This window comes from Chrysemys picta, chromosome 1 (genome assembly GCF_011386835.1).
Source record: "Chrysemys picta bellii isolate R12L10 chromosome 1, ASM1138683v2, whole genome shotgun sequence".
Classification (NCBI taxonomy): domain Eukaryota; kingdom Metazoa; phylum Chordata; order Testudines; family Emydidae; genus Chrysemys; species Chrysemys picta.
This window is the reverse complement of record NC_088791.1, coordinates 127,984,105-128,272,462: the sequence shown is the minus strand read 5'-3', so window position 1 is coordinate 128,272,462 and position 288,358 is coordinate 127,984,105. Positions and strand designations below refer to the sequence as shown.

The window sequence follows — 288,358 nt, the reverse complement described above, 5'->3', positions numbered from 1 at the left end:
ATGCATTCCAGCAATGTGAAAGGGATAGTACATCTGTTTTACTTACATGTGAAATAACACAGTAAACCTGACTTGTTACTGCTGTACTGGACAGTCCAGCATAACCTTTTACTTGTGGATTATCTATTGTGCACCTGGTCTTCCAAACAACTGGGCTTCTGATGATGATAGTTTCTCCCTGTTTTAACTATATACCCTGTAAATTCAAGTTAGAGATTTACTAAGGAGCCCTGTTCAGGAAGCCAGAATAAGGAACCTGGAATCAACACCACAAGCTTATGCAAGACCCAGATACGCTAGATAGCTACTGGTTGAAGAATGATCACATTTTTTAACTAGACATAGGACATAGTCACAAAGCTGAGGTCTAGATTTTAATTCAGACTTTCCCGAAACTCAAGAGAGTGCAGTCAGGTCTGATATTCTGGGTCAGACCCATTCTTGTTTCTAGTGCATATGTGGAAACCCAACCCCAGCCAAACACAAATGTTGCAAGCAGAGAAGAATTCAACTTGATTGTTGCTGCCCTGCTCATGCACAGATATTCACAGACAACTGGGAGATCCACAAATGGATCTCCCTTTTTGTAGAATTTAGTCTTCAGTGCTTATACAATCTGAGCTTTAAAAATGAACAGGCTCAGTCAGGACAGATTAAAATAAATATACAAAACCTCACTGCATACCTTTTTTGGCCACCTGAGATTTTTTTAAAAATACCATTGCACTCACCTGACAAATGATATGGTACCAGTTTGTTTAATTTCACCTTAAAAGCAAACAAACTAATTACAAACAACTTCAAACAGCAGCTTATACTTTAATTACTTCACCAAGCAGATAACAGAAGTAGATTCAAATATAATTTTAGAAATATACAAACATTGATCATTGCCTGGTTTTATAAAAAAATAGGTGAATGTGTGTCTCAAAAATATGGGACTACTAGAATAGATTAGAGCCTGATCATGGTGTTACCAACTCTCAGAATAATTGATATTTGTTTTAAATTCCCAGCTCCCAGAGTCATATGAATAGAGGTCTTTCATTCTCAGCTGCCTTATTTCCCCCTCTACCTCCCCCGCCCCCAATCTCTATTCCTCATGGCTGTGGAGAAAAGTTTCAAAATGTGACTGCTAAGGGCTCAAAAACCAGATGGAAAATAAAAAGAACCCCAACATTATTATTAACGTCTTATGGTATTTAAACCAGTCTCATGATTTTTGAATGAAAGTTTGGGGTTGGCAATATTCTGACCTTAATCCTGTATTCCATTCCAGGGCTGCCTTGAGCACTGAATGTCAACTGTGCCAAACTGTGTGATAATTTTGTGATACAGATTAATGTCTGCCATGGCAGGTTCAGACCTTGAAATCCATTTTCACTTTGGACCCAGATCTCTAAAAGTAGGAATCTTGAGTACCAACCTAGAGCCTAATTTATTAATTTTTAAAATGAAAATTCAGTAAATCCTAAAGCAGTAGTTGCTCATTATGGCCACAATCCTACAATGTGATCAGCAATGTGATCTGCATAGTCAGATTGCTGGGCTGCATGGAACCTCAGTGAAATCAATGGGGCTCCACACAGGTGTATCAGTTTGCCTGCACAGATCCCAAAACAGGAGGATTGGGGACTAGAAGTGCATCTGGATGAATGAATGAATAAATAAATATGTTTTACTGACTTTTTTTCCCATTAAAATGAGGGTCATGATGTGTACATGGCCTACCTAGGTTTTTCTTTTTCTTGCTTGTGTTTTAGCAGCTCTCAGATGACATGCTGCTTTTTCTTTCTTTAAATAGATGGAAGTCATACTCCTTGTTCAGGTAGGTTTGTATATTATCAGCAAAGAACGAGGCAAGCCAGAGCAACAACTACTGGCAGTGCCACAGCTACTGGCAATGCTTGAGTCTGATAGCTAGCAGAAGAGACATCATGTAGCGGACAAGACAGGAAAAAAATGATTGGTGGATGAAGTGCATCTCATACAAAGTCGTCAACAATGGGTGCACAGAGACCAGGAAAACCCAGCTGCAGATGGTCACCATCACATGCACCTCCATACAAATGACACAACAGTGATCAACAGATAACTGGTTTTGCCACATCCATATCAGCTTGCTGCGAGCTAATGCAATGCTGATTGCTTTCACTTCAAATTCTGTGCTTACTGACCATCACTGGGTCATCTGCATGCTAGTGTGAGCTGATCTCTACTATCACCTTCTGCATCTCTTCTCAAGAGCCTTCATTGCCTCTGTTCATTCTTGCATGGCCCATTCTCTTTGACACCTCTCCATTGCCCAACTGGTCATCAAAGATGCCTTCCTAACCCCAGTGGTTGCCTTCTTTGAGCCATATATGGTGCTGCGCAATTGAGCCCAATTTTAACAAACATTATGGAGTACAACAGCCAGTTCTGAAATGTAACTGTCACTGTCCAATGCATGGCCCTGTTAGTGTATTAACACACATAGTAGGGAAGGAACAAAATTATCTTACAAAATTTTTCCTATTATTAACAAAATCTAATTTTTTTCTGACGATTTTTATGCTTTTGTCTATTCAAGTATTGTTTCTAATATTGATGCACATTTCTCACATTGATCAGATCAGCTGCTCAAACTGCCCCTGGGTAGAATGTTATTTAGTTGGTTTCTTCTGCATATCTCCCATATTCTCCTCTCCTAAACGGCACAGTTGAGATCAGAAGGGCTGTGTATAGTGGTCTGGGGCTTCAATGGACAACACAAAGCCAGAACTGCCATTATGGCAAGACATTTGAATGAAAGCCTATGAAATAGGTCTCTTCCATGTAAACACACTCACTAAAGAGGCCCACAGATCCAGCAACTTTGGTGGTTTTATAATACCCAGAAATTAAAGATGCCATAAAGGTGGCACATCAACACATCTACGAACCTAGTATTTATAGGTCTTTAGGGCCTAAACCTTCTATGGTTTGACACTGCACAGCTATACAGGAAGGACAGGAGACACTGGATGTAGTTTAATCAAGAAGGCCTCATCTCTCCTTTCTTTAGCTCCTGCACAAAAGCTTTAAATTCCAACGCTTTAGGTGTATTTTAGTAATTAACATACAAAATTATAAAAAAATGTAGTTAAACTTGTAGAAGGAATCACTCTTATTAGGAAACATACCGTCATAACAGACTGCGCCAAAGTAACCCTGAATACATTTAGCAAAATCTACTACACTTCTGTTGTAAGACCAACATCTTTCAACAACTAATTTTCACCAATTCCTAGCATGGTTTTCCTTCATTTCTTTTTCTTCTCAAGCTGCCCCTAAACTTCGTTTTGCTAATGTATGTTTTTCCCACCCTGAAAAAATCAGGTGGACCAAATGCATTCCTAGTTTTGTTACCAAGCTATTAGAAAGCTGCAACAAGATATTAGGGAGTTCCTAACTCTGGCAAAGAAACCCCACAGGCTCTTTTAAAAAAAATCCAGGTCCAACCCTGCCTGCCTATCTCAAAAGAAAAAAACCCTCCTTATTATGTAGGAGGACCAGACCATCTCCAGTGGGCTTAGGGAGACAATTAAAAAAAAAAAAAAAAAAAGGACGAGGAAGGTCCGCAGCTACATTCGCAGATCCTGAGACCCAGGAACTGGCAGAGAGAGAGAGAGAAAGAGAGAGACTGTGGGTGAAACTGGACGCAGGGTGTACAAGAATTGTCATTGCACAAGGAAAAACTCTAAAAAAGTACAACAGCGTCAAGATCCGAGAAAGCATGATAAAAAGTGAAATAAGAAGAACTTATGAAAAAGTTTTCCGAAAGATCTTCTAACCCTAAGATGGCTAAGGTAGAAAGAGGGACGTGGAAGGTAAGGAGGAATGATGAAGCCATTCTGGCACTGGATAGTCCACAGGAGACCTTGCCGGCACCAAAAATCACTTTAGCGGCAAATGCCAGAAGCTGATAACAATGGAGAATCCAGAAAAGTTGTTTTTTTCTTTTAAATAAACAAAGCTAGTTTGCTAAAATAGTTTTGTAAATTCTCATAGCTCTCACAGTATTTGTACTGCACACAAATAGTTAACCTGCAGTAACAGCTGTTTGAATGCATATAAATCAGATTATTCTGTGTAGGAGACAGGGAAAAATGATTTTATTGTAAAGGATACTACATGCGCATGCATGCCCGAGCTAGAATAAATGCATAAACCTCAGAATAATAATCAAAAGAGATAATTATACTTATAATTTTTTAAAAGCCAAGAAAAGAAATATAACTGTACCATGACTAGGCAAATCTTAGTAGCTAGCTATAAATGAATGTGGTTATAGAAACTTTTCCTGAATTGAAGAAACGTAATGATTTATGTCCCTACTCAAGCCAAAATTATTGTAAGTCTTTGTCCCATTATATGTAACTTTTTTGGCTTTTTGTAAACACTAAGGATGAAATCTTGGCATCATCGAGGTCAACTGCAAAACACACATTTATTTCAAAGGGGCCAGAATTTCACTCTCAATAGGAGTTTATGAATAGTCTGATGCTGCAAACATGCTTGTAATTACCTTTACTCACGCAAGAGGTCCCATTGACTTTGAAATGACCACATGTGTAAATGAAGTTACTTATGTGTCTGTTTGCAGGATCCGATCCCTACCACAGGAATCATTTTCAAGGTGATTATTTAAAAATGCTCTGCATCTACCATGACATCACCGCTGCTTTACTCATAAAAAAATCCACATGCTTAGAGAAATATTGCATGGGTGTCACATATAAATTTAGTTTGGTACTTAAAATAAAGGCCATGTTGTGTACATATATACTTGTATATCTAAAACCTACTGCACATGCACTCTACCAAATAAAATAAAAGGCAACACCTTGTTATAAAAAAATGTGTGCCTATCTAAATACATATTTATGCTCATGCAGGGAGTTTAGGGTATTTTCCAGATTGTTCTTGTATCCAAGTGCAACCTGCTTATTTTGACCTCAGTTCTTAGAAATTGTTGATGCCACGATAAAAATATGCTCCATGTTCCAAAAAGCAACAAACAATTCTAATGACAGAATACTCCATCTGTGCTGTTAGAATGTACATTTTCAGTTTATAGCTTATATATGTTCATATAAATATAAATAAATGTTGTTATGCTTTCTTTTAAAAAAACATACAGTTGGAAATGCACACTGTACAACCTATTCTGTATCTTGAAATGAACTATAGGTTTTAACAAAAACAACAAATAAATATTTTTGCTAATGACCATGTTTTTATCACAATAGCACATAAGCACTATTATTTTTTTCTTCCTTATCTATTTCTGAGTGTATATTTTATCCTTAAAAGTAAGGGGAGCTTAACTAAAATTCTCTATTACCACCAGAAAGGAAGGATAAAGAATGCAAAGTAAACTGCATTATTTACAATATGCTGTCATACTGAATTAAATGGATTTTTTCATCAACCTCATACTCTGATGAAAAGGTATGTTATAGAAGAATTCATATTCTGGTCCTTTCAATGTCTCTTGTATCTTCACTTTTTATGTGATGCAACTGTGGAAAAACACCCACTGGTACCGGTCGGATGAAAATGGCAGTCTTTTCCTCTACCAAGATCTGGTACCAATTACTTTGGATTTAGAAGCACTATATAAAAGACAGTGCTGATCTGTTTCTGAATTTGTATCTTGATTAAACTGTTAGGCTGTGGCACAAATGCAGAGATTACCTGATTTTAAAAAGTTACTTATTAAATTATCCAAGAAATGTACAGTAGTACATATTTTAAAAATCTTCTAATTGAATCTGTATTTTATGTTTTTATTTTAAATTTTTGTTATGACAAATGGCACTATTCAGATGTCATAGAAGCAGAAAATCATTTTACAGAAGATACTATTCAAGCTGTAAACTCCAAACAAAAAGTCTCCAAGAAAAGACTGTGCTGAAGTACTTTAAAACCCCAGTGATGGGCACAAACAATTAGTTATTTTATCATTTTCTAAAATTATTTTAAAATAATTTTTGTCACATATATAATTAAACACAACGGCCCAAATCAGTTCTCAGTTACAATGGCATGAATCTGAAATAGCTGCACTGAAGTCAGGGGCATTCTTTCGGATTTATCCCAGAATTTGCTTTGAAGTTGCTAAGGTTAATTCATTTTTCCCTTAATAGCTTGAATGTTTCTATATATATTTCAACTATCTAGAATTCTAAAGTTTAGGATTATTACTTTAACCATTGTTCTTGATTACAGTAAAATGAAAAAAATATCAACAAAAGCTGGCTGAAACAAGAATATGTTCTTAAGGGCCCAACCATGCAAAACTCCCAAAAAGGAATTTTAGAACAGGCCCTAATTATTATTAAACCCTCGGTACCATACAGTATATAGCATTCTCTCCATACATATGTAAATATCCCACAAAAAGCAATTGAAATAAATTTTCAAGCCATGTTTTCAGGATGCTGTTTTTCCTATAGCTCCTACTATTTTTTCCACCATTGTTCTAATATATGCTATTACAATTTTCTAGTTAATTTAACATACTGATTGTCAGAGTAAGAATGTAGTTTTGCAAAACTTGTAAATGGTTTAAAATTAATTAGTATGCACATTATTCCAAAATTTCAGGTAGATGGTGTATACTTTGTGTATGTGTGTGTGTGTGTTTGCTACATTTATTATAAGAAGAAAATCAACTTTTTATATTAGTCAAAAGAAGGAAATTTATTTAATTTTTTTTCTCAAGTTTTTAATATGAAACTTGGCTGCTATAGTTTTTTTCCCACATAAATCAACCCTTAGCTCTTTTGAATTGAAACAATATGACATGATTATTGTGGGAAATTTTATTGTTACTGAAATTTAAAACTTTCTGTACCCAATTCTACATTTTCTGTAAATCAAAACCCTATTTCACTCAGGGCTACAATTAAACAGAGGAAATCAAAGACTAAGTTCCAAGCAAGTCTTGCTATTAATCATTGGAAGAACTAGTAGTTCAAGTACTTTTATTGCAGTTTCTTTCTTCTTGAAAACTACATTTTAATCTACAACTTCAACTCTTTAATACAGACTGCATCGCAGATGAGGCAAATTAAATAAGTTATACTATAACAGTATAGTATTGCATACAATTTAGTATAATACAATAGCATTGCATTACAATAAACCGTACATGACTCCAAAAATAAAATTCTGACTAACTATGTAACCAGAGTTATTTATGGACTTATTTTCCCCTCTAAACTCAACAGTCGCTTGTTGAAAAGTACATATCTGACAATGTTTGATCTGACACAATACCACTGGACAGTTATTTAGGCCTGATCCTACAACCATTGAATTCAATGAGTTTTGCCCTTAACAGCAATGGATGCAGGCTTAGGCCTGTCACTGAATGTATCTGAATTGAGTTTCTGGGTGCTTTTTTTTAAAGTATAACTTAAAAATAACACTTGATATGAACATGAAAATTCATGTCCAATGGGTTTCTTATTTAAAGAAAATCACAATAAGACATATTATTTAAACAAGAACAATAAAAAGTAGTGATGACAATGCACTGGATATATGGTTTTAGGATAAATATTTATTTAAATTCCCCCATCCCACAAAACAATATTGACTTTCGTTGTTTAACAAAAAAACCCATACTAGACTTTAGAGAAAATAGAATATGCACTGTTAGAATAAAAAGATTAAAAAATACCTCACCATGTCATACTGATAATTTATCTTGAAAGTTATTGAATTACCAGTCCCATACTATGTATGTCAGTAGTAGCATGACAGTAGAGTTTTGGTTTGCTGATTAGAATAAAGTGAAATAGGTATATTATTCACTATGACTGTAGATTTATAGATTTCTGGTCTATTGGATCCTTTTACTGGATTTCTAATTCAGTGCAGACTTGAACTGAAATATCCCATCACTGCTGGAACTGAACTCCTGGTGTGGCCAGTATCTGTTTCTTAGAATATAAAGTTCAAATTCCAAATCTGCCAGTCAGCCTCTGAGACAGTGTACTATCTTGCAATGAGTTTCCAGATCTCCAGTTCAAAGCATGGTGGAGCAAGTCAATCACTTTGAATGTACCACCCATCTAACTGAAGGAAGGGGAAAATACAACTTTGTCTTCTTTTCTGATTTGAGCTGCAGGCAGACTATATAGGAGATGCATGCGCTAGAAAAATCACTGCAGCCATAGTCTTGCCTACTAATAATTTTGGAAATATATCCATGGGTATTCTGAGATGAGGAGTGAAGAAAGAAAAAGTGAGGCAAAGTCAATTTTAAAAAAATACAGGAGTTTAGGACAAGTGTGGAAACGGGACAAAAAAAAAAAAAAAAGGCAAAACATGCTGCCTTGACACAGTCATAAAATCTGTCCAAATGAACAGTCCAAACTAATAGCCTTCATCCTCCCACTCCTTTCCTTCCTTAGGTTCCTCACACTCCATTATTCCATCTGGTCTCAAATTGGACTTTGAGCTCTAAGGTGTAGGGACTGTGTCTACCTGAGTATTATACAATTCTTAATATAATAGCGACTGTAGCTGGTACAACAATACAAATAAATAATTATAATCTTCTGTCAAATTTTCAAAATTCTGAGTGTCCAATCTGAGACATATAGGGGCTGATTCTTAGAGGAGCTAAGAACCCAAAGCTCCCAGATGAAGATTTTTAACATCTCTGATAATCAGGCCCTAGATATCTCATGTGCAGCATCCAAAAATTAGTGAACACTTTTAAAAATTCCAGCTATAGGCTTTTCATATTTTAGTTTATAAATATAAGAAGCACTATTCTCAAAACAGCTCTCTTTATCTATTCACTGAAAATATCCTCGTTATTTAAGCAAAGGGCTAATCCTGTAGACTTCATGGGAATTTTTCTGGACTTGACTGGACTGCTGATGTATGTAAAGCCACATCACATGCATAAGTGTCTGCAGGATCTGGATACAAGTAACGTACTCAACAGAAAGATGAATTTGTTGTTAAAACAGTAATTAACAATACACTTAATCTTAAACACTAACTTAAAAACGTTATAGGTTTTGCTGGCGTGAAGCTGAACATACTGAGGAACTACTGATGCTCCCTTCACTTGGTAAAATTCTAAGCACTGGTAAGTCTGCTTTTTAATTATATACATCACATGTGTGACTGGGGGCACTCTTCAGTGTAGCTGTGCCCTCGATGAGAAAAAAACACCACCACAAAACTGGAGATAGGGTGATTGAGGAAGCCTGTTCATTTGAGCTGAGTGTAATTTGCTACACAACGCCAATACTGTATCGACCAAGCACTCTCGCTAGTTCTACTAGTACTAAACAGTTCAGTTTCTAACAGGAAACATAGGATGGGTTACAATACGAGGCAGAAAAGAATGGAGTTATCAGGAAAAAAAATTTAGCAAACAAAATATCTAAAATATGTCAGAGGACTTTACTTTTAACAAGTTTCCTCCCAGATGGCTACACTAGAGGAAACATTTGAAATGCATCCTGCAAAGGACATTTTTGTAATCAATTATCTCATTTATTTCCATATGCTTTAATAGAATGTTAACAGCATACTGTATTTTAATGAGTTGTAAGGAACTATTCTACACTGGAATGGGATTGGATTTGGTGATTTAATAGATCATTTCTATCTCCAGCTCTTTTGATTTAGATTTAGATTTTTGATTTCAGGTACCTGTGTCTAGAATGCCACATGCCTTGTAATCACACTTACTGCTTATGTATGTACAAAACAGAATAATTTTACAAGATGGTGGTGGAGAATAGAAACATGCCAGCTTAGGAAGGGCACCAACTAATCTTCCACCTATGAACGTTTGGTTTCATAGTCCACTTTAGACCATGACTAACACTGATTTTTAGGAGGAAGAGGAGTATTCTTTTAGACCCCATCACAAAACCATCATATACTTTTGTATGACTGGAAGTGCCTACCCAAAATAAACCAAGAACTAGAATAGCAGCTGTAGTAGAGGTAAAGGTTGAGATACTTTAGCAGCCCTGTGCAAACTAATGTTGTTAGTCCCTCAATTTCATGAGCATTAATTTCACTTACACATTTCAAAACACCTTACACCTTTCCTCCCACTAAATAAATAAATAAATAGAAACCACACATTCTACAATATACAACTTAGCATTTATATATCATGCTCTGCATGTTCAACCATTAACTATTTCTCATAACACCCCTGTGCAAAAAAGTAAAAATTATTATCCCCACTTTACAGGTGGGGAAACTTAGGCAGAGAGGTGAAATGACTTGATTGAGACTACAGCAAGTCAGTTCTAGAGCTGGGTTTAGAATTTAGGCTCTCTCAAGTCCCAACCCTTTGCTCATGCTTCCAGATCACTGGAAACCACACCAAAACACACCCATATATGTGAAATTATGGCCAGGTTCTAACTAGTGTGCTCCACTTTGTTTCTGGAAATTGGAATGGCAAAGAATAAATCTCACCATGTTTTTCAAAATAGCACCACAATCTCTTTGTTGGCCCAATCATACAACCAGCCCCACTGAAATCAACGGGACAGTTAGGTTGCTCACAGTAGTAAGCACTTTACCCAGTAATAAGTGTTTACATGTTTAGGTCCTAAAGAAGAAATTCTCCCCTGTGCAGAGGGCTAGAATATGGCCTACGCAATACATAAGTTGACTTTAGTGAGACTTAAAAGATGTATAGGCCTGGAACTGGCCCTCTGCAAAATGTGTGAATTTCACTCTATTAGAGTAACTAGTACCGTAGTAACCAATGGCTTTTCTTTTTCAAAAAAAAAACTAGTGCTCAGAATTTGTAACATTACAGAATACTGTGAAATGTATCTAAGAAAAACCTCTTCCAAAATCACCTGTAGACTTTTGTGTTGATGAAAGTGTGTCACGTGAACCAGTGAGGAACTGTAACCAACTGCACAATTCACTGTCCAACTAGCCTTCAAAATTCATCTCTAAATGCAAAGATGATTTTAAGAGCTTTTGTTTGTTCTTTATAAGAAATTTTAAAGTAGTGTTCAGAATTAGAAAGTGCTGAATTTTTCATGAATTCCTCTCCAGGGAAGCTTATTAGCTGCTTTTTATTGAAGGTTTTATTTTGGATTTGATTACTTCTGCTGAGGAACATCCATATGACCACAGAAAGTTACAATTTCTGATTCCTTTTTGGAATTTAATACTTATTCACTTATCCTCTTTTTTGTGTACTCTTCACTATATTCTGTTCAGCGGATATCAGAAATACAAAGACCTAAACCAATAAGATAGGATGGAATTTTGATGGTCATGTATCTAACAAGGAATTTTGTAAATGGCCATAGGTTTTAACTGTATGCAATATGGCCCTACCTTACTCACAAGAGAAGACCTATTTTGGGAAAAGAATGTACACCTCTACCCCAATATAACGAGGTCCTCGAGAGCCAAAAAAATCTTACTGCATTATAGGTGAAACCACGTTATATCGAACTTGCTTTGATCCGCCGTAGTGCGCAGCCCCCCCCCCGGAGCACAGCTTTACCGCGTTATATCTGAAATCGTGTTATATCAGGTCGCGTTATATCGGGGTAGAGGTGTATTTCTGTTTAATTCTTGATGTTCTTTTTAACTAGCCAGAGCTGCAGATACTGATATATGGAGTATGGTATGACATGCTGCTGATTCTCTAATTATGGAATACGGATGTACAATATCATCAAAAAGTGTGAGATCATCCTTCGTATGTTACAGAAGTCATGGATGAGAAATCCCTTTTTTACAGTAAAGTGAAGCAAAACCTCGACTGGATGTGCTACCCTGCATCCGGCATGGCCTGCTCTCCCACACCAGATACAACTTCCTGCTCACCTGCTGTCACACCCCAAATTATTCCTCTTTTTGTAGATTCAAGAAAGGGATGTTGTTTGAGGTCACTATACCAGGCTATGGTCCAGCAAACTGTTCCTTGCCTTTTTAGCTTAATCAACACTGTAAATTATCACTCATAAAAATGATTTTTGGGGCCAAAATACAAATACCTGACAATTAATAGTTTTAACTTGTTAAACAAGAAAAACTGAGCTTTTATCAGTTTTCCAGAGGTAAGTCAAAGACTTACCATTTTAAATAAATATTTTACATATTCAATATGATTTTACATACATGTATATTCACACACATATTATATAATATTCAAATTAAATTAAATTTACACACAATGAAAGTGTGTGTGTCCATATATGTGTGGATCTATGTACATAAATGTGCGTGTATATATGACGGCAAAGATGCACACATACACACACAGATACAGGATACACACATTCTAGTGGGGTAACTTACATTTTATTTGAATTAATATTAAGACATTCCAGTGGAACTGAAATTTCAGCATAATCATTTTATTTATAATTTAAAATGTAAATCCATACCTTAAATCCATCATTGTAAATCTTAAGTTAAGAAACAACTATATAGGTGACCATTTCAGCATAATTCTGCCTTCTATATAATTTAAAATGAGAAATTTGCATCCATTTGGAAAAAAAACAGCCATTAACTTTGCATCATTTGATTATATTCACTGATAAATTATGTATTTAAAAATTAAATTTAAAAAAATCTAAACATGCTGTTTATTTAACAGAGATGGAAGAGCTAAAACTTTCACACAGCATTAAAAAAAGTTGCAGCAAAGTTGATAAGGAGAATAGATGACCCTTGGGTCTTTGGGGCCTTAGGCCTTCCTTTGGCCTTTTAATATAGTTTTCATCCATTTTGGTGCATATTCATCCCACACCATGAACCTTACAACACAGAGATGCACGTTAAAGGAGGGAGAATATGGATGCCATGTCCTCTAAAACAAGACAGCAGCATTGTGGCACTCCTTTGTTTAAATCAGTCAAACCAGACAGACACAATATGTACTCTGTAAGTCTAGACAGCACTTAATATTAGTTAGATGCGCTTTAAATGCTCTTTTCATTCAAGTTTAAGTTTCCTGTATCAATCATTTAAATTTAAGTAAGTGTTACTCTGATCCAAATCTCATTGACGTCCATTGGAGGTTTTCCACTGACTTCAATGGGCTTTGGATCAGGCCCTAAAGGACCAGACATCATTTTTCTACAAACGAACCAGACAATAAATATAAACTGTTGTGTGCAACAAATGTCGATATGCAAAATCGGATCAGGATTAAAAAAAAGACGGTAAATGACAACAAACAGAGAACAAGAGCTATATTATTAATAATACTTTTAAAATGAGATGCGGTATACAGTAGGAAAATAAAGTAATTCTAAAATAAGACTCCTTTGTGTATGAATGTAAAAACAAAGATACAGACCAAGAGTGTGTGAATGCAATCAAATAGTGTTCCCTACCCTTTTGCACATTAACTGAGTTACAATTAAAAACAACACAAAATACCAAAATGCCAAAGCATTCAGAAGTCTAAAAGGCTTTTGTGTATCAATAAAGCACCTACTAGACTGAAATTATTAATTAATTATTAATTCAAAATACTGCAAATATTTGTAATTTTCCATATTGATTATACCAGGTAGGTGAAAACTTAAGTTTTAAGTGAAAACTTAAGTTTTAAGCAGAAACCTAATATACTTTGTGTTGAAAAACAATGACAGTCTTTAACAAAAAACCAAAACCAAAATCCAACAACCTTCCAACCCCCGCATAGTGGTACAGGACATATACTGACTTGAATTATGAATGCAAAGTGGCTTGGTGTACCATGACTGCAAAATACCAAAATACTACCAAATATTTTTCTATTCAGCCATCTCCCCAAAATAAGTAAATAAAATGACACAAAATCAGTCTGTTTGCAGTTTCTTTTAAAATTTTTCAACCAGTTCTTTCCAGTATGTTTTCCTTTTTGTTTAAATTAGCAGAAATAAGGAAAAAAAAATAAGGAAATAAAAAGAAAACAAACCACATATGATAAGTATTTTTCTAATCCTACCATCTAAACAGATTTGCAGTTGTAGTTATACACTGTAGCTCATATTTTCTCTCAAAAATGTAAACAAAGCGTATGAGATTTTTTATCACTAAAAATGAGGATGTATTTCCTCTTCTTGATTTTTCCATGAAATACGGTGAGAAATTCCTGTCTTTTTTCACTATATGAAAAGATACCATCTTGACCACACAGGTGTGCATGAGCATATGCACGTACATCATGCTTAGGGTGACCAGATGTCCCGATTTTATAGGGATAGTCCCGATTTTTGGGTCTTTTTCTTATATAGGCTCCTATTACCCCCCACCCCCCATCTCGATTTTTCACACTTGCTGTCTGGTCACCCTAATCATGCTAAATACACACAAGACTTTAGTGAGCTAGAACAATGTGCAGAATTATCAGTCAGCAGTGTATATATAATCAACCAAGAGCTATAGAAAATGAACACTTTCTAAATTAATATTTAAATAAGTCCTATTACTTGTAATAAAAATAATATTTTTTTCTCTTACCAAAAACTATGATCAGTGTTTGAGGCGATTTATTTTTCTATTTTTTAAACAAGTCTAAAAAAAGCATGTCATTTGAATACTTCTCCAAGATCAGGAAGGAACTGGATGTTTCTCCGGCAAATAACTGGACATGAAGGCTAAGGTAATGGTAGTCTTATAGACAGCCAAAATTCAAAGGTGTCATTAATATTTAGAATCCTTCCAAAAAAATTACTCTAATTTAAATAAAGAATTCCTTTGTAGGAAGCCACAGCTTTAATTATGTTCCTAATGAGAACCCAATGCCTCTCCCGCTTCTTCCTAAAACTCGCATTTAGTGCACCAAGGTCATGAAACTCCCTGAATCCCCCTTTATCATTTCTGGAACTATAATTTACTCACACAGTGTCTTTTAAGAAATATTTGGGAATGACATTCCTGAATAAATTCCACCAGACTCCTGAAAACAGTGAGAGGGAAGAGAAAGTCAGTCTAATGGTTGAACCATAATTTAAAACTGCTACGTACACAGGCTAGATCCAAAACCCACTGAAGTTAATGGAAAAACTTCCAGTGATTCCAATGAGCTTTGGATCAGACCCTTTGTTTCCAGAGGTCTGACATAACAAGTTTCAAATTTATTGAAGAGGCAAGAGTGTGTAAGTATTAAATACTTAGTAGCACTGAGCTTCAGAAAATAATGGTTCTTTATAAAGACTACACAAAATAATGAGGGTTTAGATTTAACCACATACTTTAAAAGAGATTGAACTATGAAAGGGCCCAATTCTGCAGCTTTCATTCACATGTGTAGTCTCATGAGTAAGGCCATCAGGAGAGGGAGCCAAAATCAGAGTTTTGTTCTATCTTACTAATTAAATGATGTACTTTACCACAATCCTGATCCTACTTGAAGTCACTGGGAATTTTGCTACTAACTTACATGGAGGCAGGAGTAGCCGTGGTGTATAAAGGGTTTCTTTCTTTAGAAAATCATACACGGATTTGTTCACAAACACTAATATATAGGTAAGATTTACAAATGGGCCCCACCAAGCATATAAACAGATTTATTGTGCCCACTGACTTGCAGGCATGAAAATGCCAATACACTAAATCTTGATGTTTGTGCACAAGGGCTTGATCTAAATCCCATTAAAGTCAATGGATGTCAGTAGATTTTAGATCAGGCCCATAATTACAGGCATAAGCAAACAGGGGTTTACACATGCATTAGAGTTTGTGCTAATGTAAGCTTGCAAAAGTTTGCACATGCACTTAAAAATCTAGCCCTGCTCTTTTATATATACCTATTTGCCAGCACCTACTTACCTATGCATGTCAACGGTGCCTACCAGAGTGGTTCTGGGTATAAGTACTACTCCATTGTCTAAGTGCTCTTCCTGCAATCAATAGTTTATCTAGCTGTATGCATGAAGAATAACTGAATGAATATCTTTGCACAAATCAAATACCATATATAGTGTATCAACACACACGGAACACGTTTCTTCGTCTTCAGTTGTACAGCATGTACCGTTTGAAGAATGAAACGTATCGGTGTTTCTAATTAAAATGTAGTTTTTGCCAGACATAAACTATAAAAATCAAAATTAAAATTGTGACATGGTGTTGCATTGTTACAGATCCACCAGAACAGCCAGTTTAGCAAAGAGTGATGATTATCTACACCTGTTTCGAGCTGAGAGCAAGTGATGCAGTTAAGAAGCAAAATGCCTCATTAGAACACATTTCAGATTTTTGAAGAGAAGGTGTCACAATCATAGACCTGCCCACACCTTAAGCAACCATATGCAGGAGGGACTTTAAACCTTGTGGTTCAGCCTTGGAGACACCACAGCTTGATTATGTCACAAGAGCCAGTGTCACATGGAATGAAGGCAGATTACAGTGAAGTCATTCTATTTGTGAGGAAGTCACTGAAAACATACCACTGATTCAATGATTCTATGTTTTACATGCAAATCTCTTCAAAAGAAATCTAGATGGAAGAAAATATTCCTTTCACTTCTTTTTAATTTTATTTTTAATCTCTAAAGAATGTTTAATAATATTTGGCATGTGTCAAAAGAGGCCAGGGCGCTGTCTCTGTCTATATCCGTATGAAATAACCTAGGGTTTATATCGTATCATATATGTAATATGGGCAAGAACAAGGAACTACAAGTATCATTCAGAGAGATGCCTCAAACCAAAACAAAATCAAAACACCCTCCTTAATTCATACTGGCCCAAATCCTTCAGGACTCACCCAGGCAAAATTCCAAAAATTTCAAATTTGCCTGAGTAAGGACACCAGGGTTTGGCTCTCAGTGATTTAAGTACAATTTATGACCTTTGAAAGTAATTACCCTATCATAATCCATCCATTTGTGTAAAGTATTGTGTACTTTGTTCATTTTGTTGTATTGCAATCTACTCGTAATCTTTTACATAGTATCTGCTCTCTGTTCAGCACTTCACATTACTTACAATCCTACGACATATTTACCTTTTGCTGTTGCATCTCCTTCTCCCCATATATCAATAGTATTTGGTAGAACAAATATTTTGTAATGGGATATGTGGAATTTGAAAAGGGAATATTGGGATTTTTGTATGTATCTTATTTACATGCAACACTATCAACAAGAACCAAACCACTTTTAGGAGGATTTAAAAAAAAAAATTAGTAACCTGTTATAGACAACAGCATACCCTAAATTATTTTTAAAAAATATTGAACTGAAACTATTACATAAAAACGCACAACTTGATTGATATAAAGAAAGATATATTTTTAATTATGTAGAGGGTATTGTCCTTGCATTTTACATCTATATACCACAAGCTGCAGCTCAATACTTCGCAGTCCAGTATAAAACGTTTTAACAAGTTAAATATTTTAGCTCCTGAGCATAATTCCTAATATAGCACTAATCTGAGGGTCTTACTGAATAGTTTTTATTTTAAATATTAGTCAAAAATAATTTGAAACTTAAAAACTTGGATGAGATCAGCCGCTTAATGAATACATTTTCATCTCCCCTTCATTGGATTAATGTACAAAATACATGATTTTATGCCTTACTAAATCAATTCATAGCATGCTCAAGAAAATTTTCATTATGAAATAAACCAATAATTCTGCTTTTATTACCTTTTTCATATCTATAATTTATAGCGAATCATCTAGAACATAACAATGCAAGCTAATTTACTGTAAATAATTTTATGTTTCTTGTAAAAATACTTATCAACAATAGAACAACAACAGTATTACAAGCTAGCGAGAAAAAAAAACTTCTACAGATATAGAACTATTAAGGTCATGTATCATGAAGCAGTTTGAATTTCCCTTGCTGTGAATTTTATTTTAACTACCATTTTCTGATTTTATAACTACTACAAATAGTATAGCTTAAAACTCCCCAACTATTATTCTATTTGCATTGTTCTATGGAACTTACACAGGCCTCTAAAATAATACTTTGAAGAATTTAAGTTTAGCTTTTCTACCATTGAGTCATACATTGCTGAACTCCTTTCTTGATCTATACAATTCACCAATACATACTCTGACTGGTTTGAGTTTAATCAGCTTTACTACTAAAAGTTATTAGTTGTTTTTTGTTGCCATAAAAGAGTCCAAATGCAATGCTATTACGTGGATTGTTTCAATCCAATATTGGCAGTGGCCTGAATTTAAAATTAGCTTTGCACGAGTTAGTTGCTACGTTCTCATTATTTTTGTTTAAAAAATAAATCCGTTCAGGTTTAGTTGTGTGGTTTTTTTTTTTTACTTAAATGCACTGACACAAATAAAATAAAAATGAGCAACATTAAAATATTTTACTAAGCCGTCATATTTAGCAATGTAAAGGAAAGCATTTTCTGTTACAAGCCTATACAGAAGGAATAGGTTTTGCATAAAATGTCTTTGAAGTACATTTCTTTCCATCAGAACAATGATATATTCTCGTGTATTTGCACATGTACATTTTACTTGGCTGCATGAATAATACAAACTAAATATGATATCCGCCTTTTCATAGTACTGATATATCTTAAGTGTGCAGAGTTTGCCAAATTGACTAAGTGTTTCAGGGTTATGACAAGAACATCTACATCCACATGCTGTTTTGATCTATAAATGGCATTACATTATAAAAGTATTATACTTACATAAATTCCTTCATTAATATTTTGTGTCCCCTAAACTAGGACAATTCTGAGCATTCAGAAACAATACATATGAAAGCAGAAAATACGTATGCCAAAATGCACATTGCTAAGACAATCAGGAAAATGTAATCGTAGTGGGATGCAATTACCTATGGTCATCACTGAGTAACATTCAAAACTATCAGTTAATAAATGCACGTATGCACACGCGCAAACACACACACACACACACACACACACGACAAAGGCTAATATAACTCAAGATTAACTGTTTTTATAATTGGTCCGAACATAATTGTCTAGCAACTTATTAGTAATTAAAATAAAAATCTGAATTTGCACCACACAACTTTGTTTTGTTTCTTTTCAGGTTTGAGCTTCCTTCTGTTTAAAAAAAAAAAAGACCTAAGAGGGGAAAATAAAAAAGTGCCATTCAACAAAGAAGCTACAGTGCAATCAATGAAGGCAAGACTGGCACAAGTCCTAGAACATTTGCATTCAGAAATAAATGCTGTGATCAACCTTTGTCTGGTTTTAAACAGACTGGTGAAGGGAGGAGTAGACTTGAGAGGGAGGGAGAATGAACCCCCCAAAATTAATAACTGTACTGCATACTTAATAACCTGCAAGTGATCATTTTAAATTAATCTGAACCTTGATGGTCCAATATGTATTGCAGGTTAAAAATAAATGAATACGTAGTCAAAAGGCAATCTCCTTATATCCACTAAGAGTTTCTGAAACTTAATTTTCCTACTTGGTAATTACTCCAGTTGTTCACTCCACTGTGGAGGCAAATAAACGTGAAATGTTACCGCATATCAATCAGATGCATCTAAATGATGAGAAAGAATCTTACCCTGTGAATGGTGGGAAACAAGCCTCAGGGACCAGATATGGAGAGAGGATGCCAATGTGTTCACCTTGCAGTTCTGCAGTCTCCTGTAAAAGCAGATGGAAGACACTGAGTGAGCTCCATGGTATTTCTTGATTGTGCAAGTGCATGCAGGCCTGGAAGAAGGGAAGGCGGTCCTTACCTAGCAACGGGTTCCAGCTTTTCGTCCACATGCTTTCCCTGCCACAACTACCCCTGGCTGCCAGCTCCCAGCAACAACAATAGGAGACTAAAGGGGTAGCATGAAAAGAAGAGAGAGAGAAAGAGACAGAGAGAGAGAGAGAGAGAAGGGGAGGGGGGAAAAGAGAAGCGTGTTAAGCTTGTCTGGTAGTTAACAAGTCTTGAATGAAGAATGTTAGCAAACAGACAAACAGCATGTCTGATGCATGCTAATGGTCCTGGCTTCACCACTGACACTATGAATAATTCAGTAGTCCAAAAAAAAAAAAAAAAAAAGACCGCCTTATCTTTTCAAATGCCTATAGAGAGGATGAATAAAAAAGTATGCCTAAACTTTCTCCTTTTAGCCTAATATCTGCAGATAAAATTCAACAGAAAGGCTGGATAGCCGACAACACTTCTACCAATGTTGCCGCTTACACATTTCCAATTCCTATTTTTGTTGACTATTAATTTTCCCCGTTTACCGCCTATTTTATTCCTTTTGTCTTGGAGCTGGCACCTGTCCCAGAGACAGCATTTTACTGCACACCCCTTTTCCCTCCTAAACAGTGAAAGAAAGGGAGGGGAGGGACCCTGCAAGGACAAAAAAGCCCCGCAGTATTTCCATTTCAGCCACGGTCAGATTACAAGGGGGTTGGAGGGCTATCATCCATCCTTGTTCATGTGGCACAGATACCTGAAGCAATTAAAAAACATACAGAAAGAAAGAAGCTGGTTCCATGAGCAGCACAAGGCATTGGCACTGAGAAAAAAATTTCAAATAAAAGCCATCATTCTCACAGCATACAAACTAGCAAATCCTGATTCATTGCTCAGTCAAATAAATCAATTTCTTTAACCAAGACGGAAAAAAAATGGATCAGCGGGGGTGGTGGCAGAAATACTTGTAGCTTTAACCTCAACATTGCGATATACTGTACAGCCAAGCACAGCACCGAAAACAAGAAAAATTAGTCCCATTTTTTTTTAAAAAGGAGAAGGGTTAAATAAAGGAGAAAAAAAGAAGATCCTATTTGTAGCATTTTGAAAAGTTCTGCTCTGGCAAAGGCTGTCTGAAGAGGAGGCCCTTGCAGCAGGAATGCAAGCTGCAGCAGAAACCTTTTTTCATAGTCCAATCTCCCCCTTGTGAGCGACTAGAGCAATCTGGCTAAGAAAGAGGAGGAGTATATGAGCTAGCGAAACAGAGAAGACTAGAGCTGATGATGAAACAGAGGCACGGCCCTGCGTGAGCAGGCTAGTTTTCATCATACGCAGACACACACACACACACACACACGAGTGCGCGCACGCACATACACACACAGTGCAAGCAGGCATACAACAATGAAATTAAGCACCCCTCCATACAGTAACACTTGCTTCAGCTCTCCTACATTTGCCTCCAAATCCAGCAAAGCTATTTTTCTTTAACACAATGCAGTCTTGTGTTTAAGACGGGGGTGGGGGAAGGAAGGAGGGGAGAAGGGAGAGACACAGCAAAGGAATTTTAATGCATGTACAATGTGACAATAAGTTTAAAAAGGCAGTTCGTCAAATTAATCTTTTAATTACAGCTTTTTTTTTCATGAGAAAATATCTGCAGGGATAAAAAATATGAGGTTCTCTTTCCAAAATAATAAAACAAAATATAGTTACAATATTAAGCCATCCATAAACACCATCAAAATGCAGCACAGAAAAATCAGTGTAGTAAATGGGGATTTAGAAAAAGTAAATACGGTATGTGACAAAACCTTAGTGATTTTGTTTTCTCATGCCCTTACTTCTAAACCAGCTGCACAGCCAAGCTGAGGCTGCTTGGCCCTTATAACTATCTTGGCACAGAGTCAAAAGCTGATAAGCATTTGGGCGAGACAGCTCAACTGCTGTGCTGGAAGAAAAACAGCTGCCATGATTGCTGTTTGATTGAGAGCGCTTACACACACACACACACACACACACACACACACACAAAAAACACGTCGGACGGCAAAGAGGAGCTACAAATGCCTGAGGATTCAGCTTTAGAGGATCAACACACATTTTCCTTTAAAAATATATAAGTATTATAAGGTTTTTCCTCTCTCTTTCTCTCTCTCGCTCTCTTTTAAGAAAATGTACTACGTAGAATTGCTTTTCTTCTTCCCATCCCCCCCTTCAAAACCTCAAGCAAACTCGAGGAATCATGCCAAAAGTCCCGTTGCTAGTTACCAAGTGCATTTTTTTAAACGTCCCTTTGATACTTCTTTCCCTCATGCTTGCTGTGGAATATGCAAGTGAGATAATCTTTCCATTACTTAGAAAAGCAATTAAAAACAACTTTCAGTTGAACTTTCCTTTTTATTGAGGGGGCAAAAGAAGGGGGGGAGGGGAGAAGAGGGAGAATATTTTTTCCTCTTCCCAGAACCCAACATTTGGCTTTTTCCATTTGTGGCAGATCACTGTAACTCTATTGTAAAACAACTTCCTGCCCCTTTTGGCTCAAGTTCCAGAAGCTGCTAGGCTAAGTTCATAGCACAAACTTTTTTTCTCCTTGCCGAAGAAGCAAGACAAAAAAATCCTTGCTAATTATTTTGCCCTCTTTTTTGCAAATGGATTCATAAGATGAATTTATTGCAGTCCCCTTAACCATGTTACAAAAGAGACGTCCGTATACCAGCTGGATAATTCATAAATTTAAAAGGTGGGGTTATTATATATATTTTTTAAATTATTATTTTAAATTGTAAGTCTTAACATCAGCACTGATAACATGCTAAGCTGCTTCATCTACTGTATTTAATTTGTATATCTATCATAACTCAGATCGCTGGCTTAGTATATGTAGCCCCCCCGCCTCTACTTTTCATCTGCTTTTACACTCTAAACTAATCTGTACCTCTCCTCTTCACTCTCCCCACCCCTCAATTTATCCTAATGAAAATACCCATCCAAAACCTCCCTCTCCCTGCTAAAAACTAGATGTTTGCAGTTCTCTGGTGCAACCAAAAGGTAAAAAATAAGGCCTCCACAACTTGCTCTCTCACACTCTCTCTCTCTCTCTCTGTTTCTCTCATAGCAACAGCATTTCCTGGTACGCCTGCTTTGGCATCCATCAGCATTTTTACCCGTCCAAGTGTCCTTTTGCGTCACATCTCGCCATTTCAGTCAACCAATGAATTCTCCTTGTTGTAATAATATATGTGTGTGTGTGTGTGTGTGTATCTATATCTATATATTCTGTTATTAGTATGTTCAAAAAATGTTTTATATGCTTTCCTTCCAAAAACGCTGTCAAATTGTTCGATTTGCCCTACCATGGGGGAAAAAAGAGATCTTACACTATTCAACCTGAGGGTGTCCTCCTCCTGAAAGAATTTTACCATAAGAAAAAAGGGGTTAGGTGATTAGTTAAGGAAAGCCATAGTTGTCACTCTGATTTAATATTTATTCTGCTTATGCCATCATCTCTATCATGACTGGACTTTAAACCAGCTATGAGGTTTCATGTAATTAGAAGTCTATACAATATATTTCAATGGTCTTATGAAATACTCCTGATAAAAATATTTAATGAAGTTTTGTTCCTTAAAATGTGAATTAGGAAATAGTGTCAGGAAAAGAAATATGATGAAAAAAAGAAAGCTGAGATGTAACATTTTATTCCCTTGCAACAATCGGTTTCCCTCCCCAGAGACTTCTCTCCAGCCTTCTCTGAAAAACTCACTATCCTGCAAAATGGACTAAAGGTATTTAAAGTCATAGCTTTTCCAAACGGCAGTCCCATTTTCATTTTTTATAAACTCAATGACTCAAACATACAGTATTTCAATGGTCTGACTTACTGTCACTTTTAAAATAGTTCAAGATATTTTATACTTAACACTGTTTAAAGACACCATAGCTTCGGATACTACCATTCAAACTCCTAGGATGTACTCTGCCTGATTGCTCACTAGCAAAAGCCATACTGCTAAGAACCCATATTACACTAATTAAAACCACAGCCCCTACTGTACTTGACAGTACATATTTTCCTGCTACATATAATGCAATATACTGAAAACCATCTTCCCTTTTTCAAACATAACTTTTATCGCATTTGATCTATTAAAGCAATGCATCAGCCAGCTCTAGAAAGTCTAGGGCAGTACATGTGGTTTTCTACACAATGAGCCATAGCTGAGCTGAGCTGAGCTGTGCTGCATCCTGAATGACTACTGAAATATTTAAAGACTCGCTCATATCCAACTTTCTCATACAACCTCAAAATCTTGAGAAAGTGCTCAGTCAACCACTAATATTCTCATCAGGATAAATATTTCTTCATGAAGCCAAATATATGCTTTATGGTCTACCCTTACCAATTTTTTTAACAATATGAAACCACAAAATGTTTTTAATATTTGTTTTGGGGGCATCACAATGCAAAATGTTTATGTGACTATCACAACACAGGATGACAAAATATCCAAATACTCTCTTCTATCCCTCTTTTTGCTGAAGTAAGATCATGTTTAAGAATCATGAGCCAAGCCTGTAGTAGCTTATAAATGATATGTCCATTGCATACAGAGTGCATACGTGCAGACACATGTGCCATCAATTCAGACAACTTCCTGACAGTTAAAAACTGAAAGAAAAATAAACTGTGGACTCTAAACCTATTGGACATTAGAACTATTTTTATCCAATTTCTTATTGCTAACGTTGAACATGACATTTACTGTGGCATGCATTTGTCAGCACACGCAGGCAAAAGTTATAAACCCTTTACAAAAGAATGCAGATTATATTCCACTGTGTATCCAACAATTTTTGTACCGTTCACACAAATACAAATATTATTTCAGATTTTTTGGAATGGTTGGACTAAATTATCCAAAGATCTTTGCTTTCAATTATGTTAATTCTCTAAATGCATGTTAGTTTTTGTTTCTCAACATCTGTTGCTTAATTCCTGTCCATTTTATGTCAGAATAAAGATCTCCCTCTTCTCCATCTTCCAATTTTTGATAAAGTAAGAAACCGAAGACAATTAAGCTCATCTTTTTTCTGTATCTCAACTGGGAGAACTTTTGGGGGATGGAGGAGAGGGGGACTAAAATGAATCTCCATTATGCAATTATGGCTGCAAATGCATAGTTTAACAATCGTTTTAATTATCTGAGCCCTTACATCTGTTACCATAACCCTAAAATAAGAGTGAAAGTAACCAAATTTTAGATCACTGAACAGAAAAAATAAGGTTTAGAAGAGATAAGGACAAACAAACAAAATTTAATTCTGTACTCTGTTCTTATTGGAGCAAGGATTCAAAAAAAGGAAGTGGAAACATTATTTTAAAGTCCATTATCTATGAATGAGTTCAAAAATATAAATAGTTAACACAAAGGTGATATTTTGATATTAACATTATTATATATTTTTATAACCTTTTCTTCCCATTTATCACAAGACCAGTCTGTAGGAAACACAATATCAAACCTCCTCTTTTTATCCCTTCTGTTTGTATGCTTATATTTTTAATTCACAGTAGGCTCTCAGCTTACCTAAAACAAAGATTTAACCTTGGTTCAGTGTAGTAGAGGTACCAAAACTAAATTTAGATTTAAAGAAACAGTGCATTTTTTTTGTTTTTTTGTACACAATAACTGAATATTTAATAATGGGTAGCACTTAATTACCTCATATATATATATGTGTACAAAATGAAAATGCATATAAATTGGAGAAAGTTAACCCAATTGAGCAAATTATTTTTCTACAGTAAATCTCTGCAGAAAAATTTAATTGCATGTCTTAGAAACACATTTTTAATAATGTCCAAAAATATTCATTTTTGTCATAACTGACAACACTGAGAATGCTTCCTATATAACAGAAGGTTTTTCTTTTTAAAGATACTTACCAAAAGTTAAAAACAAATCTTAAAAAAGCAAAGCAGTCTTACCCATTGTCCGCTTAAGACTCAAGGTGACATACAAAATCAAAATTACTGTATATTTTACAATCTGTTCAGTATTTACATATTGTACAGTCCTGTTTTAATAAGATTCTGACTAGTCTTGTATAACACCCTTTAATGTCAATGTAACAGTGGCAGTTTAGTCATGGGGAGAAAAGACCCCTAAATACCTATACACCAAGTAAAGACAATTTTGAAATAAGTGTTTCTGAATGTGTAAAGGTGGCTTGAATAAGAATGCATTTCAAAGATATTTTCCTTCAAAACATAATAAAGCATTTTGCAAAAACATTTCCTTCATTATACTGTATTTTAACAGGAATGTTTTATAGAAAACTTGGCATTAAAATGGTATCAACACAAATGAAACTCTGGCAGGAGGACAATTTTTTTTCAGGAAGAAAGCATTAAACAGTGCATTGCATTAGCAGTTTAAAAAGTGTGTTAAGCAACACATTTTTGGTTCTTTTGTAACTATTTTTAAATGTACATAGCCGTGTGCTTAAAACTGACAGTATCAACATTTTGTACTATGTACCGTATTGATGAATGATCACACCACAAGCATAGAATCAAAATACAAGATTAAATGTTGCTTACTGGCTTCTGTTTAGTTGTCATAAATATGCTGCAAAGTTTTCATCTGCTAATTTCATAGCAGTGTATATCTGTGATGGAGGGCTAATCTTGAAACTAAGCAACTATATAAAGTAGTGTATTTTTTATTTTTAGAGGACAAGGGACTATCTGAACACTTACAGCATGACACATTTTATTTTACTAAAATTTAAATCAGTAACTGCACAGCACATTTTTGAAATTCAATATGGCTTTTCACATTTACACTAGGATATATTAATTCATGGTCTGATGAACTATAATTTATTTTTAATGCAGGGACTGGACTATATAGTTTTACAGTATAGATTATGGCCATTGTGTGATAGTCTAAGTCATTTCCTTTAATATCTTTTAATAGAAAGCAATATAGCATAATACAATATAAGTTAGTTTCTATATAATGTATATAAAACATACATGTCTGCTCTGAAGTTTTCTGAAGGTCCTGTCTACCATGCTCACCCCGGTTTGAGTAGTGCCAGGTGTCCCACTGAAAGCAATAAATATTTTAAAAATATTAAAAGTCAATCTACAGAAAAAAATCTGTTTCCTTATTTTTGAGATTTTAGTTGCAATAGTTTATATTCCCAAATTAGGTAAACAATAAAAATTATCATAGATATTAGGATTTACAGTATACGAATTAGCAACTTCTATTAACAGTGAAGGCATCTATGTATTATTATACAGAACAATAGAGATCCATTACAAGTTCCAGGACTCTATACTTCATGAATAAAATATATTATTACTAGTTGTTAAAATGTATTTTGCAGCGGACTCTTGTAGTATTTACTTTTTCTCCTTTGATTGTTGAGGGGGCATTGTTTGTTTTACAAAGATGTTTTTTATTATGATTTTTAAATATAAGAAATAGAGCAGACAAGTTACATTTTTTAAATAAACATCAAGGGGCCAAATTCTGCCACCCTACCTTACTCAGTGAGTAGCCCCACTGCAATCAACACACAATTAAAGGAGATGAAATAAATGATGCGAAGGCCACCTATCTTGACAGCTACTGAATGTCGTATTTTATGCACCAAGTTTAATATTGTAGAAATGTTAAAAGATCTCTATTATACTGTACAATAATACTTTTACTCCTTCACTGGTGACTGACATTACCTAGTTTTTATGATGTATATCTTCTGTTCTATTCTAATGCCTATGGCAATATTTCTACCCTGATATCACTGGTGAACATAGGGCCACAGTAAGTGGTTTTTAAACAGAACTCTCCACTGATTTAAATAGGAGTTCTACTTAAAATGTTATGGTGTTTTAGCTAGCCTACAGAAACAAATTCTGAAGAAGAAACAGCTCACTGTTAAACAATACATGACAAGCTGCAATAGGTTAGCAAATATATGTGCTTTAATTTGTAATGAAATCCACAAAAACAGGATTAAAATAATTTTATACTGTAAACTACCATACATTTTCAAACAAGATAGTAAATTCTCTGAGAATAAGGTTGCAATATTCTAGATTTCGCATCTTTAAATTATAAGGAGAGGAGTAAAATTTTCAACAAAGGTAATTATAATGGTAAATGAGAAGATAAGATACTGTACCAATTACTATAAATGTCTTTAAACAAGAAAACTTCAGTAACATGTGGATGTGCATTACAATAAAACATACATTAAATAATTACAGTTCTTCATTTATTTACCGATATGTATATTTATTCAAGATTCTGCAAACATGATTTAACATGTTATCCAGTTGCAAATTGATTATTAATATTGTTTATATATTATATGTTTAACTTTAGTTTTCCAAGCTCAGTTAAACATATATTTCTCTTTAGCCAATTTATACTATAGTAAATGATACACAAGATACATTTTAACTTTATCTAGCTAGCTTTGGTGTATAAAAGGTTGAAACTCAAATCTGAAATTATAAAGAACAAAATATTTAGCAGTGGGGAATTAAATCCTTTTTCACAAAAGAGAATTTCCTAACAAGTACTATGTTGACACAATATTGTCAAAGCAGTAAAACCCCATCCCAAGAGAAAAAATAATCCCTTTATACATATTATTTTTACCTAATTGAAAATACTTTAAAATAACCAAGAATCTTTTCAAATTTTAAAAGACTATGCTTAGTTTTCAACACAGACAGCAATTATGAAAGCTAGGTGTTGATCAAAGATCACCATAGTCATTCAATCATTTTTATAATCTGTCTTCTATTATATTATCAGAGGGGGAATTTATTTTTCTCCTTAGTCATATTATATGTACCAATGTTATCAAATGTTAGCAATTTCAGCCATCATCATAACCCTTACACTTAGTAATGAATATATGAATGGACTTCATACTGTATATATCGACTTCATACTGAATGTGATGAGGTTCAATAAATATGCTAAAATACACATATATGATCAGATTTTTTTAATATATAAAGGTGTACTCACACAGAAAAAATATACAATTTCTAACAAATTTACACACTTTTTTCATATTTACAGATATGGTAGAAAACATATAAAGAGCATTAAGAATTGGAAAAAGATTTAGCCAAAAGGCTTCAACTCAGCCTATTATATTTTGGAACTGCAACATGTCTGGTCCTATAGAAAGAAGTGTCAATTACACAAATCAATGTTGCATATAAATATGTTTTTTTTCAAATGTGCTACAATACCAACAGAAAACAGAATTTCCATTCTTCTGTGATATTGCAGCAAACCTTAACTGAATTGCAAAAAATATTGTTTCCTATTAATTCTTATTTTAGTTTTATTGAAAATTAATCAGCATGCATGTAATTTTAAATGTATTTGATCTTTTAATAAAGGTAACTGCAGCATAAAATCCAAACAAAGTTAACAGAACACTTGGTGTAAGGAAGATTTGCCACAAACTTTTGCTATGCTACATAAATTGATAAAATGTATTAATTGGCATCATCAATCAAAAAAATGCCATGAAAACCTGTTACCAGATTTATTCAGTCAACAGTTATTTCAAAATAATTCCTTTTCAGCATACTGAAAGCCCTCAGTGGACATGAGTGACAAATACCATGCAAAATCTCAATTTTAAAAATTAACCATTTTCTGCTAGGCATAAATCCATCTCTTAAATTGCAATAAGATAGATTTTAAATGAATGAGAGATGAATTCAAAATTGCAGCTTTCAACATTTTTATTTTAACACATTTATTTTAGCTATAGCAATGGTATCCCATCATTTTATTGGTCCACCAAACAAGTTTCAAGACAACTGTACTGTAAGTTAGCTAGTGAAAATGAGTAACATCATAAAGTAATCTTGCATAATTACACAAACACCTTTTGTCTCTTGGCAACAAGGCAGTGAATACTTTTGGTAGAAAAACAGACTTCTCTCTGACTTATTTATAAACACATCTTTTTAGAGAGTTTTTTATGCTAATACTAGTATCATAATTGTCCTTTAACATCAATATCAATTCTGTGATAGGAACAGAAAGAAGTTTATGGTAAACTGCTTTAACAAAACACCATGCTGATATTTTATTTCTAAAATGTGTGTGTGTATTTACACACATCCACTATATATCCTGCATGTGCGTGTATACATATATTTACACACATGCAGCATTTAACCAATGGAATATCTACAGTAACACAGAATTATATATGTCTACAAATTTTTGAGGCACTTCATAGTGTAAGGCCTGCAGGATCATGTCCTGGGTATACAGTCCTATTTAATATAAATAACAGTATTTTGCTAATACGACAAAAATTACTAATATAATTTACAATTTTTTTGTCAAAATACAAATACAAATGTGCCCTTTCTTAGTCCTAATTCCATCTCACTTTTTTCCTTACTATACTAAAAACTTAATTAAAAAAAATCTGAATATTATCATGAAACTTTCAGGAATGTTTTTGACCTATATTAAGCTTAGACAATTTCAAATAAAGAGTGTAATACTTTTTACACATGGCACCTGAATTTGTGCATGTACTGTTCCCAAAAGCTAATAACTAATGTCATCACAAAGTAACAGATTATAGCACATCAGTAATCTTTTAACCCTTGACACTAATTTAACCCATTCATTACTAGATCCACAGTATATGTAAACTTAGCTATTATCTAAATTAATGGCACTTGAGATCTCATACATTCAGGAGCACTGAAACAATTAAGGCAATTGGCATAAAATCAAACATTTTTGTCTAATGGGGTACTGCACAGTGCACACCTACACATCCAGAACAAAATTTTATTCTCAGGTCCACACAACAAAGCTCAACGACAATGTTCTGTTCTCCTTTTGTGCACAGAACTTCCACTGGCAACACTGATGAGTTTTCTACATGTGTCAGGAGACCAGAATATCAAGATTGAAATTAAACATGTGGATCCTCAGAAGATAAATTTTATTGTGTGTTTTGTACTTATACAGACACTGACACACAGAAAGATGTGCACGCATGTGTGTTATTTACACATGGAAAGATTTTTATAGGAAAATTAACCAAACCCATGCCAGTTTGATCCTCTCTGTACTCATTCTGAGCATAGCCAATAAATGGCCGAGAATTTAGGTCAGTCCAAAAAAATTTAAACTCTCAAAAAAGATTATTCTGTGTTTTAATCACTGTATGCTACATTAGCCTTTGAATATACAGGCCTTGGTAGAAACATTGTCTTTTTTGTTATCCTGTCAGAGAATGCCATTTGAATAGTGTATACTATTTTTCTCTACAAAGCAGATCTGTTTAGGGTGAATCTCTGCTGTGGAAAATACAAGGATGTAATTCTCCGACTGCAGAAAAAAACAGAAATGACAGCACTTGTACAGAATACTATTTTATTTTCAGAGATGTAATGGCAGAAACATAAATAGCACATTTGAACTGTGCTATTTTCTATATACTTCTGTTATTCATAGAAAAATAAATATAAACATGTAAACATATAACATGCAGCTACATGTACACATGTAGCATTTTAATTCAAATAATTCAAAGGTAAAAAGGCCAAAGGAACAAATTCCACCCCGGGGAAAGTTGACACATTTCCATTAATTTCAACTGAATTGTGCCCAATTATAACAGGCCTAAATGTTTACCAGGCAATTTAGCGTTAAGGAAATCCCTCACCTCCCTAACAAAAAAAAATGAATAGACTCGACAGTTTTCGTATTAAACCCAAAACCTCGCCAAACCCCAATTCTAACAGCATTTTTTTTCCTCCTTTTTCTCCACGTCAACTACAGTGAGAGTAACTACTCAAGGGACCAACAAAAGTCAGTTGCATAATACTGCTGGCCCTCAAAATAAAGGTAAAACAAGAGTGAACTTAATACATTTGGGGATTGTTTTGAGAAGGGAGTCTCATCTGATGAGGTCGCTTAATGAGACTGGCTCTTGCATAAGTTTAACTGTCTAGATCACATTCGGAAATCATTCTGACACTATAATGTTGTTAAAGTGCTATGTATATTTATTTTTGTAATTTGTATAACATCTATCACTGTAATGGCAATTAAACGTCAGATATCTTGAAGGAATCCCAGCCTTGCTATTGAGATCTACAATGTATATGAGATGTTTAAATCATTACCAGGGATGCCAATACTACAGAATCAACTTAACACATGTAATGGAGTGTTTGCCACTTTCGTGCACCCTGCCAGAGATAATGTTCTTTTTAAAAGAGTGAAAACCACATTTGAATCAACTACTAGGACAGCATGTTAAAAGTTCAGAAGGCATCTCAGTAAGAAAACCTTCAAAATGTCCCCACTCAGTTCGATGATTTAAGAGGTGGCATTTTTCAGTATGTACTAAAAACCCCTTACTACTAAATATGTTATACTGGATAGAGTATTTATTGGGAAAATTAAAGTTAATTGCAAGACAGCTCTTAAGAAAAGAAATACTTGTTTACTAACAGAAAGTAAGTCCCTAATCTTAAAGTGACATTGTCAGATCAACTGAGGGTCCCAATTTTGTTTTTAAAAAGAAAGGAGCATTTAGAAAACCTAAGATTGGCAGAAATGTTTCCTTCATTTTTCTAAAAATTCCAGTTCTAGAAGTCTTTTTGTTCAGAATAAACATTTCCCTATAGCAGTGGTTCTCAAGCTATTTATCATTGTGAGCCACATCCAATACTACCTGTATGACGCTGAGGATGTCACATGGGCTGCAGCTGTGTGCTAATTGGGCTGCTGGTTGAGAACCATTGCCCTATTGTCTGCAACCCAAACATTGCATCACTATCCTAGTGCATTAGAACCAAAAGGTGAAAAATCATTAAATGAACAATAAGGCACAGTGAAACTCACTCATCTATTTTCACTCTACGCTAAATACACAGCAAAAAGGCAAACAATATTGCTGCCTATATGCAAAGGTAACTCTTTGTATTTTCAATATTCATTATTTTAAATATAACTTGTTAACACAGGGAAGGAATTTAAATATATATGATTTCTGATCTGACAGTGTTCCTTCTATTAGGCAACATTTAAAATGGACATAACCCACATTTTTTAAAATTCTGATTTATATGAAAGCCTCAGTTATTAAACTGAAAGATTTTTAAAATCTAATTTATATTTCATGATTTAAAACTATTTTATTTTTCACTTCTCTTCACTTGGACAAAGAAAAGATATTCGCCCATTTCAGTGTTGTATGTAGTCAGTTTTACTTGCCGGTTCTCATGTACTAGCACCAGGCTGTGCTTGCTTGATTCCATAGCTGAGCTGTTTTCATTAAAATCAAATAAAAAATCATAAGCATTCTATGTACAATGGGTTTTGTTTAAATCATCTTATTTTCTTTTGTTTTATTACTCAATCCAAATTTTGGACATAAAAGTAATTGACAGTCTCTATTTGAATACATACAATTCCCGAAATATGTTCTTTACTTTGAAAAACAAGAAACTTAGTTTTTTATTTGAGATTGATAGAATTCAAGAAAAGAAAATTTTAAAAGGCGAGAACTAAAAAGAGCAGTCTGTAATAAATGATAGATTATTTGCAATCTTGTAGAAGCATTACATTTTCCGGGCTATATTTTCCTTTGTTCAAAAGGCAAATCCTTACTATAGCATACAGCCCATTCACATGGAGTGTGCTGGTGAGGTCTGCAGCATCTGAAAGAAACTGGCCCCTGTAACTGGTACACTCCCCCGCCTCGAGGAGAAGAATCCTGCACAATTGTCAAATCTATGTTGAAAATCCACTGCTCCAACCTCTCTGTCAACCCCTGCCCAAAGCACCTCACTGTTCAATTGCTTTTTGGAAGTCCCAGCATAATTGTGCTCTACAGTACATTGAGGGTCTCTCACTTCTGCACAGGCTCTCCATATCCTCTTCCCTACTCCTGCCGCAGTATTGCACACGATCCAGTATGGCTCAGGCCTTCCCTCCCTACACACACACACACACACACACACACACACACACACACACTGGCATGAACAAATGCAAGCAAGCTTTGCCCACAGTATGCTAATGACACAGACATACAAGCACCTAGTACAAGGTGTAGGGCTTATTACCGGAGTGGTCCAATTGTAGTCAGTAGACATACTCACAAGTAGCAAACATTACAGCAGTTAGTGTTGTCAGGCTCAACTAGTGTTGTCAGCCAACAGCAACATAATGGACGCAATTCTCTGCTCCATTACACCAATTATAGCCAGCATACTCCATTGTTTTTAAGGGAGTTACGCTGGTGTAAAAAGTGGCATAACGGGGTGGAGAATCAAAGTCAGTATGACTAGATCTATCAAAGTTTGAGGGTAAATAATTATTTTAACATATTTTAGCCCTGAGCCTGCACTTGAATCTATTCTTGTAGGTAGGTAGGTAGATGTCATAAAGTTTTATATACTGTTTGTTATTTATTTTTATGAATGTAACATTGTAAGTTTTTTTTTATTCCTTTGTGCTCAATTTTAACCCTGCTGTGTTTTAAGCAACTTGGTTAAGTCATCAGAGATTAATAGCTTATCTTTGGAAATAAGGAAAAATTTGTAAGACCATATTTTTATTCAAGATATATATGTTCACAGGTCGAGTAATTATTTGGGGATCTAACTGTTTTATTTCATAGATTTCAGTGATGAATGGAGAATATCATACAGAAGAAACAGATGAATGTGGGTAACAGAACATAATATACATCTTTCAAATGTATGAAATTTCTGAAGGAAATATTATAGCATTATATTAAATATTATAAATTAGCTGAAATAAATTTCACAATGATCACTGGTCACATTAAGCAGCTAAAATGATACATCAGGTTCTGCTTTCAGACTGCGAGTAAATCAAGAATAACCTTTTGAAGTCAAACAGAGTCATATTGCTGTAAAACCAATGCAAGTGAGAGAAGAATCTAGTCCACTTATACACCGGCTTTTACATTTTACATCATCATCAACTCCATTTTACATGATCCTTCACTATTTAGGGAGTTCAGTGGGTGATTTGACAAAGTAAGGACAGTACCTTTGTATGGTATATCCCGTACATGTTGAGGATGTCATGGGCATAAGGTGATAAAATCTGATGGAGTACGCTGTCACATTTCTTTGCAAGATGAAAAACTGTGCATATTTTGAGATAAGGTCTCTGCCCCAAATGTCCAGATTTAGTATCTCAGTTACCATATTTTAGGATTCACTTTTTAGACAAATTTAGTAACTTTCTCTTATCTAATAATCTCTGATTAGAAAATTAAGATTAGCAAATTCAGAAAATAATGTTAAAATAATTGCAAATTCTTTACTGCCACTTAAAATGTGAACTGATGTAAGATTTTCAAATCAGAGAAATAAAGCACTTGCAGATGTTATACTGGAATTAATTGAACAATGTATTTTTGCCAGGACAAAGCTAATCACAGTGAAAAAGGAGTAATTACATACATATTGGTAAATGAAAGGGTTAATCAATTTTGTTAATTTGTATTTTATTGTTTGGTATAAGTACAAATATTGAAGAGTTTTATATGAAGTAAACATGATACTCTGCCATTCTATGCCAGCACGTGCCTAAATTAGTTCTCCATTTTGTGGTGGCCCTTTGAGAGCAATTCCTATTGAGAAGTGAACAAAGGCCATGACCCCTGGGTCAGAGTGTAATGCAGGAAGCATGACCTTCTCTTTGTTCAGAACAGCACTATTTACTTTGCCTAAGTAAAGATCACCAATACATTAACTAAAGAGGATTAAAAAGGTCATATCCCTAGGGATGTAGCTCAGGCAAGTGGCAACTCTCTTTAATCACCAAATCATTTGACTTAAAAAAAAAATACAGGAATACCTTATTCACTTTAGATTCAATAAGATACCATTTTAAAAGCAACAAATACATTTTTTTAAAAATCTAAAAAAATCTCCTTTTAAATATGTGCATCTCTGCGCTATTAGCAGATACAATTTTTTTATTTTTAAAAGAGCCAAACGTATTTTAAATAAAAATATAATTTTCCTCCATTATCTTTTGATAGGTTCTGAATTGATTTGTAAAATTGTGCACATATCATAAAAAATAATTATTAAAAAGTAACTGAAAACTTTTTGGTCTGGTATCATATGAATTTATACATCTGATGTCTTTTTAAAGTGCACTTTAATACCTAGACATTTAATATAAAATATTCCATTTGTAAAGGACAAATACAATTTTTATTAGAAATTTCTCATCTTGCTAGTTTGGCTTAAGCAGGCTAAATTAACTACTATAATTTTAGGTATTAAATATTACAAAATGTTAATATTTATTTATAACGTTATATGTGAACGCCATTAGTGATAACAATGTCTTACCCAGGGGTCGGCAACCTCTGGCACGCAGCTCGCCAGGGTAAGCACCCTTACGGGCCGGGCCAGTTTGTTTACCTGCTGCGTCAGCAGGTTCAGCCGATTGCGACTCCCACTGGCCGCGGTTCGCCGTCCCAGGCCAATGGGGGCTGCGGGAAGTGGCGCGGGTGAGGAATGTGCTGGCCACGGCTTCCTGCTTCCCCAATTGGCCTGGGATGGTGAACCGTGGCCAATGGGAGCTGCGATCGGCCGAATCTGCTGACGCGGCAGGTAAACAAACTGGCCCGGCCCGCCAGGGTGCTTATCCTGTCGAGCCGCATGCCAGAGGTTGCCGACCCCTGGTCTTACCAAACCATGGAACCAACTCTATTGTATTTACATTTATGGGAGGCAGTGTAGCCTAATGGAAAGAGCACCGGATTGTCAGCTCAGGAAATCTGGGCTCCATTCCTGGCTCTACCACTGACTCGCTGGGTGACCTTGGGCAAGTCATTTCCCTCCTTTATGCTTCAGTTCCTCAATCTGTAAAATGGGGATAACGATACCTCCGGTATAAAGCTTTTACTTCGAGATCTCTGGGTGAAAAGTACTATGTAGAAGTATCACTATTATTTACTACTCTGTAGTTTAATTTCAGCAAGCTTATTTCTGCCTTCATGTTATACAGTTCCTTGCTTTACAAGTAGTTTCACTGAAATCATGAATTACTTGTGCGGTAAGGTGCTACAGAGGGTGAATAAGGCTGATAGAGTTGGGCCCTATACAGCACTGAATTTTTATAATTCAATGTACTGTGGATATCTTAACATTGTACATTAAGAAACATAACACCATCCTGTCTTGCAATATATCAGCAGTACAATACATCTTATAGTGATATTATTCATCATGATCCAGGTGCTCCCACCAATTACACAGCATGGAGAGGAGCCAATGTGTGAGGAAAAGAGGTGAGAAGACTGTATGGAGGGGAGTAGTGTCTACAAAAAATGCTCCCACTGCTCCACTATTGCACAGAAGCTCTTTTGAGTGATCTTTACACAGTTGGGGTTCCAATGGCAACTGATGGGATTAAAGGCCAGGCAGGGGACCTGCACTGGTAAAGAGCCTATAACAGTGAGTAAAACACCACAGCAAAAACCCAGAGGTTAATTTTGGCTATAATTAGCATTAGTTATTCAAGATGCCCATGAAGGGGTTTCGGAGTGTCCATCTCAAGAGAGAGTCAACTACTGGCACCGCCAGTAAAGGAGCTAGCTAGCCACACTGTTAGATGTGAGGAGAGACCCAAAATTCACAGATATCTGCTCCATACATCAAAGTTGGGGCTAGAGTTTCCTGTGTAACCCTAATCTGCACATTGCAGGCCCTGCCCCTGCTTCTTCCATGAGGCTGCTACCCCTATACAATAGAGGGAGGATGTTAGGAAGATGCCTTGCAGTTTACCTCACCAGGCTTCATAAATAAGTTTTTCTTTTTCACAAGGTTTTCCACAGGTGGTGCCCATACATTTCATGATACTCCAATATTGCTCTAGATAATGACAGCTGTTCCTTCCTTCACTCACATTCATTGCCTTAAGGTCCTCCATCTCAACCTGTTGTCTATTCTCTCTCTTCCTGTTAGAGCAGTAAGATTCATTGCCATCAGGAAAACTTAATAGGAAGCGCACCCTCAGTTCACTTGTGCTATTGGGAACTAAGCCTCCAGATAGGTTTAAGCAGCTTCAAAGTGGCAAGCGTAAAAGGAGAAACTTCCAAGACACTTCCCACTATGGATGGGCGAAAGACTGGCGCCTTCTCCCTGAACCGCTGAATCTAAAGAGGGAATATGAAGATTAAAAAAGCCAATGACAAAAAAAAAATTACTGATGACTATGGGAAGCAGGAAGCCTGTGAGACAAATGGCAGGTCTGCTGGAATGCCAGGAAATAAAGGGAGCGAATAAGGAGGATAAAAGGCATTGCACAAAATATTGATTATGACCTTGAGCTATTTGCTCACACAGAAGAGTAAGCACACCGTCTCTCACTCAGCTCCATGACCGCATTAGCTCAGCTTCTTAGTCAGGGTCCCGCAGCAGCACTCCTCCTGGCAGGCAAGTGTGAGGGGAGTGGATGGAGCTTTAGCTTTCTGTCTCTCCCCCACCTTCACACTGGCCAGGAGGGAGGGGGAGTTAAGCTGCATCCCAAAAAGCAGAAAAATAAAATACTCCTCCTCAGATGAAGGAAAACCCAGGGAAAAAATATGACTGTATGAGAGACAATTCTTGCCCAGGCTATTTTTGGGATGGTGCAGTTTCCACACTGCATCTTACTCTGGGCTGAGCCTAATGGTTTAATTTTGTCTTTAAAAATTCTTTGTGCCAGTCTCCACCACAGAAGACAATGGGATGACACCTACCCCAGACCTGGACACCTTTCTGGAAGATATGCTTTAACCAAACACAAGTTACCGTTCTCAATGCAGGGGTAACTGGGTGAGGTGGCCTGTGAAATACAGAAAGTCAGACTAGCCTTAAACTCTATTAGCCTAATTTCTCAGGTAATAAAGGGAGAGACTGTCAAACTGTCAGAAGTTATGGTGCATCTATATCTATCTATACACACACACACACACACACACACACACACACACACACACACACTCTCTCTCTCTCTCTCTGAAGACACTCAAGAATGAAGAATATGAGTTTCTAACATAAAGTCTCTCATATCAGTGAATATACCAAAGTGTAGCAACTGTTGCACTTATCCTTTAAAAAGACGAGGGATGATCTTGAGAATTACATGCAAGTGACGCGTACTATACTACCAGGTGAACTGACTAAAAAGATTGTTTTTATAAAATATTATAACTTTTATATCAAAATGAAGATTTTATAATCAGGGGAAAACAGCCTGGGTTACAAAAGGGAAAAATGTGCCTCTCTTACCTACTAGCTTTCTTTTACCAGGTCAACCAAAGAATATGATATCATTTATGGACTTTCAAAATGTACTTCGTAACAGGCTGCAAAGGAAACAGAATAGTCATGATTGAGAGTTGGGAGTACTGTCATGAATTAGAAATTGGCTAAGAGATCATAAACAAACAGTAGGAATAAAAGGTCAATTTTCAATAGGGTGGAAGTTTAACAGTGTACGCCCTAGGAATCTGTACTCAGATCAATGTTTAAAATATTATGTAGTAGTCTGCAAAAGTGGGTGAATGAAGTAGCAACATTTTCAGATGACTCAGATTTAGGTTACTCAAGATCGTGAGGAACTTTAGAGGCTAGCTGAATGTGAGAGAAAGCTAGCTGAATGTGTAGCATAGTGGCATAATGAATTTCAGTGTTGACAAATGCAAGGTAATTCATATTGCTGGGATCTAAACTAAGCATAACCATTGAAGAAAAAGACCTGGGCAGCTCAGCGAAAACCTCATTCATTCTGCAGCAGTGGTTGAAACTCAGATCGTTAGGCTGCATAAGGAATAGGGCAGCAAGTAGTACTGCTAATGTTTGAATTCCATTATATATTAATCAATGGTAAATTGTTTTTAGTTCTTGTCAACTATCTAAAAAAAAAGTAACAAGAGTGCAGAAACAGGCAACAAAAATGATTTAGAGGAATCAAAAGATATCCATATAAGGAGAGAGCAGAAAAACTGAAATTGTTTAGTTTGGAAAGGAGATGGATAAAAGGAGACATGACAGAGATACACAAATTGCTGTACTGGGATATAGTGAATAGAGTGTTCATATATTTTTCTCTAAGAACATTGGGACATTCAATTCAATTCAATTAAGGCAATAAACTAAAAACTTATACAGTGAATTTTGTTTAACAAAGCACATAATTAACCTGTGGAACTCATTGCCACAATATGTCATGGGGGAGTTCAATAGGATTCAAAAGGAGTAGGCCTTTACATGGATCATGAGAATATTCACAGATAAGTTAGATAGGATAATTATTTTTAGAAGGAATATAAACCCATATTCGTCAAGGCATAATACAACCACTGACTAACGGACTAGGAAGAAATTTCCCATCTGGACATGTTATTCTAAAGCAGTCCACCATGGGGTTTCTTGCACTGTCTTCTGAAGTGTTTGGTAGTAGCATTGTCAGAGATAGGATATGGGATTAGATGGACCACTGATCCAATCCAGTGTAGTATTTCCTATGTTCTAATGTTTTTCATGGCCAATGGTAATTAAAGAAAGAGGGAAAAGACACTTTCAGTCATTGAATTCCTCTTCTGTAGCTGAAGCATACACATCCCTGTAAGATGATGCTTCAGACAATACTTGAATTTAACAAAAACTAATGTTTTCTTAGTTTATTTTGCATTGAAATAAAACAGGAAAAAATAACTAGAATTAATGTAAACTATGGTGACATGGTTTCTGATTGAACAATACATTAATTTATTATTATTATTATTGCTAACTTTCCCCCAAATAATATTTGCACTGGGCCATTTTATAACAATAAGAGATTTAAGGCTGTGTGACATACTGGGATATTTCCACATGCAGGATGACTTGCAGCATTTGGCTTTCAGTCTTATGTCTAACAATTCACCCAAGCTGTGATAATACCTGACCACAACCCACACACAGTTGCACTCCCCTAAGAACAAAAAGACATAGAGCTAAGACACGATGTGTTCAAACATAAGACGGGAGATAGGGAGGGGGTGGAATACACACACACACGTCAGTAGCTATACAAATGAAGGCGTCTCATCAGCTTCAGTTTTCCTACTTATATGAGTAAAGCTACTCATGTACACGTTTGCAGGATCAGAACTTTACCTGAGTATTTGTAGTACTGAAGAAGACAGTGAGGGGGTAAAATTCATGCTACTGCAGACAGATAGCTTTAAAATGTATCTCCTATCTTAACACATTTAAAATAACCATTATGGAGAGAGAAAAAAAATCTTTTTTTTTTTAATATATATTTCTTTTTAAATGTAATTCTCTTCTAGTCCAATCCCTCAACTTTTATATTCCTGCAATTGATTTCAGGAAAATACTGAACTAAAGGTTTTGATTGTGATTGGAGGTTTAGGTTGTTTGTTGGAGTGGTGTGTGTGAGTGTGTGTTTTGTTTTGTTTTGTTTTGTTACTTGTTAATATAGGGATCGGATCCTGCAACAGTTCTGCACTGGAATAAATGGGAATAAGCATGTGTGTAAAGATAGTAATGTGTGCCATTGTTTGCAGGATTGGTCCCCTACTTGATAATTACAATAAATAACCACTTCCTTATCAGTGTAAAAAACTTGGCAATGTTTTCATTTTGATTTTTTTTTCTGTAATTAGTGAAACAGTTGAGAGGCAAAACAAAATGTAAATGAAGCTGCCACTCTGAAGCCAGAACAATTGACAATCTTTAAGAATTTACACCAAGCTATATTAGGAATTTTGACATATTGCTTTGTTTCTAGTAAAAAGTATTTTTGCTTCATCTATAGCAGAAATTGTAGCTGGTTTTCATTTTGTAATGAGCATGGATCAGATTTTCAAAAGAACTCAGACACCTCCTGTTTAGGTACCTAAATAAATAGCCAGAACAGCAACAACAGTAACATCCATTTTTCCCAGCGAAAGATAAACACTTTTTAAAATCAGATGAGAAAATTGACATTTTATAATGCACAGTAGATTTTGTGTAATTGATTTAACCAAAAGGTAAATCCATACTGTGTTTAAAAAAATATTCAACTCTCACTACCCCAGTGAACATTAATACATTAAAAAAAACATATTTGTTTAAATCAGGAGTAACTTCATGAAAGCAATGGAGCTGCACTGTAGTGGGAATAGAATGAGGCCCTCTCCCCTTTTCTATAGTTTAATTTTAAAATGGTCCCTATTCCATAGGTACTGAAGGAATTCATAATTCCAGAAACCTTTCCAGAGAACATCTGAGAAGCCCAGACACCAAATACAGAAAACTAAAAAGTGGACATGATAATTCTCATTCCTTTAGTCAATGGGGTTGTATGGATGTAAATAAGGTCAGAATTTGTTTCATTCACACTTGATAAAAGCAAAGTGATGGGCCAAATCTTGCCTGAACTAACATTTCACACAATGCCACTGGTACAAGTTACAGTGTATTGCATCATTTCTCTATTTCAAATTATATTTTATGTTATTGTAATTATAATTAATGTATTTTTAAAAAATAGTATAGATAAAATATTGTGCACTCTATCATTTATCTTCTTTACATTATACTGTATGTAATGTTACATTTAATTCTATTAATCAATATTAAATAAATATAATTAAATTTCTCAGGCAAACTAGAGAACTTGAAGATCAACTCCAAATATTCAATAACAACCCAAACCTACAATTCTTATGGGTAATTAGCCCATCTTAATTCCTGTGACTTAATGGACAAATAAAGATTTTAATATTCAACTATCATTACCTCAGTGAATATTAATATATTAAAAAAAACCCTGCTTTTTCTTTGTTTGGATTTAAAACAAACCATGTAAACATATACGATACACAGCTTCCTGTTTTAGTTTAATTGTTGAAAAATGAGCATACACTTTGACAATACAACAGAAATGTTAAGAATATATCATGAAGAGATAGTCTACAGATATATACTAAATATAATTATATTCACAAACATACCAAATTTAAAGATGCCTAAAATCTTATTGCATATTATTTAGCTACTCCAATATATTTCTAAACCCCACAGAAAACTAGTGTAATTTTTTTATACCCACTTTCTGTATTTATAGTGGAGTGCATGGTTTTATCTATTTTTTTAAATACCAGAAGGTTACTGACTAAAAGTTTACAATTGCATTACATAACATTACATATACTGTACTTTTTATATATATATTTGTCCTTAATGTACAAGTTATTCTCCTTTAAAACTCAAAAATAGCATATGGGTCTCAGCATACTGAAGTGCTCTGCTTTGATCCCCTCTTCTACTTAGTACAGAATTTAAATAAGTTCTATATATATAGACTAGATATAAACTACAGATACACATAAACACTGTACACATTGGGGGAAGGAATGACAGTATTTTGTGTATTTTGCCTAACCAGTGACTATAACATTCCCCCTAGCTGCCTCCCTACTCCCTAGCCCCCAAATTCCCTGTCAGAACGGGACTTTTGCTACATACTGTTTGCATTCAGATATACAAAGGTGGTTTGCAAGAAACTGACGAAGAAATCCAAGGGTTAATGAAAAAACAGAAGGACAGGAGATCTTTTAAGAAAAAAAAATGTTCAGCAGACAAAAAGTGAACCCAGAATTTAGTGTCTAAGTATTGCCTGGATACCAGTGAAGGATCTAGGCAGACTTGAGTTGCAAGGACTATCCCTTTAAAATCAAACCCATAGTTCCTGCACTGTTTTCCCCTAACACCACATTCAAACTGTGACTAACTGCCTCATTATGCTTCTCCTGGCACTTTCTGAAGCAAACTTATTGTACAATTCTACATGGCACCTAAAATCAAGGGGGGAAAAGGGCTATTTTCCCTATACAACAGCAGTCCAATAGACAACTTTTTATCAGTCTAACACATATGCAAAATCCTGCATGACCAGTAAGAGCATTTTTACAATCTGTGATGGATAACAGGTGAGAAAATATTTTTAAAGCGTGAGTTGGGGCCATAAGAAACCTTAGTTACTGAATGAAACACCTATAAAATCCTGCAAGGCTTGAAATCAATGGAGGTTTTACAAAAGAAAGAGGAGTGCCAAATTAGGTCCCTAAATTAGTTTCATGTAGAAAATATATTTCTTAATATTTATTTATAAATTGTAGATTCCTCATGTAAAGAAAATAGAGTTCTCAGTAATAAAATAAAACAAAAAACAAATAACCAATTAATATATCAAAAACATATTATTTACAGCTCTTTAAATAAAACATGAAAACAATTGAAGGGTTTCCAAAGTAACTATGTCTCCAAAGAGTAATAAAAGTCTCAGCTTCTTTCTAATTTTAAGTATAAGAATCCATTAAGTGTTATTAAATATTTAGTAGAACAATAATAATTACTATGAAGCTTTAACCTTGCCTTTGATTTTCTTAAATTTTCCTCTAAATGTTGATTTATTGATATTTTATCCTTTAGTCACACTTAGCAGAACTTAAACGGTTAACAGAATTTGTGGGATGTAAGAATACCATATTTCAGATTTCAGCTCTATTTAGAAATATATTTTTCTTCATAAACTAGAGGATATAAATGCAGCGAATGATGATGTGTTAATGAAAGGGTTTCTTAGGCTGTGCCCTTTATTATCGACACTATAGAACTTGTTAAACTACTATAAACAGCTAGTCCAAGTGTATGAAATGACTTTGCCACGTTGTCTGCTTGAGATATGTCCTGGATGTATTGTACACTTAAAGTCAGATAGGAATTCTTAAAAATGTCCTGATTAAAGTAAGAAAATGATTATCAGCCTTCATTACTGTATCTTGCCTGAATCATGTTCTCCTTTATTAGAACTATCCTTCATCCTCTCTTTCAATCAGCAAAATCCCATTGATTTTTGTGGCAGGGCTGTAAGAGCTGCTTGCAGAACAATAGATACATTTTTCAAATGACTTTGTTAAACTTTATCCCACAGGCAAACACATCAAAAGTAAACTAAATAATTTCTTATGAAATGTAAAGCTATTGTTTTTATTACATTTTAAAATACCTCCAAAATAGTTTTATCATTTAAAATATTTCATTTATCCTCTTGCAAAATCAGAATTCTCAACATCAGGGAAGAGCCTTTTTTTCAAGGGGGGGGGGGGGAGAGAGCTGAGAACAGCAATTTGCAGACCGTTTTTTTCCTTGACAGCATTTAGCCACGCCTCACTCTGGCCCTTCCTCCAACCTCTGCTAACCTAAAAACCAGCGCCAACCTGGCAGCCGGCCTTATATTCAAAAGTAAACATTATTCTGCCATTTTTCAATGTTGTTTATCATATTCCAATCTTCCTGCCCTTTTTTTCCTCACTGTAGCTTAAATCATTGCCTCTACTCCAGTTTGTTTCACTTTGAAACTACAAGACAAAGTCATGCTTTTATCTAACATGGCAAACTTGTAACTGCGCTATAAGGATTTTACCTTCACACAATGAAACTGCAGACTATTCTAGAGGAAAAAAAATTGTCCGGCATATCTTTAAATGTTCTGCTCTCCTAATATACAGAATGATTTGTTCTTATCCACACTACAGAAACAGTCTGGTTTTGGAACAATACATACATCTTTCAAAACCTGTAGCTGAAATAAGAGACCTGACTTTTGTTTGCATCTTTTTCTCTTTTTTAATTTAACCTCAATAGGAAGCCTTAAAAAAAATCTAAACACCACCGACTGAACATACTATTCTGCACTTGGCTCTTTATTATCCTTTTCCCATCACCCATCGATCCTGTCTTTCTTCCTACCTCCTCCCCTCTCCCCAAATCTCCTCCAGATAAAAAGGGTCTTGAAAATATATGTATATAACTTCTTGGCTATTATTATTTTTATATAGTCCCACTGTATTAAATGGGTAGATCACATACCAAAATAAAAACAGAAAGAGGGGATACTGCAATTTTAATCCTAAAAGCCATCACCTTAATTTTCCCACTGCAGCAGATGCATACTGGCAAACCCTTCGCGACACTGGAGAATTGCTCCTTCCTATTAAGGTCTTAAGAGTGTAGACTAAACAACGGCCATGTTGTCAGTGCTTTTCGCTACCCTCCTGCCCTGTCTTATCGGGTGAGAAATTGGCGGTATGCCAATCCTACTGTTGCAAGGCTGGTGTCAGTCAAGGGCAAAGGTTTTGGGTTTTTTGTTTTATTTTTTAAAAGAAAGTCTCCAAAAACCTCAGCAACAATCAGAATGATGTACAGATTCCCATTAATTGCAGCATAATCAGGTAGCAGGGTTTAAGGATTTTTTTTTCTTCTTCTTCTTGTCTCTAAGCACTGTAAACTACAAATAACATGGAGTGGTTTAGTCAAAACAGTCATGTGCAAGTAGCCTGGCAAACAAAAGCCTTTATTTATTTATTTAGTTCACGCACAGATAAGGAGGAGCCTTTGTGCACATAAATTTCACACACATCAGAAAGGAGATGCCATGCTGCTTTCTGCAGGCTGACACAGCTTGTCTTGAGACGCCACAGGACAGCCTGGAGGCTCATTAATAATTGCGGATGGCTTTCCATTTCCATATTTAAATTGTGAAGCAGCGTATGATTAATTAAGAAGAAAAAGGAAAAAAGGAAAGGCCTGTGCTTTCTGTTCAATCTGACTTGCCAGAAAGGCTGCCTGCTTTAACTCTTTGTTTGCTATATGCATGGATGTCAAGAGAGTTTGCCAGAATCCTTTGCTCTGGTGGGTTTATGGGAAACTCAAAATGAATATTAATTATGTTATTTTCAGCAGTTAAGCAGACGTGTGAGTCCTTTTGCAAATAGCCACGTACTAATGAAGAGACTTTACTGCAGTCCATTTCTCTTTAACTTTTTTTTTTTGAAAAAACAAATTACTTACAGATTTCAGCAAGACTGTATATTACAATATTTTCAGATAGTGGTATTAAAAGATTATTTACTATTTTATGCAAAGAGATATTGCTATTAAAATCCAGTAACATTTATAATTTAAACTCATCTGAGTGGTCTAAGGCAATGAAAATATTTAATACTGGAACACTGTGACTAACTTGAGCCCAGAATCTTACAGAGTCTCATTAAATATAAGCTATGGCAAGTAATAAAGACACCATATACAGATGTGAAAATATTTAACAATAACTTACTAGAATGTAAACTTCAGATTATTCTGTTTTTCCAAAAGCATACAATTTCCAGATTTGACTGCTAGAGATGTTTAGGGGGAAAGGCTATAATTCTCACCCACTGAAATCGTAAGTAACATTTCAACCAAAGGTTTCAGAGTAGCAGCCGGGTACTCCTGTTCTTATTTCAACCAGAAACATTCAAGTGCTGGATTGATTCAGCACTTTGTACTATTACTGAGAGAGAAATCCAGGGAGTCCTGGTCAGCCTGCCCATGGGCCAGGGGGCGTAAATGAGTTCCAGAGGTTATGAGCTCCGTCCCTGAGACGAATCTACACACACTGCACCTGGGGGTAAAACTGGGGTTATGCCTCCAGAATACAATTTCATTAATACTGTCCCTATGGGAAGCTGAACATGTCTGAATAGTAATCAGAACACATTCAGATCTGAGTATTTCGTAGCACATCCATTGAAACAGGGAGATAGAAGGGGAGGATATGGTTGAATCTTATGAGATGTCTCACGTAGCTCATCAGTGGCAGGATTTAGACTCTTGTCACGTGACTTGTGTGATTCAGCATTTTGCAGTCATACTGGAAAAAAAAAACACCTCAGTTCTCCTCACTGTTGCTACTGTGTTAATTTCCCTGCCCATCATAACCTCACATTTTAACCCTTTTATTTCTACAGGATTCCAGATATTCCTGAATTTCATCCTAGTCTGAGCATCTGGGTATTCATTCAACCTTAATGCTATTGAAGTACTGTTGACCAATATATGGCACTGTGCAGCAAAAGTGAAAACTTTAATTCCTCCTGGACTGATTTTGACTCCATGCAGAAAAGCACTTAAGCACATGCTTAAATCCATCCTTTTTCAACTCTTAAGCATGTGCTTAAGTTCCATTGACTTAAACATGTGCTTCACTTGAAACATGTTCCTAGGTACTTTTCTGAATCAGGGCCTTAAAAAGGAACAATACTAGTAAGACGATGATGGAGTACTAGAAAACAGACAAACCATTATGACAGTGCACTGCTTAGAAAGAGGAAAGGGATAAAGAAACAAAAATAAATGTATGTTAGCCATTAAAGTCTGCCAAGATTAAGTCCTTCTATGCACATTACTTATTGGATTTACTACAAAATGCAGATCTGCATATCAGGGCACTTTTGTCAAGAGTGGCTTCTCCTTCCTGAAAATCAAATCCTGCGCCAAACTGGGCAGTACTGATATAGAATACCATGCACTGAGAATCAGAACTGATCCAAATAAGATATTTTAGTGTGGAGCAACATTTCATAACCAACATAAATCTAGCACTCATTATAGCTTATGGGAGGAAAACTAAATCACAAGTTCCAATAATTCCCCACCTGGTCACACAGCATGTGTACAAATTAAGAATTACAAATTAAGAATACTCAAACGTCCTGATCTGAAGTCAATGGAAAAAGAGTCCTGTTGATTAAAACAGCTTTTAGATCAGGGCAAAGGAATACACTTAAACCTCATCAACATTATGATTTTTTAATTATGTATTAACCTATAGTTAAAAACAACTAGCAACAAATGCCTGTTCCTTGTCTACACTACAATTTACCATTGTGTCAGTTTAAACATGATTGCAAACCAAATTGGGTGCAAGCCCTTAGTGAACTGCTATGGCACTGAGTAAAATTTGACAGCCATTTGGAATTCATACTTTAACACTGTATCCTCAATTGTCCATATGAAAACCAAAAGGGCCGATGTTCCCCATATATCTCGCTCCAATTGTTCTGGAATAAACTATACCACCAGGTACTTTACATAGGATTCCAGAGAGACTTTACCTTGTTACTGCAGATGTACCATTATTCACAGAAATCATGGGGCTTATAAATCCTGAAACTATTTTGCAATTAGAACTTCTCCCTCTGCTGATTCAGCACGTGCTTTCTGTCTAACCCAGCATGCCATCAGTGCTCTCATGATGGTCTTCTCCTCTGCAACTTCTGCCATCTGGATAATCTGCCTCTCTCTTTCCACCTCTTCTCAAATCTCCCCTGAAAACACATTTTCTCCTTTGTCTATACACTTCTTAATTTATCCCTCTCTCTCCCTTTAGAAAATGCACGACATTGAGTTGTGTTGTATTGAAATGTTGTTTGGGTTCACCGTTGTTTTTTTTCTCAATTTCTATTTCAGGCAGGAGGAAGGAATTCATTTTAGGAGTACACTAATAGATGTTTGCAAGCAATGGACTGACCAGGAGAAAATGAAATAAGCTATAGTAGTTAGAGCACAAGAACAGGGCAGTCAGCTCTACCACAAATTTACTGTGACGCCTTGGGCAAATAGCTTAAACTTTCTCTGACCTAGTTTCCTCATCGTTTTCAATTATGACAGTACTTTACATGCGTGGTGTTAAAGTTTGTAAAGGGCTTGGAGTTCCTGGAATGGAAAGAGTTATAGAAATTGCTAACAACAGAATCATCATCATCATCACCATCATTATTACAAACTATCCCTTCACTGAATGTGATTGTTATAGGCTATAGCTGGCAACAAACGGGTATCTTTTCCAGTCAGAATCACAAGCATTCCTTTTGCACACATCTAAAGCTCCAATTAAATATGCCAGAATATTTCCCCCAACTTGCCCTAAATGTGGTTGCACCATGGATTCATTTTACCATATGGCCTGGGAGAACATGCTGAAGTATGTATGTTCTGGTGCTCCGCCTCCACGGGGAAAGGAGAGTTCCCTGGGTCTCTAACGCTACACTAAACATCACACTAGTTCTCGCCTTGTTTGGAGTGGGGAATATAGAAAGCAGGCAGGGCATATACCAAAATGTATATCGCATACCAGCCATCTTCTTTTTAGGGCAAAGAAAATATTGCAAAACCCATTTGCAGAGACTGAATTCTGGTCATAACTGGCTAGGCAGATGATACATAGGGACCACTTAAAATACAGATAAAGATGTTAAGTACCATAGAACACAGAACTCCTATACAAAGTCTAAAGCAATAAACAAGAACAACATCTCTTCAGTAAATAGGACATCAAATTCAGACCTGGTATATATCAAGGCACCTCCATCACACCCACTTTCACCAGATCTAAATTTGGCTCATGGCGCCTGTCTCCCTTATGTGGTCAATTCTCAACTTGGACCTTAAGGAGAGCTAACACAAGTATGTGTACATGGGGATGGGAATCACGCCCCTACAGTCATACTGTAGACATACTCTGAAGCATTTGGTAACTGGTCAATTACAGAGATAGGATATGGGATAAATAAACAATTGTGGTCAGACCTGCCATAGCAATTCCTATGTTCACATCCAAAGTATTACTATTATATAGAAGTTACTGTTTGGGGCAATCTTGTTATGCATGCTTTGGTTATATTTTACATAGAGCTACCTGGGGCAAATCAGTCAATTCATGCCTACATGAACATCAAGAAAGTTTTCGATATCTTCGCTTATTAGAAGTGACGATAGGTGTACAATACAAAGTGCAACTTGTTGCATCCAACTAGATTGTATTCGTCCTTAATATTGGAATAAATAAATAATAAAATAAATAAATAAAAGGCGGGCAGGCTCAAAATGTGATCTACTTTTTCAATATATATTTGTTTGCAGAGTTCATGTAATTTTTATATACTATAATATTGCAATAATGAATGGTTATAAACTAAACCGGTTAAAATGAACAGAAAGCTTGCCCTTATCACTTATTCAATTTACTAAGTGTAGTTGCTAGAACAAACACTTCTTTATGACAAACTGCAGCAACATCTCCAGAAGCATTCCTTATTGTGAAGTTTTATTGTACATGGCTCTAACCCCCCAAGTTAAACACAAGTTATTGTGTTAATGCTCTTTTTTCCTTTTTAAAGCACTATCAGCTGCAGCTACCTAACACTCATAAGCAGGCTATAATAATAAACCATTCAGTGCACATAGAGAAAAGATGTTTTAATTTCAGGTTTCTAATTTTTATTTTAATAAATTATGTGATAACTTGATTTTAAAATAATGAAAAATACCTTGATAGTGGTAAGACTGCACAAATCAACCACTACACATTTTACAATATTTTCTCTTCCATTTCCTATATATGGTACAAGGAATTTCAAACTTTTCTGTACTCTATCCAGCCTATACAACCTGGCCTTTCACTTCACCATGAAAGTCTGTCCAAATCTGGCCAAGTTATAAGCTTTGAAAAACTGTAGTTCACACAGAGACTTGCTAGAGCTTACGGGCTAAAATATTAACATGTTCCATGAGAGGCAAGGTGGGCAAAGTAATATCTTCTATTGGACCGACTTCTCTTGGTGAAAGAGACAAGCTTTTGAGCTCACACAGAGCTTTTCTTCAGGTCCTCAAAAGCTTGTCTCTTTCACCAAGAGAAGTTGGTCCAATAAAAGATATTACCTCACCCGCCTTGTCTCTCTAATATCCTGGGACCAACACGGCTACAACACCACTACAAACAGAATATTCCATGCTCACTAAGCATGCTTCATCCCCTCACAGCTCCTACATGTGACTGCTATTAGGCATACACTAGTTCCACCGAGTGACTGAACATGCACCAGCCCAGGACTCCAGGGGCTCAGAAGGATTTTCCTTGTCATGGTGACTCCCAGCTCCTCTTGAGCTGGCACCAGAGAGCAGGGAGCCTGGTGCCCAAGCAGCGTGGACGAGGAAGCTGGCTGATTCAAATTCAGAGAGCACAAAAGCTGAAACTGATGGGGAGGGAGAGGAATAGATTGGGACAAGGAGCATGTTGAGATTGTGACTGGTGGTGCAGAAAAATTGTAATGGGATTGGCTGGGCAAGGAGACTAGGACCAAGATATCAGAGACCCACAAAAGCTTATGCCCAAATAAATCTGTTAGTCTTTAAGGTGCCACCAGACTCCTCATTGTTTTTTTAGGACCAGGATGAGATGACTAAGCAATGGAGACTGGGACAGCAAGGAGAATGCATTCCTTACAGAATTTGTCATCAGAGTCATAGAGCATACAGCTTTTTTCATACCAGTTACTTAAAACATGCCAGCTCCTTCTTTAGAAATGTGTGTTGAAGAGTATGGCAGTAGGAATGTGCTTTGGTTGCTTTTTATGTGAGTGAGCCGAGGGAAGGAGGGAATCTCTGTTGCAATTCCCTTAGTCTCTCACTTCCTCACTGCTCCAACTGTCACCCTTCCTTATGGAGAGTTAGGCTGGATCGGGCTCCTGGGCCACTGAGGTCTTTCGAACCTCTCCGACATCACCTGGATGGGTGTCTGGAGCGTTCCTGGATGTCTCTCTTGCCAGACAACAATGAGCTGAGGTGGAGTAGTGCAAAGCATTAAATACAGGGGAGGCCTGGAGCAGAAGTATTATTAAGCAATAGAAAGCCTAAGCACCGGATTCCACGGCCCCCTTTGCTCTACCCACATAAGGGCCAGGCAGAATTTCAGTCCAGGAGCTCAAGGGAGCACCAAGATTACTCCCTTCCTACCAGCTGGGGGAACATAATGCCCCAAAAGAGGGCAGAGAGAGAGCTGGCCAGCTCAGCAGGAGAAAACAGTATCCAGAAAACACTCTAGGAAGGAGTGCAGCAGTGTGTATGCTCCCCAAGCACAACAGTAGCGCCAGGTGAGCTCTGTGGGGCAACGCTCCTCCAAAGCAGCCCTTACTACACAGACTATCTGCACAATCTAGAAAGTTCTCTGTGGGATGGAGAAGGGCTCATTTGAAATAATTCTTTCCCCTCCCTAAATTCACACTCTTAATTCGGCAGTTTGCTTTAACTAAATGTAGGGGGCCTGTGTAAATATGCCTCTTTGAAACATTTAACATTATAAAATCTGTTACACGGCATTGCCAACTCTTGCAAGCTCCAAAAGTCATGCCAATATGCAAAAACCTCAGCTCTTACTTTTTTTTTAAGTTAGTGTCTAGCCTTCATGGTAATGGAGGAAAGCTTTCCTGGTAAATAATCAGAGTTTACCCAAAAGGATTAAAAAAAAAAAGGTAAATAAACAGAAACCAAAAGGCATTTAAAAAAAATGATTTTTAAGACAATTATTATTTTGGGGGGTAGGTGGGGGAGGTTGACTCATGATTTTTTGAACGTTAAAGGTTAGCAATACTGATTATGTCATGTCTCCGGGTGCTGGTAATGGGCTATACAGCCTTCCATCTCTAGGTTCCCCATTTGACTCTAGCACAGATTGACTATGGCTAAAGGTTTTTACATCCGATGACTGTTGAGTGGTCTGTGGGAAGTTAATCTGGTGATTTCAGTCCAGTAACTAATGGAAATGTGCCCACAGCACAAAGTGAGCACCATATATGCTGTGGGAACATAACCAGGCATTTCAAAAAAAGATGGTAGCAAAAGCTATCCATTGAATGAGCTAAACCAAGGACTCATTAATGAAGCTTTGTTAACTGTATATAAAATACTTAATGTCATTGATTTTAAAAAAGTATGGTGTTAAGTCAATGTGTTTTAATAATAATATCATGTGTTGTATGTGGGGCATACAAGCGATACAAAGTAAAAGCAGTATTAAGCAATATAGAGCAAGAAAACTTGCCCTTATCACCACAGAAAAGTTAAATATTTAATATAAGATAGGTGACATCAGTTGGTGCAGAGTAAGAAAATTAACAGGGATCCAACACCAGGAAGTTAAACTTGACCCCACAGCAGTTCATATGGTGTGGAAGAAGTTTGTTTTCCCTCCTCAAATGCATTGTCTTGCAACAGTAAGGTCTGGAAACCCCCAGACTGATACTGCTGTTTGCAGCTGGCGGGAGGGGCAATCACATGTGCAGGTGTAATGTCTTACAGACAGAGTTGCTGGCATGTGAATTCACTCTGGGAGAACAGTCTCCAGACTGCACTATATGGTTCAGATGCTAGGATGCTGGGTAAAGTAAAAACTCCCTATATAGTAATAACAAGCATAGAGTGGTGGCTGAAATTGACCACTTCTGGTATGGACCCAGGGACTGTTATTATAATTGGCCTATATTTTGTTTCACACTTAGGGCACATCTTCACTACCCGCCGGATCGGCAGGTAGCAATCCATCTATTGGGGACTGACTTATCGCGTCTAGTGAAGACGCGATAAAATCGATCCCTGATCGCTCTGCTGTTGACTCTGGAAATCCACCGCAGCAAGAGACGGAAGCAGCGGTCAACTTGCCGCCGTCCTCACAGCCAGGTAAGTCGACCTAAAATACGCAACTTCAGCTACGCTATTCACGTAGCTTAAGTTGTGTATCTTAGGTAGTCCCCTGCACCCCCCCCCCGCCCCATAGTGTAGACCTAGCCTCAGATTTCCTCTGGCAATAAATGGAAAAATATATTTTGTACCAGTTTTTAAAAATGTAATTAAAATAAAAAATAAAGTTAAAATTACAGGAGGATGCTTTAAAGGCAGAGCAAATTTATATTGTGGCATTACACCCCAGTGTGCTATCCCATAGATGGTGAGCTTGCACCCCGAGATTCGTACTTTAAGCTAATGTTTATGGTGGTTCAAATGACTACAACTACTGTGGTCTTGGGAATGTGTTGCTGGGCAATAAACTTTAAAAAGGAGAGTGGGGGAGGGAATATAATGAAAATGAAACAAATGATTATATCGAAAAGAAAAAAAGCCATGGAATGTAGGGCTGACTTGACATGAATAATTAAACATGGGGAAGGCCTCATTTCTTGGAAGACAGGGTTAGGAAGGTAACTAAAAGAGCAGGCTAAAAATGAAATGTTTGAGCTAAGATAAGTAAATAGGCTAGTAAGCTAAAAGACAGAATGTCTGAGCTAGCTAAGACTAGAGGGGGCATACCCAGGGAACCATTTACAAAGAACAAGATAACAATGGATAAGATAAATTGGGAACATAAAGATGAGGTAAAGAGTAAGTCGTGCATGGACAGAGCAGGCTGTATAGGGATTGGTTCCTACAAAGTTACCAAGCCAATTCCAAAAGTGTGATGCAATGCAAGTAAATGCAATGTAATGTTTTAAATGTATATAAAGTAAGATGTTTGCTTGTAGTTTTGGCTGTGTGGTACCCACAATACCCACCCCTAACCCTGAGTCTGATCAACTCAGAGTATGCCAAATAAAGAAACCAGAGAGATGAGACTGGAGTTGAACTCAGTTCTTGGGGAACTGAGTGAAAGAGGTCTCGGGGTGGGGGAACCCAACATAGTGGTGCCCTAACACTATTGTGCCAAATTGTCATCAACTTTACTGGCAATCTCAGCAGAAGGAAAAGTGTGAAAGAACAGGGAGAATGCAGTAACCACCCGTTTACCCCTAGAGGTGACGTTTCTGGACTGAGGTACATTGGCAGGGCACCATGAGGAAGCTTATATTGCTGCTGCCCATGCTCTACCTGTTTTGGGTGAGCTGAGTGGGGCTGGTTCAGTTGGAGGTGGCCCAGCAGCAAATTTGGAAAGCTCCATAGTGTCCCACTCAGCAGCATGGAGGCATTGCTATTGCCTCCCTGGAGGAGCAGCTCTGCATTCTGACCTTGGACTGAAGGATGAATGTCATCTTTCCAGCATCCTCGCACCATACTGACAAAGAGCCTCAGTATTTGGGCTTTGGGCAGGTGGAGTGAATTGCACTGTCAGAGCATACTGCAGAATTCATCTGTTTTCTTGAGTTTTTATGAGAAGGGGAGCTAATGGAGGGAAGTGAGGTGTTTAGATGTAGAAATTTGTTATTATTTCAGGGAAATACTAGTTGGGATGTATTATGTTTTGTATGTTTTTAAAAATTGTTTATGTTTTAAAAAGTATCTATAGCTCCTGGGAATCAATTCTTGATATAAATCTGAACAAACATTCATGACAAGGTGTCATTTTTGCAGTAACCTTTAAAAGTTTCAAATTATAACAATGCTTTCATTTAGGCACAGACGTAAAGTTAAGAAGGGGGTAAACCCAAAATGTGAGGACAACTGAAGGAAAGGAAGTGGATGAATCCAAAACCAATAAAGGATGTGAATAATGGTCTTGCAACAAGGGCCTGCAGAGGGAATCAGGCAGCAGGCACTTGCATAAGGGACTCTTCCCAAAGGATAGGAGAGTAAGAAATTAGATGAGAGTATCATGTTGCATACTGCAGGGATCTTAAATCAAGGTGTGGAGAGCTGGGCGGAGATGGGTAATAATTTTCAAACAGATTCACTGTTCTTTTCAGTGGTGTGGCAAATGTTCACCTGAGAGCCAATATTCTGCCCTAGAGGTGTCATGACACAGGCCCAGATTTTCAAACATAGCTCCATACAGTTTGCAACTATCTCCATATTTATGTTCCTAAATAAAAGTGCCCTGATAAGCATGGGCAGCTCCCAATAACTTTTGCAGCTGAGGGTGCTCAGCATCTCTGAAAATCAGGCCATTTTCTATTTAGGAGTTTAAATCTGGATTTAGGTGCCTACTTTTAAGCAGCTAGGTTTGAAAATGTTGACCAATGTTTCCTCAACAAGGTTGCAATTGCTGTCCAGTGCCCATAGCCCAGCCCTAGACCCTGAAAGGAACCTTGCTAAAGGCAAATTTGCACAATCCTAACAGTGTGTCTAGAGGAAAGCAGTTCTGGAAATTATTTAATTCAACTATATGAAGAGCTGTTCTGATGTTCAGCAAATAATAGGTTACACTCTTTCCTACAACATTTCTTTTCTTTATTTTTACTTTTATTAAATGACTGTAAAACCTCCAAGGAAATTCACTCATGAAAAACTAAGCTCAAATTCCATTCTAGGGTTCGGACACTCACAAGCCAAACAGCTGATTTAAAAAGATGAAGGAACCCAAACTAAACTGAAGTGTTGACTATTTGGCGATTCTGAAAACATTCCAGTGAACAAAATAGCCTTTTTAAACCTACATGTGAAAGCAGCTTTTTTCCCCTTTCTCTCGCTCTCTTTTTTTAAATTACTGAAGTTTAGTATGTTTGTAATGTAGTGTTCATTTTTGAAAGTCAGCTCTTTTGAAAAGGGTACATTGGCTCATCAGTCTGCAACCTGGTAATTAAACGAAAATTAAATTTGATGAGTGAACCAATCAAGGAAAGCAAGAGAACTCACAGTTAAAGCTGATATTATGTGTTCAATGCACACAGTATATTTTATTTTGGAAGGGGGTGGAGAGGGCAAATGAAAAAAACACGTGTTTTCGGGAGATGATGATGAGCTTATTTGAGCTTGCATCCTAGTGGACAGTGGCTGAGAGCACTGTAGAGATGGCACATAGATTTAGGGTGACCAGATGTCCTGATTTTATGGGGGCAGTCCTGATATTTGGGGCTTTTTCTTATATAGGTGCCTATTACCCTCCACCCCGTCCCAATTTTTCACACTTGCTATCTGGTCACCCTACATAGACTCTGAAATCAACTCATATTCTTATCTGAACAACCACAGAACAGCATTTAAGCATCTCTGGAGCAAGCTATGTCAAGCCATTCTTGACTGGGAAGACAGATTGGTGCAATATGGGACTCTTAATGAAAATGGAGGAGGGGAAAACCATGATCCTGGAAGACCCCTCCTGTATTTAAAAATAATTCCTAAACCAATGTGGTCAAGCATCAGCTTTAACGTAGCATTTCCTGGCTTTTGCTGCTTTTTGACACAACCTTGATGTTATTGAAATACGGCTTTATGTTTATAAAATTTACCTCTAACACAGAACTGCTTGACAAGCAGTGTTTACGCATTTTGTCAGATGTCATTAGTTTTTTACACAAGAGGACACTACAAAGCTCTCTTTCAAACTTGTTTTAGACCAGCGAGGTTATTTGTTACCGAATTACTTTAAAATAAAATAAATAATAGATAAGAAGAGGAAAAAGTAATGAGATCATTGTTAATTCAATAGTATTTCTAACATTATTTTTACCTTTAAACAAGTGGTCAAACACATTTTGCCTACTTTTTTTTTTATACAGCTATATCTGTCAGGAACTCATGGGCAAGCTTGTACTGGGATCTCCTGGTATCCTGTGTGTTGTAAAATAAATCTGTGTTGGTCTACTCCCAATCTAAATATACTTCTGAATAAAGCTCTCACATGCAGATATAAATCTTGCAAATCAAAATCTGTTTCCAAGAGCTGTAACTTGTTGAATTTATATTTGCAAAACTAACAGGTGATGAAAAACAATACATTAAAGATTTCTTTAACTCTACCATAATATACTTCTGTTAGATCTTAGTTTTACTGAATGATTTATGTCTTATTGGTTTTTCTAGTTTCACTTTTATATTTCCTCACCCACTATTTTAAGATGCATTTTTTTAAATCCAAAAAATACCTATCCAAGTCTAGTTACATTGCTATATAAGGAAACCTCGTTAAGTGAGAATTAGTGAGAATTATGGGGCTTTCACTGCCTATTCTGAGAAAACATATTGACCAAAGGGCAACCTAACCTAGGAAGGTATTACTAAAGTTATGCTTGGAATATAAAGATTTAAAGCTGCATACATGAGGAGTTTTTTTTTCCTGCAGTGCCAAAATAATAGAAGCAGCAATGGTTTTACAGAGCTCTGCATAATAGAGTTCACAGCACACAGTTTATTCAGCACAAAGCAACACAGTATTTAGTTAAACACACTTATGGACAAAGTGTATTACAGATGCAAAACTGTGTGCTCTCTGTCTCTAGAAAGGTGCTAATGTGGATTCAAATCTCAGTATAATAGGGCCTTATGAAGGACAAAGCCATCTTGAAATAGATTGCCTTTATAGAGAACTCTCCCATTCAGGGCAATCACAGAAATTCTGCTGTACTTAATCTGCAGCTACTCACACACAATTACATAAGTGAATAGAAAATCTGAATTATCTGGAGGCAGCTATGGCAACTATTTCTAAAATCACTCAGGGTTTCATATACAATTCTGTTTGTGTAAGTTTAGATATGACCTTTCTTCATCTCTCATTATTTTAAATAACACAGTGTACTGGCTTATAATATGCTGTTTAAAATTATAATTACTTAACTATAGAGGCCAACAAGGTTGGTCCACGTCGTGCTCGGTGCGGTACAAGGATAAAAGAGACTACAGTCATTGCTCCAAGTTGCTTCCAAGAGAGAAAGGGAAACAGAATCAATGCCCAAGATGGTTGCAAAATATAAATTGTTATTCAGGTTACAGGTTTCAGAGGGGTAGCCGTGTTAGTCTGTATCAGCTAAAACAATGAGGAGTCCTTTTGGCACCTTAGAGACTAACAAATTTATTTGGGCATAAGCTTTTGTGGACATTAACCCACTTCATCAGACACAAGGAGTGGAAAATACAGTAGGGAGATATAAATATACAGCACATGAAAAGCTGGAAGTTTCCTTACCAAGTGGGGGGTCAGTGCTAACGAGGCCAATTCAATTAGGGTGGATGTGGCCCATTTCCATCAGTTGACAAGAAGGGGTGAAGTGAATTTTTGCTTGTAAGGGAAAATCTTGCAGTTCTTACTCAGTCAAAACTCACATTTGAACTGGGTTAAAATTGTATAATCTCAGTTTTATTATGAGGAATAAAAGGACATCACTGTTCGAATGTTCCACTTTATATGGCAAGGGGGAAAACAAGTTCATGTTATTTTGAAACCCCCTTGAGGTATATACTTCACAAGTAGCAAAATACATTTCTATGATTGCTGTGGCACTGTAAGTTCTTGATATACTGAACAGCGGAGTAAGAAGTCACAGAAACGACGCAAAATGCATCCAGCCTGAACTTAACAGGCAGCTTTTTGTCAATATTTCAATGTATTTCACCCAATAAGCATATTTAGACATTACAAAAGAGTGTAATAATTTTTTCCTCTGATCTGTTCTTTAGGTGTATTTTATTTCAAAAAGGTGGAAAGTTACACATGGTGAAAAGCAGGTTTAATGAAAGACAAAACAATAAATTATTCAAAAAACATTTTCCACTGCCCCACCTTCCCACTAAAGTATATGAAATACCTCCTGTAAATCAGGTCTGTATTTTTTCATGATGCACCCTGGGCATCATATAACTTTCCTCCTACAGTCAACTTTAACAGCATTATTTTCTGAACCTTCATCAGCATTTGTTTCCTATTGTTTTCTGGGTGGAGTTAAAAACATTGCTTTTGATCTGTAGAGCCCTAAATGGTTTGAGACCTGCCTATCTGTCCCCTCAGTACAGAAAAGAGGGAGCTGCTGGGTCTGGAATTTGATCCAATACTTGGTCAGAAATAGCCCAAATCTGTAAGTCTTGGCAGTTAGCCCTAAGGTTATCTACTTGCTAGCGCTTCTAAGGAGGGCTGAAGTTATGGATGCGATGGGGTATACAAAATTGACACCAAGCTAAAATATTTCCATGTACAACTTCATAAGCTCAGATCATGAATGAAATCCCAACCCCGCTGAAGTCAATGACAAAACTTGCATCAATTTCACTGGGACCAGGATTTCACCCTATGAAATTACAGCACTTATGTGAAACGGACAATGGATAGTGCAGTGACAAAAGAGCGCCATTAATATCAGAGAAGCATATAAAAAAACCCAGCTTTCTATGGTACACCTTTTCATTACTGTGCGTCAGGTCCTTAGGTGGCAAAAGTCACTGCAGGTCCATTGGAGGTAGGCTAATTTACGTCAGCTGAGGATTTAGCTGTATATATGCAAGGAAGTGAAGACTGACAGCAGAATGGGGGCAGAGTTAAGGTAGTTTAGGTGTCTTATTTGAGAAGTGCAACTTCAACTCTGTATTTCCTGGTCTTACATTTGGAAGCTTTTTGTTTTTAAATCCTAATGTTTTCGAAAGGTAACAGGCATTCAGCCCACTGATGGGAGCCTACAGCTTCAGCTTCAATGTAACTTTTTTGTGTTAGAATCCTAAACTTCTGTATACCGAAGCAAGGAAATATACAGTGATCTCTGATTCATTCCAGTTGTTTTAGTAACATTAGCAACTTACAGTTAATTAATACATTTCCCTTTTAGTAGAATCAGGGGTCTAACAATAGCTGGGCCATGGTCCAACCAATTAGCACTCAGACCTGTCCAAATCTGAGACCAGCCCAAACCTGAATGCAGAAATCAATACCCGTGTAGGGTGACCAGATGTCTCGATATTAACAGGACCATCCCAATATTAGGACCTTTGTCTTATCTACACAAGTATACCCCCCCGGCCAGGAAAAAAAGTGTCCCAATTTTTCACACTTGCTATCTGGTGACCCTACGTCCACGTGGTTGTGGACCAGGAACTTTTGGCTTGTCTGTAGAATGCCATGGTTGGCAGGGAACAGAGTGGAGCAGCCCAGCCAGCCCTGTTGCTGCCTCTCCTAGTGCCACAAACTTCTTCTAGCCCTGGATAACTTCAGCAAGAGCCAGGCCCCTGCAGATGCTGGCCAGCCTCCCCATCCCAGCTTAACCCATTCCTGCCTGCAGGGCTGTGGGTATTGCTTCTCTCTACTGGCCAGCCCAGCCCCTGGGCTCTTGGCAGTCAAATCCCTTCTCTGCTATAATGCCTCTCTGCACTCAACTATAATATGCAATACTATATTATAAATGATTTGCTGTGAATCAGACCTTTGGTCATTGCCTATCCACCATAAGTTGGGGACTATCCAAATTTCCACTCCTAGCTATGCTCCCTGTACACTGGAATAAAGTTTAAAAAAAGCTAATTACAAACGGATCTTCAGCAACCAGAATACTCCTGTATTTAAAGACAGGATTCAGATCTGCAAATCTTTATGGCGGTTTCTTTGATATCAGTAAGACTAGTCACATGAATAATGATTATTCTTCACATAAACTTTTTGAGTTGAAAACATATTAAAAAACTGAATGTGTAGTATAGTTCCTTCGTCCCTGGTTCCAGATGTCTACATTTGAACAAAAGTTTTCCTTTTTTAAAACTTTAGAAAAATAGAGTATTAATAAAAATCAGCTTTTTTCTTCTTTTTAGATGAGAGCAAAGATAGCTGGAATTCATCTGTGAATCCAATATTAAAAAAAAATAATAGAAAAACCTGTAATATAGCCAGCAGATATCCATTGCTTGTAGATCTGGCAGATTCTCACAGATGGCCACAATAATGTAGCTCAAACCTTTAACCATGTTTTTTTGTTGCAGGTAGCAGTCATTCCAACTTCAGTCTCCTTCAGTTTTTGTTTTGTTTTGTTTTTTGTGGATGTAGGTTAACACTACCATTCAAAATTTGTTCAGTTATTCAGCTGGTTCAAAAACAAGTGTTTGTGATTAAGGAATACAAGCTTACACATGTTTATAAATGCTCCCTGGTCAGAAGTTGGATGCACAGTGCAATAATGAAGAAATGAAATACATAAACAAAACTTGTGCAAAAAAGAAAATATTAATATTTAGTGCAAACTAGCTGTGTGTGTATTTGAATTGTGGGTTCAACACAAAATGGCATATTTTCAGATGTGTACCACTCAGAGACATCCATCACTTATTAAAGTCACTGAGGGAGAGGAAGTTTTAACTGTGAGACACTAGATAGCAAAGAAGATTGACACAATATATGTCACTGGTTCAAATCTGGACTGTGTTGGCAATAAATTAACTGTTACCAGCTGCCATATATTCAGTAATTTACTATTAATTACTATTAGCATTATAGTGATGCTTTAAGGCTCCAACTGATATTAGGGCACCACTGTGGTAGGCCATGACCTGTTTATAATCTAAACAGACAATGTAGAAAAAGGATTGGAGGGGAAACAGAGCCATAAAGAGGTGAAATGACTTGCCCAAGGTCATACAATTGGTCAGTGGCAGAGGCAGAAATAGAACCCACATCTTTTGAGTCCCAGCACAGTGCCCTATACACTGGACCATGCTGCCTCTCAAAGGCTGTGAAACTGGTAGTCGCAGAACAGTTTTTAATCATCGCACAAAAATCATGAACAGAACTGGCTCCTGTGTTAGCAGCCTCAGTGTAAAACTATGCCTTTGCCCCAAAGGTGATCCTTCAGGGTCAGAATTTGGGCCCACTGGTGTAAGGCAATCTGGGAAAGCTTGCAATCTCCAAACAGACACTTCTGTGGGATAAAGAGCATCATTAGTTTGGCTTTCATCCAGTACCATCAATTTAGCATCTTTCATTAGCAACAAATTCACTTTACAGGTTGTCATAGTTTTTCTTGTCAACCTTCTCAGAATATCTCATGTGCAAATCTGGTCAGAGCATGGAGTAAGGGCAAGACCACTGGCTGCCTTTGCATTGACACAGTAATGCCAGTACTGCTGGCATTAGCCTTGTACATAGCTTTAATTTATTTTAATTATCTACCTGTCCTGTGTTACTGCAGCTGTTTTGTAGTGTTATAATGCAGGAAACAGTGGTGGTTCCTATTTGATTAATGATCACCCAAAATAGGGATGTGGCAGTAATTGAATAAGAAGAAAGGGTTTACAAGGGCTGTTTGGTTCTGCAGTTTCAATAATTTTGGGCAGGCAGAATAAGAGAGAGAGACTAAAAGGAGAGGACAAATTAAAATATTCCTTTTAACAAAGCCTATTTCTCTGATAGTGTAAAGACACCATAAAGTGGGGATAAATTACATTTATATCTATTTTAAGGCTCCTGCATACTGCCAGAACAATGTACAAGGTCCTAGTGTAAATGAGAATCAGGCCATAAATGTTTTGGGATTTTGGGATTTAAAAAAATGAAAGAGGGGGGAACTGAGATAAGCAGATATATTTCTGCTAATCACCTAAATCCACAGTATTTACAGAAAATACAGAGTATTTTCTTCATAAATTAAAATCAAAACTAGCCATGAAAGCTTGACATATGGCACTTTGAGCATTGCCCAGGAGCCAATCCCTTTACTTTCCTGACTGAGTAAGGTCAGCCTGTGCAAATGTCTAGATCTGTAATCACTGATATTTCTAATTCTGGGTTTGCATGGAGGGACCAAGAGAAATTAAAAATGCCTCCTTCTTATCACCTTTATTTGAGCACTGTATGTGTTTGTAAAAATATAAATGCAACAGTGTTTTTCCTTCACATATCACTGTTTTATTGACTTTGAAGTATTGAACTTTTACCATTTGTGTGTGTGACATGCACCCACAACATCTTTGTCATCCGACACATGTGACATCATCATCATCTCAGTGTGCCAGGAACCTTCAGTTTCTATGGAAACAATGGCATGCAGTAACAGGCTACTTAACCTGTGTCACCACTGTACTTGTACAACTAGCCTTTCATTAAAACTTTCTGAAAGGAGGTAGGAACTCATTCACATGGCATTAGAGAGCAGTATTTTTACTTCTACATGCAAGCAAATATATCAGAGACTCAGTGAAGACTCTGATGGGTGGAGCAGGAATCCTTGAGCAGATAACCCTCCAAAAGCTATTGTAATGCCCTCCATGTTAAAGAATCCTCCTGAGGACAAACTCATGGAGCACCAGCAGCAACTCTCAAATGTATGAGAGACAACGGCCCAGAATTTTAAAGGTATTGAGGTGTTGCTCTGCTCAGCACTGCCGTGCCTAACTGATTTAGGAGTGTATGTTTCATTTTCAAAAGTGACTTAAGAGCCTAAGTGTCACTGAAAGTGCTTAAATGCCTATGTCACTTTTGAAAATGAGACATAGGCATTGCAACACTCTTTAAAAATATGGGCCAAGACAGCATTTCACAGAGAAAAATAATGCTATGAATCTGCAAAAACTGAATCTATCTCACGTCTACAAATACATTAGATACCAGAACACTCCAGGGTGACCACCTCTCTCCGCAGCAGGGCCACTAGACACCTTTGGTAGTGCCTGCTACCCAATGTAGTCTTGTGGGGTGGAGGAGAAGGAAATTCCAGGGAGACGCTAAACCCAGGGGCAAAGAAACTCTCCAGCCAGCAGGCGCAGATACAGAAACAGCATCCATTGATACTGACACTGATGATGTCATCAGACTATTTTCTACCGCTTTTACTCTGGACATTCTCTGCCCTGTGTTGACTGGCTTGTTCACTCCAATCTTCTCCTGTCCCCTCCCTGACAGTCTCTTCACCTCAGCCTCACTCCACTTGCCCTCCAATGAACAAAAAAATCATGGAACTAAAAGGAAATTAAACCTTCACTCTGTAATATGTTTCTTCCTTACCGTTTTGTCTTGTCTGTCTTTTCTAACTGGATTGTAAGCTCCTCGGGGACGATCTATTTGTGCAGTGCCTTGCACAAAGGGTCTTGCTCTTCATTAGCCTCTAGGCTCTACTGCAATACAAACAACTATATGTACATATTGACAGATTTTTTTGGTGTTGGCTGAAAAGAACTATGCAAAACTCAGGCTTCTCTAACTTACACCAAATGCTGAACTAGCCTCTGGCTGCTCTGGGATTCGAAGGTGATATACAACCATGTTTACTTCCTCCCCAGCCAGTTCATGGCCCAGCAGAGCTTGGCCACACCAAAGCATCACGGCCTAGCTTCCCAATTAATGTGTAGCTTTTAAAGAGCTATCTGTTTGAGAAGTAACCACCAAGAGCTCCCAGTAAACAAGTGCTCCCAGTAAATACTGTTGTGAATATTTTAGAGTCTCTCTGATGAATAATCTGCCTCGTACTAGGAGGAGGGTGGAAATGAAGGAAGTGGGGAAAGTGGAAGTGAAAAAAGAAAGTGGAAATGGAAAATATAGGCTATCAGAGAATTGGTTCTGTATGCAGTGTATGTAAGTCACAGTTTTAATTTGCGGGTCTTGATTTACTGGTTTTCAAGCACCACATGTAGTTTCTTGTGTGTTGTATCTTTAAAATTACATATGCAAGAGTACTAAAGTATCTCATGCCTACAGAGCCTTCTCCAGGCAGGTATACACTAAGGAGGCACAAAGAACCAACACAGGCCAAGTACACTCATATTGCTGATTTCTCTTAATAAAGAGTTATAGTTTAAACACTCTCAGCTGAGTCTTTGGTGATCCTTCCTGAGTTCCGGTGATTACAGCACACACACAGTAGGAAGCCACAGCAGTTCAACCATGTTAGAGAACATGATACCAGTTAAGGGGATTGGTATGGAATGGTAACTGGTAAAAAGACAGGAAACAAAGGGTAGGTATAAATGGTCAGTTTTCAGAATGGAGAGAGGTAAATAGTGGTGTCCCCCAGGGTCTGTGCTGGGACTAGTCCTATTCAACATATTCATAAATTATCTGGAAAAAAGGGGTAAACAGTGAAGTGGCAAAATTTGCAGATGATACAAAATTAGTAAAGATAGTTAAGACCCAGGCAGACTGCAAAAAGCTACAAAAGGATCTCTCAAAACTGGGTGACTGGACGACAAAATGGCAGATGAAATGTAATGTTGATAAATGCAAAGTAATGTACATTGGAAAGCATAATCCCAACTATACATATAAAATAGTGGGGTCTAAATTAGTTGTTACACTCAAGAAAGAGATCTTGGAATCATTATGGATAGTTCTCTGAAAACATCCATTCAATGTCCAGCGACAGTCAAAAAAGCAAACAGAATGGTGGGAATAATTAAGAAAGGGATAGATAATAGGACAGAAAATATCATGTTGCCTCTTTATAAATCCATGGTATGCCCACACCTTGAATGCTACGTGCAGATGTGGTCGCCCCATCTCAAAAAAGATATATTGGAATTGGAAAAGGTTCAGAAAAGGGCAACAAAAATGATAAGGGGTATGGAACGGCTTCCGTTTGCAGAGAGATTAATAAAACTGGGACTTTTCAGCTTGGAAAAGAGATGGCTAAGGGGAGATATAATTGAGATCTATAAAATATGACTGGTGTAGAGAAAGTAAATAAGGAAGTGTTGTTTACTACTTCTCATAACACAAGAACTAGGGGTCACCAAATGAAATGAATAGGCAGCAGATTTAAAACAAATAAAAGGAAGTATTTCTTCAAACAACTCACAGTCAACCTGTGGAACTCCTTGCCAGAGGATGTTGTGAAGACCAAGACCATAACAGGGTTCAAAAAAGAACTAGATAAATTCAACGGCTATTAGCCAGGATGGGCAGGAATGGTGTCCCTAGCTTCTGTTTGCCAGAAGCTGGGAATGAGCGACAGGGGATGATGATTACCTGTTCTGTTCATTCCCTCTGGGGCACCTGGCACTGTCCACTGTCGGAAGACAGGATACTGGGCTAGATGGACGTTTGGTCTGACCTAGTAGGGCCATTCTTATGTTCTTATTCTTATGAGTGAATACATTTTTCTGTTTCAAAATCCTTTTGAAAAATGAATAAACTAAGATAACAATATTACTTGGGCTAATGTTTGGACATCTGACATGCCACAATGAAGTGTGCATCATATGGAACTCCTCTGCAATCAGTAACTACATCAGATTACACCCCTTGCTGTAAATGCAGATATAGAAGTTTTTTGCAGACACAAATACACACATCCATACAGTCCCTTAAAGTTATTCCTCCAGCCAAAAATAATACACACATGCATTGAAAGGGAAGAGCTTCTAAGGCACAATTAGGGCATTAAACAAGTAATTCTCATTAATCTTCAAGACCTGAAGAAGAGCACTGTGTAAGCTTGAAAGCTGGGCTCTTTCACCAGCAGAAGTTGGTCCAATAAAAGATCTTACCTCATCCATCTTTTCTAATATCCAGGGACCAACACAGTAACAACACAACAATTAACCTTCAGTGTGAGCTCTCCATATACATGTATGTGTATACACAACCACACACACACACAGTGGTAGTATAATACAAAAGCTTTAATTGACATGAGCTTGGGATGTTGTCACAAATGAGTTATGCAGGCCATTCCAAATAAGTGTTGGTAAAACGAACATAACACCATCTATTCTGCATATGCCAAATATATTACAGAAAAAATATTTTAGGCATGTATTAGATGTAAACAGTTTATTGGGATGTCTTATGTTTCTGCATTTGTAATACACGGTGCCTTAGTTACCATAATTCCAATCATGCAGGAATCAGAGCAAGAAATAACTTTAAAAACCCTCTAAAAATACCTAAAATAGATCTAATACCTCAAAATGTCAATTTTAAAATCTGATATCTCAGGACCTTCAAAAGCTAGAAACAAGAGTGTTGTGTCTCCCCTCTGGAAAGCTGCCCCTCCAAGGGTACGAAAGCTCTAGAACGGTATCAAACCTTAAATCCCTGTCAGAGATTTGGAGCATTAGTAGTCGTCCTGCAGAAAAAAGATTAAGGTGATCAAAGATGCATGATAAATTCAGTTTCTCACATGGTTATCTCAACCAGATATAGGATGGTGTATACTGCTGGACAAGAAAGGTATGTGTATAATCAATTCATACCATATAAATATATATATATCAGATATATAGGTCTATAAGCATACAGAATTTATATATACATTTAATATCAACATTTATGTCCTTTGGGAAAGAACATATTAATTTATTTTTAGTCATTAGGTTTGAAAATGAATAGTTTTAAAGAGAAGCCTCACAATGTACCTTTCACCGCTAAAGGCTCAGTTCACTTCACTTCTCTTGTGTAATTTAAAATGACACATGCACACGAAATGGTTGCAAAATTTAGACCTATGGCTATCAAAGGTAACTAAAAACGAATATTATTTATTCGTGGTAATTATTAACCTAACCTAACATCCCCTTACAGCTACAAGGACTAAGCAGATAACGGAAAATTTGAGCTTTCCCTCCAGGAATAGCATTCTAACCCAACCTATGGAATAAAATACTCCTTCCAGTATGTGGCAGAAGCAGGCTTCACCAGCATTGCATCTTCCCTTTCACAGACACCCCAAATTTATACAAAGACGTCAGAACTGGCCACCTGCTGGACCAACTCTCCCTGTGAAGTGAAAATCCTTTGGATATGTCAAACAAAACCCCAAGAATACTATATACAATATCTAACTCAATTCTGCATCTGGCATACACACATCTCCTAACTACAAGAAGTGCAATATCAATGCAATGCTTCTTTCTAAAGTTAAAAATATGAAATTTAGAGGGATGATGGTGCCTGCACTTACTACTATGCCTGCCTGTCCTACACATCTGCCATTTGGAATCCCTCTGTGCTTTTACCTTCCCTCAAATGAGGTCCTTTTGAAGACACTGCAGCAAGATCTTGTTGTGAACAAGAATCTGGGGTTCCACAGCAATATAAGGAATAAGGAGGGTCAGAGGCTTTCAACACTGTTGATTCACTGACAAGCCACATTACCCTATCTTCAATTCTCTCCACAGTGAAAACCAGTATCTAACCAGGTCACAGAACTAGTCCTTCTATACACCACAAGGAAGAATTCTAGACCCCCGGGAAGCATGAGACCTGCTCCACAGGTTTACAACTCAAATAGAGCAACCACAACTATTCCACAAAATAACGCCTTCCAGCCAAATCATTCAAGCTTTGAACCCAGAGTGTCTGTGTTACACAATGCACTATCAGTAAGGCACTAGGCTCACCCTCACATCCCAAGTTCATTATTCTGGATAAATAGTTCTTTATTACCCAATACTTTACAGAAGGCATTATGATGCCACATATTACACAGAACAAGAACTGTACTAACTAACGGACATTAGGGTAGAACTTCTTAAGTGGAAAAGTTAAATCCATGGCGCTACAATGGTACCAAATCCTGTCCACCCACTGTTCGTTATTGGCTGTCTTTTCTTCATTAGCAGAAGATAAATGCATGCCTAAGACATCCTTTTCCAGAACTAACTACTATTCTACTTACATCATCCTTTGACTGGATCAAATTAAATAAAAAAAAAATGCAGGCCCATCCAGTCTCACACAGAAAACAAATTGAAGGGAACTGTTGTCCACAACAGCTTCTGAAAAAGAGGCCTAACCTTTAATTTTTTCCATACCAAAGTATAGAATATATCTTACCAAGTATTTATAACTGAAGTATGAATATGCATGCAGGCTTTAAGTGATATATACATATATATATATACTGTATGTTGTTTTGTTTGAAGTACACCTCTACCTCAATATAACGCTGTCCTCGGGAGCCAAAAAATCTTACTGCATTATAGGTGAAACTGCGTTATATCGAACTTGCTTTGATCCGCCGGAGTGCACAGCCCCGCCCCACCCCGGAGCGCTGCTTTACCGCGTTATATCCGAATTCATGTTATATCGGGTCACGTTATATCGGCGTAGAGGTGTATATACTTCATTAAATTATAGCTGTATTTCACCATTTGACTTGAGCTGTGCATTTCTGTGCATATCAAATAGAAAATGCTGGGAAAATTCAGGTTTTAGATCTCTAAAGAACTGAGACAAGGTTCTCTCTTAAAAGCATTTCTGTTTCACAATCACAGTAGTTTTAAGATTAAGATTACACAAGACAAAGCTGGTCTTTCCAGCACACCATTTACATTAAATTTTAAAAAATCATTCAGATATACTTATGTTCGAATATGGTAGTATTCAGACAAAAAATGTGTGGGTGAAGTCTCATGTAAATTCACAGCGCAATTTTGTGTCCAAGGCCCACATGCACGGAAATGAAAACATAACCCTTTCTCTACAGGGATCACTATTAAAATATTGACATTTACCAACTACAGGTGTGCACCTGTGCTTTTCTGAATTATTTTCTCACTAAGATGACTGGGGTGTATTGCTTTCAAAATATAGTTGGCAGCAAATATAACAACATGCTCTATGGTTCATCAGAACCAGGGTCCTCTCTGGTTAATCACTGATTTGTCAGATGGTGAGTGTGCCTACAATGGGGAGATTTAAGCTATGTTTGTCAGCCAAATTTGCCTGCAAGTCTCCTACCACATCCCTACAAAAGCAGTGGGGGCATGGAGAGGGTGAGGCTAACATGCAAATTTGCCTGTCAAACACAGCTCTAATCTCCACAGCAGAGGCACATATTCCATCTCGTGAGCCTCCCTATGGTTCACTATGGAGTAGCCCTTGCTGGAACAAACCTTTGCTATTCAGGACTCCCACCAGTGACCCGTATTGTCTGCAGGAGACTAGGTGGATCAGAATTTGGATTACGCTCTACCTGTATGAGCAACCTGCAACTATGATAACCAGGCTAGCAGAGAAATAGAGGCTGACCTGGCTCCATAGCAGAGCTGTGGAGAGCCAGAACACTAGGCTGGAGAGCCAGGTTGCATACGGGTTAGGACCACAGCCTCTCCTGGGTCAGGAAGAGTGGGGTATATGGGAGAAGCAGATCTGAGTAGACAGGCTGGCTGCATCAGAGCATGTAAATACATGGCTATCCATTGGCTTTCCTTAATGCCTATGAAACAACATTATGATGAATAAGGGGGAATAAACAAAACAAAAGTTAACAGTAAAATTTCAAACGTTGCCTACCTCTGAGAAGTGATAACAACGTGTGTGTGAAATTTGGAGTTAGCAATGAATCTGGTCATTTAGTTGGAGGGAGACAAGGAAGAATGAGCGTCAGGGCCAAATTTTTTGGGGAAAAGACTGATTTTTAATTTTGTTCTCTGGAAAAGCAAAAAGCTCAACACAATATTAACTACGGAGTCTCTCCTGATGTTTCTAAAACACACACACTTCATTTAAGGTATACATTTTCAACTAAACATATTAAAATGTTTAAGTGTTTTGTTCTTGCCTCTTTTCTACGGCACAAGCAATACAATGAGCAGCTTTTGTTCTTTCCCTCCTCCACTCATGGGTGAACCCATTAAAAAAAACTCTGTTGGCATCGGTGGCAACCTCTGAATGATATGCTAATTCCAGGGCACCCAGCTGCAACTCAGGCATCCAAATAGCGTCTGCCTTCAATTTTAGCCTTCACTTAGCAGTTATCCAGGAGTTTTGTAACTGACCGAACCTGTCTCAATGGAGAGAGAAATAGGAACACGACAGCCGTTTTTCCAATATAGAGGCCTTAAAAAATTAAGTATTTTTCAGATCCAATCCAAAAAATGATGTGTATTAAAAAAAAAAACACTTTTTGTATGAGTGAGCCATTACATGGTATAAAACTATTCACTATTAATGCTTCCTTAAATTTCTAAAAACACTGGAGTTTACACACAAATGCATGTGTATATATGTTTTTTTTTTTTTTTTAAAAAGAATACTACCAAGTAATTAACTTGGCAAATCTGATCCACTGAGCAGGAATTATTTCGAGTTTTGAGAGTAAAAGAACTGCCAAAGAAAGCTACTTCTAAAGTATAGGTTGCACAGTAGAGTCAAAATGACTTAAGACAAAAATATGATTTACAGTCATTTATATGATGTTTATGGGGGGTCTTTCCAGGGCAATTGATACCCTTCTCATGGTTCTAAAGACAGTAAAGAATAAGAGACAATTTTTTAATATGTGAGCAGAGAGAAGTTTATTTTTATGTTTGGATCGCAGTCTCGATTTCTTTTCTTTTTGATCTCAAACCATTTCCAAAGCTAGTTATAAGGTGCCTCCAGCATCCTGAATTGCACCCACAATTACGAAAATATTTAAAACCATAGCAAGAATATAGGGCTGTGCAGACACACTTTCTAATTTAGCAAAACACATTTTAATTACAGTGAACACTTTATAGATATCTCACCACTTGCATGAATCTAAAACTAATGCTAAATGAAATTATTAGTAAAGGAAATGACTGTTTTACCATATGTGAAATACTCTACTCCCTGTACCTTGTTGGGAAAAACAAGCATTTTAAGGGTTATAACAAGAAGAGGCACTGTCATAGTCATGGTAATTATTGTGGGATTTAATATAGCTGCAAGCAAAGGTACGGTAATATCCATATATCACAGGGTGTCATAACACAGATCCTTATAAGGATGAAACATACAATTGGGAATATGAGACTATTTCGTAAATATAAGAAAAAAATCAGGATTGGGTAAAAGGCCTGCAGTTATAAATTTTAAAATAGCATATGCCTCTATGTCCATATTGCAACTTTAATAGTAGCTGGGGCCAATGAGACTCAATCCACACTTCCTATGAGGCCTCAACGTCACTCACATATCTGAATTAAATGTTTATTTGTCCAATGATGAAGCTAGGACTCAAATTTGAGTTTGGAGCATGATTACATTTAAGTTTAAACTTTTAAAAGTTCCCTTACTGCATGTTAAAGTCAAAAAAGCAATATGTACCTTTCTGTGTTCAAAGACAAATAGTTAAAAATATTCTAAAAATAAAATCATGGTCACATTCTAGAAATGAGCTGTGAAAACTGACTAGTGTTTAGTATTTGTACAAATTTCCATCTTAAACATGGTTTTGTTATTTGCATGGCTTCCATCAACTGTAGCATTTTAAACGAATACTCTCAACCATACTGTTAAATGGTCACATGCATCTTGGCATGGTAAGACAATGAACTGATTATACCTCAACATTTATTTGGAGTAATTGTTTGCAGCTAGTGCAGCTGAAGAGTTAAAGCCATGTGCTGAATTTAAATCTATAAACATGAAAGACAGCACCAACCTGGCAGCAATTCATACATTCAAATGTAAACGGGTCTTCTTGGCTGTTTCAAATGGAGGCATCAATGTGAGATTTAGCCACAGTCTCACTAGTTTACAGATGTAACCTTCCTTGTCTATGCAGCCTCTTACTCAAAACAGTCTATGTCTTGCAGAAAACCTCTTTCAATCAGAAAGGGGGAGGGGGTACAGTTTGAATTTAAATGAGAGCATTTAAAGCAGGTTTAGCACATTTTTATACAACTGTAAAAAAAAAAAATCTCAAAACTCCAGTTACAGCTATGAGACGAACAACCTTTGTAACTGAAATCAATAAGCTCAACTTGAGTTTATTTAAAAATCAAACAAATGGAAATACTGTAACTTTGCCTAAACTCCCCTGGATATTAGACGCCAGTCTCTTTGAGAGACCTTCCCTTTAAAATGTGTTCAATGACACATTTCAATTCCAAAACATAGCTTCTAAGGAATCAAATTACGGGGTGTAAAAGACACATTTATTAAAATAAAAAAATAACACTGTCGCACTTCTGTTAAAGACTAAACATCCTTTAAAACTGGCACTGTGAAAAAACAAACAAAAACAAATGCTGCATTTTGGCGGATGCTACTTTATTACATTTGTGTTGGAAATATTTGCTTGCAAGCCATTTTCTCAAGATCAGACAATTGGTTATATCATACCCTAAAATCATTTTAATTAAACATCCTCATATGCATTTGATGTTACGGACGTAGCAGTGTGAATTGTTGTTAGAATGTTAATTTTTAGAATATATCTGTTATTACTCTGTCATTTCAGAAAGGATGAGATGAATGCAGCTTTTGTACCTAGTAGGTGAACAGGAAACACTTCGGGATGTAACCTGCATATATTTAAATACAAGGTGGAAATAATAGAAGGGAGATTAAACTAGTGCAATGTCTTCTGAAAGGACAAATGTTATCCTTTATTCAGCTGTAATACAGTGTACTGGTGAGCACTGCCCTCTCACTGCCTCCAGATGTACTGACATTCGATTTGCTGCTGATTAGTGTGGGCAAAAGAAGAAGGGGAGGGGGGAGGGAAGCTGGCATCAAGTCACGTCCTCCATCTTAGTCCCAGCTGGTACCAAGCTCACAAGAAACAAAGCAACTTCAGACTGTGCTATCATATATTCATGACCAAGAAGAAATATAAAAACCAGCACGTTTAAATTCCTGACAACCATAGAAGAATAGTGCATTGGCATGTTGAATTTTTCTAGCCAGCCTTTGCTGACCTATAAACCTTTGTGACTGGAACAAATGCAAATAGAGCTGACTTGCCTCACAAACTACTGAAGGGTATTCAAACTGAGTTGTGTCTAACATGCTAACAATAACCCACTGTCCCACCCATGCAAAACACACAGTCTGGGAAAAAACAGCTTTAGAAAAGCACTTGACAGACACAAAATGCAGAATGCGTCAGGGAAAACAACCATCTTCCTTCATCACATTTCTTTACCTAAAAAGCCACAATAAAAGCATGGAAACAACATAAAAGTATCTGAGAATCTTTAAAAGTGCACCATCTTAAAATAGTTTGAGAATTTGCAAAAGACAAAGCAGAAATTGCACCTATTAAAGTCCTCTTGAGTTTCAGCAGCCAAATATTGTGACATAACTGCAAACCTAGAGTAAATAATGTAACACTAGTCCAAAATTAATGTAATTTAGTTGCATTCTAGTGAACTGTATTAGAATTTTACTAAATTACACTTTGGGACCGGGTGTGTCTATATTAAAGTACTACTTTTTTTAAAATGATCATTGTCCTTACACATTCTTATGAAGGGACAAAAGATACCCAAAGGCTTTTATTGTAATGTCCTTGAATAGGTCTCACGCTCAATAACAGTTACAGATGAGGTGGTTCACTTTCATAGATTAGTTGTGGGCTCATCTTTCACTACAGAAAAAACCCAAACTAATGCATACAGTAATACAGAAGATGATAAACTCATGTTCTGTGAAGGAGATAAAATAAGGTACCAGTGGGATGCATTTTTATGTGGATAAGAAGAATATTTTTGGTGGGGAATAGGGTATCCTTTGCATTTTCCCTCATGCCTTTAATGCCCTTTTATTTTACCCTCAGATGCTCTATAGAACCACCACCATTCCTGGAGTTACTTCCATTTGAGCTTGTTATGCAAATTCATGTTTTGTGCAAAGAGATGAAAAAGAGCAAGGCAAAGTATGCCCCTACCCCACCCTAAAGCAGATTGCAGTGTCACCTCAGAGCCCTCAACTTCTGCCAGCTGGAGCTGCATTGGCCTCCAACTTCAATCCCACCCATTGTGTTGCATTCAAACTTGCACTGGGCAAATATTAACATTCAATTATAAAAATTAAGGCCTGGTCCTTCAAGCATGTACACACTAGAGTGGTCACATTGAATCAATGAGATTACTTGTATGTATGTGTGCAACTGACTGCAGGTCCATGGCCCAAGATCTGTGTCCTTTTCAATATGTGGCATTAAAGAACAGGCTGGTAAGAAAGAACAGTTAAGGATGTTTTGCAGAACATGTTCAAAGCCTTCATTATATCACATATGATACACAACTATTTTATAATTGCTCCCACATTTTCATAATAAATACAAATGCAAGCAGCACCTGGAATAGTTTGTAGATGATTTGGAGCACAGGAAAAAACAAGCACTTTTCTGTCATCTTGCAGCATAATGTACACACAAATTACTGCAACAAGTTTGCAGAGTTTGGACGAGGAAATGAGGAGCATCTTCCACCTCCCACCCCAAACCATAATATGAGCATGAATTAAAAGCTTTAGAGTGGAATTTAGCAAGGTATGAAAGTGGTTCATTGCCAATTGGCATCAGCAGTCAAAGACAATAGTATAGTTAACTCGAAAACAGGTTAGGCAAAGTCTGCCAATAAGGAACCTCCAATGACAAGCAGAAAACAGCCTCCACACCATGCTGTTAGGTTGAGTTCAAGCAAAGGTGCTGGGCATCCTCAACTCCATTTACTTTACTGGAAGCCAAGGACACTTACAGCCTGCAGGATCAGGCACATAGCCTTCTATTAAAAACAACCATCACCAGCTAGCCAATGAAATTCAACTTTCCTTGAAATTACAAATGAAGAAATAGTCCAACCATTCCACGAAAAACCACTGATATTTACTTTGTAATTTAACTTACTCGGATGGCATACATTTCAGTTTTCTAATTTTTTACTTGGTCTTTAAATCCTTTCTCAATAACATCACTGTTGATTAGATTGTTGATTCTATTTCATCTGGGTTTGCAATGTTTAAAATTAGTGCTGGGCCAAAGCATACAACAAGGCAAATATGAGAAGAAGAAAAGGTATGTCTGTCCTCCTCTGACCTGTCTAGATCAATGCTGTTTGCAATGACTGCATCAATGTTGCAGAAATGTGGCAGTGTTTTGTCATGGTGATAAAATCAGGGATGGAGACTGAAGACAAATTATTATGACTCCTGGTCCAGAGGGAATTACCATGTATTTCTGCAGATCTACAAAGGAGTTTGGGGAAACGCTTTATTTAGCATTAACGTAAATGCAGCACGTTCCTTCTACTCATTAAAAAAAATATTGTGATAAAATTTAAAAGGTAAATGTACAGGCGGATTTTATGAACGCCATTTCAAATAGAAAAAAGTCTCATTTTTAATGTTTTTTCAATGGTTTTCCCACAAATGGTCAGTGATACAATTTCAAAGGATCGCATGAGGTTTTAAAAGTGTCCATAAAATTCTGCGCAGCACTATTAAAGTCTGGGAAGATGGTTAAAAGGTAAATGTGGCAAAATACAAGTAAAAGCAGAGAGCCCAATTCAGTTTTGTAAGGGTAAAATTCACTCTAATACACAGGGCCACCATGATGCCTTATGCGCTTCTTAAATGCCTTACAATGGGATGAATTTCACCAAAGGGATGTTGTTAGCTTCTTACAGAACAGCAGCACTACTGCTCAGAACAAAACATGGGTAATTTAACTAACAGCCAACTGGACAAGTACTCTATAGCTATTTATTTATATCATAGTTAATGTATACAGTAAAGGGGAAGAATTATCAGAAAAGTCTGCTATTCTAACACAATTTATAGTTCACTTGGGCAGGTTTTTATTTTGTTTATAAGCAATAGTTTGTGGTGGATAATCCCAGGAATCTGAGCCTGTGCTATTCACCATTTCTCATTGCATTCTCCTTAAGCCTTCCTACTACAACTCCTGACCTCTTTCCCTTTTTAAAGGGCTGCAAAGGTGACTTCTTATGGTGGGCAAAGTAAAGAAAATGATACATCCATTTAAGGTGTCATGAATGATGTTCAGAAGATAGGCTGGGGCACTCACAATGGATATTCAGAACCTCTGAAAATCCGGCCACAGGAGCATAATGTGACTTTTCATATGGCTCATGAAAGAGAATTTCACCAATGTTTGCAGAAACAGTTGATTGTTGTACAGCAGTCACATTTGCTGCTTTTCAATAACAGTGCTTTCTAAGAAGTTCTTTCAGACAAAGCTGTTTACATCTTAGCTTTGAGTCCAGGCTCAATGTAACTCTCTCCACAAGATCTTTAAGTCTGTTGCCGACATCAATTAAGGCTCATCAATGCCAAGGAATCGGAGCCTGTTCTATCAACCATCTCTCCCTGAATTCTTCCTAGCCTTCCCTGCTATAACTCCTGACCTCTCCCTTTTTTCATTCACAGTAGCTAGATATAGTACTGAGAGGTGTACTAGAATTTCACTAAGGCAGAAAACTATAGCAAACGAGGCAGAAGCAAAAAGATAACGGTCAAGATTTTCGAACGTGCTGAGCTAACAAGCACAAAATCAGGTTACTCACTTAGGAGCCTATGTATGGACCTAGACGCCTAACTTCAGGCTCTCACTTTTGAAACTCATATCCAATGAGCTTACATTTTTTTATAGTGCCTTTCATCCCAAAAGAAACTAAAGCACATAAACAACAAACGGATATAAAAATTATACACCAGGATTGCTTCATCCACCTCTACAATACAACCGCCTCTGAAAATAAATATTGCAACTGTAAAACAGTGCACAACGACGTTATGTAGCACAGGTCTGCCCCAGGTTTTTGCAGTGGGAACAGAAGGATGCTCTTCAGGTTAAAGGCACTGGTATGGGATTTAAGATCTCTGTTCAATTCCCAGCTTTGCTACAGATTTCCAGGGTGATCTTGGAATTATGTAATCTCCCGCTGCCTAGTTGTCCATCTATAAAATGGGGATAATAATGCTTCCATTCTCTTACCCTTTGTCTATCTTTGGGGAAGACTACTTCTCGGAGCTCCCTGGAGTGAAAGAGAAGCACCCCCACTGCTAATCTCCTTCATGGGGTGCAGCTTACTGACCCCGCTGTGCATATCCCATTGCATGGTGCCATATCCTCCTTGTCTCTTTCAGGGCTCCGTGCTCCTTCCCCCTCAAATTCACTAGGGAGGGAACAGTCCCTTTCGTCCCATAAGTTCAGAGCATATGCTGGCTCTTGCATGGGCTACACAAGGGAAAGAAGGTACCTTGCATACTCCCCCACATAAAGTTCAGGCACAGTCTGACCCTCAGTTACTTTATAAGCCCTTTGCTAGTTTACTAAGATCTACTCTTACTAATTTAGTTAATTGTATTAGTTCAGTAAATTGTAAGTAATGGTGAATTATGTATTAACTTTAACTTGTCCATTAAATTGAAGTTAGAATTTAAACAAAAATATCTTTGGGGTGGTGGGAACAGACCAAAACCAAACCAATCCCCACCAGTGATTATTTACTCAATACCAGTCTGGCTGGCTTCACAAAGGACCCCAAATTCAAGTCACAGCATAGTATGGGACCGACTGTCTTGCTTTAAATTCCAGGCTGGAGGGGAAAAAGAGAAGGCCAAGAAGAAAGCTATACCATTCTTCTCTACAAACAGTGGATCCTGAGAGTATGGGCAAGCAGTATAATTAAGGGAAATGTTTCCCCTTACCTAAGATATAAGTACAGTTCAAAGAAAACTTCCAAATGTATAGTATCACAGCTAGAAATGCTGTATACTGTGTTATCCCCTCCAAGATAATTACATAACTAAAATTTACAGAGGGATCTATAAAGTAATAGCAAGGCACATTTCCTTCCCCTCACCCCCTACATAACCAGATCCCCTCTTACTCCTACGTATCCCAGCTGCTGTATGTTACTTCTTTGTCTTATTCACTATATTAATTTGCACATAATATTGTACCTGTGATTTTCTCCTGTTAGTATTGTTATTTTTTCAGGGGATGGGGGAAGGGGTAAAGTTGCCTTTACTGGACACGTTAAACATTTCTGCACTAGATCATGTGAAGAACATAAAAAGTTCCATGCTTTGAATGCCACTCTCTTGCAGTGCCCTGGGAAAAATTTCCTCTTGCACTGTTCACTGGGATAAATGCCTGCAGATTTCACAGTGCAGACACACTGTGAGTTTTAGTTTAACTCCCTTGTTTTTAGACATAGGCACTTCATCTTCTATTAAGATAGCAAGAGCAAGTCCTATTTTAAGTAAAGAAATTAGATCTACTTCGGGGGTGGGAGGGAGTCATATAACACAACACAGATGCCAGAAATGGGTATTTTGATATTGTTGCTTAGAACCAAGATCCTGATCCTGCACTAGATTTGTGCAGACAGACCCCTATGCCCAGGCAGAACCTCACTGTTGGTGGGGCTCTGCACAGCTGCAAAATTGGGGTCTATAATTGGACAGTGGATAGACTCTAGTTCAATACCAATAACTGACGTGTCAAAAATCTGACAAAATGGTTTTGATCAGTTTAGCCCAGATAAGATGCTTGGATTGTATTTACTAACGCTGCTAAGGTCTAACAACTATTTATGAGAATTGAACTTGGAGACTATTCTCCCCTTGATGTAAATACAACTCCCTATAAAATTAGATACATGCTTGCAGAGAAGGGCATTTTACTATAACAACTGATTTAACCAGTCATTTTTGTAGTCCACATTGTATGTGGAAAGCGGACATGAATGTCACCAGTTTAGCACCTGGCATTTTAATTTAGTGATAGTATACAAGGCATTCTTTCCAGATGGTTGTTTTGGTGAGCTTAAACCTCAGGTTTGAAGTATGTAGACTTCCCAGCAATGCTAATTCAGCCCTGCGGAGATCAAGTTATATGCAGTTTACTGTGCATGTAGTCTTTCACATAAGGCCTTAAAATGTCACTAAAGATTTCAATGGTACTTTTGTTAAAAATACGAGGTTGTCCATTTGTCTGTTGCCAAAGTATCATCTCCATAATACTGCAGTCTGGTGTTTGCTTGACTACCAACCTCCATCCCAGGGAAGGGTGAAGTGATTCCTGTATCCACTAGTATATATCTTATCAAGTGCTTCTGGATTCTTTGGAATCAAAGGTGTTATGTAAATAAGAAGAAATTTCTTTTCATATTTTTATAATAAAGTAGTATATTTTTCTAGGTATAGTTCTTTTCAAAAGCGTTAAACTGGCACCACCATTCTTAATCAACTGATCCAATCTGTATAGGTATACAGTCAAATCTGAATCCTTTAGCGACTACTTTTTATTCCTGTTAGCCCTGAAAAGCCAACACAACTAAGATGCTAAATTCTATTCCATTTGGTGCATCATCAACCAACTACACCAGGACAAACCCACCAAAGACAATATGGTTACACAGATGTTCGTGAAGACAATCTGAAAAAAGAGAGGATACACAGGTGTCAGTAAAGGCATAATTTCAACTGTTGAATCTTTATTATATGTAATAACCAAGAAGGTAAAAAACGCATTTCCTAGTTTGAGTCAAACTAAATTTGTATGGCTGATATCTTTTTGCCGGTACGTCTGATCGGGGGGGGGGGGGGGAAACATTTTAGCAGTTTCTTTTCAGAGGAGGGCTGTATTTTAATGTCACTAATATTGATCCCATCAAGAAGATTTCAGACTCCTGTAGTTTAGACAATAATTGTATAAAAGTGTTTAGCGTTAGTACAAAGTCTATTTTTATTTGTTTTTGTTTTTCATTTGATGCACTTCTGTGGCTTCTGCCTTGTCCTGGTCAATATTGTTTTCAATGGAAAACTAAACTACTTAATCTTTAATTTAGTATGTCACCCTCCAAGAAAGGTCTTTCCCAGTTATGTCTGCTAAAGTTTTTCTAAGAATGAGTTTATTCTTCATGGGTTTTTCCTGAATTGTTTATCTTTGTTTTGCAAGTCAAAGGGGACAGTAGAGTTCTTCAGAAAGACAAGTGTCTGCATCACTCTGGAAAGATGTTATATATTATTTTTAGGGCTGTAAAGCGATGAAAAAATTTAATCGCGATTAATCGCACTGTTAAAGAATAATAGAATACCATTTGTTTAAATATTTTGGATGTTTTCTACACTTTTATATATATTGATTTCAATTACAACACAGAATACAAAGTGTACAGTGCTCATTTTATATTATTTTTTATTACAAATATTTGCATAGTAAAAAACAAAAGAAATAGTATTTTTCAACTCAGCTAATACAATGTAGTGCAATCTCTTTATCATGAAAGTTGTACTTACAAATGTAGAATTACGTACAAATAACTGCACTCAGAAATAAAACAATGTAAAATTTTAGAGCCTGAATGTCCACTCTGTCCTACTTCTTGTTCAGCCAATCACTCAGACAAACAAGTTTGTTTACATTTGCAGGAGATAATGCTGTCCACTTCTTATTTACAATTTTACCTGAAAGTGACAACAGGTGTTTGCATGGCACAGTTGTAGCCGGCATCACAAGATATTTACGTGCCAGATGCTCTAAAGATTCATATGTCCCTTCATGCTTCAACCACCATTCCAGAGGACATGGGTCCATGCCAATGATGGGTTCTGCTCAATAACGATCCAAAGCAGTGCAGAACGATGCACATTCATTTTCATCATCTGAGTCAGGTGCCACCCGCAGAAGGTTGATTTTCTTTTTCAATGGTTCAGGTTTTATAGTTTCCGCATCGGAGTGTTGCTCTTTTAAGACTTCTGAAAGCATGCTCCACACCTCGTCCCTCTCAGATTTTGGAAGGCACTTCAGATTCTTAAATCTTGGGTCATGTGCTGTAACTATCTTTAGAAATCTCACATTGGTACCTCCTAGGGAGGAGGAATAGCTCAGTGGTTTGAGCATTGGCATGCTAAACCCACGGTTGTGAGTTCAATCCTTGAGGGGGCCACTTAGGGATCTGAGGCAAAATCAGTACTTGGTCCTGCTAGTGAAGGCAGGGGGCTGGACTCAATGGGACTTTCAGGGTCCCTTTCAGCTCTATGAGATAGGTATATGACACACAAATTCCTTGCAATGCCAGTTACAAAAGTGCCATGTAAATGCCTGTTCTCACTTTCAGGTGACACTGTAAATAAGATCCAGGCAGCATTATGTCCCGTAAGTGTAAATGAACTTGTTTGTCTTAGTGATTGGCTAAACAAGAAGTAGGACTGAGTGGGCTTGTAGGCTCTAAAGTTTTACATTGTTTTGGTTTTTTGAGTGCAGTTATGTAACCAAAAAAAATCTACACTTGTAAGTTGCACTTTCATGATAAAGATATTGCATTATGTTACTTGTAGAATCTCTTGCATCTGAAGAAGTGAGGTTCTTACCCACGAAAGCTTATGCTCCCAATACTTCTGTTAGTCTTAAAGGTGCCACAGGACCCTCTGTTGCTTTTTGAAAAACACTATTTGTTTATCATTTTTACAGTGCAAATATTTTTAATAAAAATAATAATATAAAGTGAGCACTGTACACTTTGTATTCTGTGTTGCAATTGAAATCAATATATTTGAAAATGTAGAAAAGCATCCAAAAATATGTAATAAATTTCAATTGGTATTCTACTGTTTAACAGTGTGATTGATTTTTTTTAATTGCGATTGATTTTTTTTGAGTTAATCGCATGAGTTAACTGCAAATAATCGATAGCCCTAATTATTTTGTTATGTTTCTGTGGCAGTTTTTAAATGGGCAGCAATAAAGGAATTCAGTGCCATGTCCCTTAGACCACATAGAAATATCTCTTACTGAAATATACTTTCCTCTGCTCCTAAAAAACCCACCAACAGGTTCTAACTGGTCTACTCAGAGGAACTGGCACTGCCATTTGGAAATGACCCTGCAGTGGAAATTTGTGACTGTCAGACATGTGGTCCAGGTAACTTACAGGCCCATCACATTTTTAAAGTTACCAAAATGCCTGTTACTTGCCAATATTATTGATCACCATGTAATTACATGCTTGGGGCCATGTCATATTATCATTGGAAAAAATACCAAAAGTGAAAATGATGAAAATATTGGTGATTTCAGTGCACCATGAGAGATGCCAACTTTTTTCTAAGACCTGATTCTGCTCTGCTGAAGTCAATGAGAGTTTTGCTTTTGACTTCAATGGCAGTAAGAGGACGCTTCTAATTTCTGACTCTTACTGTAAATCTGGCTGCTGCCGTGGCTTGCAGATCTGGTCTTCCAAATCCCACAGTTAGCATTCAGCCAGTGTTCATCTCTGGGCCTAGAGTTAAGCCTTTTTCTATTAATTCAAGATGCCTTTCCTTGCCAAAGTACTTTCCTTAAGAAGGAGTATCGTTCTCAGAATCACATTTATGATTATACTTATAGTGTCAACTGATCATTTGAAAAAAAAATTCACAATGAATATTACAAATATATGCTAAATGATGTAATGGGAAGACTGTCTATGGTAGTACAAGAGGAGAAGCACCACGATGTTGTACACGCAGAGGTGCAAAACACTTGTACAGATTTTTCCACAGCATCAGCATAAAACATTTTGAATAGATAATTAAGATGCTTCCAAACATTGAATTTAACAGCTAAGCAAGACAATATACTCAATTGTTCCACACTGAAACAGTGTGTGGCATGTCTGTGAAGTGGGAGGCATTTCCCACGCCTGCTTGCAGGCTGTAGTAAATCACCTAAGCTGTTCTATTGCACTGCAAGCTTACAGTTTGTCATCGTGTACTGCAGGTGTCATGACGGGGGGTGGGGGGAAATGCATTTGACATGCCTCGCTTTCACTCATATGGATAACCATTAACAAAATATTGCAAAACTACCTCACTTTTATGATAAGCATTTTTCATTTTAGAGTTGTTGTTTTTTACAGGACCACCTGTAAATGAATTTTTTTAAAAAAATATCCTTCCTCTAGGCAGGGAGAAAAACCTCACACAACAAACAGCTTCAAGGAAGACAATTTCATGGGCATAATGGTTCAAATTTAACCCTGGAGTAAGACAGTGCTGTTGCATCCTATTACTACATGGATGATTTTGACTAGTTTTTTCTCTTATTCAGGAAAGCGACACAATGGTACACCCCTGCCAGAGCCAATCTTCTGGATTACTTTGCATGCAAACTTCATTTACCTAAATTCTCATAAATGAGCACTTTTCTGTACAGATACACAGCAGAAGCCATTAAAAAAAATCAACATTAGCCAAATGGTAACCACAAAGTTTCTATTGAGATTTCTTATTTTAAGTATAGGGAAAAACTGTAGTAATCTCAGATCTTACTGTGTGCTAAGGTTGGACATATGATGAACACAACCTGTTCAACACCCACTTTTAGCGTTGGATAGTATATTTATTTATCCTCTTTGTTTATTGTTCTGCAGCATAACAGCAGCACTGCATAGCCTGCATTCTGCAAACTGATTCATTTTTCTTGTTTAATTTCCCATTGTGCTTTTTTAAGATTGCTTTCATATCACTGCACTTATTTTTGTTTTGGCCTTTTTATTTTCTAAACAAATGCAAAAAAAAAGCGGGGGGGGGGGGATATTTTTGTGCCTTATTCAAAGCTCATGTCAGTAGAAAGAATCCGATATTAGACCTGGATCAGGCCCTATATTTGTCTATCATAATAATTGTTAATGGACAGAGTATCCATGCATACTGTTCAGATTATTCCAGCTTTAGTCTCTCTTGTATACCCAGGATGTACATGATATATATTATTAATAATAATAATAAATAATACATTTAAACCACCTAAAGGCACACATTTTGCTCAGCCTGAAAGTAAAGAGGTTTTAAAACACAGCCAAAATAATTGTCATATTTTAACTTTATTAATGCACAGAAGTATTTCTTGCGTTTGAATCTTCAGCATTCTGGTCTTCACATTTGTTCATATTTATTACTGGGTTGGTGACATCTAAATATAGAACATAGAACCAGTTTGGGGAGTCTGCCCTGAGGCTGGCACTCACGGCCATAAACCACTCTGGACATTGTGACAATATCATACAAACCAGGCACTAAGTACTTGCATCAATATATGTACACAACCCCTAATTTTAGTGGTATTTTTAGAGCAGTATGAATTATTTACCAATTGTGTGAAATCCTCTGAAAAGGATAATTTCTTCATTGTTTGGCACAGCAGGGTGAATTAAGGACTCCAATAATCTTCTTAACTCTTGCATGCTTGACTCAAATAACAGATGTTTATGATTCATTGCACTATAGTTTCAGAACATCTATCCTGCAAAAGTGTTCTTCTGTCACTGAAAAATATTTTGCAGAGAAATATGCTGGGATGAGGCAATCAGATACTTTGGTAAGGAGTGCAATATAAGTACTTAGATTGGATAGGTAAATTCTGTTCACCAGTGATAAGCACATGCTAATTCACTACTGCATTTGTTTCTAGTTATTATACCCAGGCACACAAAATGCATTAAATGTATGTAACATGAAATAATGTATCATCTGTCTGACTGTCTCCGTAAAGTATTTTTAAGAATGTTTTGACTTGAGCATGAAGTCTTCCAACTCAATTACAACTTCTTATTACAGGTATCAAAACTTTATAACAGACATTGCAAAGAGTCAATGATATGTATCCCTTTTTTGGGTGCATTGTGGATATTTCAAAATTAAATGGAATACACACAAACCGTATAAAATGATTGCAACTACAATAGTTTTAGACAAGTGAGTCAGTGACAAAAAATAGACGAAGTTCAGCATACTGTTTTTAGAATGAAAGTTACCAATCTGATATATGTGAATTAACTATTTAGACTTGCCAACTTGTATCACAAAGGAATTTAAAGGAATGTCTGTACTTACTGCCAGATCAGAAAGTACACACAAGAAAACAGATCATAATGTCACCCTTGGAGACTAGAAAAATGGAAGATTTGGCATGTTGAGAAGAATTAAGTACACTCCTCAACATTACCCCTTGGGATTCATCTTTCATAAAATAATTAGATTTAAATTAAATATACTAAAGCTCATCTGGCATATCTATTTATACTTGTTACATAGCAGCTACCTTTCAACTGGCATCATACAAGATCCCCTTCACATAATCTGCATTTCCTGGTCTTCTCCTCATTTTTTAAAAGAAAGACATTGTAAGTGGGAAAAAATTGTTCAGATTTGTATGAAAAGTTAGTTTCACAGCACTTGTTAGTTTAAGAAATGGTTATTTTGCTGCAGATGGGGTGGATTAAGTCTAATGCTCTTAACGGGGCAATCCCAAGTTGTTTCTCCAGCCATAATGGCTTTGCTCATGGATCATTTTCCTGCAGTTCCTGCCCCACACTATCACAGTTTGGGTTTAAGGTTTCATGTCTGAGGGTGATCTTATTACCCATTAAAATAATTTAGTGTGATTTTCAGTGCACCTAAAAATTATTAAAATGACAGATCTAGAGACAGCAGTCCTCTATTTAACTACAGAGAAGACACAGCAGAGGCAGTGACATGGCAAGCTTCGTCACAGTGCCCTGTCTATATAACTGGGCAAGTCAGACTCAGCACACATTCAAGTTCTTGGTCACTGAGTTCAGGATGCCAAGGACTTGGGGGTGGAGGAGAGGGCAAAAGTTTTGCCTGAAAAATTCTCTATTCTATGTAAAGTAATTTCACTCTTGTAACGTTCACATTTCCATAAAATTTCTGGTCAACGGATATTTTACACATCCATTCACTTGTATGTGCAGACCACTGTTTTTTTTGCAAAAATTCATGTTTGTGAAATGTGTAGCAGACGTAAGATAGCTGCCATCTTTGTCACTGCTCTTCTGTGGAGAAGAAAAAATAAGAAAAACATTTACACCTATTAATTATATAATATATAAACTACGCCCTATATGCACACTGCAAATGTACTACACAGAGATATAGCAAAATGCTGTGGTATAATGGCTTTATATGTATTATTCTGGGACAGCCACAAGGCTCATGTATTGTAAAGCCACAAATGAGTAATATCACAAATGAGTGCCAATAAAACCTCAATGTCATAACAAGCTATCATGGATTCTGCATACGCTACATATTTTATGGGGAAAAAACCATGCAAAGTATATATTAGAATTAAAAAAAAACATACTGAGATATATTTTAGAATTTAAAAAAATATCTTACATGGTACTATTTTTTGTACCCCTCTGCCTGCAAGGCCAGGATCTGATAGTATCATAAACCCTCCTTTACAGGCTTGGGGAAGAGAGAAAAATGACAAATAATATATTTTTAAAATCAGTAAGTGTAATGCCATATATAGATTTCTGATACACAAAACTCTGATGATATTAAATCTCTATTTCTCTGACTCTACGAGAGCCAGTAACAAATGTTATGAGTCTGACTGGAAGACTGGGACTCAACCCTATATATTGCCATACTTGTTTTATGCCGATCTTAAATGTGTCACTGAGCCAAAATTGAACATTGACCGTTGTAGCTTTCTGGGCATTGGGACAATGTAATTTTGGGGAGAAAATTGCACATTTGGATTAAAAAATGAAACAGTTCCCCAGCAGTGTTGTGGGAATGGGGGAGGGGTGTTTGTTTTATTTTTTAAATAATAGATGTTTGAAGTCACTCAGAGATTTGTAATCATGGAAGTTGTCCCAGGGAACATGGATTAATGGGCAGATGAGCTGGTCAGAGGTACTTGATAAGTATTATTTATCATAGGGGTGCCATCACCACGTGCATACCTTAAATATGTGCACAAGCACCTACCAGCACGGAGGAAGCTGAAATTGTTCCTGCTGTGGCCTGGGAAGTGAGTGAGGCTCCCCTGCCTTCTCCCTGCAACAAAGCTCTTAGATCAGGGAGAAAGAAAGCCAGCAGGGATGTAGCCAGAGAAGCAGCTTCTACCAGTCTGAGCAATAGAAGAGCAACAGCCTTTACGTGGTGGATTGAATGAATTGCAGCCAAAATTCTCTGAGCCCTGGGAGAGGGCAGATGGGGGAGCCTGAGACAAAATTAAAGAACATAGGACTGTCCTGTCCAAACTGAGATTACTGGCAAACATGCCCTCCTTTTGTCTACCTAACACCCTCTTCCCCAACCCAGTGCTGCCTTTCTGCAGTGGGAGAAGGAGGAGCAGTGGTGTGTTATAACATGCAGAGTCTTTAGTGGATGGCAAGACTTTCCCCTGTACAGAGTAGCTGATAATCCTATGTAAGGATGTGGGTGTAGCTGCAGTGACCAAAGGTCATCCTCCATTTTGTGATGCAGGGCTCTGGGCTGCACAGTGGAGTGAACATCAGGCTCTGGTTGCTGTGGTCATAGAGCTGTACAATATTTAAATAATAATTATGTTAAAATGCAAGTCCTCTGTACCTTAATGAGGAGAACACCTCAACCTTCCCACTGCCGTGTCATCTTTAGAGAATGTATCTCCTCCCACACAGGCCTGAGACAAAAAACTAAAATGGCTTCTGATAACCCCCCTTAGATAGGGTTGCCAAGCCTCCAGGATTGACCTGGAGACTCCAGGAATTAAAGATTAATCTTTAATTAAAGATTATGTCATGTGATTAAATCTCCAGGAATACGTACAACCAAAATTAGCAACCCTATCCTTAGATAACCCCCTCATGACCATGTGAGGTAGGCTCTGGCAATCAGGAATCCTGAAGAAATACCATGTGACTTCACAACCATGTGATAAACACAGCCAGCATATCACACAAAAAACCCAAACCACCAGACAAAAAGTAGTAGATTGTATGGTCTTCAGGGTAGTGACAGCTTCTTTGTTATGTGTCTGTACAATGCCTAGCAATGCAAGACTAGGGCCTCCAGGTACCACTGCAATACAAATAAATAATAATACTGAAATCTTTACTGACTTCAAGTTCGGGTGGAAGAGAGTGGAATTTTGCTCTCCACTTCAGTGAAATTCTTGATGTGAAAAATGTCATATTACACTACATTTTCATGGAGTTACCACAAACATAATACAGGGGAAAATGCAAGTGGTTTTTCATTTCAGTGCCAATATTTTGCACAGCTTTAATGCCCATGTTTTCCTGGAAATGTTTACATTACAATTAGCTGAGAAATGGGGTGGGGGAGGAGGACGACTCTGGAAAATTATATTTTCACTGAAATTTTCCAACCAATTATAGCTTACACAGTAATATAAAATGTGTATTACAATTTATTTCCAAGGATAATGAAGGGAATCATAGAAATGTAGGACTGGAACGGACCACGATAGGTCATATAGTCCAGTCCCCTGTACTAAATATTATCTAGACCATCCCTGACAGGTGTTTGTCTAACCTGTTCTTAAAAACCTCCAGTGATGGAGATTCCACAACCTGCCAAAGTAATTTCTTTCAGTGCTTAACTACCCTGACATTTAGGTAGTATGTCCCAATGTCTAATGTACCTCCTCCTTGCTGCAATTTAAGACCATTACTTCTTGTCCTGTTCTCAGTGGATAAGGAGAACAATTTATCACTCTCCTCTTTATAACAATTTTTTACATACTTGAAGAGTTTTACCATGTCCATCCTCAGTCTTCTCTTTTCCAGACTAAACAAACCCAATTTTTTCAATCTTTCCTCATAGGTCATGTTTTCTAGACCTTTAATCATTTTTGTTCTCCTCTGGACTTCTTCCAATTTGCCCATATCTTTCCCAAAGTGTGGTGCCCAGAACTGGACAAAGTACTCCAATTGAAGCCTTATTAGTGCAGAGTAGAGTGGAATTACTTCTCATATCTTACTTACAACACTCCAACTAACATATCCCAGAATGATATTCGATTTTTTTGCAACAGTATTATATTTATATTGTTGACTCATATTTAGTTTGTGATCCACTATAACACCCAGTTCCTTTTCTGCAGTGCTTCTTCCTAGGCAGTCATTTCCAATTGTGTATTCTTAATTCACTCAGAGAAAGTAACTTTATAAAGTGAACTGAAGGTCACACATGCAGTTATCAGAATGAGGATTAGAACACAAATATTTGATTTCCAGGTCACTGCTCTAACTACTAGATCAACCACACTTGCACCTGATTTTGTTATGAAAGTTTCACACTACTCTAATTCAGACTTCTCAAAGGATAAAACCCACATCCACTCTGCCATTTGCAGAATCAATGTCCTGTACCAAGAGAAAGCACAGGGGAATAAGAAAATCTGACCATTATTTATTTTGTGTACAAGAACCATGATGCAGAGATCTCTGCCTGCGTCTGACAGCAGTAGAGTATGATTGAAAGATCCCATTCATAATACATTTCACTTACACCGTCAACGCATAGGGGGCCAAAATGTATGACTCTAAAATATTTGATTTTTTTCTGAGTCAAAAAAATGCAGGCATTTGGTATTCAAACATAATATGACAATGTTCTACATAGGACACTGTTTGAAAAGAGCATGGAAAAATATTCTTAATGATAAAATTAGCACCATATTTAGGAAGGTCCTATGAGCCGTATGTATCCCCATGGCCACAGATTTAATTTGACTGTTTTCCATTGTGAGGGGAAGAAAGAGAACTCTAGGAAACAACTGTCAAATGAGTTACTTAATGAATGATATGCAAGGAAAAGATGATTATTATGTTAAAACAGAGGGCTAGTCAACATGACCATGCTACATTGGCTACTGGGAGCGCTCTCCTGTCGGCATAATTACTCTACCTCGATGAGAGGCGGAAGCTATGTTAGCGGGAGAGTGTCTCCTACCAACATAGTGTGGTGTGGACACTGCTTTAAGTCAGTGTAACTTATGTTGCTCGGAGGGGCATAACTTACATCAACTTAAGCGGTAGCGTAGACAAGCCCAAACATAATCAGAAGCTCAAATACCTATCAGAAACACCTCGTCAAGAGGTTTGTATTGCGTAACTGTTACCTCCAAATGACAAAGAATGACAACAACATTTTGCATTCAGTTTCCACTGAATATATAAATGCCTTCCTTTGCTATGTTTGTCTATGTTCTCATGCACAGCTTTCTTCACTGCTAGAAGACACTGGACCATGTAAAAAGTCTGGTTTAGCCAATGTGTTTTCGCTTCCTGGTTCATCTGCTATTGTGGTAAATTGTTCTGCTGCCCTAACCTAGTCCAAAATATTTCCTAATACTGCAAAACAAAGCTATATATGTACACACACAAAGTATAGGTGTTGACCCCTTGCACTTTTTGAATATTACCACAATAGAAAATCATGTTCTGAGCAAGTTTAAGCACTGTACTAATCATTTAAGAAATGTAAAGTATGTGTGTCTGAAACCTCAGCAGGTAGAGTAAAGATACTGTTGCAGCTCCTGCGGTTTATTCTTTAATATAAATAGTTTCCTAAAAAAAAAATTTGGTTGGTTTGTCAATGTCTTAAAGGCACATTTGATTTAAAGAGGACCAATAAAAATTAGCTATTACTGATCCTGAAAACCCTTTCCTCATATGAGAAGTCCCACTGGGAATAATAGCATAAGGATCAATCACAAGTAAGGATTTGCAGTCCTAAATAGAAAGGCTACACAATACATACACAGAGACCCAAAAGATGGTGATCTACCTTAGGGGCAGTAAGCTGGGTGTGGGGAGAATTAACTGAACATTTTTGTGTTGTTTTTAATTGAAGTGCTAACAAATTTTGTTCTGTGAGTCTTCTGTGACTCTGTTGTATTCTCTGTTCAAAATGCATCACAGGAAGAAAAAAATCTGATAATGCCAACTCCTCAGTTCTTCCCAAATTCTTCTCCTCCAATCCTCCTCCTCTTTCCCTCCCCAGATCTTCCAGTACCTCAGACACAGGCTAGGCTGTGGTGAGCTCTTTGCTCAGCATTAGCAAATGGCAGCTTTTCCCTCTTTTTCTCCTTCTTTGTCTGCCTGTCCAGCAGTCATGGCTGGAGGTTCTGCCCTAATCCTCTATGGCTATCTCACTGAAGGATAGGAGAGGAGCTAAGGGAAGATTGGGGGAAAGACTTTCAGCGACTGGCCCTGCTCACCCCTCTTTTGGCCAGTGGCCACTGCCCAAGAAAGCTGCAGCGTAGACTGGAAAGTTGAAGGTTAGGCAGGTCTGGCTGAAGTGCTCGTTAGCACCTTGAAGAAGTACCCTGCCCACTGTGGATAAAATCGACTGCAAATTAGGGTGGCTGCAAAATCATGGAATACACAATGCCCTGACTATGAACCTAATAACTAGTCTATATATTGTACTGTGACCTTACATGTCAAACATCACATTTCAAAAACAATTTAATTTGACACTGATTAAACTATGCAACCAAGTTGAATTAAATATGTTCAGATGTGCTTTACAAGCCACAGAATCAGGAGTCTTAACTTTAAAAAAATCCCCTCTAGTTCACATTGATTTGTGGGAAGGATATAAAAATATGTTTTGTAAAGTGTTTATCACACTTTCAAATAAACGCAGATGTGTTTGTGTAACACTCTGAATGTGCAACACTCTACATACATGCACTTGTGTCTATTGAAATAACTGTTCATTCAACTCAGATAAATGCAGATACATTAACTGAACATGTGATCCACCTCTTTGTTAAGCTCTTGGTTAGAAAGCAAGAACTCTGCAAATAGTTATTGTGCTTTGTATTGTAGGATTTCCCAGAAGTAACACATTTCTGTAGAAAATCTCAAAGCCTTGTCTGACAGCTAAGCCCTTGTAAACTAAACTGAGTTCCATAGCACTGTGCTCATACTAACCCCCAACAGGGTTCAAACTGGATTCTTTTAACAAAAGTTGTAAAACACTTTTTAAAATTGTCAGTGCAGTTACAAGGCCTGTTGGCTAAAGCACAAGACTGGAAGTCAAAAGCTGTGAGGCCAGATCTTCAACCCTGCTACTCCCCTTTGTGTCACTTCAGTGGCACAAAAAGGACTTAGATCATCTTTAATTCTTTGCCCTGACTTGGAGGGGGGGAACAGTTTTTTTTTTTAAATATGCTAGCTAACAGGTTTTAATTAATTGCAGCTGACAAATATCCCCAATGGTATAGGGAGCATGTTGGAGTTTGTCAGGGGCAGGAGAGGACATAGCCACGGCACATTGCACTCTTTCTATCCATCAGCATAACAGCCTCTAGGGGGGTCATCACAAACTGGCCCAATTTAAAGCAGCCCTAAGGCAATGCAACACTGGGCTGTAGGCCAAACTGGCCCACAGATACCTTCTAGGTTGGGGGAATTAAGTATAGTACTCAGGTATACTGTGTGCTGTTTTGACGTGCCTGATAATCTGGCCCATTAATTCTATTTCTGGCTCTGACACAAACTTATTGTGTGACTTTGCACAAGCCACAAGCTCTCTCTGCCTCAATTTTCTCATCTATAAAATGAGGATAATACTTCTCAACCTTGTAAGAACCGGAGTGTCTAACAATTCACTAATGTTTGTAAAGTACTTGGAGATCTTCAGATGGAAGGTCATAGGTAAGTGCTTAGTATGGGCCTGATTCTGCAAACTCTTATTCATGTTTAACTGTACTCACATGAGTAAGCCCAATTGAACTACTCATATGAGTAAAGTGAGGCACGTGTAAGTGTTTGCAGGATCAAGGCCTATAATATATATATATATATATTTTGCAGAGTTTAAAATTGAAGTAGACAGAGCCTGGCATCTAATGTTTAATATAATAGTTTCTAGGTGAACATTAATTAAAGAAATAAAGTAATGAGATTCTACCACACAAATGCCACTGTGATCGTCAAGAATTGAGGCTTCTGCAAGCTAATTTTCCTCAAACTATGCCCCTCAAGCTGTCCACATTCAACACCCATTTTCTTCAGTTGGCTTGCATTTGCCTGAACCTTTTTCATGCACCAGCTGGTATTTATCCTTAGTGTGACACATTAAAGATAAACTGACATAGAGTATGCCCTATCCCCAGTTTTACACAGATCACAAACACGTCTTAATAAAAACAAACAAACAGAAAGATACCATGCAACTGATGTTCATATATTTGTGCTTGTGCTTGTTACACTGATCGCTACCTAAGAAAATAAGAGTCTTTTTTTACTGATGGGATGGCTATTACTTTTTAAAATATTTCTTTAAGTAATTATTGAATTTATTCTACAACACATGTTAAAGCTTTTTTGCACTCTGAATTTTCTTTTAATTTCAATTTCTCTCTCAATAAGGATCAAAACCTGCCTCTGTAACTCAGGCAAAATTCTCTTTAACATCAATGGGAACCTTGCCTGAGCAAGAACACAGGCTTGGTCCTAATTCTCTGTTCTCCTGAATTAGATGAATGCTTGTATTCAGTGACCTCCAGTTTTGCTTCAGCACCTTGTTCTCATCTTCATCCTTCACTAAGAGTGTTTTTAAACTTGAGCTCTTTATTTCCAGTTCCCACTGTCTAGAGACGAAATCTGAAAGAGCTTTGGCTTTCATTAGCAAATCATAAGAACCAACAAAACCACAAACAAAAAAAGCACAACAGCATGCTTTTCTGCACTGTCACTGCCCACATCTTCCCAGATCTATTTTTTTTTTTACATCAGTGAAACTAGACGATTGAGCTTTAAGAAGGAAGAGAGCCAGTCCTTTCATTTTATAATGAGTGGAAATTCAGTAGTAGCACGAACAGCTGTCTCTTTCAAAGAAAAATTTAGCATCATCTGTGCACTAGTTATAGCCACAGACAGGGAAGAAATACTACCAACCGCAGGTTTCACATCCTCACTAGTGGCGACCATGGGAAATGGTTTTGGTTGAGGGATGGTCCAAAACGGGGTTGTTGTTTTTTAAGGCAGGCTAGCAATGGATGGTTTTTTTTTTAAATATCATTTTTCACTTTTTCTTTTTAGTTTTTTTCTTAACCAATTCAACAGTGAGAAAGTACAAGAGAGACAGACAGAAAAACAGACAGTGTCCCACATGATAAGATCAATTAGGCAATCATTTTGGACATGTTCAGACAAAGAAGGTGGTCTCCTTGGAAACTGAAATCACATTCACACACACTCAGAATAACTTCTCCACATTCTATTCTCTGTTCTGTATAGCAAACTTGTATGTAAGCTCAGAGGGACAATCAAATATCCAGTGTCTACAGACTTGTCAGCATTTCAAATAGTACAAAACAGGACTCCCAGTCTCCTCTCCAACAATTTTGGCAAAGATCGAGGGATTAGAAGTCGGTCAGGAGGGTAGAAAAGAGGTGGGAGGAGTAGCCTCCAACATTTAAAGGATAAAATTGTGACTTTCTGGAAAACAGGAGGGTATAATAAAACCTCTTAAAATCTCAAATAGCTTCAAACTTGAAATTAAGGGGAAACGGAGCTGGGGAAAGTTACTTCCTTCTGGAAAACAACGTAACAAGTTTAATACATTTGGGAACTATAGAAAAAAAAAAGATGAGGTGAACTTTGTGCTAAATGTTTGTACTTGTCCTGTAACCCCAGATATTTGGTAACTTTTTTTTTTTTTCAATTTAAAAAAATAAAAAAATCACTGTGCTATAAACCTATGCTATTTGTGAGCCTGCAAGCATTTACATTTGCCATTTAAACTACTGATGAGGTAATTCAGCTCACTTTTACAATCTATGCTCACATTTTCAAAAATTATTTTTAAGATGCAATTGTGCCTCATTGAAAAAAGTTGCTTTATTGCTAATGCAAAAAACGTTCTCAAGAGTGCTATGATACTAAAGCTCATGACAAAAAAAGGAAGAAAGAAATTCATGATCTGACATCTTAAATTAACAAAGGATAGTAATCTAAAAAAGGAGAAATATCTGGAAGATTAACAATTATTTTATCAAGAGAAAACAGAATACACTATTTCTTAAAACTAGGGAAAGTTTATAATATTTCTGAATCGTCTATAACATGACCATGCATATTATATTTTTTTTACATTATTTAATAGTATTCCAAAGCTTCATACTGTCCTAATTCTTTCAATTGACTACCTCAGCACTAAATGCTCAAAATTGCCATCTAAAACCAAGGATTTTTTTTTTTTTTTTACACAGACGAACAATGAACAAATTATTTTTGATGCTGTAACTTTGCTCACTGTCGTTAGAAAAAAGTCATAGGGAGTCATAATTCTGTAGTCCATTCTTAGCTTTGCCACTAAGTAGCTGTGTGGCCTTGGACAAATCACTTACCCGCTCTGTCTCCGTTTCTATATATAGAGATAATGATACTTATCCACTTTCTCTCTATTCTTCATCTTAGCCATCTCTGAAACAACATGTATAACAACATGTATCTCTCACAGGAATGTAATGGGGCTTAATTAATATCTGTAAAGGTGACTTGGTACATAGTAGTTGGATGAAAGGCTCAATGAAAGTGTAAAAGAATATTAAAACATTACTATTTTGTAGTATTAGTTAAAATCTCTTCCTTAAATTGGCCTTGATTATAATTCAGGCAAAAAGGAAAAAAAATGTATAACTGGAAACAATTAAAACAAAACAGAGCCAAAGCAAGCAAAGCATAGAAAAAGTAAACTACCCCAAAAAGAAGAATTAAACTTACTACATTCATATTGCATTCTGTACAGTTTAGTTAAGAAAGTGGCTACAGTCACAAAGGTTCCATGCTAACAGCGCTCTCTGGGGCAAGCATGGAACTCCCATGACAGCAGCACTGCAGTTTGCCAGTGCAGCACAGCTACATACAGCTATATACATACAGTCCCTATGGTTGTCAGGGGGGAATCAAAGCTGGGACCTTTATTGCCAAAAATATAATTTCATACTAAACTGAATAAAAGAAGAACTACTTTAACCATGTGATAATAATAGGTAGCATAGTCACTGGGATCAGCCAATAAATGGACATGACAATCATACATACTAAGGCAGTTCATCACCGTAGCAAGACATTTCTGCTCTCACATGTAACTCCAGTATTGACAGCCCCTTTACTTTTTGCATGCAGATTCAGGTTTGGAGAGGGAAAAATATACTAAAGGCTTAGGAAAGGACAATGTCAGGTCAAATTTGTCCCAAAGTTTAAATTTTGTGAAAATATTATTTTACAGACTAACAGAAATGTTTACATGGAATTTTTTTTGAAAAAATTCAAAAAGAAGCAGTTTGTTTTAAACCAATAAGCATTTCCCCATGCCGTGCTTGCACCCCACACACTGTGGGATTGTGCCAGCACAGGATATCCTGAACGTTAAACTAATTAGAAACAAATTATAACAAAAGTGAAAGGACAAGATCCTCAGCACCACTTGGTTTCCAGAGCAGATCGAGGTAAGGAGGATCTTGGTTCCTTATGACTTTGTGCCACCAGAACAAGTACATGACAAATGGAACCAGCAATTGACCCAAATTGAATAGTTCATTTTGATTCTCCAAGCAAAAAGAAATGCTATAAATTAAGCAGTATTAAAATCTAATATACTTTTCATTTTTTAAATTATTTCAGTTTTAGTAATCAAACATGTTATTTTTAACAAAAGGTAGTCATTTGTTTTACAACGTATCTTTTTTTAAACTTACACTGACACTAATAAGCACGTTTTTTGCAAGGAATAGAGTCAAACACAAAAGTTCGGCTTCTCTAAAGCTTCAAATTTATGATTTCATCTACTTACTTTTGCAACTACAAGACATCCTGCTTCTACACTGTAACTCAGATGATCAGCCCAACTCCTGCTCCAGTAAAGCATAAATCCCTAACTTAATACAAACTACAGAAGAAAGCAATTTTATTGAAGGGAATATTCTCAGAGAATGAGGCTCCTGCTGATTTCAATGGGAATTTATGGGCTTTTGAGCTCTCCCAGGATGCTCCACAAGTCCTTGAATACAATCTTTATCTTTATGATGTCTGGTATGTTTTCTGCTCATTTTAAATATCTATAAAGGGGTCTGATTTGTGGTCTGATTTTCAGAGCTTCTAAGCACCCACAGGTCCAGGTTTAGGCAACAGAAATGGAGGCTGATTTTCACATCTGAAAATCAGACCTCTAAGTTTTTCAGTACAGCTTTAACTGTCTTGGAATGTAAGCCAGCATTTTTGGCATTTCACTTTTTCAGACTTTAGTGAGTGCACCGAGTAGTGGAAATCTAATTTAAAGTAATAGTGCGCTCTCTCTCTCTTTCTAAAACTCTTCAATACAGCTCACAGCTGATTTTAAGTGTTGCACAGAAGTCACCCACATCTGTATTTGCAAAGATTTCAACAAGATCTACAGTATAAAAATACATACAGAACTAGTCATGTTATCAGACAGTGATATCATAGAATCACAGAACTAGAAGGGATCTTGAGAGCTCTTCTTGTCCAGTCCCCTGCACTCAAGGCAGGATAAAGTATTATCTAGACCATCCCTGACAGGTGTTTGTCCAACCTGCTCTTAAAAACCGCCAATGATGTAGATTCCACAACCTCCCTAGGCAATTTATTCCAGTGCTTAAGTATCCTAACAATTAGGAAGTTTTTCCTAATGTACAACCTAAACCACTCTTGCTGAAATTGAAGCCCATTGCTTCTTGTCCTATCCTCAGAGGTTTAACAAGAACAATTTTTCTCCCTCCTTCTTGTAACAACCTTTTATGTACTTGAAAACTGTTGTCATGTTCCCCCTCAGTTTTCTCTTCTTCCGATTAAACAAACTTAATTCTTCCAATCTTTCCTCAAAGGTCATGTTTTCTAGACCTGTAATCATTTTTGTTGCCTCCTCTGGACTTTCTCTGAATTGTCCACATCTTTCCTGAAATGTGGTGCCCAGCATGGGACACAATACTCCAGTTGAGACCGTAAGTAGCATGGAGTAGAGTGGAAGAGGAAGTTACTCACCTTCTGCAGTAATTGAGGTTCTTCGAGATGTGTCCTTCTGTGGGTGCTCCATTCCAGGTGACGGTGCATCCTGGTGCCGTTGATCGGAGATCTTCGGTAGCAATGCCTGGTCAGGATACGTGTGCACAGTTGCTGTCTCGGGGAATCGTTGGAGTCCATTTGGCACGTGCACGTCCCGATCCCCTCAGTTCCTTCTCCACCATAGCGTCCTCTGAATCGAACTCCAAAGTAGAGGGGAGGAGGGTGGGTAGTAGAGCACCCACAGGGACGCACATTTCGAAGAACCTCCATTACTGCACAAGGTGAGTAACCTTTTCTTCTTCTTCAAGTGCTGTCCCTGTGGGTGCGCCACTCCAGGTGAATGTCAAGTAGTACCCACTATGGATGGGGGGACTTTGGAGTTGTGTTTTTGGTAGTAGCAGACAGTACTATATGGCTTACTATGGCGTCCGCTCTGGCGTCTTGTGTGACGGTGTAGTGTTTGGCAAACATATGGTCTGACACCCATGTAGCGGCTTTGCATATGTCAATAATAGGTACGTAGTGAAGGAATGCTATGGATGTTGACACAGCCCAAGTAGAGTCTGGCCAGAATCGAGTCTAGGTAAGCCCCATGAACTCTATTTGTTGTGTGGGTATCAGAGTGGATTTTTGGACATTTATTTGCAGTCCTAACCTTTGGAAAAGAGTGATGATAGACCGTGTGGCCATTTGCGTCTCATCGTACGATCGGCCCTTGATAAGGCAGTTGTCCAGGTACGGGAAAAATATGATCCCTTGTTTGCATAGATGGGCCACAATCACTGCAAGAGTTTTGGAAAAACACTCTCGGTGGTATGGAGGGACCGAATGGTAGCACTCTGTATTGGAAGTTGTTGTGCCCCTCTGTGAATCATAGAAATCGTCTGTGTGATGGATGTATTGAGATATGGAAGTATGTGTCTTGTAAGTCGAGGGCTGAGACCCAGCCCTTTGTTCCAGCACAGGTATTATTGTGTCCAAAGTGACCATTCTGAATTTTTGGGAGCATACAAATGTATTGAGTCTTTGCAAGTCTAGTATGGGTTGCCATCCTCTGCTTTTTTTCTGGGTCAGGAAATAGTGGGAGTAAAACCCCTTTTGTCTGTGTTGTGTTGGAACTGGTTCCACTGCACCTAACTGTTCGTAGTAGGTGCTTGTGAGAGCGGTCCCTGAAGAATGATGGGGAAGCGGTAAGGGTAAGGATAAGGGCAAGGGGGGCATGAAATAAAGGGGATGGAGTAGCCTGACTGTACTATTTCCAGGACCCAGCGGTCCTGTGTGATCTGTTGCCAAACATGGTGGAAGCGTTGGAGGCGATAGCCAAATGGGCAGGTAGGCACTGGTGTTAAGGAGTGGTCGCTCAGACCCTCAACCAAGCCTTCAAAATTGCAGCTTGTTTCCCCAATAGTTGGGATGTGGCTTGTTCCAGCTGGTTTTGTCTGTGTCTAGTGGGTCTGCTTCAGTTCCTCCCAGTCTCGTATGCCCTAGACTGTGGGCGGTTGTATTGTTGCGAGCAAGGCATAGAGTTGGTACCGCTTTCTCTTGGAAGGGGGAGTTTATATTCCCAGTGTGCGCAGAGTGGCCCTAGAATCTTTCATTGTGTGAAGGACTTCATCGTTTTTTACCGAGAAGAGTTCTTCTTTATCAGAGAGTAGATCCTCCACTGTGATCTGCAGCTCTTTAGTGATGCCAGATGATGAAAGCCATGAGGTTGATCCTTGTGGACCACAGCCCTGTGTGTTAGGTTTTCTGGTGGTGGAGGAGAGTCAGGTGGTGAAAAAACTGCATCCTCTTGATTATCGTTGTCACTGTCTGTGAACACTGACTGGTCCATAGGAGAGTTGGCTGGGTTAAAATTGAGCCCTCGGTACCGAGTAGAGGTGATTCTGGCACCAGAGCAACAGAGATGTTTTTGTGTGTCAGAAATTGCTGCTGTGCCGAGAGGTGCGGTGCTGAGGATTTGTGGTTTGATGCTGTTAGCTTGGGCATCTTGTATTTAGCTTTCGCGGGTGCCGGCGGGCCCATTGTGGTGCAGTCAGCCGGTGCCGGTGGTATATCTGTGCCAGTGGTGTCAGCGGTGCCAACTTCCTTGTCGGTGCAAGGGTCGGTTGCACAGAAGGTGCCACCTCCAGCACTGGTGCTGGCACCTTTGGTGCCAAGGAGGAGACCTGTCCATTTTGGGGTCTCGACTAGTTATTTTTCTGCAGCATGCGCCTGGTGCTCGAGGTGTTGGGGAAGTTGTGGGTGCTGACTTTTGGGGCTATCGGCTTCACTGGCAACAACCTTGCCGGGGACCATTTCTTTTTACTCGGTTCCCTGTGTGGGGAGGTCGAGGCTCTCTTCCTCTTCTCGTGAGAGACTGAAGCCATGGTCTTGGTCGGTTCCAACCTGGATGGAGAGCACCTAAGAGAAGGTTTTGTTATGCCCATCTCCAGTCCTGGTTGGAGAGATTTCTCCATGAGGATCATTTTTAAATGCAGGTCCTGGTCGCGGTGAGCCCTTGCTTTCAAATTGTTGCCGTGGACGCACTTTGATGGGACATGCATCTCACCGAGACATTTCACAGACAGCGAATGTCCATCCGAACGCGGCATGGAGTCCTTGCAGGAGCCGCATTTTTTAAAACCAGGGAACCCTGGCATCTCGAGAGTTTGCCTTGACGGAAGGTCCAAGAAGAAGTACTTATGGGGGGTTTGCTCTCAAGGGAGCAGAAAGTTGGAAAACGGGGGATAAAGGGAAAAAATTTGTTTTAAACTATCGAACTATAACTAACTTATCTAAAGGTAGGGTAATAACTGGGATGTTTTTATCTAATTTTTCTCTCAATAGGGGAAGAGGTTCAGCATTGCCCCGAGTTCAGTCTTTAGCCGAGGACATTTTTCTCATTTCTAATCTATTAAATATCCATATCGCATCAATGTCTATACCATATTACTAGAACAGACACATCCAATGCACTTTAGAAACAAAAATTCACCCCACAATCACATTTTATACATGTACACAATATACACTTCTTCTAAGAGAAAATGGGCTAGACACAAAGTATTGTCTTGAAATCAAAGGGACGTGGAATTTTTTTGAAACACATACTGACGCCTCCCCACTCGCCAATGCAAATATGGGCATGAAGGCTTAACGCCTTCTGAATCCAAGATGCTGCATCCTCAGTGAAAATGAGGACTCTATACATGAACTGGGATTTGACAGACAGCATTACAAGATATTTATTCACAAAAAGTGGTAAAAAAATCTTATCTTTTAAACTCTGTTCTGAAATATGTTAACTACCCTCAGGGAATTAATTCAGTATTGACCATGGGAAAAGTGGTATCTATGGTGTCATCAGCAACACTTCCAATGATTCTTGAGTTTTCCTTTTCGAGCTCCCATCAAAGCACTGACTAGTCCCAATGATGCTTAGTTTAAGAGATTATATATAGGAAAGTAATAATAAATAATGTACTATGAACTACTATAGTGTTTTCCTTTGGAGGATCTCAAAACAACTTACAAACACTAATGAATTCTTCATAATACTTGTATGCTTCATAAGAATGTTATCATTCCTATTTTACAGATAAGGAAACTGAGGCCCTGACAGGTCAAGTGACTTACCCAAGGTCACACAAGAAGTTTGTGGCAAAGCCAAGAATAAAATGTATTTCCTGACTCTCAGTCCTGTTTGTTCCCCTATGTCCTCTGTCATCATAACATCCTGGGGCTGAATTATAGCCTGGCGCTACTCCATTGTAGTTCAGCTTCTTAACACCAGGTCTAAATTTGACACCCTAGCTCTAAAGATATGGCTCAAAGAGAATTTTGAAGTTTTGAAAGTTCTTGAACAACTTTCCTCTTGGAAAAATAAAAAACATTTTAAAAAAAATTAAGAGGCTAGAAACTCAGTGCCATTCATTTGATGATCAAGATTTCTGTTTCAAAAATAAAAAATAGAATAGGTTTGCAATGTATAATATTGAGTTGCTTGCTTGGGTGTATTTTACATCCCATCACTTAGAATCATAGAATATGAGGGTTGGAAGGGATCTCGGGAGGTCATCTAGTCCAACCCCCTGCTCAAAGCAGGACCAATTCCCAACTAAATCATCCCAGCCAGTGCTTTGTCAAGCCTGACCTTAAAAATCTCTAAGGAAGGAGATTCCACCACCTCCCTAGGTAACCCATTCCAGTGCTTTACCACCCTCCTAGTGAAAACGTTTTTCTTAATATCCAACCTAAACCTCCCCAACTGCAACTTGAGACCATTACTCCTTGTTCTGTCATCAGGTACCACTGAGAACAGTCTAAATCCATCCTCTTTGGAACCCCCTTTCAGGTAGTTGAAAGCAGCTATCAAATCCCCCCTCATTCTTCTCTTCTGCAGACTAAACAGTCCCAGTTACCTCAGCCTCTCCTCATAAGTCATGTGTTCCAGCCCCCTAATCATTTTTGTTGCCCTCCGCTGGACTCTTTCCAATTTTTCCACATCCTTCTTGTAGTGTGGGGCCCAAAACTGGACACAGTATTCCAGATGGAGGCCTCACCAATGTCGAATAGAGGGGAACAATCACGTCCCTCGATCTGCTGGCAATGCCCCTACTTATACAGCCCAGAATACCGTTAGCCTTCTTGGCAACAAGGGCACACTGTTGACTCATATCCAGCTTCTCGTCCACTGTAACCCCTAGGTCCTTTTCTGCAGAACTGCTTCCTAGCCATTCGGCCCCTAGTCTGTAACAGTGCATGGGATTCTTCCGTCCTAAGTGCAGGACTCTGCACTTGTCCTTGTTGAACCTCATCAGGTTTCTTTTGGCCCAATCCTCTAATTTGTCTAGGTCCCTCTGTATCCTGTCCCTACCCTCCAGCGTATCTACCACTCCTCCCAGTTTAGTGTCATCTGCAAACTCGCTGAGAGTGCAGTCCACGCCATCCTCCAGATCATTAATGAAGATATTGAACAAAACCGGCCCCAGGACCGACCCCTGGGGCACTCCACTTGAAACCGGTTGCCAACTAGACATGGAGCCGTTGATCACTACCCGTTGAGCCCGACGATCTAGCCAGCTTTCTATCCACCTTACAGTCCATTCATCCAGCCCATACTACTTTAACTTGCTGGCAAGAATACTGTGGGACTCTCTAACCCCATAATAAAGAAATAGCTGTTACTGTGAGCGGAGAAAATGGTTTAGTAAAGAGGTGAAAATTGCTCTTCCACTAGAGTCTCATATATGTGCTACTGTACTGACTTTTTCAGAAAAGCTCTGAAGTGAAGGAAATCATAATGAAACCAAAATAAATGTAATCAGCACAATATAAACTTTACTGTAAATTCAATACAACCAATGAAAAACTCCATCATTCAAATCATAATATTAACAGCTTTAAGTCAGTATCCAGGAAATTATAATATATCACATATTCTCACATGGTCCTGTACCCACATGTTTAGTTACTTTAGTTCTTTACATATGGAAAAAATAAGGAGAGGGTTTTTTTTAAATAATCCGTACATTTTCCATTCTCTTCTAACATGACTTTGTTTTGAGTCAGCTGAACAGACTATTTTTTGCCAGCTTTCATTTGTTTGGAGGAAGGAGGTGGAAGATATGGCTAATCCTGATATATATTTGAAATATTTCTCTGCGTTTTCCACAGAAGAAAAATGAAATGTACTCTGTTAATACTTAAGAGTTATGGGCCTCCTCCTGATTCTCAATGGCCCTCTAAGGCCTAGTGAAATCAATAGAAAGATTCCCAAAGGGTTCAATGAATGTTGGATCAGGCCCCATATGCCTTCCCACATTAATGTTCAAACCAAAAACATATGAGGCAGTATTTTTTCCTCCAAAAATACTTTAGAAAGTTAAACTGTGAATTAAATATTGTATTGACAAGTTCTTTGTTAAAAAAGAAGGATTTTTACACTAATAGCCAAGTACAAGTGCACTTGAACAAATAAAATGCACAGAAACTGAACCCCTAGAGAAGCAGTGCACATTACTTAAAGTATAAAAATGTAAAGATGTATTACAGATGGGATTATGCAGTTGCAGTTCAGCTAGAAAGAACACTTTAGTGCTTTATCAAATTTGAAACTAGCCAGAATAAATTCATGTCATTTTTTATTTTAGATCAGCAAAGAGTGGGATATATATTTTTTTAAATCTAGCCATCAAAAGCCTTTGTGTATTTTTAGAAACAAAGCTAATTAATAAATATACAATATTTATTTTTAAAAATTTCAATTTTTTTAAAACTGCAGTTTGAAAAAAGAAACATAGGCCAAAGTTTTCAAGCCTGGGTGTCTTAAGTGGGTACCTAAATACATATGTAGATATTTCAATGGGAGTTACAGGTGCTGAACACCTCTGAAAATCAGCTGTTTATTTAGGCACTTAAAGATAGATTTAACGGTGGGACTTTATAAAGCATTCTGCATCAGCCTAACTCTGCTCCCACGGAAGTCAAGGATTGTTTTACCACTGACTTCCATGGGAGCAGAGTTAGGCCAGGACTAAACAATTTTGAAAATCCCACCCCAAGTGACTAACTTTAGCACCCACATTTGAAAGTTTTGACCTTTGTTTCTATAGCTTTTCATTAAAAAAAATCTTCCCTCACAATAAATGAAACAACGGTCCTTTCCTCATTATTATAACAGTGGTGATCATTTTCCAGTACAACTCTAGGTGAATTTTTGATATCAGGGCAAAACATAGAAATAGTTTTACAGTAGAAGGACTAGGACAGAATTACTTAAATGCAAAATTAACAGAGATAATACATCCAAATAAAAATTCTGATTCCAAAGTTGCAAGCACTCTGCGTACAGAGCTCTGAAGGACTTCAGTGAGAATTCCACACCAAGGGTTTGCAAGATCAAGACCCACTGTTTGTGGGCAAATGAAGTGGCAAGCAGTATGGCTGTTTAAAGAAAAATAAATACAACTCTAAAAGCAACTCTAAAAACTGCATATTCCTACTGATTAGATCTGTTCCTTGTGGATGTTCCATGTCATATCTGACTAAGGGTGAGTTTTCCAAAGGAGCCTAAAATAGTTAGATGTCCTCTCCTACTGAATTTCAAATGCGGTGGGCTAGCTTAAGCTCCTTTGCATATCCTAGCCTAAAATAATATTTTACTATTCTTTATTCGTCTTACTCTTGCAGAACCACCACAACTAAAACACACAGCAGTCAGTTCCTTCTTGTGAATCATCAACAGAACAGTTTAATCTGTTCCAATCAGTTATACCTGTGCTAGCCTACTAAAGTCAATTCATGATTAGAAAACAATGGGATTGCATGGATGAGTTAGTGCAGTGGTTCTCAAACATTTTACTGGTGACCCCTTTCACATAGCAAGCCTCTGAGTGCGACCCCCCCTTATAAATTATATATATTTAATGTTTTTATATATTTAACACTATTATATATCCTGGAGGCAAAGCTCGGTGGAGGCTGATAGCTTGTGACCCCCCATGTAATAGCCTCGTGACCCCTTGAGGGATCCCGACCCCCAGTGTGAGAAACCGTGAGTTAATGGATTATAACATGCTTTCACTCTCAGTATGCCTTCATTTTTCTTCTCTGCTCACCATGACTCCAAATTTCAACATCCTCCTCCTTCAGGTACTCAACTTTAGAAGATAACCCTCTCCTATAACCCCAGGAGTTCTCGGTTTGAATTGCAGGGGAAAAACTTGCTTCTGTATTCAAATGGTGTGTGGCTGTGCATATTTCAGCCAGGTATTATATACTTATTTCTTACTTAGTGAGCAAAAATGTGAATGGCAAGTTACAGATATGTCTCTGCCCCCAAAAGTTTATAATCTATATGGACAACACAGTGACAGAAGTCAGTTGTACTGATTTTGTTAAAGTGGTACAACTTTTGTGCATAGACATGCCTCAGTGATGCAGAGGGGAAGCCCATTACTAGCTTCAACCACTTAATTATCAGCTTATTGGAAAAGATTAAATGAGCCTTTGTCTGGCTATACCGAAAGAAGGACAGGAGACATTTGACATGGGTTTAATCAGGCCACAACTTTCTTATTAGATGTCTGGGACTACCCGGCACATAAAAGTGTACAGTGCAGGTAACCCCCTCTTTATTCCGTAATTATCCAGGCGCTTCCACCAGCTCCCCCTTTTTTTCCCCCATCAAGGCCCCTCCAGCAAATCCATTGCTGGGACCTTACCATTCACCTCCCTTCGTAGGAGGGCTAAGGTGGGCTATAATCATGGGGGGTTGGCTCTCTGCCGTACCAATCATAGGAGTCCCCAATCCCTCCTCTCCCCCCCTCACCCCTCCCACTCCGTTCATATAATGAACACCTGTTTTTAAGTCCTTTTCCAAGCCATTTATCCAGTCACTGTATACCTTCCCTATGGAGTACCTGCACTGGACATCCACCCTACACTTAAATAATGAGTTGCGACATAAGGCCTACTGCCTGTCATGCCATGCATGAACAGAGCCCTTCCTGAACCCACTGTGGAGAAAGTGAAAAAAACCCAGCTCCACCTAGGCCAATATGGTGGCAAGGGAAAAATTCCTTCGCATCCCCCTAAAAAAAAAAAAAAAAAAAAACGGGAGATGGCTAGCCTAATGCCTACAGCAGGTCTAGGTATTTCACCACCTAAAGGAGAGGGAGGGTGGGTGCTGCCTCAGCCTGCTTCCTGCAAAAGGGAGGGTTAAGGCACAGGGCTGCCCCTTTTAAATCCCTCATTCCCAGGGGATGAGTCAGTGACCACACTGCCCCTTTTGCAGCAGTTTTCATCTGCCCCCAACCCCCAGCCATAAAGCACAGTACTCTTCATTCAACCTGCCAGCCAGCCAAATACACCCCCCTGCCGCCCACTTAAAGCACCCAATCAGCCATTCTTCATCCAAAATTCCAAAATAAGCTGTCATAGTTCTCAGAAGGTTGTTCACTCATGTGCCTTTTAGAACACTCTGCAATTCTGACTAGCTGATGGGGATCTGTTATTTCCAGCACGGTGCAGTGCTCTACTGTAAAGTTTCACTTTAATGATTCTTTTCAAAGAAAAAAGCTCCCCCCCCCCCGAAAGTTTCTAAAGTAATTGAGAAAACCCACTAATAAAATGAAAGAATATATAAGAAGTTAATACAACCCTTATGGAAATAGTCTATAAAATGTAATTGAAGATTACCTTCTATATATATTTTTAATCATCCAATAGAATTTAATTCATCATAGCTATGCTTTTGAATTCTATAGTATTATTAAAAAACTCTACAAAATTCTGTATGTTTTTAGAGTAATTTCTATAGAACCCTAATACATTTCCTAGAACACAATTCTTTTCATCTTGTTAATTTCTATAAGATTTTTGCATAAGGGAATTTTGCCTCATTTATAGCCAGGGACAAAAAAACATTCTGTCTTATTTAGCAGTCCTTACACCTGCAAGCTCATGAGACAACACTTTTGGTTCCCTGATGGTAGGTGTTAATTTGTATTCAAACATGTAACAGACCATCTGATAAGCATTTCCTAAAACTACAAACTGCTACCTCTGGGTGAACAGAAATAAATTCTGTGACCTAGGTGTCACAGCCTAAAATGGTAATTTACAACCATGTTTTGAAGTACAGTTAAGTATCCCGAAGAAGCATGAATATAATAGAAATCATAAGCCCAAGTATAAAACTCTGTAAGGCCCTATAGCATCTGAAGAGGATATGAACTGCTTCAAAGATGATAAACTGATACTATGAGAAATACAATACAGAGCAATAGAAATTTGATCTCACCCACCCCACCTAAAATTTCTCCAAATGTTTAACAGGCCATAGGATTTTTTCTTTGTATATTAAAGGTTGCTGAATGAATAAGCAATAAAAGCAAAGTAATATACATCTCTCTCAATACATATTTATAAATCACTATTAAGCTGATACACAAAATAGTTGGGCCAAATTAACCTCTCACATGTGTGTAAATCCACAGAATCTGCATCTCTAAACTCTGGGGAAACTAAAATTAGTATCATGGCATCATTCATCACTGTTATAACTCCACTGACTTTTATGGAATGACACCTATTATTAATTTGTTCCAATGTTTTTAACAGTCAAATTCTAGTAAGAGAAATGGCAATATTAAAAGGATACCTTCTTACACAGTATTTCTGTTCTTCATGCATCTTTGAATCATATCTGCTTACTTGATCAGCAAAAACAAATTTTAAATTACTGTTGGTACCAAAGAGTCAATATGGCTATGGAAGACAGAACTACATTTTATTCTGCCTTATAGATCAGCACCAAGTTAAAATAACATAAGCAACATTGGCTGAATGTTTATTAGGCCAAGTCCACACTATATAAACTATAGGGGCATGCAGCCTCCAATGACAGAAGGGGTGTTTCCACCTCCCCAAGCAATGGTAACTAGGTAAATGGAAGCATTCTTCCATTTACTTACTGTGTCTACACTGGGGGCTATATCGGCATAGCTACAGCTCTCAGGAGGATGGATTTTTCACACCCCTGACTGCTGTAGCTATTTTGACCTAAATGTTAAGTGTAGACTAGACCTTTGTGATGATGATGTAAGAAACAAAAACTTGATTTTTAAATTCTAGGCTGAATTGCAGCAGGATGGCTGCACACACACATAGTGTTGATTTCTAAACTAATCAAATTAATATTAAATACTCGTTGATAGAGCAAATATGGAACCTCCATGATATATATTAATATAAACTATTCTTTTACAATAATTTGTTAGTGAGCTCAAGCTTTTATATATATATATATATATATATATATATATATACACACACACACATACATATACACACACATAAAATCTAGTTAAATCCTAGTTTACAACACTCACAAATTCCATTAACGGTGAAGTTGTAGTCAGAAAAGTGATTCTGTTAAATATATAATATGTAGATATATTTTGTGATATCATAGACTTCTCTCTTCTGTGTTCTGAAGGTTTCCATTAAGCTTAGATTCTGAAGATGACAGTACTGATAAGAGTATGTGGTTGAAATTATACCACTTTTTTGGGCTATAATTTCTCTTTAAGTGCAATTGTTAGTGTTGTGAATTGTGATTTAGCAAAATGTTTTTCAGAAGTTTGAACTATTAGCAGATTCTCTAGCAAAAAAAAGTGTTTTATTTCAAAACTGACATTGACACTTCAGATTTTAAACTTCTAAAACATTTTATTAAATTTGTATGCAATGCAGCGTCTTCACACTTGCAAAGACATCACAGGAAATAAGACAGAACAACCTATAAATAATGAGAGGATTAAACTTTATATTTAAAAAGTACAGTTTACATTATAAAAATAATCAGATCCATTTGTAATCTTTGCCCTTTCTGCTAAAGGGTATAATTTCAAGAGTCACAGCATTTTCTGTGGACTTCAGATTCTAACATTAATGGAATTCTTTAGAACACTGACACTTTATAACACAATATCGTATTGTGAATGTATTCCCTTAAAAGCCTTATTGGCTAAGGTTTCACACAAAGCTGCGGTGTCATCCTCTTGACCTCTTCTGAGAAAAAGGAAGATCCACAAGGGACTTTCCAAGTCTGTGTGAGAGCTAGATCACCAGATTTATCTGCAAGAATGCAACCCCACAATCTCAAGGTGGGAGGGCTTTGTCTGGACTGGCAGCAAAAAAAAAAAAGGCAGTAGTTCCTTTAAGAGTCCCCACTCCCTTTGGAGTTCAGGGGGATGAGAGAAGAAGACATCACCTGAGCTGGTGGAGAGGCCAATGGAACTCAGGTAAACCACTGCTCCCTGCGCACCTTGGGGAGGGTATATAAAACCTGCCACTCAAGCCTGATCCCCCCCTCAAAGGAAAAGGAGATACTGCTATGGAGAGTTTATAGAGCAATGTCAGTCTGGCTGACACTGAACTCCATATTTTTTTTAAACCCAACGCTCCCAACTCGCAGGTGTGGATCCCATCAGGATGACAGAATGTGAGAATCATTTTGCTAGCACAGAGGTGTGGCCACACTGCCGAAGTGGGGAAAGGAGGGCAATCAATGCAGAGGCAGGAAGGGACAAAGAAGAATAGGAGTTGGATGAAGAAGGGCAGGAGCAACAATGTACGTGGCCATAATGGCCCTGATCCTGCTTTCACTGAAGTCACTGGCAAAACTCTCATTGACTTCAACGGTGTGAGATCAAGTCCTATATTACTGATAGCTCAAGACCAAAGTTTTGCCAGACCATCTCATCTATTTGTTTCCTTACTACTCTGCTTGCATCTAGCATAATTCTTCAATTGAACAGGAATATTGCTGTTACAATTAAAGTATGCCTCTTCCATGGTGACAGACCAACATCACTACCATTTCAATTGCTTCCTGCTCCCAGCCGTTTAAGATTCATACTTAGAAAGAAACATACTTAAAGCAAACTTGAGTTTTCACCTTTTAACCTGACTAAGCAGATTCCCTCTTTAAATAGGTGGAAATCCAGGATTTGGTTAAACGCCTCAGACACTTCAGATTCCTGCAGTTTGTGCAATGGAACTGCCACCCTTTTCAGGAGAGGACACAATGATATTAATCTCTTATGGTTTTCAACTTGGTAGGAGTTTCAAATTAGGTACAGAACTAAGGCATGCACAAGAGGTTAATGAGGTTGACAAATGGCAATTTGTACAAGATCTTAAAATAATGCATTTAAATGTCATAGGTTTATAACCTAAAGTAAATCTTCTCTGTCAGTTTTAATTAGATGGCCCAGCTCCCCCAGACAACTACTACTTTAAAAAGGGACCTTCCAGAGAAAGTTTACATCCATTTAACCTCTGTTAATTCTTCCTAACTAGGACTGGCCACATTTGCAGACCATTTTCTAGCATTCCAGCTGCTATACCTTCCATATTTTTCGCAATTCATAATTTGCCTTCATATTTTTACTAATTACCAAAGCTACATGGTGTAAAACCCTTGTTTAAACATCTCACAACCTGTCTTCTCCTCTTCCAATTATATCTGATCCTGCAGTGAATTCATATTGTTTAATTTGTAACATAACAATCACTGCCATAGTCTCCCTTTAAGTGCTAATACATGCTTTAGCACACAGACATGAACAGAGGGTGCAGATTAAAATTAGGTACAGAATTAAACTGCTTACAAACAGAAGATGAGTCCATTTGAGAATCCTGATAATCAGCTGCAGCCAGCTGTAAAGCTTGGGTTTCAAATAGCCACTCTGCTTTCCAAAATGTCAGTCCTACCAGAAGCAATTATTTATTGCAGATAGTTACCATTTTTTGGTAATGATATTCATACACAGATGATGAAAAAATACTAGGTAAAGACTATTCTAATCACTGCCACTAACATTGATCAGAAGTCTCTTAAAATGTTTTAATTCTTTATTTTTCATTGTGTAAGAAGAAACATAATGTATTTGACTTCATAACAATGATTATGGCCACTGAATGCATTTGGCAAGACAACAACTAACCTAACTATTCTCAGGATGTTTTACCAAGAAGCTAATAGAGTGATATTAGCCTGCTTTGGAACACATTTCAGATACAAATGCCTCCTTCTCCTGTATCACACAAATGGACATGCAAACTAAGGCTCAAGCCTACTCTCAGGCAGGAATCACAGCATACCTTGTAAAATCAGTTAGTTCAGTTTTGCCTCCAAACACAATGCCTGAGTATACACACTGTAAGGCATGCACACAGATCTAAAAACACAATCAACTTTTAAAATAGATTAGCATTTCTGGTTTATGAGAGTTTCCACTGGTGCAGTAGGCCAGGTCTCTTAGAGCAGGATTCTCAACCTTTTCCTTTCTGATTCCCCTCCTCCAACATGCTATAAAAACTCCAGGGCCCAGGCCTGCCTCGAGGCTCCAGGCAGGGGTGGGGGTGGGGGGGTGGCCTCAGGCATAGGCGTAGTTTGACTTCTATTTCGGGGTGGCAAGGGCCGGCAGGGCAAGGGCCAGCTCCACACATTGGGTTCCGGTGACTGAGTGCCACCTTCACCCCCAACTCACCTCAACAATTCACACAGCCTGTCTGGGTTGGGGGGAGGCACGCAACCAAAAACTATAATTCAAAGGGGGAGGCAGCTCAGCTCAAAAAGTTTGAAAACAGCTCATGGTGCAGGGAGGGGGTAGCTAGGGGCTGTGTGCAGGCAGAGGGTTAACTCATGATGCAGGGGAGGGATAGCTGGGGGCTGTGTGTGGGCAGGGTGTAGCTCAGGGTGCAGGGGAGGGCTAGCTAGGGGCTATGTGCAGGCAGGGTGTAGCTCGGGGTAAAGGGAGGGGATAGCTAGGCTGTTTAATTGCAGTGTATACATATCCTCATATTGGCACAAGGGCTATATTTTCCTGATGCTCTCCATGGGGCAGAAGCCCTGAGCCCATGGGTGGAGTTGGGGAGAGGGGGCATTTCCCCTTCAAACTGCAGTGCTTTACCCAGAGCAAGGCAGTCCTGGGGCAGCTCACACAACCCTCACCTCCTTCTCTCCTCCTGCCCCCAAGGCCCACCCCCAGGCTAGGTCGGAGGTGGGAAGCTGGAGTGGGGCAGTGCGGGGCAGCTGCTGCTCTGGCTGGTGCCATGGAGCAGGCAACCGCTGCATTCCTCCCCCCCCCCCATCAGCTGCTGCTGGTGGTGCCCAGGGTTGCAGCTGCTCCTCATCTCACAGCCCCCTTTGACTGCTTGACCATTGTGCCAGCCAGAGTAACCACAGTTGATGTTGTAGCAACAGACATCATGTAGTGAAGTTCCCAGATCTGGCTCAATCCTGCAAATCCACAGATCTCTAGGGTGACCCTGCGGGCATTGACAAGTAAGACTGGGGCATGCACCCATTCTTGCATCAATGGAGAGTTTGAGAGAACAGGATAATGGAGTGTTTTGTAAATCCTGGCTACATCAGAAGAACATCCAAGGCTGCTTTGAATATAATGAGCGACTGAAGGAAGGCCAGATCTCTGTGAGATTATGACGTCTTGCACAAACTCAAATCACTTTATGTCAGGATTTGGTGCTGACAGCACATATGGAATGCCTTTAGCTGCTCCAAATCTGCCTGTAAGAGGGTCCAGGTTTCTGACCTGTTTAGCAATACAGGTAGTACACAGGTTTGATCGATCCTGAACTTCGTCTCAGTGCAAAGATGTGTTTGTGTCCATAAGCGAGACATGAACTTCATGCAGAGGCAGCAAAAACTATTAATCAAAGAATGTTCAGTCTGCTGTGACCATTTGAAGTCTGCTTGCAGCCTAGGTAGATGAACTCAAATACTTCTCCATAGTACTTGACCCCACCTGCGCCAGGGGTTCTGGTGTCCCAGCTCTGAGGTGTCCCAGCTCTGGTCTGCCATAAGATGTTCAATCCCGGCATCTTGGAGACCTTGGAGGGTGGGACTGGAAATCTCGGACTTCTCCAAATGCACGGTAGCATCATCAGTGTAGTTTTGGTTGGTAAACACTTCTTGACCAACTGTGATTGCAACATGTGGACTGGCAAGTTTTAATATCCGGTCGATAGCTTGACAAAACAATCCCAGGGCAAGACTGAATCTTTGCTGCACACCTGAGTTTGTGTAGAAACACAACAAAAGCTGTGAACCAGTACACATGCTCACACTGGTATGGGTTTGAAGATCGCACACCAGATTTAGCAGAATATTTGAAACACCAGTTCCTTTAAGTGTTCCTATATATGCCACATGAAGCTGGTAATTAAATTTTCAATGCAGCCCTGCCAGAAGCTGGAGAGTAAGGGTAAAGTCCATTGTTGACTGCCCTGTAGTGAAACCTGATTGCTGTAGGTGACAATGTCTGTTAAGAAGCAGCTGCAGCTTACCGAGCAGAATGCGAGCAAAGACCTTTCCAGGGCTCAATACAACAAGATCAACCTGTAGCTGCCACACTTAATGAGAGATTCTTTGCCCTGGTGTGACCGGGGTCCCAGTGGGGGCCAGCCGAGGTCACTCAATTAGGGTGAACTGCAAAGAATGGGGCAGACAATCCCCCAAAAGCTGGCAGATATTACAATACTTAGATTTACCAAGCCAGCATAAAATAGCTTCTTTATTACCTTACCGGTCACAACACAGGTCTTAAAGTGATCCAGCCTTAGGCCTCCATCTGGGTACTTAAGTCAAATATGATGAAGATTCCTGAATATCTTATTTCATCATATAAAAGAAAAGGTTCTACCAATCCCAAAGGATCGGACACATTACCTGCCAGGTTATTGAATATTCCAGATCTTATAGCCAATTCTTATTAACTAACATAGACAAGGACTGTTGATGACATATATATATATATATATATATATATATAAGGTCAACAATGTAAATACACAAAAACACAAACATTATCTCCCCACTCTTTTGAGGGTTATTTATTTTTCAGGATGTTTAACCCTTTCTGGCCATGTGTCACAAGCTGTCACACTTAATGAGAAATTCTTTGCCCTTGTTCAGGGACACTATGATGCCATCATTCCATTCTGCTGGTTCTTTGCCTGATGACCTCACTTTTGAGTACAGCTGATGCAGGCCGATGCTCATTGATTCCAAGGCATCTTTGAGCAGTTTGGGTGGAATACCATCAGGTCCAGCGGCATATCCATTCCATAACTTTTGAGTGGCCTTTCATACTACTTAGAGTGACAGAGGCTCAGTTTTTGTCCCCGGATCTTCAGCTGTGCAGTTTGCCAGGTCACGTAGCTCTAGACAGTCATCAGCAGGTCCATGGTTCAGTATGCCTTTATAATGTGTTTTCCATCTGTCCAGGACCTCATCTGTCAATAAGCTGGGAGAGCCGTCTGGTTTCATAATGAGGATGTTAGAAGGCTGTTTATGGCTGCCAGCCAGACACGTGATAGCTCTGTCAGCAGGATGCAGATCGTTGTACTTTAGGCTATCCTCTGCTTCATCAGCCAGAGAGTTGATGTAGCTGTAAGATTTCACAGTCATGTTTTGCCACAGCCCAGAAAATGCGTTTCAGCCATTTACATTCTTGGGCATCTCCCTGCTTGCATGCGTCTGCCTTTTTTGCTCATATATCAAAGTCCTCTTCAGAAAGCCGAGGCTTCTTGCCCAACCATTTGAAGCCGATTGTTCCAGAGGCAGCATGTGATATATCGTTATATATACCACTTTAGGTGATCTCCCTGTCATCCGAGAGGATACCAAGGTTACCTATCTGATCCTTGATGGCCTGTGTGTATTGCAGGACTACAACAGGATCCTCAGAAAGATGCTGGACTTTGTACTCTTGGTGAACATCTGGCTTGGGAGAAGTCAGAAGAGCCAGCGAGAGCTGAGTGACAACTAGTCTATCTATGGTCTGAGTTTGCTGGTGGTTCTGCACTTCCAAAGACCCGGTGAGATTTCACTGTGGAGCCATTTCTGACAAGCATGTGGTCCATTTCTTTCATGACATATCCACTGTTTGGAATCCAGATCCAGTGATGGTTTTTAAGGTGCCTAAACCAGGAGCCCATAACAGAAAGTCCTTGGCAGCACAAAATGTCAAAAGCTGGGTGGTGATGTCATTTGGGGAACCCAAACCAAAGGGACCTTTCACATCCCAGTTTGATCGCAGCCAGTCATAGCATTGAAATCTCTGAGCACCAGCAGTGTGCCATGAGGCAGAGTTGACTGGATTTTTGCTGGAAAATGTGTCCTTTTCCACAGGTGATGTGTCTTCTGAATGAGAGACAAGATGGCAATGCCTGAGTACAAGGTAAATAAACTGTCCAGTGCTGATAGAGGAGCAACTGTTCAAGAGATATAGGTATGACACAGAGTCCTTTATCTCCATGAGGAAATGAAAAAGAACATGGAGAGTCAGGCACGGCCTAGTTATGTATTATGCAGTTGTATTCATGCAATGCCAAGCTACCTTAGTACTTGCAGCTACATGATCATTCCACAGAACAAATGGACTACCATTGATATTAGCCAATCCTCCTCCTTTTGAGACTTGCGAGAATTGGTGGCATTCAGCATTTCTCTGGGAGCAATGGACACTTCAAAGGATTGGACTGATGCTCTCACAATTTGAAACGTAGCACACCTGACTAAAGCTGAAAGATTTAAAGCTCAAGGAAAAAAACTGTTAGGAAAAGGTGCAGACTCTACTGTACATCAGGTCAACATAGTTCCATTATCAGAATGCAGGTCTGTCCTATATGCAAATGTACATCAGCTATTGATGCATAGCAGAAACAAATTTGGATGAGAAATTGAAGAGCAGTCTAATGAATTCACAATCACAAAATCTGAAAATACAGGGAAGTTGAAATGCCACAGCTGTCACTTTAATTTGCCATGTACATTGTTGGTTTCCAACCAAAATAAATGTACTGTAGAAACAAAAATCTTAAATGTGTCTCTCCTCCCCCTCCCCCCATCCTCTTTCTACGTCTCATCTGTCAAAGCTAGAAGCACTAACCACAGACATATTTTGCCCCAAAGGAGAACAACAACTGTAGGTGCACTTAGCGGAAACTTTTAGGTACTGCTATGATTTACTGCCTATCTGTCAATTTGCATAACATTACCAATAGATATTATGTTTTTGTTTTCATTGTTTGTATTTTCTGAAGCTCAGCAGAACCTAATTACCTAGAAGGAAAGGATTTCATATTAGCACAAAGTGTGCATTTGGCTGAAATTAACAATACATTAACTGTAAATTATTATTTTGTAAAACTTAATTCCTTCAAGATCATTATTGCTCATTCAATAACATTTGGGGCTGTTTCAAATAGTATTAAAACAACAACAACAACATTACCTTTGTCCCTCCTCTGAGATGTGGTTTCCTTCATTCTACACCACTACATGTATTCAAACATTTTCAGGCAAAAAAAATTCTCCAACCATAAATATTAGATCTAAAACTTGAGCCAAACCATACATTTAAAATGCTGTACCATATTGCAAGCACCTTTGTGTCTCAGAAATCCATCGAAAATAACTAACATGCAGGCATTACAGAATTGTGTACTCTTAAAACATGTCAATAAAATCAAGCACTCTTCCTAAATAGTACATACTATTTCAGTATTTTACTTTCCCCTCTCTCTTTAATATATTAAGTACTCGAATTAAACATTGCCCTTTGTGAAAATGCTTTTGTGAAAAATTTCACGAAGATGAAAATATGCATTGCAAACACTTGGCAACATGACAAAGTACTGGCTGAACTATAAAGGGACATCAGCTCTCATTTACTAGCCAGTTGCCAAGGCAGTGGGAAGAGGCTGTATTTTATTTGCTATTCAAACTTAATTAGAACCACAAATTTATATTTCAAACTATCAAAACAATAGTGATGTAAAGATGAAAAGTAAAAAAAAAAAAACCCAGAAAACTGAAGAATTTTTCAAGTTGGTAACTGATTTTCTCTTAGAAATAAATGCCCTTTTATCAAGCTGTAAATAGCTTCTTCGAGTAGAAGCATGCACAATTCAATTTTTAAAGTAGGAAAGACAGTTTTGTCATTTTGGTGTCTTGTCTGTAGCTTTAATGCTCAATCCTCCCATAAAAAGCTCAGACATTATGGTGATGGAACAAGAGAGTTTGTAGTCATGACTTCAACGGCACTACTCACAGTGTGTAAAGTTAACCACATAGATGTCTTTGCAGGAATGGAGCTTAAGAAGACAAGCAATATTATCAAGGATGGAGAAGGATATAATCAAAATAGATACCATGTTTATGTACAGCATATTTGTTTACATGTTATGGATATTGTGGTTTTTAAAAAATAGATAAATAAATGCACAGCAATTATTCCTGACTGCCCCGAGCTTTAACCTTTCCTGTAGGTATCACAGAAAGAAGGGGTCTTGAGGAGGGATTAAAAAAAAAGGGTAGTGGCTCTGCAGATCAGTTCATGAAGGGTGTTTCACATGTAGTGGGTAGCATGGAAGAAGACAAACATGACTGAGGAAAAGGGTTATAACATCATTGGTAGAATAAAGGGATTCAGTGGTGAAATAAGAGACACCACTGGTTAAACAGGGGGGCGGGGAACCTGTAAAGGGTCTTGAAAGTGAAGAAAAGTTTTAACTTGATACAGTGAATAAGGGGGAGCCAATAGAGAGATTTGAGGCTGGAAGTGAAATGCTTAGAACAATAAGAAAAAGGAAGATCTTAGTAGTTGCATTTTGAATGGAGTGGACGGTTGCAATGCGAGTTTCAGGAAGGTTAGAGAGGAAGAGGTGGTATGCACCAAGATGGAAGATTTATCACCTTTTTTGACCTACCACTGTAAATATCTTACAGAAAGCTATAAAACTATTTTACTTGTTGCTCCCTGAAGTCTCATGATAGAGGAAAAGCCGTCTAGTTAATCCGAAAGATCTGAAAGGTGAGGGCTGAGGGCTTCCCCAGAAGACCTCCGAGAAAATTGGTTGCATGACACAAAACTTCCCCCTCCTGAATACTTCAAAAAGATAGGCACTGAGCACTACCATTCCCTATCTGAGGGTAAATCTACACTACAACTAGAAGGGTGCTTCCCAGTTCAGGTAGACACATGTTCTAGCTCTGCTCGAGCTAGGGCACTAACAATAGCAATATAGCTGGGGGTAGCATGGGCTACAGCTCTGACTACCCCTCTGAATACAAACCCACCTGGACCCCCTGGGGACATAATCAGATGGCTTGCCCAAGCTGCTGCCTGAGCTGCACCTGGCTACACTGAGAAGTATTTTTAGCATGCTAGCTCAAGCCAAGCTAGTGCATATCTGTGTACCTGGGCTGAGAAACACGCTTCCACCTGCAGGATAGTTGTAACCTGAGAAAGGTCTGCTGAGTTCCTAGCTACTACAGCTCATGGGGAGTGGTAGATAATACAGGGACACAGTGCCCAGGTGCCAGTCACTTCAGCTACCTGGCGAAAAGGAGCACCCTCTTCTCACAGGCAGCAGTAGCTAACTCTGCCTCCTTGTATATGTATATGTACGAGCACACACAGAGACATGTACACACACCCCTAAAGAATTTGCTAGCTCAAAATATGGCAGGAGAAGGGACTGCTGCCTACCCTTAGAGATTTTATGATCATGACACCAGAACAAACAAAAAAGAGCATTCTACGTACTTCATATCAATGTTTGACTCTGCAACATGGGGCTTACTGGGGAAAACCAGAGCAAGATGGGGATCATGGGAAACTGATCTGGGGATAGAATATCCTCTACAGGCATGGAGATAATGCACAAGCATGAAACAAACAATTTTTAATTTTCTGCACAGAAAATATCTTGTGCCCAAAATAGTGCACTAAGTAAATCAAAGGAACTCAATATACTGATACACACAACCTCTGGCATATGACATGGGCATGTAAGATAGTGCTGGATTCAGAAATTATTGCTTCCAAGATCTGATGGATATAAATGATTTGACAGAAGCCTCTCTGTTTTTTAAAAAAAAATCAGAGATAACAGACACTTTTCAAAAGAAATGTGTGACTAAGCAAGGGGTGAACAGATTTAACAGGGTAGAAGAAGAAAAACTTTTTAAAATTAATTTAACTTTTTTAAAATATAAAGTTTTCTTTATCAATACCAAGTAGATTACAGATGGAGGAAGGTGGATGGGTCTCTTTCTCTAAGCAGAGGAGGAGGTAAAAGGAAGTTTGGGGGAGATTCAGGTGGATGGAAACAGGACATTCAACGGAGATTGGGAATGAGCAGGCCACAAAGCAGCATTGCTTTCATGACTCTCTCCCTGTGAATGATCAGAGTACTGTGATAAGGAATAGCAAGATACAGATACAGTAGAAACTGTAAGAAGCCCAAGAAAAATGAAAAAGTAATTAAAAGATAAAGAAATTCAGGAGTTCACCCACTTAGATATTTTAAAGTTATTTAAAGAAATATTTAAACACAGAATAAATTTGCAAGCTCATCATCAAGTGAATGCATTACAGCCCCAAATCTGTTAGTTTCTCCAGTTCTCATACACCTCTGTCATGCTGGCATTACTACTTGGCTGTGGTGTGAGAGACTCCCAAGTGCAAGTCTGACCTTTCATCTTTTGTTCTTCTGTGAATGTCTTGAGTTTCCACTAATAAATTTATATGGCCCTTAGTGGGAGTCCTTTTTTGTTTCACACAACATACACAAAAGGATCACAGAGCCATTCTCTTACCCTGAACTAGAAGACACTCCCACAAGAAGAGTTTCAGTTGGAGAATCAGGAGAGTTTTCTTATACAGTGACAAAGTTTTATATTAAAGGAAAAGGGTAACATTATTTAAAAGCTTTGGGCCCAGCCATTGTACAATAGTTCTGTACCACTCTGATGGCAAAAAGCTGTCAGACTGCTGACTTAACCAGAGGAGATTTCCCCTCTATACAGGGATCCTTAGGATTTCCTCTCTACAGAGGGATCCCCCTGGGGACCTACTACGATGGCTAGCCCAAGCAGCTGCCAGCGCTTCACTTGACAGCTCCTACCCTTCTCCCCTCTCACTCTGGCACTTCGCTGGCTGCCAGAACAACCGCAGGGGCTGTAGGAAGCCAATGTAGGTTAGAGCAACCTTGAGGCACCAGGGAACCAAACTGGCACTGAACTAGAGCTGAGTCAACTAGAGGATTAGGAGGGCACAAACACCACCTTTGTATCTCCCTCTGTCCCCCTGAGCTGCCCTGACAGCTCCTCTCCCGCAGCTGAGGATGTGGCCCTTTGATGCTAAATTAATCTTCTCCTAACAGTAAAAATGGAATTATTAGTTATTGTATGCATTTATGTGCCACTGAGACATCTCACTTCATAGAAAGCTGGACCTTGAAATTTTCAGCCAATAGAGCCCTCTGGGCTGTTGGAAAACCTTGCAATTTTTATATTTACAGAGGGTCTACAGTGCTTTTATAAATTATCCCAGTAGCAGCTAGATGGCATATTTTTAAAAACAGCAAAATAGGTCAAATATGAATATGGAAACAAAATGCTCTTTGGTGAATAAAAAAAGCACCCTATAATATTATTCATTATCAGGCCTTAGTCCAGTTTACACATCTTTTCTCTAGACTCCCACACAAGTGTAAATGTACGGTAAAGGCCACTAAATAAACATTACAAATATTACAAAAATGTACATGTAAAGAACTTTGTGAGAATTCATTGTTTCTGACTGACATCACATTTATTGGCCTCAGAATGTCTTGTGTGCTGTCTGAGGTACGGGTTTGCTGGAAAGTGACCCACTGGTCTGAGTATTGAGACATACGGAACCAGTGATTCTACAAATCATGCTGACTTTCTCCAGTACCTCTTCGCTATCTTTACTACAGACTAGTCAAAACAACCACCATTCATCTGGACTCTCAGCCCTAACTTTGAGGGTTCAGACAAATCATCTAAACCAATCCAGTTCTGTTTTTAAAACCCAAACTCCATGTAGTAAGATAGTTGAAGATGCCAACATCATTTCTGATTTTTGGCAGGTCCTTAAACAATGGTATTTGGTCATTCAGTTCCTTTAGACTGATTTGAAAATCCCATCCTAAATACATTTGCAAAGGGGGCAATTGTACAGTAGTTAAATAATAAAATCCCCACAGAAATGATACTTCAGTTGAACAGTCAGGGTATAAGCTCTATCTTTGCAACAAAACAAAACAAAAATTGCAAAAAACCCTATCGGTTTGATGTTATATTTCAAAAGTACTGCAGCTAAAGGCTGCCATAAATATGCCAGGATATTTAACAAGACTGAAACTATTAAATAAGGCTTTTGATGGGACCATGATGTATTTTTCCCTTAAGTAATTCAATCTAATGTGTATTTAATGCAAGACAAGTGTTGCCTATAGCTGTGATAAATAAATATGAAAGGATTAAAAAAAAAGTTTATTCATTTGGAGAAGCTAACTGTTACTGCCTGTGCTTCAGAACTTTAACTTCTGGTTAAAGAAAAACTAGTTGGAGTGAAGACAGCCATGGGCTGTGCTTTTACCAAAAGGAAAATGTAATTTCATTAAATTTAAATAGAACTAGATACCCACCACACCTTTCTATAGGCTCAAACTGAACGATTGTGGAGTGAGTGTGTTCAGCACTGTATAAGACCCAAATAAAAACGACCGTGTCTCAAGCTTCTTGCAATCTAAGGACCAAATCATACAAACACACATTAAGGGGCATAAAAGTGCTGCCTAAATTAAGAAGTCCCATTAAAAGTAATGGGATTATGGATGACAGAAAATGCATTCCCGCTAGTAAGCATTTACAAGCCATTCCTTAAAAGACAGAAAAAGAGAATACAAGATACACTGAGACCCAGAGGGGTTATTAACTTTGAATTTTAAATATTTGGATTAAAAAAAAAATTCTCCCCGTCTTCCTTGGCTTCCTTCTCTGTACCTTATTTCTGGGTGATCTCATCTACTGTCACAGTTTCCACTATAACTTCTACATTGTTGGCTCACAAATATCCCTCTCTCCATCTTCTGCATTTTTTAATGTCTCTTCAACATACCACTCTGGATGGCCAGCTGCCAGCTCAACCTCAACAGGGCAAAACTAATCTCAGTATGTCCACTTCCCCCCCTTCTCCTTCACACCAATGCTGGTGAAGTCACCACCATCTTCACCTTCTCTCAAGCTGGAATTTTCAGTATCACATTTGATTCCTTTCTTTTCTTCTCTCCAGACATCAAGGCTATCCCCAAATATCCCTCCATTGGCAACATTCTGAGAATCCAACCTACCATTAGCACCTTGTAATCTCCTTTTCTCTGGCCCACCTGGTTCCCCTATCATTACACTCCAATCCACCCAACACATAACAGGTAAAATTATATATGAATATTTTTGCCCAACAGAGACTTCATTCCCTTCTGTGAATTGTTCCACTGATTTCCCCTTGCCCAGTGCACTGAGTGTAAACTTATGCTTGATTTCAAGGCAATGAACAACACTGCCCAAGGCTAACTCTTGTATCTTGTCTCTAATTAGGACCTCAGGTTTTTTAGCACATATTTTAACAATTTTTCCACTGTCTCTCACTGAAATATCCATATATTCTAATGCATTTCATCAGGACTTGAAACTGCATCTGTTTTCCCTCCAAAAGTCCTCATTAATATACAGTATACCAATATATTCATTTTGTCTATCTTAACTCCACAAAATTCATATAAACTTTTTATAATTGTAGTCTAGGTTGAGAATTATCATATAATAATCCATAAGATTCTAGGCATGAATTATTACACCATAATTATAAATATCAATTCTTATGGGTTGATTATATTGTATCTAAAAGGACAGAAAGAAAGCGTGCTTCAAAAGTAACTCTAATTAAAGGCCTTAGCTAGCCTGAAGTATACCCTTCAAGCCAGTCAAACTGGAAGTCCAGTGATATTGTCTGCACAGTTATTCTAGTTGTTTACAGTTTGTTTTTGAGATCTCCAGGACAATCAAAACCTTTCGCACAGAAGCTAAGTGACACGCGTATGCAACTGGAGAAAAGGAGGTTTAGGAGAATGACGTGAACTAAGCTCCTGTGCTCTACGACTGTCTTCCCTGGAACTGTTTCATAGCAGTTCCCAAATCTGTGTCTGTAAACCCCTTAGGTGGATTCAAGTCCTGGACAGTCTATAGGCCATGTACAAACATTTTATATAGTTGCTAGGTTTTGGGGAACAAATGTGATGCAAGAAAATTTCCCCTATAACTATTCCAGGGGGAAGGAATACAAGTGGAGTCTCCTCACAGCCCTGGTAGCCTTTTCTTTTTTAAGAAGATAGAAACAGGAGCAATCTTAAACCTGATGGACATTCTTGTCCTTCATGCTGAGCCCTGAAATGGCTACCAAACAAGGAAGAACCTATCTTTGGACTATATGGCTCTTTACATATGCTTCTCCAATTAATAGCTAATATGCATTACATGACTCCAAATTTTAGAGAATGCATCCAGCAATAATCCCTTTTAGCCAGCCAGGGCTGAATCAGTGATTCTGCCCCTGGAAAGTGTCGTCATAGGCAGTCACATAATATTCAACATATCCAGCTCTTCACGATTACAAGCTATGGTTGTTGTTTTTCCTCCTTTTCCAGTACTCCCCTATGTCCAGCCACTACAGATGGTGACCAACAGTTATTTTTAAGTAACTCTTCAGAATATCTGCAACTACATAGACAGAAGCACCCACACAGCCTGTTTGGGCTAGCAGCCATCAAGGCCATTTGTCTCCTGGATGTAGCCCTTAAGGTCATGGAATCTTCAGTAGGTACTGCTCAAAGATACACGACTAAAGCGGCTCTGTTGATTACTATTACTACAAATATAAATACATGCAATTTCACCCTATGACATTTCCCCCCCACCTCACTCTTAACAAAGGGATTCTACTATGTGAATTAACAGTACACACCATTACATTGTGGTCCATAAAATTCACCATTCGGTAACAAATGTCCAGCTATCCTTAGACTGTAAACAATAAAGTAAGGTAATACATGATCAAATACACACACACACAGGGGTCCTCCTTCATCATCTTCCATATACATGCTTTACAAATATTAATGAATGAATCCTCACAATATTCCCATGAGATAAGAAAGGGGAGGTTTAGTTATCTTCTCGCCCACAGTTTATGCTGCTTATTTCTGAAGTAGAACAGTGTTTTAGTATTGAACAATTTAGGACAGGAAAAAAAAATATCCTATCCAATTGAAACAGAATTGAACTGCAGGAGAATATAAAGTGGGAAGATTATAATTACCCTATTTCAGTTTGACGAGGACAATGGAGTTAACACCCTTGTTTTTATGAAAAGCCCACTTAGGGTTTTTACTAACCAAGATCAGGGCCATGGTTTTACCTCATATTGAAAAGGCAGCACCTCCAGCAGAACAGCACCACCATCGCCATACTAAGGCATTGATAAAATCAACACAGTGAAAAAAGTGTGTCACCTATTTATGGTGTAATCTATGTTCAAATAACAAGCTATCACTTTAAATTATGGGTTTTCCTGCTCCTGCTTGTAGGCTAGGGGGCTCTGAGGGAATCCGTGGGATCTGGCTTCTCTTGGTCAGTCTACAAATAGCCAGTTTAGTGTAAGGTAGGTGGAGTTGTGCCTCTCTGCTTTAGGGTGCAACCTACTAAGTCTCTCTGTGTTTGGATTTTTGCATCATGATTCTGAATTCTCAGCCATAAAGCAGTGTTACACAGCAACCTTCCAGCAAGAGTGTTTTATGTTTTTATCTAACTTCTCTGTATGTATATGCCATGAATGTAACATTATTGCATCACAAACATCACTATGTTATTGCACTTTTATCAGCTAGGAAGTGGGCCAAGACTATCTGAATTTTAATTTCACGGGCATTTCTTGAAAATTTTTTACATCTTCTCTCCCTGGGTGGAGTTCTGTTTTGTTTTGTTTTAATAAAGCATATTCCAGACTGGATTTATGGACCACAGGAAACTATGTTTCACACACAAGACATACAGATCCTTGTAGATGGATGTTTGTTTGATTCACATTTATACTACTAAGGCTTAGCAGCCCTGCAGTGCCCTGTATCAGATTAACCAGACATGGCCATGGCTAATATTTTGGGGGTTCTTTAAGTCCAGCCAGTGGCAGACATTTCTTTGTAGGTTTGTTTTTAATATTCCCAATGTAGCATATAAAAAAAGTGAAGAAGAATTAAAGACTAGACCATCTGGAAAGCACCTGTTACAATTCGTGTGATGCCATTTGCACTAATATACTTTCAAACCAACAGCAACACCTCTGAGTAGTGAAGGTAGTTGCACAGAAATTCTCAAAACAATGCGGGATACCTAGTCAAAAACTATGCTTTATTCAGAAGGTGTCTAGAATTTTAGGAACATCTTTCTTTGGTCTCCTTAGGTTACCTAGACTCCATAAAGACACCCCTCCCCCCAAAAAAATTAAAACCCTTCTACAAAGCACAAGCCTGTGAATTAAAAAACAAAAACAAAACATCACAGCAAATTGCCTATAAATACAGGTATAACCAAAAATCACACCTGAAATGTTTTCTTTTCCTCCCAAAGGCACAATACTTGTATAATGCATGCTCAGGGAATCAATTTGTATCACCATATGTATTCAGGGAAAAAAAGCAATATATGGTTGAATGACTAATACTAGTTCTTGGCTAGCCAAGCTGGAGAGCTTTTCCCCACAATAAACACCTCACTCAAACATTACATGAATCACCTTAATGGCAGGTGCATCCACATTGTCTGCATATAGGCAATGATTATAATACCACAAGGAATGCAAGTTTGATATATTTATCCTGAATTCCAGGGTCATCCCAGCTGCAAAAAGGGAGATGGGGGGAGTGTTCACTGCTACTGTTCTTACCTTGTGTGATGGACCAAAGCACTGCAGTTGGTTCTAGCGAATCCAAATGCTTTTTCCATAGGCACTCTGAGAAAAAAAATACTCATTCACTAAAGTAATGGGTCCACTGAATCAACACAAGTGCAATTCCTTGCCCTTCCCCAAATTGAACAAGAATGCATGATAATAAGATGTATCTAAAATATTTGCCAAATGTGAATGTTTTAATTTTTAGAAGTAAAGCAATTCAGATCAGTTATACCCAAATCTCTACAGCACTGCCTGTTTATTTCATTTTTTATTAAAAAACCATGATAAATCTTGCAAGACTTTCTGGGTCCTTCTGTTTTGTAAATTGGTTGTTTTAAGAATAAGAAGAAAAGGGATTGATTTCTTCAAACAAAACTGGATATGTGTGGTGCACTATTGGTTTTTCTCACATTATGACAGTGGCCCTTTTTCAAGGATGTGTGTCCTGCAGCAGTGATACAGCTGCTGGCCTATCTCCTAACTGGGATGGAAGGGGATGGTTCACTGGTTAGGGCACTAGTCCGAGACTGGGGGGAGACCCAGTTTCAATTCTCTACTCTGACACAGACCTCCTGTGTGACCTCAGGTAAATCTCTTCACATCTCAGTTTCCTGGGGGAGGATAAATACATTAAAGACTGACATGCTCAGATAATGGGGGCCATGTACCTAAATTAGACAGACTGTTGGCCAGGATGCCACATACAAGATCAGCCCTCACAATGAATGGCCTGGAAGCCACACAAATTGGCCTAGGAAAAAACGTGAGGCTTCTCACTCCTGTTCTGCCTGAGATAACACAGCTGCTGAAGACTCACCTGGATCCTTCTTCATTAAAAAGAGGTTTCAGAGTAGCAGCCGTGTTAGTCTGTATCCACAAAAAGAACAGGAGTACTTGTGGCACCTTAGAGACTAACAAATTTATTAGAGCATAAGCTTTCGTGGGCTACTGCCCACTTCTTCGGATGCATATAGACACTCTATATGCATCCGAAGAAGTGGGCAGTAGCCCACGAAAGCTTATGCTCTAATAAATTTGTTAGTCTCTAAGGTGCCACAAGTACTCCTTTTATTAAAAAGAGGTGTCCCTGCTAGTCTCCAATTGAACTACCTTCACTGGGAGATCTGCCAAGCACACATTGCAGCTGCAAGGTTTCCTAGCCTTGGATATACTGCCAGGCAGATGTAGCAGGTTCTCTAAGACTGTCCAGGTTTTGAAGGACAAACCCAGCATCCCAGATAGTTTTAGTGAACCCCAGAATTTTTTCCAGGTTTCACTAGAAATGGACACAGAAAAACAAAAATAAAGTCATCTAATCTATTTACAGCTCTCAAGCTGAGCTGAGTGAAATACAAACATCATAAATGGTGAAAAGTAAATTAGGTATCAACATTTCACTCAACTTGATTGCTTCAAGAGTGGAACTCTACAGATGGAAAAGTGCTATATGTCCAATATAAGAGCTAATCATTACTATGATGAGTTAATATGAGCTTCATGTTGCTGACAGCAATTAAGCTAGTGTGACATGGAGGGGAGCCTTCTCTTGAAAGCTTTCTCCTGCCAGCACCACTTTCTCTCACCTACCACTCAAATAAAAGTAGCATCCAGAAACATGCTAGTAGGGGTAGGTGTTTCAGAAAAGGAACAAGTCTGAGCTCTATACAGCATATACTAGGAGATATCCATTAAGTTCTTCACATACTGCTTGGATGGTAGGAAAGTCCTCCAAATTTATCTTGAAAGAACAAAGACTTCCAGTTACTTTTCTGAATTATGAAGGTGGTGGTGAAGGGGGAAAAAAGTGCCCAGGTCAAAAGTAGCTAAGGTGGATAATGATGGAGTTATGTGTATTATTTTTATACATATCCTATGCATCTCAGTTTAGCATATATATATTATCATGCCTGGCTTCACAGAGTTTAATTAAAGGAGGCTGGGGGGGGGGGGGAACAGGCAAAGAGCAAATGAAACAATGACAGGCTCCATAAGCAGGGCCGGCTCCAGGCACCGGCAAAGGAAGCAGGTGCCTGGGGCGGCCAATAGAAAGGGGCGGCACTCCGTCCGTTATTGGGGCAGCACGTCCTTCACTCCCTCTCTTCCTCTTCAGCAGTACTTTGGCAGCAGCTCAATTGGGTTTTTCTTTTTTTCTTCTTTGCCGCTTGGGGCGGCAAAAGAGCTGGAGCCGGCCCTTTCCATTAGGAAACAATGGGGGGAAGGATAGGGCCCTGCCTGTTTCCGTCCAGGATGGCAAGGTTTTCTCTTCACAGGGCCTGAGCATAGACAGGCCATTTGTACCATTTTAAGTCAGACAGTCCTGTTTTCCAAAGGTTGAGAAATCTCTTCTTTCCTCTTTGGCCCTTTTCAAAGTGGGCCACTGCTCAAGCGGTCTCCAGGCCAACTGCACCAGCCGCTGCTCACATTCTCCCCAGGGCCAGCCGCACCGGCCACTGCTCAGGGAGCTGGCCCTGGGACCGTCCGAGCAGCAGCCGGTGTGGATGGCCCAGGGTACTGCCTGAGCAGTGGTCCCTGGGGTGGCTGGAGTAGCCATTGTCGTTGGCCCTGGCAGCGGTCTCAGGGCAGCCAGAGCAGCAGCTACTCCAGCTGCCCCCAAAAGCTGGTGCCACTGGCCGTGCCCTCCCCAAGCAGTAGCCCCCCCCGAATATTCCCCCAGCAGCAACCCCCTGGCTTCCTCTCAGCAGCGGCCTCCCCAAGATTTATTCAGGGGGCATTTATACTATAAGTCATGGACAGGTCACGGGCTGTGACTTTTTGTTTATTGCCCATGACCTGTCTATGACTTTTACCAAAAATACTCGTGACTAAATTGTAGCCTTAATCATAACCTAAAGAATTGCCTTTCCTTCCACCTCTCTCAGTACTTATACCTCATCACTATACCAGAGCACCTAGGGTCGAAAGGGTAGTTAAGTCCTTATGGCCAGTCAGTCAGTGACCTTTCTGCTAAGACTGCCAACAAAGATCCCAATTCATGCCAATTCTGGTGGTGGTTTTTGTGATGCAGATACTTAGGTGGGATCCATGAAGGGAATTAGGTATTGCAATGCTGAGCATCGTGGCGCCTAAAACTTTTAGGCACCTAGACAATAACAGGTACAACACTGCAATCCACAAAGCCTGCCTTAGGCACCTAGGCTCCTGTACGACGACAGGGAAAAGAGAGGTACCTCAGACTGCAATGCACAAATCCAACACGCTAGGTAGGGAACCATCTAAGCTAGCCAAAGGGAAATGCCGACATGGGTGTGTCCTAAGCCCAGCCCTCTCACAGAGATAGGTGCCTAACTCTGCTTACAATCCACAAACTGAGGGAAATTAGGCATTCAGCTGCCTGAGGCCATGTCTACACTATGATGGGAGATCAGTCTAAGTTACGCAACTTCAGTTACGTGAATAATGTAGCCGATGTTGACGTACTTAGATCTACCTACCGTGGGGTCCACACTACGCTATGTCGACGGAAAACCTTCTCCCGTCGACTGCCCTTGTGCTTCTCGTTCAGGTGGAGTACAGGAGTTGACGGGACAGTGATCTGCGGTCGATCGCTGCGCATTGATCCCCCAGTAAGTGTAGACAAGCCCTGTGTTGTGTGCAGGGCCTGAAACAAAACAGGGTGGTGAGAAGGACGTTTTCCCTTGTAACCTTTAGTCTAGTGGTGCAAGGGTTCTCAAACTTCATTGCACAGCAAGCCCCTTCTGACAAGAAAGTTACTACATGAGCCCGGGTTGGGGCTGAGCCCGAGCACCGCCGTCCTGATTGGGGGTGGAACTCAGGTTTCAGCTTAAGCCAGGGGTCCCAGCAAGTCTAATTTTGGGTCCTGACCTACAGTTTGAGAACCGCTAGTCTAGTGGATAGGTTACTCATCCAGCATGTCAGAAACCCCCATATCAAGTCTCCCTTCCTCCTGGGGGGGGGGAGGGGAAAGGGATTTGAACAGGGATTGGACACCTCTCAGGTGAATACTCTAACCCAGTGGTTCTCAACCAGCAGAACCCCTGAGGGTACAAAGAGGTCTTCCAGGGGGTACATCAAGTGACCTAGATATTCACCTAGTTTTACAACAGGCTACATAAAAAGCACTAGCGAAGTCAGTACAAACTCAAATTTCATACAGATGATGACTTGTTTATACTGCTCTATATACTATACACTGAAATGTAAGTACAGTATTTATATTCCAAATGATTTATTTTATATGGTAAAAATGAGAACATAAGCAATTTTTCAGTAATAGTGTGCTGTGACACTTCTGAATTTTTATGTCTGATTTTGTAAGCAAATAGTTTGTAGGTGAAACTTGGGGGTACTCAAGACAAATCAGACTCCTGAAAGGGGTACAGTAGTCTGGAAAGGTTGAGAACCACTCCTCTAACCACTGGGCTATGGAATATTCTGATGTGGGACTTCCTCAATCTCTCCTAGATAAGCTGCTCCACCATAATTAAATATTAATTGAGCCAGAAACAGTTAGAATGACTCTATAGCCTAGCAGTTAGGGCACTCACCTGACACATGGCAGATCCCTGTTCAAATCCCTGCTCTCCATTAGGAGGAAGGGGGCACTCATGGGTCCTGGGTGAATACCCTGTTCACAAGGCTAAAGGTTATGAGGGAGATGGTGGTCCTGCTGCTGCCAGCTTTTGAATAGGATTCACTCTGGTAGGCAGCCTCTGAGCATGCCTATGGGGTTAGTACCCCACACATGACTTGGGTGGCTGAATGCTTATCTTCCCCCAGTTTGTGAATCGCTCTGGGGCTCAGGTGGGAGATAGGTGTCCAAGCACACAGAGGGAGGAAGCAGTGTACATGCTCATTGGCAGAAACAAAAGCACCTATGGAACTTTTGCTTCAAAATCTTAGGCCCTGAGTGAGTTTAGGCGCCTAGACAGCAGCCAAGCAGGAACTCTGTGGATTGCAGTGGTGCCAAAAAGCAGGACTCAGGCACCTAAGTACCTCTGTAAATCACATCCTTATTCATTAAGAACTGGATTGACAGAACCAATTCATTTCACTAAGTTCAACAATAGCTTTCAGATGATAACATTTTGTGAAAAGCAACTTGGACAAGAACAGAACCAGTGATCTAGAAATGGAAAGGTCTGTGTTGGGGTACCAATCCCTACAAGTCCTCCACTGCTCTTCTCCTCTCTGATACTTGGTGTGTTCCTGACAGACACATTTCTCATCCACTCTTCTGCTTGTTCATTCCCCCTTTTCCTTAGATCTTCCTAATCTCACCTTGACTTCTATCTCTTTCTGTGAGTCTGAACAGGTAGCAGCACAGTCATAATTTCCAAGAAACCTGAGGTGCAGATCATCTAGGAAAGGAGGAAGCAACACAGTATGAAGGGGAACAGACAGGACAGAGGAGTATTTGTTCTGCAGATACTCATCTCCTCCCATACACACACTTTGACCTTTGGGTAGAAATTAATTAAGAAAATCCCTTATTGCTATAATTTATCTGCCTTGAGTTATAAATTCACTCTTCCATGTGATACAAGCAAAGAAGCAGCACTTTGACAGTCATAAACCAAAAGCAAGGTTGTTTACAGCAAGACAGACTCAATTCAGGCCAATGTAATGGTAAAAATTAAACATTTGTCCCTTTCCAATATGCTCCTTTTCCAGTAAATGACAAAGTGACCCTGGGAAGTTGTTTTAATTGAGGAAATGCAGAAGAAGCAATGAGGGGTAGGGAGGGAGGGAGGATGTGTGTGTGTGTGAGTGAGAGAGAGAGAGAATTTTCTTCTCCCCATCATCGTTTTGGTGACTTGCCATGGAAGACTGCCATTTGACCTGGAATGGAAGTGTGTGATGGCTGGTTGTCATGTAATTATCAAACCATATTATGTCATGCAAGCACATTTGTAATTTATACTCTGTCTAATCACATCTGTTCCTGCTTCTTGTCATAGAAAGTGACAAAAGATCCAGGTGGCTTTACCAAGCATAGGTTGATTTATTCAATATGATATTAATATTGTAGTATTTTCTTCACTATAGTTTAAAGCTTCCTGCTTTAAGATAGTAGATATAGTAATATGAGAAAAAACGAAATGTAATATAGACATGAGAGTGCACTCACTACTGCCTCCATGATATATATTGCCCAGGCAATATATCCTGATATACATGAATTTTCTTTGTGCACGTATGTCCTGCAATCCTTTGTGACGTATGTCAAAGGTCACATTTACTTGTGTGTCTGAGGCAGAATAAAAAGGGTTTAAAAATTAGCTTTGGTGTTTTATAATCCATGTCTTTTACTATTAAACACAAATGTCAGCAACTCAATCATCATACATAAGGTCCAATCCTGCCTCCCCTTACAGTTAGTGGGAGTTTACCCATTGACTTAAAGGGGGCTTGGATCAGAGCCAAAAGGCTTATCTACATTCACAGTTGCACCAATGTAGCTTAAAGATTTAGATTTTAAATTGATTTAGTTAAACTGGTGAAAAATGCTGTATGGACACACACATATACAGGCTTACTTTGGTTTATCTTAGGTCAATTGCGCTAATTACCTTAAACCTAAAAAAGGCCACTGTGATTTAGAATAAATGTCCACATAGGGAGTTATAGCAAACTATAGTGGTATAACTATAGCCGTACAGTAATATTGGTAAATTTCCTGTGTAGACAAGACCTTAGGAACAGATTTAAGCAAAGCTGAAATAAGCCACTCAAACCAAAATACAGTAGAACCTCAGAGTTACGAACATCAGAGTTATAAACTGACCAGTAAACCACACACCTCATTTGGAACTGGAAGTACACAATCAAGCAGCCACAGAGACAAAAGACAACAACAAAGCAAATACAGTACAGTACTGTGTTAAACATAAGCTACTAAAAAAAATGAAGGGAAAGAAGCACTTTTCTTCTGTAAAGTTTCAAAGTTGCATTAAGTCAATGTTCAGTTGTAAATTTTTGAAAGAACAAGCATAAACTTTTGTTCAGAACATTTCAGAGTTATGAACAACCTCCATTCCTGGGGCATTCGTAACTCTGAGGTTCTACTGTAAATGTATCCACACAGGGATTTCCACTGCTTTAACTAAAACAGTTTAGTTAAACCAATGCAAGTGTGTGTGCAAACAGAATATAGAATATACATAAAACTGTCATGGTCCAGCAAGCTAAAGGCACTAGTCTGTACATGAGAAGCTGTGGTTTTGTTTCTCAGAGTAGTGATTATGTATTGTAACTACAGTAATTATTAGCAAATTCTAGGATATCACAAGACTAATTTTAGTACAGAGAACTTGATTCTCTCAGCAGCTGTCCACTGAGGGGGTAAGGGGGGGGGGGGGGAGACAATGGAAAGGGATGAGATTCAAAGTACCTTGGAACCTGGTTCATCTTCAAGGAAGGAGGAACTCGTTAAGTGAGTGACTATAGTCTGCTATAGCTGTTTAATTCCAAACCAGATAAATGCCAATGGTCTGTAACATTAGCAGAAAATCAGCTTGAGAATGGGGCTATATAACTAACATCTTCAGGTATATGGCTCAGGACAGTAGGCCCTCAGGAACAAAAAGCCAAGCACATGAGAAACAGAAGTCTATAATTTTAACAATGTCTGTTTGACCTTTAGTGATTAATATTCAAAAGAGACAGAAGCTCCAAGCTCAGTGCAAAAATGCCTAAGCATCAGCAAACCTAATTTATGTGCACAATTACAATAGCACATGTAAATTATATAGTAGTATGTGCACAAGTGACCATCTAACTTGCCAATTTATACACACAAAATGCCCAGTTTGTACATAGTCACTGTAGTTACACATGTATTTGGTATCATGGCCCTAGCTTCTGCCTGCCCTTTCAAAAAGTAGGGACAGGATTTTCAAAACTGGGTTCCTAAACTTAGATAACTAAAATCAAGATGTAGGAACCTATCTTTAGCCATCCAGTAGTGAAAGCCTTGGTCCAGACTCTTAAGGTGCATTCCAACATTGCTCAGGCTATTGCTTTCTCTGCTTGTGTCTTTAACAGAACAAGAGATGAGCCCTCTAAAAGCAATATTTTAAAACTGAATACAAAAGTTAAAAACAAACAGTACTGGATAAGGAACATCTAGCTCGACTGCAGCTTCTGTTATAATACTTGAAGATTAGTGTGACAGACCCAAACCAGTGGGGTACAGGAGTCTGGTAGAGGGCAAATATACTGGTCACTGGATGAGTAGTTTTCTGTTCCCTGAGTGACCAGAGCAGGGGCTGCACTAGAGTAATCAGGAACCTGCTAGAACCAGTTAAGGCAGGCAGGCTAATTAGGACACCTGGAGCCAATTAAGAAGAAGCTGCTAGAATCAATTAAGGCAGGCTAATCAGGGCACCTGGGTTTTAAAAGGAGCTGGGAGCAAGAGGTGCAAGAAGCTGAGAGTGAGAGAGTGTACTGCTGGAGGACTGAGGAACACAAGTGTTATCAGACACCAGGAGGAAAGTCCTGTGGTGAGAATAAGTAAGGTGTTTGGAGGAGGCTATGGGGAAGTAGCCCAGGGAGTTGTAGCTGTCATGCAATAGTTACAGGAGGCACTATAGACAGCTGTAGTCCACAGGGTCCTGGGCTGGAACCCGGAGTAGAGGGTGGGCCCGGGTTCCTCCCAATTGACCTGGACTCTGGGTTCTTCCAGAGGGGAAGGTCTCTGGGCTGTTCCCCAACCCACATGGTGAATCTCTGAGGCAGGAAAATCCGCCAATAAGCGCAGGACCCACCAAGATAGAGGAACTTTGTCACATTAGTGAATATGCTTTAAGTACTTTGAAGCTTCAAAAATATTCATAAATATATTAGTGCTATTAGTTACCAACACAAAGAAGCCCAATACTACAGTTGATTATCAGGGACATTGACAAAATTTGTCAAGACCCCTGCTTCTCTGTCTCGCTGAAGCAGATAAACATATCAGTTTGTCCCCAGCTGACTTTTAGCTTCTGTAAAGCAAACTCAAAAACTCACCAACTGGACTGAATTAGTACAATTGTTCAGGAGCTAGATGCTTGATCTGTTTAGTGGTCTGATGATTTATTTTGCCATCAGTATCACTGCACGTCTTTGTTTTCGGTCATCCTTTTCTCATATAAATAGCACTTTTGTCTACCATCTAGCATCAGACAGACCATGTGATGCTGAGGACTAGTTTACTGCACTCATAACCTTCTCCTCTACAGCGACTTCATACTAACAATAGTGTGTTGTTTGTCTGATATAGTTGATACAAAGTGACTATAGCATAGTGCTTGTTTTTGTTTCTTCAGATACAGAAGACTTGGTTTCCATGTTTATTATTTTGAATCACTAAAAAAAGTCAGTATAATTCATTAGTATAAACAGTTTTCTTTAACACAATTTAGCTAGTCAACTGAAATTCTTTATGGGATAAGATGTGTTGAGGTTTTTAATAAAATTGTTGATTCTGATGCCTTAACATTTTTTTCAGTCTGACTGCTAAACTGGAAAGTATTTTTGTATTTACAAGTCACAGGTGCTGCAGGTTTCATGGAATTAGATATCACTACATGTCTTCTGTTCCACCTCCCAGTTTTATTCCAGCTCTATTCTTCTTTCATGTTCTCCCTCCCCCTTTTCTATTCCCCTCTGCCAAAGCTGTTATCAGTGTCAGGGATTAAGGCATGCAACTGAACCTCAGACCAGCTAGCTCCCTCTCCCTTGCAACTGAATCACAGTCGGCTCACAGCTGAAGCACCTGATTGGCCAGACTGTCTGACTAGCTGGAGGAACCCACAGGCATGCTCTCTTAAGCACAAGCAGCACGATTAGGCCAACAGCTGCTCAAGCTATTCACTCATAGCTTCACCTACTTGTTCCCAGCTCTGTTCCAGCCTCAGACAGTCCTGCTCCTGCCTTACCTCACTCCAGGTAACCTGGCTCTGACCCTTGGCTCCAATTCCTGACTTCTCACTCTGACTCTTGGCTCTGGCCTCCAACTCTTATCTTGGGTTCCTATTCATGGCTACCAACTCCAGCTCTAACCGCTAGGTCTGACTTCTGCTCCAGTCAGTAGGCGAAGCATGACCACCCATGTCCTGGTCTCTGACATTTTGAGAGTCCCCAACCAAAAAGGGGTAGTAGCTTCTTCTACAATAGATCCTATGAAAGCTAACATCTCCTTGTTGGGGTTGGTAGATGTCCTGCTGAATTTACAAACTCAGATTAGCACTCTGCAGGTACAGAACTCTTATTTACAGACTCAAGCCATGCCCCAGGTCCATACAAAATCACCTGATTGGCCAGACTACCTGGAGGAACCTGGCCTCTGACCCTGGCATCCTATTACTGGTTACTGACTCTGGCTCCAACCACTCATCCTGACATCTGCTCCAGACACTAGGCATCACCTCTCCCATCCTGGTCTCTGACAATCAGCTGAAGAACGATTCTTCTCTTCCTCCTCCACATGCAGCTTGATCACAAGCTCAAGTGGCAGGCCGACTCCTCCCAATGGATGTAGTTGGCTGTAGCCAGAATTCTTCATTCCACTCCTCTGGGTTGGCATTTTTTTTTGTTTTTCGAGCTGCCATCTCTCTGACCGGCAATCAGCAGGGCTAGAAGAGCTGCTTCTAGTGTGAAATAAGGGGAAAGTTGTACTAGAGGGCAGCTGTGACAGAAATGGAAGAGGAAAAAGCTGGAGCTGTAGAGAGAGACTGCTGCTTGCACAGCACTGCATCTGGTGTTCAGTGCCCATAAAAACTGTGGATCACAAGAAATGCATTGGAGGGAAGAGAAGAGAGGGGTAGTGCGTGCAACCCAGATGTTGTAAACCTGTGATGTACAGCTGTGAACAGTATATCCAGTATCACTGTGAACACTTTTTTTAAGGGTCCAATTTAGAGGCATTGGTGGTGAGCTTACTACGCAGAATAAAAGCTGATTGGAAGCACACAAGGATGTTGTCTATTAAAAGCAGGAGCTGGCTTTTGAAAGATCAAATGAAGAAGCAAGTTGGATTTTATTAAATTAATCTGTAAATTAGCAAGACCACTTTTCAGACTTTTACAATTTACTTCTCCATAGCTAAATATTCTCCCCAGATGTGATGGGGTCACATGACAGCTGGTGCTTATGAGAAGTTTGGTCAAAGCTTCCAGAAGTTTCTTGTTCCCCCACAATCACTTAAACACTTATTACAAGACTCCAGAAGGGGTGTTCTACTGCATGTAGCTAACAGCACTTTATTCCCTTCCTCATTTCCACTAACCTGTCATATTAATTACTCCAAATTTAACATTAAAGTCTTTAAAATGTTAAGTTCACATTGGTTTCCTTCTGTTGGATTTAAATCATTCCCCCTTAACCCCCATACATACATTTTAAACACTGATAGTTTTATATCATGTGTGTATATATGTAGGTCTTACATATACTCACATATCGAATAAAACACTGCACTGTAATGCATACGATCAAGGCAGGAGAGTTGTGTGGGCAACCTTAATTTTCACATTTCTTTCTTTCACATTAACTTTTGAATGTTTCACTTTGCAACCTTAACATTTTTTAGAATAGGTTTTATTAAAAGTATTTTCATTATTTTATCCCCCCCCCCCCCTAGTTAATTTGTTTTAAAAACAAGAGTCACAAGGTGGGTGAAATAATCTTATTAGACCAACTTCCACTGGTAAAATAGACATGCTTTTGAGTTTTTCCAGAGTAAATTTCCCAGACATGAAGAAGTGTTCCATGTAAGCCTAAAAGCTTGTCCCTCTCACCTAGGGTTACCATACGTCCGGTTTTTCCCAGACATGTCCGGCTTTTTGGTAATCAAACCCCCGTCCGTGGGGAATTGCCAAAAAGCCGAACATGTCCGGGAAAATGCCGGCCAGGCACTTCCCCTCCCGGGCTCTGGCAGCGCAGGGTCCGGAGGCATGGGGGCTGCCCGAAGCCAGTAGCGCTCGGGCAGCCCAGCTCTTAAACAGAGCCAAAGAGTCAGGGGAGGAGCAGAGCCTGTGGCCGCGGCGGCTCTGCTCCTCCCCTGACTCTTTGGCTCTGTTTAAGAGCCGAGCGCTACGGGCTTCGGGCAGCCCCCATGCCTCCGGACCCTGCGCCGCCGGAGCCCGGGAGGGGAAGTGCCCGGCCGGGGGCGCAGGGTCCGGCGGCATGGGGGCTGCCTGAAGCCCGAGCACTACCGGCTTCACGGTTTGCCGGGCAGCCTCCAGACCCTGCGCCCCCGGCTGGGCGCTTCCCCTCCCGGGCTCCAGCTGCGCTGGGGAAGAGCCGGCCGGGGGCGCAGAGTCTGGGGGCTGCCCGGCAAACCGTGAAGCCGGTAGCGCTCGGGCAGCCCTTTTCGCGTGGCTGGGAGTGGGAGGGAGGAGGGGGCGGGGCCGGGCCGGGGCTGGGGTGGGGAAATGGGCGGGGCCAGGGCCCCGTGGAGGGTCTTCTTTTTTTATTTGTTAAACATGGTAACCCTATCTCACCAACAGAAATTGGTCCAATACAAGATATTACCTCATCCACCTTCTCTCTCTAATATCTTGGGACCAATATGGCTACAACACTTTGTTTAAAAAAAAAACAACCACCATTTACATGGTTTGGATCCTGGACACATGAGGAATTTCTAGCTTGAGCCTAGACAAAATCATATGGGGGCTCAGGGGCTTAGCCAGGTTCTAAGTGCAGGGGGAGCAAACATAAAAAGGTGCACCCCCCTCGGCTCCTCCTCTGGCCACGCCCCCCTTGGTTCCTCCTCCGGCCACTGCTGTGCGCCCCCACTCGGAGGGGCTCGGTCCGGGGGAGGGGGTCGGGCGCCTCCTCCTCCCCCACAGCGCCAGGGCACCCAGCTCCTGGCGCTGAGACCGGCGCGACCTAGGAGCCAGCTCCCCACGGGGAACGGAGTCTGTCCCTGTGGCTCAGGCGGGGGGGAGCTTCCAGCTCGTCTCCTCCTGAGCTGGGAGCAAGTGCCGGGCTCGCCGTCCCTCCTCCCCAGCAGGGGCTCAGGCAAAGCAGGCTGGCGGCTCCCCCCGGCGGAGCAGCAGGCACATCTGCCGGGGTTCCGGAGAGCTCCTCATGGCGGAGGTGGGGCGGGAGAACCCCACGGCTCCGGCCGCGTTCCGGGAGCGGGGCGGCGGGGACGGGGGTTGCTGCGTGCCCCGCTTGTAGCAGGTGTCCCCGCCCCACCCGGGGGGGGGCGGCGGCCGGGCTGGCTGACGGACAGGGCAGATGTCCTGCCTCCAGGCCTCTGCCGCGCGACAGCAGCAGCAGCAGCTTTCCTCCTGCCAAGCCGAGCCGTTCAGGGACCCAGAGCTCCAGCAGCCGCTTTTGAAAAATATGCTGAGGGGAAGCGGCTGCTTCCCCTGCACCCCACTAGCTACGCTACTGTGGGGGCTGTGTCCTGACTTTTTCACTGGTGTGATCTTAAATTCATCTCCTCCAGTGGTCAAACATTGTCCGTGTTGGTTAATTTTTGTGGCATGGTACAAGGCTGATCTTTTTTTTTTTTTTCTTTTGCTCGAGTTGGTGAAGAGGATGTTTGGAGATTATACATTTTACTCTGTGGGACCTATATTTCTTATTGTTTGTTGTGAAAACAGCATGTGCTTCATTAAATATATATGCACCTTGAGATGAATAACTCGCAGCATTTTAGAACTCTAAAAAATGAGTTAAGTAATTTTTTTTAGGTAAAAGTTGCATGGATTTGGAAAGTTGCAGCTGTCCAAGTTGTTGCATGTGTCAGTTCAGATACACCTCTACCTCGATATAACGCTGTCTTCGGGAGCCAAAGAATCTTACCACGTTATATTGAACTTGCTTTGATTCACTGGAGTGCGCAGCCCCGCCCCCCCGGAGCACTGCTTTACCACGTTATATCCGAATTCGTGTTATATCGAGTCGCGTTATGTCGAGGTAGCGGTGTATTTAAAAGGAGACATATCGCTGATGCTTTAAGTAGTATCTTGATTGCAACTAGATGTCGTCACCAGTGGAGGCTCATAACTAGAGTATTGTGAGATGAGTTGTAGGCTACAATATCCCCAAATACAAGATTTGCATGCAGATGTTGTCTAAAGCTATTGAAGCTCTGGAAGATGCTCCAGTCACTCTTAGCTTTCTCTGAGTTTCATAACTCCAACATATCAGTCAAAGCACTCCAAGATAAACGTGAGTGAACCACTATGAGTCTGACTTGAAGGTCAATATTGTTCTTCCTGTTCTGGCTCAGTACGGTTACCCAAGAAGTTGGGTGACCTTATGCATATTAAATGAAATATTTAAGACTGGCTCCAGACAAACTGCAAAATGTCACTCTAGTTTTACATTAATGCTGTATATTTACGCAAACAGCCCAAGAAATACTGCAGGAGTCCATTCACGCCCACAGGACATTCCTTGGAGATCTATCAGTATAGATAAATACTGATCATGGCTCTTATTTTCATGGCATTTTATTGGCCAGGTAATTTTTGTACTTTGACAGATAGATGCCAGAGAGTTTACACCTCCCCTATGCTATATGTTTTTGGTTTATTCCATTGGTATGGTCAAATTTTTCATCCACATCTGGATTTCTCTCACACAAGCTCAATTATATATTAGAAGTAGTGAAACTTTCTATGCATAAACTCTAGAATGTGAAGTGGAAAATATTTTCTTTCTGGCATCAAGAGCAATTTTTTGACATCTCTCCTTACCCCTCTATTCAATACACACAATGTCCTTACCTCTTTCAGAAGATTTCAAATTATTTCTTAGATTGTGAACTCTAAGATGAGGAACATGTCTTTGTAAGTATTTATGGTGTACCTAGCTTAAAGGTATCTAAATCCTAATTGTGACCTCAAGAGCTAAAGTAATATAAATATCCTCTGCTCATCCTGGAACACACTTCTGATCCTATTTAAAAGAAAGGGTGGGGAACCAATAAGTTGCTACTAGTTCCTTCTACAAACCAAGCTAATGACTCACTCAATGGATCATTCATTTGGAAACTTTTTCTAGGGCATTCCATTAATTATACGGTGGCAGTCCAAATTCTACAATATCGAGTTTACTTCATGTTTCTTCCCTAGACCTCCTGCTTCTGAAGGAATGAGGTTATTTTGCATATATCAAATGTAAAAATAGATTGTTAATTACCACTTTCTGATACTGAAGTATCCCTTTACAATAAAACCTTTCAGCGTAGTAGGCTTTAGAGTGACATACTTTAGCACTGAGCTAGAGCCAGTAGGCAAGAAAGCAGGGATTCAAAAACACCATTGGTTTTGGCAATTCAAATGGGAGTTCAGTCCATCTTTTAAGCAAATTTTAGGGGTTCAACCATATTCTGTGATAGGTTGGCACATAACTGCCTGTAATACCAACTTCAGTAATGAATGCAATTAATATTGATTAAAATATAACTGACTTAACTGAACACTTTTATAGTTAGTGGCTTTCTCTGATCAGAGAAATTACCTATGATTTGAACAAGAATTTTCTCCCTTCAAAGGAGATGTCTTGTATAATATTAATACAATATAATAATATTCCTCATTACGTTTTTGAAAATTAAACAGTCCAACCTTATACCAGAAATTACTTAAATCCACATCATGGGGGAACAGGAATAGTTCCTTCCTTAGGAAACAACACAAGGGATTCCCAGACCTGACAAAACAGATATGATATTCATAATTTACTTAAATAACTGATTTTTCATTGCAATGCATTATTTGCAGACACTAAAAAAAAGTACTCTGAAGTGACACGTTCCAGTTGAGGACTTCAGGTCTCTGTGCAAAACTTGTTGGGACTAGCTCAGTGAGGAAGAAGCAAATTCACAGTCCTTAATAAACTAGATGTGAAACTGATTTCCTGGTTATATTTAATATTACTGTACATATAGTAAGTCTAAAAAAGTGGTTGGATAAAAGAATTTACCTTAATACACTGTATTAACACTGTGTAATTTAGTTGTCTACATAATGAACAACCTGTTTTTCAAAAGACAAGATGTCTTTGAACCGGTTTTCCCTTGTTTTGAGAATGATTAAAATCTATCACGTTATGATTCTGATGTACCCATCTTTACATTAACAAATGTCACTTGAAAACTGTGCTTGGATAAAAATATCTATAATTTTATTTTTAAAAAAACAGCAACCACTTGCAGATACTATAATACCATACCCTTTACAGTTAACCTACATTACTCTGTACATTTCTCCTGACATAGTGAAATGTCTTGGAATTACTGTTAGTATGACCTCTGCTCAAACTCCTTTTTATCATGTTTGCTGGTTATTTATTTTTTCCCCTTTCAATCAGCTTGGACAATGTACCTAGACTGGTCTGTTTTTAGTTAGTAAGTTTCAACTTCCTGTTCTCAAGCACTATGGACCACAGACACTGCAGGGGAATGTTTATTTCTACAGATTTATTTCCATCAAAAATTCAATTAAAATGGTCTTTTTTAAATTTACAGAGCCCTTCGAACAGCACACTGTCTCAAATTTCATTCCCAAACTGAACATGACAATGTCACTTAATTGTGATTTTTTTCCCCCATAAAATGTACATTGGGTAAAGAAATCTTACTGTTGTATGAACTTAATCTATATATTTTTAATAATCAGTTCGTCCCTGTAAATCTCAATGTTTTTATCGCATGTATGGAACAACATAGGGCAAAATTACTTCTTTAGTTTACTAGGCTAAATACTGGTGACCATTCATTGAAATTTAAGGTTTTTTTGCTTTATATTTTGAAACTGTTCTCAAGACCTACTGGAACACTCTCTTCCCCAACACTGGCCTTTTTTCTCTTTCCAAATTGGCCTACTTGACAAATGGATCACTCCCCATGCACTGGCCAGAAGAACTGATTGGGGACCTAAAGAGGCTCAATAGCTGCCTCTTCACCACTTCCCCTATATGCCCCATGCACTGTGTCTATATGGAATAACTGACCCCTTAATATTTCATCAGTGCAAAATATTTCATTAAATAATTGTGTTGAAGCAAAAGCATAATACGTGATGGGCCAAAATCTGAAGACCTTACTCAGTTTTTATGCTCCATGCTGGACTATAGTGGCTTCCTGACCTATGGAGTAAAACTGGTCAGAAGATTATGGATTGTATTTTTTTAAAAAACTACAGAAAAAATGTTTCTGATTCTTCCCCCTCTTCCCCCCCCCCCAAGTAACTCTAGTATTGGAGGGTAATTCAGCCCTACAAATCAAAGGCAAACTGATAGTAGGCAATAGATAGATAAAGCTATTCTCCATCACATTTAATTCACAATTATATTTTTAAGATGTGAGGTGATGCTGCAAAAATATGGTCTCCAAACCAAATCACTCAGTATCTACAGATTAGACATTTATTAATCAGTCAATTTGGCCCCAATGCAACCACCACAGAAGCTCTAGATTTGTTAACATCTAAAAAAAATTGGGCAGCATACTAGGTTCAGGAGACTGCTGATTCCTACTGCCATCATAATTACTAAAGTATACTACAACACTGGAAAATCACCTATATCTCAAAGAGAGAAAATTGAGATACCTCTTCAAAGAGTATGGTATGAAAGACAAAAACTCCACACATTTGATTAAGTTTGCTCTTTACTTTCTGAGTGGTTTGATTAACAGATAACTATACAAAGATGACACTCTAGGGAGCTCTATTGATAGGCTTGGTAACACAGTGCTACAAGACAGTCTACTCCTGGGGGAATTGTGTGTCAAAAAATTAAAAATTCTGCATAATTTTGTCAAAATAACACAATATAATCATGCCAGTTTCAATTATTTTCGTAATTTATTTCAAAATATCTATCAGCAATATGTCTGTAACAATGCAGACCAAAAAAAAGATTCTGGTAATTTTTTTTGACAAATAGATTCCTTACTAGGCATATTAATACAGAACGTTGAGTAATTCATTTAAATTACAATATAGAATTGTATTTCCTGCACCGGTTAGAAGCAATGCAAATGCTTGGGAGTGTTAGAGGTAACGGAGGAGGTGAGGGCGAGGGAAGGACCCTGGAGTGAACTTGGAGAGTTGTTGGGTGTGGGTAGGAGAAATATGGACCATTTTTTTCAGGGAGGGGGAGCAGGATTGTTAGGGAGTTGGAGAGCCTCTCCCATGCAGACCTTGGCTGATCCCAAACCTCTTCCATTCAGTCAGGCACATCTGCCCCTGTCCCCGCAATCCTGATCCCGATGGGTCCCTGCAGCTCCCCTCCCCCATTCCCATGTGGCCATGCATCCCCACTCCCATTTAGTCCCTGGCTCAACACTGTCACCCGACTACCTCCTGAGCCCATGCCCCAATCTATTTTCCCCTACTAGTCATTCTGAACCCCAGTTGCTCCGCAGCCAGGTGCTGTGATAAACTTCTATTCCTGGGGGAATTCTGTGCCACTGCACACACACAGAATCCCCCCTCCCCAAAATATATTCTGTCCCAGAAGTGCTGCAGTTCGTCTTTTGCCCACCAGAGGTCACTGTGGCACCAGAACAGCCTGCCGCATTCATGCTGTTGGCTGTTCTGGTGCCACCGTGGCCTCTGGTGGGTGAAAGGTAGAATTGCAGCACTTCTGGGGCAGAATGTATTTTCCGTGGAAAAAATAAAATTCTGCAGGACACATGAATTCTGCGCATGCACAGTGGTGCAGAATCCCCCCAGGAGTAAAGACAATGAGAGAATGACATCATTACTGTATGATGACAATCTTCTGACTCTGCATGGTATTTTTCTCTAGAATATGCTGTTCCCTGTCAGCTTTCTCTAATTTTCTCTGAATAATTTTGACAAAGCAGTGAATAAATGTAAAATTATTGAATATTTGATGCAATGAATATAGCCTGATGTTGTCTAATGATTTCTTTGTGCTCTCCCTATATGTTGTATCTTGCCTTATACTTAAATGGAAGCTCTTCGGGGCAGGAATCCTCTTTTTGTTCTGTGTTTGTACAGCACCTAGCACAATGGGGTCCTGGTGCATGACTAGGGCTTATAGGGGCTACCACAGTAAAAATACTACTACTAATAAAATTCCTTACCGCATGTATTTCTTATTTTAATAATTTTAAATGTTCATTTTTCTTCACACAATAAAACCTTTTACTTAAAAAACAACAACAATAATTGAATAAGACTTTTCTAATGCAAGAAATGAAATTACACTGGGCCTGATTTTCAGAGATACTGAGCATCCACAATTCTAGTGGGAACAGCACCTATGAAGATCAGTCTCACCATATTTAATAAATAATTACATTAACAAATAGAAAAAATATGCTATGTACAAGATGTATCTATTTAAACCCACTACATTAAAAAAAAAGTTTCCACTAAAATGAGTTTCCCTTAAAATGAAGCAAATTAAGCAAGCAACAACTAAGGCTAAATTGGTTCCTTCTCTCCAACTCATTGTCCTCAATAAGTGGATTTAAGAAAACAGAAAGCTAACCCTAATCGTTTCTTGTTTAACTTGCTAAATTTAAATGGATAACTTTTCTAATGTGGCTGTTTTAGTAGATATCACATCTTTTTATGGGTGAACTGTTTTTTATTTATTTTTATGGGGAGAGGGTTGGTTTTTGTTGTTGTTTCCTAACTTGGCTCTTTGTACATGAGAAATGTTTTTGTTCAGCTAGAATGTAGTCAACATGGATGCAATTAAATAATTACATCGAGAGCTGCTGTTCTATTTTGAAACAGAAAGTTAAAAAGATCCAGTGACATGACTTTGTCCTTAGAAAATTGCAATGTTATTTCTAAAATGGAAAAAAAAATCCCAAATGTACTTGGCTCTTAATTTTCACCATTACAGAGGTGCCAGATGCAGTTCCATAATTAAGGTTGATTTGAATTTTGCCTTAAAGCAGGGATTCAACTGCTTTGGTATGTACTAAAAGCACAGTGTATATTCCCCCAAATTACAGCACTTTTTCCTGAGTATTTACAAGTAAATCCATTAATTAGTTCTTCTGGCTTCCTAAAACTCACTGAAATCTTGTACATAGGTACATTTAAATCATGTTAGAATTAATAGTCTTTTTTGCCATTATGCTTTATAATTGAAAGTTTCTGCTTCAGCAGAGGCTGAAGCTATTCAGATAATTCTATTAAACTGCCCTCCTTCCAAAATGGCTATCATCTCCTATGGTTCCCAAGGGGATTGAGGACACCCCATCTCCATTTTTCACAATGGGACTCAGGACAGAGGGTCTCCTTAGCAAGGATGGCTCCTGCCTCCATTCACTTGCTCCTCACAGTGTTCCACACCACCACCTGATAGCACTGGGAGCTATTTGCTACCCTGAGGGTAGCTTGGATTCACTCCCATTGAGAACAATGAGACACAGTGGCTCTTTTGAAAGCAAACATCTCATTGCCAGTGAGGACAACAGAAGATGGCAAACATTTAGAAAGAAAGCAATTCTTTATAAGTTTCTCTGAAAATGCACCAGCCTTTGCTGACAGATAAACTTCTTGTTATGAAAAACAATGACAAAAATGATCATTAATCCTAATTCTCCTCCGCCCTCCAAAAAAACAGAGTTACCCAGTGAATCAGATCTACCCAGCAGTCAGGGGAAACTAAACATGTGCACATGCAGGAGAATGTGGGATGGAGAAGGATGGAGAAAATTTGGGTGTGTTTTGTGCATGCAGAGCAATTTGGGGTGCAAACAGAAGGGATACTGAGGAACATGTGCACAGGCAAGCAGGGAGCAAAGAAGAGTGACAGACTGAGGAGCACATGTGCAGGGGAACATATGGTGAAGAAGGAAGAAATGTGTTTCCATGGGAAAGCAAAGTTCAAGAGGGAGAGGAGGCTGTTTGAGTGCCCTCACCCATCATTTCTGTATCTTAACATGTTTGGTTTCTTTCCAGTTTAACTTCAATTTTGAATTTTCTTAGTTTGCAATGCTTGTTTTTAGGATATTTAACTCCATTTTAATGTAGATTTTGTTTGGGAACATACATTGTGATAGTCAACTGTTAAATAACTCACTTCAGGGGAAATTATTTCTTAAAACATAGTGTTTGGCCTGAAGTAATGTTGAGGTATTGCTGTCATGTCTGTAGACTATTTCAGGGAGAGCGCAAAGGAATAGCTCTATTGTTCTTTCTTGGAGAGAACCCATAGGGTACTATTGGGCAATAGCTCTTTTGTCTAGAAAATTCTTATGCTGGGTAATGCAGAGTTGTAGTCTGTCACGCTCTCCTGTGCAATGTGTATGAGAGAGTCATCTTGGTATCTTCGCCAAATACCAATCTGAATAATCATCTAGCAAAACTTTCCCCCCGCAATTTCAGTTGCATTCTGTATTCTTCACTTCCTGTTCTAGATTGTTGTGCAGTTTGGCTATGTGACCTTAAACAACTGCTGCACTCTACTCTAGATTGACTGTATTTCAGTGGTGGGTGAAAGTAATCATGTATTTAAATATAACTGAGAATACAAATGATATACTATAACTATCTAAAGTTTATGACTTTTTAAAATGTTTTGGGATCTTCCTGAGTGAAAGACTCTCTAAAAGTTATTCTTCATCAATATCACATGCTCTATGATATGATATGTTATCATATGTAACTGTCTGTTTTTTTTCAACAAGTTTGATTTAAGAATAGTAAAAAATATTTTAAAAACAGTCATTGTAGCCAGATTAACATTACTGGAAAAAGTCATAAATGTTTCAAAAATCCTGCTGTTAGAATCCACAATAGAGTTCATAACCTACCTATATTTTCTACATAATTTAAAGAAAAAAAATCAAGTGACTCACTCTCTTTGGAATACTGAACTCCTACCCAACTTTGCTCTGCAAATTTATAAAAAGCCTATAAGAAAAGGTTGATTGCTTCCTGGATTATAACTCTGCAAACCTGTTGGAAATGTGAAAACTTTGCCAAAGCAAAAGAACTCAACTGAAGATTCAGATTTAAAACTGTTGCATTATATACATCCTGCCAGAATTTTTGTTGTATGGAGTAGACAATCATATAGTTAGATGTTCAGAAGTTGTTAAAGTTTGTACAAGGTAGAAAGACTATGGCACAAATAGAACAGGAAATACTGAGCCAATTTCTGCAGTCAGTTACCCTCCACTTAATGGTATTACTCTGTATTTACCCCCAGAGTAATAGAACAAAAAACAGCTCATTGCCTATAATGGAACTGGACTGATTATTCAACAGTATTTTCATGCACACATACTCATTAAATTGCTGATATTTTCTCTCTCTCATACTGTCATATATTGTTTCTCTAGATCAGTGACAAGTTAAACTGAAAAAAATCTGAACTTATGTTTCCACAAGGACACATTTTATATTTTTGTTTGCTTCTTTTTAGTGTTCTAATAAGTCAGTGCCTTAATACTGGAGAGAAGGAGTCTAGGAAATAAATGGTCCTATATACACTTTTAACATCATATTTACACTAAGAAAAAGTGCATTTTTGACATGTTATATATATATATATATATATGGAGATATACCTATCTCATAGAGCTGGAAGGGACACTGAAAGTCCAGCCCCCTGCCTTCATTAGCAGGACCAAGTACTGATTTTGCTCCAGAGCCCTAAGTGGCCCCCGTCAAGCATTGAACTCACAACCCTGGGTTTAGCAGGCCCATGCTCAAACCACTGAGCTATCCCTCGCTGTGCTAAAATCCTAGTGAAGGCAAGACAGTTGTCGTTTTAACATGTGTTAGCTGATTGAGGTAAACACTAAGTTCCCTACCTAGGGTTCATCTTAAACAGCTAACATGTTAAAACAACTTGCCCTGTCTACACTAGGTTTAAAACATGTCAGTAGAGCCCTGAAAAAGTTTGCGGATCACAGATCAAATACGGACACACATTGTGTATATGCGCAGGGCTCTACATGTCAGCTAACAAGACTTGAATGGATACATTTTTTACAGGACAGTTTTTCACCTCCTACAATCTTTCTGGGTTGAGGTGGCTGCATATCCCAGAAGGTGAAGGTAAAAAATACAATAAAAATTAAGCTTAATAAAAGTTTTTCTATTTCACAAAGAACCAAATTTTCCAAAAAGATACAATGAGTATTTTTTTAGTTGAACAAATTTTCAAGGAGTGGTAATCTGAAGAGATGATAGAAGACTGTTATCACAGAATCACCACTTTTTAGGTCATCCAAGTCATTCATTATACACCATCCAATGACTACAGAGAATAAGACAGTGTTCATCCATTATATTATGATATAGCAAGAATATATGATGGTGTGCTGTGGCATGAAGGTTTTATTGGTGTGAGTTTGGGATAGCCATGTTACTCATGAGTGGCAAAATCTCAAATTGGTCATGCAGGTCATCAAAAATCAGCAATAAAATCTTTATACTCCATCACGTATTTTCTTTATATTATACAGTTCAGAGAAAAACTACAGCAGGCACACTTCAAAATGTTTTCACATTCATTCACGAGCAAATCAATACTTCTGGAAATGTCTGTCAGTGGCCGCCCTTCATCCTCCATCTAAGTTGATACAATCCAATTTTCTGCTGTTTTTCCATGAACTGGAGGTGGTTGTAATGCTCACATTGCTAACTGGCAGGCATCCACTCAAATATATTAGCTGTCCTGTAAAGGCATACTGTAGTTGAACTATTGTTTGGTAGCTAAGTCAACTGTTCAGGTAAGGCAGGGAGCAGTCATATTTGTCCATCTTTTCCCATTCAGGCAACTGGCATGACTTTGTAAAATGGCACATCTCAAAATTTAAATATTTTATTTAAAAAGCTAACAGAATTCTTATCCACCATTGGCATTTTAAAACAATTTTCTACTGGGGATCAAGTAATGCAACAGAAGCTGAACAACCTCACCTTCTTGGGTGATCAGGATATTTTATTTACATGCAAGTGCTGCTTTTTTTTAAAAGAAAAATTCTAAAACAGTTTTTCTTCTCCAATATATTTTGACCAAGCAATAGGAACTGAAATTGTCTCCCTGTGCAGCACTACAGCATCCTAGTGTTGTGGTGAGAGTCTACAGAAGCTCCCAAACAACTGCTGCCATGAAGCAGTTCATGAAGCAGTGGATTTTGTAGTACTGCACGTTACTTTATGTATTACTGTACAATAATTTCTATAGATTTGTACTGTCCTCTTTTCCAAAGCTTGGTGCTGACCCTTAGGATCTTCATCAATCCCTGGGAGAACTGTATGCATTTTGCAATGTTGCCATTAAAGCATGAAAAGACGGTGGAGCTGAGGCAACCACCTTGGCAAGATGTCAGCAAATCCCACCCATGTCTTTGAGCCATTTTATGAGGGGAGGTTGACGTTTATGCTATTCTACTTAGGAAAAATTATTCCTGCCAATATTTTGAATAACTGGCTTTCACATGTTAATTATGGCGGTTCAAGGGGAAAGTCAATTCTTTCTAGTAATGTCAAGGTTATACTTGATGAGTTCATTCATCACAGATTCATGTAGCCTGTTGCTAATGACAATACAATATTAAAGTTTGTGTTAATGTTTTCATTCAGTTCCTTTATATGCGGTGAACTGGATGCTATGACCATTTTCTATGGTCATTGATATTTATACTTATGAGCTTTTGTGGTTCCTGTAATTATTAGCATGCACGCCATTATTTTCCCATACATTTGCACTCTTTCAATTTCCAATATCTGCTTTATACACCAACTGACGTGATAATGGTTGCAGCTGAGTATTTGGAGAAAAAGCCAAAAGAGACCAATACAACTTCTTGCCATGTTTGTTCACCCTACCTCCTTTCTCGTGGTAGTGCTGTCTGGGTATGCCCATAAACATATCTGCTCAAAAGATTAAAAGAATTTTTTAAATATTCTATTAGCTTCTTAACTGAGAAGAGAATCCAGGTTTTTGAAAGCTAATACAACTGACTTAGTATGTACTGAGAATCTCTGAGTGCAGACTGCTAATGATCTGAGAACTGAAACTGCATAGACCAAAGCCTCCCAGGGATCCCTTTACTGTAAACTGATTGCAAGGAGAAAGTACATACAGATGAGTTTAGCCAAAGCAAGGCAAACACTTTATTAGAATGTACACACACACACACACACACACACTCAGTGTAAAATTACATCCTTTTAGAACACCTCTTTCATTCAAAAATCCATGGAAGGACTCTGCAAAGTTGTTTTATAGATCGGTTACACTCTTCAACCGTCAACATTTTTTCCCCAAAGTGATGAATGGCTAGGATCGGCATCGCCTCTTTGGTTTTTTGCTTGATTTGGCAACTATCCTGATATTATTTTTCATCTGATGCCATGCTAGCTTGATGCAATTCATATCAGACATTCTGAAAAAATGCATTGATAATTTAGATTTGATAAGCACCATAGCAACGGCACAGGACTGTGCTATGATAAAAAAGTTATGGAAGTAGTGCAAAGTATCTGATGGCAGACGCGGTACTCACACAGGTGAAGTCCAAATCCAGTTTATTTACTGAACCTAAATACAGGCAGTAGGAATAGCTATGTGCTTCAAGTCATCATCTGAACAGAAAAACAAAACAGAGGATATAACTAGTGACTCCGACATGCTTTTGATATTAAATAGCTGCACTACAGTAAAAACAATGTTCTACCTCGGAATAATCTGTAAGAGCCAAATACCCTTAAAGGTGGGGCACGAATGCATCCTGGATGATTTTCTGTTGAAAGAATTTTCAATTCACTATCCCTGTAAAAACGGTACATGTAATATGCTGCTTCATTATGGATCTTACATGGGATTTCATTCACGTATCTGTTGCTAGTGATCTATTATGAGAAAGTACATTCAAATATGATGCTAGGACCAGAATGAAACATGTTCACTGTATGTGGTGTATTAGGTCAAAAATCATACAAAACTATTAACCAGTGTCAATCCTAGTTTGTTCGCCAGCACAAAGGCTGTTGTTAAATAACAGTGTTGTCATCCATCAATTGTTCAGTTATTAAGCCTGGCAATGACGACAGTCCATCAAACCAAAATCCCCAAAGCCAATAACATTATCAGAGAGATTAGATGGCTCAGGAAACAGAACTATGATCTCCAGAAAGCAAAGGAAAACACAGAGGCTAGAGTACAAGTGTCACCGCTGACATAAGCGTAACATCCAAGTCCCTTGATGAAATGCAGACCACACTGCAGAAGATTTCCACAGGGGTATCCCAATGCAACCACATGTATTCAGCACAGACATTCATGCTATCCAAGTCAACGGGTGGCATTAGATTGCATTCCACCAGTAATTCTATTACATCACTGAGGGCACTGAAGGATGAGGACATGATGTACATTAATAAAACTAGCTGATCCCTCCTTTGGACGCTTCAAGTGTAAATGAGATCATTAATTACACCCGTACTAGAAAGACTGAGGCAGGAGAGTAGCATAAACTTTAGCAGACTGGAAAAAAAATGTGTATCATTCTTCCGTTACTAGAACTGAGGTATCGTTGTTCAACATCAACTTTTTAGGTCATTTGGCAAAAGAGCCCCTCCTGAACCACTGTCTTTGCAGGGAAGTCAAGGGGGAGTTATCTTTCTATGTTTTGCTGTATTGAAACACTGCTTAGATGATAATAATAAGAGTAGAGGATTGCCTGCATGTGATCTGGAATTCCGTATTCTTCCTCCTCTCAGTGGTGAAAGAGAGAAATGTTGTGATTCCAGGGAAGAGGCATGAACTATAGGGAGCTTGTGACAGAGAAGCAGAGATTCAGGGGTAACAGAGATGACAGGTCCCTTGGATCTCTGAACTCCGGTGAAGTAGGCAGGAACTATCGGTGCCGAGGGTGGAGTCTTTTCCCTCAAGTGCCTTATTCAGTGCCAAGGATTTGGTCAGTGCCAAGAGAGTTGATGGTGCAGAGAGAGTTGACAGTGTCAAAGAACCCAAGGTTGTCTTGGATGAGGCACTAGGTACTGTTATTGTAGCTTTGCGCTGTGCTTCTCGGTCCCAAGAGACAGTGTGTCCACCTGTGGTCCTGCCTATTTAGGGTCCCTGAACTTCTGCTTAGCTCCAGTATCGGAGGGACCAAACAGTCATGGGAGCTAAGTCTCATCCCAATGAAGTTGAGGCTACTGACCTTGCAGGAGATGGCTCCCTGGGTGGCGATGTAGTGGTCCATTTCTTCCCATCTGAGCGGGAAAGAGGATTTATTCTTGGATGACGAGTGGGGCTCAGCTGATGACCGAGCTGAGGGTAATCACTGCACTGTAGTGGTATCAAGGCCAGGGCCTGAATCTGGCCATAGAGAACTCTCCATGAAAAGAATTTTCAGTCTGAGATCATGGTCCTTTCAGGCCCGTGTGATCAAGGTGATGAAGTGGGTGCACTTCTGTGCAACATGACCCTCAATGAGGCAGTGGATGCACCATGAGTGACGTCACTCTCAGGAAAGGCCTCCTGACAAGAGAGGCACCTCTTGAATCAGGGTATCCTGAGGGAGAGCGCTCCCCATTGGGAAAGGCGAGAAACAGGGAATAATGGGGAGGAAAAAGTAACTAAAAAAATCTTTTGTAAGGGAGAAAAATAAATGGAAAGGGCTAATTACTACTAGTGAAAGGTAAAGTAATGAAAATCTCTAAAGGAGAAGGAGGTAGAAGGGCTCTGCTCTGTATTCCATTCCATACCAATGGCAGTTGAAAGGGAACTGAGGGCAGTTGGGCTGCACAGCGCTATATAGATAGTGCTCACCGTGCAAGATGGGGAAGAGCGCATGTGCGGCCCAATGGGCACTACTTCTGAAGATCTCCAATCTGAGGCACAGGAGGCACTGCCACATCTACAGAGAAGCGCACAGAGGGACACCACTCGATGAAGAATTGTAATTTCTTGCAACAAACCAAAGAGTATGCTAACCTGTTGTCTGGTTGGTTGAAAGAACAAAGAAGGAGAAAAAAAAAGTACCGGAGGGACCCAGTCAACAATGAGGTTGACGCTACTGACCTCACAGGGGATGGCTCCTTGGATGGCGATGTAGTGGCCTGCTTATTCCCGTCTGAGCGGGAAAGAGAGGATTTCTTCTTGGGTGGCTGTGGCGAGCAGGGGTCAGCTGATGACCAAGCCAAGGGTGATAACTACACTGGAATGGTATCACAGCCAGGCCCCTGGAGAAGAGTCGACATGGTTTTTATAAAGGGAAATCATGCTTCACCAATCTACTAGAATTCTTTAAGGGGGTCAACAAGCATGTGAACAAGGGAGAATCCAGTGGATATAGTGTACATAGTTTTCAGAAAGCCTTTGACAAGGTCCCTCACCAAAGGCTCTTAAGCAAAGTAAGCTGTCATGGAATAAGAGGGAAAGTCCTCTCATGGACTGGTAAACTGGTTAAAAGATAGGAAATGAAAGGTAGGAATAAATGGTCAGTTTTCAGAATGGAGAGAGGTAAATAGTGGTGTCTGTGCTGGGACCAGTCCCATTCAACATATTCACAAATGATCTGGAAAAAGGGGTAAATAATGAAGTGGTAAAATTTGCAAATGATACAAAACTACTCAAGATAGTTAAATCCCAGGCAGACTGCAAAGAGCTACAAAAATCTCTCTCAAAACTGGATGACTGGGCAACAAAGATGGCAGATAAAATTCAGTATCGATAAATGCAAAGTAATGCACATTGTAAAACATAATCCCATCTATACATATAAAATACTGGGGTCTAAATTAGCTGTTACCACCCAAGAAAGAGATCTTGGAGTCACTGTGGATAGTTCTTTGAAAACATCCACTCAATGTGAGGCGGCAGTCAAATAAGCGAACAGAATGTTGGGAATCATTAAGAAAGGGATAGATGATAATACAGAAAATATCATATTGCCTCTATATAAATCCATGGTACGCCCACATCTTGAATACTGCATGCAGATGTGGTCGTCCCATCTCAAAAAAGATATATTAGAATTGGTTTAAGAGGACTGGGACTTTTCAGCTTGGAAAATAGATGACTAAAGGGGGATATGATAGAGGTCTATAAAATCATGACTGGTGTGGAGAAAATAAATAAGGAAGTGTTATTTACTCCTTCTCATAACACAAGAAATAGGGGTCACCAAATGAAATGAATAGGCATCGGGTTTAAAACAAACAAAAGGAAGTATTTCTTCACACAATGCACAGTCAGCCTGTGGAACTCCTTGCCAGAAGATGTTGTGAAGGCCAAGACTATAACAGGGCTCAAAAAAACAAAACAAAAAAACCTAGATAAATTCCTGGAGGATGGGTCCTTTTGTGGGGTTTGTTTGGGGGGAGTGGTGCATGAAGGAGGTTAGTTACTGTTATTCCTTAACACAGGACATCTAGTTGCCAGGATGGACAGGGATGGTGTCCCTATCCTCTGTTTGCCAGAAGCTGGGAATGGGCAACAGGGAATAGATCACTTGATGATTACCTGTTCTGTTCTTTCCCTCTGGGGCACCTGGCATTGGCCACTGTCGGAAGACAGGATACTGGGCTAGATATATTTGGTCTGAACCAGTATGTCTGTTCTTATATTCTTAAGAGATGGAAGAAGGCTTGGGAGAGTGTTGCCAAAGTAGCTGAATACATTTGAATGAAAGTTGGAGGATGCAGAAAAACAAATGTGACTTGGGATGGGGGAGGGATCTGGGCAAAGTAGGAGAGCACTGTTCGAAATGGAGTAATAGGAGACAAAAAACAGCCAGACAGGGTGTCTCCAAAGACCAGAAGCATGTATTGGGTTGTTCCATGAGCATTCCACTCCAAAGAGGAACAGTCGCTGGATATGCATAACTCAGGGAAACCCAAGGGACATTCGACTTTTGTCAACAATAAAAGTGTCCTGCATGTATAATTAATACACTTTAAAATATCATTTATAACTAGATATAATTAGCAACTATGAAACCCCATGAAAGTCAGGCAGCAACTAGATGTCCTGTGTTAAGGAATAACAGTAACTAACCTCCTTCATGCACCACTCCCCCCAAACAAACCCCACAAAAGGAAAAAAGCAGAGCAACATATTGGGGCAGAACAGAAAACAACGTAATATTGAATGGTGAAAATGTTTGGGTCCTTTGGATGTGCTAATCTACAGGCACATGTTCAGTTTGATGGAGAATACGCATAAAACAGGAATAGTGCTGCAACCTTGGAATAGCATACTAGTGGAATAGCATATAATTGATTGACAGGCACATTTCTTTCATTGATACCACCAATTGCGCAAGGATAATTTTACAGAGCTAATAGTGTAATAGAAACTGATGCAGACACACAACTTTTATAATGTGCCCATTGTGTTTGAAGAATTTTTTTAAAGTTAATTTACTGGGTTTATTTTTTGTATCATTTAGTTTGTAAAGCAAGGTATGTTAGCTACCATAGGCCCCATTCTTTACTTGCATGTCAGCAATGAATTTTGCCCAGTGAATCTGATCGTGCATGGCTCAGAGGGAAGAAAATGTTAAAATTAAGAAATGAAAAACATTACCAACAGAGCAATAAAAAATTTCTATTCCATGTTGGAAAATGTCACACATTTAAAATTTAATGCCTTGGAACCCTGCTAGGCTAGAAGCTGTCACGGAGTTCCATAGGGAAGCTGAGAAGCTTCTCTTCCCAATGGTATAAAGCTCCCATTTCTAGCAATAAAAGGCAGCAATATCTCAGACTTTAAAACTGATATATATATATATATATATATATACACACACACACAAACGGTCACTGGTCTACGAATGAATCTCAACCACCATGGGACTTGGCCAGGTGTTATTTGGTGGAGGAAATTCCAGATTCGGGTGAAGGAGGAGGAAACATTTCTGTGGCAGGGTTTCTTGAAGTTGAAATGTTAGAATAAGTTTTAAGATGCACTAATGGGCAGATAATGCAGCCAAAGGTGCAATTTATCACCTATGTAATTTTATTTACATACGTGGATGTATATACACATATACACAGAGTTTCAGTTCAGTCAGACATTTAAACTGTTACCTTTCTACTGTCACATTCCAGACAATCTCACCACATAAGCAGTTGACTCCCATGATTACAGTGAGAAATTAGGGTTGAAGCCTGCAACTGGATCCATGTGGACAGTGTGATCTGCTGGCACAGATTCAGCTGCAGTATCCAACCCTTAGACATTTTTTTCTTTTAAAGATGATGTTCTTTTGTTTCTCCCTGTGCTTATTCCTCTACAGGGTAAATGGAGGCTCTTGTTCCTAGTAAGAGGTATGTAACAGTTTTCCTATAGTTTGCCTGCTATTAGATTGCCTTAACTCCTGTGCTACTAAAAGTATTTTACTGACCAGCTAAATTAAATTATATAAAATGTTTAACCAATCAGCCTTCTACTTTTGCATTTCTACAGATGTCCAAATATTTGGAAAATGAAAATAACTGAAAGGCTTTTTTTAAGAGCTTGGAAAAAATTGCTTGAGAGAAACATCTTTGAGACAAATAGTGATGAAAAACATCCCCAGAATTATCTGTTTGAATAATTCCAGAAAGAGTACTTCTTAACACCAGTAACTATAAAACTAGTAATGCAATTCATGTCTTTACTTTAAACAAAAGCTTTTCAAACTTGCGTTATTAAACAGAAAAAAATTAAGCCACAAAAAATTGAAACAAACCCATGCTATTCTTACTGAAAATAATGAAAATTTAATTTAAGGGCATTTAAGAGAGTATGAGGCTACTGACAATATTCAGTAAAAGTATATGAGTCATGGGACAGCTATAAAACACATTTCACAAGTCTTTGTGCTTTCAGCAAACAGGTGTGCAGAAAAAAAAAGTTTGCAATTTCCCATTTTCTAATTTTTTTTAAAAAAAGCTACCAATGACTATTACAGAAAAAAAAACCATAACAAACTAATTGAGCCCTCAAAAGTTACATGGCACACAATATCAGAAATCCTACCATACTAATTAAGATTAAATAGCAATAGAATTGTGATAGCTTTTCATTTCTGAACTTTTCAAAAATGCCTATTGTCTTCTGAAGCTATGAATATTTTCTTTGGGCTGGGTTCTGATACCCTCACTCATGTTGAACTAATTGCACAAAATGTTCCTCCAAAGTCAATGGGACTCCTCATGGCGTGAAGTGCCACACAAAAAGTGAATAAAGGTAAAATAATCTGGTCCTCTATAAACAGCCTTCACAAATCTAATTTAAAAGTTTGATAATACCAATCTATATACGGCCCCTACATCAAGATTTTAAAAGTGGCATTCTACAGTCTTTTGTGTAAAGAGGTTACTATTGTACAACTACAACTTAGATCACATACTGTGGCAGCAATTTAGGACTGATACATTGTCTAGGCTGTAGATGCATCTTTTGAAATATTAAATTACAAAATACAAAGTAAAGAGTACACTATAACATCAGAAAATTGTTGAATAATGTTAAAAGTCACTGTACTATTAATCCTACAATAATATGACTTCTTGTATCACAATGTTAAAGGTAGTAATCAACATCTTAGATTATTCTGTGAAAAATATATATCTGACTCAGAAGTTCTAACTTTGTTCTTTTTTTGTACTTGCTTTTCATTTCATGTTTAATTACCACCTGTTGCATGTAATTAAAAAAAAATCCCAGTATGTACATTCGCCTGTATTTGTATACAAATCATGCTATTTCATGGTCTTCTGATGTTACATTAATATTTATATTTGTGCATCACAATTACTAAGATTTATAAAAAGCTATCTTAAATTGTCCAAAGCCATACCTGACTTGTAGTCTCTACTAATAAGCATTTCAAAAACATTCAACCCCTACCCCAAAATAAACAAATGAAAAATATTTCACAAATCCAAAATATTTCCGAATTGCTAACATTTTTATAAAATGTGTTTAATTCTCCTACCTGCTCGCTATCTGTAGCAAGTCTTAAAAACCTGATTACTGATGAAGACCACAAAGAAAAAGAATTCATTCAGACTGAGAGCTTTAAAAGCAATTCAAACTTTCTGGATTACATCACTGGAAGCAGTATGTAATTTGTTCCAATTGATGTCATTTGCTCACATAAAGCCATTATTTTACAAAGCACCTCAGCATATTTGCTCTTTCCCCCCTCCCCAAGCCCCAGAACAGACTTACTTGCACCTGACATATCAAATATATACAGGAAAGACAACCCAAAAAAGTAATCAAGCCTGACATTTTTGCACCCAAATCAAATTAATATGTGAAATTAAGGAATAAAATATTACATCATATGAGAAAAGGCATATTTTTGTAATTGAAAATGTAAAAAGCACTTGTTCATGTCCTGTTCATACAATGACCTTGGATAACTCAGATCTGTTCTTGTGGGATTTGCAACTCCTTTCCTGAATGAATTCAAGATGAGGTAATGCCATTTAAAAGAGGCCGAGCAGTGAAACATTACATGTAGAACTCAAACATCCTGGCCCCAATTCTAACCTCTGTAATTATATTTAACTGGGTCAATGGAATTTCTTAACTTCCGCTACTTGCTTCTCTGCTTCTAGATTTAAAAAGTGCCAGGTTCACATGACTAATATATTAATATGCAGTATTTCAAATTATCACTAGAAAAACACTAAAGGGAAAGAAATCTGAATATGTGCAAATGCCACATGGTTAACGGTAAGTATATTTTTGCAGTTCATCTGCAGCGTGGCAAGCAGACTGCAGCCTGATATTCACTGTGCACTGCATACGTACTATTGAACGAGCAGGCCCTCATTGTTTCACTATCCACATCTAAGACAGCAGTCCAATTGCAAATTCTGTTTTTGATTACCAAGCAATGTTCCCTCTTTTAAGTACTTTAAACAACAGAAATCTTTATGAAGCAGTGTAGGATAACAACTTGTTTAAACTGACTTTAGGGTCAATTAAAATAAAGCAACTCTACAGCATGCTTTTAGAATAGAATAAAGTTATGGAAAAAATATGTTCTGTGTCACTAAAACTGCCAAAAATTATTTGTGCGGAATTTGAAAAACTTTAGAAAAGACAGTGTATAGAAGAAGCTATAAAAGCTGCACCATCACAATCAAATCGTAGTGACACAATACAAGAGTTAAGATTTTGTGTTCATCTTCTGTATGCACTAAGTAGAACAGAGGACTTGGTATCTATATCCCTCCCCCACAAATACATTTTACTAAATTTCTAAAATCTCATTTACAATAAAACTCTCAGACTATTCAATTCAATAGGACCCTATTCTGAACTACATTTTGAAAGATGACCATGTTATAGTTAACTAATACATACATTTCCTTTACTTATGTGTTCTTTACACAAATCACCATGGAAAATCACCACAATGCAGACTTAGAAGATTGAAAAAAAAAATCCAAATCCATTTGTTTACCTTGTAAGAGATTCTTTAATTTTAGGTACATGTCCCTTGTTCCTAGAAAAAGGATTGTGTTCACAAGGAACAATTAGGAGTAACAAAATATCTTCCCTACCTTTCATATTTTAGCTGCGGGTGAAGGACTGGAGCGTCATGTGGAAATTTTCTTCTATGCCTCAATCCTGTTTAAAAAAAAAATTAAATCTTTAGTTTGGAATGCATGAAAGGATGACTCACACACTATACCATAAATTACAAATGCAATCTGAATAGCTGAGTTTGTACAAATACATGCACATTTAAACAAAAAAGGCAAATACTGATTGCAATTCTTCAACTTTTTAAAAACTCCTAGTACAGCACAACATAAAAGGGACCAGTATTGTGCACTATTCCAAAAGTGCACGTTACTCAAGTAGATTTCAGATGAGGAGTGAAATTAATCTAATTCACTCTTCTTTGTTCCTCTTTTGGGGTTCCACATTCACAGCATATACAGTTATTTGCAGCTAACAAATCTGGAGGGTTAATTGCCATTCTGCTTCAAGTATATACTTACAAAAGCAGTCTAAGGACATTAAAAAAAATTTTTCAAGCTGGAGTTAAGTTTATAACCCCATTTTTAAAAAGTTCGGGATAGTTTCTTCAGTATAATGATCTTTCTTTAGGGAATCAAAATTAACACTTCTGCACATTATATGAGCAGTGAAAGGTCAGAAGTTTTATGGGGAAAGAGTAGTGAAAACATATTCAGAAATTAACCTTTTGTTAAAAGTCTTATCAGAAATCTTGTATTCACAGGGATACAGTTCAGTTCTTTGGAGTTCAAGGATATATGGTATGGACTGAATATGAAAAGTTAGCATGCCCAGAACATTTTCCCTTTTCAGTTAAACCCTAACTTACCTTGCATAGTCAAAAACAGCTAGTGAAACTAGGCTGTTAGAAATCTGAATTCTTTTGTCCACTGTCTTATTTTATGTGCCTACTTTTCCATTCTGCTGCCATCTGCTGGCAGTTGTTCTATTCTACAAAACAGACAGTCTTCCCTGTTGTACTGCTCACGTATCATACAGTATGAACTTCATTTTCCGTGTTCTATGGCCAACCAATCAGGTACTGTTACACTTCCAGGTCAAATATTTTGATCATCAACAGACTGTATCCAGAGGTCAACATGACTTTTCTTGGCTCTGAAAAAGCATGCCTCTAAAAATTTTGTATATAAAAATAGCATTTAGTAATTATAATTTTTACCATATTAAAATGAATTGCTTTTTCAGATCATTTGAATCAAGGGTTTTTTAAAGCACTAATTCAACTTACTGAGACTTTTGTTTGAGCTTTTCAAAAGCACACATTTTATCATGAGGCTTATATACAATCAGTTTCCCATGAGGTTTAGTTCATTTTATAATAATATTTCACTGCTCTTATTAATTTTATGAAAATGGAAGATAAAGTCATTCCACAACAGTAAAGTTCATTGTTGTTGTTTTTTAGTAAATCAAATAGGAAATAAGTTGTTACTAACTAGCTTTTAATTAACTGCCTATCTTAAGAATGTAGTCATGACAAAATATTGCATGTCTGTTGTGATTATTTAAATTGTTAAAATTATAATACTTGTACACTATGTAAGCCATGAGCCATACAAATGATGGGTGATGACCTAAGTAATCAAAGTTATTCATAGCATTTCTATTTAAAAATAACAGAGAGACTTTCATACAAAAGAAATAAAGAAAAATGTCACTGAAAAGTTACCTCTGACAGCATTTTACTTTAAGGAAGTTTATTACTGTGTCACTATAGCACATTAACAATAGGAAATGCCACTCTGATTACAAAGAAATTACAACAAAATAGAGATAAGAAATACCACAATAAAGTTGCCTTCACTGTAGATTTTTTTTTTAATCTTTAAGAAGGTTTATATTAATTTCACACAAACTTTTGAATGGTTATATTAGAGAGGATCGTTCCAAACCTTAACACGGCATGATACACTGTAATATAACTGACTGAAAGATCCATATATGTAGTGCTGCTGTAAGAAAGGCTACAACAGCTCTGCAAGGAGTGTGAAAAAGTGTGTTCAGTTACTCAGATTTGTCTTGCAGCATCAAAATATAAACCACAAAAGTTATAAAGGAAATTCCGATCTCTAGCTGCAGGGTCTCATGGTAGCAAACCTCAGTGTTTATCACTGTGAACGTCATACTGGGGTAATAATGCACAAAAAGCAATTTATTTAAAACACTGGAGACAAAACCTTTCTCTTGGCCTACTAACCTGGCTGAAAACTGGGGAACTCTGCCATAGGAAAATGGGGGAAGAAGAATCCTCCCAGCTTCTCCAACGCAACTACTGTGGTAATCTCTGCAACCCACGTACTCCCCTCCCATGATGCAAGAACCAAAAAGATGCATAAATCGGCACGTCTTCTAGTCCTGACAATTCTTCGACACAAAGGGAGCATCCATGAGGCTTTACTCCAAAACTCTTTATGTGGTTTCCCCAAATTCTATCACTCCCCACTTCCTCCAACTCCATAATACACAGCAGAAGCAGGCCAGTTCTGCAGCAAGAATGCATTTCTGCATCCCCAGTAAAAGTAGCAGAATTTGCCCCTAAGAATCCAGATGAGGCTTAAGTCAGTCATAGGGCATGAGCCATCTGCACTTAAGCAAATTTCACTATTTCTGTCCATCTGTACCTACAAATCCGGAGTACATAGACTAACCAGAGAGTTCAATCAAAAGTAGAAATGGAAAACTGCTGGAGCCTCCAACTTCGGTTTCTTTGTGAATGCCACCGAATTATAACTGAACCCAGACTGCACTTTGGGGAACCCAAGTATACATGTGCACTTCAAGTGCAGCATGGAGCAACAGAGCTGAGCCAATAACAAAACATAGATCAATAGTGGAAGCCAGTTTTCACTTTATTATTATTATTTACTGTCTATATCACATTGTTGTCTAAAGGCCCCAAGAAGCCCACTGTGCTAACTGCTGTAGTAAAGAGACAGTCCCTGCCTGGCTACCTGACAAAGCTAATAATCTAAATTAATGATAAAATGCAAAAGTTGGATGAAACAAATGAGGAAACTGGTAAGGTTTGGGGACAGGGGAAGCGAGGTAAGAGTATTCAACATCGTTCTGCCAACACTCATATGTTTAAACATATGGTTTTTTACCCACGAAAGCTTATGCCCAAATAAGTCTGTTAGTCTTTAAGGTGCCACCAGACTCCACGTTGTTTTTGTGCATACAGACTAACACGGCTACCCCCTGATGTTTAAACATGCAAATAGCCATTGAAGTCAATGAGACAACTCATGTGCTCAAAATAAAGCTTGTGCATAATGGTTTGCAAGATTAGGGATATTATGAGCATGTTTCCATGTAAACTAGTTGTGAACACAACGCAATTTGCCACCTGCTAAATTCTTATCAATTACCATGTTCTGTAGGCATCATGGCAGATGTGAGCTTTAACAAAGATTTTAAAGGGGACAATAAATGGCTGTACAATTTTTTTTCAGGGAGGGAATGGCAAAGGTTGATAATGTGATAAATTAAGACATCAGATAGCGAGGGTGGGGCCAAGTTGTGAAGCGCCTTAAGGGTAAGGGGTATGGGTGGAACTTCCAAAAGTACTTGAGCATCAGTGGGGATTGTGCACTCTGGGCCAGATGTTTAAAAGTATTTAGGCATTTTAAGTCCCATTGAAATCAATGGAAGTTAGAGACCTAAATACATTTTAAAATGCCTTAACTGCTTTAGACCCTTTTGAAAAGCCTACCCAAGAAGCTCATGTCTGTTGTCAAAAAGAGAAGTGACATAACAGAGAAAAGAAGAAGATTGGCAGAGCAGTGTTTTGAATGGATTTACAATCTCAGTTAGGAAGCCCTGGTTAGTCTGTGCACCCACCATTATTATTATTTACATGTTTTTAAATTGATTTTTTTTTAGAAATACAGCAAACAGAGAAAGAACTCCAGATTCAGCAACCAAATAAAATGGAGCATTCTAATTTTTTTTATATGGATCAGATAAGTAGCATTTGTGAGGTAGGTTCCCACAGTATACACACTGCAAAACTTCAAAGAAACGAGGAACTCATTTTGATAATAAAAAATTAGGACCATAATACCTTTTTGGAAAATAAAACCCAAGATTCAGAATGAGTTTGGTGAAGTCACGTTAACAAAGCTCTCAGGGTGAAATCCTGGCTCCAGTGAAGTCAATGGCAAAATTCCCATTTGGCTTCAATAAGGCCAGGATTTCATCCTTTGCCTGGTATTTGTATTAAAATATATATTAATCTAACCTAATGCTTATTCAGAGGATATTTAAATCACTTGTTCCTGTTTTCAAGATAAAAACACTGAAAAAGTTTTCAAATCTGGAAGAGTCAAGCTGAGGTAGAAAAGAAGAGATCTGTATGCCCACATGGTTATATCATGAATGTACAAACAAACACCCTTTTCCAGATTTTAGACAAAAGGGGTGCTACGATGCTTCATCCATGCATGAAGCATCCCTCTACTTCACAATTCCCTTGTGTCTGGTATTGAGACAAGTAGTTTTTTAAACCTGAGTAGGATTTACACAGACCAGATGCCACTATAAAAATAAAGCCACTTGAATCTTAATAAAATACATAGTAATGAAAATGTTGTAAGACAGATACTAAAAACATAAAATCCTAACAAGCTTAATCACAATGAAACAAGCCACCAAGTCCAGATATTTTTGCCCAAAGCCAACAAACACCAGATGTATTTGCATTTTAGTTCTAGAGAGGTGGGGGAATGAACTATCATGAGCACATGATATAGTTACAATTGCTGAAAGAACAAGTGTATGTTTAATATTTCACAAACATGCATCATCCAGTTTTGTACTGAAACAAACTCATTTTAAAAGACTACAGTGCCTCAAAATCTATGCAATAAAAGAGACATTGACATGTGTTAAGAGTTAAAAAAAAAAACGATGTGAGGTTGAGTTTCCCCCCATTTTTTCATTATTTATTTTTAGAGGGACTTTGTGACACATCAGTCCCCAAAAAACACGTCCAGTTAAATGTAGATCCAATAGAAGGGACAAACCTAGTTTTTAAGTCATAGGTATTTGTGACTGTTAATATTTCCTTAGATGCACAAAAGGCTACTGTTCTGTCTCTCTCATTTAAAGGAACGTATTTGTGACAAATGTATTCAAAAGTGGAACAAAATTCAAATAAAAAAAAAATATGAAACACATGGCAAAGAAAACTAAAATAATGCCCTCCACATTCCTCTTATAAATCACATTTACAAAGCATTTAATGGTACCCCACAAGTGGACAGTCTCTTTCAGAGTATTTTCTATGTTATCTAAGATAGTGAAAGCCAGTGTGGCATTCAAAATATACAGGTGTTGCGATCAGATAAATAATTTGCATTTTTGAACTACTCATATTTAGGCCCTGGTCCTCCAAGAAGTTTAGGTACACCCCTCAGGTCGGGCTCCAGCGGAGGAAGCATGTGCCTGGAGCGGCACATGCTAAGGGGTGGCATTCTGTCCATTCTTGGGGCGGCACAGTCTGGGCGGCTTTTTTTTTTTTTTTTTTGCTTGGGGCGGCAAAAATGGTAGAGCCGGCCTTGACACCTCTGCACTTGCAGACAGCCCTATTTAACTCAATAGGCATATGTGTTTGCCTAGGCAGAAGCTCCAGTATTGCCAGCCTTAAACATTAAAAAAAAAAAAAAAAAAAAAAGAGTCAGGCCTGAAGAAAAAAAAAAAACAGGAGATCAGCTTGGAAAGTTAATGTTATTGATTTTGGATCCTTTTATTTACCTTCTGGTTTCTGAGACTTTTCAAGCTTTTTCTAGAACCAGGAAGGCTAGAAACTTTTTTTTTTTTTAAACATGAAAGCTATAATTCCCGACTCAGGAGCAGGGACTTTAAGAAAAATACCAAATATCATGAGATACACAAGAAAATACTGAGAGCAGACAACACTGCGTTACAGCAGAACTGGGGTCTTAGTTTGTCAAAGTAAGTCTAGACAGTTATCTAGCAGCCAAATTGCTAATGCAGCTTTACAAAAGTAAACAAAATTACATTTCTGACCCCAAGCATCACTAATAGGGTGAATCATTTGAGCCTTGATGAGGAAAAAATGGCCTTTTGGAATAAGGCTAAAAATTGGTTAGGAATCAAAATTTGCCTGCGTTCCAGGAAATGTACTGTTAAAAAAAAAATCAGAACAGTAAAAACGTTCAATCTTACTTATGAGCTACAATACATCATTATTATCCTTCTCCTTCTATCTAATTTACTGCATTTCTCACTGTAGTGCTACATATGATCATAAGTGAAAGGGAGATTTAAAATTTTAGTTTGAATTTTCTAACAATTAGAACCTATTATATATTTTGTATATCTGCAAAGGCAAGTTCCTTAAAATTCTTTAGGGTTAACTTTAAAAAATGTATAAAATGAATAACAATTCCCTGCAGGGGTGATATTCTAACAGACATCACCTTGTAAATCTGCCAAAACAATTTTGTTCCTTTCAGGTAACACTCTTTATAAGTGTCATTATTTAATCCTAACTAAAAGTGGTTACATCTTTAACTGTAACTATAGATTTACTATGCCATTTCATATTAGAATATAAATCCTGATTTTTTTTATACTAGGAAAGTCCACTTTTGGTGATGGGGGGGAAAAAAAAGAAAAAGAAAAAAAGACAGTCTATATACAAAATATACCATAGCACAGAGCATGCCATGAAGACCAGTTCAGCTCTGGTGCAAACACACACAAATCCATTAATGTTAGTGAAGTTGTGCTCATTCATACCAAGTCTGAATTTGGCCCTAGGTTTGACATAATTTTCCCTGTAAGTTTTTCTTTAGTTCCCACTCTTCCCTGTTCTGCAAGTACAAAACTCACGGAAACTCTTTGATACTTCTTTTGTCAGGGTAGTCTTTTCCCATATGGTACAAAAAGGAAACCATGTATAAATCTTCCTGGACTTCAGTTGAAAGAATAGTTATTTTATTGCTTATGGCAGTAAGAAAATAAAATAGTATTTATACTTCATTATTAACTTGTTTTAGTCCTGTAAACATGTATTCCTTCCATCCCCCAACATGAAAATATGGCCCATTCCATAATAGAACTAAAACGTGAAGTATACTAGATACTCCCTATATCCTCCCCATGAAAACAGCCCATTAAATTTGTGTCAGCTGTATTTTCCTGTCAGAGAAAAACCAATCTGACAGACAGGAAAAATGCAGCATTGGTCATGGTTAGCATCAAGGGATTACTGAAAGCATGTCACATGCTTTTAAAATTATATGAGATGTTTCTATTAGCTTAGACAAAAAGACTAAGCAGAGAAAGGCCATACATTTCCTTTTATAATTAGCTGCGTCTTTGCCATTCTCCCCTTAATTCACATTTAATATTTTTGAGAAACACTAAGCTCAGACTTAGTCAAGGCTGCACAGGAGGACAGCACCTCCTCTAACAGAAGCCATTTTGTAAGAGGCCACGAGATTCACACTTATCCAGTCCCCTGCATTTACGTAACAAAATGGTGACTGAGATGGTCAGTGATATTGATCCTTCTAAAGAGTACAACCCAAATGAGTGTGTGTTTGTGAACTTCTTCCTGAAGCACCCGACAGGATCTTGCTGCTCCTTCTTTGAGGGCATCTCACATAGCCCAAAGATGCAGTGGCTGGTTAGATTAGTTTTGCTCCACAAGAGGGGCAGCAGTATGTTATGAAACAAGGGATCAGTAAGAAGCTGCTTCCCCAGCTCCCACCCAGTCTCAACTGATCATCAATCTGCTGGAGGAGTGCACTGCACTCCTCCCCATTCAGCCTCACCATCCACCATACTGCCTGCAACAGTAACCAGGGCTGGCTAGACCAGGAGTTAGGAGGGAATATGGACCAGGCAGCCTATCAGCGCATGTCTACACTTGGAGCTGGCAGTGTGATTCCAGCTCGCAGAGACATACTCACATTAGCTCTCATTGAGCTAAAAATAGTAGTGTAGCCAGGATAGCTCAGGCAGCGGCAAGTGGCGGCACAATATATATCCAGGGGGTTCAGGGTACAACAAACCTATGTTGCTGCTTGCCACTGCCTAGGCTACTGTGGCTACACTATTATTTTAGTGCAAGTATGTCTACACAGGCTAGGAATCAACCCCCTAGCTCACAGTATAGCCATAGCCTCAATGATAGAGTCTAGCATTGCTATCTATAGGAACGTATATGTCCCCCTTTACCATTATATCTGATCACCTCACAATCTTTAATGAATTTACTTTGCAATACCCCTAATAAAGTAGGGAAGCACTATTATCTCTATTTTACAAAAGAGGCAGAGACCAAAGGTCAGCTTTTTACAGGCATTTTGGCACTTAGCAATACAGATAGGTCCCTATTACTATTTTAGTTAGTGAACTTATTAACAGATTTACCTGCAAATTCCCAGAAAATGTATTCTGTAATGCAAGATAAAGTGCTGTTAATTGGGGAGAATACTCTGTATTTTCCAAACACAGCAAAGAGTCTGAATTGCTACTTTACGTGCAGAACAGAACTCAACTCACCACTGGCACCTCAATAATGATTATACAGGCTACAGGCAGGATAAGGTCAACAGCTCAACTAATTCTTAAGTGTGACTACTGTGACATCACTACCCTTACTTTACACCCAATGTTAATTCAGCAATTCTATTGGTTGTAATGGCTCATCAGTCTGAGGAAGACTGGACCCATGTTTCAAGAGGTCTCAACGATACATTGTGTGGCACAACTCTCATTGCTCTTTAAAAATTATATGACCAGATGCTAGCCTTGGGCATCAATGTTTGATGGAACTGCTGTCTGCTACGTATCCTCAAATTATTAGAAATGTCATTACAACATTTTTTAGTTTCTTGTTAGTGTTCACATACAATTTTTAGTCATTAAGCAAAAAACAAAACAAGAAAATTCCAAGAGAAAAACTATGTTAAGATGGAGCTAAGGTTGAGAGTACATATCAGTAATTTACAAAAAAAAAAAATACATTATAGGTATTTTGTAATTATCCCCAAACCAAGTGTTACAGAGCTAATCTGTGATCACAAAAGCTAAAATATCTCAATGATAATCATATAGTAATTGTACGGTGTCAGCTGCCTTAACCCTGTATTTCTTCCCTTATCCTGTTTGGATTTCTCTTAAATGTAATTCTGAAATAACTCTGAATTTCCAGGGTTTTTAATGATTGTTTTTGGGATAATTACAGCATCCCTGTAAAGTATTTTAATCTAAATTACAGATGTGTACTATTAGCCTTAACTCCATTTTAACATATCATTTTTCTCTTGGAATTATGAAATAGGTTACAAAATGAGTACCCTAACTGCTGATACAAACCATGGAAAAGATTTATTGTTTATAAGGGTAGGAAATTCTCTATATACTACTCCATTGCTGGCTAGGATTAAAACAGATTAGGAGCATCTGCAAAAAAGTCACTGCTGCAAATAATACATGGAGAGGGGAGAGAAAAAAAAAAAAGAGGTCCATAGACAGGTACTTTACTTTTTTACAGTGACTTCAAATGTTAATATTCCTAGGATAATGTAAAGCATGAGAAAACTGACATTTTTATATTTCTTTGAAAGGGTGCCACAATTTATACTAGATTTAACTTCTTGTAATCTCCAGAATTGAAAATGGGTAGTGAGTATTTTCAATAGTGATTGGTTTTATACAGTTCTATAATTAAATGTTCAATATGGCTGCAGCAGTACCCACTGGAGTCAATGAATACTGATTCCTGTTATGAGACGGGGTATTAACCTTTTATAATCGTGACCCTTGTCAGGTGACAGGGGCCAGGAAATAAAGTTGTCTCTCTTACCAGAAGTCCTGGATGCCATACCCTTATTACAGCTGCCTTCTATGTTTTCCTCTCAAAGACACCCTTTGAATTGAGAAATTTAATCTCAGCAGAATTTCCTATTTTGATATTTTAAATAAATATGGAGCCACTCTAGCTCACCTAACACTGCTTCAAATTATATCATCTTTCAGTATTTGCTGAGGAAGGAAAAAGTCTAAAATAGGTCTGAGATTAAGGGGTTGTTTTTGTCCTAATATTAAGAAAAAAAATTTTTTATGGTCTTTTAGTAATGACACACCAGTGTACATAATCAGATGTTTTGTATAAGTTATTAATATTGAATGCAAGGTAATGTATTTCAATAGCAAGAGTTCTCTTTGCTGTTTGATTAATATAAGGTCAAACATTAATGGTTGATGTGTCAACTGTACAGCAAAATAAGGCATCTGTTTCTAGTGAACTCATGAGCCTGAGCTAATCCATTAAGAAATAATATTAGTGGGAATTAATGGCTTTTGCAGTTACTTAAACATACCACTGAAACTAAAGGAGTACCATAACTGGAAAACTGTTTATTGGAAGTTTACTGGATTGCCATTAATATAATTCCTAGGGCTGTCGATTAATCGCAGTAAACTCACACAATTAACTCAAAAACTTTATCACGATCAAATAAGTTAATCAAGATTAATCACAATTTTAATTCCACTGTTAAACAATAGAATACCAATTGAAATGTATTAAATATTTTGGATGTTTTTTCTACATTTTCATATAAATTGTATTCTGTGTTGTAATTGAAATCAAAGTGTATATTATTTTTATTACCAATACTTGCACTGTAAAAATGATAAAAGATAGTATTTTTCAATTCACCTCATACAAGTACTGTAGTGCCATCTCTCTGTCGTGAAAGTGCAATTTACAAATGTAGATTTTTTTTTGTCAAGTAAGTGCCCTCAAAAACAAAACAATATAAAACTTCAAAGCCTACAAGTCCACTCAGTCCTACTTCTTCTTCAGCTAACTGCTAAGACAAACAAGTTTGCTTACGTTTACAGGAGATAATGCTGCCCTCTTCTTATTTAAAATGTCACCGGAAAGTGAGAACAGGCATTTGCATGGCACATTTGTAGCCAGCATTGCAAGGTATTTATTTACGTGCCAGATATGCTAAACATCCATATGCCCCTTCATGCTTCAGCCACCATTCCACAGGACATGCTTCCATGCTGATGACACTCATTAAAAAAATAATGTGTTAATTACATTTGTGACTGAACTCCTTCGGGGAGAATAGTATGTCCCCTGCTCTGTTTTACCCGCATTCTGCCATATATTTCATGTTGTAGCAATCTCAGATGATGACCCAGCACATGTTGTTCATTTTAAGAACATTTTCACTGCAGATTTCACAAAACGCAAAGAAGGTCTCAATGTGAGATTTCTAAAGATAGCTACAGCACTCAACCTAAAGTTTAAGAATCTGAACTGCTTTCCAAAATCTGAGAGAGACAAGGTGTGGAGCATGCTTTCAGAAGTCTTAAAAGAGCAACACTCCGATGCAGAAACTACAGAAGCCGAACCACCAAAAAGAAAATCAACCTTCTGCTAGTGGCATCTGATTTAGATAATTAAAATGAACATGAGTCGGTCCACACTGGTTTGGATTATTATTGAGCAGAACTCGTCATCAGCATGGACGCATGTCCTCTGGAATGGCGGATAAAGCGTGAAGGGACATATGAATCTTTAGCACATCTAGCACATGAATATCCTGCAATGCCGGCTACAACAGTGCCATGAGAATGCCTTAGAAACAAGAAGCAGGCAACATTATCTCCTGCAAATGTAAACAAACTTGTTTGTCTGAGCGATTGGCTGAACAAGAAGTAGGACTGAGTGGACTTGCAGTCTCTAAAATTTTACATTGTTTTATTTTTGAATGCAGTTTTTTTTTACATAATTCTACATTTGTAAATTCAACTTTCATGATAAAGAGATTGCACTACAGTACTTGTATTAGGTGAACTGAAAAATACTATTTCTTTTGTTTTTTTACAATGCAAATACTTGTAATCAAAAATAAATATAAAGTGAGCACTGTACACTTTGCATTCTCTGTTGTAATTGAAATCAATATATATGAAAATGTAGAAAACACCCAAAAATATTTAAATAAATGATATTCTATTATTGTTTAACAGTGTGATTAATCACACAATAAATTTTTTTAATCATTTGACAGCCCTAATAACTTTGAAAAAACCTGCATATTAGGAATTAAGATTTGTACTTTTTCTTGTATGGATTTAAAAGTGGTGAGCGGTCTCTTTTTCACTCTTCTTAGTAATATTGCATTGACAATAAAACTTGAGTAGGGTAGGTTTAGTTTTTAAGGGCTTGATGCTACTCCCATTAAAATCAATGACAAAACTCCCATGGAGAATAAAAGGAGCAAGAACAGCACCTAAGGCCTGGTCTACACTAGGCGTTTATGTCGAAGTTAGCGCCGTTACATCGAATTAACCCTGCACCCGTCCACACCGCGAAGCTATTTAGTTCAACATAGAGGTCTTTTAAATTCGACTTCTGTACTCCTCCCCGACGAGGGGAGTAGCGCTAAATTCGACATGGCCATGTCGAATTAGGCTAGGTGTGGATGGAAATCGACGCTAATAGCTCCGGGAGCTATCCCAGAGTGCACCACTCTGTTGACGCTCTGGACAGCAGTCCGAGCTCGGATGCTCTGACCAGCCACACAGGAAAAGCCCCGGGAAAATTTGAATTCCTTTTCCTGTCTGGGCAGTTTGAATCTCATTTCCTGTCTGGACATCGTGGCGAGCTCAGCAGCACTGGCAACGATGCAGAGCTCTCCAGTAGTGATGGCCGTGCAATCTCAGAATAGAAAGAGGGCCCCAGCATGGACTGATCGGGAAGTCTTGGATCTGATCGCTGTGTGGGGCGATGAGTCCGTGCTTTCCGAGCTGCGCTCCAAGAAACGGAATGCAAAGATCTACGAGAAGATCTCTAAAGACATGTCAGAGAGAGGATACAGCCGGGATGCAACGCAGTGCCGCGTGAAAATCAAGGAGCTGAGACAAGGCTACCAGAAGACCAAAGAGGCAAACGGATGCTCCGGATCCCATCCCCAGACATCCCGTTTCTACGAGGCACTGCATTCCATCCTAGGTGCGGCCGCCACCACTACCCCACCACTGACCGTGGACTCTGAGGATGGGATATTGTCCACGGCCGGTTCCTCGGACATGTTAGCGGACGGGGAAGATGAGGAAGGAGATGAGGAGGACGAGGCAGTCGACAGCGCTTACAACGCTGATTTCCCCGACAGCCAGGATCTCTTCATCACCCTTACAGAGATCCCCTACCAACCATCCCCAGCCGTTAACCCGGACACAGAATCTGGGGAAGGATCAGCCAGTAAGTGTTTTAAACATCTAAACATTTATTTTTAACAGAACAGGAATATTAAGAATAACAACAATGGGTTTCTCATGATTAGTTTGCCCTAGGCGCTTAACGTTTCAGACCTGGGCAGTGCAACTATTGAAAAAAAATCTAACAATGTCCGGTTTAGCATGATTGTACTGCCCAAGCCGCTCTACTGTTTAGTCCCTGCCAGTGCAGCTACAGTAAAATGCGGTCTATATGTCCGGGGATAGAGCAGAAATCCTCCTGGGACATCTCGAGGAAGCTCTCCTGGAGGTAATTGGAAAGCCGTTGCATCAGGTTCCTGGGGAGAGCGGCCTTATTGGGTCCTCCGTAGTATGACACGTTTCCGCGCCACGAGACAATCAAGTACTCAGGGATCATTGCCCTGCACAGCAGGGCGGCATACGGCCCTGGTCTTTGGAGGCTTTCCCGAAGCATTCTTTCTTTATCGCTGTCTGAGATCCTCATCAGGGTGATGTCGCTCATGGTGACCTGCTTTGAATTAGGTAGGGGAATGTTAGTGTTGGGACTGCTTGCCCGTTCCTTTACAGAACTGTAACCGCTGGTTTGCAGCCACGCGGTGGAGGCGGGAGAGGGGCAGCCTACAGGGATCGTTCCCAGGGACAGCCGCGAGGGGGTGGGACAGGGGCAGAGTTCCTGCTTGCCAGATTGCTGGCAGCAGGGACAGACATTGCTTTCAATGTGAAAGGAGGCCAGTGCAAATATTAAAGTTTTAAGCTGCCACAAGTCTACGGCTTACCATGTCTGCCTGCTACACAAATTCCGGTGTCCTGCCCCGCTTCTCAGATCTGCTGTGCAAGACCCCAGGCACTGAATGCGAAGGCCGAGAATTCGACCTTGTCCTGAGTGCGCATGTGATAGGTGCTGTGCATGGTCTTGTTCACAGAGAAAGACTATGTCCTTTGTTCACAACTACATTTATCTTTCTGAGGAATTCACTCCCTTTTTCCCATTCCCACAGCCACATCTGCGACTGTCTCACAACCTAGCCTGGCATCACACTCCCAGAGGCTAGCGCAGATTAGGCATAGGAAGAAGAGGACACGGGAGGACATGTTCTCGGAGCTTATGGGCTGCTCCCGAGCCCAGGCAGCACAGCAGACCCAGTGGCGGGAGAACTTGTCCCAAATGCACCAAGCACACATGGAACGGGAGGAGAGGTGGCGGCAGGAAGACCAGCAAGCGACTCAAACGCTGCTTGGACTAATGAGGGAGCAAACGGACACGCTCCGGCGCCTTGTGGATGTTCTGCAGGAACGGAGGCAGGAGGACAGAGCCCCGCTGCAGTCTATCTCTAACCGCCCTCCCCCATACCCCCCTCACCCAAAGTACAAAGAAGGAGGGGCGGCAGAGTCCGTGCAAACTCTCACTCCACCCCTGCAGACAGCTCTAGTAGTAGAAGGCTCTCATTCCCCAAAATTTGACAAGTACTTTCCTTCCTGCCTCACACAAGCCCCCGTCCAAGTTTCACCTCCCAGTTCCATGTGTAGTTGCTAATAAAAAATACGTTTCTGTTAATTACTGTTTCCATCATGTTCTTTTGGAGGAGGGGGGGAAGGGGGTTGGTAATTGGACAGGACAGTCACCTTTGGCAGGGTACATAGGCGGGGGCAGGTCCAGCAGCAGGGCACATACACAGTGCAGGCACTACTTACCCTGGTCAGTCTGGGAGGTGGTTTTCATGTTCTGTGGTGGGGGGTGGGTTGCTCTGTGACTTTGTGGCGGGGGAGGGCAGTTACAGATCTTATGCGGCGGTCCTTATCCTGGATCACAGATCCAGCAGCAGGGGATCTGTAACCGTCCTCCCCCTGCCACAAAGTCACATAGCCCCCCCATACACACAGTCCCGATCAGGAGAGGTGACAGGCTCCGTTGAAACAACCAGTCCACCACAGCGGAGCCTGTCAATCCTGGAGTTTAGAAGCGTCATTTGCATCACTACACTACACCCGCTCCCCACCACAGTCTGCGTCCCAGGTTTAAAACATTCCCGCGAAAACAGTAATAAAGAAAACGGTGTTCATTAACAAAGTAGAAGTGATTTTATTTCTAAACGTGTGTTGGAAGGGGGTGAAGGGGGTATGTAACTGGAGAGGATAGTCAACATTAACTGGGTAAAGAAACGGGGGCAGGTTCAGCTTCTCTGTACACTAACTTAAAAGTCACAGGTTACCCTGCTCAGTCAGGAACCTAGCTTTCAAAGCCTCCCGGATGCACAGCGCGTCCCGCTGGTCTCTTCTAATCGCACGGCTGTCTGGCTGGGCCTAATCAGAAGCCAGGCTATTTGCCTCAACCTCCCACCCCGCCATAAAGGTCTCCCCCTTGCTCTCACAGAGATTGTGGAGCACACAGCAAGCTGCTATAACAATGGGGATATTGGTTTCGCTGAGATCACAGCGAGCCAGTAAGCTTCTCCATCTCCCCTTGAGACGGCCAAAAGCACACTCCACCACCATTCTGCACTTGCTCAGCCGGTAGTTGAAGAGTTCTTTTTCACTGTCCAGGGCGCCAGTATAGGGCTTCATGAGCCAGGGCATTAGCGGGTAGGCTGGGTCCCCAAGGATGACTATAGGCATCTCCACATCCCCAACAGTTATTTTGTGGTCCGGGAAGTAAATACCTTGCTGCAGCCGTCTAAACAGACCAGAGTTCCTGAAAACACGAGCGTCATGAACCTTGCCCGGCCATCCGACGTAGATGTTGGTAAAACGTCCCCTGTGGTCCACCAGTGCTTGCAGCACCATGGAAAAGTAGCCCTTTCTGTTAATGTACTGGCTGGCCTGGTGGTCCGGTGCCAGGATAGGGATGTGAGTTCCATCTATGGCCCCACCGCAGTTTGGGAATCCCATCGCTGCGAAGCCATCTATGATCGCCTCCACATTTCCCAGGGTCACTACCTTTGACAGCAGTACATCAACGATTGCCTTGGCTATTTGCATCACAACAACCCCCACGGTAGATTTGCCCACGCCAAAGTGGTTCGCGACTGACCGGTAGCTGTCTGGCGTTGCAAGCTTCCAGAGGGCTATGGCCACTCGCTTCTGGACAGTCAGGGCTGCTCGCATCCGGGTGTCATTGCGCTTCAGGGCAGGGGACAGCAACTCACAAAGTTCAAGGAAAGTTCCCTTCCGCATGCGAAAGTTTCTCAGCCACTGGGATTCATCCCAGACCTGCAGCACTATGCGGTCCCACCACTCAGTGATTGTTTCCCGGGCCCAGAATCGCCGTTCCACGGCATCAACATGACCCATTGCCACCGTGATGTCCTCGGTGCTGGGTCCCGTGCTTTCTGAGAGGTCTGTGCTACTCTCAGACTTCAGGCCCTCACCACGGTGCCGTAGCCTCCTCGCCTGACTTATCTGCATCTGCCTCAGGGAAAGGTGGATGATAAGCTGCGAGGCGTTGAGAACGGCCACAACTGCAGCGATGGTCGCAGCGGGCTCCATGCTCGCAGTGCTGTGGCGTCCGCGCTGTCACTGACTAGAAAAGGGCGCGAACTGATTTCCCGCCGGCGCTTTCAGGGAGGGAGGGCGGGAGTGATGGACGGATGACGACAGTTACCCAAAAGCACCCTCGACACATTTTTTTTACCCAGAAGGAATTGGCGGCTCCACCCAGAATTCCAATGGGCAGCGGGGACTGCGGGAACTGTGGGATAGCTGCCCACAGTGCACCGCTTCCCCGTTAGTGTGGACTCACAAAGTCGAATTACTGTCCTTAGTGTGGACACACACGTTCGACTTAGCAATATCGATTCCAAGAATTCGATTTAAGTAAAATCGAACTACTCTCGTAGTGTAGACATATCCTAAGTATATATGGGTATTATACAATCTTATGACAAATAAAAACTAACCTGTAAAACAAATTAAATTGCTGAGTAAGAAAGTGGAAGCCAGGGCAGGTGGACTGCAGTGATCTTCATGCCTGTGAGGATAGAATCACTGCAGACACTTCTGAAGTTAATTTCTAATTTCAAAATAGTTATTTGAGCATTGGCGGTGAAGCAGCTCCCAGGTGGCAAGACAGTGATGGATACTGCAAATCAAGAGCTCGTGAGACACACTACATACACACTAACTTAAAAATGGGGTGACTTTATGTCTTTAAAGAGAATGGCCTGTTTGAAAGCCAATTATAACTAGTCAGTCTCTTTTTTTTTTTTTTTTTTTTTTTTTAAAGAGTTTTGTGAAGGAATGCTTGTTTTTTCTTGGGCTTTGACTGGCTGAAACTCTCATAACAAAATAATATTAACTATGTTGTTAATGCACATTGCCCAATATACAGGAAAAGAACTACATAGAGGATTGGGGGAAAAAATCAATGAAATTCTCTTCTGCTAAGCAACTTCTCAGAAAATACTGGCAAAGTCCCTTGACGCTTAAGAACTGTTAGCTTTTGCCTCCTCTCCAGCCAACCCGCAAAACTAGTTTTGACCTGATAGGAAAAGGCCGTGAGCACAGAACAAAATAACTCTGGCAGGATTAAAAAGGTTCTTCTCTCAAGCGAGAGGCGCGCCAGTTACTTGGGGAACTAGAATGAGACATAGGACCCTGGTGGGGCATCTGGAGAAGCTACATCTGCCTTGGTCACCATCAAAGGATGGGAGGGCTTTAGGAAAGACAGACAGGAGTGTAAACTGCTTTTTTTTAATTGTTTTTTATTGTTTTAAAATCCTTCCCCCCCCCCCGCCCTCAATGCTTTGTTCCTACTGCAAAATAAACAATACTTTTGTTTTAAGATGACTATTTTTGTCACTATATACCACTTGTCACATGCTTTCAAAGGGAAAAATCGAAGATGTCGGGACTCAGTCAGAACTGCTAGATAAGAACAATGGTCACACAGGTAATTTAGTCTAGGACCCAGTCTAAGCCTAGGAGAATTGTGAACTTCCACCTCAAGATAGGTAAAGCCATGAGACCAAACACTTGAGGGGGTACATTCAGAAAGATCAGAAAGGTGATAGGGATGCAGCTAGCCCTGTAACCATGACCGGGCAATACAACAATTTTACCATATTAGGATCATAACAGGATGGTGCCTCATTTGTTCACCCTGAAACTGATCCAGTGGGACTGGCAACATTGTAACTGAGTTCAGAACATGGTGGATACTCCTTAACATGCCAGTTTTCTTCTCTTGGAGAGGAACTTAGAAGGACAATCTGAAGTATAGGAAGTAGCTGGCCATCTCTCCATGCAGTAAGCCTTCACTGATATCGCCCACTGGCTTTTCACTTTGCTTCCCATGACCTCAGAATATTTACCTGAAGTCTCACAAAATTTCTTTCAACCTTCTTCCGAAAGCTAACCCAAACATAGCTCAGAGAGTCCTCTTGCTAAAATACTGGACAAGAAATGAATTATCTGCAGCTATTTTACTTAATGGCTCTTAACTATGCCAACAGGCCAATGTTAAAGGAGCCCTATCAACTGCCCTAGAGGTCCCAGCTTTCTCTTAACTAATTGTATGCAAATTCAGGGGGATCAGAGGCCACAGACTCAATTTATGCTAAGAGTTTATCAACCCTTAAACTCCAGTCTTCTTTTGTCACTTTCACAGAAATAGCTTGGTGTGAGGCTCTTGCCCCCATTCCATTCCTTTCTGCCTCCCTTTCCCTCTCTGTTCTCCATCCTTTAAGTTGGGGGGAGTTAATTGGAGAGATGCACCCACCACTGAAAGTTATTGCAGCTGATGTGGGTGTGATCAACCTGATTCCCTGTAAGCCGGGAAGACCTTCCTCTCCCTTTTGCCTATGCTCAGTATGGGGCTCGTAAACACCATTATAGAAGCAATCAGCCACACCCTCAAAGACTTGGGTGAAAGCCATTCAACTAGTGTCCCACCAGAGTATGCTGAAAGAGAAGATAAAACCAGGAATATCCATAAGACGTCTTTAAAAGGCTTTATGGAACACCATTCCCTCAATGAGAAGGGAAGATTTAGCGGACTGAGGCTGAGGTCTGTCTAAGTGTAGCCAACCACAGCTTTACCTTATCAGAGGTTAGTTTATTGATCTTAGACACACTGAAGAGGAGGACAATGCGAACAGCATGGTAGTCCAGGTGATGTTAACTGAGTTCTGCCAAGCTAATTTTAACTATCTTGTTCTCTTTAAAACTAAAGAGAAGCAAGGTGGTTTCCTGAAGGAGGAAGTAAACTTTAAACAATTTATTAATATTTTATTAACCAGTGATAAATAGATTAATAATTAAAGCCAGTTATGAGTGACCGAGAGGTATTTATCTAGAACGTTGAGATTTTTTGAGGACTAAGGTCAAGATTTTCAAAACTCGATGCCTAAACTCAGGTTTTTAAGTGCCTATCTAAGTACCCAAAATCATTGGCCTGGTTTTCAAAACTGCTGAACACCCAGCTGCTGGCATTGAGGATCAAAAGGAGCTGCTGAGTGCTCAACGCTTTTTTAAGATCAGGCCACTTATTCAGCTCTTAATACATTTGAGTTTATGTTGGGGCAGTGTCTCAAGAGAGGAGGCTGTAGAAATTACAATGCAATTCACCTGCTGGTACCATCAAAGTGGCCTCTCTACTTCAAAAAATATAAATCTCCATCACATCGTACATTACTTTTAAATAACTCTGACTAAATCTTTACTACTTACCTTGAGTTTTGAGCATTCAACCTATTCTATAACTGCTTATAACAGCTCTTTCACTATTATAGATGACATTTGCTATTGAAAAAAATAATTATTGTGCAGTGGTGTGCAAGTTCATATGAAGTTTGATGAAGTTAATCAGATTCCCCTTCTTTGTTTTGCCATTGTTTTCCACTAAGTCACCACAGGAAAAAAAATCAATTTATCATGCAGGTTGCTATTTTTATTCATAAAAGCTTAAATATATAGCTAAACATTTCTAGTCTTCATAAATGTAGTGCAGATATTTCATTACATCTATAAATGAAGACTCATGGTAACCACATTCCTGTCACTGAGCAAACAAGCTTTTACCCAATGGGCTATGTAATAGTACCCTTTGGAGGCAGTGGATATTGATCCAGACCATTTGACTGGATATATTCTTTTATAATCCTGTCCCAGATCCTGAGACAGGGACCAGGAAATAAAATTCAGACTCTTACTAACAGTATTGAGTATCACACCCTGATCATAAGGTGCTCTTCTGAGTACCTGACATGTCCTATTCAGGCTGCCATCAAAGATAAAGTAGGAAGATTTCAAAGCATGAGATCCTCAATAAACACAAGAAACAAAATGCCTCAGGGACCCTCTCTCCTCCACAAGCTAACAAAGCCCTTGTCTTCCCTTTTAGTTTCTGGCCCCAAAGAGCTACCACCACTGGTTGTCGGGGGGGTGGATGTACCTGGCTTGTGGTTTCAGGTAGGTAGCAGACTGACTGTGCATGACCAGGGTGGATGGGTCATAAAGAGGGTGGAGGGGGGATAAGAGGAGGAAAACACTGTTTGGATAAGGGAAGTAGTGGGAGAATCAAGAGATTAAGGGGTCTTGGAAATGAAGGAAAGATTGCTGGGGCGAGGAAGGGAGGGGGAGATTAGAAACATGACTGAGGAAGAGAACACAATACACTACAATGAAAACAAAAATAGGGTAAGCTACACAAGAGATAAAAGAACAGGAAAAGTGAACTAAAGGAAGGGAAAGAAGGAGTGACAAAAGCAAAGGTGACATAGTAAGTACAATTTTTCTAAGTAGAAAGCTGAATGTCAACATATTATGACAAAGATTTTTAAAAAAACATCGGAACTTAAAGTTAAAGTTAGACTCCATATCCATATTTAGACACTCACCTGATTTTCAGAAGTGCTGAATACCCAACACCATCTATTAACCTGAATCGGAGAGCTGGGTACTTAGCACCTTTGAAAATCAGGATAGTGCCTAAGTATGGATTTATTAACCTAATTTTTGTAAATATTGGCCTACAATAACATTCATTTTAGCAAAAAAATAACACACTTCAGGGTGAACTTCACCAATCTGAGAGAATCTAGTGGTTTCAGATATAGTCCTCATTTTTAAAATGAGGATTCTAGTAGAATTGGTAGACTCTTCCAAACCACTGGAATATTTAAGGACATCCACTATATATTTGTAAGATTTACTACTTCAGCAGGGCTTTAATGTGCATGCCACTTTACATCACATATCAAGACTGATCCCCTGTTCCAGAGAGCATACAACCTTGCAAACACTTATTTGGCATGATGTATTTACTACTGACTTCAGTAGGGGCTATTCATGATAGTAATCACTGCACTTGTCAGTAAGAGTTTGCAGGATAAAGTCCTAAACTAAGATAAGAACAACAAACAGGAGATGAAAACAAAGTGGAAATTCCTATCTACCTCCAAGCATACACAGTACTGTACAACAGGTGCTGTAAATGTCCCAGAAAAATAAAGTCCCTGCCAAAATAATTTATAATTTAATGGCCTAAGCAGATACAAAACTTTACATCAATGTTCAACTTAAGACGGGAAACAGAGAGGAAGACATGTCCTTATCAACTTGGAGTTTATCCGCTCCCGCGCCCCCTATTCTCCATTGCTTAACCCAGCCCTACCAAAAGTGACTTGTAAACCGAGCTACACCTTCTGAAGAGTGGTTTGCTTGTATGTGTGTTGTGGAGTGGGAAGAAGAGAGGGAAGAAAAAGGCTGTCATCTTTTGAACACATCACATTGCACCAATGGCAGGCATGTCTAAAAAAAAAAGCCCACTGGGTTGAGTATCTCCAAACTCCCTGCCCCCCCCCCCCCCAAGAACTTTTGTCATCTCTGACAAATTACTTAATATTTTTCCTTTAAATGTATTGCCCAGATTACTTGAGTCTGCCAGTATGATACGGCAGATAAAGAGATCTTGCCATGTTCAGGATACTTGGCCTCACATGTATCCACTGCATATCCAAGTTGCCACCTGAGCAATCGACACTCATATTACATCAACAGACAGAAAAAGACAACAAAACATTCTTCCTTCTCAACAATCTTTGTACTTGCCCCTGAAACCAGTTCTAGAGAAGGCTGTTTCTAGTAACTATGGCAGCAGACAGGTAATGTCTGGGTTACAGGGTAAACGTTAAACTAAAAGCAGGAGAGAAAGCAGATAATCTGTATTTTATCAGTTTAGTGGTCCTTAGGTGCCAATACCCTTATGTGCTCACTAAGTAAACAAGCAGCCAAGCAACCCATCAACTACTCAAACCATTCAAGTTTTCAGTGTTGAAATGTGTGATTAATTATATCTTGTTGTGACATTATTTGTTCTACCGTGACAAACCCTAATCCAGTTTTGTTCTCCATCTAACTGGCTGGTCTAGGAGCCTTTGTATATGTGTATGTTGTTATTTAATGTTGAACAAGTGAGTTATTTACCCTGACAGCCATCACAGAAGGTAAGGTTCCTATATAACTAAAAAAATAATCTGCTTTTTGGACTACGTTAGAAGCAACTGACCTTAATGCAACTGACCAAATGAATCCAAAAGAAAACACTGTAAAAGCAGTCTAGCTGGAAACCTCAACAATCTTTTAATCCCCTCTCAATTCTTTATGTTACCTTAACTCTTCAGGAAATCCAGCATCAAAATTAGCCAATTGCAAACAGATGTGTAGCATATTTTAAACCCTTGTTGATATTCCTGGTTATTAAGATAGAATCCCATATAGCACAAAAGAAGTAAAACATAAAGAGTCAGACAACTAACTGCTTTGAGGCTACTTGATTTACTCAGCTCATGTAACAAGCACTGTATACCAAAAATTACATTGATCATTTTGTCACTTCTGTATCCAAATGACACATATCCTGGGTTTTGCAAGTTGTTGCCTTCTCCGTGGAATAGAATTTAACCTTATTCTTTAAACATACCATGTCTGCCAGCAACTGATCTTTCAAATGCATCACCACTGTCTATAACGACTCTAGAATTAGTTTAGGCACGCAATTTTGAATACAACTGGAGACTACTGTGCTTCAAGGTTGCCCATGTACTACTAAGGAGAATATACAACCAATATGAATTACAGGTGCTTTTGACACATGAACCAGAGGAGATGTATCTGTCCCACAGGGGTCTGTCTTGGGTCCAGTTCTAGTCAATATGTTCATTAATGATTTGGATAATGGATTGGAGAGTATGCTCATAAAATTTGCAGGTAACACCAAGCTGTGAGAGGTGTTAAAACTTTGGAGGACAAGACTAGAATTCAAAAGAACACTGACAAATTGTAGAATTGATCTGAAATTAATAAGATGAAATTCAATAAAGACAAGTGCAAAGTAGTACTCTTAGGAAGGAAAATTCAACTGCACAACTACAAAATGGGGAATAATTGTCTGGGCATTAGTACTGCTGAAAAAAATCCTGGATCACAAATTGAATGTGTGTCAACCATGTGATGCAGTTGTGAAAAATGTTAATATTCTGGGATGTATTAACAGGAATGACATATGCAAGACTTGGGGGGGGGGCGTGATTGCCCCACTCTATTTGGCACTGGTGAGGCCTCAATTGGAGCACTGTGTCCAGTTCTGAGTGCCACACTTTAGAAAAGATGTGGACAAACTGGAGAGAGTCCAGAGGAGAGCAACAAAAGTGATAAAAGATTTAGAGAACCTGACTACAAGGAAAGGTTAAACAAACTAGTCTCGAGAAAAGACTGATGGAGGACTTGGAAACAGGCTTCAAATATGCTAGGAGCTGTTACAAAGAGGACAGAGATCGACTGTACTCCATACCCACTGAAGATAGGTCAAGAAGTAACTGGCTTAGCCTGCAGCAAGATTTACATATTAGGAAAAACGAACTATAAAGATAGTTAATGACCAGAATAGGCTTCCAAGGGAATCCCCATCATTGGAGGTTTATAAGAATAGGTTAGACAAATACCTGTCAGGGACAGTCTAGGTTCACTCCCTCCAGCTTCAGCATATGGAGCTGGACTAGATGACTACTTGAGATTCCTTCCAGCTCTACATTTCTATGAAACATGTTCAACATTTACTTCATCTTTTAAGACTTGCTTACAAGTAGAGTAAATCTGCATTTTCTACTGCTGTCATTTCTTCAGATGGGGAAACTTCCACCTTAGTGTAGGCCCAGAAGTTGGGAGCTCTTTTTAGGGAAAATAAAGGGGAGGAAAGGATTTATAAAAGATAAAATATGAATAGAAGTGTTTTCGTTAAATGAATAGCAGATTAAAAGATTGCTGTACTTATATTTTTACTTAGAGCCTGATCTTATGAACACTAGCCAAGAATAAGGTTTACAGCCAGCATTTTCCTCCAACAGGGAACACCAGAAAAAACAGCTCTCTCAGATTGCAGAACTCAGCAAAGAACTACATCCAATCTGAGTAGGCTGCACTTTAAGCTTTGAAATCTGACTTTCATAGACAACTCCCAATCCATTTTGGAAACCTACCTACATTTCTTAATGCGTAAGTTAATGTGTTCTATATATAGCTTTTACCTGAAGTGTTAATGTAGAAGGAAGATATGTCATTTTCTTTATTGGCTAAAAGACAGAAAAATATCACTCAAGTGTTATTCGGTTGTTGTTTTGTCTTAAAAATTTAAACAAAGATCTCAGATTGGCAACTGAATATGAAACTAGCTGAACTGCAAACAATAATAGTCTGAAAAAACTGCTTCTGTACATAGTCTAAGAGTTAAATAACATTTGATTGGTTTGTCATTCAAATGCACATAAACAGTTTTATAAAAGGAAATTCATGGAAAAATTAGTGACTGGAGAAATTTCTGGTTCCAAGTTTTGGTTACAAACAAAAATATACCAATAAAAATTCTAGTTTGGAAAAATGAAAATGCTGTGGGTCCTCTCTATACAGTAAATGAATTGAACCACATGAAAGACTGAACTTTTATATTAAGTTACAGGAGAAAAATTATTACAAAATGTCTCCCCTGTCCAACTTACAGGAAATTGGTATCCATCACTCCCTTCTTGGCATTCAAGGAGAGGCTGACACAAAATGAGGGGAGAGGGCAACACAAGTTGGAAAGTTACTAGTAAATGAAAAGAAAATCAAGTAAAAAATGCCACAGAAAAAATCCTGAAAACACAGGTTCATAACTTACACCACTCCACTAGTTAGACACTGACGTGACAGTCAGTTTTACTAACATAACTGTTCTTAAGCAATATCTTTGGTGTGTATTAAGCACAAACAAGTTTTCTTCTGAAATCAGGCATATCTATATTCTTTTTGCCTCTCTGTTCTATTTGAGCCCAGCCAAAGATAAATTCTACCCTCTACTTTCATGAGTTTCTGTATGTCCACTCTCTATCACTACATCAGACAGCTGCATGTTTCTTTCTCTCCCTCTCCTTCTTAAATCTCCTTTGAAGACTCCAGTGCCAAAAATGCAGTAGATTGTATTCACTGGCCTTCTGAACTGCTAGTGATATCCTTTTGGATAAAATAGATTTTCCTAATCCTACAATAAATATGGGAACATCCAAATGTAAGTAGAGACAGAATGGCCATACTGGGTCAGAACAAAGGTCCAACAAACCCAGTATCCTGTCCTCTGACAGTGGCCTATGACATGTGCCCCAAAGGGAATGAACAGACAGGTTATCATCAAGTGATCCATGCCCTGTCACCCAATCCCAGCTTCTGGCAAACAGAGGCTAGGGAAACCATTCCTGCCCATCTTGGCTAATAGCCACTGATGGACCTATCTTCCATGAATCAATCTAGTTCCCTTTTGAATGCCGTTATAATATTGGCCTTCACGACACCCTCTGGCAAAGTGTTTCAGAGATTGACAGTGTGTTCCGTGAAAAAATACTTCCTTGTGTTTGTTTTAAACCTGCTACCTATTAATTTCATTTGGTGGCCTCTTGTTCTTGTATTATGAAAAGGAGTAAATAACACTTCCTTATTTACTTTCTCTATACCACTCATGATTTTATAGACCTCTATCATATCCCCCTTAGTCGCCTCTTTTCCAAACTGAAAAGTCCCAGTCTTATTAATCTCTCCTCATAGGGAAGTCGTTCTATACCCCTAGTCATTTTTGTTGCCCTTTTCTGAACCTTTTCCAATTCCAATATATATTTTTTGAGATGGGGCGACCACATCTGCACACAGTATTCAAGGTGTGAGCATACCATGGATTTATATAGAGGCAATATGATATTTTCTGTCTTATAATCTATCCCTTTCTTGGTGATTCCCAACATTCTGTTTGCTTTTTTGACTGCCAGTGCACATTGAGTGGATGATTTCAGAGAACTATCCACAATGACCCCAAGATCTCTTTCTTGAGTGGTAACAGCTAATTTAGACCCCATCATTGTATATGTATAGTTAGGATTAAGTTTTCTAATGTGCATTACTTTGCATTTATCAACATTACATTTCATCTGCCATTTTGTTGCCCAGTCACACAGTTTTGTGAGATCCCCAGTTCTGTGAGACACCCAACAGCAGATGATATATAAGCGGATACTTTTAGGATATTAGAAATGGTAAACAAACAAACAAACAAAAAAGTCCATCAAGTACGTAGGCACTTCCTGTAAAAGATATATCTCCCATACTTTGTTATGAACCAACTTGTTTTTGTCCACTATTTATCAGTCAGTCTGTTTGTGGGAAAAAAAGGCTATAAAGAGTGAAGTCCACATCTAAGACTTACCCATTTCAGCTGCAAAGGCAATAGAAAATAATTCCATCTGCCTATGTTTGAAATACAGACACAGGCAATACGCCAAACCCTAGGCATGATTTTGGCACATACATTGCCACATATTTTTGTATTTTGTCTTGATGAACACTGCCTCGCCAATACATCCATCTGTCTATGTGAATGAAAATAGCCCTATGCAAACAAGATAGTAGAAAATATACATGCAAAATTTCTGTAAATCTGTTTTTTCATAATTTACATTTGAGGTTTGTGAACTCATAATCTTAACAAAAATAAATTCCACTATGCATTATCAAGTAAGAAGACTGGCTGCCTGATGAACAATGGACTATTGGCCAAATAAGATACAGGTGTAGCTTTAAGGAAAGTTACAGCAGTGAAATATATAAAGTTAAAAATATTTTAAAACAAAATATACTGGCATCAGTTAAACAGAAAAACAGCAGTACCCTTTCAGTGAAACAGAAAACACTGAAATTCAGTTGCTCTGATCTGCATCATAATTCAGCCTTGACCCTTGAGATCACAAGGCTAATACCACAAAATTTATCTGTCACAATAAATCTTAAAAAGTGAATGAAGAGTTGTTTGTAGTAGACAGAATGAAACAAAAGATAACAGAGAGTGGGCAGTATGCTTGTGACAGTGACAGACAAATCTGCTGGAAGTGGCTTGCTTCACTCCTCTGGGGCTGAAAATTTTGTCAACAGTTTATGCATCAGTCTAATTACATCTGGAAACTTTTGGGAATATTCTACAAATATTTACACACAATGGAAGGCTGTTCTAATCTAAAGTACCTTCATGAAGCGTGCAGACATAGCTCCGTGTTTCAGATTGTACGTTCTTTGGGGTAGTGTGACTAGGTATATATATATGGCTGAGATATATACCACCAAGCTGAGAAAGGGGTTACTGAAGTTCTTTGTAGGAGAGAAAAAATGCCTAACTCCACCAGCTGTCAGTCTTTAGGGAAGGCCTGACAGACGGGCACCATTAGGGAATTAAGTCTTTAAAAGGAAGCATTTGAGTTATATATGAGCTGCCCTTGTGTTGTCAGAGCTGCTGAAAACACTCAATTGCTTGTGGTAGAGAAAATTCTGGGGTTTTATACATACAAAAAGTGTTGTGGGAAAAATTAAACCCAAATGACATGTTCTGTGACTGTCATTGCTGCCTTTTTGTTCAATGTGAGAGAGAACATCACATCAGTCTGGAGCTGTAGAATATCTATTGAATAAATATTGTTCTATTTGGTAGAACTACATATTTACTCAAATTAAATATTTAATTCTCATACTTAAATATTGGTCTTGTATAACTGAAGAGTTCAACATTCTATACTGAATGAAACATAGGTGAACAGTTATACTACTGCAAGTTATAAAAATACATACAATATATTAACTTTGTACAAATTACTGAAATATTTACAGGGTAATGAAGACTTTTGCTTTACAGCATAAAACAGTAAATGCGGCAGCCTTTAAATGATTTGTTTAAGGTGCCATATCATACAGTACATGAGTCTGGCATAAATTTGCACTGTACCAGAGATCTTTGTGAATCTCTCCTTGTCAGCTGTGTTGTATTCTTCGATGCAAAGTTAACTAGGAAATGCTAGCTTACTTTCTATTAAAAAAAAAAAAAGTTATTTTCTAGTCAGGCCTATGGAGGAATTTGTAAACCAAAAACTGGAAGTTATACATTTTTAACTCAGTAACAACAGAAATTGCTTTACAATATGGAAAGCCTGATACCAATTTTAATTTTTCACTTATTGACAAAATAAATATTAATATTCCATGGATACATTAGGAGACTGGCAATGGAATAAAGAGCCTCCCACTTCCAGGACAACAGTTTGAATCCAGTCTGGCTTGGTAGTAACATGAAATTCATACAAAGTGCTGGCTGTTCAGTGATCTGTGCGAAGTGAGTGGATAGTCTCAGTCTTACTTGTATTAGGACACCTATGTAAAGCACATACAATCACTACATTTGGCAACTTGATGAGTAGTCTCAGCAGAGAGGCCAAGGACTGACAGGCATGGGGACTAACTACCTCTCAGTTTGCTATTACCTTCTGTGAGAATTAAAAGTTCACTTTAAAATACTAAATATTCGGTACAGACAAAGATCATCATCTAAATTACAAATGACAAAAGCTTTATCTTGCAAAAAACTATTTTAATTTGTCTTGCCCACAGTTGTACAAATAATACATATAGTGTAGTGAAACTGTTGAGAAACTAATCTACCGGGAAGAAATTCACCCCAGTTCAGAGACCTTCACAGCACTTAAGCCCTTGGGCTGGGATTTTCACTGATAGCCAATAGGAATTGGGCACTTTACTCAATGAGGCCCCTTTGAATATCCCAGCCTTAATGTTGCCCATGAGTCATGCACGGTCCAAAGGGCCTTGCACAGGGGTCCTTTGCACTGATTTTGCATTTCACTCTCTGCAATTAAGTATAATAGTCTGAAATCTCTTCTGAGAGAGAAATCATCACTGGTTCAAGTTGCAACTATGGAAACTGTACTTTGTAGCTATTTTCCATTGGTGATAGAAGTGCTCTGATCACAGCAGCCTGAGAAGTAAATGTTATTTGCTTCCAGCTGTTCTAATTAAAAGCCTTCACAGCAGTATTCGAAAGAAAAAGAAATACTACTTCTCAAAGAGTATGGGAAAGGCCCTTGCACTGTAGGTCAAAGTTCCCTCTCATTATAAAATCCTTTTTTTTTTTTTGGTGGGGGGTGTAAAAATAAGTTGCAATGATGAGCAGACAAGCAGTATCATCAAAAAGCATAGTGTCGAAAAGCAATGGTTCAAACTCAGTAGAAAGCAATAAAAGTAGTCTGGGTTCTTAATGTTACTTATTTAATTATTGACTAGGTTGGTGGGTGATAACTAGGTTATATAAACATAGACTTTAAAAAAAAATCCAAATAATAAAGTGTCCGGCATTAACTAGAAATATAGTTAAGTTACATTGTATAGTTAAGTTGTATTGCTATATAATTCTGAGGCCCTGTAATAAAGGAACATTTGCTAAATGTGATTAAAACCACAAACCTTGCCAAGAAATACCTGTCATTTAACAGGTGTCACTATTGTTCTAGGAGTACTTTTCTTATGATTTTCAGATATATTCCTTCTACTACCTACCTATAAAAATCTACCTATTTAGAAAAGCTAATTAACTATCTCCAGCACATTACAGAGCAGAGCAAAGCATATAATACATGGCAGAAAATAGACAAGAATAGATGCACCATTGTGTGTCACATTGGCGTGTTTAAAAAAAAAAAAAAAAAAGAATCCCATACCAGAGCACAACTGGCAGTGTTTAAGACGACTTAATTTAAATTTAATATAAGGACATATATCATATTTCTAAGATATTTTTAGCACAACTTAGAGCTTAAATAGAGCTTTTACTTACAAAGGTCACAGAAAGTGTCTAGGAAGGAAAAAAAATGGAAAAGGAAAACACATAATTCTTGATGCGTAAGTAAAGTCTGTTTGTTCCTATGTACATTGGAGAGATTGTTCAAAATCCATTCCCCTCTGGGGAACCATGACCACTGTAATTGCTGCCAAGGTCAAGGAGACCTAGAATGACTTGTTATATAAGGGCTGGAAAGGCAAGTTAGAGCAGATTCGAGAGAGTTCTAACCTGTGCATCAACATTTTTCTAAGTCATAAAATTCTACAGAACAGAATGCATATGACATTACTTATTTAGGTCTGTTTGACCTCTTTTCCTGCTTTCAAACTTGAGCACAGCCTCTTCCACAATTGGCAGGTTTCCTTGTCCTAAGCCCAGATGCACAACAAATTTCAGAAGGGAGAACACTGAATTTGCATAATTAGAATGAGAGCTGCATGGCATCATTCTTGCCATTCAAATACTGTACAAAACTAGGATACACAACATTGAAGGGCAAAGAAAAAGCCAATAGTAATTTTACTTCCTCACAATTTTGGATGTATATTTTGTGTAATTAGTTAACTTTTGTTATAATTTATTGATTTTAGCTAAACCGTCCAAATTTTGACTTGTGGGCTATACAGTGAATACAGGTTCAGTCTCTAGGCCACATCTGTTAGCAAACTGCTGTTAACATAAAGCAGATTTATTTAGTTTGGATGGGGATGTGCTGCGTAGGCCCCCAATGGATTCCAGTAATAAGCTTGTGGTGGGGGAACTATAGATAGCTTCAATGATGGAGTCTGATTCAGTATTAAATTGCCATGAGATAAGAGGTCCCCCCCCCCCATCTTAAATTCTTTTAAAGCCATCTGTACCCTTTTGTACCTCCTTTAAAAAACAGGCTTGCTGGTGTTCAGAATGTGATTTTCACAGTCACCAAGCATGATCCACACTAAGTCCAAACTTCACTTCAATGCCAGGCAGCAGCAAAAACAGAGCAATGAGTCGGAGCTAGAGATAGGAAGGATAGGCTCTCTCATGCATGAATATTTCCAATGCTTCCTGGTTTCAGTCGGATAGGAAAGAGCCTATTCTCTCACTATTTCCTGCCCAGCTAAAACCAGGAAGAGGCCAGTAAAGCAGGCTTTTTAAATTTTATTTTAAGTTACCCACGCAGGATTTGATACAGGAGTTTACCAGCATTTTCATTTTATCTGAACCAGCCTGCTCCTAATAATGTGTAACAGGCAATAGTGAGACCATGACAGGGGGAAAAAAAAAAAAAGGCTCAAGGCTCACATCCCTCTAATGTCTCCCTCCTCACCAATGACTGGATGGAAAATTGTGTAACAATTCCTCAAGTGGTAAGAGCCCACAGCAACCAGCAAGGAGACCCGACCCCCCCCCCCCCCCAAAAAAAAAAAAACCTGGACCAGAACCAGAACACAGCAGAGAAAGTCAAAGGAAAAATTAGGACTGATTACAAAGAGGGTAGTAGCAAACTGTCTCCCACAATATTTGGACTTGTCAACTGACCAAAGCTCCAATCTAGCATAAAGCTGGGCCCTGGGAGTGATATACAACCTCCTCACAGCGGCAGACAGAAATGAAAAAAAATCACCATTCATACTTCTCCATCTTTCAGTTGCACTTGATACTGTTGATTGTAAGTATTGGTGACCCATATATATCCTGACAGGAATCAACTGAACTGGGCTAAACTGCCTTCACCAGTTTCTTTCCAATAAATCCCAAGAAATTATGATGGACAACTGGTCACCGTCCTCAAAAACGCTCTCTCTCTCTCATATTGAGTTCTGAAAGGATTAGTCCTGTCACCATTCTTATTCAAGAACATTTTACACCCATTTGGGGCAATAACAAGACAACATATGAGCCAGATGTCAGCAGAACAAAAATAACATACAGCTCATCAACCAGCTGTATCAACCAAAAAAATCCCGCTGTAGCCTAGATATTGCAGTGTTTGGGAAAAATGAAAAAAACCAAAACCTGCTCCCCTCAAAAGCTGGATGAAGAAATGGAGATTATTTACCTGCAAATGGAGGTTCTTCAAGATGTGTAGTCACTATCTTTAGTCACATGTAGGCATGCATGCACTCTATGTGCCTGAGACCAGAGATTTCTAGCTAGTAGTGTCCACTGGACTGTGCCCATGTAGTTGTCCTCCTTGTGCTCTGAACTAAAGGAATAAGGGGTGGGGTGGACTGACACTTCTCCAGTTACTCTTCTTACTGCAAATCAGAAAGATCCAAAAGAAAGGGGAGGACGGTAGGTAGTGGAATACACATAGGAATTGCACATCTTGAAGAACCTCTGGTTTACAGGTAAGTAACCTTCATTTCTTTGACTGCTCATCCCTGTGCGTATTCCACAAGTGGGTAATTGGTAATCAGAATACAAACAGGAGGGAGGTGCGAGGATACAGTTGATATAGATGTCTGTTATACTGCTGTCCTAATAGCTGCATCTGCAGAAGAGGCCTGGACTAAAGTGTAATGTTTTGTGAATTTGCAGGTGGAGCTCAAATTCTGTTTGCCTCTCACCCCCATCCAGGTAGCCTCTCACCCCCATCCAGTGGAGGAATACACACCGGTTGATAAAGAATGATGCAGCTGGAGATCCATTTAGTCTCTGAGCACATACTTGTCCTCACAATCACTCCACTATAGCAATAAGAAATCTTGGTGATTTTATCCATTTCATCCTTTGCAGTTAAAATTCCAAAGCCCATCTAACATCGAGAGAGTGAAGTCTCCTCTACTCATTGTCAGTATGAAGTTTTGGAAAGAATACTGATAAGTGAATACATTGATTCATATGAAATTTGGAAATAACCTTGTGGATCAATTTAAGATGGAGCAGAAGGTGAAATATGGTGTATAGTTAGTCAGCCATGAGGGCTCTTAGTTCACTCACCCTCTGGATGATGTGATAGCAAGTAGGAAGGTGGCCTTCATGGAGAGGTGGGACATTGAAATGGGGACAATGGTTCAAAGGTGATCTGGTAATTACTGATAGTACAAGTTGAGGTGCCATCATGATGTAGGCATCACAAGACCTTTCAGGAATCTAATTGTTGTTAGGCGAGTAAAAACGGAGTAGCTTTCTATCAGAGCACAGAAAACACTGATAGCTTCTAGGTGGATGCACAGTGAATTAATGGCAACCCCATGAAGTCTTCAGGGACGGGAGATAGTCTAAAATAGCAGGGATATCTGCTGATTCTTGGGATAAATTATTATGTTATGTCCATTTAGCCAGAAAACATGAGCTAGCAGAGCCTTTCCTAGTTTGACTGAGAATAGACTGAATGGCATCTGAGCATGAATGTTCTAGGTCTGATGACCATCCAAATATCACAGCATGAGGTGAAGAGGGTTGGGACTGGGATGTCTGATCTTGCCATTCTTGTGAGTTACTGCATCTATGAAGGGTTGGATGCGGATAAGAGAATGGGCTGACATCCACAAAAGGTCCAGAAATCAGAACTGTTTGGGCCAATTACAATGAACTCACCTCTGTCATAGCAAATCTTTCATAGACCTTGTGGTAGTAGAGGGATGGAAGGGAAGGCACATCTGAGGTGGTGCACATCTAAGGGTAACAGAAGGGCATCAGTCCTGGCCCAGAACAAATCTGGAGCAATATAAAGGTGAACTTCTTGTTCATCTGGGAAGCAAACAGGTTCCAGGATGGTGTTCCCTACTGGGTGAAGATTTCATACACAATTCCATCCTGAATCTCCTGCTCATGGTCTGGGGAGAGGTGCCTGTTGAGATTACCTACCAGGTGCACAAAACACTCTGGTGGACATGTAGCAGAGAGTGTTATGTGGTTTCCGATGCACCAGCTCCATAAACTGACTGCCTCAATACCAAAAGGAAGGGATTTTGCTCCACCTTATTTATGCAGAATACATTTATCATGTTATCTGACATTGTCTGGACATGGCAGGACTGAATAAGTGGAAGGAATGTACAGCAGGCTAGGCAGACTGCCTTCAACTCTAGTAGACTGATAGGCATCCTGAGCTCCTTAGGAATCCAAGCGCCTTGCATGGTTCGACTGTCCACGTGAACACCCCATCCAATAAGAGATGAGCCTGTGACAATGGTCATGTTGGCCTAAGGAAAGGAACCCCCACACACACACTTGTTCCAGGTTCAGCCAACAGACAAGACAAGTCGTGACCTGCGTGGGATTTGTTAGCTTACTATTCATGTTCATAGAATCATAGAATATTAGGGTTGGAAGAGACCTCAGGAGGTCATCTAGTCCAATACCCTGCTCAAAGCAGGACCAACACCAACTAAATCATCCCAGCCAAGGCTTTGTCAAGCCAGGCCTTAAAAACCTCTAAGGATGGAGATTCCACCACCTCCATAGGTAACCCATTCCAGTGCTTCACCACCCTCCTAGTTAAATAGTGTTTCCTAATATCCAACCTAGACCTCCCCCACTGCAACTTGAGACCATTGCTTCTTGTTCTGTCATCTGCTACCACTGAGAACAGCCTCTATGGAACCCCACTTCAGGTAGCTGAAGGCTGTTATCAAATCCCCTCTCACTCTTCTCTTCTGCAGACTGAATAATCCCAGTTCCCTCAGCCTCTCCTCGCAAGTCATGTGCCCCAGCCCCCTAATCATTTTCGTTGCCCTCCACTGGACTCTGCAATTTGTCCACATCCCTTTTGTAGTGGGGGAGACCAAAACTGGACGCAATACTCCAGGTGTGGCCTCACCAGTGTCGAATAGAGGAGAACAATCACTTTGCTCAATCTGCTGGCAATGCTCCTACTAATACAGCCCAATATGCTGTTGGCCTTCTTGGCAACAAGGGCACACTGTTGACTCGTATCCAGCTTCTCATCCACTGTAATCCCCAGGTCCTTTTCTGCAGAACTGCTGCTTAGCCAGTCGGTCCCCAGCCTATAACGGTGCATGGGATTCTTCCTTCTTAAGTGCAGGACTCTGCACTTTTCCTTGTTGAACCTCATCAGATTTCTTTTGGCCCAATCCTCTAATTTGTCTAGATCACTTTGGACCCTATCCCTACCCTCCAGCGTATCTATCTCTCCCCCCAGATTAGTTTCATCTGTGAACTTGCTGAGGGTGCAATTAATCTCATCATCCAGATCATTAATAAAGATGTTTAACAAAACCTGCCCCAGGAACAACCCCTGGGGCACTCTGCTTGATACTGGCTGCCAATTAGACATCGAGCCACTGATCACTACCCACTGAGCCCAACAATCTAGCCAGCTTTCTATCCACCATATAGTCCATTCATCCAATCCAGACTTTTTTAATTTGTTGGCAAGAATACGGTGGGAGACCATATCAAAAGCTTTGCTAAAAATCAAGATATATCACATCCACCGCTTTCCCTATATTCACAGAGCCAGTTATCTCATCATAGAAGGCAATCAGGTTAGTCAGGCATGACTTGCCCTTGGTGAATCCATGTTGACTGTTCCTGATCACCTTCCTCTCCTCCAAGTTTTCAAAATGGATTCCTTGAGTACCTGCTCTGTGATTTTGCTGGGGACTGAAGTGAGGCTGACCGGTCTGTAGTTCCCTGGGTCCTCTTTCTTCCCTTTTTAAAATATGGGCGCTATATTTGCCTTTTTCCAATCGTTCGGGACCTCCCCCGATCGCCTCGAGTTTTCAAAGATAATGGCCAATAGCTCTGCAATCACATCAGCCAACTCCCTCAGCACCCTCGGATGCATTAGATCTGGACCCATGGACTTGTGCACGTCCAGCTTTTCTAAATAGTCCTTAACCTGTTCTTTCACTACTGAGGGCTGCTCACCTCCTCCCCATATTGTGTTGCCCAGTGCAGCAGTCTGTTGTCTCAGTCTGGTGAGTAAACAGAACAGAGCAAACCTGTAGGTGTCAGAGGGGGAGCCTGGCAAACAGAATTACATAAGTACATGAGGCTATTCAGCTTCGTAGGGAAAGACAGACCTTGGCAGTAGTCCGAGATCTGAGAGTAACTCATCTTATCAAGCTGTTCATGGCCTGGAATCTTGCGATACAAAGATAGGCCCTTGCTAAAGTCAAATCTAGGGTCACTTTTATAAAGTCTATGGTCCTTGTGGAAGTCAAAGTGGACTTTTCTTTGTTGACACAGAGTCCCAAGGATATCAGAAGTTGGAGCAAGAACATCCAACTGGACCTCCTGGCTGGATTGGTCCACCAGGAGCCAATCGTCCAGGTATGAGAAGATGGTATAACCATGCCATCTCATTTGAACTGCCACCACAGAGAAGACCTTTGCGAAGACCCTGGGTGCTGTTGCTTGCCAAAACAGAAGTTCTCTGAATTGGTAGTATTCTTGTCCTTCGGTAAATCTGAAGAACTTTCTGTGGGATGGATGAACATACACATGAAATTAATCAACCTTCATATCAAGAGCCATGAACCCCGTGTCCTCCTACAGGGAGGGGATTATTGATGCCAGTGTGACCATTCAGAATTTTACTTGTGACTAAAAGCATTTAATTGCCAAAGGTTGAGAATGGGTATCCATCACCAATTTTTCTTGGAAACTATGAAATATGGGAAGTAGAAACCTTTCCGTTGGTGCTGGGGTGCACTTCCTATGTGGCCTCTGACTGGGGGAGAAAATCTCCTGATGGAAAATCTCCTCATGAGAGTGGTCCCTGAAGAGGGGTCAGGAAAATCTACCGAGTAGTCGAAGTGGATGACCTCTAATAACTGCTTGTCTGTTTTAATGCCTTCCAATTGTGGGTGGAGAGAATGAGGTGGTAACCAAAGATTTGAGGGAATAGCATCAATAATGGTGGGCAGTTCTCAATCACCCTATCAAAGGTAATCCTTGGATAGTGGATGGAGTTGAGTAGGTGCCGCTAATGTAGAGGGAGCTGTAAACCTGGGCCAACGCTACAAAGACACGCTGGAAGCGCATCTTAAGAAAACTGATGTGGACATCACAAACTGGGAAGAGCAAGCCACCAACCAACCCCAATGGCGCCATATCCTCAGTCATAAATATAAAGGAAAGAGTAGCATAAAATCCCTCCTTGGCAGCTGAACTGAATCGCTTTACCTATAAGGGATTAAGAAACTCAAATAACCTGGTTGCACCTGACCAGAAGGATCAATAAGGAAAGAAGATGCTTTCAAATCGGGGTGGGGGGGGAGGTTCGTTCTGTTTGTGCTCTCTTTGTTTGTTCCCTCTCCGGATGGAGAGAGAGACCAGGCAGGTACAACATCTCCTGAAAACATACCTGAAATGATCCATCTAAGATTGCAAAAATTGTAAGTAAGGCAAGGAAATGAGTTAGGTTATCTTTTGTTTTAGCGTGTGAATTTTCCCTATGCTAAAAGGTAGTTTTATTCCTGTTTTTGTAACTGTGACGCTGAATCCAGAGGGGAATCTTCTGTGTTTTAAATCTTATTACCCTGTAAAGTTACCTTCCATCCTGATTTTGCAGGTGTGATTCTTTTACTTTTTTCTTTATAATAAAGTTCTTCTTGTAAGAACCTGATTGATTTTAGTGTCCTAAAGATAAAGGGTCCAGTCTGTACTTACATTAAAGGCAATTGGTTGGTATATTATTGTCAAGCCTCCCCAGGAAAGCGGGTGAAGATATTTTGGGGGAATAGAAATTCCAAGTGACCTGTCCCTGAATTTTTGTTTAAATCACTTGGAGGTGGCAGCAATACTGCCCAAGGACAAGGAAAGGAATTTGTGCCTTGGGGAAGTTAACCTACGCTGGTAAAATATAAGCTTAAGGGGTCTTTCATGCAGGTCCCCACATGTGTACCCCAGAGTTCAGAGTGGGGAGGAACCCTGACATCCTCCATTAGGCAGTGGCCCGCTTTGAGGAGAAGCGCCTTGGCCTTGAAGCTGAAAAGAGAGAGAGAGAGGAGGAAGGAAAAAGAAATAATTTTCTCCCAGCAGGCAGCTGGCCTGCCACAAAATGTCTGTACATTTCAAGTGGATTTGCAGCTCCAGGATCAGACTCCTGAGTCATCTCAGGACCCATATGTAAATATGTGGTAGAGATCATCCTCAAATCAAGGGATCGCCAATCATCAAACCTGGGCCTTTGTGTCCTCTGGAATTTACATGGTGGTTCAAAAGGACACTGGTGGTAGAATGGCTGAGGAGGCAGTCTCGGCTTGTACACCTGTTTGTGGTGTTTTCTCTTTGGGGCAGGGGTATAAATGCTCAAGGAGTGGAGGACGGTCTTAGAGTCTTTTAGCCAGTGTAAAGATTCATTAGTCTTTTTGTTGAATAAATTAGACTTGAAGGGTATTCAGAATCTCCCTGGGGAGACCTGAGAACTGGAGCAAGACTCTCACCTCATAACTATTGCCATAGCTATCCCTCCAGATGCAATATCAGCAGCATCCACTCCAGACTGAAGAGAACTTTTGGTCACCAGTTTGCCTTCTTCAATGAGGGCTTAAATTGGGCTCTGTTGTCTTGAGTTAGTATGTCCTTAAAATCCAAGAATTTGGTGTAGTTGGTGAAATCATATTTTGCTATCAGGGCCTGCTAGTTAGCAATTCTGACCTGATGGCTGGTGGCCTTCTTCTGTACAAGGTCAAGGCATTCAGAGCCCCTGTCTACAGGTATTGCCTGGGGATGCTGTAGCCTGGATCTGTTGGTGGCTGCTTTATACCACCACTGCTGAGTGTGCAGAGAGGAACTCTATTCCTCTGGCTAGTACAAAATAGCACCTCTCAGTCTTTTTCAGGTTGGGGGTGCAGAAGGCAGGAGTATGTCAACTACCCTGGCTGGTTCCATGATGGCCATTTACTGGGAGGGCCATTCGGCTGGGACTGAAAGATTGCAAGATGTCAAGGAGCCTATGTTGAATATCTTGGACCTTCTCGAATGGAATCCGGAAATCAACCACCCTCTGCAGGAGCTCTTGATATTGCCTGTGGTCATCAGGTGGGGATGGTGAAAGTCGGGCAATTGCCTCATCTGGTGAGGATGAAGATGATACAGGACTTGTACCAGCTCCATTTCTTCTCTCTTGTACTCCAACAAGTTGATTGCTGTCATCTAGGAGAGGGCTCATGGATCCAGGGTGTCTAGCATAATGATTCCATGGGCCCCAATAGGTTAAGTATGAAGGGTCGATTATCAAGGGGTCTCAGGGTACCTAGTGCCCTGGGGTCCGCCTGAATCAGTCATATCTGGTTGGAGGATGGAGCCCAGGCCTTCTAAAGCCTGTGTCCAAACTAACTTCCCTAAGTGATAGTGATGGCTTGTCTGGAGAGAAAGTAGGCTCATCTGGAGCCTCTGCATCAACCGTAGAGTAAGTAGCTTCTGGAGATGTCGATACTGATGGGTGAATACTCCAACTTGTGAACTGGATAGGGGAGCATCCCCATCTCCTCAAGGTGGTTTCGCCTCTGGTGTCAAAACATCTCTCAGACATGGTGGAATCCCTTCTATTAGAGGCAGATCTGGAAGGGGTTCTGTCCTTGTTTTGTCATGAGAAGCCTTAGTTGATGATTCCTTGGACTCAGCAGCTCTGGCCTCGGCTCCTGAGCTTGTGCTTGGAGGGGAGTTGCTTGTCGTTTGAGGCCAATGTACAGAGGGTTCTTCCTGGCTCAAATCTGACTGAGGTCTCATGGCCTTCTCTATAATGTATTTCCTCAGTCAGAGCTCTTGTCCCTTGTGGATTCAGGGAGGGAAGGGGCTGCAGATGCAGCACTAAGTGAACCTCTGTGAGGCAACAATTAAGTGCAAAGCAGACTGCGAAGAGCTACAATGGGATCGCACAAAACTGGATGACTGGGAAGCAAAATGGCAGATGAAAATCAATATCGATAAATGCAAAGTAATGCACACTGGAAAACATAATCCCAACTATACATCTAAAATGATGGGGTCTAAATTAGCTGTTACCACTCAAGAAAGATCTTGGAGTCATTGTGGATAGTTCTCTGAAAACATCCACTCAATGCACAGTGGCAGTCAAAAAAGCAAACACAATGTTGGGAATCATTAAGAAAGGGATAGATAATAAGATAGAAAATATCATATTGCTGCTATATAAATCCATGGTACGCCTACATCTTGAATACTGCGTGCAGATGTGGTTGCCCCATCTCAAAAAAGATATATTGGAACTGGAAAAGATTCAGAAAAGGGCAACAAAAATGAGTAGGTGTATGGAACAGCTTCCATATGAGGAGAGATTAATAAGACTGGGACTTTTCAGCTTGGAAAAGAGACGACTAAGGGGGAATATGACAGAGGTCTATAAAATCATGACTGGTGTGGAGAAAGTAAATAAGGAAGTGTTATTTACTCCTTCTCATAACTAGGGGTCACCAAATGAAATGAATAGGCACCAGGTTTAAAACAAACAAAAGGAAGTATTTCTTCATGCAACACACAGTCAATCTGTGGAACTCTTTGCCAGAGGATGTTGTGAAGGCCAAGACTATAACAGGGTTCAAAAAAGAACTAGATAAATTCATGAAGGATAGATCCATCAATGGCTATTAGCCAGGATGGGCAGGGATGGTGTCCCTAGCTTCTGTTTGCCAGAAGCTGGGAATGGACAACAGGGAATGGATCACTTGATGATTACCTGTTCTGTTCATTCCCTGTAGAGCACCTGGCATTGGCCACTGTCAGAAGGCAGTATACTGGGCTAGATGGACCTTTGGTCTGACCCAGTATGGCTGTTTTTATATTCTAACAGAACCAATGATGGTGTTTGTCACTCACGGAGAAGGAGCAGGAGATATAGTTCTTAAAACCCAGGATTCAGGGGCATAATCCTTGTCCACAGAGTAAGGCTTCTCCAGCCGAGAAGAAACTAAGCTATACTAACTATATTAGAACACTAGACCTTCAACAAGACTAAAAACTATGTACAATTATATTTACAGGTTCTAAAGAAGAAACATGAAGGTAGCTTCGGACACAGAGGATTCCAACTCATGCCATGTGTCAGTAAGACTGAACTGGAGAGGTATCAGTCTTCACAATCCATTATGTCCTTGGTTCAGGGCATGAGGAGGGAAACTGCACAGGTGCTCATCAGCAGACACTGTTTGTTAAAATTCTCCAGTCTCAGGCGAGTGGAGAGCATGCATACCTATGTGTGGAATACACACTGCAACCAGCACTCAACAAACTACTAGTTAAACCTGAACTCCATCTACACTGAAGTGATGTGGAAGACAGAAGTATTTCAAAGGATTGGCAAACACTACCATCTTGCCTTTCCTCTATTCCTCCACCAGTAGCCAAGGAAATACATAACTTAGGGGCCATGCTCACCTCATTACTAATTCTGGACAACTAGGTAGTAAGTTACTGCTTATGGCTCAGGCTAGTGAAAAACATTAGGTCAGTTTTCTATGAGATGACCAAGCTACAAGGGTCTGTGAATAATCTCTGAATGCCACAGCACTGCCACTCTGCACCTTCCTTTTTCTCCATATTGCTCTCCAGCCTATTTACTTGGCTAGGAACAGGAACTGACTTGTTTTATTTGCTCAATAGGTCCTTGTTCTATCCCCAAATTTCTCAAAGTCCTAAACTAGCAAACTTATAACTGTCCTCTGTGGGAACTGGTCAAAGCCTGGGTTACACTTGCTTGGAAGGCTTGTGCTATTATTTATGTAGCACTGAAAGTATGCTAGGCACTTTACAAGTAAGTATGAACACAGAATTGTTGGCCCCAAAGAGTTTACAATCTTAAAAGAGTGCAGAGGTGAGGCACAGAATAATAGGAAGCACACGAAAAGCAAAAGGACTTCAACAATGACATTAAGCATGACTCTTGTTGGATCCACGTTTTGTGTATCTCTCTCTATTTTGTCAACACTATATATTAAGACTCATTAAGAACTGTTCTAATACCATTCTTCTATACCCACAAAAGGAGGAAGAAACTGCATTCCAAAATTAATGAATGACAGCTATGCAAACAGACTTACTCAGAGATAGAGGGCTACATGCAGACATCAACTCAATGGTATTGTATCTTCTCATAGCATATCTGAATTTGACCCAAAATGTTGAAGTAGAAAATAAAGCTATTTTCAATGTGAAGACTTGTTCTATTAGATATCGTGAATTTATTTCAAGTCAAAATAAGGATCACCATTCTCGGAACAAAAAGTAACCTTTCCACTTACAGTTCACCTTTTGCCTGAAGATCTCAAAGCATCTTACAAATATTACTTAAGCCTCCGCACCCCTGTCCAGAAAGTATTATCTTCATTTTACATAAGGGGAAAATTGAGATGCAGAGAGGTAAAGTGACTTGACTAACATTTCACAATAAGTCAGTGGCAAAGCAAGGAATTCTGAACTTCTCACTATCATTACATTGTTCCGACCACCCTTCCTCAATAGTGAGATAAAGTCCATCTATTACAAGCACAGTGCTGAGAGCATATCAACTAACCAGGTACAGAAAAATTTCAGCTCTGCAGTAGGAATGTGATCAGATCTATCAGTGATGGAAAGTGGAAGAAAAAATGGACAGCCTGTGTGCCAGACAGTTTTATCTGGATGCATGAATTGGGATCTTGTCATGATCCCATATGATCTTAAAATATTCCAGACATCTCTTATGTGAATAAAAGTAATGACTATTCTTAAGGTGCATACGGAAGAGACATGGCAAAGTGAGCAGGAAGGTACATCAGGCAGTCTGGCAGTTCCTACAACATACTTTGATTTATGAAGATACAGGACTCAATCCTGTCCTATGATAAACAGAAATGCAAGGCTTGGAGCTGATTATGCAGGTACACAGAGACAACTCTCATTTTGCTCTTAAAAAAAACAAACAAACAAAAACCATCAACACCAGAGCATTAATTAAGAAGCAGTGCATTAATTAAGAAGAAAGCATCAGCAACATTAATTAAGGTTGGGCTGTCAAACCCTGCCCGTTCCTGGGTGAGGAGATCTGACAGGGCAGACAGACTGATTGGTGCATGGGCGGGCAGACAGTTTGAGTGGATCCGGAAACCAGAACTGTCAGAGTCAGCACAGGCAACAAGGAGGACCATGGCCTGATTGCAGCAGACCTTGCACAGAACTGGCGGCAGGGAGGAGTATGGGGTGAAAGGCGTACCAGAGGCCACTGTGCCATGGAAGGAGAAGGGTGTCACCCTGGGAATTGCAACCCCTGGCATAGGTGAGGAACAAAAAGAAAGGGACAGGAAGAATGGCCAGTGATAAGAATTTACAGTTTTACAAAAGAAAGAAAATAAAAGAAGAACTCAATAAATAATAGATAGAAATAAGTAGAGAAAGAGGGGTAATAATGAACAAAACAAGTGAGATAATAGGAGGAGAAAATGACAGGAGAAAGAAATGGTAGAAAGAAGTCATAAAACAATTAAGATAGTGAATTTATATATTTGTACTCCTTTATTTTATTGTACTTCTCTGGTAGATATCCTATATCTCTAAGGTTTATTTTGAGTACTTATATTACTGGTAACTCAAGAGTCAAAAATTTAATAATTGGAGGAAAAAGAGAAAAAAAATCACTAGATTCAAATAAAACTCTTGATCTGATGGGGAACTAATGGTTCTTAGCCATACAGCTCCCACCCTGTAGCATATTTGGAAAATTGTTTCTTGGAATTTTTTTTATGCTGTTGGCAGCTAATACAATGAAAATAAGTACATCATACTGCACATTAAAGAGTTAAATCCATTTAAATGCACTGTGAAAAATATCAAGATCAGCAAGACATTTAAAAAAAAGCCCTATTTACAGTAACAGACTAAATAACAAAGTAAGTCCATGTGAGTAGAATTTTTTTTCCCGTGGTCATTAGGTAGTATGCTGATGCTTGCTCTCACAGCTGGTATCATGTTATAACACATATGTATCCACCCACATGTGCTGGCTCCTGGCATCAATCTCCACCTGCTGAGAGTCTAAGAACATCCCCCAAACCAACTCTGCTTTCCTCTAGGTGTAGAGATAAATAAAAGCCCTTCTGGGGAGAAGGAGGGAGGTACGTGTAATATTTCTATAGGTATCATAACCTCAGGTTACCAGTGTGATATTATCCTGCTTGAATGCATAGAGTTAAATCAGAAGAGGCTTTGTTAAGGGGCAGACCAACAGGAACCAAAACAATGGCCAAGTTAAGACTCCTTAAGGGAACAATGGAGGAGAACTATTAGTTAGACTCCCATGAGGCTGGTATGGTTTACTCTTCACAAAGCTGAAAGCCCGGGATCAAAGGAGATCCTAAATGTTAAAAGATGCTGGCTTTGGGAAGAAAGGAGGACGGCCCAGGGAGTGTTGGTGAGAGCTGACAGGCATACAAGAAGAAACACAGAGACAGAAAGAGTATACTTTGAGCAGGACAGTCTGCTTCTCCAACCCAGAGATGGATATTAGCTTTGCTGAGGGTACGTACAAATGATTGCAAGCAAAGATTAAGCTGTAGTTAAGGGAAAACAGAGAGAGAGAGAGAGAGAGAATTTTATTGTTTTACCCTCTTTCGCTTTCAGGGGCAGCTCCAGGTACCAGCGCAGAAAGCGTGTGCCTGGGGCGGCAAGCTGTGGGAGGTGGCCTGCCGGTCGCTGTGAGGGCGGCAGTCAGGCATCCTTCAGCGGCATGCCTGCGGGAGATCCGCCAGTCTCACGGTTTCGGCGGCAATTCAGCGGCGGGTACACCGAAGCTGCGGGACCGGCAGATCACACGCAGAAACGCCGCAGAATCTGTGTGACCGTGGACCACCCACAGGCATGCCGCCGAAGGCCACTTGACTGCCATGCTTGGGGCAGCAAAAAACATAGAGCCGCCCCTGTTTGCTTTGCATGTTATATACATTTGGGTGAAGGAATAAATAATGCTTTGTTTTAAAGAAGAGGTTTTTCAGTCACTTTACTCAGCTGCTGTCACAGGTCCCTTAGAAGCAAAGGGTTTACAGTGCCAAACTCAGTTGGGCCTGTTGGGTTAATATGGTTGGGGAATAGGCAAGCTGCAGCCCAATGATCCAGTCTAAGAGTGGATCCAAAAGGATCCATCCAGAGAGGAAAATATAGGATGCCAGTCCTGTCATTTGAAGAGTACACTCAAGAAGACCGAAAAGGGGTCTAAAGCCCAGCTTGCCATATAACCATGACACCTCCCAAATACAATATATAATCTAAATCCAAGCCTTGGCTCAACTTGTAGCAGTACCACCTCTACTCCCAGAGGCAGAGCTAGGAGCAGCATAATAGAAGTATGGTATTACTACAATCCTATTGTAGCTCTTTAATCTAGACTCCTGGAAGTACTGTGAAGTCAGCTACTTTTTTATTACACTCATTTCTAACAGTGTCCACTCCATAGCATTTGGGTGCCTTTAAATACATATTCCATGCCCTCCATATTGAGCAAAGCTCTCCAGCCTAGCCTTCTCCTCCACACTTTGTATTCCAGATTTGGAGGAACCTTGCCCATCCATTAGAAAAACATCTGCATGAAAAGGCAAATCTTGCAATGTGCCTTGAAGGTGGCAAAATTTGATCTCAGCTGGAAACAGGTTCCAAAATCATAAGCCCCCTGCAAAGAATGCACTATCCCTGGCTCCCATTAAATGTACCCGAGGGCTTTGCCAGGCATTTCATTGCTTGCAGTATGTTAATGCAAGTACCCAACAATCAGGAAAAAAGAATTTATTAGAGAGAGGCCATCAGACATTATATGAATAACAAATACATTCACGGGGCTGAAACAAAGAAAAGAGAAGAGAGTTTTCAAAATGATTTATTCATTCACAGATTAATAGACTTTAAAGCTAGCAGAGAATACTGTGATCGTCTAGTGTGATCTAGTCATAGACTTATTCAGACCAGGTGATTCTTACATCAAGACCATAGCTTCTGACTGTGCTAGAGCATATATTTTTTACAAAGACATCCAGTCTTATCCAGACATCCACCATATCCCTAAATAAATTACTTAAATGGCTAATTACCCCACTTAATATTTGCCTTATTTCTAGTCTGATTATTCATTAGCATTCTATGGCATCACTTACTGTAATCTGTGAGCATCCATTTGCTAGTTCCTATATTTCTTGAAAGAAAAATAAAGGTTACTTACTTGTAACTGGAGTTCTTCAAGACGGTTCTACACATTTACACTTATGCGTACTGTGCTGCCTTGCAGTAGAAACTTCGTCAAGCAATGTCAGCTTTTTCCCCCCAGCAATACCAACAAATTAAATTGTCTGGTTGATGTGAAAGTCAGATACCACCGTAGGTAAGAACCTGGGATCAGGTCTGAGCACTACCTTGGTTCTTATGAAAAGAAGTGAAAGGAGGATCAGACATAAGGCATTCAGTTCACTCACTCTCCTGGCTGACATGATGGCAATAATGAAAACCATTTTGAGAGATAAATGATAGAGAGAACACTCAGCCAAGAGTTGAAAGGATGGTTTTATCAGTGGCCAGCACTAAATTGTGATCCCAAGAAAGCACAGGATCTCTAACAGGGGGATACACATCTGATAAACCTTTCAGCCAAATAATGAACAAGCCGCTATCTGCCATCCACTAAAGTATGATACATGGAAACGACTGCCAAATGAACTTTTAATGATGAGTTAAACAACCCCTGAGATGTCAAGTACATTCATTATTCCAGAATGCCAGGAATGGAAGAAGATACAGGAAAGTCAGGTTTTCCCTTCATCCATGCCTGAAATCTGGTCCACTTTAAGTGCTAACAGCTTCTGGTGGACTGTTTTCTATAGTTAATTGGTATATCCTGCACAAATAATAATAAAAAAAATAATAATGGAGATATCCTATCTCCTAGAACTGGAAGGGACCTTGAAAGGTCATCGAGTCCAGCCCCCTGCCTTCACTAGCAGGACCAAGTACTGATTTTGCCCCAGATTCCCAAGTGGCCCCCTCAAGGATTGAACTCACAACCCTGGGTTTAGCAGGCCAAAGCTCAAACCACTGAGCTATCCCTCCCCCCTCAAGAGAGTCAAAGTCTGATTACCATGCTGTCAGGTGAAAGATCTTGCCCTGCTGCTGAGACAAGAGGTCTGGAGACAAAGACACACAAAGATTCTGCTGGACAGTTGCAGGTGATCAGTAAACCACTGCTGATGTGGCCAATTTGGGGCAATGTGAATCATCCTTGCTCTGTCCTGATGCATCTTTCTCACTACCATCTGGATCAGTGGAAAGGGGGAGAAGGCATACATCAAACCCTTTCCCCAGTGCAGCAGGAAAGCATCTGCAAGAAGAGTAGTCTCTTGAGAGGGAATTGGGAGAGGCAATTTTTCAAATTGTATTGCACAGCTTCTTTCTACGATCTATAGCATCCATTGGTCCAATGTAATTTGCCTCCATGCACTGATAAAATGAGCTAGCCTGTCTACAAAAAAAGGGGGGTAGATTAGTCTTGATTGTTCTGTTTTATTGTTCTGTGTCATAGATGCTGTCAAGGAAGCAGGTTGTTTAGATCTAGACCTGGGTTTGAAAGGTCTCTTTCTACATTGACTCTGGAAGGCTGCTTATTTTGGCAAAAATAAGATGATGAAGGCTGTGGGGTGGAACTGTTGCTGGCACAGGAAATAAGGCATAGAAGGCCACCTCCAACAGGTCATTGAACTTGTGTCCTTTATTTTTTCCAGCAGTTCATCCAGCTTTTCACTGAAAAGATCCTTCCCTTCAAAGGGGAGTTCCTTCAGCTTACTCTTGGGGTAAGTCTACACTGTGATCAAAGACCTGCAACACAGCCATGGCTGGCCCAGGTCAGCTGAGTCAGGCTTGCGGGGCTTAGATTGTGCAGCTATAAAACTGCAATGCAGATGTTCAGGCTTGGGCTCTGGGACCCTCTCCCCTCCTGAGGTCTCAGAGCCAAGGCTCCAGCACAAGCCCGAATGCGTACACTGCAATTTTATAGCCTCATAGCCCAAGTCTATGTCAGCTGACCCTGGCCAGCTGCAGGTCTTTGATTGTAGTGGAGACATACTCCTAGTGTGTAGACCTGGGGAGGATGAACAAAGCCATGTATGCTTCCTAATGGTCACAGCCGATGCCAATGCTCTGGCGGCAGAATCCAAAGAATCAAAAGAGGCCCCAAGGGAGTACCTGGCTACATTGTGGCGCTCTATTAATAGCATTTTCCAACCACCTTTGGCTGTCGGATAATTCTTGTAAAAACAATGGCATGTTCTCCAACAAATGGAACTGATAACAGGCCATGACCGCCTAATAATTCACCATCCTAATACCCAGGGTGGATGAAAAAAACACCTTTCCCCCACAATTAATCATTCCTTTTCTCCTCATCAGATGAGGTGCAGTGTGGTTGTCCAGATCTTGCCCTGTTACTGGCAGTAGCCACCACCAGTGAATTAGGGATAGGGTGGGTATGGAAGTAGGAAACCCCTCAGAAAGTATGTGATACAACTTGTCAACTTTTTTGGAAACAGGGTAATAAGACACAGTCATGGTCCGCACAGATTTAGCCAGCTGTAGCTAACCATCCAAAATGGGCAAGAACTACAGAAAGATTAAGGGTATGTCTACACTATGAGAGTAGTTTGATTTTACTTACAGCGAATTTGTGGAACCGATATTACAAAGTCGAATGTGCGTATCCACACTAAGGACAGTAACTTTATGAGTCCACACTATCGGGGCAAGCGTCGACATTGGAAGCGGTGCACTGTGAGTAGCTATCCCACAGTTCCCGCAGTCCCCGCTGCCCATTGGAATTCTGGGTCGAGCCCCCAGTGCCTGCTGGGGCAAAAAAATGTGTCGAGGGTGGTTTTGGGTAACTGTCGTCATTCAACCCTCACTCCCGCCCTCCGTGAAAGTGCCGGCAGGCAATCAGTTCGCGCACTTTTCTGGTGATTGACAGCGCGGATGCCACAGCACCGCGAGCATGGATCCTGCTGCAATCATCGCTGCAGTTACGGCCGTTGTCAACACCTCGCACCTTATCATCCACCTTTTTCAGAGGCAGATGCTGAGAAATCGGGCGAGGAGGCTATGGCAGCGCAGTGAGGACATTAAGTCTGAGAGGGGCACAGACCTCTCACAAAGCACGGGACCCCGCGCCGTGAACATCATGGTGGCAATGGGTCATGTTGATGTTGTGGAACAGCGATTCTGGGCCCGGGAAACAAGCACGGACTGGTGGGACCGCATAGTGCTGCAGGTCTGGGATGAATCACAGTGGCTGCGAAACTTTCGGATGCGTAAGGGAACTTTCCTGGAACTTTGTGAGTTGCTGTCCCCTGCCCTGAAGTGCAAGGACACCCGGATGCGAGCAGCCCTGACTGTCCAGAAGCGAGTGGCCATAGGCCTCTGGAAGCTTGCAACACCAGACAGCTACCGGTCAGTTGCCAATCAATTTGGAGTGGGCAAATCTACCGTGGGGGTTGCTGTGATGCAAGTAGCCAACGCAATCGTTGAGCTACTGCTCTCAAAGGTAGTGACCCTGGGAAACATGCAGGTGATCATAGATGGCTTTGCTGCAATGGGATTACCAAACTGCAGTGGGACTATAGATGGAACTCACACCCCTATCCTGGGACTGGACCACCAGGTCAGCCAGTACATTAACCGAAAGGGCTACTTTTCAATGGTGCTGCAAGCACTGGTAGACCATAGGGGATGTTTTACCAACATCAACGTCGGATGGCCGGGCAAGGTTCATGACGCTCGTGTTTTCAGGAACTCTGGTCTGTTTAGATGGCTGCAGGAAGACATTTACTTCCCGGACCAGAAAATAACTCTTGGGGATGTGGAGATGCCTATAGTGATCCTCGGGGACCAAGCCTACCCGCTAATGCCCTGGCTCATGAAGCTCTATACAGGCACCCTGGACAGTGAAAAAGAACTCTTCAACTACCGGCTGAGCAAGTGCAGAATGGTGGTGGAGTGTGCTTTTGGACGTCTGAAGAGGAGATGGAGAAGCTTACTGACTCGCTCTGATCTCAGCAAAACCAATATCCCCATTGTTATTGCAGCTTGCTGTGTGCTCCACAATCTCTGAGAGAGCAAGGGGGAGACGTTTATGGCGGGGTAGGAGGTTGAGGCAAATCGCCTGGCTGCTGATTACACCCAACCAGACACCCGGGCGATTAGAAGAGCCCAGCGGGATGCGCTGTGCATCCGGGAAGCTTTGGAAGCTAGGTTCCAGAGTGAGCAGGGTAACCTGTGACTATTACGTTTGTTTAAACAGAAGCTGAACCTGCCCCATTTCTTTACCCAGTTAATGTTGACTATCCTCTCCGGTTACCAACCCCCTCTCCCCCCTTCCAACACACCTTTAAAAATAAAATAAATGAAACTTTGTTCATTAACACCGTTTTCTTTAATAAGGATTTCGCGGTAAAGGGTTGAAACTGGGACGCAGACTGTGGTGGGGAGCGGGTGTAGTGATGGAAAGGACGCTTCGAAACTCGAGGAATGACAGGCTCCTGCTCCTAGAGCAGTCCGCAGTGGTGGACTGGTTGTTTCAACGGAGCCTGCCACCCCTCCTTTTCGGGACTCGGTGTGTGGGGGCTATGTGATTTTGTGGCGGGGGGAGGGCGGTTACAGATCCCCTGCTGCGTGGCTCTGTCATCCAGGGTAAGGACCGCTGCATAAGATCTGTAACCGCCCTCCCCTGCCACAAACTCACATGGCCCCCCCACACAGAACATGAAAACCACCTCCCAGACTGACCAGGGTGCCTAGTGACTGCAATGTGTGTGTGACCTTCTGCTAAACCTGCCCCAGTGTCTGTACCCTGGTAAAGGTGACTGTGCTCTCCAATTACCAACCCTCTTCCCCCCCTTCAAACACACTGTCCTCTAAAAGAACATGACGGAAACAGTAATTAACAGAAACGTATTTTTTATTAAGAACTACACAGTTAGGGGATGAAACTGGGACGGGGGCTTGGGTGAGGTGCATTTGGAGGGAAGGAAAGGACATATCAAATCTTTGGGAATGAGAGCCTTCTGCAATTTGAGCAGTCTGCAGGGGTGGAGTGACTGTTTTCACGGCCTCTGCCGCCCCTCCTTCTTGGGACTTTGGGTGAGGGGGGGATGGGACTTTGTGGCGGGGGAGGCCAGTTAGAGATAGAATGCAGGGAGGCTCTGTCCTCCTGCCTCCAGTCCTGCAGAACATCTACAAGGCGCCGGAGCATGTCCGTTTGCTCCCTCATTAGTCCAAGCAGCGTTTGAGTCGCCTGCTGGTCTTCCTGCCGCCACCTGTCCTCCCGTTCATTGTGTGATCGCTGGTATTGCGACATGTTCTCCCTCCACTGGGTCTGCTGTGCCACCTCGGCTCAGGAACAGACCATAAGTTCTGAGAACATCTCGTCCCGTGTCCTTTTCTTTCGCTGCCTGATCTGCGCCAGCCTCTGGGAGGGGGATGCCGGGGTAGCTCGGGAGACGCTCGCAGCTGTGGGATGGGGAAAAGGGAGTGAATTCCTCAAAAAGATACATTTTTGCAAACAATGAATATAGTCTCTCTCTGTGAACAAGACCATGCACAGTATCTATCACATGTGCACTCAGTACAAGGTCGAATTTTCTGTCTTCACCTTGAGTGCCTGGGGTCTTGCTGTACAGATCACACAAGCGGGGCCGGACAATGGAATTCTGCTAGCAGGCGGCCATGGTAAGCCGTAGACTTTTGGCTGCTTATAGCTTAATTTACAGCAGTGCCCTCCTTTCACGTTCCAAGCAATGCTCCTAGCATTGGCCAGTTCCTGCTGCCGGCGATCCGGCCGGCATGAACTCTGCCCCTGTCCCACCCCTGTCACGGCTGTCCCCGGGAAAGATCCCTGCATGCTGCCGGCAAATCGTTCAGCATGAACGGTTCGCCTCCCCGCCCCCACCGCGTGGCTGTAAACCGCCGGTTACAGTTATTTAAAGGAACAGGCAATCAGTCCCCATACTAAAATTCCCCTAAGTCAAAGCAGGTCACCATGAGTGATATCACTCTGATGAGGATTACGGAGGCAGAGAAAGACCGCATGCTGCGTGAATGCCAGCAAACACCAGGGCTGTATGCCGCCATGCTTTGCCAGGCAATGATACCGGAGTACCTGCTGCTAGCCTGGAGCGGAAAAGTTTCCTACCATGGAGGAGGCAATAAGGCCGCTCTCCCCAGGAACCTGATGCAAAGGCTTTCACATTACCTCCAGGAGAGCTTCATGGAGATGTCCCAGGAGGATTTCTACTCTATCCCCAGACATGTTAACAACTTTTTAGTCCTTGCCAGTGCAGCTACTGGAAAAGTCTAAGTGCCTAGGGCAAACTAATCATTAGAAACCCATTGCTAACATACCATGCCTATTCTATTCAAAATAAATGTTTAAAACACTTACCTACTGATGTTTCCCCTGATTCACGGTCCGGGTTACCGCCTTGGGAGGGTTGGTAGGGGATCTCCATGAGGGTGATGAAGAGATCCTGGCTGTCGGGGAAATCAGCGTTGAAAGCGCTGTCGACTGCCTCGTCCTCCTCATCTCCTTCCTCATCTTCCCTGTCCGCGAACAGCTCCGAGGAAGCGGCCGTTGACAATACCCCATCGTCAGAGTCCACGGACAGTGGTGGGGTAGTGGTGGCAGCCGCACCTAGAATGGAATGCAGTGCCTCGTAGAAACGACATGTCTGGGGCTGGGATCTGGAGCGTCCATTTGACTCTTTGGTCTTCTGGTACGCTTGTCTCAGCTCCTTGTTTTCACGTGGCACTGCGTTGCATCCCAGCTGTATCCTCTCTCCGTCATGGCTTTTGAGATCTTCTCATAGATCTTCGCATTCCGTCTTTTCGATTGCAGCTCCGGAAGCACGGACTCATCGCCCCACACAACGATCAGATCCAAGACTTCCCAATCAGTCCATGCTGGGGCCCTCTTCCTATTCAGAGATTGCACGGCCATCTCTGCTGGAGAGCTCTGCATCGTTGCCAGTGCTGCTGAGCTTGCCACGATGTCCAAACAGGAAATGAGATTCAAACTGGCCAGACAGGAAAAGGAATTCAAATTTTCCCGGGGCTTTTCCTGTGTGGCTGGTCAGAGCATCCGAGCTCGGACTGCTGTCCAAAGTGTCAACAGAGTGGTGCACTGTGGGATAGCTCCCGGAGCTATTAGCGTCGAATTCCACCCACACTAGCCCTAATTCGACATGGCCATGTCGAATTTAGCGCTACTCCCCTCATCGGGGAGGAGTACAGAAATCGATTTAAAGAGACCTCTATGTTGAAATAAATAGCTTCGTTGTGTGGATGGGTGCAGGGTTAATTCGAATTAACGCTGCTAAATTCGACATAACCTCCTAGTGTAGACCAGGCCTTATAATGGACACCATACAATCCATGGAACTGTGTGCCATCCCTGGAAGGGGAGCATGCTGAAGTCACCCCCACATGTTCATCTGGTGATAAATCAGGGTCATAATCCATTTCCTACTGCTACTACTCAAAGAAGGGAGCGGCCTACTCACCTTCCTCCTGAGACAGCATATCTGGCATCATCAGCCTATAATACTGACTGATCCAGAGCAGTCGAATCAGAGGACTGCCAGATTCTCTGCAGAAGAAACATTACCTCTCCATCCATGTGGACAGTAATGGAAAAACCTCTCCTGGTCCTGCAGCCACACGAGTTCCATTGGCACCAGGTATCTGCGAGGTACGAGGTACAGCACTGGTGAGTGGCTAAATGATCTCTCAACCTCTCTCCTGGAACCAAGGCAGTCAGATCTGACAACATGGCCCTCAGTTCAGACATGCATTTCCTTGGGGGCTTGACTGAGGGAGCTGCAGGAATCTGATCCAGCCCTGACAGGGTTTGCAGCCTCTTGATACCCTTCAGTTACTGGGAGCCTGTGGAAGCCCTAGGTACTGGGATGACCTCTTAGACCATGGATCTGAGGACTGATCAGATACAGAGGGTCTAGCTTGAGAGCTTCCGTGAGAAGGAGGAATTGCAAACAAGTCTCCCTGTCCTTGCGGGCTCTGGAAGTGAAGGTCCAACAACAAACTGAACATCCAGAAGGCGAGTGTCTTTCTCCCAGGCACTTGAGGCACCGCATGTGGTCATCGGATTCCAGGAAGACAGCCCAGTAGGAAGCACACCTCAAGAATCCCAGCTTCTGCTTCTTCGATTCTGCCATAACCTGGAACTGGGAAAAACACTAACTATACTAACAAAGCTAACACCAACTATCTAAGAAGAGAAAGGCACTAGCTCTGAAGAGACCAGGGAGGTTCATATCTGTACAGGAACACAATTGGGAGGAATTCTGCCCCTATACAGCCTTGTCCTCAGAATGTCGGTGATGCTGAGGGCAGGGGTAGGAGGCACAAGAACACTCTAGCTAACACAGCTAGAAGGAGGTTCTACCACAAGGAAATGCAGTACATGTAAGTGGGAATATGCAGAGCCACTTGTAGGACTGTGACCTTATTTGTGATATATTAGTCCCAGTTGAATCAATAAATACTTTTTAAAAAATTAAAATCTGAGATTATTAAAAGAATAAAGGGAACACTGAGCCCAAGTCTGCAAGGTGCTAAGCACCTGGGCTTCAATGAGAGCTAAGGGCACTCAGCATCAAAGTACGTAAATGCACTGTATCAGTGACAGTCATCCATACTGTATAATTACTAGCAATGTGTTTAAATTAAAATTCCTCCAGAGCAATTAGTGCAGTTTTTTGTTCCCCTTAGGCAAATGCTTTGCTATGCCAAATTGTTCTCTTCTCTCTCAGTTTAGTCTATCTTTATCCTACCCTTTTATAATATCCCCAGGATAAGCTCCTATTGCTACTTGTAAACTGCAATGACAATGCAACTTCCCCGCCTTATAAAGAAGGTTGTAATCTATCAAAAAAATTAAAATCCAGTCAAATTTGTAACACTGTTTTAAGAAGCATGAAGTAGACAGAAAAATATTGAAGACAGAGCACTGCCAGAATAGTATCAATTTTGTTTTGTTCTCAAACATCAGCAGTAGGCGGGTCCAGGCCAGAGACAATATCAACTACCCTGAGTTAACAAAGTACAGTAAGCATCATTAGCCATACCTAAAGGAAAAAACAAATTACCTCACAAGCAACTGTAGAAACTCCTAGTGAATTCAACACAGGAGCTCTCCAGGGGCCTACAGTCTGTTAAAACTACTATATTCCTTTTACAGACAAAAGATTAAAACGTTAACAGCTGTATTTTCAGACAAACTTACAGTTGCTATATGAAATGCTGGTGAACTCATTTTGCTAGACTTAAGCACAGCTTTGTATTCCTACCTCATGTATTTCATGCATTATATTGTATGCATTTACCGTGTCAAAGATTTTGTTTAAAGTGCAGATTTTGTCTTTGTAGAAATAGGCCTTAATGAGCATAGGAATGACCAGGGTATTAGGCTGCTTGTGGATTGGTTTCAATTTAGTAATTATACCTCTTTAAATTAAAGTAGTTTTTGTACTGACGACAAACAAATCTAAGCTCTCACCAACAATGAAATATGATCTTGCTGAAAGGTCTAGGACATTAGCTAAGGCAGAGGTGGACAAACTATGGCCCGCGGGCCACATCTGGCCCACGGGACCCTCCTGCCCGGCCCCTGAGCTCCTGGCCTGGGAGGCTAGCCCCCAGCCTCGCCCCCGCTGTCCCCCTACCCCCGCAGCCTCAGCGCACTGCACCGCCGGCACAACGCTCTGGGCGGCCGGGCAGCGCAGTCGCAGAGCTGCAGCCTGACCCGGTGCTCTGGGCAGCACGGCTGTAACGCCGCCAGCCACCAGTGCTCCAAGCAGCACAGTAAGGGAGCAGGGGGGGTTGGATAGAGAGCAGGGGAGTTCAGGGGGCTGGTCAAGGGGCGGGGAATGGATAGGGGTCGGGGCGGTCAGAGGGCAGGGGACAGGGGGGTTGGATGGGGCAGGGGTCCCACGGGGTCAGTCAGGAATGAGAGGAGAGGTTGGATGGGGCAGCAGGGAGCAGTCAGAGGTGAGGAGTCCGGGGGTGGTCAGGAGACAGGGAGCACGGGGTAGTGGATAGGGCAGGAGTCCTGGGGGGGCCGTCAGGGGGCGAGAAGGGGGGGTCGGATAGGAGCCGGGGACCAGGCCAGGCCTGGCTGTCTGGGGAGACACAGTCTCCCCTAACTGGACCTCCATACAATTTTGGAAACCCGATGTGGCCCTCAGTCCAAAAAGTTTGCCCGCCCCTGATCTAAGGCCTTAATTTGTTAGTCTTTTCTGAATGCCCACCATCCAGAGCAAACTTTCCCTTTCCAACAGGGCTAAAGCACACAGCTATTCAATGGACACTTCTAAAATATCTATTTGCACAGGATCTGTTGCAGGGATTTAGGGCTCCACTGCTCCTTTGTCATTTGTTCCTTTCTTCCTCCTCCCTCGACCTTCCCAAATGTGCTTCTAAACCAGAATGGCCTTTTTTTCTTTTTTTAATTTTGTAATTTTAAAAAAAATCTCTTAAAATGAAATATTGGTAGGTCATAAATCTGCCATTGGAGCTTTGCCCTTTAAATTTCAAAAGCAGATTTAAAAACAAACAAAACTATCAACGGGAGGATAATGTTCTAAAAGAGATTGCTTTGCATGCACAGCATATTGCATCAAAGCTACAACGTGTAACAATTCTTACAATTTTGGTATTCGGCTAGAATCAGTAAGTATCAGATTGAGAGGTGTTATAGAAAATTAATAACAAATTAGCCAAATCAAAAAGAAAAAAAAGATAAAAACAGGCAAAAAAATGTTTATTGCTATTACACCAACACTGCATCTGGAACTCCTTCCCTGTCCCACTGTTAGGTGCCCACCTTCTCTTCATTCAATGCCTTTGTAAAAATTCATTTTTTCTGTAAAGCCACAAATATTTGTCCATATACCAACACCCATTAAAAAATAAAATGTTTTAAATTACTAGCACCATCCGTTTGATCTGGTGTTTTAGCATTTTATCAGCATCTGACATAGGGCCTGATCCTATACACATTTCTGGGTGTAAAGATTTGACTTCAAAAATACTACTCACGTAAGACTTAATGTCTAGTAGTCACTGTTTACAGGACAAGGCTCAGAGATGAAGTTCCTTGGGAAGGGACTCTCTCTCTCTCTCTTTAAGCACAGTGTGAGCATGAAACCACCACCACCACCTACTCAAATAACCTTTTCACGGTGATTTTACTTATTTTGTAAGTTTTGCCAAATTAGGGGGCGTTTATACAAATGTCTAATTCAATTACACAGCAGTCTTCCAGGTATTCCTATCAGACAAAAGATCATCATGCAGGGCTAAATCACCAATAAGAAGGGGCAGTGAGGGGGGAATCCTGGTTCCATGGAAGTCAATGGCAAAACTCCCATGGGACCAGGATTTCACCCAGACTGTTCTTGAGCTGCCCATTGAGCAGCCCAGAAGGGAGACAATGACTCCTGGAGCCACAATCTCCTTCCCAGTCTCCCTGCTGCTCCCAGGAAGGAGTAAACGGTGGCCTACGGCAGCATAAGTTCCCCAATGCACTGGTGCAACTATGCCACTCAGCACATTGAGGGGGGCAAAGGCAAGGCTCTGCCAAGTCCCCACCTACCCCTCGCAACAAAATAAAGGGCATCTTATGCCCCCCTCTACTCCCTTTGCACTGGCATGCAAGACAGGGCACAATCAGGTCCCAATGAGCAGATTGGTTTAAATATGCCTAGTAGTCTTCTGGGCTCCACTTCAACAGTTGCTTTGTTGTTGCTGCTCCCCCAAAATATATGCCCAATACTTCCTCCCAACATGGACCTAAAATTCCAGCCCTACAATGGTCTCATATAGAGATGGCAATGAACAAAAATATGAGGCCCTCAAACTACAGGCAAAGGGCATGAGAGAATGAAGCTTCAGCTCTACCAGACATGTCAAAGACCTAGACCTCCATTAAAAGGGAAAAAAAAGAAAAAATGTCAACAATATTTTCATAAAACTACAACCAGCTCCCAGATAATTAACCTTTTCTAGACTAGTGCAAGTAAAATGTACACAAATTTTAAGAAAAAAAAAACTAAGAACTCCAATAAAATGCTCTCGTGTCCTCTCCTCTATTTTCCTAAGCAACAATCAGCCTCTCCCTGACCCACTTCAGTAAGAGACTGACACATCCTTTAAAAAGATCCTTAAAAAAATAAAGCTCTTTGTTTTTCTTTCTGCAAAGTAATAGTTCTCTCTCTCTCTCTTTTTTTTTAAAAATAAAGTTTGCTTTAGGTTAAACTTTAAAAATAAATAAATGCAACAGCATATTCCAGGCAGTGCATTATATAAGTACAAAACCATCTCTGAAGTGCTGGAAACATTCAGGCTAAAGACTCAGGCCTGCGCAGCATCCTCATCGTGTGTTAATGATTACACATTCATTCACTACCAAAAACAATTTCCTCTAGAATTATGCACAAAGAACAGTTGTCCACAGTAAAGATTTACTCTGCTTACGTTACAATTAGTTTGATTTTACAATGGCAAAAGAAATGAATGTTTAAAAAAAAAAAACCCACTACAACCTGCAATGCACTAGCCATTTATCTTCTATATTAGACTATTTTATTAATTTATTTCAATTTTCATTCTACACAGAAGTTAGGGAATTAGCATCACTAAAAATTCAAAATCTTTACTTTCTCCACAGAGGACGTTACCATAATATGCAGGTCACTACGTTGCTAACCAAACTTTTTTGGAAAGGAATTGCCTTTACAAATTCAAGCGGATCTTGGGAATGAGAATTATCCTATCTAGTTTTTTGGCCCTCTCAGGCAATATAATGTGGGCTGTTCATAATCATTTTCCTCTATATATGCAATAAAATTATATTTTTGGATCCTGAAGCATTTGCTACTTAGAATAAAAATTATATTATGATAGCCTAGTTGCAAAACCACCTGTGAAGTGAAAATGCATAAAAAAGTCATATGCTGTTTTAAAATGGTTTATCTTCTTATAATGCAGAAAATATGAATGCTCAATTTCTTACTGCTGGAGATTTTTCAAATTGAAGTTTACACTAACCAAGATATAAAAGTTTTTTTACATACATACTAAAAGCTAGCCTCACAGAAACCTTTAAAAGATTTCTTTTTTGTTGCTTTGAAGCACTCTAGCCCCTTTTTTTGGAGGTGATGAAAAATTGCTCCATTCCTACTTGGAATCCAAAGGAGCACAGGAAAGAACGTCTGAGCTCCATATAGATTCATTTTTATTTGCTTACAGGACGTGGCGGATTCAAAAGCTGGCTTCATTTTTCAGTATCCTTAAAGGACCTAACTTTTTTTTTTTTTTTTTGGCAAGTAGCTTTGTTGGAACTTCAAGTTCAGCCAAAATAGACAATAAAACAGTAAGGAGGCATAATGCCAAAAATGCAAAGGAATCAGTATCCAATCCAGAGTCTAATTCCCTTCCCCCTCCCAGCGATTTACACAGGACGACATTAAAAAACAGAAAGCCTTCTCTTTGTCCTAAAATGAACTCTCCATATTTTAAAACAGCTTTTGAATATATCAGACCCACTGGAGGCAAGTTAAAAGAATGATATTACTCCACTTGAACTGACAGATTTTTTTTTAAAAAATCCATATGTTTTATCATTATGTTGTTTTGAATTTCATACCATTTCTGCTTCTTGGGAAGAATTCTTGTATGCACTAACAACATGTGGAAACTCTCACACAAGACCATACAAAATTTGATTTAAGAGTAACTTCTTACTTTTTCACAATGCCTAGCCTTAAATCATTCTCCTTGTTGGCAATAAACTTCTACTAGCCTCTGAACTACAAATGTCCCAATGACAGAAAACTTGGAACTCATTTTGTTGCAGAAAATATTTTCTTTGAAATAATACTTTTTTAGAAAGTCAACTACGAACAATACTACAAAAATACGGGCCTTTCTGTGAGGATATGTGCACTGCTCCCTTACAGCTGTATTAGGAAGACAGGCAGGAGGAGATTGAGGGAATTTCTAGAAGCTTTACAGTCCAGTAGAAGGTATAAGTTTTAGAGACAATATCATTTTGCTTACTGCATAAAGTCCTTGTTAATCTTAGGCCTTGTCTATAAAACAAAGATTTACCAACAGATAGGTCTGCTAGAAGTGGAGGGAAATCATACCCCTTGGCCAATACTGTACAGCTATGCCAACAAAACCCCCACTGCAGCAGATACAACTATGCCGACACACGAGTTTTGCTGGCACAGCTAAAATCAATTGGGGAGGTAGATAGCTATGCCGACAGAAGAACTCCTCCTGTTGATATACACTGCATCTTCATTAGAGGGGCTCAGCTGGCATAACTACCCCAGCATCATCTCTGTAGCATAGATATGTTCTCTGAAGAAACAAACTGTTTTTGTGCTTCCTTACTAGTGCACATGATGTGGTGTTAGAAGCTGACTTATTTTGAACCTGCATAAATAGGAAGAAAAGAAAATGCCAAAAGATTTTGATAAGTCTATGAGTGGAAGGAGAGCTTTTCCAGAATTCAAATTGCAACTAAGCTTGACACGCAAAAAAGGGAAGTACAGGTTAGCGCATTAATTTATGCAATCCAGAATGACGCTGAAATTATTTATTATGTTTTGCCTTTCCTGAGGAAGGAAATAAAGAATAACTATAGCATTGGTATTAAAAAGATTAATGGGCATGTCATTCCAAGGAGTAAAATACACGAATGGGTGTGTTTTTAACCAAAAGGGCCCAGAGAAAGTGTGAAAGCCTTTATAAGGCTGATAATTGTGAATTTAGGTATTAATAAGGGGGGAAAAAGTGTAAGAGTCTGTCTAGCAGTAGGGAACTTTCAGGAGAATTACAGTCTGAGCTTACTCTGAAACATGTGAGGCAACTGGCAAAGCACAGGATTCTACTGAAAATACGTCACCCTGCAGGAGTAGTGAAAGCATACTGCAAATAAAAAGATATTTCAAAATGGAATGAGAGAAGCATCATAACATTGCATGTGATATCACTAGGCTCCCTGAGCAGAAACACAACAGGTATGGCAAGTGAAAATACAGGAGAGTCAGTCCCTTATATTTCCAGGCGTGAAAGCATGTGTTGGAAATGTAAGAAGAAGAAAAAAAAGAGGGGGGGGGGGAGAGAGACATTCGGAGCATGCCTGTCAAAGCACAGAAATCAGAGAAATAGCCCAAGCTATGGTATCTCATGGGAGTTGTAGTTCCAAGTCCCTCGTGCCTCCACTCTTCCCTATGACTCCTGCATTCTGGCTCGACTATATTTCCCATAATGTACTGCTATCTCCCTCATGTGGCTGAGCTTTATGGTGCATCATGGAAGTTCCAAGAAGCTTAATGAATCAATAAGGAAAGAAAAGTATATTCTTCCACTGTGGAAGACATAGGGCTAGATTCTGGACCATTCTATGGCCTTTCTGTGCCACTCTGGCAGTGCAAGGGGTCATGCAGCTGGACAGCTGAAGATTCTCCAGCATGGAGAAATCCCCCGCTGATATATAGCTAGTGGTGTGCCAGCCCTTCCACCCTCCCTTATCGCTCAAATGCTTTGTAGGGATGTGTCATGGAGAGTGTGACTGGAGTGCTATTGCATTACATTGAGCCCTAACGGTTGCAGCAGCAGCCTTTTGGCTGTTCTTACACTGGTGGCCAAACTGACCCCTGCCAGCCCAAGAATCAAGAAATTGCAAAGGGAGTTGAGAGCCACCTCTGAGGTCCATTTTGGGTGCTGTACTGAACAGCTCCACCAGACTATCACCTGAAGTCTTTAAATCAAAATTGGATGTCTTTCTAAAAGATATGTTGTAGCTCAATTGGAAGTTATGGACACTGATGCAGGGTGAAAATTTGGGGGCCTCTGTTACACAGGAGGGCAGATTAGAAGATCATGGTTCTCCTTTCTGGCCTTAAAATGTATCAGTCTATGAATGGGGCCATAATATTCAGTTTAATGGGTGCAACAATAGTCTCCTCACTGGAAGCAGCTAGCATATTCTGGCAAGTTCCACTCCACCCTAAGTGTGCCAAGCCAACAACTTCCATAATGACATTCATGAGATATAGCTTTCATCACCTCCCATTGGTCTTTGCAAGTGCCCTAGAAATCTTCCAAAGGAAACTGAGTGAGACTCTACAAGCTCTACCAGGACCCCAGGAAGTTTATTGATATGACATTTTAGTCAGAGGAAGCACACAATGTAAGGTTTAAAAAAGTGAAGAAGGCAATTGAGGCTGCTGGACTAAAATTAAATAGAGAAACAAATGCTATGACAACTATTGTTGAGCATGTGATTGGCGACAACACAGGGCATATGACCAATGAAGAGGGAGGAGGGTGGATTCAGAAAAGCCAAAGGTACAGTTGAAATGCCATTACATAAAAATGTACTGAGACTGACGCACAGTCTCAGTGTAATAAAATCTTGGAGCAAATTCATACCTTACTTGCTCTGTAAAGTCCAAACGTTTTACAAACCGATTAAAACAGAAAAATTAGACCTGGGATTAAGCTCAGAAGAACACTTTTGATGATCTTCTAAATCTACTGGCAGCAATCCAGTAATTTTATGACTTTTCCAATTTTACAGATTTCTCAGAGGATGCCATCCAGCTATGGTCTCAGTGGAGTGCTACTCCAGCTGTATGGAAATGATGATTGGAAGTCTGTAGTGTTTTGTTCCAGAGAAAAAAGGATAAAGCATAACGTTCCCAAGATAGTACAGGATTTTCATCAGTTCAAGCTTGTGACAAACTTTGAGGCATTTGTGCTGTTAACAGCAGAGACCGAGAAAAGGTGGTTTTACTTATATACCAGGGAAGTCTCAGTGGCAGCTGACATCTCATCAAGGAATCCCGTTGATCACCAAGATTCTCCTCAGGCTTTGGTTGATGAAAACACACAGGTGGTTGTCATTTGGAGTGACCGGCTATCTTCACTATAGAAATTACAACTCATTAACACATTTGAAAACCATACAGAAGTTTGTAAGACACGATTGCACCAGTTACTTCATAGGGGCCCTCATCTAGCCTGTGATTTCTATGTAACAAGATGTAACAACTAATGCATGGCATTTGTATTGTAGTCCAACTGTCCTTGCAGAACAACAGTTTAGATAGGATACACTAGGACTTTACAAAATGCTAGGAGCAAGCTGGTACATTGGAATGGTGATCCAATATAGGTCAAAATCTAAAACATAAGGTGGAGTCTGCAAGTCTTGCAGAATGACCAAAAAGACAATGAGTTAAAAAGCCTCTCATACTCCAGCATTATCTGATAGGCCTTGGAAGAGTTAAAAAGGCATCTGTGCCTTTTTGGCATTCCAAAAGAAAAAAAGTCATTGATGACAGGCCTCAGTTTTCCAACTCTAAATTCCAAGTGCTGAGGATAAAGCATATTGCTTCCAGCCCCCACTACTCCCTGGTGCAGAGAGCAGTATGGCTCATCAGGTCATCCGTTTATGGACTGATAGACCAGAATGTCACCAACCATAGAGGTAAATCTTTTCCTTAAGTACAATGTGAAGACTGAGACACACTAAACCTAAGAAGTCTCAAGCTTTCCTTTTTAACTGTCAGAATGGATCCCAAAGCTCACCCAAGCCTAAACCAAGAGACCCAATCATGGTAAATTCATCACTGAATGGAAAAAGATACCACACATCATCAGTTATCACTGGACATAGCTGCACTCTGAAATCCTACATGGAAGAAAGTAATAAAGGTACTCGGTACATAAGAGGCAGAATCCTCAAATGGTTACAAATCCAGTTGAATAGCTGTATGATCCAAGTAGCAATGGCACTCACACCATAGCCTAACTGAAGAGATAATCCTGCTGAGAAGAGTCCTAACAGGAGTCTACACTTTTGGAATATGAGATTTCAAATGAATCAGACTGAACAAAATCATCCACAGAGTCAGAAGCTAATCAGATCTGCCCATTGACTCATCTGGAGTCTATTTTTTTTTTTTTTTGGTAAATATTAATTCTTGATAATGAAATTTTATACAAGAAAATAAAGGAGGAGGAGTTATTTATGTATTGTTTCTTCAAATCTTTAGCAGGAATCCAAGCAGAAAGTTCTGAGGAAAGTTCTAGGAGCAATGAAGTAGAGAGATAGAGAGAGAGAGAGAAAGAGTGTGTATTTTTAGAGATAATGTTTGTCCTCACTTCAATAAAGCATCTTAGTTCAGTGTTAGAAGAAACTGATTCTTTGTGAGTCACATTCTTCAATCCTACATCAAGGACTGAAAAAGAAAGCCCATTCCCATCCCTTATTTATCTATCAACCACATGAGCACACTGCCAAAGAAACAGTAAAATGGTAACTGGCCTCGTGGGCCTATGCCCAAGAAAGAAATCTAGGGCCAGATCAATTGGAATCAGGCCAACTGTCTAGACAGCAGACAGAAAAACAAGCTGGCCAAATTTTGCCATCTGTCTCCACTCTTTTGTAAAGTGAATGGGCAGACACAATTTGTGACTGAAATTGGTTAATTGTATTGAAAAAGAGATGGACCTGAATCCCAATTCCACATTCAAATACCCTGCTACTTGGATGCCCAGATCAAGATCCAGCTTCCAAAATCCACAGGAACTGGTTCAAGCTTCCAGATTCAATAGTCGCCACAGTCACGTCCTGTCTCTAAAAATTCTTCCACAGGCCCAAGACAGAGGCACCTTGATGCCACTACTATTTCTCCCTCTTCACGAGGGGGTCTGTTTGGATGTAAGCTGGCCACTCCTCCATGTTGGGGGCCAAGGAAAGCCACCACCACGCCTGGGATGTAAGATATAAAACTACACACAGAGCAGCACCAATGAGCAGCATTGCTGTCTTCCTGTACCACCAATCCCAGAATCCTTTGCATGGTTGCAAAGGAACAATAAAATGAATTATGGTATTCATTGAGTAAGAAATGGCAGTGGAGACGGCAGCAGGAAGAAATCTGAGAGCAAGGAAATATACAAGTGTCTGTGAGGAACAGTTCTCACTAAACATGTACCATTTAAGTTCAGCAGTTGTATGCAGATTTGGATCCAAACTTTTATAAGGGACTGGATGAAAATCTGAATTATCCAATACTACCTTTGGTGTTATCCAAATCTGGAACCCCTATCATTGCCACTTTTAACTCATCTCTAGATTTAAAATATAAACTTTTACAATTCACAACCATTGGTCTTTGTTTATTTAATGGGGTATGTGTGTAATGAGGGGAAAGGAGAAGTGGGATATAGATCTATATTATAGTTCAAGCAGGAAACTATTAAAACTAGTAAAAAAAATGCATTAGAAAAATCACAAAAATCTTGTTGAATTTGTGTGCATTTCTTTGACAGGATTTACAATTTCAATTAAAATCTTCATTTAAAAAAAAAAAACTTAAGAAGTTCTATTACACTGCTCTACAGCCAAAATGCTTCTGAAATAAATGTAGTCAAACTTTACTAATTCTGGGTCATTGAGAATGAAAATGATGCTTAAAATTGTTGATTGGCTCTAGTTTTCAAGATATGCTATTGGGTCAGTATATACGATCCTTGACTTGGGAATGGTGGAGGATAAGTGAGTTATAAAGGGAATGGATCTCAATTTAAACCAGAAATGACTAAAATACATCTTTGACTGGATCTATGAATAAATCTATGACTGGGTTTGGACAGGACTTGCTTTTTAGGCAAAACAATGAATGATGCAATCTGAAGCTGGTATTGCGTCATACATGATACGAATTGCATCATGTTATTCCTAGAAGTCATGGATGATGCAATCATAACGAAGCTTACATCACTCTGCTGAACAAATTGCCCTATATCAGCTCTAGAAATCATACAGTGTCGTGCTCTCTTATTTGTCAGTGTTTGATTTTGCAAAGGGACACATTTCTGTTTAGCCAAAGTGAGCAGAGATGCCTCGTACTTGTGTGAACAGTGCAGATAACTTCTGCTATGTTTGTGGTGAAGTGACTTTTGCATCACAAAAGCGCAATATAACCACTATGGTTAAGAAAGCCTATCACCTTTATTTTGGCTGCAAAATTGGAGATCAGGACAAGAGGTGGGCCCCACACATATGCTGCAGCACTTGTGCAACAAATCTTCGCCAGTGGTTGAACAGGAAAAGGAAATCTATGCCTTTTGCAGCGCCAATGATTTGGAGAGAGCCAACAGATTATACCAGCAATTGTTACTTCTGCATGGTGCCTCCAGTTGGGAAAGGTGTGTCAAAGAAGAAAAAGTGGACTGTGCATTATCCAAACATTCCATCAGCTATATGCCCAGTACCCCACGGAGAAGGACTGCCGGTTCCTGATGCACCAGAATCATTCTCACTTGAGTCAGACGAGGAAGAGGATGAAACTTCTGGTCCTGAACCATCAATGTCACAGGACCCACATTTTCTCCCATCCTCCTCCTCTGAACCACACCTCATAACACAAGGTGAACTGAATGACCTTGTCAGGGATTTGGAACTACCCAAGAGTAAGGCAGAACTGTTGGGCTCCAGATTACAGCAGTGGAATCTCCTGGCAGGTGATGTTAGGGTTTCCATGTTCCGTGACCGTCAAAAGGATCTTGTCCCATTCTTCTTCATGGAAGGTGATCGTGTAGCCTGCAACAACATCGATGGTGTGATGGCAGCCCTCAACATCGTTCACGATCCAGATGAGTGGAGACTGTTCATTGATTCATCGAAGACGAGTCTTAAATCTGTTTTACTGCATAATGGCAATGTTTTGCCATCAATTCCAGTTGGTCATGCAGTCCATATGAAGGAAACCTATGACAACATAAAACAACTTTTGAGGTGCATAAACTATGACCAACATCAGTGGCAGCTTGTGGCGATTTGAAGGTTGTTGCTCTCTTGCTTGGTCTGCAGACTAGATACACAAAGTACTGCTGTTTTCTCTGCGAATGGGATAGTCGTACAAGAGATTCACACTACATCAAGAAAGATTGGCCACTCCGACAGTCATTGGAGCCTGGGAGGAAAAGTGTTCAGCATCCACCACTTGTTGAATCAAGGAAGATTTTCTTACCACCTTTACACATCAAGCTGGGTCTGATGAAGAACTTGGTCAAGGCCATTGACAAAACACAAGCAGCTTTCAAGTACCTCCGTGGAAAATTTCCAAGGTTAAGTGAAGCTAAGATAAAGGAAGGTGTCTTTGTTGGTCCTCAGATTCGTGAACTTCTTCGAGATGATGCATTTGACCATGCACTGCGTGGCAAGGAAAAGACGGCATGGAAAGCCTTCAAGTTAGTGGCAATACATTTTCTCGGAAACAACAAGGCAGACAACTACAGGTTGTCGGTGGAAAACCTCCTCAAGGCATACAAAAGCCTTGGTTGCAACATGTCACTAAAGATACATATTTTTGCACTCTCATCTAGATTTTTTTCCACCGAACTGCGGAGCAGTGAGCGACGAGCACGGCCAGCGATTTCACCAGGACATTGCAACACTGGAGAAACGCTATCAGGGCAAATGGAGCCCATCGATGCTTGCAGACTATTGCTGGACAGTGACAAGAGATGCTCCATTTAATGAATACAAGAGACAAGCCAAGAAGCGCCGAGTAGACACTGAATAGGACTAAACTATGTACATAATAGTTTTTTGCCTTTTGTTTCATAATAAATTTTATGTATATAACCCTTTTGCTGATTTTTAAAGTGTTACATAAACAGGACAGGTGAAATATTATCATGTAAAGCAACCATCAAAACATGAAAAGACCTAGGTTTACAATTTATGATTAAAACTCTACTATCTACACAATATACATAGACATAAAATGTAAAAACTTAAATAGCTTAGAAACAGTAGCCAATCAGTTGTTTTAATTGTCATATTTGAATTCAGCACATCAAAATACATAATAAATAGCATATTTTATCTCTGAAGCAGACGACTTCTCAAAAATTGTAGACCAGTGTTATTTATACTCAAGCAAAAGAAATTTAGGCCCCAATCCTGCAGGCACTTATGCATGTGCTTTGATGAGGCTGCTCATGATAGTACAATTAAGCATATGCATAAGTGCCTACAAGGCTGAGACCTCAGATAGTTATTTCAAAAAAATTGTTATAAAATAAATATAAAATCATTTGACTTGACTGTAACATACTATGCTTAAATAATTATATCAGACATATAAAAATAAATCAGACAATTCCTAGTTTCTTTACACATTTTATCAAATAACCAAAAAAGAGAATTGTAGTTGAGTACCTTTTTCCAGTATATTCAACTATGCTACCTTTTCTAGCAGACAATGTGGTAGAATCAATGGGACACCTTATCTAGTGACAATTCAGCTTATAATATGCAAGCTTTATGCCATTATTGGCCTCTTCTATATCTAGAAATAATAGTGAGATGAATATTAAAATATATTTTCAATGAGTAAATGAAAAAAAACATACTAGAGTCATATTTTTCTTGTTTCTTTTCTGGAAATATTATAGCTATTGAGTTTACTAGCATAAATGTTCACCAAAACTGTAAATTTTAAAACAAATATTGCAAAATGTTCATTGAAAACAAATTTTGAGTTTGTAACCACAAGTACACACACTGGAAATCTGAGTCTATCAGTTCTGATCATCTTACTGGAGAAAAAAACATGCTATGTGATTTGTGTGTCCAATTAAAAAAAGTGTTTGAATTCCACTACTGATTACTCACAGCAAACAAGTGGCTAACCAAGAATTATTTGCAGAAAATTTTCAGTGAATATTTCTGAACAAATTAATATGAGAAAATTGCACTTGGTTCAAAGATAATCTACAAACACAAAGGATATGTCAATACATCAAACTGAGTGTGAGAGTCTCAGCTCAAGGAAACAGACTCATACTAGCTCTTATTGGGTTATCACATTAAAAAAAAGTTTCAGAGTAGCAGCCGTGTTAGTCTGTATCCGCAAAAAGAAGAACAGGAGGACTTGTGGCACCTTAGAGACTAACAAATTTATTAGAGCATAAGCTTTCGTGGACTACAGCCCACTTCTTCGGATGCATATAGAATGGAACATATATTGAGGAGATATATATACACACACAGACAGAGAGCATAAACAGGTGGGAGTTGTCTTACCACCTCTGAGAGGCCAATTAATTAAGAGAAAACAAACTTTTGAAGTGATAATCAAGCTAGCTCAGTACAGACAGTTAGATAACAAGTGTGAGAATACTTACAAGGCGAGATAGATTCAATGTTTGTAATGGCTCAGCCATTCCCAGTCTTTATTCAAACCGGAGTTGATTGTGTCTAGTTTGCATATCAATTCTAGCTCAGCAGTTTCTCGTTGGAGTCTGTTTTTGAAGTTTTTCTGTTGTAATATAGCCACCCGCAGGTCTGTCACTGAATGACCAGACAGGTTAAAGTGTTCTCCCACTGGTTTTTGAGTATTTTGATTCCTGATGTCAGATTTGTGTCCATTAATTCTTTTGCGTAGAGACTGTCCGGTTTGGCCAATGTACATGGCAGAGGGGCATTGCTGGCACATGATGGCATATATCACATTGGTAGATGTGCAGGTGAACGAGCCCCTGATGGTATGGCTGATGTGATTAGGTCCTATGATGATGTCACTGGAATAGATATGTGGACAGAGTTGGCATCGGGGTTTGTTACAAGGATAGACAGTCTCTACGCAAAAGAATTAATGGACACAAATCTGACATCAGGAATCAAAATACTCAAAAACCAGTGGGAGAACACTTTAACCTGTCTGGTCATTCAGTGACAGACCTGCGGGTGGCTATATTACAACAGAAAAACTTCAAAAACAGACTCCAACGAGAAACTGCTGAGCTAGAATTGATATGCAAACTAGACACAATCAACTCCGGTTTGAATAAAGACTGGGAATGGCTGAGCCATTACAAACATTGAATCTATCTCGCCTTGTAAGTATTCTCACACTTGTTATCTAACTGTCTGTACTGAGCTAGCTTGATTATCACTTCAAAAGTTTGTTTTCTCTTAATTAATTGGCCTCTCAGAGGTGGTAAGACAACTCCCACCTGTTTATGCTCTCTGTCTGTGTGTGTATATATATCTCCTCAATATATGTTCCATTCTATATGCATCCGAAGAAGTGGGCTGTAGTCCACGAAAGCTTATGCTCTAATAAATTTGTTAGTCTCTAAGGTGCCACAAGTCCTCCTGTTCTTCTTTTTACATTAAAAAAAAAACGTGGGCCCTGGCTACTTGCCTTCAGTATGTACTCATCCAAAATCCTAGGCAACTAGACCATCCCATCACTCATGCTGCTGCTGCTCCATTTTATTTTTAACACCCTTGATCACAGCTAGTGCAGGTATGTCTCCTCAAACTGGAAAATCACATCCACAGCTCCAAGTGTAAATGTATCCAAAGAGGTGAAATTTGTTAAATGAATTATTTGTTATGAACAGACTCTAATAGACACATAACACAGTAAAAAATACTGCATAGTAAAACTGTGCCTTTTGTTTGAAGTGATTTGTCAAGTTACAATGAAAAGGATTATGAGAAAAATATCAAAAACTTCCATATTTTTTACACTGCTCAATAAGCTTAGCAGTATTTACAAGAATTATTTTGTAACATGATTTGGTATACTTTGTTTTAAATGAATGGCAGTATGACAAAAACATCAGTACTGATTATATATTGAACCAGTAAACTAGGGCTAATTTAAATCATAAGCCACAACAGCATACATGTTAGTATACTATTTGGGTGAAATTTTCCCATAGCATGAAAGGCTAATGCAAAGTCCTCTACATCACTGAATTTCAGCATACAGGTTGGACGGTGGTTTCGCTGTTCTCTAAACTAGCGCCACCATAAGCCAGCATGGAAGGGCACAATATGGGTGAGTCAGAGAAAACCCCAAAATTATTTACATTTACACAAATCCAGTTTCCCAGTACATTGTGCAACTGACATGTAGAAGCTGTAATCATAAATTGGAACAGCAACTATTGAGGGCAGGAGGAGCTCTGTAGCTGCCACAAAGCTGCAAATTAGGTTGAGGAATGGTGTAGTTTAACCTCAACAACCATTCCACATTCAGGGCACAGAGAGCCCAAATAAATACCCTGGCTTCGTGTGTGTGGAGTAGATTTCATCCTTTGTCACCAACTCAGATGCCTTACCATGCAGCATAAGACCAAATGGTGTAAGTTATATACTGAGCATAAGGAAAGAAAAATAAACAGAAGATAATATCAAAGGCTTAAGCTCTATTTCACCATAATTTTCTTCAAGTTCATCACAGAGAAATGCCTAGACTTTCAACATCCTAAGGCAGTTAATGATACCATGTACACCTCTACCCCCATATAACGCAACCCGATATAACACGAATTCGGATATAACGCGGTAAAGCAGTGCTCCGGGCGGGCGGGGCTGCACACTCTGGTGGATCAAAGCAAGTTCGATATAACGCGGTTTCACCTATAACGCGGTAAGATTTTTTGGCTCCCGAGGACAGCGTTATATCGAGGTAAAGGCATAGTCACAAATTCACTGCCAGTGAAATGGCTGGAAAAAAGGTGAACGAGAACAAAGCAATTTAAATTACCTAGTATAGGAAATTGATATGCACTGGGTTCCAGGAGCACAAGTTAAATGCACAGACACGCACTGGCAACGGGCCTGTTATTAACAGAACACAACCCTCAAAAGACTTGAGTTCTGTTTCTAATTTTAAACCCATGAAGTTAAAGTGGATCTGAAATTAGGCAAAACGTGTTCACCCATTCCTGCTCAGAATACCAAAGAGGAATAGGCAAGCTTCAGCCTGGGATCAGGTGGGAACGGTGGGTGCAACAAATGATTCTCCTGCTTCCAAACCTCACGTGTGGTGAAGTAGACTCTGCAACACCCTCCTACCAGGACAGCACAAAGGAGCAGCTCACACTTTGCATGTTCTTCCTTGAGAGCTGTCAAATGTGAGGGCCTGCTAGCTGTCTCAAAGGCTCTCTTTTGTTAGGTGTGTTGTTTTTAAAGTTTCAAAAAGGTTGCCATTCAACATGGCAAAAGAAACAGTTTGTGGGATAAGGCATTTCCTTTTCTGGAAAACAAGGGTGTCAGAATTTCAACCAATCAAGTCCAGCTGAACATGGATATTATAGGCTCTTTACAATAATCTTTTTTGTTCTGGGTTTTTTTGTCTTTTTGACTTAAACCATTTGTGTATATTGCACATCCTTCTAGAAGTTGAACAGAAATCACACCTTTATTTGTGTGTCTGATACCTGTCTTCTGCTTTCCTTCTGTGTTAAACGACACTGTCCTTTATCCAAGAGAGTGGAACACATGATCTCCTCAGAGAAGACTACAGTAATTCCTCACTTAACGTTGTAATTATGTTCCTGAAAAATACGATTTTAAGTGAAATGATGTTAAGCGAATCCAATTTCCCCATAAGAATTAATGTAAATAGGAGGGGTTAAGTTCCAGGGAATTTTTTTTCACCAGACAAAAAACTATATATCACACACACATACATACACACACACAAACAGTACAAGTTTTAAACAAACAATTTAATACTGTACACAGCAATGATGATTGTGAAGCTTGGTTGAGGTGGTGAAGTTAGAGGGTGGAAGAGGGTGGGATATTTCCCAGGGAATGCCTCACTGCTAAATGATGAACTAGCATTCGGCTGAGCCCTCAAGGGTTAACACATTGTTGTTAATGTAGCCTCACACTCTATAAGGCAGCAGGAATGGAGGGAGGGGAGACAGCATGGCAGAGAGAGACAGAGACATACAGCCTGTGTGTGGGAGAGAGAGAGAGAAAGAGAGATGCACATTGCCCCTTTAAGTATCCTGACACCACTCTAAGTACATTGCCTTTCTAAGTAGATCAGCAAGTTGAGACAGCAGCCGCAGCCAGCAATTCTCTCCATCCTGAGCCCTGTCCTGTCCCCGCCCTGCTCTATATGGAGAAGGGCTAAGCAGGGGGGTGGGAGGAGGGGGTGAGGGGGACTTTGCCCCCCTCCCCTGCGCAGGGAGCAGCTCCAAGGCAGAGGGCAGGAGCAGCACATGGCAGTGGGGGGAGGGACAGCTGAACTGCTAGCAATTGGTAGCCTGATGGGCGGCTGCCGCACAGGGAACTTAGGGGAGCGGGGAGCTGATGGGGGGGGGCTGCCGGCCCCCACCAGCTAGCTACAATGGGCTGCTCTTCCTGCAAGCAGTGGACAAAGCAGGCGGCTGCCAAACAATGTTATAAGGAAGCATTGTGCAACTTTAAACGAGCATGTTCCCTAATTGATCAGCAACGTAACAACGTTAACTGGGATGACTAAGTGAGGAGTTACTGTATTAATGCCACTCCATGAACGGACTAGAAAAAGGTAGGTGCTAGAAAAAGGCATTGTCAAGCCTTCCACACCATGCCATCTTCTCCTCTCCCCCACGCCACCCCCATTACCCTCTGTAGACTACCCTGGATCACCACAGGAAGTGCAATGGTACATATTATTTAATGCATTAAGCACAGAATGCCAGCTCTGTTAATGACAAAGAAGAGCATGAAACTCTCATTTTTCTTCAGCTCTCTTTCCAGTGAGTTCAGTCAAAGCAAATTTTTTGGCAAGAAAATCACCAAAAAGATCCAGGAATTCAAACATAAATCTAGTATCACGCCAGTGTAAAACAAAAAAACGTTTGAATTAGAGGGACACAGTCCAGCAATTTATACTAATTGTAAAGTGTGTCAAATGTTATGATCCATCTAAGGAGGGATTTCTCGGTGTTCTACAACTTTTTTCTCTCCTCTCCCCTTTAAATTTTGAGGGGAGAGTAGTAGAAGGGCAAACAAGCAGCTTCAACTGAGAGATTTTTTTCTTTCCTGCTCTAAACCACAAGCACACACTCTGCATCCTCTTAGCTATTTTTAGGAATTGTTTTTAACTGTTTAACTGCTTCACAACTTAGGCCTTTGTGGATAAAATGGTCCCTTAAAATGCCAAAAGTGGTGGTAGAATTCTTTTAAAAAAAATATTTTGAACACTATCAGACAGGATCCTTCATCTTCTGTGACAAAGGACTTTGAACAAACCAAAAGGAAAATGCTTACTAATGCTAACACAAGATTAATAGATTCATAGAGACTGGACACCATGGAGCAGTCTCACAATAACTGAAAAGACTCAATATTTAGAACAGGATTTAGTAATTAGTGATAGTACTTGGTAGGGAGGTTAGTTCATCAAAATTTGCAGCTGATTTCCGGAGTGGTTAAAAAACTAAAAGGAACGGTTCCCAGGAGTTGCAGACCTGGGAATTTGCTGATGGGCCTGGTGCTCATGGGATAGGGGTAGACCTTATGGCCTTTGTGGGCTGAGCCCCTCTTGCCTCCCCCACACTTTTAGTATCCATGATGCAGCAGCATGAAGCCCACCACAGGCTACAATGTGAGCACGTACCCAGGGTTCTAGGCAGGCTTGTACAGCCCATTCTGAATCCTCTACTGCCATGTCTTCACTGCTATTTTTAGCCATGCTAGCCAGATTAAAGCTAGTGCAGGCAGGGCCGGCTTTAGGAAGTGCGGGGCCCAATTCAAACAGTTTTGACGGGGCCCCGGCAGGGATGACTGAAAAAAAAAAAAACACGTAAAAAACACGTGGGGCTTGTACTCACCGGGCGGCGCTCCTAGTCTTCGGCGGTGGGTCCTTCACTCGCGCCGGGTCTTGGGTGCACTGAAGGACCTGCCGCCAAAGTGCTGCCAAAGACCCAGAGCGAGTGAAGGACCCGTCGCTGAAGTGCCGCCGAAGACCCGGAGCGCTGCCGGATGAGTAAATATTAAAAAGTAGCCTCTAGCCAGGGAAGGGATTCTCGGCCACTTGCCCCCACCCCAGCGACCCTGCCACTGGGCGCGGGGCCCTCTTAGGCGCGGGGCCCGATTCGGGGGAATTGGTGGAATTGGCCTAAAGCCGGCCCTGAGTGCAGGTATGCCTTATCAAGCTGCAATCACACCTCTGATTAGAGTCTCTGCCCCAAGGAGCATACATGCTAAGATCCTGAAAACACTGGTGCGATTGAGTAACTTTGTGCACCTGAGTGTTTGCAAAGAGGCAACGAGTAACAAATAAGAAGAGGGAAAGGAAAGGAAGGACGAGGTTAACAGTAATAAAATCATGCAGTTACTTAGTTAGCTAGGGTAGAACTTGAACATTTTGATTCATTTGAACTATTAACTAACATTCAGCTCAATAAAAGTACTTTAAATCCACCACTCTGTTTAGGGTTGCCACCTTTCTAATTGCTGGTAACCAGACCCCTATGGCCCTGCCTCCTGCTCTGCCTCTTTCCCCCAAAACACTGCCCCCACTCTGCCTCTTCCCTCAAGACCCCACTCCCATTGCTTGTCTTCCTCACTCCCTCCGTTGCTTGCTGGATCATCTCCACTTCCCTCCCCAACCCCCAGCTGGCTCCCTCTGCTCCAGGGCTGCGATGGGAGCTGCTACAGCCTGAAAAAGAGTCTTCCTGCAGGTAGGAGGCAGCACCAGCTGAGCAGGGGCTGGCATGGGTTAATGACCCGGTGCCTCCCCCCACCACACAGTAATTGGACTTTTGGTGTCTGGTCAGTACATCTGACCAGACACAGCCAAGTTACCCTTTTTGACTAGACTTTCCAAGTGAAAACCAGGCACCTGGTAACCCTAAATGGCACCAGGACACAGAAGCCAAAACCCGGACTGTCCAGGTAAAACCCAGAGGGGTGGCAACCCTAACTGTTAGATACGTTTTTGTTTTTTTTTAAAGATTCTAGGCCAGATTGTGAACCCCTTAATCCAACCAATCTTCAGTCACTTGCAGGAATAATCCCTATGAAGAAGTAACTGGGACTACTTCTGAGAGTACCTGCTCACCAGTGTGAGCAAGGGATTCATACTCTGGCCCCTGGGATTAAATCTTCTCCTACTGAATCCAACAGGAGTTTTGCCATTGTCTTCAGAAGGGTCAGGATTTCACTCCTGGTGTTTAGGATATGTGTATTAGAATCCAGTTATGGTTTAAAGTCTTGACCAATTAAAATAGATTTAATTAAAAATTGCAAAAAAAATTAACATTGACCAATCTGTCAAACTTCATATTTAAATTCAAAGTAGTTGTTGAGTTAATATCAAGAAAGTCTTCTAATTTCCAAGGTTTTTCTGCATATGTAAATTTAAAAAAAAAACAGTATTAAAAAAGTGTTCCTGGGTGGAAACCATAAATACCAATCTGCAGCCCAAAGCAAAATGTTTATGGAAGAGTTATATACCCCTGAGAAGAGATGGCTAACAATGGAAATGATGTCACTAACTTCACTATAGCAAAATAAGCAAAAAATAGCTTAGTGCAAAAGACTCATCCTTTAAACTTGAAAAATCTATACTTGAAAAAGGAACACCAAAAGTGTCAGTTCTTTGAAACATTTACACAAAATAAATACAAAAGATAACCCATATAAAAAAACCTTATTGTTAATCTTTCAACAGGACATGCTGCATTTAATATCTATCACTATTTTAAGTAATATTTTTATATATTTTACTACACAGCTTCAAAGAGAGGACCCCACATTCTGCTCTGTACAATCTGGATACAATTAATTTCAGAAATATTTCAAATTAGATTTTTTTTTCCCTTGAAGAAATTTCCTGGATCAGTCTTAAAAAAAAAAAATCAGACTAGTCCTAAGATTAAAGTAAAAATAATGTTCCTCATAAGCATATAACAATTTAAATCAGTCATGGGTAATTTCTTTGTTTTCGGACTACATATAAAACAGCCAGTGTGAATCTCTTTGTAGTAAGTAATGTATTCGGAATAACATCTGAAATTACAAAACATTTCCAACTATGTAACCATGAAATATCATTCTGAAATTAGCACCTTTTTTAATTTGCTACTTTCTACAAGAACTAGCATTATGATTGGGAACTATGTTTGTAACTGCTCAAAACTAACAAGTGACTCACCTGGATCATCACGTTAGTTACAGAGTGATGTGCACTGTAAATATGTGTTTTCACATCAAGGCAAGAGCCATGTGATAGTTTATAAGGCCCTGATCCTTCAATCAGATCTGCACAGTATCAGAATTCTGTGACCATGCAGACTGCCAACTGATTTCAAAAGTGCTCTATGTGGGTGCACGAGTCACCTATACAGATCTGATTGCAGAATCAGCACCTACATTCCTAAAAATGTAACAATTACTTGGTTCAACATTTATTATATGTCATTCAAAATGGATTTATTTAAAAACCAAAACATTTTTATAACTGCTTTTCACATACGGCAAATCTAATCCACAGGGGGAGTCACGAACAGGTTTCAGGCTGTGACTATCCTTCCTTTCTTTATAGTAAGATGGGTAAAGTTTTGCATCATGGGGTCACGGTCTAGAAAAGGTTTAGAACCACTGATCTCATCTAATGATTGATATACTGAAATATCTTCCACCCTTCAAATTTAAGCAAAAACAAACAAATACACAAAAAACAAACAGCTGCTCTCCGGAATTCCATGTAACCTCCTCACACCAATTTAGTATTTCATTCATCCTCTGTAGTCATCAATCTTCCTTCTAGAATCCTGCATCCACCCTCCACATCTATCCCCTCTTCTTATAACCCCTTCTGACTCCACATTCCATGAGCTATCCATCTCCAATATTGTGGTCTTTACAAACCCTCTGTGTTCCTACTCCCCTTCCATGCCCCCTTTCAATGTTTCCCTTTTTTTTACTATCCCTATCGACATCTATAAACTGAATGAGGCAGGGACTGCAAGGGGGATGGAGAATAATTGACTTATTTATATATAATTAACACAAACAGGACAAAGAGGAAAAAAGAGCCTCAGAAGGCTTAGTCAATATAGACGAGACAAAGCATGGGAGGGAAACAGAAGCAGAGAGGTAAAGTGGCCAAGCTGGGAATATAAACCAGGTCTCTTGACCGTCAGTTCAGTGTTCTAGTCACTAGACTACACTGTCTTAAGAGTGTTGTGAGCATGGGTCTGGGCAGGCAGCCCTTTCCAGCCCTCACTCTAGCCCTGTTAGCAAGACCTGTTCTCTGATCCTAATGCCCAGCCTGGTTCCCAAGTTCTATAGTCTCCTGCAGCCCACGCCATTCTCTTCACTCATTACATAATGAAACTGTTTTGACACTTAGTTTAAAAAAAAAAGATTTTATTTTGAATTTTCTTATTTAATTAAGGAATTTCCACCCATTAGTAGAAAACAAATGACATGTAATCTTAAATATGGAGCTGCTAATGGATTAGAATCCCAGTTTCAAATAGCAAAAATCATTAGTCTCTGGCTACAGTGCCACATGAAATATTTGCTACTAAAATCATGCAAGCATTAAAGTGGGAGAAGAAAGACAAGATGGTAATCATAATTAAGTGATTTGAGTCAGAAATTTCATGATTCCCCAAAGCTATGGAATTGCTTTGGCAAAACTAGTAACCTCAGTATAGGTTCACCCAGGTGTGAAAATGCAATCCCCTCACCTGTGGTTGCACCTATGAGGAAATTTCTGATAGCAAGCCAATGATAACAGGGGGAAAAAAAAGTGTTGAGGCTTGCATCAAGGCATAGCATTTAATCAAAAAGTTTATTTCCCTTATCGCTCCAAAAACTACTCCAAATTTAAACTTAGATTGGAACAGTAGCCATTTTATTGTTCCTCTTATTATAAAAAAAGCTACAGTACTTGGTCTGGTTATCAGAACACTAAATTCCAAAATCTACGGGGTATCCTGCAGAATACAAAGTTAAGGACTAGATATCTTAGAATCTTCTTGGGTAGTATCAGCCTAAAACGATACAGAGATCTCCTAGTGCCCCCAGAGTAAAAAAAATTCAATACACATTGCTTCAAAGGCAAAGACATCAAAACTCAATTCACAAGAGTCAGGTGGCAGGAAATAGTAAGAAAGTGCACCAATTCAGTAAGTGTTTATGCAAAGAGCAAGCTGCCTTTCAAATACCCAAACAATGAAAACCATACTGCAGAATGTACCTACAAAATGTATAGCATACGGGTAGAAATTCATAATATTTTTAGAATACATAGCAATTTTGCTCGCTCATAACCCAAATTGAAAAATGTGTTTCATATTTATTGGGCGCCATCCAAAGGCTTTTGGCATTTTATTGCTATTGCACTTCAAACTCCATTATCCTATAGAGGTGTGCAGGCAAGTTGATACATGGGCATTATATTGTATAGCTACAGCAACATGATGAAGAAGCTTGATGCATCACACTACACATTTGCTGAGGTGCCTAAGACATGCTCCTGAAACACAGGCATGTTTTGTCACCTCAGGAATTTATATATAGAAATCTGTTTTGTTAATTATTCTAAAACTACTCAGGTGTAGAGTTTGTATATTGAAGTTACCTATTTTGCTGGCTTACACAATAAATTATAAAAACTACATTTCTCATATTTTCACCATTGTCTTTTTCAATTATTGAAAAACAATCTTTTGAAATTAAAGTCCTTTAGTCACAGAACACATTCATAAGAGGCAATGGCAATATAAGCTTCCCCAAGCCAGTTTCTCTCAACATCTTAGAGATCCTTTCAGTGGAAAAAGACACCTATGAAATGGAGGGTACGTACCTACATTACCCCTCTTTGTGTATTCCTCTCCAATCTCTTTTGTAGGACTTGGGCAATTAAGATTCGTTTTAATTTACATTAAGAGAGGGCAGCACTGGCCATTGGTACATATCACAAAGCCAACACTTTCACAGGTGATGCTAACTGGCTTTCTCAGTAGTAGACAAGAACTGAATGGATAAGGAGATTGAACTCCAGGCTTCTGTCCAACTTTGACACTATATACTGTAACCAATACTATAACAACCCCTCATTAGATGTGGTCCATAGAGGGCTTCATTCTCAAGTCTGACAATCTTTCACTTTATTAAACAGCATTATATTTCAAAGCTTTTGTTTGTTTTTAAAAGTATGTGTCTAAGGCTGAAGGAATCAGAATATAGTATGCATCTTAAATATTGATCTTTATTGATGACCATGGTGCCATTATATATAGAAGATACTTAAAGGACTTCAGAACTTTAGGAGCTATCACATGGATGATTCTGCACATAAGCTTAATTTAGGAAACTATTAATTTCCTCAAGATGCACTTTCAGAAAAGTTTAAATATTTTCCATAACTGATTACAAGAGTACACAACAAATCATTTAAATCTTTTTCTATCTTGTGTCATACCAAGAAGTGATTGTTTCTATGTTCAGTGTGACTTTGCTTGTAATAGAACACTTGGATTCCCAATTTTGATTTTAAATGACCGACAGATGCAGTTAATGACTGTTTGTTAAACTATTTTATGAAAAATATTAATACATTTCCAGCTGTGTTTAAAAAAGAACTAAGAAGGATCCTACAGCTCTCCCCTAAGCAAGCTCCCAGTGAAGTCAATGTAAGTTTTTGTCCATGCAAAGACTGCAGGATCCAGACTTAGAGTTATCATAGAACATATCACTTACTGTTATCATATTAGATACAAATGGTCATTTAATAAATGCTGACTTGGTCTGGCTGGTGTCAGAATTCTGTTCAACAAACCTTCTGGCCAAGCAAGAGCACCTGATTATTTTCCTTACTGTAAATATCCTTTTCTTAAAGATGCAAGTTTAAAAAAAAATTGAATAAAATCACTTCTGATCATGTCCAAATGCATCTATTTAGGTTTTAGCAGAAATGTGATGAATAAAGCTTCTCCTTTTTATGGACATCACAAAACATTCTCCCTACTGGGCCTTAGTGAGTGCTACTGCTTGCATAACCACACAAAGGAGATTGTCTTGTAAATGTTCCAGTGAAAAACGCAGAAATAATGCTCAGAAAAACCTTTCCAATCTGAATGAATAAAATCACAAGTGAATCCACTCATCGCTGCACAGACACTATGTGCAGCAAGTAGTATGAAATGTAAAGCAATGTGGTGGAATTCATTTTAGAGCTGAATTGTCTCCGTTATTAGAATAATATTTTGCTTCACTCCCAGTAACTTGTCACTTTTTATACAGCAGTTGTCAATTTCTTTGAGGAACTAAGCAAGATGTATGTCTAACAAACTGATTAACATATATCAGCAGTTGGCTCTTTAGTGCATGTTCCATTATGTTACTATGTTCAGGGCCTACATTACTATTTATATAATACACAGAAGGATGGAGGGCTTCCAGCAGCTACTCACTGGTGGCCATAGTAGCAGTTAAAGCAGCTCCTTCATTGTGGTGGCAGTGTCCAGCTGAAGGCTTTTTATTTGCAAGCTGAACAATATCCAGTACTGAAAATTTGAGCCTCTTATTTTCTGACTGGTTAACAGATCAAATACATCAGTGAACAAGAGATAAAATAATAGCCAGCTACAAGAGGAATTTATTTTTATTGTTTAATTTTTCAAAAATTAACTAATTTTGAATTTGAGGAGGACTTGTTTTTTTTTTTTTAAACTAACAAGAGGTTTTAATCTAAATGCAGAGCCCTTGCTGAAAATAACCATAGAGAAAAGCTGTGGGTTTATTTTGTTGACACTGTCAGGAATATAAACAGAACTTTCAGAATTAATTATAATCAGTATCACTGTCTGGGTCCATATTTCCTCCACTCCCTCATAGACTCAGAGACCTTTCCCCCAGTAACATAAAGCATTTATTGATGCAGACAGCAATGGTACACTCATTGATATTCACAGTCTCATATTAGTAGGCCAATCAATTACATTACAAAAAACCCAACCAACATTATTCATTAAAATATTTTTTTAAAGTGACAGCGGAGTCTAAGAGTGATGCTGCCACTTGTTTGCATCAGAAGCTATGACCTAGTCTATTTATGTTTTTTGTGGAGGTTGTATTTCTAAGACAACCAAGTCAGACTCACTCCACATGGTTCCGGTGCAACTTACTGTCAAATATAATTAAACAAGAGTGTGAATTATTTCAGACCATAGTACTCTTCAAGGTTTCAAAATGCTTTTCTATCTGGATACAACAATACTGCCATATGTTATTTGAGTGTCAGAAGACATATGGCTATTTAAGCAAGAATTATGATGATGGACCTTGATTTTGCACAGCTTTATGCTCTTAAACCTGAATGTTTGACTTAGTGAAAACACATGTATTTCTCTTTCATGGAGTTGTCATTGTTTCCAAACAAAGAATAGGCTAACACCATCCAAATGATGAAGGTTAGCTGGAAATAGGTAATGAAGGCATGCTTTACACTGGGGGGTGGGGGGTGTCAATGTAAGATATGCAACTTCAGTTACGGGAATAGCATAGCTGAAGTCGACATATCTTATTTCGACTTTGATCCCGTGCCATGAGGACGGGATCAACGGCCGCAGCTCCCTCGTCAACTCTGCTACCGCCGCTCGCCCTGGTGGAGTTCCGGAGTCGACGGGAGCACGTTCGGGGATCGATATATCGCGTCTAGACGAGACGCGATATATCGATCCCCGATAGATCGATCGCTACCCACCGATCCAGCAGGTAATCTGGACGTACCCTTAGGAAGCATTCCTGGCAGAGTTCCACACATGCAGACAGGGCTGTCCCTAGCCATTTTGGTGCCCTATGCAGCCCCTCTGTGGAGGGGGGCTGGCCTCAGGCCTCTGTGGGGGGCTGGAAGGCTGCCCCCAGGCCTCCACAGAGGGGCAGGAGCAGGCTTGGAGGACGGGGGGAAACTGTCCCCCAGCACTCACCAGCGAAGCGGAGCAGGCTGGGGTTGGGTTGCTCCACTTCTCAATGCCTGGTAAGTGCAAGGCGACCCCTGCTGCAGTCCTCAGTGGAGTGGGGGCGGGAAGAGGTGGGGCAGAGCAGGGGCTTTGGGGAAGGGGTGGAGTGTGGGCGGGGCTGGGGCAGAGCAGGGGTGGGAAGAGGCGGGGCTTGGGCGGAGCAGAACACAGCTGTGTAGGGCACCAGGAAATTTGGTGCCCCAAAGTTCCTGGTGCCCTACGCAGCTGCGTACTTTGCGTATGAGTAGGGACAGCCCTGCATGCAGATTTTACGGAACCTAAAATAATTTGTATTTTTTAAATTTAAAGTCTCCTCCCTCACAGAATCTGGTTTAGTTTATTTATGGAACAGAGATTGTGTGATGGCTTAAACATGCTACTATTAGAATAACCTATTTTCTCCTGTTTCTACCATGTAAAGCAGTACATTTTAAAGATCAATACAGTTATGTAAAAGTTAGTTATTCATATTTACTATCAGGCAATAGGGGCTGTTACACAGAGGAACAATATAAAGCAGGGTTCACTCCACTGTAGTCAGAAAAGTTGTTGGTAGGTATTTTGCTTTTTGGTTAGCCTAAGAATACGGTATCTGCTATATTTTTACTTTTAGAATTGATAGACATACCAGTGAAAATTATAAACAGATTCTTGCAATTTTTTTGCAGGAATTTTTACCATGAAGACATCAAGTGGACATTAACTAGCTTAAAAATACCTTTGTTTTATAAGAAGTAGGTAACTTTCATTTAGAACATTCACTTCTGAAGTAAAGTAGAATATTGAAGGTACATTCTATGTTGAGCGTCAAATTAAATAAATAAATCACATTGTATGTACTGTACCAGGAAATATTGCATTTGATATACACTCAGCATAACTGGCTTCAAATAAATTACATCATATTTTTTGGTTTTAACAATTTTACAGATGTTTTTCCAATTTCAACCCCATCTTTTCAGTTACACCTCTACCCCGATATAATGCGACCCAATATAACACGAATTCTGATATAACACGGTAAAGCAGTGCTCCAGGGGGGAGGGCTGCGCACTCCGGTGGATCAAAGCAAGTTCAATATAACGCAGTTTCACCTATAACGCGGTAATATTTTTTGGCTCCCGAGGACAGCGTTGTATCGAGGTAGAGGTGTAAATTATTAATTTAAACATTGGAGATTTCTCATTGTTTAATCTTTTACCTATACAACACACACAGGCATTCATAGCATTAACCCCAAGTTCCCAGACTCCTAGATTTTCCATTTTATATCATACTGTAAAAATGGTTAATAAGATCAGTAATTTCGGGGTTTTTTTCATTTTGATCATCTGTTCAATAGGATAAAGGCAAAGAGGGCTTATTATTAAACCACTCAGTTACTTTCAAACACACTAAAACTTATTATTTATATATCTAGATTGTTCACCTTCTAACTATTGACTTATGATGTACACAAAAGAATATTGCTCGTACTATCGTAGTGACAAGGACCCCAGTGATGGACCAGGACCCATTGTGCTAGGCGCTGTACAAACACAGAACAAAAACACAGTCTCTGCCCCAAAGAGCTTATAATCTAAACAGAAGACAAGAGACAGATAAATACAGACATCTGGGGAAGTACCACAATCAGACAGTATTGGTCAGAATTTATATAATGCTTTTCATCTGAAGATCATGTCAATGAAACCCTTTCAGAGTAAGACTTTGTCTTCACTGACACAAAGGTGGTGGGGGGATTTTTTTTTTTTTAAAACAGTGAAATAACTAATACGGGATACATAAAACCCTAAGAGGAGACAAGGCATTTGTAGTGTTTACTTCAAAATAGCTACGTGAGGTCTGCACTATACCCTGCCGCCCATGGTTGACCTCACCTAGTTTATCTCATAGTAAACACTACAAATGCCTTGTCTGCACTATGTTTTTACAGCAAGATAGCTAACATGCCTTAAGCTGAGGTAACTCAAACTGTAGTTTATATCCCTGACAGTAAACTCATCTCAAGTTAAAAGCACCACCATACTTAAGTTAATGGATGGTGTGTGTGGTTGTAGAGTTAGGAGCAACATTTTAGTTTATAATTCAAGTTAACTCTACAGTGAAGACAACCCCTAACCGTTTGATACAGTAACAATTTATCAGCAGATTTAAAAAACCATCTGCAGAGTAACTATGGGTTTTTTTTAAGTCACATTTAATGTCACTAGAGCATTTATCAAACTAAAGCCATGCTGTTTATCAGATAAAACCACACCATATATTTACATTATTATTATTCTAGGGCTGGTCAAAAATATAATTGCACACACATGTTACACCATATGAGTGGATATGCAAATAGTGAGACATTTGGCTAGTTTTAGAGAGAGAGATAAAGTCAGGACAGCTACATGGCAGAGAACAGAAAACAGAGCAGAAGCAAGTCAAGGTAGAGATAGATACGCTATGTATCCTCCACATATGGGCTGTTCTTGCAGCAGGTGTACTTTACGTGCCTCTTCACTCGATCACCAAGCCGCACATTTAACTGTTGAGCCTCTTTCATATGAATGGAAAAAAATAACTCAAAACTAGACTTTAGAGAGCAGAGTGAAGGCCCATTAGAAGTCTGTAGAGACAGAAAGAGCCAAGGAGGAATTGCTCTCACGCTGCTGGCAACAATTAGGAGTTACAAATCAGCCCAGATTTATTAACCCAAAACACTGCCTGAAGAAATTGGGGGAGGGGAGGGAGTGACATGGAGCAGCAGGAGAGGTGTCATTTTAAAATATTCCCTGCTCCTCTTCTTTCATGGTTATTCTTTTCCTCTACTGGATCAAACTTATATTGAAGATGATGGAGAAATACCTCACTGTCCATCAATCACTGAATGCCACTCTCCATCCACCCACCCAGAGCAAGCAACAGGGACTCCCAGAAAAGGAAATTACAGTCCCCAGTCAGCCTAGTCACCCCCCTCCTCAATCCTACTGGCAGAGCCTGCCACAGAGAGCTCCATACCCCTTCCTCACATTGTTTCCTAACAGACCTTGGCAGCCCGCCAGTGTAACCCTTTTCCTGTTCACCATCTCTCTACCAGACAAACCCAGCCACTCGCCCCCTTCTCTACCAGTCAAACAAATCATGACACAGCCAAACTCTTCTTATCCCCTATCTTCCAGTTAAATCCCTCTCTCACTCTTTGTCTCCTAGATACCCGTCTCCAGTCACCCTTCCTCCCCTCCAAGTCACACAGTATTCTCCCCCCAGCCAGCCCTGTGCCTCCTTCTCTCCCCCCCTAGACAGACAGACCTGGGGCAGGGACGTACGGGTGAGGAAAAGCACTCTTGAGCTACAAGCCTCTACAGTGGGAGTGGGGCTTCCTATTTTGCTCACCATCTGTGGGACGGTCACTTCAGGATTGCAACTGTCACGATAACCCCACCTAGGGTGACCAGATAATAAGTGTGAAAAATCAGGACAGGTGGTGGGGGGTAATAGGTGCCTATATAAGAAAAAGCCCCCAAAATCGGGACTGTCCCTATAAAATTGGAACATCTGGTCACCCTAACCCCACCCCAGAGCCACTCAGCCCATAACGAGGGAGTGGGGATGCTAAGGACCTTCCCCAGGTGCATTAAAAGTGCCTCAACTTCCCACACATGCAACACAAACCCACGCCCCCCCCCCACTGCAACCACCCCCCCGCCAGAGCCCAGCCCACCCTGCCCAGCCCCACTGCAACCACCGCCCCGCCCCAGCCCCACTGCGCCCAGTCCAAGCACGCCCGACACATCCTTTCTAGATAAAAAGCACCCAGGGCCCCTCTTCCTGCCCGCCGCAGGCAGCCCCCGCAGCAAACTCCTTCGCAGCTTCTCCCGTGTTTGCACCCCGCGGAGGGGCCCTACCTGCCGCGAGTTGGTTGCGCGCATCCCCCGTGCTCAGCTCCGCCGGGCACCGAGAGCCTCTGCACCCAAGCCCGGCGCCTTCGAGCGTGTCCCCTGCTGGCGGGCTCGGGTCCCCCAGGCATCAGCCCCGCTCCTGCAAAGGGGCGGGCTCCTCCCAGCCGCTCAGCTCCACCTGCCTCCCCCCCGAGCCCGGACAGCGCCCCACCTTTCTCCGCGCTCGGAAGTCGCTGCCTCAGCGGGCGGGGGAAGCCGCCTCTCCCTGCGCTCCCCACCTCCGCCCAGAGCTGCGGCCGCGCTGCAAGGTGAACCGAGGGTAGCTACCGAAACAGCGGCGCTCCACGTGCTCTGTGCCACGGACGGCTCCCCCCTGGCGAGGGGTCCTAGCAGGGCACCTCGGCACAGGGGCCCGGCCTGCCCTCATGTGGCCCCGGTCTTTACCTAGTTCCCCCTGTGCTCTGTTGCCAGGTTAAGGACAGGTGAGAAGCCCCTTACCAGCAAAGCCCCCCGCCTGCTACGGGAGCTGTCAAACACACACACACTTGCTAGAGCAAGTTTCAAATTTGAGGGCGCGGGAAATTATTTAAGACGCTTCAAACGTGGGGACGCTAAAGACGGTTAAAGGAGGCTTTGAACGCTTAATGGGGAGTTTTGTACTAGTCAGTACTTCTGATGGAATCAATGTTCACTGGGGAAAGGAGGATTAGAAGAGAACTGTATAAAATAAAAGTCAAATTTAGGGCTAAAAAGGAAGGAGAGCTGTAAGGTAGAGGAACAAATATCAACGTTTTATTCAGCCAAATAACTGTAGGAAATTGAATACAATTGACATAGCTCAATCTTTTCATTTTTGTGTTTGGCTTGCTTGCTTGCTTGTTGCTTAGTTATAAGGTTAGGATAGGACTCTGAATTTGTCTTTGCTGGCTGCTTTGTATTTTTAAGTAAGTTTTGAAACCATCTAGAGGCCAGGGGAGGCTCTTTTTCATATTTTGTGAGAATTGAAGTAAATATATCTGAAAAATAACATTACACTTATAGAGTACCTTTAATCCTAAAGCAATTCACAGGCTATGGCCCTGATCCTGAAAACTCTTATACAAATAGGCAACTTAGTGCATGCCCTTAACACACACAAGTGTTTACAGGCTCTGGGCCTATATATGTATGTCACCAATAAAATGCAGCCTTCTCTGTAATAAAAAGCACGATAAGGAACAGGAGCAGAGCACCTCGCACTATAGTATAGTAGGAGATTTGGGGTAAAATGCCAAAACCAAGCTTTACTCTTACAAAAAGTTCCATGGAACCTTTGAACAGGTTTTTGAGAGGAATCTCATTTGGAGAGGGAAGTTTTGGGTTCTCCTTGCTGTTTAATTTTTGTAATATATGTCAGGCATGCTTATAGGCTTAGATACCCCCCCCCCCTTTTTTTGTACAAGAGAAAATAAAATAAACGTTGATGAAGAATATTCAGCACTTCAATTGTGAATGCATCATCCAACAGTAATTACCAAATTACTTTATAAAAACTCAGCAAACCAATTAAAAAGTAAAATGATAGTTCCTGTCTTTCATTTATCAAACCAACAAAATGGTAAAAAAGAAAGAGGGATTTGTTTGTTTGTTTTTAAGTATATTAGGAACAGAAAGAATCCTAACAACGGTATTGGTCCATTACTAGTTGAAAATGGTAGAATTATCAACAATAATGCAAAACAGGAAATAGGATCAATAAATATTTTTGTTCTGTATTTGGGAAAAAAATCAGATGATATAGTCATATCATATGATGATCATGAAACACTTCCCATTCCCACAGTAACTCAGGAAGATGTTAAAAAGCAGCTACTTAAGTTAGACATTTTTAAATTAGGCAGTCTGAATAATTTGCATCCAAGAGTTTTTAAAGAGTTGTCCCAAGGAGCTCACTGGACAGTTTGTGTTCATTTTCAATAAATCCTGCAACACTGGGAAAGTTCCAGAAGACTACAAGAAAGCTAATGTTGTGCCAATATGTTAAAAGGGTAAACTGGATGACTTGGGTAGCTATAGGTCAGTTGGTGTGTCATTGATCCCAGGCAAAATACTGTAGTGGTTGATAGAAAACTTGATTAATATAGGTTTCAGAGTAGCAGCCGTGTTAGTCTGTATCCACAAAAAGAAGAACAGGAGTACTTGTGGCACCTTAGAGACTAACAAATTTATTAGCGCATAAGCTTTCGTGGACTGTAGTGGGCTGTAGTCCACGAAAGCTTATGCTCTAATAAATTTGTTAGTCTCTAAGGCTTGGTCTACACTACCCCCCTAATTCGAACTAAGGTACGCAACTTCAGCTACGTGAATAACGTAGCTGAAGTCGAAGTACCTTAGTTCGAACTTACCTTGGTCCACACTCGGCAGGCAGGCTCCCCCGTCGACTCCGCAGTACTCCTCTCGCCGAGCTGGAGTACCGCAGTCGACGGCGAGCACTTCCGGGTTCGACTTATTGCGTCCAGACTAGACCGATAAGTCGAACCCAGAAGTTCGATTTCCAGCCGTCGAACTAGCGGGTAAGTGTAGCCAAGGCCTAAGGTGCCACAAGTACTCCTGTTCTTCTTTTTGTTGATTAATATAGGATTGAAGGATAGTGTAACTAATGCCAACCAACATGGTTTTATGGAAAATGGATCCTGTCAAGCTAACTTGATATTTTTTTGGATGAGTTTACAAGTTTGGTTGATAAAGGTACAAGTGTTTAATTGATCTTATAGACCAGTGGTACTCAACCAGGGGTATGTGCACCCTGGGGGTACACAGGGGTCTTCCAGGGGGTACATCAACTGACCTAGATATTTGCCTACTTTTACAACAGGTTACATAAAAAGTACTAGCAAAGTCAGTACAAACTAAAATTTCATACAGACAGTGACTTGTTTTTACCACTATGTACAATACACCGAATGGAAGTACAATATTTATATTCCAGTTGTTTTATTTTATAATTATATGGTAAAAATGAGAACATACAATTTTTCAGTAATATTGTGCTGTGACACTTGTATTTTTATGTCTGATTCTGTAAGCAAGTAGTTTTTAAGAGAGGTGAAACTTAGGGTATGCAAGACAAATCAGATTCCTAAAAGGGGTACAGTAGTCTGGAAAGGTTGAGAACCACTGTAATAGACTTCTGTGTAAGGCATTTGACTTGGTACTGTTCAACACTTTGATTAAAAATTAGAATGATACAAAATTAATGTGGCACACATGGATTAAAAACTGTCTGACAGGTCTCACACTGTAATTGTAAAGAGGAAATCATCATCATTAAGCACAAGGGATCAGTTTTTGGCTCTACATTATATAACATTTTTATCAATGACCTGGAAGAAAACATATAATCATCTCTGATAAGGCTTGCAGATGATACAAACATTGGGGGAGTGGTAAATATTGAAGAGGACAGGTTGCTGATATAGAGCAATCTAGATTATTTGGTAAACTGGGTGCAAGCAAACAATATGCATTTTAATACAGCCACATCTAGGTTATATATCTAGGAACAAAGAATGTATGCCATCCTTACAGAATGGGGGATTCTACTCTGGGAAGCAGTGACTGAGAGACTTGAGGTTCATGGAAGATGATTACTGAACATGAACTCCCAGTGTGACACCCTGGCCAAAAGGGCTAATATTATCTTTGGGAATATAAATAGGAATCTTGAATATGAGAAGGGCAGCTATATTATCTGAGTATTTGGCACCAGTGTGATTGGTACAAGAATACTGTGTCCAGTACTGGTGTCCACAATTCAAGAAGGATGTTGATAAATTAGAGAGGGTTCAGAGAGAAAAGCCACGAGAATGGTTAAAGGATTAGAAAAATTGCCTTATAGTGAGATTTAAGGCATTCAGTATTTAAATCAACAAAGAGAAGGTTATCTTTAAAGGATGACTTGATTACAGTCTTTAAGTAAGTACACAGAGAACAAAAATTTGATAATGGGCTCCTCAGTCTAGCAGACAAAGATGTAACAAGATCCAATGGCTGGAAATTGAAACTAGACAAATTCAGATTGGCACCAAGGCAATCATTTTTAACAGTGTGGGTAATTAATCATTGGATCATCTTACCAAGGGTTGTGGTGCTTTTTCCATCACTGTCAATTTTAAAATCAATAGTGCATTTGTTTGTAAATGATACACTCCAGTTCAAATAGGAATTAATTCAGGGAAGTCACCTGTATGATACATTTGGTCAGATTAGATGATCACATTGGTCCCTTCTGGTTTTATAATCTATGAATCTGTGAAAAACCCCAAAATGGTTTCCTTTAGGTTTCTAATCATATTGGGCCTAATCCAGCTCCCATTAAAGTCAACAGAAAGACTCCCTCTGATTTTAATAAGAGTTGGATTGGCACCATCATACATGGACCAAAGTCTATATATTATAACAGTGCTGAACTGAATAAAGAGCGTATCCTAAAATCATTGTTAGAATTTAAGAAACATATAATAAAGTTAAAAAAATCAACAATAACCTGCAATTCTGAGATGCACTGCTCTTTACAATGAATTTGTATATTTGTACTGATTAAGTGATCACAAATAATTTTCCTTTGGAAATTTATGTGATGTTAAGTCACACCACTAGGCCCCTATATACTATATTATGCTCCAGAAATGTTGCATGTTTCAGACTCAACCTACCAGGTATGTGTAAGATAGGAGTTTTACCTTCTCCATACATGTTTCAATATATATTTTCAAACATATTATTGTGCTTCATATTTTACTGAATTTTTAAAAATGTATATCTCAAAATGTTTCTTTTATGGTGGTAAAATGTTAATCCCCAAATATGAATGTCCATCCATTCTACATCTAAAAGTCACTTGTTCAGCAAAGATTAGATTTCGCTCACCTCATGCCAGTTTTTCTTCATATATAGGCATCTGCAGTTCAGGAGAAATGTAGCCTAATCCTGATTCATAACACAAAATTATTCAGGTAGAGCGTTGTTTTGGGATAGAGATGTGTATATAAATTAAATTTCTATCTGTGACTGATTGTCACTAGGAGGAACCATCAACTTTTAACCATATTGATTCTGTGGTTTAAATGAAATCTTGCTGCCTAATTTGTAAAGAGATTTGCAATTTTCTATAGTAAAGAAGCCAGTATTTCATTTCTGTAGTCTAGACACATGTATATCTAATACCCATTAACTAGTTAACAGTTGTACATCATTTTGAAAATGTAAAGCATGATGTAGGTGCTAAGTATTATCACTAATAATCTTCTAGCTAAGCTAGCAAAAACCTTGAAAATACTAAGCACATTGAAACAGAGAATGTGCTTCCATTTTGTTTTGTTTTTTTGTATTCAGGAATCTGTAATGTCATACTCTACAGAATAGTACTGAAATTCTTGCCATTTGTAAAAGCTAAATTGTTTTCCATTTTTAAAGGTGTTTTCATTCATTTATTCAAACTAAGTTTAATCACCTGTTTTTGTCTATAGACATATTATTTACATAAGATCTCTGAAAGACTTTTCATTATTGCAAACAAACATTTGTTCATTCGAAGAAATGTATATAGTAAACAACAAAATTCTGCTAACAGTTTACAAATAATACAGTACAATCTAGGTTACCAGAAATGTGGGGATCCATTAGCCTTGCTTCTATCTGAGCCATTATTGATGTACATAGTGTGTAGCTGGAATTTCATATAAGTATGTTAATTGAGATATGAGTACACAAATATTTCGCCATCGCCACATTTGATATCTTCTCTGTAACACACATACCCTTGTATTATAGCAAGTGGAAAATGTAATAGTGAAGATTAAATTTTGGCTTTCTTAGAACCTCTTTTTCAGTTGCTTGTAGCTTTGTCAAATTTCTTTGGGGCTGAAATTCACTATGCTTGGATCCAGTGCAAAAGTGATTTTTCTTTTTAAGTTTGAGCTTTTTGAATTAAGCAAGAGTGAGGAAAATAAAACTTTTGCCATGTTACAAAGTAAAATTTTTGCAGTTTTATAGCCAGGGCCGGCTCTAGGCACCAGTGTTCCAGGCATGTGCTTGGGGCCGCCCTTTTCAAGGGGCGGCATTCCGGCTCTTTGGGGGCAGCACTTTTCAAGGGGCGGCACTCCGCGCCCCTCCCCCTTTATTTATTTTTTTTTGCTTCGGCAGCACTCCAGCTTTTTTTTTTTTTTTTTTTTGCTTGGGGCGGCAAAAAAACGGCCCTGTTTATAGCTCAAAATGGTTGTCGTTCAAGACTACAAATGTAGTATGTTTTATAGTTAAGGTGACCAGATGTCCCATTTTTAAAGGGACAGTCATATTTTTGGGGAGTTCTTCTTATATAGGCGCCTATTACCCCTCACCCCCTGTCCTGTTTTTTCACAATTGCTATCTGGTCACCCTATTTATAGTTCATATTCAGGAAGATAACTAGCCCAAGTTTGGAATCTGATTCAGTAGTTTTATAGTGATATATTTTAAAAATTGTAATGTTCATACATGCCTTATTTTTTTTAACTACCTGCACTTTATAGTAGCTTGTACGGTTATGAATGTGTGGCAGTATTGAATCTCTTTTGTATTAGGCTATTCTTATCCATATAAATAAGGCCTTAAGTGCTGAGCCATCTTTAGGCAGCTCAGAGCTGGAACTAAAGGCTGCTCATCCTTTAAGGTTGCCTAAGAAGCTGTGCTGCCTTGCAGTGTATGCAGGGCTGGCTCTGGCTTTTTGGCTGCCCCAAGCAAAAAAACAAAACCAAAGATGGGGCGGCCAGAACAGCAAAGCAAAAAACAAAACAAAACAAAAACCTGCGGCGCGGCCGGAGCGCGGGTCCAGGGGGACCGGCTGGGGGGTGGGGGGAGCGGGCGGGAGAGAGAGAGAGAAGGGGGCTGCCAGGGCTACTGCAGGGGCGCTGCCACGCGGTTCCTCCCGCTGCGCTGCTGCCTGCCGCGAGGGCACTGCTCCGGTAGGCGGGGAGGGAAGGAAGAGGACTGCCCTGCAGGGCGCTCTGGTTCTCCGCACCGCCGCCCCCCCCAGGGCGGCCGGAGCAGAACAAACAAACAAAACAAAAAAAGCGGCCGTGCCGCCCTAGGATTGGGCAGAATACCGCCTCGAACAATCTGCCACCCCAAGCACCAGCTTGCTCAGCTGGTGCCTGGAGCCGGCCCTGAGTGTATGCCAGTAGCAGGGCCGGCTCCAGGCACCAGCTTAACAAGCAGGTGCTTGGGGCGGCCAAGGGAGAGGGTCGGCACCTGCGGCAATTCGGGGGCAGCAGGTCCCTCACTCCCTCTAGGAGCGAAGGACCTGCTGCTGAAACTGCTGCCGCCGATCGCAACTTTTTTTTTTTTTTTTTGCTTGGGGCGGCAGAAATGCTGGAGCCGGCCCTGGCCAGTAGCCCTACTCATGATGAAAAGTTGCAGCAACATACAGGGGACCTACAACAGATCTAAGCAGCAGTAGTTAGCCAGCACTATTTGCAGCAATGTCATGTGGTTGCACCCCTGTTTCTCCACTACCTGTTGCACTCCCATTCCCCAGGCTCAAATCCATGGAAAGACTTCTACAGGTCCTACAAATGATGTCTGAGAATGCATCAGAGCAACTGCTCTCACCCCTCTGTGGATTTTTGACCGCTTTCTTGGCATATTGTGCTACCTTCATTTCAGGCAGGGCAGAGTATAATGTGTGGCCCCTTACTTGTAAAGGTTCTTTTAAGTACTTAAAGGCAAAGTTAGAGCTCAATCTTTAGTTTTATATTCACTCTTAAAATCTTTAAAAGATGTCATTGCTCCCTAAGGGCACCTTTAGCATTTCACATTTAAAAAAAAAACATGGTTGTGGTGGTTGTTTTCTAAAGCCACATGTATCACAGTTGACTTGAAAGTAATTATAATGGAAAATTCCTGGGATCTTGAACACAAATCCTTTAAAGTCAGCTGGTTATAAGCAAGCCAGCATTGTCTCCATTACATTCTGGGGTGGGAAACTCAGACCACAACTTTTGTAACAGGCTAGCTAATCTCAAGCACTGTGCTCTTGGAATGAGAGGCTGGTGTGAAGTTTCTTCAGAGGAGCTGCTGGAAAAGATGAACACCCTGGGATGTTATAAAGAGAATCCTGAGAGTCATGCTTTTTGTTACGGTCATGATGTAACCAGTGCCCTTAAGAAATCTAATGATTTTATTTATGCAGTTGTCGTATGCAGGTGAATGTTATCAACGTAAAGATTTTTCATTAATGCTTTTTCCTTAAATTTCAGAAACATTGGTAAAACTCAACAGATTGAAAGGTAAAATAATTTAAATTATGTCAATGCAATCCTATTTCTACAAGGTGTAAGACTTAATATCCGGTAGCACAGGCATATTTTTTGTTAATTAAAAGTAAAGGAATTCAGCACTTTACACTTGAAAAAATAGTTGGAAATAAGGATAATTACTTACAGTTCCAAACTTCCAGAGCCAAATCCTTTTTCTTTACTCAAATAGTTCTACTGAAATCCCCTTAAAAAAAAGTTAGAGGGACTTCTTGTATAAGTAAGTAGAGAATGATTTGACTAAATAATTTCAAAATCTTTATCTTGTGCAGTTATAATAAATTCATTTGGTTTACAGATGGTATTAGAGGGCCTTTATATATATACACTGGAACTGCTACCCAGGGTTTTATGAACCCAAAGCAGTGGTAATTTAACTTTATTTTTTAGGCAGTATCAGGAATAAATAAATGAGGACATAGCTTTTTTTGTCTGATAAATGATTGGTACCAACCAGAGTTCTTTTATCTAAAACTACTTTTTTATTTGGTCTTAAGCACACACACATATATAAGAACATAAGAACGGCCGTACCGGGTCAGACCAAAGGTCCATCTAGCCCAGTATCCTGTCTACCGACAGTGGCCAATGCCAGGTGCCCCAGAGGGAGTGCACCTAACAGGCAATGATCAAGTGATCTCTCTCCTGCCATCCATCTCCACCCTCTGACAAACAGAGGCTAGGGACACCATTCCTTACCCATCCTAGCTAATAGCCATTAATGGACTTAACCACCATGAATGTATCCAGTTCTCTTTTAAACGCTGTTATAGTCCTAGCTTTCACAACCTCCTCAGGTAAGGAGTTCCACAAGCTGACTGTGTGCTGCGTGAAGAACTTCCTTTTATTTGTTTTAAACCTGCTGCCTATTAATTTCATTTGGTGACCCCTAGTTCTTGTATTATGGGAATAAGTAAATAACTTTTCCTTATCCACTTTCTCCATATCACTCATTATTTTATATACCTCTATCATATCCTCCCTTAGTCTCCTCTTTTCCAAGCTGAAGAGTCCTAGCCTCTTTAATCTCTCCTAATATGGGACCCATTCCAAACCCCTAATCATTTTAGTTGCCCTTTTCTGAACCTTTTCTAGTGCCAGTATAATATATGCTATAGCAATAGTTTAGAGCACCCCAAACATTATCGTTACCCAAAATCCAAGATGGTTTTGAGTGATTACCAGTCAGGCTTCCAGGGCCCCCCTTCTGTCCTGCTGATAGGGAGTTTAGGTGTTAGTTCCTTGCCTGAAGCAAAGCTCCCTCGGACTGTTCTGAGGTGTTTACTTTTACTTAATTTTTAATAGCTAATTTTTAAAAAATGGATAACTTATAGTAACCCCTTGTGTGTTACAATACTAACCCTACTGGGTTACCAATGTTTTTAGCTTTAACAAATCACTTATTTTTATTAGCAAAACATTTTTAATATTTTAGTTATAACAATAATAAATCATATACTAAAAGCACTTAAAACCAAGGTTGGCTATTTAAATATTTTTTAATTTCTATGGTACATTAATTTATTTTTTTTGTTTTAATTAGCAAAACTGCAATTATGCAGCTGGTTTGGCCGTGCCTTTCAGAGTCCTAACAATTATTCCTTGCTATGTGGTATTTGGTTTTCAGCTAACAGTAGCTTGACACACAAAATGGCTGGCTGCAATTATGTTAAATTTAATTTTCTCAGAACAGAACACATCTTCAGTCAACTAGGACTTCACCATTGTCTTTCCGCCACACATTATGGTCACTAAGATCTTCCAGCTAGTAAATAAATTAATAAATTAAATAATGGAGATATCCTATTTCCTAGAACTGGAAGGGACCTTGAAAGGTCATTGAGTCCAGCCCCCTGCCTTCACTAGCAGGACCAAGTACTGATTTTGCCCCAGATCCCTAAGTGGCCCCCTCAAGGATTGAACTCACAATCCTGGGTTTAAGCTCAAACCACTGAGCTATCCCTCCCCCTAGTAGTGGGGACAGAACTCCGATATTTTTCTAGAAACTCAGGACCCTGACTTGAGCTCTCTCTTTTAGCTATAACACAACTGAGTAGTATGATCCCATCCAGCAGAGCTATCTCATTACAGTATTATACCTCTTCTAAGGTGAAGGGATGTCTGTCTGTATATCCAGATAGATATACATATATTACACACATTTCCACACAAAGGTAAATTTTTTCTTTGTTCTACACAGGTGCTGAATAGTGAGACAGGGGCACAAGAATCCTCTTCTTCACTCCCTCCCAAGCATAGGAGTCTGACAGAAAGTTGGCCGCCTGCTTTCTTGTCACTAGCTAGCTAGCACTTAATGGCCCCAAAGGGCTGTTAGAGAAACAAGCTGAGTGAGGTAATAGCTTTTATTGTACCAACTTCTGTTGGTGAAAGAGACAAGCTTTTGAGCTTACACAGAGCTCTGCAGAGTCCCACTGAAGTCAACGGAATTGCACATGGGTGCTGAGGTCTGTGATCTGCTTGCATGGATCTGACTGAAGGATTAGGGCCAAAGTCTTAATCTGTATTTCTTTTAATAATACAATAGTCTAGAAACCTCTAACACCAGACTTTGCCTTCAGCCCCAAAGGATGGATAATTTGTAACCTTTGAATGCAAATAATAGGGTGATTCTGAGTGAGTGGCAGAGACTGTTCCTGCTCTAGTTCTCTTTCTAGACCTCTTGCTAACCTGCTTCAATGTTCCTTACTCCCTCAAACTGCACAATGAATGTCTTGATTATACAAACTTTTAGACACAGAAATTCAAATCCAAACGTTGTCAGTTTAACAAACCAGATGAGGTTATTATATTTATTTGATTATAATTTTAAAATATAACCAAAAGTTACATTTTCACACATTGGAAGTATAACTTTTCTACTACTAAAAAGCAACAGAGGGTCCTGTGGCACCTTTGAGACTAACAGAAGTATTGGGAGCATAAGCTTATGCTCCCAATACTTCTGTTAGTCTCAAAGGTGCCACAGGACCCTCTGTTGCATTTTACAGATTCAGACTAACACGGCTACCCCTCTGATACTTTTCTACTACTGTTAAAGTCATTGAGAGTTTGCACATTTTGAATGGTTTGGAATAAAAACTCTGTTGTACTGATTAAATTCAGGATCGACTATAGGGTGGATTGTGTCACAAGCATGACTAGAATATCATGTCCCGAAGAAGGCTGGGGTGGAAGAACCTTTAGCTGGCATTAAAACAAGATGCCAAAAGAATTGCATCCTCTACTTGTTGCACTAGTAAGACAGACATTATTAACCTCATCCAGGTGGAAGCAAAGGAAGCCAGAAGCTTAAAACTATGCCTATACGTGGTTTAAAATGTAGACATTCAGACACTTCTATTGAGCAGCTGCTAATTTGATTGTAAAGGAATGGAAATATGCTTGTGGGTAAACAATTCCATACCAGATTTAAGTGCATATTTAAGTGTCCATGCTGCTTGGTGCCTTAAGTGGTTGGCCCCAATTCAGATACAGTATACAGATTCATCAAGGGATCACTCAATAAAATGAACAGTAGGTACATTTAGAATCAATAAAAGGAAATACTTTTTTTATACAGCAGATAGTCAGCCTGTAGAATTCACTACTCAAAGAGGTCAGTGTAAAATACTGTAGCTAGATTTTCAAAAGAACTAATTAATTTTATAAGCAGTAACATTTGTAGCTATACATTTTAAATTAGGAGTAATCACATCTCATATTTCATGGCTTAAACTGATCCCTGCAGGGGTTAGGTTGGATTGGAATACACCATTGTTCTAGTGGTTCAGTCCATTACAGGAAGAGATTGTTTCACTTTTCTATGAAGAATAAAGTATCAGCCATTGCAGGAGGCAATATACTTTATTTGCTATATCAACTCTAATGCAGTATGGCAAAATTCTATGTTCACATCAATCTAGATTGATTCACACCTATGGAGTAGACTAAGAGTTACAAAATTAGGGGAAAACAGGTCTTTTGTTTTGGGGTGGTTTATTTATTTATTGTACTATCATGCACAGGCCTATTGAAAAAATTGTCCCTCTGCTGGGGCAATTACAATGTGATTAAATAAATATAATGCAACAGACACAATGGGCAATCTGGAAAAATATGTTAATTTAGGTCCCAATCCTGCACTGAGAATCTTGTGAGCTGAGACCCGCACTTACAGAGTGCCCCACTGAAATCAATGGAGTCCTTCTAGATAGTTTTTGGGATAGTGTAGAATCAGGGCCTTAAAATAAAATGAAATAACACTTTATCAGAGTGTTGAGAGCACTTTGAGCAACTCGTATTGAATTAGGCTGAGGATCTGAAAGATTACCAGTTAAATGTCTGTTATTTCTATAGTGGTTGTGCTTAGAGGCTCTGGTTGAGGATCACGGTCTTGTGCTAGGTACTGTACTGATGATATTCTTTCTCTGATATTCATCCTGCCTGAGCCTCAAGCTAAAGTGCAAACCAGCAAACAGCATAAATAGTGAAAAGTGCATTATAAAAATTCTTCCATTTTTAATATTCTAGACACGTGCTCATAACACACAAGGATTTTTTATTAAATATGGCAGTGTCATTTTAAATGGAGGAACAACAACAAAAAAGAAAGGTCCAAGAATACTGTAATTGTACAGCATCAATTATCAATCAAGGAAAGCCACCAAATGTTAATGCTATTTGGCCTGCTGCACAAGAATTAATTGGCTGGAAGTAAATCATATCCACCTGTGGGAGAGATCTGCCACTGATATAAGGAGAAGGATAGAAACCACAAATGTAACAGGTTTTATTTTGTGCTATCACATTTCACAGCACTAAAAACACATGAGAGCTTTATAAAGATGAGTTTACCAGGTCGGCCCATTGTCAGGACCCATTTTGCTAACGTATTGGTTTTTAATAATAATTGGTCTATAACAACTTACAATAGTAACTCAAATCGACAGTATCTACAAAGTTTAAGATCCAATATAATTCAATTAAATACCAATCTAACAATTTTTATGTAAATTATTTTAGTCCAAGTTGCACATTCCTTTATCTCATGGGGCTCGTTCTTAATTTCCTTTTCTGTAGCTTTTCTACGGCTATACTACATTTTGGTAATATTACCACTGAAGCTGAAGAAATATTTCAACTATTAAACCTACCAGAAAATTATAGTTAGATTTATCTCTGTTTTAGTCATATAACTTTGCTTTCTGCTGACTTTTCAAACTGCTTTTCCATAAAGTCTAGACATTTCAGAGAGGATGCCTATTATTGTCCTGCTGCATTGTCTCTTACCAATGTATTCCTTGGGTGTTTTAGTAGCATTTGGCCATGCATGTTCATTATAGTGGAGGCTGTTAGCACCACCTAGTAGTAAGGGTGCCTGACACTTCCCACTAGAAGACTGTTTTCAGTTGCTTATAACTTTGGCAAACTAACTATTTGAGCTGAAATTTTTTCTATGCCGAGTGTCTGCTTCTGACCAAAATTTACTGGAAAATTTCAAAGGCACCAGAGAGCATGGGTGGCTAAGGAAACTGGGAGTGGTTGGGCAAAGAGTCTGGGACATGGAGCCTGTGGGGGGGTGTGTGGAAATGGATAGACAGATTGGACCCCCAAGATGGAGTTTTGAACTGGGAGCCAGAGGGCACAGAGAATGAGGATGGAGGGGTTGTGTGTGAATGGTGAGGGATAGAGAGATTGGATGAGCAGCTGGAGGAAGGGGGACTGTGACAGGAAGGGTGAGACTAGGATTTGCTGAGCACAGAGACTGGGACTGACAAGGAGTCAGGGGTGGGAAACAGGGACAGGTCGGAGGGGGCAGAAGGGAACACTGGTGGGGGGGGGAAGGAGAAAAAGAGAGGCAGAAGGGTCTCTGCCCACCAGAGCACACTCCCCTCCAGAGCCTGGAATGGAACCCAAGATTCCTGAGTCTCACCATTCCTCCGCTGTCAGCAAATCAGTGAAACCCACTTGCAAAGCATCTTGTCATCCCCTGCTAGTGCTGATCCACATAGAGGATGATAGCCTACTACTGCCATCAGTTTCTCTGTTAGCTGAAAGTAGCAGAGAGCTATGTGGTCGATCTAAAGGTTCCCATTCTGCCAGAGCCGGCTTCAGGGTTTTGGCCGCCCCAAACAGCCAAACAAACAAAACAAAAACTGCGATCACGATCTGCTGTGGCAATTCAGCGGGAGGTCCTTCGCTCCGAGCAGGAGTGAGGGACCGTCCGCCGAATTGCCGCCGAACAGCTGGACATGCCGCCCTTCTCCGAGGTGGCCGCCCCAAGCACCTGCTTGGTAAGCTGGTGCCTGGATCCAGCCCTGCATTCTGCTGAAGACCTATGTGGGTGTCAATACCATGCCACGTGATGGCATTTGGGGGGAGGGAAGGGAATTTTTGTTTAGATTGCTTTTTTAAAAACCTGGGGAATTATACACAAAAATCACATTAAAAACACTATTAAGTTTGCAAAGTCAAGGATTCAGAAGTTAGGAAATGCCAGAATTAAGGCTGTGAGTGCAACCCTGTGCATTTGCAGTATGAAACAAACAGTCTTCAATTACATAATCATACTATTCTTTCCACAGGACCCCTAGTTCATTCAATGCACAGGATGGACCTGGCTCTGGGGATGAATCAGAATAGTATACTGAAGGAGACTGTATAGTCTGTAGGATCGTGACTTCATTTAGAAGTTCGAAGGTGTGTAGTGAATGAGGTAGAGGATTGCAGGAGAAGGAAGGATGGTCTCATGGTTAAGGCAGTTGAATTCTCTAGGCAAGTCAGTTAAACTGAACTTTTCCTGATTGTGTATTCCTCATTTTCCTGACTGACTCACTCACTGGGATCTGATTTGCAAAAGTGATGAGCACTCACAGCTGCAACTTAAATCAATGGGGATTCTGCTTTGATTATATACAATGCTAAGTACTCTGAAAACTCAGGGCCCAGGTGAGGATACTGGATTGTTTTAGCCTTAAACTTTCAGTCTCTCAGTTCCTTATCTGGGAAATGGGGATAATACTACACACTTGTCTCACAATACTACATCCACCCCCTACCTGTTTGTTGCCCCAGTCATGGCATCATGTCTATGAGCTCATCTACACACAAGTTTCGCTATACTTTAGGTTTACTGGTATGGTTAAAGCAGTGCATCCACGCTAGTGCGGATGCAATTATATTTGTGTAGCTTAAGGCCAGGTCTACACTAACCCCCTAATTCGAACTAAGGTACGGAACTTCAGCTACGTGAATAACGTAGCTGAAGTTCGAAGTACCTTAGTTTGAACTTACCTTGGTCCACACTTGGCAGGCAGGCTCCCCCGTCGACTCTGCGGTACTCCTCTCGCCGAGCTGGAGTACCGCAGTCGACGGCGAGCACTTCCGGGTTCGACTTATCGCGTCCAGACTAGACGCGATAAGTCGAACCCAGAAGTTCGATCGCTCGCCGCCGAACTACCGGGTAAGTGTAGCCAAGGCCTAAGACAAGACATTTATACCAGTATAACTGTGTCCACACTAGGGGCTTGTACCAGTATAAGCATGCTGGTAAAAAGTCAATCGCCTAACTGACAGTTTTTATACCAGCAAAAAGCCATGTGTAGACCAGGTCTAATATTATATTGCAAGCTCTTGTGGACATATTTATTCAGTAGAAATACAGGTTTGGGTGATGTAAAGATAAATAACAATATTTGGAAACAGAGTATTAAGGGTCCTTTAAGTTTTCCCAATAGAAGGAATATTTCTCCATGTTTACATTGTATCTTCTGCACATCGCTTTCAATCTAGTGCAGACTGCTGCTTCTGAAAGCATATTCTGCCTCCCCTTTCTGCTGTAGAACTGTACCTTAGATACATGGGAGGCAGGTCAGGCTTTTTTATTTTGTTGGATCTACTATAGTGCTCAGATGTCCCTTGACAGCTTTTAAAAAACATCCTGACATTGTAAAAAGATGTAAGAGCAATTTTGCTTCATGAAACAGATAGGAATTTTCATCTGGCAGACCAAAAGCCCTACCAATAGATCCACTGGTAATTGTACTTCTGTTATATCCATTATGAGTAAAACAAACTTTCTTTAATCAAGGCAAATGCACTTCTCCATATTCATGCCAAGTTTGACATTTTAAAAAGACAGTCAAGTTTGAGCAGAGCCAAGAAAAAGCCTGACACATTTTTCAGGTGAAAAACACTTTTCCCTCTCATTTGAGTAACTCAAAACCAGCTAAACAGATTTTTATGAAACATTTAAAAAATATCAATTCAGAGTATAGAAATGTAAAGCCATCTTAAATTCTTTGAGTAAGTTATAAAAAGCTGAAAACAAAGGTTTAGAATGGGAATGCCACCAATGCAACCTTAACTTTAGCATGGTTACCATAAAGAAGTCCCACAAATGTCATTTAAAGATTATCTATATCAGAATGGTTTACATGATTTTACTTTACTTCTATTCATTAACAGGTGTGTTGTGAGCAAGACACGAGAAGTCATTCTTCTGCTCTACTCTGCTCTGGTTAGGCCTCAGCTGGAGTATTGTGTCCAGTTCTGGGCGCCGCATTTTAAAAAAGATGTGGAGAAATTGGAAAGGGTCCAAAGAAGAGCAACAAGAATGATTAAAGGTCTTGAGAACATGACCTATGAAGGAAGGCTGAAATAATTGGGTTTGTTTAGTTTGGAAAAGAGAAGACAGAGGGGACATGATAGCAGTTTACAGGTATCTAAAAGGGTGTCATAAGGAGGAGGGAGAGAACTTGTTCACCTTAGCCTCTAAGGATAGAACCAGAAACAATGGGTTTAAACTGCAGCAAGGGAGGTCTAGGTTGGACATTAGGAAAAAGTTCCTAACAGTCAGGGTGGTTAAACACTGGAACAAATTGCCTAGGGAGGTTGTGGAATCTCCGTCTCTGGAGATATTTAAGAGTAGGTTAGATAAATGTCTATCAGGGATGGTCTAGACAGTATTTGGTCCTGCCATGCGGGCAGGGGACTGGACTCGATGACCTCTCGAGGTCCCTTCCAGTCCTATAATCTATGAATCTATGAATCATTTGACTGGACAGAAGGTACATTTTTCATTAACTTAGCAAATTTGAGTAAAAATAATTTTGTAGCCCTATTTTGTTAAATACCATGAGGCCAGCAGTTAATTCAACATCAATTAATGAGTCAGCCTATTTAAACAAAAGATATCAAATGTGCAGTCAATAAGTCACAAAGGAATGCATCTTAGAAATAGAAACAACAGACTCTAGACCATCCAGGATAAAATTTAGCTGTACAGATGCATCTAAAATATTAAGTCAGTATAATATTACTGTAAACATAATATTTACTGGAGGGGACTGAAAATTTTTGTAATTATAATAAATTATTAAGTGGGGAGAGGCTTTCAGAAGCACCTAAGAAATTTAGGAGCACAAGCCCCAGTGGCAGAGTTGGACTGTGCTCTTATATCACTTAAGGATTTTTGAAAATCTCCCTGTACTATTTCAATAATTGTGGTGATACTGTTTGAAGCAGGGACCCTAGTTCAATGGGAACTGCACTGTGACCACCAAACTCATTTTACATAGACCTCTGAATAGCTGAGAATAGATTTCAATATATAGGGCTTCCTCTTAATGTTACAAAACAGAACTGGCATGACCCTCCCACTCAATTATGTGGGAAAACTAACCACCACCCCTGAGCACCTGTAACAAAGGAAAAAACTTTCATTAAAAGGGAGAGGGAACTTGGGGGAAAAGGCCATAATAATGATTCAAAAGCATATAAACATAAGTAAAACACCATTCCACAATATGTTGGACAGTGTCCTTTACCTCAGTTTCTTACCTTGTGGTCTGAAAGTCTGATAGTCAAGTGTCCCTTTAACCCACGACTCCCCTTTCCCTCTGCTGCACTCCTTTGACAGTTGGTTGTCCGAAGTCAGTGAAGTCCCATGGGTTCACTTCCCGTCCCTGAAAGGGGGAAGAGATTGTTGAGCAATGTTTCTGCAGGTGTTGTTGCCCACTGTTATCTCTACCGTCTTTGCCGTTGCTCACTGCTGCCTCTGCAATACCATGTTCTGAGGTTCCACCACTTAGCCCAATTCTTAGTGATTTCAGCTCTTAGAGGGTTTACTGGGTAACAGGGAACCTCACTACTACCACAGCCTCTATGTTGTCGTTCACTGCAACACTGTCCCCACACCAGGTCTAGAGCTCTGCCCTTACACCTGCTCTTCAGTGATTTCTGCTCTACTAATTACTAAGCAGAAACAAGGACTCTCAATTGAGTCTGGACAGCTCTATCTTTAAACAATTGGAGAGACAAGTGTTAAATGATATCTAGGGCTCTTTAAACACAGGCCACATCACTGGGTAGGAAAACCTGGCCCCATCTGCTTCCGACTTTCAGTTGGATTTGGCATCACTATCCCCTGCTTAGCAAGTGAGATTAAAGTTATGGTGACCCCCTCACAGAGGGCATGCTAAGTACAGTTATGCTTCCCTTTCTCATACCCCTGCAATCAATGCTAACTTAAATTGTAACCCCAAACAGCCAAAATTGATCACTTTGGCAGAGCTGTTCTGTCTGGTGATCACCTAGGAAGCACAGTAGGTGAGTCCATGAAAATACAGTCTGCTCTTGGTGTCTTTCCCCCCCCCAGTTAATCACTAGATGTCAAGGGAAAATTCATTCAGACCTTACACCTGCCTGGAGGCCATAGTCAGAGATGAAGTAAAGTGCCTGCCCCAAAGAGCTTACATTTTTGATGCTACAAGATGAATAGGTTGGGGAAGAAAAGAAGGACAAGAGACATCTTGTGTGATCTCTAGGAAGTAGGTGAATGAAACAGGCAGTTCCTCAGGTCCTGAGAGGACAAAGAGAAAGGTCCCAGAATGTAGTCCAAGAAAGAAAAGGTTCAAATTAGGCTTGTGTAAGGATCTTATCATCTAGATGAGGGTGAGGGAAACAAGTAAGAGTACCCAAAAAGGGGAACCTCAGCTCTTGGATTGCAGCAGCAACCAATTTGCGAGTTCTACTCTACAGAGGAGAAACTCAGCAGGACCAAAAATGAGAGATCTCTCCATCACAGATTAGACCTAAAGACTTTAGGTTCCAGATTTAGGGAAGGATTTTCACAACCAGGATTGAATTAAGACAACATGGGGCCCCACTGTGATCCCAAAGAGGCAGGAGCAGCAACATGGGCGCCTTAACCCTCTCTCCGCCCTCCCTCCCCCACAAAGGCCATGGCATGGGGCCCCCAATACTTATGCCAGGCCGAAAGGTATACCTGGGAGGGTGGGTGGGACTTTCTGCATTCTTCTGCTACACACAGCAACCTCTGCTGCAATGATATTGGCAGGGGATGGGAGGCTCAGAGCAGTAGGTCTTAAAGTTAACACCGCAGTTGCGATGGATGGGGCAGTTCACACCTGTCAGATCCGTTGTTACAGACTGTTTGCAGACTCACATAAGTGTTCAGTACTGTCATTCCTAAGCATTCAAATGTCATGAGTCAGGATCCAAAATATCCTGATTAAAAAAATCCTCATTATTTTGATAATAATGTTGGGTTCTTTTTCTTTGTTTTCTGATTTGAATCTTCAGGTTATACTCAGGTCACATTTTCATGTTTTTCTTCACAATCATGAGAGCTAGAAGCTTATTATTAATTATTATTATTTATAAAAGAAAACTGAGATCATGCCCTCATCATGAGAGTTCAAGAGCTGGGGGCATAGAAATGGGTCTAACAGGGTGACCAGACAGCAAGTGTAAAAAATCAGGATGGGGATGGGGGGGGGGGGTAATAGGACCCTATATAAGAAAAAGGCCCCAAAATCAGGACTGTCCCTATAAAATCAGGACGTCTGGTCACCCTAGGGCCTAAGTGTCTCTATCTTTAATCTGTCCCTGCTCATAAACAAAGAGCTTTTCCTGTGATCAGTCAGTTATTAGAATTGATGATTGTGTTATGCCCATTAAAAATGTTTGTTGTTTAGTTTAACTAAACTTCATTGAATTACCCTTATTCTAACTAACCAGTGCCTTATCATGGCCAGTGTGCAAGAGAGGGGTCTTCTTATTTAGGACAACTGCATGAGAGGGTCTTGAGTGAATTTACTGAATATCAGATACCTACATGGCTGTGAGAGTTGGGGTGCCTACAGTGCTTGCCATTGGAGGTTTAGGTCATGGTTATCATGGCTACTACCCATGAAATTGCTGTGCACCACTGTTCAAACAAGATCAGGCTTGGGCCTCCCTGGAGCAAGAGGAGGGAGGTCATTACCAGTCTTTATTATATTTACAATTCATAGCTAATATATTGATCCTTTGCGGCTAGCAACTAGTATTGTTCATGAAATTAGCAAAGTCTGGGAAACTATTGCAAAAATGAGTAATAAAACAAGTATATATACACACAATGGTTGGATAGGAGGTAGAGCTCATATCGCCTTTTGAAAACTGAGAGGGCAATAGGGAATTAGATTTAATGATAGATATTAGGACAATACAAGTGGTGGAATGTGGGGTGATAAGATCCAACACTCTAAATAGTCAAGTCTCAGTATTGTGAATTCCTTATAGTTTAGAGGGTAGGAATTTAGTAAATCCATAACAAACAACCATGGCTTTATATGATATGGGCAATGATCCTGAATATGGGTTTTAACAATGTCAGGGTCCAGATAAGGATGAATTCTTGCAATGGTCCAAAGGTGTAGGCAGACAGAGACAAGGCAGGCATGAGAGAAAATTAAGGGTCAAGGAAAAATCCAAGATTTCCAACCTTGAGCTCAAAATTAAGAATCTATGTCAAGCATATCCACCCTATTCCATGAATGCTCTGTATAGCATGACTGACTGACAATAGAACAATTCTTTGCTAATATGGTGATAAGTGCTTTGGCAATATAAACATGTACAGACAGAGTTTCCAGACAGTAGGAGTATTTTTTCAGAAGACAGTACATTTAGGAATACTGTCAGGCAATTCTGATTATATTATATATTATCCAAAGTGCTACATTCTAGAAGCACAGTTACTGGCAATGACAAAAACCATGTCAATGCCCATCAGCTACAGATAGGAGTCTGTGTAACAAATGGTCTGATCTGCCTAGGGGGACTCCAACGCTAAAGTTTGTCAGACAGACTAAGGTCTCTCTCCCCCTTAAGCAGCCTTAGATTTTTTTTAAATATCATAATCTTGATAGAAATTATAAACTGTAATCCACATTTGTTTTGCAGTGAAGAGCCAAATCTTAATTCTTTTAAGCTCATCTTTTTTGCTAAACATTTGTGAAAGAGAGGAGAAGTGCTCATCTAAGAGGGGGAATTGTTTTAGAAGCACAAGGACTAAGGGTAGGTTATGTTAAATTGCTGCACTTAACTTAAAAATACATATATCAAGGGCAGCATAAACATATGGACAGGCACACTTTTGGCATCTTTGTCAAATCTAAAAAAAAAAAAAGGATGTTTTACTAGTATAAATCCAGAAAAACTCCACTGACTTTATCACAATTACTTTAGAGATGTAAAAGAGATCAGACTATGTCATGGTGCACAAATCATATTACACAAATTCCAGCTGGAATATGGGGTTGGAGACAAATAAGAATGTTGTTATCTCCCTTCAGGATTTTAATACACTGAGAAACCCTTTTTAACTGAGTTGACATGATGGTATCGAGTCAGCAGATCTTTATAATATTCACACCTGCGCTAGATGCGAGAAAATTATCTGTATTAAGACAATATTTAAAAACACACATTTTCTGCAGTTATTTAGGGGTTAATTACAAACAACTAAGGTTCATTATACATTCTAGAATGTTGTTCTCGGAGACAAAAGGAGCTCTCATTTGTTAAATGAAATTGCATTACTCCCCTCCCACGTCCCCCCTCATCCAGGACTTTCTTACCCTAGCCAACCCCCCTCTATTGAGAGTTAGTAATTAAACACTAAAGCCTCTCAGTTTCTGCAGCACTGCAGGGGAACTCCTCCCTGTAATAAGCTCCAATTACTGGCTGCCACTGCAGTTGATGAAGGATTATCCTCTCACTCAGCTACGGCAAACTCTAGAGTATAATCTTCAATTAGTTCAATTCACGTAGCACACTGGCAAGCAGGCCACTACATTTCCCACGATTTACACAAACAGCCTTTCTTTGATACCCCCCCAACACTGCACAGATGGTCCTGGGACTGTCTGTTGCAAAGTTCAGTGCATCTGGCCCCTAAACCCACCTAATGCAGGCAGCAAAACAAAGAGGGCAACTCAAGCGCTCTATAGTACCTATTTGTTTCAGTAACAGCAGGCTTTTTAAAAAAAAAAATTATTCAAGGAGTCAGAAAACAGGTGGATAAACAAACAAACAAAAAGCTACCAACACACATTTCTGATCAACACTGTTACTACCTTTAGTCATTTTTTAATTATATTTAAATACAAAAAAATTCCTATTTTAAAATAATGTAAAAGATCTGCCTTAAACTGGAAAAAGCCAGAAATGTCAGAGTTAAGGCTGTAACTCCATCTTTTAGCGCTCCCTATTGTGATTAGGTACTGCAGATGTCTTCAAACAATGGCTGATTCCATATGCCATGCGTGCTCAATACCTAGGCAGAATGGAAGAAGCTGAAGACCCAGCTTCAGCCTGAACTCCGAAATTCCTGGCTTCCTCATATTTAAGACTGAACTGTGATGTTATGTTGGGTTTTATGTCTTAGTCCCTTTGTTTAACTGATGAATAAAAAAAAAAGCTGTATTTGGAAAATATTTGAGAGCAGATAGAATGAAGTCTAATTGCTTTTTCATGTTCATTTTTGGCCTAATTTTAAAATGGCATATTACTGCTTTGGTTAGTGTGACTGAAAGATTTGACTATTTGACAGTTGTTAGATAGCCTATGGTTGATGATCTCAGTCCAGTTCAAGGGACAGTTTATTAAACTGTCTGTATATTAAAAAAAGACACCATCACATTGACCTTCTAGCTGCTGGTCTGAGAGGTGCAAAGGACTGAATGGATGCATAGGTTGATCTAAATTTGTTAGTCTCTAAGGTGCCACTAGTACTCCTGTTCTTCCTTTTATCCAGCCAGAAGTTCTTTCCCATTAAGACCGGGGCACATTGGTGTCAGCATGTTAGGAAACCTGAGCTGCTATTGCTTGTACTGTACCTATTCTATGTATAGATGCCTCCACTCTCCAGGCTGTTCGAACAAAATTCACTTTAAAAAAAAATGTTTTCAGTCAGTTATATTCCCATGATCATATTCTTAGATGTTGCATAAAAAAAAAAGACATTTAAGTACATATATAGAGCCTTTACTCCCTTACTCACACTAAATAGCAGGGCCAGTCAGAGCGGGGGGCCAAGAGGGCCATTTGGCCTGGGCCTCAAGCTCAAAGGGGGCCTCAAATTTAGACATTTGTTAATTTTTTGGCATTTGATAAGTTTTGCAACTTGTTTTTATGCGCATCCCTATCGGACCAAAATGTGACACACTCTCAGCTTAGAGCTGCAAATTTAAGCAAATAAGAGATGTGATTTGGTAAAAGACAATTTTTTTAACTGATATATATTGTCATATTAAAGAGTTAAAAATGTTCATAAATACTAAAAAATGTGTTGGTTCTGATGGCACAAGATCAGACCGTGTAAGCTACTTATTTACAGCAGAATATTTCAAGTGTGGATAGGCTACATATTGACCAGATAGATCACTATGAAGAGGAGATTTGAAAATGGTGCAAGCAATAGACGGCAAAAACAACTGAGTGAAACAGCAGCTAAGAGCTCAAAGCCAATAACTTCATTTCTCAAACCACTGGAAAACACACCTCACCCAACAAACAATGCTACAGATAATGAAAACTCTGCAACAGGTGATATTTCAATGCCAATTCCTGAACATGAGGACAGTAGTCAAGAAGGAGATGTGCCACCAACAGTAACAGATGCAGCAGAAGATCCTGTGTATGATCAAGAAACTCAACAACAGGAAGATCTTACTCAGCAAGAGCAATTCATGAGTACTACAGTTTTGACAGTGACTGACACCAGAATTATTGACAAGAGCAATGCTGCCCAAATGCAATCTTTTCTTCAAATCAGTTGTGTTGAAATTCCAAGTAACCTTCCACGAGATGCTGATAATCATGCTTTCCCTACTCGTCTGCTGACAAAAACTCTTCCAAATGGTGAGACCACCAGAAGAGACTGTTTTTCCATACTCCAGCATAACCAATCTCTTTTCTGTGAGCCCTGCTTCATTTTGAACAAAAGTGATGCAAATGCATCTGTTCTCTTTGATCAATCAGGATGGAGCATCAGAGGTTGCATGGAAATCAGCCAGTAGGGCAGCATCAGCTGAAAGTTCAGTTGATAATTTACCCTTGACTGAACTCTCTACAGAAACTAATAACTGGAAAAAACTTTTTGAGCACATCCTGAATGTCATCCTTTTTCTTTCTGACAGGGGATTGGCTCTCTTTGGTTCCAGTCAACATATTGGTGATCGTGCAAATGGAAACTTTCTAGGCATAGTTGAGCTCCTCAGCAAATATGACCCACTTTTAATCAGAGCATGTTAAATGTGTTCAAGCTTTTGACTCTTGCGATTCAAGTCCATTATCTCTCCATATGCATACAAAACGAGTTTATTGAGCTATGTGGGTAATTCGTACAAACAAGAATTCTTGATGAGATTCGAAATGCCAAGTATTTTTCCAATCATGGTTGATGCCACTCCAGATTGTTCTCACAAGGAACAGACTACTATGGTTATTCAATAGGTTAGGATTGCAGACAGTTCAAAATTTTCAACTGAAGAAATGTTTATTTTGTTTGATAATTTCATGAGAAAAATTGGAAAAGAAATTGCTGCTCAAGTACTAGCAATTCTAGAAGATTTTCAAGCCTGCATTGGTCAAGCCTAACACAATGGATCTAATATGGCTGGAAAGTACAAAGGTGTACAAGCAGTTCTGCTTGAGCATAATTCAAACTGTATTTTCTCCAGCTGTGGAAATCACACATTAAACCTTGTAGGTGTTGACTGTGCTGAACCATGCAAGGAGGCAATTACTTCATCTGCTGAACAGTTCCAGAGTTACAATCTCTTCAGTAGCATTCCACAAAGGTTGGAAATTCTGAAGCAGTATTTTCCTGTTTCACTGCATGGGATGTCCAAAACTAGATGGTCTGCATGGATTGATGGTATTCAACCAGTTGTGCAGCATTTGAATTCAGTGAGAAAGGCTTTAAATTAGCTTAAATCACTCAATCTCACTGCACAGGCCCAAACTGAACTTCAGTCTATTCAGAAGCACATGTCCAAATTTGAATGCATGCTGATGTCATCTTTGTGGATGAAACTACTTACAATGATCCACCAAACTAATCCGGTAATTGAAGCACGCAATGCTACACTTGATGTTGAGAGGGATAACATTGAAAGTCATCAAATGACATTCAACAGATTCATGAACAATGGGATGTGATCCTGAGTCCAAATTAGTAGCACAGAATATTGGCATTTCATCTGAGTTCTCCACCAATCGCAACTTACCTACTGAATCTGATGCCGAGCAGCATTATAGGGTCAAGGTCTTCCTTGTCATCATTGACTCTATTCAATCAGGTCTTACATGTCAATTTGAGTCACCGCGACTAATTTGTACCCTTTTGGGGTTTCTTTGGCAGTTCAACAGACTGAGTAATGAAGATCTACTTTCTGCAGCTGAACAATTTCAGCAACAGTACAACAAAGAAATCTCAAAAGATCTGTGACGAGGTCATCTTCCTCAAACAAATATATTCCATGAACTTTAAATTGGATTGCAAGCCAAAGGAATTGCTTCAAGAAATATTAGAACTTGGACTCTCTGGGATGTTTCCTAATATCACAATTGCATTGCGTATTTTTGTCAGTTTGCCTGCATCAGTGGCTTCAGGTGAACGCACCTTCAACGTGTTGAAGCGGGTAAAGAACTATCACCGTTCAACTATAGGACAAGAGTGTTTGAATGGGCTTGCCATGCTTAATAATAGCAACTGTGACATTGTACAAAAGCTAGATTTCCCCCTCAATAATTTGTGCAAATGCACAGAAAGACTAGAAAAGCATTTGTTAAAGAAAAAAATATCTCTCTTCTTTTTTTGGCACCTTATTTTGTTTTCATGTGTCGTCATTTTTTATTTTTATTATGGCTAGGAGCCTCAAAAGCTGGAATTGGCCTGGGCCTCTCTGGACCTCTGAGAGGGCCTGCTAAATAGGACCATACTCCAAAAATAGCTCCAGTGAAATGAATGGGACTTTTCTTAGAGTAAGGCACTAAACAGCCCTGATCCAGCAAGCTCATAAATGCAGATAGACTCAAGTGGAGCCCAATTGATTTCAGTGGGGCTGTTTGGAAGCACTGAGTCTACCCAAACATGTGACCTTATAGGACTGGAGCCAGCATGACCTAAGGGTGGTAAAATATGGCCCTTGCACAATTTTTTTTTTAAACTGACAGATCACAGTAACTTTTCAAGCCTTATAGATTTTTCATGCTTACATGTACTTAAGTCATATAGTTTACATACAGTTTACTCAGATTGTATATTTCTTGCCATCAACTGCTCAAGAGTTGAAAATGAGATTTTGGTCTCTGTCCTGTGAAGTGCTCTGTGTTTCTTGCAGTGTTCAAATAAGACTATTCTGCTTCAGAAGTTGGTCCAATAAAAGATATTACCTCATCTTTGTCTCTCTAATAATCTGCTTCAGAAATTCTTTACACTATTGCTATAATATTTGTATTCAGTGCCATAGATGTGCATGGTGCTTTATACAGAGGAAGGAGATATGGTTGCTATCTTTAAGGAATATACAGTTTACGAAGGTATTTCTCATGCTAGAAAGTACTGCAGCTACTAATGTTTGCACTGCAGGTTCCAGTCTCTAGTGCAAGTTTCTTAGGCTAGACAGCCTGTACATAGCCCAGGCACAACTATGGTTCTGTACAGAAATGTTAGAATACTATCGCACATCTGAAGTAGAACAGACTTCCCTATTCCCAATGGACCTCAAGTTTAAGGAATTTTAGGGTGGTGGATTTCTAGCATTTAGCAAGTTTTCTGCACTGCACAGTGAAAAAGAGCAAATGTGTCAGTGGAAAAACTGAAATATTAATATTAATTTTTATTGAACACTGAAAAACCTACAAAAAGCAAAGAACCCCACTCCTCTGTTCTGCACACACATGTGCACAGGGTGCAATTTTCAAACATGGGGAGTTAAAAGGACATTGAAATCCCCCAACTGGATGCTCAAATTGGGACACAGGCACATAAAAATTATAATTATGTCCCTTAATGCTGCCATGAATATTCAAATGTGGGCATCATGGGTTGAAAGAGCTATTCCTGCTGCCTGAGCTTGGGCAAGTCATTTCATCTCTTTGTGCCTCTGTTTCACCCTTTGCTTTGTCTTTAGGGCAGTGACTGTTGCTTGTTGGGTGTTTAGCACAGTGGCGGCCCAATAGCTTTCTGGACCTCTAGGCACTTGTGTAATGCTTATAATTATTAAGAAGAGAATTTTTCCTCCTCAAAATGCTATGATATCTGAATCTTGAGCAAATTCAGAAGAAACTAAAATATTAATAGGAAGAAAGGAGCTAGTAGCCACTCACTTATATTGGCAAGTCATGGGCAGAAAGAGGAGTAGACTAGGAGTCATGATGTCCATATCAGGTCATGATCCAGATGAACTATGGAGGATGGAATGGTTCAGATACCAGACAGCCTATCTTGCATGTGTCCAATGCCTCCTCTTCTTGCACAAAGAGAACCTCAGCTACCCCATGGAGAGGAAGCAGTAAAAGAGAGGAACTTAAATGGGGGAAGAGGAGAGGCCTGTAATGTTGACTTTAAAATTCAAAAAGAATGACATATTTGACCCTCCTCAATCCCAATATCAAAATGGCAAAACTTTAACCATTAAAAATTAAATTATGTGAAATGGAGTTTTAAAGGCAGAAATTAAAGTGTATGAACCAGACAGGAAAGGTGCACCAGATGTAGGTACTTGTTGGGTGGTGGTGGTGATGTATGCAATGGTTGGATCTAAGTTGCATTTAATCTTGATCCAACTGTGCTAACTGAATATGTCCTGAAGGACAATAAATAAAAAAGGTAATATGGACCACGAAGGGCAATATTCTCAGCCCTGCTCCACTGCTTGTGTGCCTCTCAAGTAAACGTTACTATAGCATTCCTTGCCAGGGATAGCCCCAGTGTTAGGGAGACTCCAGTAGATTCAAAGCTGGTGAAACTGGCACTCTGCAGGAGGAGGGCAGGTTGGCTTGAAGCAATAGTTCACTGGGCCCAGGGCAAACTTAGGCCCACATCCCATCCCACAGAGATACTACTTAAAGAAAGAAAAACATATTTTTCAAATGGCATAGATAGTCTTTATCATTTTACTTTTCTGTCCTTTTTCACTGCGAAAGCATGAATGAACTTAAATCATTATTCTGTTTTGTCTATTGAGTGTGAACTTGCAAGAGAAATTGACTTTAAGTGCTCCTGTGCCATAGTAGTTCTGCCATTTTTGTTGAGTGTCAGCTTGCTGAAACTTCTTTTGACTTCTGCCACAGTCACTGGCAATGTGCAAAAAATTCATAAGTCTATGTATATCAGAAATTAGCCAATGAAAGACCTGAAGATGAGGTGAAGTACTATTTCAGTGCTTTCATTTCTGATTGAGCTGTATCAGAGGGGTAGCCGTGTTAGTCTGAATCTGTAAAAAGCAACAGAGGGTCCTGTGGCACCTTTGAGACTAACAGAAGTATTGGGAGCATAAGCTTTCGTGGGTAAGAACCTCACTTGCATCTGAAGAAGTGAGGTTCTTACCCACGAAAGCTTATGCTCCCAATACTTCTGTTAGTCTCAAAGGTGCCACGGGACCCTCTGATTGAGCTGTGCGTGTCAAATTAAATTTGAGTGCATTCCAATGGTTCCAGAAAACCGGAGAGATGCTTTGTCAATGGACAGACAGCATCAGCACATGCACTCCAGTATGTATCCAACTGGGAATGGAATGACAGTATATCTTATTCAAAGCAAGATGTAAGGTAATATCCAACATGCTTTCCAATATTGCCCTCCATCTTGCAGCTTCTGTAAATATTTGTTTTTGAATCTCACTGTCTACTTCACGTCCACCTGACAGCAACTACTTTAATTCCTTCCACTGGCGGTAGCACGTTTACCAGTTCTATGCTCATGTCACATTATTATACAGTTTGCTCCATTTTTTCCCACAATGGCAAAAACCTCTCATTTTTGGCCAATATAATGCATTGTTTATGTTTGTCTTCCCCTTCAGAAAATAGCCAGTACAGTGTTTGGTAGGTAGCACTCCAAACAAGCCAGTCTCCTAGAATCTTCTTTGTTGTTGGAAGTCTTATGTCTGAGAAGAAATTCAGGAAAATTATGGCCATCAACATCTTTGGGCGTTGATGTCACTACCTTCCATATTTCTTTGAAATTGGTATTCTAGATAAAACCATTTTTTTTTAACAAAACAGAATCTGTAATATGTTTAGGTCACAATCCTGGATCTTTAAAAAACAAACAAACAAAAACAACCCTCCCCCCCCCCCCCTTCACCACCCATGATTCATTAAGTAATGCAGCACTACTCTCTCCTGATTCTTGCAAACCTGCCTCTGAGACTGGTGGTGGTATTACTTAACCTCTATGGAAGTCATTCGATTAGAAACATGATTCGTCTGGCTGCTTTTCCATCATAAACTTTCACAGTCTCTGTACTGAAATCACCTTCACCTTGCTGTTTTCATTCATCCAGTTCCCCCCTTTGTGCTTTGCTTGAGCCAGACTGTTGAGAGGCCTTGTCTGTCTGGAAAAATTGGAGGACTGACTGATATCCTCTAGCTTCTTTTCTTTCCCTTTCTTTAAGCTCCTGATGGTTCTGGCTGTCTGATTTGTATCTATAGCCAGACATAGCAGTATGGCACATATATTAAATGATACACCAGTGATAAATGCCTTCTTGGCACTCTAGTGATACTGTTCCGTCCCTTGGATCTGATCTCAATTCTTAGTCCTTAGAGGCACCTGGAATTGTGCTTCTAAAACTGCTTCTGATTGGCCCAGGTAAATCTTGCAAGAACTTGTGAGATCTGAATGCCACATAGATACATAGGTACAAATATACTCACTGAGATTATATAGCTAACATTTAGTCAAACAAACATTTAGATTTTAGCCTGAATTCCCGCCCCCCTCCCCCCACATGGTGATTAGCTTATGATCCTCTGCTTAGGCTTCTTGTGCCAGCATGTATAAGGATATTCCAGGACTGCCTACCAGGCCCACAGGTTACCTTACAAATCTAGCAAAGCAGACAATCATTGCTTGCTGTAGCAGACAAAAAACCACTGGTAACTCCAAGTTCAAATCCAAGGAACAAAAGTTTATTTCAGTATAGGTACAAAATATCACAGCCCAATGATCAGTTGCGGATAGCCGGCCAATGAATTGACTGCCTGTACACAGATGAAGGCTGTCCACAAACAGAGGCAAAGATTAAGTTCTTTGTTCACCTTAATACCCAAAATGACATCCTGTTTTTAGCAACACCCCCTCCTCTGATTTGTTATATAATAATATGCATGACCAAATATGAAATTACACATTATACCCTCGATTATCTACTTATTAACAATAACAAAGCTATTAATCTTAGCATTTGACAGGGACTTCCCTTGTTTACTCTGACTGTTTTCATTGTCCTGTACCCAAGTAAGAGACATTCCAAAAATTAAATATGATATTTAGAAAGCAAGAAGGCTTTGTTTATACTCCTTCCCAAAAGGGTTATTGATCACATTAAATTAGGCCATACATATTGTATACGCATTTGCTTATATATTTGATCCATTAAGTACACTTAAACCCTTACCATCTTACATGAGGCAAGTTCACCTAATCCGTTTCACTCCTTTACGCTCTCCCAATTGAGACCTCATTGGTCCCCAAGAAACAACATAGGCATCACATACTTTTGCGAAGAACAGCTTTGATTTTGCATTATTGGTTTTAGTTGCCAGTATTTGAATTACAATTCTCACTTGGCAATACATTTTAACAATGTTATTACAATTACAAGCTAAAGCACAATGAATATATATAGGAACATATGAACTTATGCCAATGCATGAATATGTTAAATGTATTCACAATTTTGTTCCATATGCTAGGTAAATAAAAATTTGCTATGTTTTTTTTTTTTTTAAACTGTCTCCCACAAGTTGGTTATCACACTTTCCTTCCTTTTAAATACTATTACTAAGAGATTAAGGCTTAATGGAGGAATAGGCACCATAAATTGTGGGTGAATATCATTCCAAAATTCTGCCTTATTGTCTTATACCTTAAACCTTCATTAAACTTGGTTAATGTTTAAATGGTATCTTTATTTGTTAATTTTAAACACTTTGCCTTCTTTCATACACCATGCCATAATAGAGCTTTTGCAGGTAAGACCAATCCAACCATAAGTAGTATTATGATTTAAGATACATTTGGTGTTATTACAGACAGGAACCACGTCCACAGATCTTGGATGCCAATTTGATAGGTAGACTGAGCAGTTTGTGCTCCCTACCACTCCACACAGTGCATCGCTGCATCACAGGTGCAAAGAAAAGTAAATTTTAACTTCTGGCAACATTCCAAATGGGGTTTGACCCCTGGATCACTGTTCTTCACCAACATATGTACCCATGGTAGGTATCACTTTATCATCACAGTATCATTAACCTGCTATAATTGCCCTATAGAGAATTTGACTTTCCACACATTTTTGGGTCAAGGAAGTTGGCAATTGAATTTTTAATTTTATTGCAATCAAATTAGAATTATTACTGAACACATTTCAGAGGTTACCATTGCAGAGGCATACCTATATTTTGGACACTTTGGCTGTGTCTTTTTTTGTCTTTGTAATTTGGTTTAAATAAGAATAACTGATGAAATGTGGGATAACTTCCTGCTGAAGGTCAATTAATTCTAGCCCCAACTGAGACAGCAAATAGGCTTGCTGTACATGTCATAACAGTTGAAACATTTGTGAAGCCACCTCCTGTTGCATCAATTATTTCAATAATTTTACCTACAGTTAACGTTATTATTTGGGCCAACATTTTCATCATCTGCACATCTATAATTTCTTCCTTTGTCCCATCTAGGGTTGCCAATTTTGGTTGAATGTATTCCTGGAAGTTTCATCACATGACAATCTTTAATTAAAGATTAATCTGTCATTCCTGGAGACTCCAGGACAATCCTGGAAGGTTAGCAACCCTAGACAAATCCTAATAAGGATGGGACTAAGAACTTGGTTAGCTCATGTTTGATATTCCCACAAAAATTTAGTGTCATGTGTATTAACACTAGTACCAGCTAATGCTAACCACTCACTGAGATCCCTTTTCTGTCTTATGGGTCCTTGTTCTTCCTGATCCAATGCAACCTAGATGCTCTTCTAATCAATATTCAGGGCTGGGCTGAGAATCAGAGAGCTGTAACTGGCTGCCTGACAGCCCTGCCTCTCTGCTGCACCCAGCATAAGCTGAATGCTGCAGAGAATCCTGCCCTAAGTCTTTTAACATATGTTAGCCAACACAGAGTGTTGTGATACACAGAGAATACTATGAGAGAGGACTGGTGTACCACAAACTTGGGGTCCAGCATTATAGACACTACAAGCATTAGTCTCTAAAGCCTCTACCTGAAGTGGGTCCCCATGAACACATACACTTCCTTGTAACGGGCAATTACTTTAATAGGACGGGCATAAACTAGCCTACCTTGAGTGAGAGCAGTCACAGCGAGAAGCAGCATGAGCTCCTATAGTCACACTGCCACGTCACTCGCTCACTTTACCACTACTTCTGAGGACACAGTTCATGGTTCTGTAGTAGGCTGAGCCGCTCTTTTCTAGTGAATTATGGGAGAAGAAGTCTGTTCTTGCTGGGCATAGAGAGGAATTGTGGGAAGGCACTGGTGGACTAGTGGCATTCAGGTACAGCTAGCCTGCATTTTCAATAGAGTAGTCCTGTTAACAGCTGCCAAGTTGTGCTGACTTGAACTTTAGCCTATTGCCCTTGATAGGCCAGCAAAGTTGAGTTAAAAACACCACCACAACCAAGTTAAGGATTTCTGCCTGTGGATAGGACTCAAGTTAGGAGTGATACTTGAGTGAGTAATAACTTTGCAGTGAAGACAGGTTGAAAGAGATAGAAATACCCAAGTCACAATTACTAGCCCATCTCTAGGAACCATCCTGTCCAATTAAATCTAAATTTAAATTTAATTTTTCATACATTTCCTTTTGTTTTACTATAACTGAACTCCAGGGCTGTGTGAGATACAGGAGCAGTAGGCTAAGGTAAATTGAGCTACACTGCTTCTTTGGGGATGAGGATCTGGAATTTCTGTGGATATCCAGTGGTCAGGGGATGGATACCACAGGGGGACACTTTGAAGGTACTCAGGCTGGGGTGCATCTACTGCCAACCAGCAAGATTGGGATAGCCCAGAGGAGAGTGCTTGAGTGGCTGGCATGCTAGTTGTGCAAGGGAACTAAGACTCCCTCACTCTGGAGGCAACTGGCAACAAGGTAATTTTCATCCCTGGGAGAAGTGTCACAGTAACAAACTGCCCAGTAACGGCTAGATCCTTTCCCATGAGATCAGTCAGGTTAGCAGAAGGTACCCAATCATGAGCCAACAGTTTCTTGCAATACCCAGTTACCTTTGTGAGATGCTATTACAGTTCTAAGAATGAACACTAATGTTAATGTACCACTGATACATAGAACTATCCCTGTAGTTTTCCCTCATATTACATAACAATATGTGTTAACTGCTATTAATTTAAAAAGGGATCACTGGCTACAAGTGCTGTGTTGTTGTTATGGTAAGCATAGTGTAGGAGTGCATGGCCCGCCCTCCCCATCAATCTCTGAGAGAGGCCATGTCCCCTCAGGTCCTAGCAAGACAAGGGGCACTGGAGAATTAGCAGTCTCTAAGGCCCTGACCCTCTAGGCAGGGCCAAGCACCCACCAGTTTAGGGGCTCAGGCCCTCTAGGCAGGGCTGAGTGCCAGCCAGTCTGACGTCTTAGCTCTTACAGACAACAGAGAAATGCAGGCCTCTTGGCCTAAGGTAGGGAGGCTGCCACCTCAGGAATAGCATTGGCAGCAGGGGGCATGGGAACCTGTGCCCACTCTACTTCACCAGGTCCCAGCCTGGGGCCCTAACAGTGGCAGAGTGTTCCACCACTAGGTCAGCAGGTATCCAACAGAAACACGCTGACCAGTTCTGTGGCAATAGCAGAACCGGCCTAAAGTCTGATATTCCTGGGCTACTTCCTACACTCCCCTCACTGTGTACTTGTATCTCAGGGTTGTTCTCCATCTCCCCAGGGTACATCAACAGCAGTCCCAGTAGCTCCTCGCATCCTGGTTGGCTGGCAGCTCTAGCAGTTCTGGTGAGTCCTTAGTGCTGCAGACATCCTCTTCAAGCTCCTGCTCCAGCAGTGGGTGGGAAGTGTCTGTTTCCCTCAGTAACTCCAGCCCAACTGAGCTGCTGGGCCCACCCTTTATACTTCTTGTCCCACCCCTCTGCTTCCAGCTGGGTGGGTGTGAGTGTCCTGGCTCCACCCACCAAGAAGTGGGCAGGAGGTTCCTCCCTGTTAGTCTGAGGAAGGCCACACCCCCTCCTTACAATAGTTTAACACTATACTCAGCTACATAAAACCACAAAGGTCTTATAAATATTAGGCATGACACAATATTTGAATATTATATTTCATGTTGGAAAAAGTACTCTTGTGTTTTCACTCCAAATTCTTCTAAAACTTAGTTGAAATATGTGGCACAAGCAACATGTAACAATGGGTGGCAAATCAGGGATATTTACAGGTTCTTCATTATGCCATAGGGTTCTTAAAGCTTAGGTTCAAAATATGGTTTGGTTAAAGGTGACAAATTTTTACTGTTTAAGATGCTTTGTATATTTATGGTGCTATAGACAAATAAGGAGGAGCAGGGTGTGGAAGTAGAGCAAAAACTGACGGGGATTTGAAGGGAATTTTAATGCAAACAGGTTTTTTTTGGGGGGGGTGAGCAAGAGTCAGGCTAGCTGTTAGCCCAATAACATGAGATTTGTAGAAGCAAGAATTGTGTAAGGCAAATAATAAAAAAAAAGTGTGAGGAGTTGTTGCAACCTTGTGTAGATAAGTATGAAATGTAGACTAGAGTTTAAATAGATGTAAAAAATAAAATATTAGGATAACCTATGTATAAACAAAATGCAGCTGTTGCTCATTATTGTATGTAACAAAAGGTATAAATGCTTGCTGTAATTGTTTACCTGGAGAGAGACCTGCCTAGAAGGGGGAAAACCCTGTGTCCTAGTGCACTCTCTCCCTCTATGCAATTGCTTAAAAATTAAAGTATCTAACTTTGCTCCACCCAACCAGAAAGTAAGAACTCTGTTTTTTCCGACAAGGGAATTGAATCTTGGCTTTAGGGGCTTGTAGTGAAGTGAGACTCACCAGCACAGCACCTCCTGCTGGTAGTCTCAGGAATTAGCTCTCCAGCATACAGAGCACCTCTTACTGGCCAGTGTCTCACTTGCCGCTGGCCCCACATCCCTCCCAGCCCCCAGTGCCTCTTTACCTCAGGGTTCTGCCCCCAGCAGTACCCCCTTACTCTGGGTTTCCCCTCCCAGGGAAACCCCCAACCCTCTAAACCCACCTTGCCTCAGTGGCTACTGCCAGTCATTATCTAGTCCCTGCTCACTTGGGCAGACTGCAGTCTGTAATGGCCACCCATCATTGGCAAGGGGTTAGAACCTGCTGCCTTTGCCTATCCTCGGGCTGCCCCAGTACCTTTTCATAGGCCTTCCTCAAGACCTGCAGCCTGGGGGTTTATCAGGCTGGAGCTCCCCAGCTCCCTTGCTCTATTCCCCAGCACTGCTCTATTCCAGGTACCTTGCTCCTAGGCAACTAACCCTTTCCACTCCTGGACTAGAGTGAGACTTCTTCAGTTTTGGCCCCCAGCCCTCTTATAAGGGCCAGCTGGACCCTAATTGAGCTGGCCAGAGCTGTGGCAGCTTCCCCAATCAGCTTAGCTTGGCTGCTTTTAACCCCTGTTCTCCAGGAGTGGGGCAGTTACCCCACTACAGGCCTGCTGCTTAAAACTGATCTTGTACATAGGAGCTTCTCCCTCAGCTAAGTGAAGGGAGGTGGCTTACAAAAATCCATCAGAGGCTTTACCTGCAATCATAGCAGCATGCTTGCAATATAAGTGGTGGTTGGAGGAGAAATGTGCTGCTTTACCACCACACATTGATATTACCTGGGGATAAAGGGAGAGCACTGATTCCTCCTCCTCGGCTAAATACAGAGGGAGAGCTCTCCCTGCCTTCTCTAAGCAACATTCCCTGCCCAGTTCCTCCTCCATAGCTGCTATGAAGCTGGTATGGAAAGTGCGTCTTGCATCCCTCCCTCCTTAAGCAAGTCAAGCACACCTTGACTAGGAAACACTGGTGTAGTCAAAAACCCTCAGTCACAGACCCATCCCCACTTCCAACACAGACCCACTCCTTGCCTCTGTAGATCTGCTACCAAACACATCTCCATAGCACACAGGGGGCACAGAATGCCCCCATGAGACCTCTCCATCTCTCATTCCTCCTAGTATAGTGGTGATGGGCTGACTGCTTTGTGTCTGCAGACCCACTTAGCCCGGACAGAAAGATTGCCAGCTGTTGCAAATTGAGGGAAATATAGATTGTTTGCAGCCATGTTGGGCCCAGGATCTTAGAGACACGCTGAATGAGGTGATATATTTTATTGGACCAGCTTCTGTGGGTTAAAGAGACAAGATTTTGAGCCCAGACCTGAAGAAGAGCGCTGTGTAAGCTTGTCTCTTTCACTAACAGCAGTTGTTCCAATAAAAGATATTACTTCACCTGCCTTTTCTCTCTGCATTATAGATAAAAAAAAAAAAACTTGTTCTTTTCAAAAAGAAGCTATACTCATTGAACAAAGAATGGCTATGAAGGCGATACCTCATAAAGAGAATTAAGATACTAGACATTGTCGGAATTGCTTTTGTCACTGAAAGTGCTGTATTACTGTATGCTGTACCCTTAACATACCATACTGTCAGGGAAACTGGATGCCTCAGAGAACTAGGTAATAGAATGTAGAACCTTTATCTAGGTTGCCTGCTCAAAGCCAGTTCAGGTCATGCTGTGGCCAAGTAGAAGGGCTAGATATCTAGGACTACTCCTTCCTTAGCAATGAAATAAGACAAATGTGTTTTAGTAATGGGGGCGGGGAAATACTTTGCTAAGAGAAGAACAATATTTCTAGATGACCAAAGGCAAAAAAAAGTCATATTAGATAGAGTTGGTCTTTCTGAAAATTAAAGTTTAAGATGATTTTTCAAAAACTGAACAAGTATTTAGTCTTCTAAACTCCAATTCAGCAAAGCTTCAGGCATCTACTCTCCTATTTAAAGTTAGGCACATGCTCAAATGCCTTGCTGGATCAAGCAGCTGTTAAGATAAATATTGGAAAATTTTACACAATAAGTCATCTAAAGATGATGATGGATTGAGATGCATGAAAAAATTAGATATTTTAAATGAGTTCTAAAGTTGATGATGTAGACAATTATAATGCTTGTTTTAAACAATGCTCTAAGTTTCATGTTAACACTGTTCATAGGAAGTAAGCCTAAGGAGAAGTCAAGTTGTATATTCATATCTGAATTTGAAAGCAATGGAGGGTTCTGCTTAAAATCACGGCATTATAAAAGCAAAGACCTCCTCTGCGCTATCGCATCAAAGTGCAACTTGCTCTCTCTATCCCCTCTTGGAAATGCAAATAATTCATGATGTTTATGACTGAGAACATTTGTAGAACTTTAACAAAGTTTGCAACCAACATCAACTGCATAAGAACAGGGGCTTTGTTAATCAAGATGCAGATGTAATTTATTCCATGTAAAACCATCATCACAAATATTGTAAATGCCATGGATAATAAGTGACAGTGCAACAATAAACAAAACTGGCTTTGTTCCACCACATAAGAGCGAGGTGACCCCTCTCTGACCTATTTGTTTTTGTCTAAGGGACAGAAATGCTCATTTAGTAGTTTGAAAGCTCAACAGAAATTGGATGAGAAAAATCTTATGAGATGGCACTTGTTCGAAAAATAAACTTATAGAAATATAAGAAGTGATTGTGATGCTGGCAAAACAGCTGTGAGCTCTTGCCAAGGCTTTAGGTCACAGCTGAGTACTGACAAGTTTATTGCTGGAAATCAGT

At 39.7% G+C, this 288,358-nt stretch overlaps 1 long non-coding RNA gene across 2 annotated transcripts; it reads right to left on the bottom strand.

Annotated features, from left to right (window-relative positions):
• Nucleotides 1–151,746: 151,746 nt before the first annotated feature.
• LOC112058808 (uncharacterized) lies at nt 151,747–249,898 on the bottom strand. Of its 2 annotated transcripts, none has more exons than XR_010593247.1 (4): nt 249,810–249,898; nt 162,478–162,544; nt 153,465–153,543; nt 151,747–153,344 (listed from the first exon to the last, which is right to left on the bottom strand). It is a non-coding gene; the product is annotated as an uncharacterized LOC112058808 (long non-coding RNA). The 2 variants fall into 2 exon arrangements; XR_010593246.1 differs by lacking the exon at nt 249,810–249,898 and adding an exon at nt 249,605–249,785.
• Nucleotides 249,899–288,358: the final 38,460 nt, after the last annotated feature.